General features: G+C 52.5%; 13 protein-coding genes across 27 annotated transcripts; 5 read left to right on the forward strand and 8 right to left on the reverse strand.

The window, feature by feature from the left end:
• Positions 1–1,011: 1,011 nt before the first annotated feature.
• On the forward strand, positions 1,012–3,317 carry LOC141733056 (gap junction beta-3 protein-like). The gene is made up of 2 exons (XM_074562815.1): positions 1,012–2,011; positions 2,319–3,317. Exons 1-2 carry the CDS (start codon positions 1,254–1,256, stop codon positions 2,332–2,334), a joined length of 774 nt encoding a protein of 257 aa, XP_074418916.1. The 5' UTR covers positions 1,012–1,253; the 3' UTR covers positions 2,335–3,317.
• Positions 3,318–5,074: 1,757 nt separating this feature from the next.
• Positions 5,075–8,492, forward strand: GJA4 (gap junction protein alpha 4). 2 transcript variants are annotated; one of them, XM_074562776.1, is made up of 2 exons: positions 5,075–5,590; positions 6,237–8,492. In XM_074562776.1, the coding sequence occupies exon 2, from the start codon at positions 6,258–6,260 to the stop codon at positions 7,287–7,289; it is 1,032 nt and encodes a 343-aa protein (XP_074418877.1). In that variant the 5' UTR covers positions 5,075–5,590; positions 6,237–6,257; the 3' UTR covers positions 7,290–8,492. The 2 variants fall into 2 exon arrangements, with proteins under 2 accessions (XP_074418877.1, XP_074418874.1); XM_074562773.1 differs by having other exon boundaries at positions 5,075–5,269.
• Positions 8,493–14,697: 6,205 nt separating this feature from the next.
• SMIM12 (small integral membrane protein 12) lies at positions 14,698–16,061 on the reverse strand. Its single transcript, XM_074562777.1, has 2 exons — positions 16,000–16,061; positions 14,698–15,756 (listed from the first exon to the last, which is right to left on the reverse strand). Exon 2 carries the CDS (start codon positions 15,737–15,739, stop codon positions 15,461–15,463), a length of 279 nt encoding a protein of 92 aa, XP_074418878.1. The 5' UTR covers positions 15,740–15,756; positions 16,000–16,061; the 3' UTR covers positions 14,698–15,460.
• Positions 16,062–16,869: 808 nt separating this feature from the next.
• On the reverse strand, positions 16,870–45,007 carry DLGAP3 (DLG associated protein 3). Of its 4 annotated transcripts, none has more exons than XM_074562772.1 (12): positions 44,796–45,007; positions 28,018–28,101; positions 24,319–25,396; positions 23,203–23,408; positions 22,679–22,745; positions 22,310–22,544; positions 21,517–21,857; positions 21,304–21,389; positions 20,178–20,602; positions 19,768–19,859; positions 19,416–19,559; positions 16,870–18,952 (listed from the first exon to the last, which is right to left on the reverse strand). In XM_074562772.1, the coding sequence occupies exons 3-12, from the start codon at positions 25,336–25,338 to the stop codon at positions 18,734–18,736; spliced, it is 2,835 nt and encodes a 944-aa protein (XP_074418873.1). In that variant the 5' UTR covers positions 25,339–25,396; positions 28,018–28,101; positions 44,796–45,007; the 3' UTR covers positions 16,870–18,733. The 4 variants fall into 4 exon arrangements, with proteins under 4 accessions (XP_074418873.1, XP_074418870.1, XP_074418871.1 ...); XM_074562769.1 differs by having other exon boundaries at positions 22,679–22,793; XM_074562770.1 differs by lacking the exon at positions 44,796–45,007 and adding an exon at positions 39,662–39,893 and having other exon boundaries at positions 22,679–22,793.
• A 2,676-nt stretch (positions 45,008–47,683) lies between these two features.
• On the reverse strand, positions 47,684–48,688 carry LOC141733118 (platelet-activating factor receptor-like). Its single transcript, XM_074563013.1, has one exon. It carries the CDS (start codon positions 48,686–48,688, stop codon positions 47,684–47,686), a length of 1,005 nt encoding a protein of 334 aa, XP_074419114.1.
• A 2,113-nt stretch (positions 48,689–50,801) lies between these two features.
• Positions 50,802–52,345, reverse strand: TMEM35B (transmembrane protein 35B). The gene is made up of 3 exons (XM_074563014.1): positions 52,112–52,345; positions 51,371–51,551; positions 50,802–51,279 (listed from the first exon to the last, which is right to left on the reverse strand). Exons 1-3 carry the CDS (start codon positions 52,217–52,219, stop codon positions 51,149–51,151), a joined length of 420 nt encoding a protein of 139 aa, XP_074419115.1. The 5' UTR covers positions 52,220–52,345; the 3' UTR covers positions 50,802–51,148.
• Positions 52,346–55,115: 2,770 nt separating this feature from the next.
• Positions 55,116–70,264, reverse strand: SFPQ (splicing factor proline and glutamine rich). 3 transcript variants are annotated; one of them, XR_012584189.1, is made up of 12 exons: positions 69,491–70,263; positions 68,979–69,167; positions 68,581–68,882; positions 68,370–68,465; positions 66,804–67,000; positions 66,422–66,506; positions 65,981–66,098; positions 65,717–65,765; positions 65,516–65,637; positions 56,479–56,523; positions 56,113–56,187; positions 55,116–55,197 (listed from the first exon to the last, which is right to left on the reverse strand). XR_012584189.1 is itself a non-coding variant. In XM_074562575.1 (11 exons), exons 1-10 carry the CDS (start codon positions 70,136–70,138, stop codon positions 56,503–56,505), a joined length of 1,827 nt encoding a protein of 608 aa, XP_074418676.1. In that variant the 5' UTR covers positions 70,139–70,263; the 3' UTR covers positions 55,116–56,187; positions 56,479–56,502. The 3 variants fall into 3 exon arrangements, 2 of the variants coding, with proteins under 2 accessions (XP_074418676.1, XP_074418675.1); XM_074562575.1 differs by having other exon boundaries at positions 55,116–56,187; XM_074562574.1 differs by lacking the exons at positions 55,116–55,197; positions 56,113–56,187; positions 56,479–56,523 and adding an exon at positions 61,558–62,888 and having other exon boundaries at positions 69,491–70,264.
• Positions 70,265–82,276: 12,012 nt separating this feature from the next.
• LOC141733242 (zinc finger MYM-type protein 4) lies at positions 82,277–126,277 on the forward strand. Of its 6 annotated transcripts, XM_074563364.1 has the most exons (30): positions 82,277–82,556; positions 83,539–83,762; positions 96,311–96,353; positions 96,751–97,281; positions 98,855–98,922; positions 99,517–99,687; positions 102,466–102,544; positions 102,973–103,225; positions 104,811–104,985; positions 105,102–105,314; positions 106,613–106,763; positions 107,431–107,546; positions 107,677–107,949; positions 108,443–108,593; positions 108,869–109,041; positions 109,394–109,544; positions 111,168–111,308; positions 111,602–111,639; positions 112,831–112,975; positions 113,974–114,089; positions 114,439–114,610; positions 115,675–115,728; positions 115,837–116,016; positions 116,536–116,630; positions 117,198–117,369; positions 119,088–119,239; positions 120,590–120,701; positions 122,039–122,287; positions 122,886–123,015; positions 124,453–126,277. In XM_074563364.1, the coding sequence occupies exons 4-30, from the start codon at positions 96,774–96,776 to the stop codon at positions 124,658–124,660; spliced, it is 4,446 nt and encodes a 1,481-aa protein (XP_074419465.1). In that variant the 5' UTR covers positions 82,277–82,556; positions 83,539–83,762; positions 96,311–96,353; positions 96,751–96,773; the 3' UTR covers positions 124,661–126,277. The 6 variants fall into 6 exon arrangements, 5 of the variants coding, with proteins under 5 accessions (XP_074419465.1, XP_074419463.1, XP_074419464.1 ...); XM_074563362.1 differs by lacking the exon at positions 83,539–83,762; XM_074563363.1 differs by lacking the exon at positions 83,539–83,762 and having other exon boundaries at positions 106,616–106,763.
• Positions 126,278–132,242: 5,965 nt separating this feature from the next.
• Positions 132,243–140,417, reverse strand: LOC141733243 (interferon alpha-inducible protein 27-like protein 2A). Its single transcript, XM_074563368.1, has 6 exons — positions 140,239–140,417; positions 139,460–139,619; positions 134,950–135,018; positions 134,620–134,658; positions 132,676–132,837; positions 132,243–132,509 (listed from the first exon to the last, which is right to left on the reverse strand). Exons 2-6 carry the CDS (start codon positions 139,593–139,595, stop codon positions 132,433–132,435), a joined length of 483 nt encoding a protein of 160 aa, XP_074419469.1. The 5' UTR covers positions 139,596–139,619; positions 140,239–140,417; the 3' UTR covers positions 132,243–132,432.
• A 2,442-nt stretch (positions 140,418–142,859) lies between these two features.
• Positions 142,860–177,818, reverse strand: KIAA0319L (KIAA0319 like). Of its 2 annotated transcripts, XM_074562592.1 has the most exons (21): positions 177,663–177,818; positions 176,299–176,465; positions 170,360–171,054; positions 164,694–164,985; positions 162,480–162,581; positions 161,521–161,618; positions 160,244–160,331; positions 158,921–159,013; positions 158,100–158,232; positions 156,744–156,972; positions 155,866–155,989; positions 155,168–155,300; positions 154,123–154,271; positions 153,650–153,801; positions 153,322–153,460; positions 152,825–152,984; positions 150,511–150,653; positions 149,391–149,513; positions 148,759–148,849; positions 148,309–148,400; positions 142,860–146,318 (listed from the first exon to the last, which is right to left on the reverse strand). In XM_074562592.1, the coding sequence occupies exons 2-21, from the start codon at positions 176,438–176,440 to the stop codon at positions 146,131–146,133; spliced, it is 3,366 nt and encodes a 1,121-aa protein (XP_074418693.1). In that variant the 5' UTR covers positions 176,441–176,465; positions 177,663–177,818; the 3' UTR covers positions 142,860–146,130. The 2 variants fall into 2 exon arrangements, with proteins under 2 accessions (XP_074418693.1, XP_074418694.1); XM_074562593.1 differs by lacking the exon at positions 176,299–176,465 and having other exon boundaries at positions 177,663–177,797.
• Positions 177,819–177,846: 28 nt separating this feature from the next.
• On the forward strand, positions 177,847–181,917 carry NCDN (neurochondrin). Its single transcript, XM_074562594.1, has 6 exons — positions 177,847–178,271; positions 178,674–179,660; positions 179,865–180,091; positions 180,267–180,491; positions 180,714–180,856; positions 181,183–181,917. Exons 1-6 carry the CDS (start codon positions 178,170–178,172, stop codon positions 181,617–181,619), a joined length of 2,121 nt encoding a protein of 706 aa, XP_074418695.1. The 5' UTR covers positions 177,847–178,169; the 3' UTR covers positions 181,620–181,917.
• Positions 181,918–188,211: 6,294 nt separating this feature from the next.
• On the forward strand, positions 188,212–211,220 carry TFAP2E (transcription factor AP-2 epsilon). The gene is made up of 7 exons (XM_074562742.1): positions 188,212–188,238; positions 188,353–188,799; positions 189,110–189,161; positions 206,428–206,656; positions 206,924–207,042; positions 209,932–210,073; positions 210,504–211,220. Exons 1-7 carry the CDS (start codon positions 188,212–188,214, stop codon positions 210,790–210,792), a joined length of 1,305 nt encoding a protein of 434 aa, XP_074418843.1. The 3' UTR covers positions 210,793–211,220.
• Positions 211,221–223,483: 12,263 nt separating this feature from the next.
• PSMB2 (proteasome 20S subunit beta 2) lies at positions 223,484–234,655 on the reverse strand. 3 transcript variants are annotated; one of them, XM_074562746.1, is made up of 7 exons: positions 234,473–234,655; positions 233,411–233,536; positions 231,865–231,987; positions 231,243–231,313; positions 226,201–226,363; positions 224,639–224,688; positions 223,484–223,714 (listed from the first exon to the last, which is right to left on the reverse strand). In XM_074562746.1, exons 3-7 carry the CDS (start codon positions 231,974–231,976, stop codon positions 223,607–223,609), a joined length of 504 nt encoding a protein of 167 aa, XP_074418847.1. In that variant the 5' UTR covers positions 231,977–231,987; positions 233,411–233,536; positions 234,473–234,655; the 3' UTR covers positions 223,484–223,606. The 3 variants fall into 3 exon arrangements, with proteins under 3 accessions (XP_074418847.1, XP_074418846.1, XP_074418844.1); XM_074562745.1 differs by having other exon boundaries at positions 234,337–234,633; XM_074562743.1 differs by lacking the exon at positions 233,411–233,536.
• Between the last annotated feature and the right edge of the window lie 36,690 nt (positions 234,656–271,345).

Here is a 271,345-nt window from a genome sequence, read left to right on the forward strand (position 1 = left end):
GGGTTGGGCTCAGCACACCGTCCTGCTCCTCGCGCCGGGGCAGCCCCAGGCTGAGCCGTGAAGCCGGTTTGGCCGGAGCGGAGCCTCGAGGCTGCTGGTGGCGCTGCCGGGAGCGGGATGCCGGCCAGGGCGACGCGCCAGTGACACGCACGGACTCTCGCTTTCAGCAGCCCCGCGCTCACCCATGCTCGGGCCGCCTCAGGTGTCACCTGCGAGAGAGAAAACCCCTCCCTGGCGTGTCCCGGCATCCCAGCTCTGCAGGAGCAGCTTCCCCTTTGGCTCTCAGCATTAGGAAATCACGGTGGCCGGTTTAGTGCATTTTAACCAAAAAACTGAGGCTCAGGGAAGGCTGGGACCGGCTGGGACCAAGCCTGAGATTCCCTGGAATCTCCCTAGTGGCAAAGGTCCCCATCCATCCCCAAAACGTGCTGGTGGACAGTGTGCAGGGGAGCGTGGCTGAGCCGCACGAAACCCTGGGGAGGAAAGAGGACTGGGGAGCGCAGACCGGGAGCTGTGCACAGGGTCCCACCAGACAGATGGGGCTCCCGCTGCCCCCCATCCTCCCCACCGCGGCTCTGGTGCATCGGGGGCACATGAAGCAACCCGTGAGCCTGCGCCTCAGTGCTGGGCAGCCAAGAAAGGGGCTGGCAAGACGCTGGGGGTCCATCCTGGTGGGCATTGGCACGTGGCCCTGCAGGCGGCAGGGGAGAAGGAGGACACGGTCAGGTACGGCAATGTGCTGTGGGGTCCCCTCCCGCCCCCATCCCAAGAGACCTGCCGGCTCGCGGGGCTGGTGTCCCCACAAGCCTTTCCTTTGCTGACGTGCCAAGTGCCCTGCACAGCCGTCCTCGCCTGCTCCCCCAGCACGGCCCCCCCTTGTTGATCCTGGCCCGCAGCAGGGGACGGCGCTGCCAATTCACACCAACATGCGCAGACAGGTGGGGACTTGGTGGCAGGCACTTGGCTGGATGGCTCATCCCTTACGGCAAAGCCTCCGTCAGAAGGAAGTGCAGAGGGGTTGAGTCACCTCTGACTGTCACTAGGAGAGCGCGGGGCTGGGCTTTACTGTCCACAAGTGGGGTGGACCCCCCACCCCAAATGAGCGTAATGTGGTGAGGGAGAGATTCTGGCAGGTCTATGAGATTAAGCGCAGCGAGAGATGAGCTGCCCCGTTGCAGTCTCCCATCATTCTTCACCCACCGCTTCTGCTGCTGTTTCTCCAGGTCGGGTGACTCTGGCCTCTGCCCGCCGCCATGGATTGGAAAACGCTGCAGGCGCTGCTCAGTGGGGTCAACAAGTACTCCACAGCCTTCGGCCGCATCTGGCTCTCCGTGGTCTTCGTCTTCCGCGTGCTGGTCTACGTGGTGGCAGCCGAGCGCGTGTGGGGAGACGAGCAGAAGGACTTTGACTGCAACACGCGGCAGCCGGGCTGCACCAACGTCTGCTACGACCATTTCTTCCCCATCTCCCACATCCGCCTCTGGGCCCTGCAGCTCATCTTTGTCACTTGCCCTTCCCTCCTGGTCATCATGCACGTGGCCTACCGGGAGGACCGCGAGAAGAAGAACCGGGAGAAGAATGGGGAGAATTGCCCCAGGCTCTACAGCAACACAGGCAAGAAGCATGGTGGGCTGTGGTGGACCTACCTGCTCAGCCTCTTCTTCAAACTTATCATAGAGATCGTGTTCCTCTACCTCCTCCACAAGATGTGGGACAGCTTTGACTTGCCACGGCTGGTCAAATGCTCCAAAGTGGACCCCTGCCCCAACACTGTAGACTGCTACATCGCTCGGCCAACTGAGAAAAGAGTCTTCACCTATTTCATGGTCGGAGCCTCCTCCATCTGCATTGTCCTCACTGTCTGTGAGATCGTCTACCTCATCTTCAAGCGGGTTATGCGGAGTGCACGGAAGTGGAAGAAGTCCACCAAGCGCTCTGTCAGCTACAGCAAGGCCTCCACCTGCCAGTGCCACCTCAAGACAGAGGAGAAGGACAACAAGTCCCAGCCTAGGTGTGTGGCAGCCCTGCAGGCCTCTGCTCCCAACCTGACTGCTGTCTGATGGGGTGCTGGGAGGGGAAGAGGGAGGGAGGTGTGTCCAGGGATGGCTGGCCGCAGAGGTGGCCACTGATGATGCCACCACTAGACTCTTCACCCAGGACCTCAATGGGTCTAAAGGGGAGGGGGGCACATCCATGGGAACTCTCCTGTCTGGGGCCATGGGCACGTCCCTGGGTGTCCCAGCAGCACAGGCACGCTCGCTGGCAGGCGGGTGCCGGCTGCCTGTGGGCATGCCTGAGGTTTTCTCTTCTTTCCACAGAGGAGAGGAGCTGTGAGCTCACCCGTCCCAGCCGGTTTGCCTTCCCCTTGTCCCAGCACCTTTTCAAGCCTGCCAAGTCCCCAACCCCTCCAGAGGCGACCCATGTGAAAAATGACTAAACCCAACAAGTTAAAGTCCCCTGAAAGAGGTCCCTGGGTGCAGACGCAGGTAAGGCGAGGGCAGCCCTGGAGCTCTGCCAGCTGTACGCAGTGGTGCCACGGGGCTTGGACATCACAGGGATGCACAGACACCGTGCATGACTCTGCTGAGCAGCCGGCCCCGCTGTGGCAGCCACTGCTGTCCAGCCCGGCAGCGAGCCCAGACGAAAGCTGCAGGGATGAAGCTGTTGAGCTTGGAGGGCACACGGGACTGGGGCTGGCAGGAGGCAGCGTGGGGGCTCCCATGTCCCTACAGCTTCTCTTGAGTCCTCCAGCTCTGCTGCTCCCAGTACAAATGCATCCGTCGGTGCCCGGTGAGAGCTGGTGTCACCCAGCACAGTGACAGTCCCCAGTTGGCCAGCTGGGGCAGGAGAAGCTTTTCTCCCTTTGCTCATGCAAGCACTGTGCCAATGTCCTGCCCAAATGGCTCTGCTGCTTCTCTCGATGCCTTTGTGTCCCCCCTCGCCTCAGATGGATGCATCACGCACAGCATCAGCTACGGATCCAAAGGGCCAATAAAGGCTGTGCTGTTTGTAGACACTGGGATCTGCTCTGCACACTGTAAATCGAGGGAAACTGCTGAGACCAGAAGAAATGGATTTGCAGTTGTTCCCCGGGAGCCCGTGGCCGGGTGGTCCTCACTCCCGCCAGGGCAGCACGGGCCGAGCCCCGGGGCCGGCATGCCCAGCGTCTGCCCGCTCTGCCGCCTCCTGGCTTGTCATGCGTCGTTAAATTTTAATTCACCAGAACCGCACGCTGGCCCCCAAGGAAATCAAGGAGGGCTCAGCATCAATTACTTACTAAACCTTGATAAATATTACAATAAATAGAAATGATTTCCATTTAATCTCTCCTTAAGCAGCGCCACGTGGAGGGTCCGCTGGCGCTCCGGCCAGCCATGTGTCCAGCTCTGCTCGGCCTGCCCACGCTCCCCCAGAGCCATGAGGGCGTCCTGGTGTGCACTGACACAGCCAGGGTCAGTGCAGAGGCCGTGACAGCAACGCCCACGCTGCCGGGAAGGTGATGCGTCTCTGTGCTGGGACACGCAAAAAGTGCTACCAGTGTGGGCTGCTCTCGTGGGCACCCCAGCACTGTGTCACCTGCGTCACCTGTGGTGCCAGCCCTGGGCATGGAGCAACCTATGCAAGAGGAAAGGTGCTCCAGGAGGTTGAAAGGCACAAGGCACTGGAAGGGGCTCTGGCATCAGCGCAGGTCTGCTTTGGGACACCTGCACAGCTCACTGGGGGCCCATGGCTAGTGTGGCTGAAGCCCATGCTGGGTACAGCCCTCCTGGTGGGTAAAGCAACATGGGAGCCAGGACACCCATGGGTGAGGGCAGCTCCGGTTCCTTTATAGTTTTGGAGCAGCTCCCCAGAGGGGAACTTTTCTACTCGTGGAGGGCTGGCGGGGCACAGAGCATCACTGGGGACAGACACCAGGAGGGGGCCACACTGCTTGGGCAGCCACAACCCAGGTGTGGTGGGAGTGGGAAGCAGTATTCATGGTGGACTGGATGGGAGATTGGCGCTGGGCTCCGCAGCACGCCGGTGCCACAGCATGGAGCGGCACGTGGGCGTTACCTGAAGCATGGCAATTATTTTTTATTAAATATAACGATGCTGTTCCGGCTCTGCCCTCCGCTCAGCCCCGGCACCGTCTGTGAGGAGGAAATGCCACGTCTCGGTGCAGGAGAAGCGGCAGCTCCCAGTTGTGTGTGCGGACTGGCCTAGTTTCTGGTTTCGAGAGCCCAAGCCCAAGCCCGCAGCCCCCGGCTGGCCCCACGCAGCCCACGCCAAGCGTGCCAGCCCTTTGCGGCCGCTGCAGGACGGTGGAGGGGGGGGCACACACGAGGGGTTTGCTCCCCCCGAAGTCAGCAAGACTTAAGCCCGTGCATAAAACATCATCCTCTGCCTACCCGCTGTCCCCCCTCCTTGTTGCGGTGCCTCCGCACCCCGCGCAACGCCCCGCCTGAGCCCCCCGACAGCAAAGCTCCGCTTAAACCCCGGTGCCGGGTCCCAGCACCGGGGTCCCCGGCGCGGCTCGGCCCGGGAGCCGGCGGGGGCGGCGGGGCCGGGGCAGCGCCGGGCTCCGGTGTGGCTCCAGCACCACCCAGCGCCCGTCGCGCCGCACGACCCGCGGGGGGACCCGCCGAGGGCCGCCGCACCGGCCCGGCCGGGGCGGGCAGCGGACGGAGCATCCCCGGGGACACCCCGCGGCGCGCCCGGGGCATCTGCACTGCTGCCCCCCGCCCGCGATGCGCGCCCGCTTTGGGGTGACTTGCTCAGGGTCCCACAAGCGGGCAGGGTCCCCCGGGTGGGTCCCTCCGCCGCCCGGCGGGTTTGTCCCGGTGGCGGAGCCGCAGCCACAGCGGGGCTGCCGGGCACGGAGGGTGCCGGCCACCGGGCTGTCCCCGCAGCCCGCCGGGGACCAGCAGGCAGGGACACCGCGGGCTTCCCACCGCCCCCGCACCTCCCGCCGGCTCCTCACCGGCTTCGGCCCCGGGGGTGCAGACTGAACCCGGGGGTCCCCGCCGGGCGGCGCTCCGCGGACCCACCGCCCCCACCCCGCCCCTCCCCGCCGGGGCCGCCCCCTCGGCCGGGGGGAGCGGGCCGGGGCGGGCCGGGGCGGCCCCGCACACCTGCGGCACGGCGCTAAGCCCCGGCCCCCGGTTTCCTGCCCGCGCTCCTCCCCCGGCTCCCCCGGGCCCCGCACGGCCAGAGCCGCACGGCCCGGCCCGGCCACTCACACCCAGCGCGGCCCGAGCCAGGCGGGACGTGCCCGGGAGCGGCGGAGGTGAGTGAGGGACCCCCGGGACATCGGGCACCGCTCGGGGACACCGTGCTTGGGGACACCCCCACCGCTGGCACCCGCTGTCTGCTTCGGGACACCACCTCCACCCCGCCGCGGCTGGGTGTCCCTTTAACTGCCCAGCTGGCACCTCTGCCTGCTTAATTGGCAGAGGTTAATTAGGAGCCGGGGCTGTGGCCGCTTCCTATCTCCCAGCCGGGCTGCGGGGCTGAGCTCCCGCGGGGGGATGCGGGCTGGGCTCCCCCGCAGTCGGGGGTGAGGCTGAGACACCCCGGGGTCCCCGGAGCAGCATCGGGTCTGTGTGCGGTGAGTGGTGCCGGGGGTCCCTGGGCTGGCGAAAGCCCTGGGCAAGGGTGAGCATGCTGGGGCTGGGGTGCCATTGTCCCGTAGCAAGGCTGGGACCTGTCCCATCAGTGCGAGGTGAGCCCTGAATGGGTTTCAGGGTGGCTGCTGTACCCCGGGGGTCTGTACTCCCCTCCCACAACCCTGCTGCTCTCTGCCCTTCCGTAGAGCTGGAGCAGCGGGCTGTAGGAGAGGCAAATCTGGGCTGCTCCTGTGAGCCCTTGCTGTGGCCCTGACCTCCCAGGGCAGCCCCAAAGCAGCCGGCCAGCGAGCCCTTCCCTGTGGGCTGTGTCCTTGGAGGCCAGGAGAACCACAAGCCATGGGTGCTGCGGGCTGGGTGCTGCTGGGGGGAGGTGAATCCCTGTGTTGCCTCTGCTCCCCCAGCCCCATGTTTCCACACTGGGCAGTGGGGTGGAGGAAGAACACTCCTGGGTTCAGAAATGCTGCCTGGATCCTTTGCCCAAGTGTGGGAATTTCCTCAGTGGGTTTGCTGGGACCCTCTGCAGAGCAGCCGTGTCCCGAGAAAGCTTGGGTTTAGGTAGCCCCATCTGCCCCAGCGTGGAAACAGCAAATTGACTTGGTTCCTCTCTCCTCCCCTCTCTGCTGCCAGAGACACAAGGTTCCCTAGAAGATGGGTGACTGGGGTTTCCTGGAGAAACTGCTGGACCAAGTTCAGGAGCACTCGACCGTGATTGGGAAGATCTGGCTCACCGTCCTCTTCATCTTCCGCATCCTCATCCTGGGCTTGGCCGGGGAGTCCGTCTGGGGGGACGAGCAGTCGGATTTTGTGTGCAACACCAAGCAGCCAGGCTGCACCAACGTTTGCTATGATAAAGCCTTCCCCATCTCCCACATCCGCTACTGGGTGCTCCAGTTCCTCTTTGTCAGCACCCCAACTCTGATTTACCTCGGCCACGTTGTCTATCTCTCCCGGCAGGAGGAGAAGCTGAAGCACCAGGAGAGCGAGCTTCGGGCTATCCACAGCAAGGATCCGAAGATTGAGCAGGCCCTGGCAGCTGTGGAGAAGAAGATGTCCAAGATCTACATGACAGAGGATGGGCGGCTCAAGATCCGCGGGGCGCTGATGTGGACATACATAATGAGTGTGATCTGCAAGAGCATCTTTGAGGCTGGCTTCCTCGTCGGGCAGTGGTACCTGTACGGCTTCTCCATGGTGCCCCGCTACGTGTGCAAGAGGGACCCCTGCCCCCATCAGGTGGACTGCTTCATCTCCCGCCCCACTGAGAAGAGCATCTTCATCATCTTCATGCTTGTGATGGGCCTGATCTCCTTAATCCTGAACCTCATGGAGCTCTTCCACCTCTGCTGCAAGAACCTGCTTAGCAACATCAAGAAGGTGTCGGTGCCGGCCGGCCCAAGCCGGGACACCTTTGCTGACGACATGGTCTCAGGTCCCTACCCGCCCAAGCACTACCCCTTCCTGCCCATGGCCGAGAGCCACGCACCATCCTACCAGGCCTACAACAAGCTCTCCAGTGAGCAGAACTGGGCCAACTTCCACAACGAGGAGAACCTGGCGCTGGGCAGTGGGAGCAGACCCCTCTCGGACCCCTACGCCCCCAGGGCTGCCGAAGCACCCGCCCTGGAGGAGAAGCTGTGCAGCCGGCCTGGGAGCTCAGCCTCCAAAAAGCAGTATGTCTAGTGCCGGGCTGGCCCCAGCCGGCTGAGGGGACCTTCCTCGGTCCCTTGTGCCTGAGAAGGTGCTGGCCGTGGGCAGGCAGCTGCCTCCTCCTGCCTGGTGCTGTGCCTCACGGAGGAGCCCCGGGGAGACCTGCCTGCCCCTGGGACACGATGCTCGGGAGCGGGGCTGAGCGGAGTCCCCGCTCTCTCCTATTTTCCCCACAGACCCTGCAAGGAAGGAAACTGCAGAAAGTTCCCCGGGACGGCGTGTCCCACATGCCTCGCCGTGGGAAAGGGAGAAATCCCTGGAGCCATGCGGCTGGGAACAGGCTGTCCCCGGGGCCGCAGCGGGAGGCTGCTGCCCCTCGGGAGCCGTAGCTTGGCCGGACCCTGGGGCTCGACCGAGCCCCCGCTGGCGTGAGAGCCGGGCGTGCGGCCGTGGGAAGCCACTCGCCTCCGCATGGAACGGGCTGAGCCCGGGAGGGCTGGGGGGAGCTGGGCTGGGGCAGCGCTGCCGGACGGGTCCTGGCCACCAGCCCCATCCTGTTCCTGTCACCCCGGCAGGGAGCCAGCGGTCCAGCGGCTCCTGCCCCGGGGTTTGTTGCAGGAGCTGCCCCTTCCCCACGGAGCACGGCTGGGTGAAGCTGCCGGCAGCTCTCAGCTGGGGCTCTGCGGTGACCGGCTGATCCCGATGGCTGCAGGGTCACCGCTCGGGTGCCCCGGGAGTGTGAGCTCCCCCCGCCTCCTGGCCCTGGACCCTTTCCCATGTGATGTGTGTCTCTAAGTTATTTTTAACCTGCTGGCCTTACCACAGAGCTTTCTGCCTTAAAGGTGCAGCTGTGCAGGGGATTTGGGGAGTCGAGTCCAGCCCGACCACGCGCCCTTGAGCCCTGTGATTTTTTTTTGGGGAGGAATTAGCCTAGCAACTGCTGGTTTGGGGAGTTATTGGTTTTATTACTTTGCACTAGTCATCTCCTGCTGTGGGCTGAGGTGCTGGAGGGCACCGAAGAACCAACCGCTGCCCTGAGAGCGGTTGCCCCCACATCCCCAGCCCACCGATGCTGTGAAAGGGGAAGGTCTTGTGGTGACTGGGGGGCTGTGGGTCCTGGGTGACCCAGACACGAGCGTGGGACACAGACTTTGCTCCTCAATGCTGTTTCCTTTCCCCCTGGCAGACTCAGCGTTGCATCTTGTTGAATAAAGTTGGATGAATGAAAAAAGTGAAGTGTGGTGTGAGACTGTGCTTCATGTAGCTGTCTTGGGGAGGGTGGGCGAGGGTTTGGGGTGGAGGGAGAGGGAAGCCCCTGTCCCGTGGGTGGTGGGATGAGCGTGGGCACCCTCCGAGCTCCAGTTGTGCTGCCGGTGCCACTCGCTCACTGAAAGCATAGCCCTCCCTGCTGTAGTGTCCTGTCCCCTTGAGCCCACCTTCAGCCCAGGGGCTGTCATGGGGCCGTTGTGGCTCAGGGTGGCCCAAAGCAGAGCTTGTCCCTGTAGCCACCCTCTCTGCCCTAGCTCTGCTGCAGATAAACCCGGCAGAGGCCGTGGAGCCGCTCACGGCTGCATAATAGGTGGAAATGAGCGGCAGATAAAGGCACACAATGTGGCTGGGGCTGTTGTTTAGTTTCTCTGGCCAGGCCAGCCCAGGGCAGAGGCTGCTGGCTGCTGAGGGCCTCTTCACCGAGGGTGGGACGGACTAAAAATACCCTGGAGAAAATGAAATATGGGTGATACGGGGTGATATCGCTGCCATCGGCCACTGGAGGAAGCGGAGAGGGAGGCACCCGGCTGTGCTGCCCTTGGTGCAGAGCCTGGGCTGGGGGCCGAGCCCGCCCTTGGCCCCCCCACCCTGCTGGGGATGCGGGGGGGTACAATCCCCTGGGGCGGGGGTCTGGGGTGCGTGCTGCTGGCCCCAGCGCCCTCCATGAAGATGCTGGGGCAGATCTCCTCCAGAGGGACCCTGCCCTGCTTCCACCGTCTCCGGAGGGACATTGCCCTGCTCCCACTGTTGCCTGGGGGGGGACACCCGGGGCACCCCAGCACAATGGGTGGCAACAACCCCAGCCCTTGCCAGGCACCAGCAGAGCTGCAAAGCCCCGCAGTGCTGTGGCTTTCTGGGGAGAGCAGCCTGGCCAGGAGGAAATGCCCGTGTGAAAGGTAACGGTGCAGCCGCGGCGCGTGTTTACCCGCCGGCAGCGCTCCCCACTCGCCTCCCCTCTCTGGGGCTCATATTTTTGTTGGCACCGGGGGAGCGTCACGCTTTTCCGAACGGCCCTGCAAGGTGGAAAACAAGACGGCCGAGAGCCCCCTTGCCTGGACACAGTGCCCGGCTGCCAGCGCTGCGCAAACACAGCTCTGCGTCCCGCTATTGTTCCCGTGTTGTGACAAGGCGGCTCGGGGTGGCCGGTGTGACCCCACGCCGCCGGGACCTGCACGCCAACAACAACAGCGAGGGGCTCACCTGCACGGTGGGGGCAGCAGCGGGGGCCGGTGTTGGCAGCAGCCCCCCAGAAGGCGGGTGGGTGGCCTTTAGGCAAATAAAAGTTCACAGCTGATAAGGGCTTGGGCTGGCCCAGTGAAACCCTTTGGCAGAGCCCAGGGACAGATAGCGTCCGGACAGACACGCACAGCCTTTCTCACACCTCCGCGTTCCCTCCTGAATAAACAGGCCCCTCCGGTCCCTTTCTGGGAACGGCACTCGCTGCCCTGAAGCCTGGCCCCGTACCATGACGCTGAGCCCTGCAGTGGCACGGGCAGCCTGGAGGCTGCGGTGAGGGGCTCCCCATGGGCACCCCGAGACCCAGCTTTGGGTCTGGCTCTGGGATAATGGGCAGCGAGCACAGCCCCGGGTACATCCATGACGTGTGGGTACTCCCGGGGCCACTCACCGCTATGGCTGCCGTGCTGGCAGTGCCCTCAGCATGGTTTTTCAGGGAGAGCAGTTTTTGTACCCCCACCTAAGAGCCTTGTGGGGTTTATTCCAACCCATGGCTGGATGTACTTTCCAAGGCACAGCCGCAGCCTCCCAGAACCATCTCGCCTGCCTGCGCTGTGCCATGGGGCAGGAGCCAGGCTGCCATCCTCGGCAGGGTGCAGGCAGCACCGTGGGGCTGCTCCCGCATCCTCGGCCCCTGGAAGAAAGTGAGTGCCCAGAGAGGGAGGAGACATGGCCAGAGGAGTGAAAAGAAGAGTGACAGAGGTGGACAGAGAGACGGATGCCGATCTGACCTGACCACCAACAGCCTGAGGCTGGGGGGACGCAGGCGTGGGGTGTCCCTTGGGTGCCTGGCCAGCACCCTGTGCACCCCTCTGCTGCTTGCCAGTGGCTCGGGAGGATGCTGTGGGGGTGGCCACTTGGCGCACTCCCCAGGAAAAGCTTTGGGCCAGCTCTGCCAGTCCTGGGCCCCCAGCTCCTGCTGGGGACATTGGGCTCACACCAGCCACAGCCCCGAGGAGCCTGCGCCAGGGACTCCGTCCTGCGGCCATGCATTTGCAGGGAGGTTCATCCCCTCCTCCCAGTTAGGACCAGACCGTGCTGGGCTCCCCCTGCACTATCTTGCCCCAGGCTGCAGGACAGGAGCTGTGAGGGCTGCAGCAGCGTGTCCCGCCTGCAAGACTCTGCCCAAGGCGCTGGCTGAGCACCAAGGAGTTTATTTTTAAGCTTTCCCAGCGTACAGAAAATAGCAAGTGTCTAAATCTGACCTGCTCACAGGAAGAGCCGCAGCAGCAGCAAAATCGCAGCTGAGAGGGGAGGAAAGGCAGAGGGCTGGGCAGGGGGATGCCAGCCGGGGCCACACCATGGTCTCCCTGGCCTGCTGGAGCCCCATCCGTGCCCAGGCCTCTGCCTGCAGCCCCAGCACCCCATTTCCCACAGCCCCTCAGGGGACAGGGCGCAGGCAGGAGCATCCTCCTGGGACAGGCAGGGACCCCCCAAGCTCCAGCACCCACCATTGAGGCAACACCAAAGTAGGTACGATCCTGCCCTTAACAGCACCGCTGCCAACCGTGCACAACGAAGGAAAAGCAAACCCCAAACAGCTCCCTTCCTCCCGAGGGCCTGGCCCCAGTGCGGGGTTATATTTAGCCCTCCACGCGCGGGCATGGCAGACAATGCGGCCCCGTGTGAGAACCACGGGCGGGAGGAAACGCGCTCAATAGCCCCGACGACTTCCCGCATCCTGACATTGTCGCTCCCCTCTGGCCGCTTCCTTGCACCGAGGCAACGGGACTGCAGCGCCCGGCACCCCATGCCCAGCCCGGGATGGGTCCTGCTCCCGCCAGCAGCTCAGGGCTTCGTCCCAGTGCAGCACCACAAGGGCAGAAGCTGCTGCCCACATGCTCAGGGGCTTTTTCTGGTGCAGGGTGGTGGATCTGGCCTAAAAGCAAGGAGCCGTGGTGGCCCCAGGGTGCTGGGGATGGGGATTCAGCCCTGGGCTGAAGAAGAGGCGATGCTGAGCAGGAAGGGAACGTGTCCCACTGTGGCTGTCCCCGGCCAGGGCTCAGGGGCAGCATCTCCAGGGCTGCTCCTCTCTCACAGCACTTTAGGGCTTTTGCCAGCCATAGGAAGGAGCCGTTGGGCACGGCAGGGCAGACCTGCACCGTGGGGGCTGCGGCAGGAAGAGGCAAGACGGGGAGGCTGGGAAAGGACTCGGCCGCGCTCAGGAAAAGGGCAAAACTAGAGCCTGGGAAAAGAGTCTCGGCTGGCCGGGCAGGGAGCGGACGTCCCCAGGGGCTGCAGGGGACGCGCCGGCGGGGAGGAAGCGCCATTTGCTCTCCAGTGCAGCTGGGGTGAGCACCCTCCGTGTCCCGGGGCTGCAGGCACACTGCGTTGCGTGCAGGTCCTGGGGTGACTGCGCTGCTGCAGGATGGGACGCAGGAGCCCGAGTCCCTGCGGGCCCCAGCTCCCCACACTGCTCCTCTCCTCCTCAAAGCATCGTCACCTTGCGGGAAGGGGACTGATGGCTCTGAGCAGCTCTTGTGCCAGCGCAGGGTCGCAGCATCCCCAGCCCCGTGCAGCTGGTGCATCCCTGCTCTGATCTAACCGGACGTCCGCTGCGGCCGTCCAGGTGTGCCGAGCCGTGCCGAGCAGCCGGGGCGGCTCTCACTGCCCCTGCCTGCACAGCAGCTTTCCCAGCTCCCCCCTGCCCCGTCCCCATCCCCATGGCCCCAGCTCGCTCCCTGCATCCTGCCTCCGGAAACCTCCACCTGCTCCTCTCACAAGCTGGTCCCGATGGACCTCCGGGAGCAAACCTGGCTCCGGGCAGGGCAGAGGGTCAGCCCGGGAGCTGCAGCCACCCTCGGAGCTGGTGGGGAGGCAGGAACGCGGTAACAGGGCTGTGCCAAGAGCATGGCAGCCGGCTTGATCCTGCCAAGCCTGGGGCATGGCCACCGCGGGCTGGGCAGGGACAGGCAGCTGGATTCAATCCCTGCCCTGCGGCACAGGGCAGCCGGCCCTGGCTGCAGGGACTGCCCCAAAATCGGACAAGCCCTGGGAGGATGCTCTCCCGTAAAACTCCAGCCTCGGGGCCTGGTGTGGGACTCCCTGCCTGAGGACAGGCTCCCCCCTCCCACAGCCCTGGCCATGCTGCTGGCACGGCTCCTCGCCACACTCCTGCTGCAGCGCCCAGCTGTGCCGTGCTGGCAACCGGATTACAAACGTGCTGGACCAGACCAAGGACTTGCACTTGAGCAGTGTTGTGCAGGCTCAGGAAGCCAGTTTTTTGCCATAATGGTTTATTCAAAAAAGCTTCCTCTCACTCTTCATGAGCCACCGTGGCTGCTCGCCCCAGCCCTGAGTGCTTGCCGACTCCTATTCTTGTCCAGACAGTGCTTCCCAGGCAGCACATTGTTGGGATTCAATGGGAGGAAGGGTGGGTTTACGGCACCGAGGGTTTAGGAGAAAGGCAACCGGGCTCTGGGAAGCAGCTTCACCCCTGCCCCAGCGCCTGCCGGGAATCTGCAGCAATGGCAGCGTCTGCCGTGGGGACGGATGGAAGCCCCCAGACACACGGAAATGAGCTAAAAACCAGCAAGGCAGCTGGGGCACGAGCAGGGCAGCGACTGCCCGGCCAGGTGCCATCGGTGCCCATGTCACTGCTGTGGGGGCTCAGTCCTTCCCGAGGACATTGTTCCAGCGCTGGCCCAGAGCAGCCCCCCCGAGCGACACCGCGTGGGCCCAGGGGAGGAAACGGGGCAGCGAGGCCCCGACAAAGCCCGATTGTGCCCGGCCGGTCCTGGGAACAGACAGATCAATGGGCTATAAACAGCCGAGGGAGCCGCTCCGTCGCAGGGTGAACAAAGGCATTTCGGAAGACGTTTCCGAGCTGGGTCCGGCTGGTCCTGGCTGGGGGAAGGGACAGGACTGTTCCCACCCCAGCACACAATAGGGAACAGCCTGTCGCCCAGCGTCACCCCACAGCCAGGCTGGGAAAGCAGGAGGCCACGGGAAAGGGTTAGCTCAGGGGACAGTGCCAGCCCGCCAGGGGGACTGGGGTGGTGGCACGAGAGGTGCCGTGAGCCCCCAGTGCAGGAGGCAGCTGTGGGGCACGGCTGGGAGAGCCTTTGCATCACCTGAGCCTCCTCCTGCACTCTCTAACCCAGCCTCAGCTGCTCTCGCACACCGCAACGGCAAAGGCCTGAGATTTCCCGGTGGTGCTAGGCCATGATCCGGCCCGAGGACAGCGGGTCGGACAGTAAACACAGCTGGGCAGCGCCGGCAGTAAAGCTGTCAGCGGGGCAGGAGCTGGCCCCGAGGAAGCGGGATGGAGCGAGGCGAAACGCTGAACTGGCTGCTGACCTCAGGGCTTTGCACCAGACACGACAGATTTATCGTCCCCGGGAGGGGAAGGCCGGGCCGGGCCAGCGGTGAGGCCTCGCTCAGGCACCAGGGGAAAAAACAAGTGCGGAGACAGTGATAACCCTGGCTATGGCCGCTCGGCCCCGGCACGCTGCCGGCAAACAGCAGCAGTTACCAGCTGGCCCTGCTGGGGCAGCTCTCGCCAGGGTTTGGTCTTGCCATGTTGGTGACACCCGAGGCTGGAGAGGATGCTGGCCACCAGTTCCCCCAGTGCTCGCTGCCAGCCTCTCACACCACGCACTGCCCTGCTCAGCAGCCCAGCGGGAACCCCCCAGTCCCCCGGGCCCCCACCCAGCGCTGCCACAGCCCTTCTTGTCTAGATAAGGAGGTCGAAGGGAAGAGATGACGCGGCTGGGGGAGCTGGGAGGGAGGCCCAACTGCAGCATGGGCTGGGATTTCAGTGCCGCCTCCTCCTTCCTGCCCACCACCCTCTTTGCCAGGCCCCGAGGTGAGTGCCTGGCAGGGACGACGACGGCATTTCTCCCAAGGGGTTGCTTCTTGAAAACATGGCGAGCAGAAGCACACTCTGAGCCGGGGTTAGGGCCAGGTGCTGACGCAGAAGACACAGAGGCCCAAGGACTGACAGAAGTTTATTCTGGCTGTTCCTGTACAGGGCAGAGATCTCCCCATTCTCTACATGCCAGCCCAAAGCTACTGCCATGCTCAGAGCTCCACAATGGAAGCAGGGGCAGGACTTCCACTTCCCCCTGTCCCCCTTCCTCGCTGCGAAGCCTGGGGACGATGCAGAGAGGGGTTCCCCAGAGATCTCCACCGCTGCTCAGGCTCCCATGGGGGGTAACGTGGTACCGTGGTGCTGTGGTCGGGGTTCATGAGGAGCCACAGGAGAGCTGTAAGAAGGACAGCAGATCCTCCTGCCACACGCAGTTAGCCTGACCCCGACCCCATGTCACTCAGGTCCAAGTTTCTTCTATCTTCACACCAAACCTAAAGAGACACGGGTGGAACCAGGCCAAGAGGGTTTTGTGGATCAGGGACCAGGAAAGGCTGAGAGCTGCTGAGTTTCAGGCATGCTCCACCTCCAAAGCATGGGTCCCTCCCGCTCTGACACAAAGGAGGAGGTTTGGGCGCTGTGGCTCAAGCGAATCCGTGGGGTGGGCAAACTCTGACTCTCCAGAGGGCCCTGGGAGGGTGAAGAGCAGCAGCGGGCACAGCGTATTGCCCAGGTAGCGTATTCCACCAGCCTGGTGCCTGGGCTGGTGGAAGATGTGCAGGTGACAGGGGAATCCCCAGCATGGTGCTGTGGGACACAGCCCTCCAGCGGCCAGCCCCAGCCCCGAGGACAGTCGCTCCAGGGCACCGTATTTGCCCAAACAACTTAATTAACTCTTTTCCGGGCGGTTCCTGTTCAGCACGGCCCGAGGGGCGAACTCCAGCTTGTCCTTCAGGCTCACCACCTTGGTCAGGTCCTTGCCCGCGATCTCCTGCAGCTTGCGCTCCTCCCGCTGCTCCGAGATGCTCTTCTCCTCCTCGGCCGTGGGCGAGGGGTCGCCGCGGAGGAACCACTCCAGGTGGTAGCCCACTAGCCCCACCACGAAGGCCACCGGGAACGTGACGTACGGGGCCTTGGAGCGCACGGCCGCCCACAGCACGGACCACATGGTGCCGGGGGCTGCGCCTGGCAGGGGGAGGACGAAACGCGGTGGTCACAAGCCGGGCCCGGCGCCCCGCGGCGCCCGAGGCCTGCGGGCCTGGCAGCGCCCGGGAGAGGCCGCAGCGGGCGGGCAGCACCGGGGCCTCGGCACTGACCCACACGGAATCGGGACCCGCCCGGGCCGCGCCGGGACCCCCGCCCGGCCCCCGCGGGGTTCCCCCGCAGCCGGAACCGGAGCCGGAGCGAGCCCCGGGTGGCACCGCTCACCTGGGCCCGGCCGCCGCCGCCGCCGCCGTGGCCCCGCCCCTTCCGGTCAGCGGCGGGCGCGCGGCCGAGAGCGGCGCCCCCGCGGGCCGGCGGAGCCGTGCTGCCCCCTGGCGGACGGCGCGGGAGACGCCGCGCGGGAGGAGCGGCTCGGGCTGGGGCCGCCCCGCGGCGGTACTCGGGGGAGACCCAGGGGGATCGCGGGGGGACGCCCATGGGGAGAGCCACGGGGACATACCCGCGGAGAGACACCCATGGGGGGTGACTCGGGAGGAGACCTCCGGGGAGACCCTCGGGAAGATGCTCACGGGGGGACACCCCCACGGGGAGAGCTGGGGGAGACTCCCGGGGAGAGCCATGGAGAGGTACCCACAGGGGGACGGACGCTCACGGGGAGACCCCCGGGGAGACCTAGGGGAGAGAGCCACAGGGAGACCCCCACGGGGAGAGCCACAGGGGGACTCTCACAGGGAGAGACCCACGGGGTGACCCACCGGGAGAGACCCCCAGGGCCGCCCATGGGGAGACCCATGGGGAGATCCACAGGGAAAGCGCAACAGGGAGACCCACGGGAAGAGACCCACAGGGAGCGACCCATGGGAAGAGACCCCTGAGGACACCCCCAGGGAGACACCCACGTGGAGACCCATGGGGCGAGAGCCATGGGGAGATCCACGCAGGCGCCCACAGGGAGACCCACGGGGAAATCCCCAGGGAAAGAGCCACGGGGAGATCCACTGGCAGAAACCCACAGGGTCCCGCAGACACCCCCCAGCTACCCCACAGGGAGATCTGCCCCCGCCCCCACAAGAGCCCCTCTCCCGCCCCACGGACCCCCCTCTCCCACCCCATGGACACGAAGGGGCAGCAGACGGGGGAAAGGCGAGCCCAGCACCGGCCGCTGGCCCGGAGTAACCAAAGTCATCTTTATTAATTGCGACGGTTCGTTACAATAAAAAGGGAGCCACGTGTCACGGTCACTGCATGGCGCTGGCCGGGGCGGGGGCCGGGGGGGCCTTCCCAGGCACGTCCCTAAATCCGGGGTGCGGGGGGGGGAGTGGGGTGGGAAAGGGCTTTGGGTGGCTGAGCGGGTGCTGCCATCCCAGAGGTGTTTAGCACCGACAGACCCCCTGGAGCGAGGGACTCCCGACAAGGCGTCCCCCTGCTCGGCCCCGGCCCCCCCCCCTACATGGGGGGCATGACCTGGGCTCCCCCCCAGCTGCCTCCGATCCCGCCGTCCCGCCCGAGGGCCCTGGGTGAGGTTTGGCCCCACATTTCGGGAGCTACCCAGCACCCACTGGCCCTGCCTGGGCTGGTGATGCTGCGTGGAGTTGCTGGCATGGCGGGGTGGGGGACAGGGATGGGGGGTCCTCCCCACTTCTGCCACCAACAGGGACGTTGGGGGGACAGGATGCTTGGAGAGGGGACCAGGGATGGGGACAGGGACAGGTATGGGGCAGATGCAGCCTCCTGTCCTGCCACACTGCTCTGCCCTGGAGGGGACCTTTGGGGCCCCCCCACCCTGCTCCTGTGTCTGTGTGCAGTGATGGGGGAGCTGGGAGCGGTAGCATCCCGGCGTGTCCCCTCTCCCCACAAGGAGTGTCCCCACAACAGCCCCGTCCTGGGGTCTCCCATCCCTGCGGGGCACTGGGAGCCCGGGGAGAAGGGGTGACCCCCTGGGGTGATCTCTGGCAGCCCCGCAATCAAGGGACAGATGCTGACCATGTCCATGCGCCTGTCCCACCTGCTGTCTCTGGGTGGAGCCACCATGGTCGCCAGCACTGCGGGTGCAAACGGGCTGCGGGCAGGTCTCCCCACCACTCCCACCTTGCTCGCACACCGGGGAAGCAGCTCCCACCGGTGGCAAGGCATTGGGGAACCGTATCCTCCCTCCCCAACCACGCTGCAGAGGTGCTCCCGGTCTCCCAGCTGGCAGGAGGGAAGGCCGGAGGGATGGAGGGACAGACGGATGGGGAAGGAGGGTTGAGCGGGAAAAGGAGAAGCGCGTCGCGATGCTCCGTGTGAGGGAAGCGGGGCAGCTCGCCGTGACCGGGGGTTTCTGCTGCTCTGGTCCGTCCCACCAGCCAGAACACAGCGCTGGTCACGTGTAGTTTCTGGTTTATTCCTCAGGTTATATTTATATATGTATATAGGGGAAGGAGCCCTGGGTCCCCCATGGCACCCAAGCCGGAGGCACGAGGGGGCATCGTGCGGGAGCCCCTTGTCCCCGAGCCTCGTGCCGGCAGGGCCGGGGAGTGGGGCTGGGGGGGCTCTGGCCGAGCAGGGGCTGGGGGGGGCCCGTCCCCACTGCGCGCTGGGGGATTGCACTGAGTACAGAGAGGCGGGGGGGCCTGCCTGCAGCCCCCTCCCCTCCAGCCCGGCAGGGCCGGGGGCCAAGGGTCACCTCTCTTTCGGCTGGGATGCAGGCTAGTGGGGGGTGCAGAAGGGCTGCGGGGGGGGAAGGGGACAGAGAGCTGGGACACGGCCCCAGGGAGGGCAGAGGGAGGGAGAGCCCCAGACCCCGGGAGAGGCTGGCAGGGGCATGCGGGCGTGGGGCATGGGGATGGGGCAGAACCGGGCTTGTGTTCACCTGCCGTCGGATCCGAGAAAGGTCTAGGATAGAAAAGAGAGAAGCTGTGAGTGGGGCCAAGAGCTGCCCCAGGGTGTCCCCGCGGCCCCCCATCACAGTGAGCTATGGCCGCGCCATCCAGTCCGGGTAGAAAAGCGGAGGCTGCGGTCACAGCCGGGTCTGTGCCTCGGGGATGTAGATCTCGATGCTGTCCGCGCTCTCGGTGGCCGAGCTCTGGCGGAAGGAGGCAGCTCGCTTGGCTGCCAGGAGCCGCTTGCGGGCCTCCTGCCGCTGCCGGTCCACTGAGTCCAGGGAGCGCTCCTTCACTGGGTGCACCTTGGAGCGTGGCGGCTTCTTTGGTATCGGGGGAGGCACCTTCTTCTCCTCCTGCACAGACAATGGGGGCTTCAGGGCAGGACCTCCGGGGAACGTGTGTCCCGGTGGGCTTGGCATGGCCAGCGGGCACGTGGGATGTGCAAGCCCAAGCCAAAGCCCCAGCGAGACAGCGCTGTACCCCTCCCGCACTGTACCAAGTCACAAGGCAGGGCTGTGTGTCCCCTTGTCCATCTGCACGGACATGAAGATGCCTGTGGCATGCTGCCCCTGCCCCTGCCGAGACCCTGCCCGGCCTTTTGCAGGCAGCGCTGCCTGAAACGCCCAGCGAGCCGGCCACGAGACCGCAGCGCGGGAACAGCCCCTTCTTTAGCCTCGTTTTTTTCCAGCTCTGTTTTTCAAGTGTTTGCTGAAAGCAGTCACTGGCAGAAGCAATTTGGGCACATATGTGCTCGGGGAGGAGGAGAGAGGGAGAGGTGACAGGGGACAAGTGACAGCAGCAGAGCCCTGCCCTTACCTTGGGCTCCACGATCTTCCACCCGTTGGCCTTGAGTTGCTGGAGCTCTGCGAACTTCATGCTGACGTCCTCGATGGAGAGCTGCAGGAGGTCCCAGAAACCGGCCAGGTCTTGGAAGGTGGGCACGGGGAACGCGTTGGGATCCTGTGGGCACAGAGGAACAGCGTGTCATCCATGTCCATCTACGGGACATCGGCTCTGCTGGCCATGCAGCCATCCCACCCGCACAGTGCTGGGGGGCTCTCTGTCCAGCTCTCCCCTGTGGCATTACAAAGTCCCTTTTCCATCACGTACGGGTATGACCCCCCCGCCCACTGTGGCCAACCCCGCAGCACCGCTGCCCGGCACTCACCATGTTCTGCTGGCAGAGGCGGTAAAACTGCTGCACCTTCTGAGACATGAGGAGCTGGGCGCTGCCCACGGCGCTCCGGATCTTCTCCAGGACTGGCGGGGGGAGAGCAGACGGTCAGCGCTCCCGTGGGGCACAGAGCTCTCCCCGGCACGGCACGGCAGGGCCTGCACCCCCCTGGGGGCAGCGGGACAGCCCGGGCAGCTCAGATCCCCCCAGCCCACGTGGCATCTCCTCCCTCCTCCAGACCCCACTAGTCCCAGAAAGTGTCCCGGTGTTTCTTGTCCCCACCCAACCTCTTTAGCCTTGGCAGGGGAGATGCTCCCAGCTGGGAGCACTGCAAGACCATGGCTGTGCCCCCCCAGCTCTACAGGAGTCCCAGTCTCTCCCAACCCTGCAACCCCCCAACTCACTTTCCTCCGGCAGGTCGTAGTCCTCGGCCTCCCTCTCCATCTGCTGGCACCAGCCCTCCATCTTCTCCACCTCCGCCTGCAGCAGTTTGATGAACCATTCCCCGTCGCGGTGGCAGGGGGAGGCACGGCCGGAGTCGGGGAGGCTGCGGGAACCCCGCTCCATCCAGGCATCCCGCCGGGGCACCTCCACCGTGTCGTACTGCAGCTGGTAGTCCTCCCGGTACGCCCACTGCCCCTGCGTGTGCACCGTCTTGTACACGGCGTACTGCCGGCCGGACTCGGGCTCGGAGGAGTGCCGTTGGAAGGGGCGCCCGAACTGCAGGGCTTTGTCCTCGGTGGCCACGGCCAGGCCGGTGAAGCCCTCCAGCTCCAGGTCCGCCTGCACGCCTGCCGTCACGCTGTTGGAGCGCTTGAAGCGTGCTCGTCTGCGGAGAGCGAGAGCGTGTGGGGACCCTCGTGGCCAGTGAGGACAACCCCGCTGCCTCGTGTCCTCCCTGGGTACCATGGCGGTCAGGGGCAGGGTGAGGGATGCCCGCAGGCAGGATGGGGCTGGGGATGCCAGCCTGGATCTTGGAGCATTTGGGGACGCGGGTATAGCCCTGAGCAGCCGCAACCCGCTGGTCCCTCATTCCCTCTGCTCTTAGACCGTTTCCATGGCTACCGGCGCTGGACCGAGGATGGAGAGGAGCATGCACCGGGGTTGCGTGGGCACATTGCCGGAGCTCCTCTCCCGCAGGCCATGCAGGTCCCGGCACACGGCGCTCCCACACAGCCAAAACGTCATGTTTAGCTGCAGAAAAGCTCAAAGGTTTCATCTGTGCCTGGGCTGGGCTTAAAGCCCAGGGCTGAGCCCCAGCGGGGGAGACCCAAGCACGGGTTAGGAGCAGGGAAATCCCTTCCCCGCGCAATCCGTTTGCAGCAGCAAGGTGCCAGGGCAAAGGGAAGGCCAGATCCTGCCCCAGGTGGGGGCATCCAGCCTGGGATGGGGATGGTGCTGAGCTCTGGGGGCCTCAGCCAGAGGAGAGAGGGAAAAGATGCTGTGGGGCAGTTCGGGGAGCCCCAGGGGGACCCAATCCCCCAGCGCAGCGAGCACGGCAGGTCTCAGCCCAGCCCGGCCGTGTGGTACCTTTTGTCCTCCTCCACCTGCACCCCGATGGAATGGAACTCCCTCTGGCTCCGGCTCTCCGTATCCGAGTCAGAGACAGCTTCGACCTGCCGAGGGGCAGAGGGAGAGCGCTGGAGGGCAGCCCCGAGATGCAGCACAGAGGCTCAGCATCGCCCGCACCACTCGGGCAGGCTCGGAGCCGGCTCAGAGCCCGCAGGGAGGAGAGAAGCCCACCTGGACGCCAATGGATGGGCGCCACTTGCGCTGCCGAGCCAAGCTCCTCAGCTCCTCCCGGCCGGGGATGGCCTTGATGATGAGCGTGGAGGGCTTGGGAGCGGCGCGGGGCTGGACCGGAGGCAGGTCGAGGGCCACGGCCGTCACCTTGGAGCTCTCCAAGCTCTCGGCCGAGTTGCAACGGGCTGCAGTGTCTTTGGACCAGGCGGGGCTGCGGGCGACCTCGCCGGGCAGGTAGCTCTCATGGGCGGACTCGGTGCTGCTCTGCGCCGTGACGGAGATGAGGGGTTTGGCTTTGGTTCCTGGAGGGATGGGAGGTGGAGCTTTTCTGTAACTGAAGGCTGTTGTGGGAGAGGCGCAGGATGAAAAGGCGCGTGAAAACACAGACATTTGCTCATTTCCCGCCGCGAATGGGGGCCCCGGGGGAACAGGGGTTTGCTCTGAGATCCGGGCTGGAGCTCAGAGGGGCTCTTTGGCCAGTGCATCCCCAGAATGGGATTGAAAACCACCCCAGACCCATGCTGGCCACGCTGATGCAGCACCCGGCAAGGGGTGGAGATGGGGAAACAAAGTAGGGGGAAAGAAGCGGAGGGAAGGAGGGAATGGCAGATGGGTGCTGGGGACACAGAGCAGCCCTCTGATCAGGGCTGAGCCATGAGCAAGATGCTCATGTCCTGTGCCGGCGTCAGGAGCAGGGGCAGCAGCAGCCCTTGATGGGTGCCCGGGGAAAGCAGGCTGGGAGACACGGGGGTCCCTCACGCGGCAGAGCCCCCAGCACCCCCCGGGGACTCACAGGTGCTGGGCTTCAGGATGCTGCTGGTGATGGGCGGCCCGGCAGGGGCCGACATGGAGAAGAGCGAGAGGCAGTCGTCGTCCTGGGAGCAGCCCGCCTGGATGGCCCGCAGGTAGCTGTGGCTCCGCATGCGGAAGCAGCCGGGCAGGTCCAGCGCCTCCACTGCCTGCGACTCCACCTCGCCGAAAACCGACTCGCAGACGGCCTCAAACTGGTGGTTGAGCTCATCGTTGATCTGGGGAGAGCGGTGGGTGAGGCTGGGGGCAGCGAGACGGGGACGGGGCCGAGCGGGGCAGGAGATGCTCAGAGGAGCATCCGCCACCCCCCTGCCCCAACCTGCCCCACGGCGCCCATGGCATGGGACCCTACCTGGCCGGTGGTGAAGGAACGCCCGTAGCCCTGTCCCCGCGGGAGCATTCGCGGTGGCGTGCAGCAGCTGGGACAGTTACAGATATATGAATCAGAATAGTGCCTACTTGCAAACCTAATGAGAGACAGTGGGAATAGAAGGGATTGCACCAAAAGCAACACATTCAAGCAGAGCATTCGGAAACGCAGCGATACTCCCGCTGGCCACCACCACTGCCCACGCTCCTAACTGCCCCGAAATGCTGTCCTGACCTGTCCCCCAGCAATGCAGGGCCACCAGGGGGTTACACAGCAGGGCCATGGATGAGGAGCCAGCCTGTCACCCGCCAGGACTGGGTCACATCCCAGCCTTCTCATTTTGAACGTGCCTCTCCTCCCCAACCTTTGCTCACAGCTGCAGCAGCGGGTCCCATCCCAAAGCCCAGTGCAGCCGTGTCCCCCCCGGCTGCTCCCGGGGACCCCCAGCCCATGGCCCCGCTGCCACCTGCGGTGCTGAGACAGGGCTGGGAGGTGACAGCCCTTACTTGGTCCTGGCCTGGTCGGCGCTGGAGGAGCGGCGGTAGCTGTCTCGCCGCGTGGCCGCCCTGGGCAACACTTTGGCGCTGGCGTCGGAGTCGGCGCTGTCCTCATCGCCCATGGCCTTGATGTAGCTGCCGCTGCGCATCCGCCGGCAGGGGATCTCCCCGTCCTTGCCCACCGCTGGGTACCCGCTCCACTCGTCCTGCGGCACCTGGGGCAGGAGGCAAGCGTGGGAGGACGCAGTGGTTGGGGTCCCATGGCCGGGACGCGGAGCCGAGCCCTGTGCCTGCCATGTGGCACATGCCAGCCCGAGCCCAGCATGCATGCATGACCCGAATCCGGTGTGCACGCATGGCCCAAGCCTGGTGTGCACGTGCCAGCATGGCTCCCCTGCCCCAAAACACGGGCCAGCGCAGCTGCTCCCACCTGGCAGCCCCCCCAGCAGGCGCGGCCGGGCCAAATCCCACCCATGCCCGTGCAGCCGCCTGGCTGACGTGGCAGCTGCCAGTCCCACCACACGCCGCTGACGCCGGCACCACGGGGTCCTTACCGGGCTGTGGCAGTGGGACGGCGTCCCCTGCAACCCATGGGGAGAGTGGCGGGGCTGTCACCCTGCCCCAATGCCCCCACTGCTGGCAGAGCCCCGGCCAGCCCTCGCCCCCGGGTAGCACGGCATTGCCGCTCCCTGTCTCCTTCCCCCGGGAAAGGGAGAGAAGAGTTAATTAGTTTTTAATTGGAAGGGGGGGTGACCTAGAAGGGAGCCCAGTGACGAGGCAGGCTGTGGCACCCAGCCAGGCACAAGCAGGATAAAAGCTGCGAGGAGGGAGCGGGCGCAGGGCCACCGTCCACCCTGAGCCAACAGAGCCGGTCTGACCCCAAATCCAGCGGGCACAGGGGCGGGAGGCAGCAGACGGGGCTTTGCACTGCCGGCGAGGGGACAGCGGGGACCAGCGTGGGACCCCAGGGGATGGGGCACAGGCACTGGGGACATGGAGCGGAGCTGGAGCATCCCTGCGCCACTGCGGGCTGCCGGGATGGAGGGTCCCAGCCCTGGCTCGCCCCACGGCATCGCCGGCTGCAGTCCCCGAGGCGGCAGCCCCCCGCCCTGCCTGGCCCCTCACCTGCAGGTACTGGTACGCTCGGTCTTTGGCCTTTGCCTCCTGAAGCATCAAGGTCTTCTCAGTGCCGCCGGCGCTGGGGTAGGCTTCGCGGGCCTGGCTGACGGTCATGGTGTGCCAGGCGCTCCTCTTGAGCGTCTGGCCATCCAGAGACATGGACATGCCAGCACAGGCCAGGCATTTTCCTTCCCCGCCGCCCTTTAGACTCTTCAAGGTCAAGTCTCTGAAGGCACTTTCAGGAGCGTCCACGCAGTACTGGGTGCCCTGGTCGGCAGCGTGCCGGCCGGACACCATGTAGCTGCTGTCGCTGTCCAGGTTGTCGTCGGAGCTCCACCAGCCCATCATCTTGGACCGGTGCCGGGAGTCCACCTTGCGGTCCTTGCTCTTGCTGCGCTTGCCATGGCGGGACTGGTGATGGTGATGGTGGTGGTGGTGGTGGTGGTGGTGGTAGCCGTCCCCGCGGCCGTCCATCTTGGTGCCGTTATAGTCCCGCTTGGCCGGCGCCTCCAGGGAGTGGGACTTGGCAAAGAGCTTCTGGACGGAGTGGACGAGGTGACGGATGCGGCTGGGGCTCTCGCTGCGGGGCTCGGCGCCGCCGGCCCGGGGGTACTGCAGCGTGTGGAAGCCGTCGTGGTGCAGCGGCAGCTGCTTCTCGAACTGGTCCAGCAGCGTGGGGGGCAGGCGGTTGATCTTGCTGGCGGGGTGGGCGGTCGCCATGCATTCGTCGCAGGAGTCGTAGGGCTGCTGCGCGTGGTGCATCCTCGGGAAGGTGCTGCTGGCGCTGGTGGAGGGCGGCTCGCTCAGGGGCCCGCCCGGGCACTCACTGGCCGCGCCGGGGCTCCGCGCTGGGCAGTAGGGATGCTCCAGGGAACACGGCTCACTGGGGCTGAGGAGGTACGGCGGCCGGCCCTCGGGGCCGTGTTGGATGTAGTCGGCGGGATGCTCGCAGTTCTCTGGGATGCAGCGGCAGCGGTGGCCAGAGGAGGGCTGTGCCTGGCTACGCTCCCCATGGTAGCCCTTCATGGTGTCAGCACCCGCCCCGTAGCCTCGGCATCCTGCAGGGTTATCCCTGCGGGCTCACCTGTGGGGACAGGGACAGGCATGGCGTCACACTCCCCGCCATGTCCCCCACGCCAGCAAAATGTTGGGACCATCCCACAGGAACCAACTGAGGGTGCTGGGAAGCTCCCAGGGCAGGATTCGGCCCCACCTGAGCCCCTGTGAAGCCGGGCTGGGGTCCCAAAAACCTGGTTCCCCACGAGACGAGGCGGGCACGGCGCCAGGACCAGGCACCCAGGGTCACCCCCAGCTTGTCTGCTGGGAGAGGGCAGCGCAACGGTGGAATGGGAAGGAGAAGGCACTGCCGGCAGCGATGCAGGCAGCACAGGGCCTGCAGACGGCGAGGGAGGACACGCTGCCATCATCAGAAACTTGTTTTCTTCTCCGACACCAAATATTATGAAGTGTTTCTCCATTAGGAAAACGGTTCTGGCTGAGTTTTTCAACCGTTGCGATTCACAGAGCCGCTAATGAGCTGCCGCGGGGCGCGGGGGGGCCGCACTCTGATGTCTCCATCCAGCCCATCCTCCTCACGCAGCCCCGGCTGCTGCACCCGGCTGTGGATGGAGACCCACGACCGGCCATCCCGCCAGCCCCCGCTGCCTCGCTGACCCCCACGGATGGAGAGCCAGGGAGCGGAGGCGGCTGCGCTGCGTGCAGGGCATTCCCAGGTGGAAGTGGGAGGATGGACGGCATCGAGCCGGGCTGAGCCCCGCGCCGGCTGCCGGGACACCGGAGCAGTGGGGCTGCACACACCCACAGAGGTTTGTCTTCCTTACGGTCCCTCAAAGGCTCAGCCTTTGGTATGACTGTAAATGAGGAAATTACTTATTCCCTAGTGTAGTGTGGCTAATTAACAGGCATCGTTAATGCTCCTGTTATCATATTCGGGCAGAGTGCTGTGGGCAGCCTGTCTCCGAGTCTGGCTGCAGGGAAAGGTGACCGTGGGACGGTCCCCTCAGTACACGGGATCCGTGGGACACGCGGGGATTGGGAATGAGGGATGCCGGGAGGGGCTGCGTGCCCGAGGAGCGCCGGGAGTGGAGCAGGGCTGGGGGCCCCCAGGGGCGCGGGGGCGGGCGGTGAGGCACGCGTTGGTGGCGAGCGGCAGACGGGGCCGCGGCAGCGCCCGGGGAACACGTCTGCCCTAATAAGCCGCCGCCGCCGCCTTCTTCCTTCCCGGCTTCAAGGCTGGATGGCTCGGTCCCGCGCCTCTCCCCCCGCCCTCACAATCGCGCTCCTGCTCTAACGAGGCTCCCTAATTGCTGCATCTTAACCGAAGGATGCTGCAGCCTCTTACAAAAAGAAATGCCTCTCCCTTCCCAGGAGAGCTGCTATTAGGAGCGGGCAGAGCAGCGTGGGAGGGGGCTGCCTCCACTGCCCCAGCATCGAGCCGGCAACCGGCAGCAGGACGGACGGACGGGCAGACAGACAGGCTCCCAGCCCGGCTCTGCCTCCACGGGCTGAGCTACCATCTCCTGCTCGGGGAGGGAAGCTCTCAGCTGATCCAAATATTGCCGCTGTGGCGGGAAGAAGGAGTCAAAATAGCTGAGCAGCCCGTCACCACCAGCCTGGCGGGCTTTTGTGCTCCGCTGGGGGAGGAATTACACAAAGCTGGGCCCCGCCGCCGCACCGGCGAGGCAGCGCCGCAGCTCTCCCGCAGCCACAGGGCAGCGGGATGGGACAGAGGATGGGGACATGCCCTGGCAGAGGATGGGGACATGCCATGGTGAAGGATGCTACATCCCGGGCAGCACCAGCTTGCCAAAGCCACACAGGTGCCTGTGTCCTGGTCAGGCACCCGCAGGCACCCTGGGGATGGGGAAGGCGTTGGGAGCGATGCTGTGGGTCTCAGCACAGGCAGCATGGACAAGGGTCCCCATCCCATGTCCCGGCGGGGATGGCCACATGCAGAGGGCAGGAGAAGCCGCTGAGCCCACTCCTCTCCCCAGTCCAGGGTGGGCAGCACAGACTGCGCTGCGGGGCAGGGGAGATGGCCGGAGCATGGTTCGTGGCCGCGGCCGAGAGCCGGAGCTGCACCAGACTTATGGCAGCTCACGCTGCACAGCCCTCGGGAAGGAGGGGCCATGCGACACCAAAATGCAGACTCAAAACAGGGGGAAAAACCCAGCCCGGCTGAATTTTGTGCCATTTAACACCAGGGTAATTACCACCAGTGGGAACCTACCGCCCACACAATTATGTGCTAGGATAAACTGGAAGAGCGTAATTACCATTACAAATAACTCACTTCTTGCCTTTATTGCATCCAAAGCCTGGAGAAACTCCCACCAGCAATTCCCCCCTCTGCCACCTTCCCTCTGACACCTGCTCCTGCCACGTCTCCCCCCACTGTGAGGGCCAGCACAGGGAGGAGAGGGGCCTGTAGCCCCCCAGCACTGTGGGCCGTGCCAAAACTCAGCCCCCTCACTTAATTTCCCATAGGGGCGCTTGGGTAGAGGCGGTTCTGCTTCCCGGCAAACCACCCTGGCACGGGGCGGAGCTGGGCTTTCCAAGATTTCCAGGTCAAACTCCAAGAGCTGGGGTTGATGGCCCTGCGCCCAGGGGGTCCTGGCTCCCCACCCTTCCCAAGCAGCCCCCGCCATGGGCAGCACGTGCCAGGGTCCCGTCGGTGGCACTTACCGCCCGGCGCTCAGGGGGATGCTGTCCTCATGGCCCCGGCCGGCGGTGGCTCCTCCGCGCTGGGTCTCCCGGGGGCAGCAGGCTCTGGGGGAGCGACATGAGGGGGATGAAGCCCAGGGAGGAAGAGCAAGGGTTGTTCCTCCCCAAAACCAGCCTGACCCCGCTCCCCGTGTATTTTTTTAGCAGCTCAGCCTTCCCTCCTCCCCTGAGGCCACCCCGTAGGCAGCGCTGCCTGCACCAGTAGCGATGGGGACGGCTCCGCACGGCCGCGGACACGTGTTTTGCCCAGCTTAGCCCCAAAAACCAGCCCCAGCCCCAGCCTCTTATGCAATTCCCTGCCAGCGGGCGACGGAGCCGGCCCAGCAGCCACCTTGCCATTGACTTTGATTTGCTCTGGATCCGGCCATATGCTCCACAAAGCCTCCTCCCGCCACCCCGCTTTTCCAGCGCGAGCAAAGGGATTTTTTTTCCCAGCCGCCAGCCCGGCAGAGGCATGAGCTCGGCCCGTTCTGCTTTGCAAATTAGCACGAGGTTTTGCCAGCGCGGGTCCTGCTGGGGATCTTTATGGCTGGGGATGAAAGCAGGAGAGAACAAACACGCAGCGTGAGCGCCTGGAACCACGCGCGAGCCGGAGCCTGGAAAAAAAAATAAAATAAAGTGGTCTTCCCACTTCGGAGCTGAGCAAATTTGATCTACAGCCGTCGGAAGAAAATAAATATGGAATACTGCCAGGTCGTTTACGCCGTGCTTTTAATCTATTTACTTTTTCCCAACTCGTTGTAAGCGAGAAGGATTGTGGAAAGCAAACATTTTATTTTATTACTAATTGCTCTGTTATTTTATTAGGCTGTATTAGTAAAATTTACTCAGCCTGTGGAAAAAAAAAAGAGGGGCTTAGTAAGAGATCGCCTAATTTAGTGCATAATTCTGCGCCGAGTCATTATTTTCTTAAAAGTTGAATTAGCTGAAAGCAGCTCACTGCTGGTTCATTAGCTGTGTCAGGCAGGGAGGAGTGTTGTTAGGGAGAGGTTTGGCACCCTGGTAAGTAAGAGCTGGGAAGGGAGAGAGGAAGGGGAAAGGGAAGGGAAGGGGAAAGGGAAGGGAAGGGGAGGGGAGGGGAGGGGAGGGAAAAGGGAAGGGAAAAGGGAAGGGAAAAGGGAAGGGAAAAGGGAAAAGAAAAGGGAAAAGAAAAGGGAAAAGAAAAGGGAAAGGGAAGGGAAGGGAAAGGGAAGGGAAAGGGAAGGGAAAGGAAAAGGGAAAGGAAAAGGGAAAGGAAAAGGGAAAGGAAAAGGGAAAGGGAAGGGAAAGGAAAAGGGAAAGGAAAAGGGAAAGGAAAAGGGAAAGGAAAAGGGAAAGGGAAGGGAAGGGAAGGGAAGGGAAGGGAAGGGAAGGGAAGGAAAAGGGGAGAAAGGGAAGTGGAAGGGGAAAGGGGAAAAGGGAAGGGAAAGGGATAAGGGGAAAAGGGAAGGGAAAGGGATAAGGGGAAAAGGAAGAGGAAAGGAAAGTGAAAGGCGAAGAGGAAGGGAAAGGGAAAGGGGAAAAGAGGAAAGGGAAGGAAAAGGGGAAAAGGGGAAGGGGAAAGGAAAGGGAAAGGGGAAGGGGAAGAGGAAAGGGGAGGAAAAGGGAAAGGGGAAAAGTGAAAAGGAAAGGGAAGGGGGAAAGGAGAAAGGGGAAAAGGGAGTGAGCAGGATGCAAAGATGGCAGCAAAGGGGCTCAATGCAATGAGGAAACCAAATCTGCTAAGGAAAGGAAGGCGAGCGGGCAGCAGGCAGGCGCTGCCTGGAGAAGGTTGCGAGGGGCAGGAACCAACCGCCACCGCTGTAAATAAGGGATGAGGTGAGATTTTTAAAAAGTCATGGAGGACAAGTACCAGCTGAAGAATTGCAAATGTGAGCGGGGCAAGAAGTGTTTACCGAGGCCCCCGAGAGGGGCCGGCAGCATCGTGCTGCCCAGCACTGCCGGCAGGCACCCTGACGGAGCTGGGCCACGGGTCCTGGCACCCCAATGGCGGGGGGCATCTCCCCTGGCTCAGCCCTGCCCCGGCATGTCCCTCCGCACCGACGGGCACTTCCCAGGCACCAAACCCATGGCGCCCCGGGGCTCAAACCCAGCGCTGCCGCCCCACTCCACGGGGAGGCTGAGGACGAGCCGTTCGACGGGAGGGGCAGGTTATTAAGCACATGATTAATTTTGGCACCGGCTGCCTGACAGCTCCTTCTCCAGGGCTGGGGAGAGCGAGCGCGAGAGGTGCTGCCTCTGCTGATGCAGCGGTTGGTGGGATGAAAAATCCTGCAATGCAGCACTGCTTCTTAATGAGCCATTTGTCTTTGAGTCTTCTTGACTCATTACCATGCCGGGAGAGGGATGGGAGTTGCCCCAGGTCCCCATCTGAGCAATTACTCCTGGAGCAGAGCGAGGAAATACGGCCACGACGCGCCCCAGCTGCCAGGGATCCCGGCACGGCCGCCAGCACTGGGACTCCCCGCCGCAACGCAGGTGACTCCGGCCGCCGCCACGGGGGGAGCGGGACCCCCCGCCCCACAGAGCACGCGCAGCCCAGCACCGCCTGCCCGGACACCCTGGTCCCCAGAGACGATTCCCCCAGGGCAAGAGCCACGGTCCTCTGCCGGCACGTGCGAGGGAGCCAGAGCATCCCGGAGCTGGAGGGAGCCAGAGCATCCCAGCGCTGCTGGGGCAAAGCCAGGGAGCAGGGAGCCTGGCACTCCAGCCCTGCAAAGCCCAAACCTGGATCTTAGTGGAAGAACCACGTCTCCAAAAGCCCTCTACAAGTGGGGAGCAGCCGGGGCTGGCAGCCAGAGCCTGCAAAGAAGTTGGCTGAGAAGGAAAGAGGTGGCACAGGGAAGGGGCCACGCCATCCCTGGGTGGACGGGGGCAGAGGCAGGGCTGGCCGGGGTGACTGTCCCCAAGGCACAGGCACCTCCGTCCCGCTTGGCCCTGCAGCGATGCTCATCCTGCCTACGGAAGCCGGGATACGGGCACATGGGGAGACGACTGCCAGAGGTGGGACCCCTCAGCCAGAGCGGCAGCAGTGCAGCCAACTGAGTCTGGAGACCACCCCAGAGGGACCCCCAGGCCAGGCAGGGCCCCGAGGACCCCAGCCCGTACCAGGTGGCGCAGGGTTCACGGATGCTGTGCCGCACGGATGAGCACCCATCACTGGTTATGCCCACGGACAGCTTCCCTCCCACGGACGCGCTCGACATCTGCCCGCGCTGCCTGGGGCCAGCAGCAGGCGGCACAGCCCCCCAGTGCCCCTCCAGCGCTTGGTGGAACGGGGGGATCTGCAGGTGACTCCGGGGAGCCCGGCGGGACGGAGAGCTGACATGAGAGCAACGCACCCAACATTTACCTGCAGTAACAGGAAGGGATGAGCAGGGGCATCCCCCGGCGTCATGCTCGCCCGGGGGGCTCTGCCCATGTCCCCACCGGGCACCTTGCTCCAGTGCCCAGCACAGCCCCCGGCGGGCGGTGGGCTCCGTGCACCCCCAGGAATTAGACCTGCCCCCACCAGAGGACCCTTTCCAGGATTATGGGGGCCACGGCAGCCCCCCAGGCGTTGCCAGCTGTGCCAGGGTGCCGGGGAAACCCCGTTTCCCCACCTGCCCCCCTGGGCTGCGCCATGTCACCCTCCCCAGCCCCACGCTCCCGGCAGGATGGGCTGTGCTGCCTGGCCTTAAAAAGCCACTTATCTCCAGGGCCACGCGGTGTAATGACTTAAGCCAGGGATCACTCAAAAGCTGCTTTGGTGAGCTCGGGGCGGCACGGCGGCAGCGATGATCTCTGGGCACCCCTGCCCATCCCCGCCAAGCGCCCGGGCATGCTGGCATTTCCATCCCTGGCTCCACTCCCGCCAGGCGCTGCCAGGGCTTGCACCTCCCACCCGCATTTCTCCACACCCCACTTTCCCCGGCACACAGCACCCTCTGCTCCGACCTCAAAGAACACCCACCCCAACCAGTTCCCTTTGAGCCACCGTCCCGTCCCGCGGCTCTTCCCGCAGTGGGGCCGCAGGGGCCGGGGTTTCCAGCAAGCAGGACCTGGGAATGGCAAGGAAGCAGAGCCCTTGGTCCCTGCGCCAGCAGGGATGCTCCAGGGCACCATGCCCCATTCCCAGGCTGGATTCCCCCCCCCGGGGTCCCTTGGGGCCAGGGCTGGGACAGACACAGGGAGCCCGGGGCACGCTGCAGCCCAGCTCACCAGCAGAGAACCCAAACTGCCGCTTTAATGGATGGGCTTAATTTGCAAAGCTGATGAAAACCTAAATATTTAAATACATAATTCTGCACAATGCTCTTAGCGTGGGCCCGGCGCAGGGGCAGAGTGAGGGGGGGGACACGGCTGGTGAGCCAGGGGCACGGCGGGGATGGGGCACACTCTGGTGGGACCACGTCGGTGTCCCAGGCACTGGCATCCCCCTCACGCACAGCCTGGGGACAAGGCGCACCCTGGCCCAGCAGCAGGCAGCGCAGGCAGGGCGAGTGCCGTGGGGTGCTCTGCTGCGGGCACTGGGGTCCCGCTCCACCACCAGCCTCCGAAGCATCCCACCAGGAGATGTGGGGAAAGGGGAGCATGGCCTGAGCCGGGGAGCTGCAAAGGGTGGCGGGATGGGCCCCCGCAAAGATTACACCACCGATATTCCTGCTACAAGAGCTTAGAGATAAAAGAGATTTACAGGATTTACCAGCAATACAAATTGAATATTTAATTTTAGCTGCAGGGGAGGAGCAGGGCTTGGCCCCGGGGCACATGGAGGTGTGCGGGCAGTGGGCCCCGGGGATGCCTGCCTCCCGGGCAGGCGTTTCCAGCTCTCAGGGGAAAAGAGCTGGAAACCACGACACCATGCCAGGGCTGTCACTGGGGGCCAGGGGGGACAGGCAGCCCCACACCGGTGGGACTGAGCACTCTCTGCCCAACCTGCCTCTAATCCCACCAGCCGCTCGCCAACTGCGCGGCACAGCCTCTGCTGCCATGTGGGAGCTCCCGTGGGATCGTCCCGGATGAACCACGTGCCTGGACCCAGCTCCAGGGATGCTCCGGGGGGAGCTCAGGAGGGGCCCTGGCCCCCACATGCTGCCCATGGGCCAGCCCAGAGCCAGTGCTTGGCTGCTGCCTGCTTCACCATGCCCCCCGCCCCAACAAGGATGTTCCCAACAAGGCTGTCCCTGGATGAGGTTGGCCCTGGATGAGGCTGTTCACCAGCCAGGGCATGGACTGTGCCAGGGAACAGGGCTTGGGGCAGCGGGAAGGGATGACAGAGCTGAGCACCCTCTGGCATGGGGTGGAGAAACCCCAAAGGGGACCTGGCCATCACCTGCGAAGCCAGAGAAGGGGCAGGGGCCAGGCAGCAAGAGCCCCCTGCCAGCCCGGGGCCGCCAGCTGGCCCCGAGCCCCAGCACGGGGGTCCCCAGGGTGCCACCGAGCCGGGTGCCCATCATGCCTCACCGCGTCATGGCCGGGCGTGCAGCGCTGGCGCGGGTGCTGCCATGGGGCGGGCTGGGGGAGGACGGCGGAAGATGAATGAGGGAGTCGGGAGGCTAATGGCATTGTCTGGAAAGTAGGTCGTGCGCTGAGCAAAAAGATATTTATATCAAAGCTCGTTCCCCTGCAGAAGCTCCCGAGCCGGGCGCAGGCAGCACCACAAGCCCATGGCCACGGCCCCCCATGTCCCCACAGGACCCCTTGCCTGGCCCCACACCCAGCTCTGCCATGCTGGGTACCCGCATCCTGCCAGCCCCAGGGCTGTCCTGCTTGTGGGGTGGCAATGCCGGTGGCAAAGGTCTCTCGATGGAGCGGGAGCCGTGGCAGCTCTGCCTTTTGCTGACCTGGCGGCAGGCACCGGGCGACAAATGGCGGCGGGTTATTTTTATTTTAATTTAACCTTTGCCAAGGTGCAATATTCCCGTGGACACTTCCCAGATGGGCACAGCCACCCTGTGCCAGGACGGTCACAGCGGGTCCTGCCCAGCCCCGTGGTCCCTCTCCCCACACCCAACCCTGGCACCAGCCCCTGCCCTGCTCCTCACAGCCTGCATCACCCCTGTCCTGAGCTTCAGCCAGGCCTCAGCCTTTTTGCAATCCTCAGCCACTTCCTTTCCAGCTCGGGGGAGACCCGTGCCCCAGGTCCCCTCCTGCACACCTCCGACCTTCCCAGAAAAGCCAAGAAATCATCCCAGTGAGCCCAGATGGAGCTGGTGTCTGCCAAGAGGCTTTGCCCCCGCCGGCCATGCTGCCCCAAAGGCTGCAGACATGACCCAGCCAGCAGCTGCACTGCCATCCAGCCCCGCTCTCCTGTCCCCATCCCGCACCCGGGCAGCCTTGGATCCGGCACAGGAGCAGGTTCATTTCCCGTAATAGCTGTGTCGGCTGAATTTACAGCCTCGCTCCGAGTTTTTAATAATAATGGCCTCACTCTTAAGTAGGGCTTTTCATCTGCCTCAGAGCCCTTTCCGGAGGACGTCTGTGGCATTATCACCATTTTTCCCTTGTTCCACCACACCAGGCAGGAGAGTGAGACGGAGAAGGGACGCTGAGCCGGGGTGTGCAGGGTACGACCCCACAGGAAACCTGGCCACGAAAAGCCCCGGGGAGGCTGGAACGCCCTGGCCCAGCGGGAGGCAGCCACCACACTCGTGCCAGCCACGCTGCAGTGATTTACACCGGCGGCGAGCCCGGGCCCCACCGTGCTGATAAATCCACTTCAGGCAGCAATAAACCAGCATTACCGCATCGGTAATCCGCAGCGCTCCCACCACGGTGAAAAATGGAGGGGCAAGGTGCTACCGCCGCCGCTCACAGGCATGTGACGATAAGTCCCGGTCCTGCGTCAGCAGGCGTGTGGGGAGGTCTCTGGAGTGGAAATCCCCCCCCACCCCAGCGGAGCCGCAGCTGGAGGGGTGGGTGCCACCGGGCACCCACGGGAAATGCCAGCAAGAGAGACCCAGGCACAGGGCACCAGCCTGGGGACAGCCCCAGCACATGGGAACCACAGCAGCCACATGGGAGCAGGGACATCCCCAAACCGCCCCCAGCGCGTCCCCCCGCAATGCCCACCCACCCCGGGCAGAGCCGACGTCTCCCCGCCGCGTGCCGCAGCAGGGCTCTATCCGCAGATTTATTTCCCTGTAAAAGCACTTTGATCTGAAGTTATTTTTTGTTTACTAGCAACAAGGTATTGTAAATACATCTTTGCTGATAATTATAGAGTCTGGGCGCACACCTTAATCCCCATAAAATATCAGATGCTACAATTTGCCTGATTTAATGAGATTGGAGGCTGATAAGCCGCTGAGGTAAGCTGTAAACTTGGGGGGGAGGAGGGAAATGATTGCAAATGTGCTAAAACGCCTTCGTCCTCCTCCTCCTGCCGCTGCCACGTGCCCAGCCCAGGCGCGTGTGCCCAGCCCCACAGCCCCCTGCCCAGCTCCCGGGGTGGGTGCGGGCTGCGCCGCAGCAGCTTCACGCAGGGATGGGCATTTAGGGCAAATGGAGGTTTTTTTTATACCATTTACCTCATTAAAACTCCAAGAGCTGAGAGCAGCACCGAGGCCTCACCGACCCGCCCGGGGGGCTGCAGCCGGGGGCTCTGCCTCGGCACGTTCTGCAGCCCGTGGTCCCCATGCCGGGGAGGGCAGGCAGCATGGCACCGCGGCCCCGGTGCCGGGCTGAGCAGAGGTGCCAGGCTGGGGTGCAGGAAGGTACCTGGGCACACGTGGATGCTCCCGTGACAGCAGCATGCACGGCCGCGTGCCAGCGGAGGTGCGAGGACAGGGTCCCGAGGGGGCACTGCTGCGCTGCCCGGGGAGGTGTGGACACTTGCATCCCACACTGTGCAGGGATGTGCGCGTCTCCATGCATGTCTCCATGCGTGTCTCCATGCGTGTGCAGCCCTGCCTGGCACCACCAGCCACACCAAGGACGAGCTGGGGGGTGTCCGTGCCAGAGGGGGCTTGGCCGGCAGGGAGCTGCAAAGCCAACACCACCCGCCTGCATGTGCATGGCCATGACCTCGCCATCTCCCTCCCCAGACACCGGGGTCTGCAGGTCCCGGGTGTCTCCGGGGCGAGGGTCCCCTTCCCGCAGCGGTCGGGGGGGGGGGGCCCTGCCTGGGAAGCAGGAGGCTCCTCCCTGTAACGAGCAGCACCGTTTCCACAGCAACCTTAAAGGCCTACAGCTGCCGCCTCGCTAACGAACCTGTGCTGGTGGCGTTCCCAGGGGATGCTGAGCCTCGTCCCCCTGCCCATCACCCCGCCTCGGACCACAGCACCCTCTCCCCCCTACCAGCCCCCAACCTGTCTCCCCCAGCTGGCGCTTTGGCTCATGCACAGGCCCCCGCCCCCCCTTGCACCGAGGCCCCCAAAAGACGCAGACACCTTGCACCAAGTGGGGCGAGCACCCCCAAACTGTCCCTGCTGCCACCCGGACAGGCGTGAGGAGCCAGCGGTGACCTACAAATGTCAGGCTGACAGGTTAATTAATTTCCCTCTTCTTCAGGCTGTTATCAGATGGAATAAGACGTCACCTGAGACTGTTAATTGGGCTAATTATGCCAGTTTCAGATTTTAAATAATTAGTTACTGTTGTCTCCAGCCTTACTTCCACAGTTTTCTAAAAAGGTCAGGTGGTTCCCAGCTCCTGAAACCCGTGAGACAGGGCAGAGGGACTGTGGCGGAGCCCCAGGCGCACTGAGCCCCCCACACCAGCTGGGGACACTGGGGACAGTGTAGTCCCCACCAGTACCACAGTGGGAACCCACCTCGTGCTCACACTGGAGCTGGCAGGAGAGGGACATCCTCTGCCTTGAGGCAACGGAAGGAAACCAGGAGAGACAGAAGGGGACATGAAAGTAGAGCATGAATGATGGGGGGCTGGGAGGAGCCCTCCCTAGCTCCCTCCTCCCTCCCTCCACCAAAACAGAGATGCCTGCATCAGGCTGAGCTCCCCCTGCCAGCCCGAGCCACAGCAACCCCCCCCAGCAGCACCCAGGTGCCCCCAGGTACCTAATTCCTCCTTGTTCGAGGGCAGACTCCCCAAGGAAAAAATCTCAGCCTGGCATTTTCAGCAAACGTGACTGCCCCGCGGGGTTTCCCGGCTGTTCGGCACGGAGATGCACACCATTCTCATGGGACACTGGGCAGGAGTGCAGGCACATGGGCAGCAATGGCCTACAAAGGGTCATGGGGGCCAAAGCGATACCTGGTGTCCATGGGCTCCCCGCAGGAACCACCCCATCCAGGACATTGGCAGAAAGGTGGGTGCCTGCCCAGGTGGCACATGCAGGGCAGAGGGACAAGGTGAGCCAGCTTAGCCCCCTGCCTCATCCTCTCAAGGAACACCATGCTTTCCCACAGCCTCATCCCCTGCTATTAATAGCCTTCACTAGCCTCCTCGGGAGCCATTTGCATATTTGATTGCAACTCCAAGGCGGGGCAGGGCCCTTCAATCAGCCGCTCCCGCAGCCTCATTTGCATGGTTTGACATTTTGTGCTGGGAGCACTGGCACCGTGGTTGGGAACATGGTTCCAGGGGCAGAGGTGGCTACAGTGTCCCCAGCCAGCAGTGCTGCCCCGGGGACACCACATCGGTCACCCCGCGCCCAGTTGGGTGCACCAAGCAGAGCCGGCAGCACCTCTCCAGCCTGCCCCAAACCTGGCAGGGCGTGATGGAGCCTTGGTGGCCTGTGTCCCCAGGCGGCCTGCTCTGCCCTGCCCCACTCGCCAGCCCAACTCGTGGCGCCCGGTCCCCGTCCGACCTGCACAGCGGGACAATCAGCGGTGCCCGGAGGCGGCAGGCCATGCCCAGCCCGGCAGCCAGGGCGTGGGGTGGCAGCCACGGCCACGGATCGGCCTCCCGTCCCGCCAGCCCTGTCTGGAGCTGCCGCACATCAAAGGCCGGGGCGGGCCGGGACGTCCCCAGGGACGTCCCCAGGGGGACCCCGAGCCCCAGCGCGCCCATCGCAGCCCGGGGGGACCGAGGGGCCGGGACACGCTGCCCTTGTCCCGTCCGGACACGCGGCGCGGGGGGATCAGCACCGCGGACAGCGTCCGCCCGCCGCCACCAGCGCCACCAAGGCCAGCGCCACGCCACCGCCGCGGCCACCGCCATGGCCACTATGGCCACCGCTGCCACTGTGACTACTACTGCCACTGTGGCCACCACTGACACCAGCACCACCACTGACACGAGCGCCACCGCGCCGCCCGGCAGCCCCCGCTGCAGACAGCCGCCCCACAGCCCCAGGCCAGGGACGCGCCAGGTGGCGGCAGGAGGAGCCGGGCGGCTCCTGTGCCCCGGGCAGACACGGCCGTGGGCTGTGTCCTGGGATGCCCTCGCTTCCCCCTGGCTCTTGGCATCGCTTGGCAGGAAAAAACAACCTGAGGTGAAGCGTGAGACCGAGCCTGAAGATGGCGGGGATCAGGTGTGGGCTCTGCTACTTCTCTCCCTCCTGCCTCAGTTTCCCCTCCAAGAAAACACACCGGAGAACACAGGCTCTCCTCATGGAGAGGAAAGGCGGTGGGGGAAAACCACGGAGAGGTATGGAGGGACCCAACTGCCACTGTGACTGTGCCAAGGAGAGAACCAAAGACAAGCAGGGCTCGAAGCACAGATGTCGGCACCGGCTGTGCCGCTCGCCAGCAGCGGGGCCGTCTGGCAGGCAGGCAGGCAGATCCAGGGCTCCCCAGCTCCATCCATAGGCCAACACACTGACACGACAGAGGGGATCATGTCCCTTGCACACATGGAGGTGCAGCCCTGACCCACTCCCCACACTGCTGGGACACGCTCGGTGCGGCTGCCTTAGGACTCTGCTCCCTGCTCTACAGCGGGGTAGGAAAAGCCCTCCAGGACACAACGAGCAGGCAAATGAACACCCACCTCACAGGGTCTCAGGCAAGGCTGGCACATCCCCTCACTTCTGAGCGTACAGCAAAGCCTCCCCTGTGCACAGCCCCCTCCCAGCTGGCCACGGCCCCCCATGCTGCACGGCTCGGGGACAGGCAGCACAGCGTGGCCCCGTGCGGAGCTGGGCCAGGAGCAATGGTGTCCCCACCTCCCTCATCTTGAGACCACCGTGTCCCTAGGGCTCAGCGCACCGTGCCCCCAGGGGTGAGCTCAGCTCAGGCACAGCCCACCCTGCGACTCAGCACGCACAGCCCCAGCGCACGCTGCCCCAGTGCCTGCAGCCTCCGGCCCCAGTAGACGCAGCCCCCGGCCCAGCACAGGGCTGCAGAGAAAGGGAGGAGAGACCGCTGGGCTGGGAGCTCCCCATCCCGGCCGGGAGAGCTTCAAGGCTGTGCCGAGGCTTGTCTGGGCGAGGGCTGGCCGGGAGCCATACGCTGCACACCGAGACGAGGAGGTGGCTGCCAGGGAGGAGGACTCGGCCAGGAAAGGGTTAGGAGCAGCTCCGCGGGGGTGTGGGCTGCCTGGGGTCTCCCACTCTGCCCGGGATGGAGGGGACTCAGCTGCCCCCATCAGTGCATCCGCTGCACTGGCACCGCTGGGCACAAAGCGGGGCTCTCCCGGGAGAGGGGGTCTGCAAGGCATGGACCCCCCGCCCCGGCACAGAGCCAGCCCCGCTCCCCTCCCGCCTGGCAGCCCCTTCCCCGGCCCCCGCCGCCCCACTCACCCTGCCACCGCCGCTAAGCCATGAAGTTGGCCACCTGGGCTCGGGAGGACGGAAGCGGCGCGGCGGCTGGATTCGCTCTCTTCCTGCCAAATCCCTGCGGGCTGCCCATGCCGCGGCCAGGCCGCGCAGCGAGCGTCCCTGGGGTCACGGCCACCCGCGGCAGCGGCCACGCTCTCGGTGCCCGGGCCAACACCGGCACCTTCCAGCCGGCGAGAGAGGCGGTGGCGGAGCCGGCGCCCCCGCGCGCTCGGGACACACCCCCGCGCGCTCCCGCCACCCCCGTGCGCAGCCACGCACCCACGGGAAGGGACTGCCCACGCCAGCAGCGCCCGCACGCCCACGCACCGCACCGCACGCACCGCCGCATCGCCACGCGGACGGACAGACACGCAGCCCCGCGCGGACGGACGGAGACGCGGCCACACACGCACGGACGGACACACACAGCCACGCACAACCAGACCGACACACGGCCCTGCAAGCCCGGACAGACACACGGCCACACACACACAGACGGACGCATGGCCCTGCACACCCAACGGCCAATCCGCACTGTTGCATCCCCGTGCACCTGGATGGCCCCGCGCACCCGGCTGCTCCCGCACCGCTGCAGCGCTGTGCACCCCGCACCCCCACCGCTCCCACCCCACAGCCTCCCCACGCCCCCCCCCGCCCACCCACCCACTCCTCAGCACCCTGCAGGCACCTGCGCGCAGCCCTTGCCCCCACCAGCCCCCCACACGCCCACCCCCCTGACACCCACTGGCACCCTGCGTGGGGCCATCCCCTCTCCCCCTACCCAGAGCGGGCCCGGGGCAGCCCGGAGCAGACGCGTGTCATGACATGAAATGCCGAGACCATTTCTCAGCTTGGCCACACTGACAGTACCAACCCAGGGTGCACCAACCGCCATGGGGTCTCACCCTGACCCGCTGGCTGGGGACGCCGACCTGGCCGAGCTGCGCCATCGTGGCAGGGACAGCCACATCCAAGACATGCAGCGTATCCCCAGTAACAACCAGTTCACCATCCCCAAACCGAGGGGTCTGACGCCCCCAGTCCCGCCACAGCCCCTCCAGCCCCTTGGGGAGACGGGCACTGCCCCGGGTCAAGACCACAGCGCTGGGGCTGGGACACCAGCAGGTCCCCTGCCAGGCATCGCGTTGGGATTCAGTACCTTCAGCTTTCGCAGTCCTCTCGCTCCGAAGCGGCACCCCCACACGCCCACAGACAGGCTGTTCTGCTCTGCTCTGCCCACCAAAAACTTCAGCTAATTCCCAGCCCAAACGGCTCCCGGCCCTGCCGGGGAAGAGGGCCAGGCAAGCAGCGAGGCTCCTACCACCGCCTGCCGCCCAACGCTGACGGTTTAAGGCCAAACAGACCCTTGGTGAAACACCGAGCGCTGGCAACCACGCCACAAACATCTGCTCTTCCAACGGCATCGTGATTCACAGGCTATTAATTGGGGCTTGGCAGCACTGGGAAGTGTTTGCATCCCCTGGCTTCGCGCAGAGCCACAACTCGCTGCCGATGAGGTCCGGGTGCCGGGGAAGGAGCCAAACCCAGCAATGCATCGGCCGCAGCGGAGCTGTGCCAGGACGGGCACATGGGGCACAGTGCCCAGCTCCCGCACCAGCCGCCCGGCCCGGCAGGAGCAGCACAGAATGAGCCCCGGGAAAACAGCAGCAGCAGCGGCCATGACGCTGTGTGCTGGCGGGGAGCAGTCGGCATCACCGGCACAGCACCACCGCGCCACACGGCAGCCCCAGCTCCTGCCGGTCCCGGCATTGGCTCCCACCCGGCAGCGCGTGGCAGGTCTGTGGGTGCTGGTGATGCTCTTGCAAGTGCCCAGCTCCGCACAGCGCTGTGTTTTTGTAGGGTTTCCCGGCTCCCTCCGCGTGTGGCCACTCGCTCCCCGAGGCACCGGCATCGCCCATCGCCACGGCGTCGAGGTGAAGCGCAGAGCAGCACCCTGCTCGGGCAGCACCAGACAAAGGCTGTGAGAAGCCTCCTCCAACGACAGCCAAGAGAAATCTGAATTCAGGAGCTGATTAGAAAGCATGTCATGGCTCCTTCCTGCTTCAGCATTTGGTGAGGAGTGAGCTGGGGAGGGGGACGTGGAAAATCTAATTAGGATTGAGGGCAGGTTGTAGAGGCGCTGACACGGAGTTGCGGGAGCACAGCTGCTGGAGGGAGGGGGACACCGGGCGCCCACAGCACCCCCGGCCCCACGGAAACGGGGAAAGTACAAATTAATTCTCCTTAATCTGATGGGCACTTGCTCTGCTGCCACGTGCTGCCACCGCTGCTGGCAGAGAGCAGCCCGGCCTGCCCACGGCTTGGCTCGCTTGCCCGTGGTGGCTGTGTCCCCTCTGTCCCCCCAAGGCCGATGCTGCGTGGCCCCAGCGCGCTGGGCAGAGCAGGGGGGGCAGAAGGGGCTCGATCCTGCCCAGCAGAGGGGAGGTAAGCATGGGGTGCAGGCGCTGGGAGTCCAGCCCCCTCCTTCATCCCCGGGTGGCCCCCCCCTGGGCTGTTGCTCGCTGCCATTGAGACGGCCACAATCCCAGGCCACAGAGCACTTCAGCAGCACAGGCTTCACCCCCAGCTCTTGGGGACAGCAGAGCCCCGAGGCCACACTGAAGGGCACTACACCGGGTCGGTGGCACTGGGCATTGCTCCCCGTCCCCTTGCCTTCCACTGGCACCTGCCATGCCCCGTGCCACCTGTACCGCGGGGACGTCCTCCCCACTGTGAGGAAGGCAGGCAGCCACCTCCATCCACCCCCCATCACCAGGATGTCCCCCCAGGACACATCCAACGCGCGCACCCCTGGCCACCAGCCCTCCCCGCGAGTCCCCCGGCTGCCGGCACGTCTCGCCTGCTATTCTTAGCTCTCCGGCGCTGCGCTCTCCCGGCAATGGCACCGTATATTACTATTATTGCTGGCTGCCAACGTCTTGAAGCAGGCAGCCAGGATCGTGGTGGGGCTTCCACACCCCTGGTGACCTGTCATTCGGTCCCTGCCAGGCCCCAGTCTTCAACAGGCTATTTCAGGAAATCCAATTTGATGGGCAGAAGGAGCACAAGCCACACGTTCAGCTCCGGAGCCGGATCCAGGCTCCTCATGTCGCCACTCAGATCCAGATCTTCGCTTCACCCGTGATGGCAATAAGGGCCAAGAGTCACCTTTGGCTCCAGATCCAAATTTCTGCCTGGGTGGGATCCAGGGTTTCGGATCAGCTTGTCGGAGAGACACAAGCATCTGCAAAACCTGGATCTGGAGCCCCAGCCCCAGCAGCAGCAGCATCACCTGGGTACAAGACCCCAGCGTGGGGCCGGATCCTGCCCTCGTGGGGAGGCAGGTCCATGGGGACCTACCACCAGCCTCCTGCCTCCTGCACGGCCGCGTGTCCCTCAGGCCCCGGCACGGCTCTGCCCTGTACTCACGATGGGGAGGCTGAAGGAAAGGCCCCCCCAGGGACCCCCAGCCTGGGCTCCCCACCGCTCTCTGCTCCCTCCCCGCACCCTGCCCAGGCTGCCAGCGGCCAGGCCCGGCAGGAGGGCTGGGTGCTGCTCCTCCAGCCCACACGGCACAAGCCCTCGCACTCAGGAGGGAGATTTGGGCACTGAGGGCTCGGCACCAACTTGCCCAGGCTGGATGGGGACGCCATGGTTGTGTCACCCCGCTTCCCACAGCAGGGATGCCCAGAGCCAGTCCTGGTGCCCGGGCTCGGTGGGGTAACAATGCCCAAGGCAGCCCCAAACATGGCTCCCACCCCCATTACCCTGCTCTCACCACCCCTACAGCCAGGAGGGGCCCCTCCAGCTCAGACGCTCCATGGTCACTTTGATGGCTATTTTTTCCCTCGTGGCCCTACTGGCGCTTGAATAAATGCTTTGAAAAGGCTGATGTGTCTCCTTCCAGCCTCCCGAGCATGGCCATGCCCGTCTCCCAGTGCCCGGCCCCCGGCTCCTTCTCCCAGCAGACGGGGTCCTCGAGGGGTGGGAACCACGGACGAGTGCGGGAGGACACTGGGAGCACAGAGACGAGGAGCCGAGATAGACGGGAAATGACATCCATTTTCTAAGGGAGAATCTGCACTGCTGGCCGGATCCTGCCCCGATTTACACCAAGGGAGGCCTTCTGCTCCCAGCCTGGACTCCTGCAGGGGCAACCGGTACCCAACGGCCCTGCTCTGTCCCTTCCTGCCCACTCGGGGCTTCGTGCCTGGCCCCGGGAGCTGGCAGGGACCCACTGCCGGCAGCACTGCCCTGCACCCCAGAAGGGTGGTGACGTGCAGGGCTGGATGTCACGGGATGGAGAGAGACAAGCGGTCCCAGCGCCAACTTGCTCTGCAGGTTTGGCACGGGCTGGAGGGACCAGACAGGCTCCTCCAACAAAACCCAACCGTCCGGGAGAAGGAAGGCAATGAGACGAGAGAGACACCCCGACCGGGGCCCCTGCCTGCCAGGCTGGGTTGCACCACGGAGCCTGGATCCGCGGTGAGAGTCACCGCTCGGCTCACGCTCTGTGCCAGCTCCCAGCACCCGCCGGCAGCCCTGGAACCACACCGGCCTGGCCGGGACATGGCTCCTGCACCCAGTGCCAACCCTTACCTGCCGCACAGCGTGGCGAGAGGGGAGACCACCGGGCTGGGGAGGGGTCCTGGGCCTGCCCAACCCTGGCCCGAGCCCTTCGCAGCAGGAGGGAGCCAGGATGGCTGGTGTCGCCTTCCGGGGCTGAGAGCCCCCTCCCCAACGCACCAGGAGATGGGGGATGCCCGCGCCCCTTCTCCCGCACCCGCCGGGGGATCCCGAGCGGCGCTGGCTGAGCCGAGCACCGCGGTGCCGGTGAGATGCCCCCAGCCATTTTGCCATCTCCCCCCGCTCCCCCCCAGCACCCGCTCGGCGGCGATGGATGGGTCCCCGGGCGACGCGTCCCGTCCCCGGGGGGTCTGTCCCACACCGCCCCGACGCCCCGTCGGGGATAGCCCCCCCACCCCCCCCCACCGCGGCTCCCCCCGGGACCGAGGCCCCCGCCCGCCCGGCGATGCCCCGGGGCCACCGGTCTGCGCGGGCAGTACCGGGACAACGGCCCCCCGCGTCCGCATCCCGCCGCCCCCGCCGCTCTTACCCCGCTCCCGCCGCCTACATCCTCCGGCCGCTGCCGGGCGGTTCCCCGACGGCCCGGCCCGGTTGGTACCGGCGCTGCTCGGCGGGGCTGGGTCGGTCCCGGCTGGGTCGGTGCCGGCGCGGCCCGGGCCGGCGCCCCGCGCGTGGGAGCGCGGCGGGCGGCAGCATGCGAGTGGCGGCGGCCCCGCAGTGCAGCGCGGATGGGCGCGGAGCGGCGCGGATGGAGCGGGGCCGCCGCCGCGGCGCAGGCAAGACACGGCGGTGGATTTTCCCCGGGAGTCAGAGCGGGCGGCGGCGGCGGCGGCGCAAGATGGCTCCGATGCGGCTCTGCCGCCGCCTCCCGGCGCCCCGGGACCCCCGGCCCGCAGCGGGGGGAGCCGCGGGGGCCGGGCGTGGGGCCGGGGAGCTGCCCACCGTGGGGCACGCAGCGTGGGTTCTGCCCCACCGGGACAAGCGGTACCCACCCCTGGGTGTCCTCCCGGGGCAGCCCGAGGTGACAGGGACACCCCGGGACCCGTCACCCACCCCTGCGTGTGGTCATGCCACCCACCCGGGAGGTGCCAGGGTACCGGGACACCCCCGGGATGGATGCAGCCCCCGGGGCCTAGCTTCTCCCCTGGCAAAGCAGGGGCCACCAGCTCCCGCCCGCCCGCCGAGCCCCTCGCACCTCACCGTGTAATTTGCTAATAATAATAATTACGGCACGCGCAGGTTAGAAGTGCGGCGGCACAATAACCTGGTTAATGCCAAGCAGCGTGTGGCACCTGCCAGGCTCTGTGCCCTGCTGGCCCCGAAGCCACCCGCCACACCGCGTGGGAGCCCCTGCCCAACTTGCAGGGGGACACAGCCCACATGGGGGGACACAGGCACCTGGAGCGGGTTTTGAAGCAGCCGTGCCCTGGCGTTTTGTGTCCACGTCCCAGCGCTGTGCTCCTTAGCCAGGACAGCTGTCCCCAGCGGTCACACCGTCAGTCACCCATCAGGATGGCTGGGGCTGGAGGACACGAGTGTTTCCCCAGGGTGGCACAGGGCAGTGGGACAGCAGGATGCTGCAGGGACAGCGAGGCCGGATCTGGGCCCTGCTGCGGCTCTGCAGAGCTGCCCCCATCTCGGGGTGCTCCGCTCAGCAGCCCCATGGCCCCCACCCCTGCCGCCCCCCACTGAACAGTCCCTTCTCCTGGACACTCCGCCAGGCCAGAGCCGGAGCTGGGGCCGCCCCACCCCTGGCATGCAGAGAGCCCCCGAAAAGTCCTGCTGGCCCCCAGGGGGGGTGAGCCCCCATCCCCATCCCTCGCCCAGCCCCGCGGTGCCCTCATTGCTATCAGCATGGCTGCTGCATGCGGGGAGCGGAGCTCTGCCCACCTCCCTCAGCAGTTACATAAAGGGATTAAAATTTAATATGAACTTCAAAAGGGGAACAAGCGGGTGGTCGAGGACGGCTGGGCCAGGGCTGGGTGCGGAGCAGGGGCACCCTTGGCCATGCCCTGTGGCACACAGAGACCAGCTCCGTCCGGCCCAGCCCATGGGCACGGCTGCACAGAACCAGAGCAAAGCGCCTGGGCACCGCGGGCACCCCAGCGTCCTGCAAGCCCACCCCACGTTAACTGTGCCAGGGTCTCCCTGAGTCAGGAAGGTGAACTATTCCCATGGCACATGGAGACCCCGGCACCCTGGACCTGCCCTTGCCCCACTGTGTCGCCTGCCCACCAGGCACGGCATCTCCCGACCGTCCCGGTGCCCGGCTGCCACCCTGCCAGTGCCATGCTGGTGGTCCCCAGGCTGCCCATCTCCTCCTCCTCCATCCGCTTCTTTCCCAGGCACCGGTGGGTTGGAGCATGCCAGAGAGCAGCCCTGTGCTGGGGGGTGAGACCCCCAGATGGGGGGCAGCTGATGCACCCTGTCCCCCCTGTCCCCTGTCACTGTCCCCCCCTGCCCCTGACTGCCCCAGAGCTGCTCAGCACCCGCTGCTCCCATCCGTGCAGCGCCGGGGAGCGGGGCTGCGGTGGCAGCAGGAACCAGCCAGGGCTGGGAAAACACCATCTTCCACCCACGCAGCCGCCCACGGCCCTGCGCTGGCTCCGCCGCCCCCGCCGCGCAGCGGGGCTCGCCGGGAAGGTGGGCGGCAGGCGTGGGGCTGGGGGCTGCGCTGCGCCCACCATGGCCACCCACCCGCGGGCAGGGGACGGGGCAGGGGGGAGCAGGGCCCAGCAGCCCCTGGTGCAGGAGCCGCCCTGGCGCAGGCTGGGGCTGCAGGAGCAGGGCCGAGCCATGGCCAGGGCTGCGGGGCCGGGGCTGGGGGGGCCGGGGGCTTCCCCACATTCAGCCTTGCCCCATGGCGCAGGAGCGGCTGGCACTGCTCGGTGTGCAGCGCAGGCGGCCGCCAGCAAAGAGACTGAGGAAGGGGAAGCCTTTGGCTCATTAATGTTTAATCCTGTCTGAGAGCAGGCAGGATTTGGGCATGCTGCGGGACAGGACCGGCCACGGGACCCCAAAGAGCTCCCCCAGGGCAGCCACAGGTGTCTTTGATCATGCATGTCTCCTGATGGAGACCCCTGGGAGGGGACAGGGCCCTCCCTGGGCATCCCTCCCCATCCTGTCCCACCACGGCTCAGCGCCCCCCCCGCACAGCAGCGCTGCCTCCCCTCGCCAGGCGAACCACCCTCCCAGCGCCTGCAAACGCAGAGGGCAGGATCCATGTGTGAACGGAAACCGTGGGCTCGTGAGCGCGTGGGGATGCACAGAATGATGAAGGCTGGGAGGCGGAGGGGGGTGCACAAAGCCAGAGCTCCCCCCACGCTGCTCTCCATCTCTATCCTGGCGCCAGGGACCCCATCCCACCAGGACCGTGGCACCGGGGCAGCTGGGGGCAGGACTCCCGTGCCCAGCCCGCTATGAGGAGGTGAAGGAGGACGCACGGACGCTGGGCACGGGCCCGGCAGGGGCCGGGGGGGAGAGTGGGAGGCACCGGCCGATCTTGCGCAGGGTCCGTGCCAGGTCGGCGCGGAAGCGTCGGATGGAGAAGCAGTAGACGAGGGGGTCGAGGCAGCTGTTGAGGCTGAGCAGGGCCACGCTCAGCGTGTGCAGCACGTCCAGGACGGAAGGGGGGCCGCAGGGCGGCACGGAGGGCCGGCTGCCCACCCAGGGGGCCAGCGTGAGGTGGTAGGGGGCCACGCAGACCACGAAGACCAGCAGCATCCCCAGCACCATGGCACGTGCCTGCTGCCGGTGGGAGCCTGGCGAGGCGGCGGTGGGCACCGAGAGCACCCAGGCGATGGAGGCGTAGGTGCCCAGCACCACCAGGAAGGCGGCGGCAAAGAAGCCCACCATGGCGTAGGCGTATGCCCGCTGCCGGCCATGCTGCTCGAAGCAGGCGGTGGCCCCGGCACGGGTGGGGAAGGTCTGTCGGGTGGCCAGGGTGGGCACAGCGCAGCCCAGTCCCAGTAGCCAAGCCAGGGCACAGGCCAGCGCGGCCCCCCGGTGCCCCGTCAGCGGCAGCTCCCGCCGCGCCGCCCGCACCGCGCAGTACCGGTTGAAGCTGATGAGCGCCATGAAGGTGATGGCGCTGTAGGTCGCCAGGTAGTAGGCGGCCCCGGCCAAGCGGCAAGTGGCCTCCGAGAGCAGCCAGTCCCCCCCAGCCAGGTAGTAGGGGATCCAGAGGGGCAGGGTGAGGTTGAAGAGGATGTCAGCCAGCGTGAGGTTGATGAGGTAGATGCGGATGGCCTTCCTCACCTTGCCGCTCTGCAGGAAGACCAGCAAGGCCACCAGGTTGCCTGGCAGCCCCACGCACAGCACCAGGCAGTAGACGGCGGGCACCAGCACGAACTGCACCGGGTCGCTGGGCACGCACTCGCCGGGGTGTCCCGTCGGCAGCGGCCCTGGCGCCGAGCCGTTCATCCCAGGCTCCTGTGAAGATGGGTGGACAGTCAGTGGCACGGCCCCAAACACAGCCTTCGAGGGACAGGGAAGGGACATTGACCCAGACAGGACCTCTCCGGCTGGCGCCTGCGGTAGCTGCTGGGCACCGGAGGCGGAGCCCCCCATGGAGATGCCGTCATCAGGGGCTCAGCCTTCAACGGCTCCTCTCAGGAGACGGGGGGCTGTGGGACCCCCTCCCAGCCCAACCCCAGCCACATCCCCCCACACCACATGGGAGCCCAGGGGCCACCAGCAGCCACCCGGCCAGGGCTCTCCGGGGAGTGGCAGGCGCAGCTGCGCGGCAGCCAAAGGGCAGAGCTGCGGCCGGCGGCACCCGGAGGTGCTGCACCGGCTCCAGCCGGCAGCTGCGGGGCTTAACACCTCCCACGCCACCGCGTGCCTACGGGGGCCACCCGGCCCCCAGCCCACTCCCAGCACCCCGAATCCCCCCCCGCAGTGCACCCTTGGGAAGTCACCCACCGGCTCAGCATGCACCAGAGTGGAGAGACCCCGGCGCGGGGTGGGGGTACGAGCATGGGGCCGGCAGCCCCCCTGTGCCCCCCAGCCCTGCGTGAGGCAGGTTTGCCGCCCTGCTGGTTGCTGGTCCTGGCCGTGGAAAACCACGTTGTGATGAACAGCTGTATCCCAGGGCTGCAGCTATTTCACCTCCCGTCAGCACCTGCCCACACCTCGCCAACGGCACTGAGTCACCCAGCGGGTGTTTTCCAGCACGGCAGGGCCGGATTCGGCACATGCAGCACCCAGCGCCGGGCTGAGGCACAGAGGGATGAGCTGCCGAGCCTGGGGGGGACTCAGGGCTCATCCCAGTGCGCTTCGGTTGTCCTGCAGAGTCAGCGCAGACCCCCAAGGAGCCCTCGGCTCCCTCAATGGTCCCCCTTTCCTCTTCCTTCCCCCACCCCTGTTTGCAGGGGGGATGCTCCATCTCACCCATGCTGAGCCGGTTACTTACCCCACCGGGTCAGGCTGGACCAGCTGCGTCCCCTCCGGCTGCTCCTCGCGCTCTGATCCAGCCAGGCTGGGGAAGGCTTTAAGTGCTGGGGGTAGGCAGGGGCTGCCTGATCCCCCCCTGCCATCCCAAGCCCCCGTGGAGGTTAGTGCCTGCCGGAGGGCAGCTGGAGCAGGGAGAGCACCTGCGTGTGTATGTAATGGGGGATTCCCTGCTGGAGCCAAGCTAAGACCCCCTGCGCCGGCTGACGGGGCTGGGGGCATGTGGGGGTGGCCGGACAGACCGGTACCAGCACGGCTTGCCCCGCTGTGTGCCCCCAGCCCTGTCTAGGACCATTTCCCAGGGCCTTTTTCCCCACCCACGCCAGGATGAAAGCGGCGGAGGGTCAAGTTTCTGCACCCAGCAGCTGGGGGAAAAGGGGAATGCCCTGAAAGGGATCAAAGCTGGAATCTGCCTCCCCCTGGCCCTTAGTGCTTTTGTTGGCTTCAAAGCTGGATTTAGGGGGAGCAGCACGCTGGGCCCCCCCACGCTCTGTGAGCATGCCACTCGCTGCTTTGCATGGTCCTGCAATTTGTGGATACTCCTCTGGGACATCAAGGGTGCCAACCCACAGTGGTTCAGGTCCCGCTCGGGGTACGGGGGTGTTGTACCCCCTCTGCTCATCCCAAGACAGCCAGTGTCCCCCCACAGCCATCCCGGCCACCTTGCTGGTGCTGCACTGGGTTCAAATCTTGGGGTTCATCCATGGGGTTGGCTGTGCTCATCCAGGGTGAGGGAGGGGTCCCTGTGGTGTAGGGCCCCACTGGAGCAAGACCCCCAAAAGTACATGCCTGCCCATGCACAGGGTTTGGGGGGGTCGCACTGCTGCTGTCCCCCTCCGGGATGTGCAGCAAGTGGCCTGGCACATTGCTGGGTGTCTCCAGGCGGCTGGGGGGGTCCTGGCCCCGTGCGGGCTCTCCCTGACGGCTGTCTGGCTCCGCGCCAGCTGCCAGCAGCTCCCGCCTGTCCCCAGTCCTTGTCCCCATGCGCTGCTCTGGGGGACCAGGGCCTCCAGACCCAGGACAACCCCTCAGCCCCCACAGCTCAGCATGGGGGGAAGCAGAAATAAACAGGGGAGGCAAAACATGAAAAACAAGAGGCTTTATTCCAAAATATGAAAGCCCCCAGAAAAGCAGAGCCAACCCCAGCCCGGTGTGGCTGAACACCGTGAAGGGATGGCCACCTTTGTGCGAGTTTAGCAATGAAGCTGCTGGAGCGGTGGCAGTGCCACGGCGGTGCCACGGCCACCGTCCCACAGCACCAGCCCGGGTCCCGCAGTGTGGGGACAACCAGCACCGGGGTCCCCAGCAGCGGTAGGAGAGGACACACCGTGCACCAGCAGCAAGTTACCTCACAGGACTTGATGCCGTTCACGAAAATATCATAGGGCATCGCTTCCCGCTGGCCGAGCCGTCCATCCTTCCTGCCTCCAGTCACTCGAACTTGGGCTTGGGGGGGTCCGCGTGCCCGCGGATGTTGAGCAGCAGGAGGAGGCCGAGGCAGAGGGTGGCGGGGGCACACATGGCCAGGGGCTCCCGCAGCACCAGCAGCGTGTAGATGGCACCTGGGCAAGGAGCAGAGTGTGCAGATGGGGGTCCCTGCCCAAGGGTCCCCCGAGACCCCGCACAGGGTGGTGGGCACCCGCTCGCTCTCACCGATCATGATGACGCTGAGGATGAAGTTGCTGATCTCCTGCAGGAGTTGGGGCCCGAAGGCCAGCAGCAGCCCGGCCACCACCTCCACCCAGCCCACCACCTCCAGGTACCGGCCCGGCTCTGGTGCGAACCCGAACTCCTTCAGGGGAAAGACCTCGGCGAACCGCACAAACTCCGACTTCTGGGAAGGGTGGGAGGAGAGCGGAGCTGCCCTGAGCCTGGGGCTGGGGGGCACAGCCCCTCCGGCAAGGGCTGCTCCACTCAGTCCCGCGCCCCGGAAAGGCTCTGCCCTGCATCCCGGGGGGCTCAGGCTTGCTCACCCCGAAGGGCTCAGCCCTGCACCCCAGCACCCCAACCTGCTCACCTCCCCCCGCGAGGGCTCAGCCCTGCACCCCGGCACCCCGACAGGCTCAGCCTCTCCCCCACAAAGGCTCTGCCCTGCACCCCAAAGTGCTCAGCCCTGCACCCCAACCTGGTCACCTCCCCCACTAAGGGCTCAGCCCTGCACCCCAGCACCCCGATGGGCTCAGCCATGCACCCCAAATTGCTCACCCCAGTTCCCCAACCTGCCCGTCCCCTCTCTCAAGGGCTCATCCCTGCCCCCCAGAGTGCTCATCCCCCCCCCGCCCCAGGGCCCACCCCGGCACCGCGGGGTCTCGGTCCCGCACCCCCCGAACCAGCCCAGCCCCGGCCGCTCGCCCCTCCCCGCCCGGCCGCCCCCTCGGCCGCCCCCGCGCTCACCATGTGCCGGTGCAGGTCGGCCGAGAGCTGCTCCGAGAGCTTCACGGCGCCCGTCAGCAGGAAGAAGAGCCCGAGCAGGACGCGGAGGGCGGTGAACGCCGCCGCCATGGCGGGGACGGGCGGGGACGGGGGCGGGCGGCGCGGGGCGGGGCGGCCCTGCACGGATCGGGCCCCGTGCGCGGCCCCTGGCCCCGGCCCCCCCCGGAGGCTGGAACAGAGAGGGACATGCGGGGGCAGGCAGGGGCAGGGATCCCCCTCCAGCCGCGGGGTGCTGCCGGGGCAGGGAGTGCTCAGATCTGCAGCTTCACCCCCCCCGCGGCCGGCACCATCCTCCTGCCAAACTAGAGCTGGGTGAAAAACAAAAAAAGGGGGGAAACTCCCCCAAACCCCGCAGCTGGGGCTTTGTGGGCGCCATAAGCGGGTCGAGCTCGGTGCCAGCAAAGGGTCGGTGGCTCTGGGTGGCCGCGGCACGGGCAGGGGCGCCGGGAGCCCCGCGGGGTCGGGGACCGAGCCGGTGACGGGGCAGCAGCAGCGGGGGTTTGTTGTGGCTCCAGGGAGGCCCGGCCGGGCACCGCCCGGTCCCGCGTCACCGCCTGCGCCGGCACCGCGCGGCACGCACCGGGAACAGCGGCCCCGGAGGGGCGAGAGCCAGCGCCCAGCGGAGCCACCGGGCACTGGCGTTACGGGAACTCAAGTGGAAATGTTTTTTTTAACGCTAATAAATCGTGAAAGAGCAGGAACCGTTTCTCTGGCAGCACCGGGAGCACCGCCGGCCTGCACCAGCACCGACCCCGGCACAGCGGCTTTACCGGGTTGCGGCAGCGCTATTTTTACTCCTGGCAGCACATGGGTCCCTGGCGCTGCGGGGAGAGACGCAGCGAGCGCAGCCGAGGAGCCGCTCGCGGGATCCTGCTCCGGCAGGATGATAAACAGCAACAGGCCAGGGCAGGCTCCAGCCCTTCCTGCCTCGGGAAGTCCCTTGGGGGAAAAAGGATTAAAAGAATACGAAGACCAAACCCATCCTGAACAGATTGCGGCAGCCCAGCGACCTCATGCCTGCAGCGCAGGGTTGTGGCTGCCCTGCGCCGGTGTTGCCAGAGGGAGCCTTCGTCACCACTGCCGGGGGACACCCACCCCCAAAACCCTCCTCTTTGGGCTCAAAAAGCAGCAGCTCCTTTCTCCAGTACTGTCGTTTCAGCCCTACCACAGAGCAGACGGGCCAGGACAGAGGGGTTTTTTTGTGCAAACATTGCAAAACCATTTCACAGCGTGTTTGCGTTCCCTGGTTGGCTGGCGCCAAGCCCAGTGCCATTGACGGGCTCCCGGTCACCGTCCTGCCCGGGGTCACGCCACCCACGCCATTCCCAAGCCCTGGCACAGCACCAGGGGGCTCGAGGCCCCCCACAGCAGAGGGACACGATGGCAGATAAACACTGCTGCCTGCCTGGTACCGCACTCTCACCGTCCTTGTGGTATCTCGTGTTTTTTTAATTACAGGAGCTACTTAAGAGTAATCAAACATTTGGCAGAACCAGGTAAAACGTCTGTGCCAGCCACCCACCAGGTGATGAGAAGGGCCAGCACCAAAAATATCAGGGGGCTTTTTGCCATTCTCCAAAACACATCCCATTTCTAAACAGCAAAATGCAGTTTGTTATAAAGGGAGTTGTAGGAGGGTGAAGTTCAGCACTTGGAACATGGGAATCACATCCAGGCTGGAACAGTGTCACATAGGAAGCAGCTCATGCTGCAACAGTGGAAAGGAAACTAGGACAAGTTACTGGAAAATAACAGAATTTGAGAGGAAAAAAGGCTGCATAAGGCTGCAGGAGCTGTGGAGACAAAGCCACTGAACCCCAGCCCCTCGCAGTGCAGCTATTGAGGAACCACAAAAACTCTTCTCGCTGAAATCTGGACAATAACATGAAGTCACATCAGAGATAAGCACCTCAGGTTACCCCGTACCCCATCGCTTGACTGCATGAAAAAGTGAAAAGCAGCAGCAAGCAGCTTTTAATGCAGCATTAAAAACATTCCTCTGTTACGAAAACTTCCTGAGAGGGAAGTAAACAACCCAAAGCCCAAGACATTCCCGGCTGGGATTTAAAGCACAGGTAAGCCGTGTTCCAGGCAGGCACTGATCCTGTGCCCTTGGACAGCCAGACGTGTCCCAAGGATTTCATGACTTCGCCACATTAAATCCAATTTATTTTGGTCTTTCTAGTCTGGCAAGGCAGTTCCCAGCCAAACATTCGTGGCTCCTCATGCTGCAGGGGAAAACCTTGTTAGAGCACAGCTGTATGCACACAGCCTGCTGCCGGCGGAGTTTAACACATTGAACTACCTGGTCTTTAAACAAAGACTAGTATTTAATAAATGACAGCATGAACCACCTATGTGCACAGCTGTCCAAAGCCATACGAACCACGGTAACTTGTGCTGTAAAAACTAAACCCAGCACTTCTCTGGCTTCCCAAGAACTCTAATTTCAGCATCTCAGGCTTAATTACTACAGTCATCACCAAGAAAATTATTAAAAACCAACCAGGCAATGTAAACATTTAAAATTCTGTGATGTAAGAATACAGCAGTACACAGGACTCCAGCTGGGGGAAGGAATGGGTGAAACTTCCAGAAATACAGTAATTTATTAAAAAAAAAATTAAGCTAGTAATTTTGCAAAAGTTCCTACAGCTGCACGCAGGTCAGGGCTACAGGTAGCCTGGACCTGGAGCATTTGAACTCCAAGGGGAAGCCCATGGCACAATCCCAGCAGGAAAAAAATACTGTATTAGGTATTTTTCAGGTTTTTACTGGTTATGAGTGGTTATCTTTCATGTGCTTGTTGCAGTACAGAGCAGGACCCAACGACCCCAGCCCTCCCAGCATGGTCTGTGGCCCTTCTACAGCCTCATCTGTGTCAGTTTCTCAAACTCATCTGCACCACTTTATGCTGAACAGATCGCTTACTCATTGTATACACTCTACAATAAAACACAAGTCATTTATAAAAAAGTTTAAATATTTTATTTTTTTAAATTGTATGTTCCTGGCTCCTCTTCACTGCATTCAGACTTCTTCTTCTTCTGCAAGTGCAAAGCACACAGTTAGCAAGAACATTAAAAACGCCAGCAGAAACCACACGTGATGACACGAAAAGGGAACAAGTGCATCACAACAGGTCATGCACCTGGCACATGTTCTCTAGGAGCCCAAGTTCTCATCAGAGATTTGAGATTAAATGACCAGCATTCACATTTTCATCTACTTTATAAATGTCAAAGATCTGAAATGGCTTTGTTCTACCATCCTAGAAACAAGAGCAGCGGTGACAAATCACATACCATTCAACAGGAATTCACCAACTGAATCTCACCGGCTTCATGTCTTGCAGGTTCACTTGGGGCATATCTGAGCAGTTACTTACCCATCACTCGTGACTTAAGGTACTTTGCATGTTGCTCCTCACACAAGATTTTAAACATCTGATGTTCCCCCGTGTAGTTTTAGTGGTAAGTTAGAGGGAAAATGTCATTAATTCCAGCTCTGCAAGTTAGTTTATTTCCCTAAATTGCTATCCGCTTGTGCTCTTGTATTTCCTAATTCATCTTCCAGGTTATTTTGAAAGTTCAATGTTCATTAAAATATTTCAGAAGAGTAGCTTTTTAGCAACTTTTAGTTAGATTAACATTAGAGAAGCAACTGCTCTATTGTTCCCTGCTGACAATCACCCATGCCATTCGCTGGAACCTAAATGTAGAAATGGTTATTTCTTGTTTGACCACCTATAGCATTCAGAGGACAGAGTTTATTTGATGCCGCCGCAGGGCTGAAAAGCCTCAAACAATGGTTATGTGTTAGCTCTAACAAAGGCAAGATACAGAAATTTTATATAACACTGAGATTAATGAAGGGCAAATTTCAGGCAAGAACGACATAATACATCACAGGGTGACAGGCTACCGAGCTCCTACGGCAGTATAAGGACACCAACAACTCACTTGCTCACTTGTCATCTTGGTCCCTCCACGTATCACTGGGCATCGTGCTGGATGTGCTCATGCTCAGCTCCTGAACTGGAAAAACATTCCGAAGTTATACTCACAGTGATTTTGAAATCTTTTGTACAGACCCACATCTAGAAAGCTATTTTTAACCCCTGCTGTCAAGGTATCAAAGCCCAGGTGGAGTCTGGGTGTTAATCCCCCAGCTCAACAGACAGCAGGTACCTGGTTTTACCCTACACATTTCACATATACCGATTTCTCAATATTCTCTGATTCACACGTACTCAGTGACTGAACATCAAGTGTCCAGAACCCTTTATTATTTCACCCATTCAGAACAAGACCAGAAGTTATGCTTACTTCCCATGGATGAGCACTCCGGTTTCACTCAGCTTTCATCTTCACCTAAAGGATAACAACTGAAGTTATTATAGTAATACACAAAAAATTCTGACCATTTCAAAACTAACTTAAAAATAAGGTTTTAAGATACATGGACTGATTAGTTATGAGGGGAATTTACAAATTATTCCAAAATATTAAGTGGAAGAATAAGGGGCAGAAATAGGCTAGCCTACACACTTGTAAAGAGATGAAGGAATATGCAGGTAGTTGACTGAAGAACTGCACCTTGTCTGAGCACAAACCGTAAATCACCAGTCTGAGTACAATGAAGTTTGATTGCAGCCAGAGGTATACTATCCCTTATGTGAAGGCATTAACAATTTTGTCAAGCTACTTCAACTATTTCACCCTAGTCTGTCTCCTGTAGCAATGCCCTCTTTCTTCCCCTTCGTGAAGGAGTGCAATGCCCCTGGACTCCTACCAGCCCTCAGGTCAATGGCCCTAGAAGTGTTTCAGAAGCCGAAGGAAGACACTAAGAGGGGTTAGCACTGTCAGTCGACTGCTTTTATGCTCGGCAACGGATTCTTCCCTTCTCAAGACCCACCCTTTTACTATAGCTAAGTTGAGGGCAAACTGCGATGGTCAGCAGCTAGGGATGTAGCCGCACAAGGTTTCTGTGCACACCTCTAGTTGGGAGGCAAATCACACCATGGTCACAATGTGATCTGACCAGGCAGGGCAAAGTTCAAGTTTAGTCTCAAACCCACCACCTGGGTTTTATCATGGCCCTCAGGAGCAGAAGTATAGTATGCACATTTTGTTTTCTATGCCATAGCAACAAACACCATGCATAAGGGATACTATATCTTTGTGCATCCTTTTAACACTTCAGATTCACTTATAGCCACGCTCCTCCCAACCCTCCCCAGTTAGCTCTTCAGTACTGGTGTTCAGAAGCAACATTTATAGAGATGGGGTATTCACAGACCACTGGCGGGACTGCACAGCCAAGTCCTAACATGTCAATCATTATCTAGCAGCAATGACAGAGGTGGGAGAAGGCCAATCCTCCCTTTTTTTCCTTTTCCAGTAAGCAGCTATTTAACAGCCCCACTAGCTGGTATGGAGACAAAAAAATCTGAAGCTAATTAGCTGATTCCAAACTTGCTAGTAGTGGAAGAAGCCAAGTAATTACCCAGAACAGCATACTTTTAATGCATCCTTTCCAACATGCTTAGCCTCATTTAACATAATGGAACAAAACACTGGCCTTCCTGATCATGTCACTGCAGCTGGCAATGATTAACAGAGACATGCAACCCCATTACTGCTCAAGTCCTAAAACTACTCACAGGCCTCAGTGTTTAGCTATGGGGAAAACTGCAAGCAAATCAACACTTTGTATGCTTAATGTTACAGTAAAGCCCCCATACACGCTATGCTGGGCTCTCTCCTGACAGCACCAGTTTCTGGCTCTGAGGGCCTAGCAGGTACGCATATGTATTCTGACACCACACTTCTGAGCTACAGGTAAGCTTTTGAGAAAAAGTGTATTTCACACACAGATAAAACCAAGATGAAACACAATGCAAGCACTTTAATGTCATTTCTTGTACCCACTTGTTACAGACTGACTTAGAGCAGACATGACTATTTGCTTTTAAGTTAGCTACCACACCAAGTTTCATTACTGCAGACAGTCAGAGCTGGTATGAGACCCATGGTCCAGTCACGAATTGCTTGCTCCAAGAGTGTCAAAAACCTGATAGTTCAAGTACGTAGAACAAGGCAGATGTGCCAATAACCCCTCCACGACATTCCTGCAGGTCAAGTCAAGTATCCGGAGCACACTGGAAAAAACTAGGCAGATCTGAGCATCGGTTTAAAGATCAATAATTCAGTTTTGCTACCTGACAGTACACTTACTGCCATCGGTTTTGCTACTGAGTTCTAGTCACAGGTAAGAGTAAGCCATCACGAAAAGCCAAACTGACTTTGTGACAAGCGGTGTCACTGCTTGACTAGCTGGAGCTCGGCTACACTCACTGTGGTGTAACCAAAGACCTGTTATTATTATCTTGAGGTGCACCTGCTACTTAAGCTTTCAATGGAACATGAAGAGATAGCTACAGCAGAGGGCAAGGCTGTTGAGCAGATACCCTGTTCACCAGCAAGAGTCTTGCCTGGAAGGTAACACAGAAGGGTTCAAATGTGACAGTAATACCAGAAACAAGTATGCAAAGCAGAACTTTGCAGAACAAGCAGAAAAACACATTACAACACCTCCGAAATAAACTGAACATCAGACAAGAGCTAGATCATGTGCTGAAACAAGGGACCTTGAAATTCAGGTTCAAGAGCTAATGCATAAGAGCTGGAGATCAGCATGTCTGGATGTCTGGAAATGTAAGCAGGTTAATCCTGAAACACTATATTCAGTATTTCTAGTAATGAAGAGTTTAGAATTACATCCCCAAGACTGATGAAAAATGAAATTGAGCATTACACTACAGCAAGATGACTCTATGAGGCAGAAATATAGAATCTTATCACTGTCAATTAAAAGCAGAGGAACATATTAAGCTTGTCAATCAAAGATTAAAATAGAGACAACTGAAATGTCCAATAAGCTCTGTGAAACGACTCACGAGGATATTCATTCAAGCACTCATTTGTACGTCCTCAAAAATACTCCAAATCAGTCTCAAAGCTGATTGTATTAGCAAGATACTATCATGTAGTGCACACAAGGCTAGAGCAGTGATTACTAATGCATTTCCTACTGAGTCAAGACTCTACAAAGGGATGCGCTGCAGATGGGCCATTTGGTCACTACAGAAAGTTTTAACAGTCCTTTTCTAGGCACTGATAGCACCTAGTTGACTAAAGTGAGTTTAAGATCACATTCCCTCTTCCCCACAAAGCTCATCTAAGAGTATCTTCGTTACATTGGAACTAAGAAAAATCCACACAAGCCGAGTCGTATGTACAAAGGAATCGGGTCTGAAAATACTTATCTAAGAATCACAGCAAGTTGCTTATTGACTCTGAAACAAGACAAAGCTTAAAACCGAAAACCACGCAGCTTTGATGCAAGCTTAACATACAGGTATGAAGAGTGCTGCACTGTAATTCCACAGTCAGAAGTGTGATGTCAGAATACCCACAGTATAAGATTACATAGAAAGTCACCAAGTTATATTATATTGCTTGTTACCTACCTGTACGCAGTCGGCAATGAGAATCTTGGAGCAAGCAGGAATACTACATCCGGGTCCTAATGTCCATTGCCATTTGTGGTACTACGTTCCTCACAGTTATGAACTGCAGAAATGCTGGCTAAGTGCAGTTATGTAGCAGGCCACTAGTTTTAAGTGTAAATTGCAGTCTCAAACTCCAGCAAAAACTTGCTGCCACAGTAAATGGTTGCCAAGGAGAAGCCAAGATTTTTTCTACCACAAAAATACCACAAAATCTCAAAAGCAGTTTCAGTTTCTCATCAGCTGTATAAATGATTAGTGTAATGTGTCTACACCAGAAGATAAGATTATTCTGTATTCATTTCTGAGAAAGCGTGAAGATATATATATATAGCGATACCAGTTTCTACATGCTGCAGTTTTTAGAAATCTGAGTGTCAAAGTGGGCTCAATTTTGATAAAGCAAGCTAAATTGCAACAGCCAATGTCCTCCAAGTCCAGTACAAAAAAAATGTATTATGGGATCCAGACCATCCAAAACCAGGTCTGACCAACGAAGCACTTTTCTAAGTGGTTTTAAAGATTCAATCATATATAAATCTGATTTTACGAAAAAAGTCCAAAACCTCATAGGAACAGATCAAAGGAACGTAACTTCTCACCTCCCACATTTAGCAACTTTATCAGATTTTAAAGTTGACATGTTTGCCAGCTTTTAAGACACCACCTTTAAAAAGTCTTGAAAAGAAGTTGGCTAGTTAATTGTATGCCAGTTTAATACATGCAACTCAAAGCAGAAATTATTTTAGAAATTCTGCTTATGCAGCTACAACAAAGCTAGATTTAACCAAACTTTCAGATGTTTTGAAAACTGCCAAATCTTTCAATGTATTTACTACTCATGGTTTTGCAACTCAGCTATTTTTAATACCTAGCAACAGTAGCTCATGTACAAAACAGGGGTACCAAAAGACAACCTCTGTAAGGTACAAGGACATCAGCATCCTTCACTCTTCCAAGTTACAGAACTACAAAAGAACATACTTTAGGATATGCACCAGCATCTCTTTAATAAAGAATGACATGTAATCTGAAAAATAAACTGAAAAAATTAATTTAATGTTTACGTTCAGAATTCCCCATCTCAGACACCTTCACCTTTTGCGGGTGTCCCATGAACACCCTCCAGAAAACATATGCATTATTTAATACTACTTCAATAAAGCAAATTGCATCGGTACTGCCGATTTTTAAACTAAGTATCCAATACAAGTACTCCCAAATACTTGGCCTGCAGTTTAGCAACTGCCAATTCGGAATTTCCTGAAGAGTAATTCAGTGTTATAGCATGTTAGCAACCCCCAAACTTTTCTGGGAAAATAAGAAGCATTCACCAAATAAGCTGAGTCGTTATTTAGTGTGCTTCATATTCGAAGTCAGTGTTACATGGTATCAGCATTTCACAACATGGTATTTTTTTCATTTAAAGAGTACCAGCACTTAAGAGTACTTCAAGAGGGATCATCTGCACTCTGACTGCACTCATACTGCAATCTGACACTAAAGTTTTAACCACAGAGAAAATTTAGCATAGAATTTAGAATTAGCCAATGCTTAGCACAAAGAATGGAAAGATCTTTGGAAGATTAAAGCTACTCACAGAATGCTCGGTGCTTGGGGAATCCTGTGAAGTACACCAAAGCTAAGTTTACCTACTTTGTGCCAAGCAGGTTGAAGTATCCTGCATTAACACCAAGGTATTTTGCACTGGGAAGTCACGTTCCCAGCTTATCTGGTACAATGTAGTAACAAGCAAAGCAACTACCTTATCAATGAGTCCAGAACGCTTTGAAATTCTTCTGAGGCTTAATAAAATGAACAGCAAGCTAATGAATTCATCAGATCTTCTACAAAAGAACCTTAAAGGGAGTTTATTTGTACTGTGTAGTATTAACTATTAAACTCCAGATTCAGATACTACTTTTGATGCATTATCTCCAAACATCAATAATAAAAGAGCGATAACCATCATGCAAGCAAGCCAATTTCTGTATTTTTACATACAGGTTTTTAGGATTTGCCCACCAGCTACACGATTGAAGAATAGTTCCTGCAGTCCCCATTATACAAATGATTGTATTCTGAACTATGCAAATTAGTCCACCCAATTAGCATGAGGACAAAAGCAAGTTAACCTTAATCACTCAAGTAACACTTCTGGTCTTTTTGCCAAGCAATTTCAGGTGAGTATACAATACGGAGCAAGGCCAGTTCCTGTAATCTCAAACAGCTTAAGAGCATATAAATATCACATTAATAATCCTTTAGTTAGGAAGTCAGCCAATACAAGTCATTCTATGAATTTATTTTAAAATAACCATTGCTAGTCTTCTGCTTAAAGTCTTTAAAAGATTCCAAGCAGTAACTGCCAAGGTGGTAAGTGCTACCAACCCACCACCCATTATCCGTAGCTAAAATATGAAATTCGTTACATACTGCACTGCTTGCAATGTAGCTTTAGTTATTGTATCTTACAGCACTTGCAAGATTTGCTTTCTTATTGCAGCACAATTAATGCTCAAAAAATCTGCACCTACTGGAAAGTTAGGCTACTATTTGACCCAAACTTTAGCTAGAGGCATTACGGGAAGAGATCTTACTCTTCACGACACTTCCACACCCTGGTCTAGTTTGACCTCTAACTCAAGACTCTTGGTTTACTGCGGAAGGTGTGGTATTTAGCCTCGTATGTTTAACCACGAATGGCAAGAAGAGTTACTACATTTAGTTTTCTATTTATTTGAAGCACAGTAAAAAAAAGTTGGTACACTTTGGGAATTCAGTGGCACAAGGTACACTGCCATCAAGTTAGGGACGTTATACATCAAAAAAACAGCTAAATTTGTTTTGAAACACTGCATTACATAATTAAATTGTACTCGCCCAAACAGACCACTTACAAATATTAGGTCAGTAAGTTTCTAACATCCATAAAAACGTAGCTTTCTTACTAAAATGCAAGAATTAAAAAGTTGGTGTCTAAACAAGACAGACAAAAACAAACTGGAATGAAACTACAGGTCACATCTAAAATCGGGGCTTTTTGTTTGGGCCTTCATATTCTTCTCTCCCTCTACCATATCCTGTTGGTGTTCCAGGCCCCATTCCTCTAGGACCCTGGCCACCCACAGGCCCCGCACCTCCCTGCCCAAAGCGTTCAGGACGCTATTGGAACAGAATTAACAGTTCATTATATGTAGTTGATGTCCATGTGTGTTAAGTATATATTTTTAGAAGGTTCCGCAGTCAAGGTTCGTCGATACAATCACCATTGAGTCGATCCACAGGTACCGGGAACATAGAAAGGAAAAAAGGGTAATTTAAAAATTAGTTTATTGTAATACATGCCTTGAGGTATGTTCCCACTTGATGCATTCTCATACATCTGTTACAAAGAACAGATCCTCCCTGAAGTGCTAGAAATGTAAGCATTAGTGCAGATGTGAATTAACAACTTTTCCAAATGAGCTCTAGCAATTTTCAACCAAGTTAATGCAAATAGCTTGCAAACTTCTCACCTTTAGTGCAGTAAAAGCTTAGATTGCATCACTGTCATTTACAAATAAGCCTAGCCAGAGAACGAATCTTCAGTTCACTGAAGTATGAGCTGACATTCATAAAATGTCATTGTAAACAGAATGCCTACTCACCAGTTAATGGCATGTGCTGCAATAGAGACCATGTGCTTTTCAAGATGGGGTTAAGACTACGGTCTGCTGACTAAACTGCAGAGGCCTTAGGCAGTAACCAAAAATGATTGTGAGCACTACTGGATTGCAAGAAGAAAAAAAATGTGAAAAAAAGCTAATGACCAGTGATTTATCTAACCAACGCAACTGCTCGATCAAAAGACGTGCATTTGTTAAAATCCCCCGTACTCCAGAACTGCTGCTGTATAATATGCAAAACGTGTTCAAAGAACTACAATTTATTCAGCGTTTCCAGTTAGAACTATGCACAAAGGGTCAACATCTCCCTTCCCACCCCACCTTCACCAAAAGGCTCTTGGAAAATTCACAACTTCACAGCGTTGAGAGGTTTCACACCAAGATGTAAAAGCTAAATTACCCTGCAATAAAGCAGAGACTTCAGGTATTTTTACTACTACCTCTAGCTGCATGTACTTCATTCAGTTACTGTATCAGTAGGTGTGATCAGCATTTAATCTAGAGAACTGACAAATTATGAAGTCAAAGATAGCTTTAAACTTCCATTTCAAGCAAGTTTTCCACTACCGAGTAACAGAACAATGGTAGGTTGCTTGTTACAAAAAGGTATCTGCAACTGAAAATTCACACTTCAAGTTCTTGACTTCTGAAAGTTAGTTTCAATCCTTCCAAGAAAGGAAGTTCAGAAAGATTACCTAGGTTCTTTCTGCCTAATTCATGGCAGCTTATCTCCAATTCTGTTTAAAAGGTATCAGCCCAGTAACTGTGACAGCACTGTGTGGCAGAGATCCCCATCCTAAGAAACTCAAGGCAGTTAAACCATCTTACTGTCACACCTTTTGACCACATCACATTTTCAAGTATAACACCAGTTCAGCATGCACCTGTACCATGATTTTCAGGAGAAAAATGTACACAGCATTCACCACAGACTGCCTAACTGTTCACGGGAAACTTAGGAACTGCTTAAGTATCAGTAGATTATATAGATACATTAAGGCCAACGGCACTGTCTACTGAATCAATGATGCTCTGCAAAGTTATCATTCCAAAGATATGGTTCCCCCAAAAAAACCAGAAGATACCTGACAAGCTACTATGGTAGCTCACCACGTTAAGCCAGAGGCCTGAACCCACCCAAAAATCATTTACTTCAGCTTGTGATACAGAGTGTACACCCCTTCAGGAGGGTGAAAGCACACTAATATTGCCACCTAAGCCAACATAGATTTGAATCCTACCCATTAAGCATTTCTTTAAACTACATCCATATTGCTTCAGTGTGATAACACCAAGCAGGCTCAAAGCCCATTCACACATATAGTGTGCCAAAAATAGTACAGTTTGGAAACATACCTCAGAACATGAGATATGTTGTAGCTTTAACAAATTCTACCTATATAGTCATGCCCAACACGGGAAAACAAGAACGGGCTATCATTCCTGTGAGATAGGAATCACAAAATGGCTACAGTCAAGGATCGCTGGAGTATGTTTAAGGTAAAAAACAGCATTTCTGCTCTTCTATGGCAAACATGAGCATACAGAGTAAGTGATATGCTGTTTACCATTGATTACTTAGGTTAATCTGCTGCTTCAATAGACATGAGCGCAGATTTTTGAATTAACAGCATACCCATACCAACATGCATCAATCCTAACTAGGCTTGGAAGGGCCAAAATAAATGCAGTGTTACACATTGGAAAGGAGAACAAAAAAATCTCTCTTGTCCATAAATACAGAATGTCAAATTACTGAAAAGCTACTACACACATTTAAATTATGAAATTTGTCAGATTCTCTAGAATTTATAAAAAATCCTTCCAAGCCTACCAGTGACGCAGAATTTCCGAAGTCCAATAAAGTCAGAGTTAATTGCAAATATGCTTGACAGCACATTTGAATTTACTTACAAACAACTTCCGACTGTGTAAGCTATCATAACGGTTAAGAACTAATCTAGTACTACATACTGCCACGCTAGTCTTCATGTTAAATACCTGACAAGAAAGTCAGCAGTTAACAGTGAAATGTACACAACCATCCGAACACTGGTAGAGAACTCAATTCCCAACCACAACATTTCCCTTGTGCTAAACTAAAGCCACCACGGGATACATTACCATGTCACTTCCCATCATAGAACCACTCATGGCAGCTTGGCCAACTCCTGGATTAGCTTCATAACCTATGCCGCCACCACCTCCGAGAGGTGGAAATTTCTGGGCTGCAGAAGCATAAGGATCTAAGAAAGAAAAATATATAATCATATTCTGACAATTACTAAGTTAACTACATAAAGTAATTATTTTAAAATTCTTTACCTCCCATGTTCATTGTGGTGGCACCACCCATTCTCATGTCTCTCTCCCGCTGCATAGAAGAAACAACTTTTAGCACAGATAATCAATTACTGAAATCCACACCTTTCAGGAGATAAAGCACATGTACAGACAACTACTACCACTTCACCTACACAAAGACATTGCATTACCTAAGCTAAAGGAAACAGAACACATCAATCTTGAAAATACACCCAAAAAATTCCTGAACGTGGTAATGTATCCACAAAGCATGATTTCACTTACTGGATCCATGTAACCCATTCTACTATAATTCTCTTCCCTCTGTCTTCTCATTTGTTCTTCCATCTCCCGCTGACGTATCATCATTTCCTCTTCCCGCCTGCGACGCTCCTCCTCCTGCCTGATCATCCCAAAGCAGACTGTTAAACCTCAGCATCGCAACACATACAACACTTCTCACGAATATCACTTGCATGAGCAATTTAAAAGGCACTGAATGATTACACTTAAGCAAAAAAACCCAAAGCACTCTATGATGCTCAAATACTCAAGGAGAAACTTACACTGCAGTTCAATTTCTCATACACAAACTGAAGCAGCAATGGTGTTTCTTGAAAAATAAAAACTTTCATATAAGTCATTTTAAAAAAAAAAAAAAAAAAAAACAACAGAAATCAAACAACAAATGTAACACTGAAAAAATCCCATGAAAGCCAAACCAACCTCAGTTGAATTTCCTTGCGTTTCTGCATTTCTTGATTATGGAGTTCTTCCATACGTCTCAGTTCTTCTTGACGCCTCATAAGGTCTGCAGAAACGAAGCTTGTCAGCAGCTATTTCACAAACTCATGCCAGATTCAATCACATCATATCTGAATTAGATCAACCTTATCTGCACTATGGCAGACAGCTACCTTCTGAGCATCGCTATTCTTAACAACACTTCATTGAAATAAAAATTGAAAAACTACCAGTTGCACTTTTGAGCCTGAAATTCTAAAGTTAGCAGTAGGAAGCATGAATTTGTTCACTAACCCATTAAACAGACCTACATTTAAGCTAGCATTTAAAGTAAAAAGACGATACATAATTCAGGGCCAATTACCTTGACGCAAGAGGTTTGCCTGATGCTCGTGGTAAGCATCTTCCATCTCACTTTCAAGTTTGTCCTTGGCATCTTTCATGTTTTTTGCCACTTGCTCTCTCTGCTGTTTTTCCATTTCATCTAAAGATTTCCACCTCTGGGAATATTCAAATTCAAAACTGCCAGGCTGAGCAAAACGGGGAGGAGTCTCTCTTTCCCTGCGGAAAGGAAGATGCTCATTCAGAATAGATAAACCTGGAAACTGAAGGTCAATAAAAGATCACTAGCAGAATTACCAGGGAACATCAAAGGAGCCCTGAAAATACCTCACAACTATGTGATTGAAAACTTGCTGTGACAGAATGCTGGTAACACTACAGCATTTTACACACTTAAAAGAGCCGCATTTCATGTAAATAAATTCTATGTCTACCGTAGCAAAGACGGAGACTCCTCCACTATCACACCTAAGCAAATCTTCCCCACTTACAGTTCTACTGCATGTTTATCTTGCTCTTAACTTCTTCCTTATACATGTCACTGCTGACAACTGCCAGGTGCAAAATCCTCAAACAAGACAGGCCTTTGCCCAAGTAGGTACAGCTGCTCAAAACAACAGCATACAGAGAGATGGAGTTCTTCAGTGCCAACTTACCCAAAGCACTATTTGTTAAAGGCAAGTAATAACCTTCACTTTAGCTTAGAAGTTTTCAAAATGCCTGAGGGCCAACAGTTTATGTTGTCATATAAAGAAACTGGAGTCTAAAATTCAGTAATTAATGGAACAAAATTAGGGAAGTTCAAAAGCTTCCCATACGTTAGCAATGTAAAGCATTTCAACATTTTAGGAACACTATACTAATCTACACTATTTTCAAAGACACTCCCTATAAACTATTTGTAGTTTTTAATAAAAGCAAGTAATTTTGACCACTTTTTCATACAAACAAGACTGACTGGATCTCCCCCCTGCATTCCCTTTTGCGATCTGGGAAAATACAACATTTATACAGAAACAGGTTTAATACACAGATCCTAACCTAAAACTGCTACTTAGAAAAAGACTCCTATAGGCTCTTATGTACTCTTTTATGCCCAGTGGTCAGCTTCATCAGGCAAATCCACAGGCAACTAGTTTTTATGAATCATGGAATGAGTTAAAATTTTACTTAGTTTTGCATTTCATTCCATAAACATCAGTTTGTAAATTCCCTATGGGATCATCAACATGAAATACACCTGAAGTGAGATGGCAGTTCTCAACAACCGGATAAGCAACAAGTTGAAGTCTGATTTTCAGGAATTTCTACATATACCAAAACCATCTGTTATTGGGATGCTACTTAGGCTTTACGGTTTCTTTGAGATACAGTGTAGAAAATTGCTTGTGTAATCTTTAGTGAATATACTGAACAAACCAGTATGCTGCATTATCTAAAGACAAACTACTATCAAAAAAAACCCAAGAACTGAAAGTACTACTCAAAATTCAAAGCCTGTTTCTGAAAAATTACTCCAAATCCTTCACACTCTGGGACAATACTATGTCCACCATCTATATACTCTATACCAAAAGATAGTGCCTACTTTTGATACATCGGATTCTTCTGAGCAAGCTTTTCTGGAAGACCATCTTCATCATCCAATTGTTCCAATGGTTCCACAATAACCGGCCTAGGAGTGCTGAACAAAAAAAATACCCATTTTACTCCTCCATAAGAATCTCTATTCTGAAAAACCATAAGCTGACAATTTTATTCTGCTTAAAACTAGAAAACCTAAGCACCAAAATACTTACGTAGTCAACAAAAACACTCCTTCAGTACACCGTTCAAATGCTTTTCTTGCAGCTGGCTTTGATGCAAATTCAACAATGCCTTTTCCTGTTGATCTACCTCTATCATCTACAATCACAACCGCTCTTTCCACTGGACCAAACTGGGAAAAAGCTTCCTCCAGCAACTCGTTGGACACATAAGGTGAAAGGTTACGCACTGAAAGAGCAGCAGCATGTGTGGCAAACCGAACACGAAGCTGTCGACCCCTCATGGGGGTATCATCCAGTTCTGCCTTCGCAATTTCTGCAAGAGCTCTAGATTCCTGAAGAAAGTTTAAGACCCAGTTTTAGAAAACCAAGTTGTAAACTACACCATTTCGTAAGAACTAAACGGATGGATGGATAGTACAAAAACCTACCAATTTAATGAATCCAAAGCCTTTCCCCTTGTTGATAAAAACCTCTCCTGGCTCCCCATATTTGGCGAACAATCTTTTAAAGTCTTCGTCTGTTATATCAGCAGGCAAATTCCCAACAAACAAGCGGCAACGCTGAGTATAGGTCTTCTCCCCGGGTCGCCTCAGAAGAGAGAGGTTTGCTTTAAATCCCTACAAAGAAGCAGACCAGCCTGAACCATCGCCGTCTGCCGCCCCGCGCTTCGGCCCAGAGCAGCCCCAGGTCACCGCCAGCGAATACAAACCCAGGCTGCCACACACCCCTCGAGGCCGCAGTCGGGAGCTGCCTGGCCACCTAGGGAACACGCACATCATGTTTAGGGTGCTCGCAGCCCGCCGCCGTCCCTCTCGCCTCGCCAGGGCCCCCCCTTCGCCCGCGCTCCTCCCCTCAAGATGGCGGCGCGGACGCGCGGAGCCGCCGTGCCCGGCCGCCGCCATCTTGTGGCTCGGGGAGGGGGAGGGGGGCTGTGACTCACCTCGTCCGAGAGCTTGTCGCCGCCGCCGCCGGCCGAGCCCTGCTGCGAGGACAGGCTCTGCTGTCCCTGGTGCTGCTGCCCGCGGCCCCGCGGCTCTCCGCCCGGCCCGCCTCGGTGCCCCGGCCCGCCTTTGTGCGGCCCGCCGGGCCCCTGCTGGGGGCCGCCTGGTCCCTTGGGCCCGCCGCCGGGCGACTGTCCTTGTCCTTTCTTAGGGCCGCCGGCCGGGGTGGGGCTGGGGCTCGGCTTGGGCTGCGGCTGCCCCCCCGGGCCGGAGGGAGCCGAGGAGGGCGCCGACACCGGAGGCTGCTGCTGCGGCGGCTGCCCCGCGGGCAGCGCGGACGGCGGAGGCGCTCCCGGGCCGGCCTGGCTGCCGGCAGGCCCCGCCGTGGTGGCGGCGGCTGAAGAGGACGAAGAAGGCGGTGCAGAGGTCGAGGCGGGCGGCTTCGGAGGTTCGGGCTTCGGGCCTCCGCCCGGTGGGCCACCCGGGCCCTGCGGGCCGCCCCCCATGGGGCCGCGGTTCTGGCCCATGCCCATGCCGGGCGGCGGAGAGCGGAAATCGTGGTTGGGGCCGCCGCGACCACCTCCGCCGCCGCGCCGGTGGAAGCCGCCTCCGCCGCCGCCACGGCTACGGAACCGATCCCGCGACATGGTGGTGGAGGAGGTGGAGGAGGAGGAGAAGGAGGAGAGGTGCTCCGGCCGCCGCTGCTGCTCCTCAGAGCCCGCTGCTCAAAATGGCGGCGAGCTGAACGGCCTCGCCGCCGCCTTTGTCCGCCCCTAATATAGTTTCCCCGCCCCCGGAAATCACCCCCTCCTCCCCGCTAGCCAACCATCGCCCTCGGTGGCGAGGACCGATAGGTGGAGTCACCAATAGCATGTCCCTGTTCCGCTAACTCTTTGATCTCATTGGTAAGAAACCTGCCCTCTGCCGATTGGCTCGTTTGAGCGCCGACATTCGCACGGGATGATCCGTTAACCTCCCGTGTGCTGATTGGACAGTTTGATCAGCGGGAGGCGGAGTCAGGAAGGAAGCTCGGCTTGCGATTGGCTGCCTGGGCAGTCAGTCAGAGGGGAGCGCGCCGGCCCGGCGCAGGCCGCGGCCCAGCGGCCCCGCCGGCTCCGAGCCGCCGCTTGCCCGCGGGGCCGCACGGCACCCCGGGCGGAGCTGCCTCAGGCTTCCGCTGGAATGGCTGCTTTTAGTACGGGCGGCAGGCTTCACTTTGCGTCGAAAGCGAATTTAGTACAAAAAAGTTCCTGTTTATTCACCCACGGGAAGCCCCAAAAGCGAACTCTGAGCTGGGAGCAGCAATCCGCAATGCCCGAGCTCCCCGTAAGCGCAGGGTCCGGCTCTGTGCTCTCTCTGCTTCGCCAGCAAGAAGGTGGAGGTCAATTCCCCAAACTGTAAAAGGGCAGAAAAACAAAGCAGCTGTAAAAATTCATAGGGGTTACGATCACCATATTCCACATTCTAAAGCAGAAAACAGGCCAGAAGTACTTTCCGTCCACGTAACCTCACTGGTTTCGGCAGCGTTGCACGGAGACAGGCTAACGTGAGAACAACGTGACATGTTTATGCTTTCACTTTTCTCGAGGGTTTCGCTGCCTCGCGCTCCCATTGATGTGTCACATTCAGTTTCGGGCCTGAAAAAACCCATCCCATGTGAAAGCCAAGCCAGGGCCACGTGTTTGCTTTATTTGCACAGAAACTATAACTGTTGCACTGTTGTGATAAAATATTATCAATCAATCTCATAAATATTTGTGAAGCCACGGGCAAAGGCAGACTTCATTCTTAACTAAATGAATTTCCCTGTGGCTTTAGATATTTTTAAAGAAAAACGTGCCATAGATGGATCTTTTCCCCAAAGCAGCATTGCGCTGGCTGTGCGACCTCGGCCGCCTCCAGCCGCAGCAGAATGGAAGCCCCAAGTAGTTTTAAAATGGATTCTCTCGGAGATGTCAGCCCCCCTCTGGCAGCAGTTAATGTTTCCACCACGAGGTGTCTCAGAGGTTAAAGCACTGGAAGAAGAAATTTGGGACTGGAACATACCGCACTCCAACCCCCGGCTAGGCCTTGCCGTCCCACCGGCGTGCGGCTGTCCAGGAAGCAACCAAAAATAATAAGTGTAAATGGGTTGTTTTCACCTTTGTTGTGTCCTAAGTATAAGTGAACTGTATTTTAGGGAGCTATTAATTTTTAGCATCCTTGGAAAGAAATAACAAGTATAAATCTGCTCCCAGTCCTGCATAAATCTGTACGACTTATCTGAAGTCCACAAAGCAGCTTTGAATTTCCACGTACCTAGTAGAGGCCGGGATATGATTACACGGTTTGCAACTGCAATGTGAGTATTCATCTTGGGCTTAAAATCAAAGAAACATCAATGTGGCTATGAGGACTTCAAATAAAAAACGACCTCTGGTAACAATCACCTATTTTGTAAATATTCACACTAGGCAGCTGCCGTTCCCGTACATAAACTAACACTGGTGAATAAAGCTTGAGATATTCTCCCCAGTATGTCCCACTGCAAATAAACATTTCCTGAGGCTGGAAACTCCTCGTGACAACTGTGGTAACATTTGAAGCGGCTCTTCATATTTCATATTGATCTGGTTATTGGGATGGTTGGTGCACACATAATGTGAGTTTGGTTTAACGGGGGCTGTTGGGAGAAGCAAAAAAGGAGGGAGAACGCAAGACCCTTCCCTGCCCCAAAATACTAGTATCTGCTTAAAAGACACCGCCAGTGTTATGACTTCTGAAGATTTTTCACGCCATACAAACCAATTTACAAAAGCGAATTGAGACACGGTAAGAAGCAGTCCAGGACCGAAGAGAAAAAGACCTGCAGCAGGCCTTAGAGAAACATTTGAAAGCGGGAATCGGGCTGACACTGAGGTGTCTGAAGTTACGAGTGTCTCAGCTGCCACCGAGCGCAAGGCAATCTTCAGGTAAGAAAGGCATGGGTCTCAGCAGGCGGTTGATTTAGATCATTTTTCCCTAAACTGTTTCCTCCTCCTATAAACATAAACAAAAGATTGACAAGAAGAAATCTGCATTATCTCTATAGTATTAATTGCAGATTGCAAGAGGAAAGAGCTGCATGTGTCCAACCTGCTAATTAAGAATAATTACCCCATGAGGTTCTGTAAGTGTCCCATGTACAAACAGTAAAATTGCTGGAATCACAGTAACATGTACCACCGCTAAAGAAGCAATTAAATCTTGTGAGGAGATGCTGTGTCTGCATTCCCTGGGCATTTTTGACCTAGAGAGAAACAGTTTAACGGCTGTTTGCACAAATTCTACTATGTCACAGAGCTAGAGATGCTCAGGAATTTTAAAAATCTGGCAGCAAAAGGAGTGGACAGGGAGATGAGAGCAGAGAGGCACCCGGAAGGTGCAGGGCAGCGCCTCACCCTGCTGCAAGCTCTGCTGGACAACTCTGTGGTGCACTCAGCCAAACCTGTCCGGCACAGCGGGGATTTCTGCAGAACGGCTTCATTATTCTAGGGCTCAACACAGTTTCATGAATAACAGCATCACCTTTCATAGAATAAAGGAGGAAGTACAATGCCTAGAGCAACCCCTGGTACATAAAGCCGAGAGGCAGGATGAACGGAGCGGCTAATGGCTGCTGTAACGGCTCCTCATCCGCACAGCACAGCTCTCGGCAACTTCCATGTGGCACTTCATCAGAGTTCTCCTCTCCCTCCTGCACTGGTTTCATTCCCTCCTTGAGTACTGATTAAATCTGCTCTCCAAGAGGTTTTTCCTGTATACCATGACAAATATGCCTGTAGGCCATTTTTTAAACCAGATGAGTGAAAGTAATGCAGGGCCAGATAAGAGATTAGAGCAATAGTCAAGCAAATGCAGAGACTGAAGGAAGGGAAGGAGGGGTTGATGGTCTTTGCACACTAACTTTATTGACTTCAACAGATATAATCTTGATTCCTCATGGAATAAAAGAGGTCCAAATCAGGCTCAAGAGTCTACAGAAAAGGTAGTATTGGTTCTGCACGGAAGTCTGCTATCTGAACAGTACTGACACCAAAAGTTCACAGTTCTGATGGTGACTCTGTTCTCTCAACCTTTTGAGTTGAGAGAACTGTTGAAGTTTAGGAGTTTCCATTTCTAATTTCTCTAAATTAAGTTACTGAAATGTCTTAAATAGCAGTAGTTTTGAATCTTCTGTCAAAAGCCAAACTAGTATCAAAGTCACATAAAAGAGAAACAAGGTCTTCTGTGAAAGAAACGTTCAGCAGACCAGTAAGGAAGTGCTACAGGAAACTTCCCTAGTCATGTCCCCTCCTCTTTTCCCTTTCCTTTTCCCCCTTCTCCCTACCCTTCCCACGATGGGCAAGGAAGGTCACAGGGGGGATCTCTAGCATGTTTACAATTACTTTGCACTGCTTAGCAGATCCAAGAACATTGCTTTACTCTTCAGTGGCTTTTCTGACACTGCTTTGTGCTCTCGTGTGTGTGAGGGAGGGCTTGGTTGGTGAGGCTGGATGGGCAAGACAAGCACTGGGCTTGAAAAAAGAATCAGTGGAATGGTTGAAACAAAGAAGGAAATGTTATACATCGCTACTATAACCTGAGAAGTGCAACTGCTTATCTTTCATACTCATGCAGTTCCCGCTGCCATTGTATCTGACCATCTTGTTACCTTTAGCATGTTTAAGTTCACACCCTGGCTTAAAAATAGAGAGCTCCAAGATCGGGAAGTCCTGTGACTTGTCCAAGTGGTGGAATCACCATCCCTGGAGGTATTTAAAAGACAGGCAGACATCTTTAAAAGACGGGTAGACATGGTTTAGTGGTGGTTTTGGCAGTGTGAGGTTGGTGGTTGGACTCAATGATCTTAAAAGTCTCTTCCAACCTAGACGATTCTATGATTCTAAGATCACAGAATCCATAGAAAGGCAAGAAGAGGAACCTGGTGTCTTGAGCACTGGAACAACTGGTCTTTCTTTCCCTCCCCTGGCTGCCTGTTTTCTCCTCTTTCAGCAGTAGCTGTGTTCTGCCAGTGGGCAGAGTGATGCATGTACACACTGGGCATGTCTGCTGCAGGCACAGTTGAGCATGCCAAGTCTGTCTTCCAAGAGGCTCCAAGAGCCCTCTGCTTCCAGTGAAGTCAATTGGAGTTAAGGATGCTCAGTGGCTTGCAGAAGCACTCAGCACAGTTGTACGACAAAGCCATCAATCTATACATTTCCTTGAGCTGTGGGGAGAAACAAGATATGCATTACTACAACTTATCCTGCTGCCCTACAGTTAACAGCTTCCATCTCTTCTATTCTAAAGAGAATTTAAAATTTTGTCACTGATAATAAATATGTGACAAGAATGGGAGGCAGCTGTTAAAGAGAATCCTGTTCTTCATTCTTACAGACGAGACAAGCGCTCAACAGAAAGCGGGTACATCAGCTCTGCAAAAATACCAGCAGTTCTAAAGTGCATTTCTGGTTAATGTTTGGCTATGCGAAGAATGCAAGTGGGGCAGAAAAAGTGAGCAGACTCACAATGCTGTATTTCATCAGACTGCCATGAATTTCTTAAAACTTTAAAGACTGGCAATGTCTTCTCTGTGTATTTTTTTTACCCACTGTTATTTCCAAAACATAGTCACACAAAAGGGACAACATTGGAAACAATTAGGAGATAACCATAAGAAAATTAGAAAAACTTTTTTTCCGTAACGTGAAAATGGTAGAAGTATTCACATAAACTTTTATTCTGCATTTGGAAAAAGTGATGTAGTCACAGCACGAAATTCAGGGTGATGTTAAAAAGCAGCAACCAGAGTTTGTCAGTGGGCATTCCTGTTTAACTTACAATAAAGAATCAAGAGGAGGTCTCCAAACAACAGAAATGGCCAAACACCTCCATAGATTATTCATGTCATTTTTCAGTAACTCTCAGAAGACAAAGATAAAATTAATACTGCTGTAGCATCAGGCAGCTGAACAGACTTCCCAGAGGATTATAGGTCTGACAACCTGACATCTATCCTAGGCAAAATTTGTGACCTTGAGCACACTCAGATTTTGCAAAAGTCTAATGGTTCAATCACTTTTTTTTTATTATTATTATCTTTGGCATCTTATTATGGCAAATAATACTCTCTAACCATCATGGTATCACAGTGCCTAGCAGAGCCTGCAAGCAACCCAAAACAACGTCTCATTGAGGTCTTACTAATCCCACTCCATCCCCCTCCGGGTGCTCAGAGACCACAGCTTGTTGCCAACACCAACTCTTCCACTGCTGATCAAAGAAACCCAGGGCAAAGTCACAGGAAGGAAGTTTACGTGGGGTGGGAGTTTAGATTTTCAGCAAGGAGAGAAGAGCAGGTGAAAAAACAAAAGCAAAGAGAAAATTTGTATTTCCTCTCTTGTGCCTTGACACAAGAATCTGCTATGAGCCTGGTACAAAACTTCTGTTACTATAAACTGGATCTCCATCAGAAAAAAACTTGCCAATAAATCTATACTGGTAGCACACGCAAGGAGTGAATATAGCTGGAAAAGAGTTAAATAGAGCTCGAAAATAGTTGATGACTGCGTAGGACCCACTGCAACAAAGATGAGTTTTCTGCTTGCTCTCTAAGGGAACCTCCACCCGCAATCTGCAACAGACTCGATGCATCACTGTCCCGAGGATGTACCTAGCTGATGGTCTATAGTTAAATGAGAAACCCAGTTCTCTTCTCCCTCTCAGTTTTGTGCTTCTTCCATAGACTTTTTCACAATAGATCACCCAGTACAAAAAGTAAACTTCAAAAGTACAGACAATTTTTAAGGCTAGAGAGTACAAAAGATTGAGAGTCACTGTCACAGAGTAGCATCAGCTGTTTATAATACAGAATTATGTGTAAAAGTCTAGGTAGTGTTGCTCGCTATCTGTTTAAATATTTAATGAAGCATGCAATTCAGGTCCTTCATCACTGTTGACTCTGTGATTTTAGAAGTCCAATGTACTTATCATCATCTGTGTTCCAGGCTTATTTTCACATTTCCACAGGGTTGCACAGTGACAATGAATGAAAACAATCTCCTTTGTATTTATAACCAGATTAACTTTGGGGATCTGAGAACTGCCATATTTGGTGCGCAAAAACTGATGTCTGGCACGTTTGGAAACAAAAGCCTGTGTTATTTAGACTTAAAAAGAAGATGCAGAATAGATTTATAATTATTGTAATTAGAATAAAAGCATGATTGCACTGAACTTAAAACCTGGTCCAAATTTCATATACACCCACAAATCCATCCAAATAGAAATTAACTTCATAATTAATACTGGATCGTTCCCCTTACAAAAAAGCACTATTAATTATTGATGACGCTTGTATTTCTTCCCAGCTGTTTACATCTTTTCACCCTCCAGTTCATGGAGTGCTGTGGATAATGCAGAGTGTACAACTCAAATCCCTCCAAGATGTGTGACTACTCCACTCCTGTCCTGCCTGCATGCAGGAAAACCTGCTCCTGGATGTTCTTATCAAGCAAAATACAGAGGGGCATTTGTTTGCACGCGCAGAGCTAGAATATTCTCTTTAGAGTTCAGCTTCCTCCTTTCATCCCACCCACCACCAGACACTTCCTGACATTTCTCCTGCAGGCAGAGCAAGGCAACTGCTTTTTTTTTTTTTGCCTTTTTTTTTTCCCTTTTGCAACGGCTGCTCCTTCAGCAATCTGTGGGTGGTGGGGGAAGGGGATGTTATCTCAACAGCAAACACAGCCCAGCAAGTCTGGGACGTGAGGGGGAGTTTCAGGATGAAAATAGGCCTCTGCCAGCCCTCCTGCGTTTGTGTATCTATGACTAAGCACGCTGAAAGCGTCGATTTTTCAAACTTGGCTACTCTCTTTCCTTGATCTTTGTTGTTTCCAAGCCTCCTGCTCCCCTTTGTCCTCGTAGCCCCGGGGGACCTCGCAGAGGCAGCCCCTGACATCGCCAGCGCCAGGGAAATGCAAATCTCCCCATGTGCTGGGGGACAAAGCCAGAGCAGCTCCAGAGCTGGGAGACGAACCCACCTCGCTGCTGGCCCTGGGGCTGTCTGTCCTCCGAGTCTGCTCAGGCCTCAAGAGGAGACTCCACGACCAATTGTTTTTCCACTGAAATATTCACTGGTCCTGCTTACGCCATTATAGTCCTGCCTTGGAATTGTTTGCAGCACAGGACCACCTAAACCCAAGAGTTTTCAGCAGTTCTGCCCATCTCCGGGACAGAAAAAGCTGCTGGCTGCTCATCTCCTCCAGAGTTGTCACTACTGCTCTACTGGGAGGGTGTCTCGAGGTTCAAGGGACCAGTAGGGAGAGTAGGAAATAAAGTTGCTGGGCTCCAGTTTTTCTTGCCTACACAAGACTCAACCTCGTTCCCCAACAGAGCTGCCTCTGAGTTTAAACACAGCCTTCTCGGCGTCCCCAGTCCAGATGTGCTGAGGACTGGGATTTTGGGAGGCTGTAGCTCCCACTCTCATTAGCACTGCCTACGGCATCTCTCCACACCTGATATAGAATTGGCCTCTCCTCACATCCACTCTCAGTCCCCCACAACTTCTTTGTCCCAGAAAGTGCCCAAAGCACCACATTTCAACTCCAAGCCTTCCTCTCCTTCATTTCTCACGTTCCCTCAAATCTCCAAGTTCTGTTTCCTCAGTTTTCTCATCACTCTGTCCCTGCTCTCAGGCCATCTTATCCCACAACCACACGGCACCATGCTGGTTCCATCGTCGGTGTCACATGCCAAGTGAACTGGCACACTGCTCTTAATAAGTCTCATGCCTGTTGGCTGGACTAGATGCTTGTCCTTGTCTCATGGTGTCCACTGAAGGCCAAACGCGGTCCTGGCAAAAGGTGAGATTCACAGAGGGATTGAGGACAACCTGAAAGAATCTCTGGATTTTGCTGAGGAAGCTCCATTGGCAACAGCGCATTGTTACAAGCACAAAGCGTGTTTGTACAGGAGCAACTTGACAGTACAGCTACACTGGTCTAATCTACACTGGTTCAACCTTTCCTAATGCAGTATCAGGAGAGATAACGCTTTGCTAACTCCAAAGTCCCATATTTTTATACAGTACATCCTACATTATACCTGAGGCTGTCCTTGGGCCCCAGCTGTGGGTACAACATATGCCACAGCCACGTTTCTCAGCCCACCTTACAAAGCCTGTCCTATCTGGATGCTCACTGAGCTCACTGTAAAGGAAACAAGATTATTCATTGTTATTAATTTGTGTTTGGCCCCAAACACACAGCAGTACTGTAAGCACCTGCAACTGCAATTCCCTGAAGAGAACCTGCACTGGAAGAGAGGAAGGAGTGCCCAGATCTCAGTATGTACGGCTGGCAGGTTTTCTGGGTGATCTATATTCAGCTGTGCGTGCCCGTGGGTATGTGGAAAGATCATTCATCCAGTTCATTGAACTGCAGCCTGCATGTGAAAGGAGTTTCATGGTTTCTTTTTTAAATGTCACTGTTTTAAAGACGAATAGTCTCACGCAGAATTGTGCAGCAGATTATAATATGGGCACTCCAGGGGTAAATTAAAAAGCAATTCAAAAACAATACTGTGGAACAATCTTATCTTTTCCCTGCCTTATCCAGGCATTTATCTAGGTCTGTTCTGCACTAGTCATCACTACATTATCTACATATTATACAGTGTCTTTTTTAGCCACATTAGTACATATACAGCTCATTCACAGTCAAAAGTAAGTCAGGTCTGAACAAGCTGCTCTAGTTCAAATGCCCTATTCAGAGAACAGGCTGAGAGATGTCTACAGAACACACCAGGGTTGATCTAGTTTTAAATGGTCCACACTTACTGTCACCCTCTCATCTGTCCGTAGTATCAGCTTAAGCAAACCTTCCTTCAGGCATAGATTTCAACAGCATATGGTTGTACTATGATCTATTTAATGACAGGATCTATTTCTAACAAAATATTTTGTTTAGTGGTCTGAAAGCATTTTCAGTTGCGTGTTGAAAGTTCAAATATTTCCATCAACTCCCTAATTTACTTATGAGAACCATGCAATGAAATAAAGATGTTGGTTCCCGCTCGCATGCTTGAACAAGTTACACAAAATTTTCATTTTATTAAACACTATGGAAATTTACAATGTAGCCCCAAGAAGTTACAACCGTTTGTCAAGTCTTGTGAGGTTACAGGAAGCCTCATCATATTTGAGGTTATTCTGAATGCCTGAGCATGTGGAGTTGTGATTACATGAAAATATAGGTTTAATTAAAGCAAACAAACAAACAACTCCCCCCACATACATACACTTTCTAAACTTAAGAGTAAAAATGTGAAAGCGGTGCACTGTAATGTCTCGGATACCAGAGGTCAAAAAGAAAAAGCAAGTTTGTTATCCTTAAGATCTTAATTCATAAACCAACCTCATTTTTAATGTCTTCCTCCTGGCTTCTGAATACTTGGATTTCTCAACATTGTTACTAATTGTTTAGGTAATTTATAAATATTTATATTCTAAGAGGGTTATTGCCTCTCTTTTCTCTCTCTGTATTTTCTGCCTTCCTAGAAAATCCCATTCAGAAATACGTGCATTTTCAGTGTTCCGATGATCTGCACATGTACGGCACATCTGTGCTGTTACACACATGCTTTGGGGAAATCTGTGCGTGCACAGTGGCCTTTTATGCACAACATCCACATGTCCCGCCATCTGCTCAGGGCACTAGTGGACGTGTCCGAGGGAACCTTGACATGTGGCAGCCCTATATTTAGACTATATTAGAATTTCTAGCTATTGAAAAAACAATACCAATGTAAATATTAAGTCATATAACATCTTTTATTGTTACTACATTTTGTACCCATTAAAAATATTAAAATATTCATTCTTTTCATCTGTAGCTAACTAAGGATAAAAGTACTTTTTGAATAATTCTTAAATTTCACATCAAGCACACAGTTTACACATAAAATCTTTTGTCATAAAAAAATCCCAAATTCTTCAAGAAAATTCACAAAATAACTCATCAACTAGAATTATTTTATACTTGAGGATGAGGATTAATGTGTAAGTGAAAAGCATTATTCATAACTTATTAAATTATTACATTAATTATTTCACTGTCATTGGAATGCAGTCATTTCTAAAGAGAGACTTCACAGGATTTCCTAAATGAATCCCAGTATTATGTATCTAGCATTTGGGGCCAGATGAAGGACAGCGTTTATATAAGGATCACTTCATTCACCATTGAAATGCAGCTGCTGCTTAATACCACTCTGTAATTGTGCAAATCAGATAAAGCTAGGAAGCGGAGAATTCTCTTTCAGACAAAGTTTTAATTAGCAATTTGCTTATTTAAGTAGTAAGAAGAAGGGAACACATTGTTCTTATCAACTGCATGTGGGTGCTGGTAATATTTGACATTGTCCACAATAAAAAAGGCAACAATGTGTATTTTATGCATAGTTTCAAATTTTATCTTAATAGGCCTATGCCTTGCTAATATTTTCAGTGTCTTAATTATTGGAAAGCATGAAAATGACAGGCAACATTACAAACTTCTAAATATTTAGGTTTTAACCTTGAAAGGTTACACTGATTTTTGCAACCAAAATGTGACCTCTCAGGTATTTCAGGTTAGATAGATACGCAAATCTTCATGGGACTAAGTCCTCAGAGTCTGCAGAAACAACCCTTATATGAACTTTTGATCAACACCAGATGAGGAAAAATGTGGTCAAATATAAACCATCCATTCCAACATTAAAAACATGGCTGTTTTACAGTTGTACCAACAAATGTTAAATTAAATAAAAAATTACTTAATGGTTCGTTCACGACTGATACAGCAGAGGCACAACAAACAAAAACCAGATCGGTCTATATTCTCAGGCTGATTTCAATAAAGGGAACAGACCCAATGTCCTGCAAATACTCCATGCCGTCTTCAAAACCACCCTGCAGTAGACTCAGCATGGGAAGGAAGCGCTGGTAGACTCCACAGCAAAACAAAATTAAAAGTGAACAGACTTGGGCTGAAAGGTACGTTAAAACCTCTCAGTGTTTTGGGTTTGGATCGCGATTACTTTATTAAATTATGGTTTGTACTGTGTTGAGCATCCTGTCAAATAAACAAATACATACCCCCTCCAACAGGAAGGCCGCGAGTCCAATGCGTCAACTTCTGGAGCATTCCTGAAGGGAAGTCGCAACAATCCAGGTCCATCCCGCGGGGCAGCCCCGCCACCAGTGCTGGGTCAAGGGGGGTTGTCCTGGGGGCAGGTGGGATGCTGGGGACAGCGGTGCGAGTGTGGTGCCGGTGAGGCAACACACGGCCAGGCGGGTGCTGTGGCCTGGCAGCGCTAAGGTGAGAGCACCATGTCATGGCCTGACACACCAGAGAGCCTCGGCCCGGTGGTGCGTGAGGGATGGCGCAGCCCACGGTGCCACAGAGGGTCACCACTGCCACTCCCCGCCACGGACCAGGCCTGGCGGCCATGCCACGAGGTCACAGGCCTTGTGGCCGCCATGGGGACAGTCGAGGCCCGCCATGGCCTGACGTGTCCTGGGACGAGCCTCGCGACTCCCGCCCTGAGCCCGCCCGGGGGTGCCCATGCTGGGTCCCCCGCGGTCCCCCCGGTCCCCCCCGGTCCCCTGCGCCCTGGGGCAGCCACCCAGCCCGGCCCTGAGGAGGCGCCACTGCGCCTGCGCGGCAGGTGGGGGGGCGGCGGGAGGCGGGGCCACGCGGGCCTGCGCAGGCGCGCGGCGCATGCGCGCTGGGGCCCCGCGCTGGGCTTGTCGTTGCAGCTTTAAGAGGGCTCGCGGCCTGGCGGGTACGACCCCCCCCTGCCCCGAGGGAGCCGCCGGGCCCCCCCCGCCAGCCCCCGCCGGCCGCAGCACGGCGCGGCGCCGGCCTCGGCACCCCGCCGAGCCTCCCCCCGGCGCCCCCCGGAGGGGGGGGGAAGGCTGAGAGGGAGTGACCCCCGGCCCCTCGCCCCGGGCTGGGATAGCTGAGGGGGGGGCGCAACATGGCGGAGGCCAAGGAGGAGGGGCCCGGCCCCCGCGCCAGGGTGAGTGGGGGGCGCGAGGGGAGGTCAAAGGGGAGGGGTCAGGGGGCGGGGTCAAAGCGGGAGGGGGCCACGGCCGGGCGCCGCCGGGGTGCGGCGTGCGAGGCGCCGCGGTCCCGCCGCTGTCCAGGGCCCTGACGGGGGAACCGGAGGGCCGGCAGCCGCCCCAGGCGCCGAGCGGCCGGGGCCGGCCTGCGGGGCCCCCTCCGGCCCGCGGACAGGCGGCCCCCGGGCGGTGTGTGGCCGCTGGCTGCGGGCCGGCGAGCGGTGCTGTCCCCGCTGGCCTCTGAGCCACGCTGCCTCGCGAGGTTCCTTTGGTTTTGCCTTAGATCTCCTTAAGGAGAGGGTCCAGGCATCGTTTTCATCGGCGTCTTGGCATCCCTTGAATAATAAACTTACAGCTAACTAGGATCCATCGTCACCGTCTGTCTCCTTGTTTAAAACACAATGTTCTTGCTGCTCTGTTGAAATTGATTTCAGTTGTCCATGTCAAGCCATAGTGAGCCAAGATGGCAGTTCCATCCAGTTCTTAGGTACTCAGCTGCAACCATTGTGTGAGCACCGTTAGCTGTGCTAATCCTGAGGCTTGGTCTGTAAGTACACCGGGCATGCTCATCGACTTGCAGAAATTCTTCGTCTTTTAAACAAATGGAAGGTTCTTGGTGGCTCACGCCTTGTAGCCCATGAAGTAACTGAGGGAAAGTAACTTTTAAAATAGTGCTCAAAATAATCTTGCAACGAGTCACGTCCTCTTTCCTGCATGCATGTAACTTTTGATGAAAAGCTTTCTGATAGGAACGAGGTTAAGTCACATTTGAAGTTGTGTGGAAGGCTCCATAGTCTACACGACTCTGAGCTGTCCAGTTCCCTTTTCCCAAAGATGAAGAAGTTTTCCCATTCTCCCTCCTTGAGAAAGACAAAAACATGAGCTCAAGTTTTCCATTCCTTTGTATGAAAGAAGTTTAATTTGCTGCATTTATTTCAGGGAACATGAAACTTGTGATTGCGGTGAAACTAATTCTTGCTAAACAGAACAATTGACCTTCAGGATCTCATTGGAGGAGTTGCGCGGATGTTGTTTGTCTACTCTGCAGTTACAGAAATGAACATCATCACTGAATTGTGACCCGTGTCTTTCAGGCACTTGCGCTCATTTACGAGCAAACTCAAAGAATTTTGCAGAATTGCTCGCAACTATTACATAAATGTGTAAGTCTTGGGGATCGAGATTTTGGCTATCTGCAAGAAGTTTAAAGGGAAGTGTCTGCCTGTAAGACAATAACTTTACAAATTTTAAATTAAACTTCATTCCCAGTAATTGAAATGTTAGTGGACATAAGGAAATACTTTTACGCCATGAGAACAGTCAAGCATTGGAACAGGTTGCTCAGAGAGGTTGTGACCAGTGGTCTCTTCGTGCTCATTGCCTTCGCATGCTCAATTTATCTGTCAAGTTACTTGGTATTACCAACGAAAGAAAAGATGATTGCCTTTTTTCTTCTTAAGCTTGCCAATTATCTGCTAAGGAATAACAAAAACGTATCACCAAGTTGGTATCATCTTCATTGGTCTTGGGAAAAATAATTTCTCTCTTGGTTGGCTAATCATCCGCTGGGCGGTAAGTCCAGAAATCTCCATCAGTTCTTGCTCCGCATGTCCCTGTACATTATGGAAAGCCTCTTGTGCTGTTGGCATTGACAACATTCTTCATTCCTGCAAAAGCAGAGAATTTGTTTGGAAAATTTAGGGATGATCCAGGAAAGTGGCAATTGCCCCAGGCAAGTTAGTTAGGAAAGAGAAAACACAACTTGCCAGTCTAGCCTGAAGGAAGATGCCTTCCTGGTCCCAAGTGTGACAGCGACGTTAATCTTAACTGAGCCAGGAAGGCTCCTCTCAGATTTTAAAATAAATAGTAGCACCAGCGTAATGCGTTGTACCAGACTGTAATCTTCGAAGTCTGAGATGAGAATTTCCTCATCTCCTTTCCTCATCCCAAAACCAGTTTATGCATTGAGATGTTCTTGAGGAGCGGTGGGAGGAGTAAATCCTTCCTGGCTGGTGGAACCTGTGAAGAATGAGATTAGCATACCATAAATATGGCACACTTGTGTATCTTCCATCAAAGCCAGAATTAATGAGGTCTTGGAAAACGTGCATATCCCATTTCTCTTCCCCATAGTGGTCCATTTCCCGTTTGTGCTGGTTTTGGCTGGGATAGAGTTAACTTTTTTCATAGTAGCTAGTACGGGGCGGTGTTTTGGATTTGTGCTGAAAGAGGCGTTGATAACACAGGGATATTTAAGTTACTGCTGAGCAGCGCTTGCACAGCATCAAGGCCTTTTCTGCTCCCCACCCCGCCCCGGCAGTGATGGGCTGAGGGTCGCACGAGAAGCTGGGAGGGGACACAGCTGGGACGGTGACTCCAACCGCCCAAAGGGATATTCGACATCATGCTCAGCATGTAAAGCTGGGGGAAGAAGGAGGAAGGGTGGTGATGTTCGGAGTTTCGGTGTTTGTCTTCCCAAGTGACCGTTAGGCGTGATGCAGCCCGGCTGCCCTGGGGATGGCTGAACCCCGGCCTGCCGCGGGGGGTAGTGAGTGCATTCCTTGTTTGGCTTTGCTTGTGCGCGCGGCTTTTGCTTTATTAAACTGCCTTCATCTCAACCCACGAGTTTTCTCACTTTTACCCTGCTGATAGGGCTGCGTGGCGCTTGGTTGCCAGCTGAGGTTAAACCACGACAGGCTGATTTAATAATGTCTTCAGAGAGGAACTTAGCAAGTGCTGATGCATTCAGAATTGCTCTTTTCAATATTAAAATCTTTTGCAAATATTGTTGCAGAAGCACATACAGTGAAACTGGCGTTTTGCAAAACCCGTTGATAAGCACTTGCCATCTTTCAGCTCAATCCACGGTAATGAGCAACAAACTAAAAAAGATTTTGCCAGTGTAAGACTGACATAGAAGTTTGTCTAATTTTGATTTTTAATAGTATCTGGAAAGTTCTTGTGGCAAAATTATTTAGAGAAGGTTAATTTCTGCCCAAAATCAAACTGTTGTATTTTCTAAGGAAAATATATCAATATATTTTACTTTTCATATTTACTAAATTATATCAATATGAACTTGAAAGATGTCTGCTTGTATGTTTGTTTTTTTTTATTCAGTTTATCAAAATATTTGTGGCACTTCAACTTTAATTGGTAGGTAATATCACTGTCTTGAGCAGTTTATATTTTGAATAGAACGATCATTTATTTATGACAATACTCTGTCAACCCGTTGAATAGACAGGAGAATTTGGGGTGTACAATGCTAACTACTGAAATTTGACACTTGGGCTCTTGGAAGTTGATTTGGTGTGGATGGGTGAACACCTGGGGTCTACATCAAAAAAACAGCTGTTTGCAAAAGATTTTTAATTTTGCATGGCTTTAATTAAAAATTGAAGGAGGTAATCTCATTTAGAAAGTTTTGTTCCTGAACTACTTTTGAATGGTACAAAGACGATGAAAACATTTCTCTGCAAAGGGTTGTGCACCTCTCAAAGGATGCTTTGATGTCATAATCTTTGAATTCACCTTCTAAAAATAAGCATAATGGATCTCAGCCTTTTACATTAGGACTTTTCACATTGTATAAAATACAGAGAAGTTAAGTAAGCTCTTTATCGCCCTTTCAAGGCCCATTGCCTGATTAGGAGAGTGGAAATTAATTCTGAAACCACTCCCAATATTCTTGAAGAGGTTATCTCAACTTTTCTCTCATTTAATGACTGTTGGATCCCATCCTCCTTCGAGACATTGCAATTAACATTGGCCTTTCCCTAAACAAGTCTTGTAGCAAGCTTTATCTAGAGAATTTTCCTCAAGGTTTTCTGTCAATGACTGACTCTCCTCAGTTGATTTCCATCATCTGTTTTATAAGTGTTGTAACAGCGTAAAAGCAGTGCTCTTGTACCTCACTGCTGCTTTTGCTCATAGCACTTACTCTCTGCGATCATCTAAACCCTTCAAAATAAGGCTTCTCCAGCAGAGACTATTTTATCAAGGATATGTTAGCGGGATCATGTGCGCTCTCAGTGTCTATCATCTTAGCCTGTGTTCTGCCATATGTTCTTCAATAGAGAAGAATTGTGTTTCCGCAGGGGCAAAAGAGGGAGATGGGTAGAGTACACCTGCAAGATTGGGTTTTTTAATTAGTTGTCCAGTGGAAACATAAAAAAGAGAGTGAGAAAGAGTCAATCTGGGAAAATAACTTGAGGATAAAATGAACTCTGTTATTGGAAGGGTCCAGCAGAGTGTTTCATGAATGCTGTAGGTGCGAGGCCGTGATAAACAAATCCTTGCATGTTGCTGATCCCAGGAGCGGTTACTTTATTTCTAGAAGCACGTACCAGGCTGAAGCAAAAGCCACACGACAGCTGAGTTTGGGAGAGATTGAAATCTGCTATCACGAGCTGCTCTTGAGCCGTGTCAGGAAAAGGGAGACCGATGTAAGTGTCAAGCGGGCTGCAGCTTGGTGCCAACCTCCTGATCTAGAGTAGATGGCCTGTATTGCCATACCCTTTTCCTTTAGCTCTGGCTCTCTGGAGGTGCTACTCTGAAATTTCAAGGGAAATGAAAAGTTTAAAGGACCGTAACTTTGCTTTACCCAACTTGTAGCAATCCAAAAATTAGGTGATATAATTCTGTCCTTTCTGTAAATACTGACTGAAGAATGATGGTAATGTATTTAGTTTGGGTTACTGTATTTGCTATCTGCTTTAGATATATCTCTTTAATTTTAAAAGTAGTTTGAAGTATTAAAGGGCTTACATACACATTAGATAATTTTAAAGTGTGTTGTTTCTGATACCTTTGAAGTTTTTAGTAAAAAACATGTGGTAATTGATCATCATTATAGCCAAAGTTTATTACACCAGATTTTTGGTAGCAAACCCCAAACTTAAATTTTACATTTGGTTCTTTTCTCTTTGGAGAGCTGGTCAAGATTCAGAGAAATATTTGAAGTCTTCTAAGAGCGTGGAGAAGTTTAGTCTCAAAAACCTGAATCTTGGTCCTGAGCTAGCTAGGAACTTGGATGTGAGAGCCGTCAGGATTAGCACTTACTTAAGACCCAGTCTTTATGTCTTGGAGTTTTGCTGCCCACAGTGGTGGTCAGAAAGCACAAACTGCCCTGGAGGGTGGCACAGCAGAGCCCAAGCAGGGTGCGAGAATCCTGGGCCCTTCTGAGCCAGCAGACACTGCCAGGTTGCCTTTGTGTGTCCAGTCTGCTGTGCCTGCGCTCAAACCGTCTCTGCATGCTGTGTCGCGTTGTAGGTGAGAAAAACAGGACAAATAGTTGTGATAGCAGAGTCTTGGTTTTACTCTCTTAGCAGTGTAAACGAGAGTGTAGAAATAAATGTTTTCCGTTTGCAATCATTACGCTGTAAGCTGTACCCACAAAATAGCTCTTCAGTCTCGCCCAGGTTTTCTGGACTCTTTCTGCCATTAGTGGAAGAGATGGCAACATCTGAATGATCCTCTGCCCAGTCCCGGCGCAGGATGAGTTGCTGCCACAGAAATCTCTTCATTTCCATTGGAAAGAGAGGAAACCTCAATTGCTAGCCTAATAAACTAATTTTCAGTTGTCTAAATTTAGGTGAGAAGAACCTGAGACAGAATTAGCACAACTGTACAAAGTTATTCCTACAGGAGAAATTTTTGAGTACTTGTTCTCTTTTATTATTTTTTTTAATAACTTATTTGTGAAGTTTTTTGAATCTTGATATTTGTTAAAGCAGTCTAAAAAGGAAGTGGAAAGAGTTCATCTTCGTTAAATGATGCCGTTTGCTCAAGAAAGTCTTAATGAAATCCAGTTTAGTTACTGCAGACTATTAACAGGTCTTTGTTATCTTTAATATTGCCTGGTAGGAGTTGTTATAGTGCTCTATGAAAAAATTACACTTTTTTGTGGGTTTTGGCAAAATTTCTGCTATCCAGAAACTAACCAAATTGATTGGTTAAACATGTTTAAAGAAGGTTTCGTTGTGGGGAGGGTGCTTATACACGGCCGGCTTCACCTCCATCGCTTCTTTGCAGGCAGAAGAATCAAGCAGCCGTGGCTGCTGTTCGTACTGTCTCGCTGTGATAGTTTGTGTCCGTGAAGGCGTTTTGTGCAGATGGTCTTGTTTGTCCGTGTACCAGGGCAGGTCTCGAGCGCTCCGTGAAGCAATCACAGGAGCTTCCCTGGGAGCTCTGATCACACAGTACTAGTGGTTTTCTGCCTGTTTTTACAGGTGTTTGGGCATGTCATTCTGAAGAGCTGTGGATACTTGTAATGCTATCTGCAAAGAAGGTGGAACATCCAAATAAGGTGCCTTCATAGGAAAAGAAAAAGTAGAAGCCAACCAGGGCTACAAGTGGGACAGGAACTGTAGCCACCTGAAAGAGAGAAATACCAGTTTTTATAAGAGGAGAGCAGAAAGTCATTGAACTGTACAGGATTGTTGGAACACGCAAAAAGGAAGCCTGAGTTAGGAAAGTATTTTGAAGAATAAAGTAGAACATTTGATTGCTTTTGTCTCTTTAAGGACAGAAATACTGAAATGTAGAGACCTGAATATACATACAGGCTCTCCAGTTTTCACCACCAATTGTTGTTGTTGGCACCAAACTCTCACGAGAAGGGAAAAGACTTGCAGTACCTAATGGTAGATGAGATGATTCACCAGTGTGGGCCTATTAACGTATAAACCCTTCTGTGAAGGAGGGCTGATAATCTCCGCTGTGTTTACCAACAAGCAGAAGGTGCTACATTTGTGAATTTTCCCGGTTTGCCTGCAAAGCCATCTTGTGGGCTTCTTATTTGAGGACAGATTATGGCGAAAAGCAGACAACTTAGGTTTTATACATGTTTCACTTTCTTTAAAGATTAAGTTACAGAGGGTTGGGATTTTCTTCCTCCTATTAGTAACATAACTAGGAGCAAGCAACTACTAACATGGTTAATTATCCTCTTGGGGGAGACATTGAGTAGAGGCACCTTTCTGAGGTTGTAGTGCTGGTTCTCCACCCCAGATTGTTACCCTCGTTGCTTCTTAGCTGTATTGTAGGGACTGGCATTCCCTTAAAAGACGCGGTGATGGCCCTCTCTTAATGAGCGTCTCAGCTTCTAAGTTAAATGGAATTAAGGGGATTGTGTGCTTTGCAGAACATAATCTTCTAAATAGCTGTACTTTTGAAAGCTTTGGCCAAAAGTATACGTTTGTAATCTGGGAAATGCCGTCTTTTTTGTGGGCTGTTAAAATATGTAACTGAACTGAAATTTTTGGTTTGGAGTACTTGGTGAGTGTCACAGCAGAAACATACATTGTTATGGTATGGACCCTGCTCTGATTTTGGTGGGGTTTACATCCATGTAACTTCAGTTTAGTTTTTCTGACATATGCTGTGAGAAATAGGAATTATCTTTATTTCATGTCACTTAGAGATTTAGTGTAACCAAAATCCCAGCGTCAACAGTTGTTTGTAGTGACTTAACCAGCAGCAGGAAAGCTCCAATGCGTAGCTGGGGGTGAGGTTTTGAGGGGAGAAGTTCTTTGGTTTTGTAAGAAAGCCTTTATTGTGGATGTCTTGGTTTGTTTGGTATGTGGTTTGTGTCTGTGTTTCTTAATTTGCAAAGCCCACACGTCTAGCAGGCTTCAGACCAGCACATCAGACTCTGGTGAATCCATTGCAAGGTGAATCCTTCCCCCGTGGGGCTGTGTCCTTCTCAAACCCATGTTTGTGGGCAGATGGCAGAAGGGCTCGGATACCCCTCTGCTTTTTGTAGTTATAGGTTAAAACCACTGATTGTTCAGAAAAAGTAAGGCACGCTGTAACTTTCTGTGTGTTTGACAGACTCGGCTACTTGGGCCCACGTAGGTTGGTAACAGCATGAGCTTGTGTGTGCGTGTTTGAGGGATATGGAAACCATAGTGTCAACAGGGGCTTTGTTTGGAATTGGCCTGTGAATATTCAGAAAACTCAGGAATGTCAGAAGAACCTGGGGATAGAAAGGGGCGACGAACTTACACACTGAACTGCTCCCCCATGATTTCTGGTGAATCATCCAAAATTCTGAAAATGCACAAATGAAATGGCAGCAGCAGGTACCTGAACCTTCTTTCCTGAAACTTAAAAATTGAGGATGCATAAGTGAGTGAGATGCAAGGTAAAACCATGTTTCTTGAACAGGAAGATGAGGAGCCACAAGAAACTGAAAAATGCCTGCCTTTGTCTTTTTACATGTACAGGCGATTGTTTGGGATTTGCCTTTAAAAATAGCATCCATTTAATTACCCTTAGACTGGAATAGTGATTAAAAAGAATCTTTTGAAATCTTGAGCATGGCTGAGCTGCCCTCAAGGACACATCTCGCAGTGTCTGCCCAGCTGGGCTCTCCCTCTCCTCACACTCCAAACGTATCGTCACCTACCAAGAGCAAGGCGGGGGTTTGTGGACTGTCTGTCTGTCCGTCCATCCATCTGGCGTGGCTGGCTGTCGGTCCATCCATCGGTCCGGCCTGGAGCTGGGGCGGCTGTCCATCCGTCGGTCCAGCTGTCAGTCCGGCACAGAGCTGAGACAGCTGTTGGTCTGGCCTGGAGCCAGGGTGGGGTGGCTGTCCGTCTGTCGGTCTGGCCTGGAGCCAGGGTGGGGTGGCTGTCCGTCTGTCGGTCTGGCCTGGAGCTGGGGTGGCTGTCCGGCTGTTGGTCCATCCGTCAGTCCAGCCCAGAGCCGGGGTGGCTGGCTGTCGGTCCGTCCACGGTCCATCCCAGAGCCGGGCAGCTGTCCGTCTGTCCGTGACTCCGGTGTGTCTGTGGGTCCGTGGGTCCGGCCCAGAGCCGGGGCGGCTGTCGGTCCATCCGTGGGTCCGGTGTGGCTGTGGCTCCAGCCCGGAGCTGGGGCAGCTGTCTGTCTGTCCATCTGTGGGTCCAGCCCGGAGCTGGGGTGGCTGTTGGTCCGTCTGTGGGTCCGGTGTGGCTGTGTGTCTGTGGGTCCAGTCCAGTGCTGGGGCAGCTGGCTGTCTGTCCATCCGTGGGTCCAGCCCGGAGCTGGGGCAGCTGGCTGTCTGTCCATCCATGGGTTCGGCTGCGTGCGTGTCCGTGGGTCCGGCCGGGCTGCGTGCGTGTCCGTGGGTCCGGCCGGGCTGTGTCCGTGGGTCCGGCCGGGCTGTGTCCGTGGGTCCGGCCCGGCTGCGTGCGTGTCCGTGGGTCCGGCCGGGCTGTGTCCGTGGGTCCGGCCCGGCTGCGTGCGTGTCTGTGGGTCCGGCCGGGCTGTGTCCGTGGGTCCGGCCGGGCTGTGTCCGTGGGTCCGGCCCGGCTGCGTGCGTGTCCGTGGGTCCGGCCCGGAGCCGGGGCGGCTAGGGGGCTCTGCAGGCCCGTCACCACGCGCCGAGCTCTATGGCTCGCCTGACCCCGCCGGATTCTCTTCCTGCCGCAGCCGATCTGTTCCTGTAGCAGGTACCTGCAGCCGCTGGCTCTTTGTTACCCTCTGCTCTTCCCTCCCGAGGTGCCGCCAAGGTACACAGCGCCGGGTGCGGGGGCCTGGGGGGAGGCCGCCCCGGGAGGACCCCCTGCTTCATTCTGCCGCCGCGGCGGAGCTTCCCCCGGCAGAGGTGCAGCGCGGCCGCCTGCGTCCCTTCAGGGATGTGTGAAAGGTCAGGGGATGCTTCCTCAGCTCACAATTTAAATCACTTCTTTTTCTTTTCTTTTTTTTTTTTTTTTTTTTTTTAAATGGTGTCTTCCTTATCAGTTCCATGAATTCTGAAGTGGGGGGTTACGCGGTGTATATACGCTGAAACTGTACAGACAACAAATTGAAAATCATCTCTGACTATTTTTAATTGCAGTTTTCTTAACATCTGCTTCCTGTCTGCAGTTTGCTTATGGATGCGGTAAAACCTAGCATCAAATTTCAAAAGGCTTGCTGGAAAGATACCTGCCTGTATATGTAAAGTCGTTATATTGTCTTGTTTATTTTTTAAAAGAAATTCCCTATTTTGCATATGAAACAAGATTGTAGTCGTAGGCAGCTTTTCTTTTTATATTGCACAAAAAATAATCTATTATTTGTTTGATGTATGGAAGCTATGGCAACTTTGAATGTTGTTAAAGTATGGAACAGGTTTTTAGTTATTTCAAATTAGCGCAGTGTATTAAAGTGTAAACAGTGTCTTCTGTCACCCGCTCCAAGCAAAGACGGGTTAGTGCTGAGGATGTAACGCTGTTTCCCTAGAATCTAATATACAATTGTAAAATAAAAAAAAAGACACACCTGGTGGAATTTTTTTTTTTATAAAAGCAGTACTGTCTTTATGTAAAGTGTAGTTAATTTAAAGCAAACCACATTGCTTCCAGGGATGCCTAATTGTTTTGTCACCATTTCTGCATTCTTGTTTCATTTATTTTTTTATTACAACCTGAGTAGGCAGCACGTTGCTTTGTGTACAATGCTAGCTCGTGAGACAGAGTCGCTGAGAAAGATACGTCCTAAAACATTTAATTTTGCTAATATCAAACTTAAACTGTTCTGTCCTAAACTCTTAGGGAATGCTCACTACTTAAAAGCACTAAGTGTCATTAAGCTATTCTCTGGCAACAAATATTTGCCAAAGTGATTGCATGAAGGTGGTTTAAAATATGATATTCTTGAGTTTTGTTTTACGGCGGCGGGTGCGTTTTGAGGACTGTGTTGAGGAGTTGAAGCCCAGAGTATTTTAATAGGAAACCTTCAGTTCTTGATACTTTCCATTCTGTTGTTATCTGGGATGTTGAGGTGCCTCTTCTTCGATCTGTCCAAAATGACCCATGGGAAATGCCATCTGGTGAATCAGTTTCATGTTTGCCTCTAGAGTACTTTTGCTCCATTTTATTCACCAAATCTTAAAAAATCTGAGCAGAAGAAATGAGGGGAGTTAAGGGTGATGACGACTAAGCAAAGGAGGAAGTGTAAGGACTGGTGAGAGAGGGAATTGCTTTGCAGAAACGTAGTAGAATAATATAGAAATAGTAAGTTGGGCATTATTACTTATGTTTCTGTGTAATACACCACCATAATCCAGTGGAAGCCAATTTATATGACTGATTAAGGTGATACATTTTAATGTAACTATTGCTATATAGCATTTCCTCCTGAGATGGCATTAAACAAGACTGTGATAGGACTCAGGAAGGGAATATAAGTGTATATAATTGACAGAATACCCCACACTAATTCAGGAAAAAAAAAAGTGTATGAGCCCTCATTTCAGGACCTAGTCCAGTTATAGACTGTTGTGGAATGAATAATTTATTGGGGAGATACATATATATATATATGTATGTTTGTGTGTATGTAGATACACATGTACACAAACACTTCCCTTCCCTCTCGTTGGATTTACTCCATGGGGGAGTTCTGATGCTGTCCAGCATCAGAAACTAGAGGTGCCTTAGGTAAGACTGCTGGTATTATCAGATGCCAAAGTTCCTGTTCTATAAATATTTCCAATGGAAGCTTTTGACCACAGGACACAGATCATCCTTTGTGTCCTAAAACTTTTTAAAGGCCGAAAATGTTCAAGGTGGCCTCTTATTTTGATAGCCTCACAAAAGAAAGAGAAAAGAAAGAAAATAGGGTTTGTTTTTCCTAGGATGACCTTGGTTTTGGGAAGTGTATTGGTTTCCTTCCAGGTACATTGCAAATGTTTTCCAACTTGGGGAAAATATTTATGGTAGTCCCTAACGCACTCCTGCAGGCGACCCCTTGTGCTGACTTGTGTGTTTTTTCTTTGAATGAAACAGTTAAGAGAGGCCCAGACTGCAAAATGTCTTTTTTTTTTTTTTTTTTTTTTTTCTGATAACAGCATTTCTGGTTTTGTCACCTATTATTAAAAGATTCGTTATCACCAGAGGAGGGGGAATACCGAGGGTCTGGATGTATAAGGTGACCAGAATTGTGGTAGAACCTAGAATACTTTCCTACAGTATTTCCTACTCTGGATCTCAGAAGAGTCAAAGAACTGCTTTGATATAAAGCTGCTTTGAGAAAAGGATGATCTAATGCTTCATCTCAACAGAAAACTTCTCTCACCCTGCCAGCAAATTGTCTGAGGCTTTTTTGGAGAAGAAAGAGCATTACTGATAGGAAGCAAGAGAAGGATCAAGGAAGGTCAGCGTAGAGAAAAGGACCTAGGCTATCGGGTTTGCTTCCCGAGGCTTCGGACTCTGATATTGTTGTCAAATGGCAACAAATTCCTCTTTCTCTTCTTCTATAAAAACAGTACACCTCCTTGTCCTCAGCATCTGATACTGGCGCTAAGTATATCCAATGTCTACGGGAATAATTTCACAGTAGTCTAAACTTAGCTGACTGCAAGTGGACTTCTAGATCAGCATTAAACTTGTATCTGTGGAGACCCTCCTAGAATCATTAGAGCAGTAACAGAACTCAGGCCTTGCAAACCTTCCTGAAAGGTGTTTCCTTACTGTTTTTCCTCTAGATAATTACACTGAATAGACTTGCATCAGCCTTGGGGGAGAGTGTAACATTTTTTTTTCGTTGGGCTCCGTGTTTCACTTCTCCAGCCTCAAGTGTCTGCTCAGAGAAGCTGGAAAGTTTTGGTGCAGCATCAAATTGTCTTGGTATTCCCAGTGCTGTACAGGTCCTCGCTATTCCGTGTGTGTGTAATTAAGCTGAAGGAGGTAGCTTCTCTTCGTAGACCTGCAAGTGAGATTGGAAAGAAACTGATGGACTCTTTGCCGTTAGATGAATCCTGTAGCAATATGTTGTCATCCTTTCCCGGAGCTGGCTGCTACCAAACTGATAGTTTCCCATCACAGTCCTGTGGAATATCCGATTTATCAAGTAAATGACTTGGGTTAAATGAAATTAGAGATCATCCCTTTGCTATCAAATCCCATTACTTTCCTTAAGATGGCTTAAGAATTGAAGTGTGAGCGGGATCTACCAGAAAAGAAAGCGTGGAGCTGGAGATGCAGAGAAAGGAGAGATGACTGAAATGAATTGCCGTTATCTTTTAGGCAGAAAGGAAGGATGCTAATGAGTTGGACATCCTAAAGAAAACTTTAATTGTGCTGAGTATGCATACTTCTCCGAGACAGCATTTAAGCATGCCGTCAACTGTAATGTCTGTCAGAGAATGTGTAAAGTAAACAGATGTTTGGTAGAGCACTCGGAGTCATCGTCAGGTGCTTCTTTGGTTACGCTCCTACTGACGCTTACGGTCTCGGTACTGGTAGGAAGTAAAGCATTGAATGTCACTGTTCCTGGAAAGGGAACATTCCCTGTTAGAGAAATGAAACCTTTGGATCTGTGCAGCCTGCATCAGTGGAAGCTGTATATACTTCTGTTTTCCCATTTATAACAATCAGAGGAAATGAAGGCTTGTAGAGCGTCAAAGAGGGCAGAATCTATGATCCTGGCCCTGTAAAAGTTTCTTATGTAGAAGTGAAAATTTTGACATTCCCTCCCCTCCCCTCCTCCACCTTCTCTGGGAAGCAGCGCTAATTCTAAATTTTCATGGTGTGCTTTTTCTACCTAGTTCTGAGCTTGTTAGGGTAAATGTGACTTCTCAGTAATGTTACAGTCTTAGTTCGCAGAACTTTGCTTGGGGCAAGAAAGGAAGGAGGAGGAATTGTGATCCTTCTGGTTGGTGTTGGTTTTGATCAGATACTTTTTAGAAAAGTGCATGGCAGCTGACCAAGATAATGATATAGTGCTTTCCTTTTTACAGTTTGAAGATAAATCTGATGCGGTATTTGATATTACAGAAAAATGTAAGTATTTTTATTTATTTATATAAGGCCATAATTTCACAAAACGTTTCCTAGAAGTATCATTGCTGCTGAAAAAGACTGTCTTGCCCTTCTGGCCCTTGCTGCTCGTTCCCTCCCTGTCTTGCCTTCTCAACAAGTGTTACAAATGAGATGAAGTTAATGTTTCTTCTTTGTTTGGTTAGTTTTACTCAGTTCAGCTTCTGCTTCACTGTGTGGTGAATGGGACAGAACTGTTTCTTATGTCAGCAATGTTTTATCAATAACGTTGGCCCAAGAAGGCTTAGAGTATTCAAGGAATTGCAGCATCAGGCAGATTAGCAAAGGACACTTACACTCGTCCTTTGTTATACATGAAGTTGGTGAATTTTCTGACTGTGATGGTTTTTTTTCTCCCTAGGTGGTGAAATTCTGGATGCAGAAATGTCTGAGGACGCTGACCACAACTTAACGCCTGCCCTCGACAGCATATCTTACGGAATACAGAATCGAACAGGGTCTGAAAACTCGCTGCTGGATGATGATGATGATGATTATTTTCTGAACTCTGGGGATCTTGCAGGCATACCTGTTGTTGGGAGTGACAATGAAGATGATCAAAATTTCACTCCAAAAGACACTCTTTCTTCAGCGATTCATGATGAAGACCATCTGGAAGAGGGCAAGAGAGTTACGGAACACGAATTGGACAGTGAAAAGGAAATTCAGATTCAGAATGCAATCCAAAAGGATCTCACTTCACCATTTGAGCAGGGCCCTGTATTTAAATCAATTCGAAAAGATTTTAGCATAACGAGAGATAATGGCAAAGAGACTTTTTCAGCAAAGGACAAGAATAGAGAAGGACATTTTCAAGAACGTGAAAAACGGTTGGAAAAAATGCCTAAAGATATGGATTCTAGATTGAAAAGCAGTTTTCTTGACAAAGCAGGTAACTGTTGCCATCGTAGACCTGGCTACCCAACAAAGAGGAAGAAAGAGCTAGACAGAAATGAGCAACAGGGATAGTTATTAAAAACTTCATCTTGTTGAAGAGAATATGCCTAGCTGCATGCAGGAAAGCATTTTCTAAAGAGCCCTGACATAGAATGAACCCTGTATTAGGACTAGGATTTGCCAAAGGGCCTGGCAGCATTGGCGGGGGTCTCGTCCTCCGCAGCTCGTTTCAAAGCCTCAACACATCCTTTGCTGTTGTGGTTTGCTAAACCAAGCTGGGTGACAATTCAGGCTTCCTTTTGTTTTTTCTCACTGTTTTTTTTATATACTTTGGAACTCCTTAAAATAAAAGATGACGAAGTTTAGGTTAATGGCCAGGAAAGATTTTTTTGAGCAAAGTTCTTCATTAATGTACTCGTATTTAAAGCAGTATGCATTTGATAGTGGTGTCACAGAAAGGCGTGCTAATAGTGTCCGCAGGAAGCAAGCCAGAGAGTAACTTGAGATCTGCTTTTCCTGGGAGACTGCTCTCCTTCTTCCTCAGATACTTGTGTCTTGGACTTTGTCCAGCCAACATAGAGAGAGCCAAAGATGCCTGTAATCCCTTTCTCATTTGAGGGAGCCTGACAGTCACCAGTAGTCTTGCTGCCCACACACTTGCTTTTGACTTCCCAAGCTCTGAAAGTTACAGTAGAACAGTGAATGAGGGAGTTACGAATAACCAGGCTGAAGCATGCAATTGAATTTTAGCCAGAAGATTGTATGGAGAAAGAGTTGGCCCACAAGTGGGAGCCTCCTGGCTACTTCTTCAGATTCACAGCTTACAATTCTGATATTTAAACTTGGTATGTTTAGTACCAGTGTCCTAAAATCAGTGCTGCCAGGTTGCACAAAGGACAGAGAAGCAATACAGATGTTTTTAAAATAACAAAGAGTTAAAGGTGTCTCTCTACTTTTACCTTCAGGTAGAAATCAAGTGAGGAATAATTCTGTGCAAAAAAACATATTTCAGAAAATTGTAAATGCCTACAGTTATAAGATTGTGGCTGAAAGCTCTGCAGCCTCAGGTAGAGTAGTCAGTAATTGAAACTGCAATAGTAAATGCTCATAGGCAGCATCCAGTATCCAGGCAAATCCAGAATTTTGAAAAGATACATGCTAAAAAAGCATAATCTACTATTTCCTGAGAAGGGGGGAAAAGGCAAAAGACCAGAACAGCAAAGAAAAGAATGAAAGTTGTTGCTCTGAAAAATGTTTTCTGATTTAAATGTCGAAACACGGGATAGTTCCACACTGGGGTGTGGAAAATTCCGAATGAATAATTCACCTCAGAATTTACAACCATTTTTCTGGAATGGGAAAATAATGACCCGTTAGAATAATAAAAACATGTCAATGCTCTTTAAGGATTACCGTCTTATTTGCAGGGAGGAGAAAGGGAGTAGTTTAATACTTCTGAGGTGCCGTCAGACTATGGGGTTGGGGGTCAGTATGAGACTCTAGATAGTTTTAAAGGAAATGCGTTGGAATCTGTATTCATGTATATTTAATGTATATGTTTTCCTCAGTTCATAATCAAGTAGAAGAAACATTACGGACGCAGTTAGCGCCACAAACTCCAGAAACTAACTTCAGGGTAAGCTATAGATCTTTCAAACACTTTTGCAAGTGCAGCAATATACTGGAATAATTCGAAATACTTATTTTGTATTTGAGTGTAAATTTGAGTATCAAGAAAGCTGATCTTCTGACTCTTAGACATCTTTGCTACTTAAACAGTGCATATAACTTTGTAAAATTTTGCTGACCCTCTCTTTGGATTGAGGATTCTTTTGCTAGCCACTTTCATGTTCAGCATGGTCTGACTGACTGGTGAGCCGAAGCTAGACCTGGATGCGTCCATCTGACCTGCTGCCTTTTTTCCAGCCGAGACAGGGAAGAGCTGTATCAACAGGAGACACTGCCCAAACAGCCGAATCCCCCCACTGACAACCAACTTAGAGAGAGCTGGGTGGCTTCTGCTTTGTCCAGAGGAGTGACGAGGATTGGGGGTGGGATGACAGAGGGTGCTGCAGGGAGACAGAGGCAGCAGCTGCTGCCCATCATTTCTCCCACCTTCCAGTGGCAGGACCCATTTCTCTTGGTCTGCAACAGAAACTCCCCTTGGCAGCAGCCCAGCTCCTCATGGCAGATGCAGGAGGGTGAATTCTTTTTCATATTATTGTTTCAGGAGTCTAGCTACCTATTTTCTAGTAAGGAATCTATTGGACAAGAGCTGGGGAATTCCTTTGCACCAAATATTAGAATTAAGGAGGAGCCTTTGGATGACGAATATGATAAAGCTATGGCCCCACAGCAGGGACTATTAGACAAAATTAAAGATGAACCTGATAATTCCGAGGTAAGTTTCCCATTGCATTTCTCATTTTGGTCTGACAGCTGACCGCATAAGCTGGACGTAAATTCAGCAATTTATTTGGTTTGTTGACCGAAATTTAACTTGAAGAACATAGTTTAGTAGAAGGGTTTTTCCCTCGTATACTACCATGAAACCCAAACCCCCAGTTTTTTGATTTCATGTTACCATGTCACTGAAAATGTTTTGCTTTTCAGTTAGAGACAAAGCAAAGTGCTGTAAAACTTTCATCGTTAAATCTGTGGCAATACAGACGCTTTATCTCAACTCGGTCTCACTGGGAGAGAAAATGTAAATCATGTTTTACTGAATACTTTGTGAGCAGTCATAGTTAGAGATGTGTAGTTGAAACAGTGCTGTTGCTGCTGCTTCCCTCTTAAAAGTTATCTTTGCGAGTAGTTTGTTGTTTGTTCTTGTTTTAAATTAACACTCAGAGATCTTAGCAAAATATTTAAATATGTACACGTCAGTGAAGTCAATTTTAGCATGTGTTTAAGTGACTTTCTCATTTGAGACAGACATTTTTTATGACAACGCAGGTAAAAGTTCAGTAATTGCAAAATGGAGAAAGTCTGGCCTATGGATTGAGCGGTGCTGGGACAAGGATTGCTGAGCTCTAACCGGTCTCTTTGCCACTGGTTTGCCGTGTGACACCAGGGACACGATCTGTGTTGCAATTCCTGTCTCCTCACTGCTAATATTTGGGTTACATGCCAAACTTTACATGCAGTTAAAGGTGTGCAGAGCTTCCCAAGGTGATTCATCCCACGTGCGTCGGCACCAGAGTGCTGGTGTTCGGTGCAGGCAGTAGTTTTTGTAGCATCGTTCTGTGTACCCTGCTGGACCATACCTTCTCTCTGGGCCTGTCTTCCCAACATTTTTTCTTATTTTCCCATTATACTCTTGGCTTAATAAAATAAAGAAGTAAGCTAAGTATTTGAAGCTATTCAGATTTCACTGCCCTTCTGATTTGTTCAGTGTCCGTGAGATTGTTTTTGTTTTCCCTTGAGCATTATAATGTCAGACCATGTGTAGATTAGTTAAATCTGTCTATTTTGTCCTCCCAAGATGGCATCTGCTGTGGGGGTTTGTTTGGAATGAAATGCAAGATGTCTGTGGTTATCAAAGATCATATTGATAAGTAAAAGTGAAGACTTGAAGAATTTAAATATCAAATATCGTATTCTTCATAATATTAATTCCTGGAGTAAAATCCTGTAATTATCAACTTTGCCTGATACTGGAAAAGTATGAGAACTGATGAAGGTTCATTTTATTTTGCTTTAGATTGGAACTAATGTGGTGGTTTTTTATTTTTTTCATGCATCCTGAAAGATAAGAGCATTTCTTGCTGTAACCGATAGTGGGGGCTGAAGGTTCTTGGCTTTCAACACTGTTGCGCTGCTGTGGAACTATGCTTGATCACGCACAGTTGATGTCAGGATTTGCCTCCGTTTCTCTTACTTGTTTTGACGAAGGATAAAACTGCAGTTAAAATGCTTAAAACACTGTATTTCTGCAAGTAACTAGTTTTTAAATGGTAATATTGAAAAAAAAAATGGTGCTTTAAACCCCATCATCACACCATGCTCGTACACGGCTTAAAAGCTTCTCTTACTTGAGTGTGATGGTTCACACAATGAAGGAATACCATTCATTGCCTGTTCTCCTGGGAAACCCATTCAGAACTAGTTTGGTTGTCTTAGTATAGAAACTTGTAATTTTCCCGCAAGAGTAAGAGAAGCGTTAAGTTTAAGCGTGTATTTTGTGGATGTTAGTGTGTGATTTTAGGAGGTGGCTTGAGGTGAGGCAGCAGTTCACTGCCACTGAGAAGCGAGAGCTTAATTTTGCGTAGTGATTTTGAGTTGGCTTACCTTGCAGCCAGACAGCAACTGTGAATTTAGCTCGGTCATAACATGACATCATGCCCTCGCTGCTCTCAAATGACTGTAAGTAGGTTAAATCTTATCTCTGTAGTTCCAAGAGATTATGCTTTTCAGCCTATTAAGATTTACATGTAGAGTGTTACAATCTGCTTTATGGTTCAGGTTTCTAGGGAGAGCACGGGCAGAAAGCATGGTGTCAAAGTATGAATAGCTGCTGTGGAGGACGCTAGTAATTGGTAGTACGTCAGCTATTCCGCAAGCGACTGTCTGTAGGGATTTTCTCATCCTGTAGAAAACGTGAGTCTCAGGAAAGCCGGTCTGAGCAGGGACTGGGATGGTCTGGCTCTAGTGGTGCCAGCTTTGATCTGCTGTGAAGCTTCACCTTATGCTCCTCCAAGGTCCTTAGCTCGTGGTTAAGTACAGAACGCATCCCACTGTCTAGGTCCCAGTTCTATTTCATTACTATCATCTACGAATGTGAAGACAAAGCTTGTTTCACAGAGTAGGGGCAAGGACTGCAAAGCACTTCTGGCTGGAGCGTTGGTGTGAATGGAAAGCGGAGATTTCTCCTAAGCTTTGGATGAATTCTGAGGTGTCTTGGAGTACAGCTGGAAAGGGGAATGTACCAGGCGGCCACACTTTTCCATTTCTACGTGACACTCGTGGTTGTAGTTTGCTGTGAACCTCTGAGCAGGTTCTGTGCGTGGTGCTCATGCAGCAACATCATCTATCAGCTGGCCCTTGGAGCGGGCGTAGGAGACCCATTGGTGTCTTCCTGCACCTTAAGATTCAATACAGCATTATGAAAGAATGGAAATCATGTCACCTGTTATTACATGTGTGTATTTGTTCTCCTTTTCCTTTCCCTTTGTTTTAGGAGTACGGCCAACAGCCAAAATCTCAGGAAGGGGAGCTGAAAATCAGTGCTGTATTTTCAGTCAGTGGCAGTCCTCTTGGTAAGAAATAGGCAAGACTAACTTTATTTAAATCTGTAAAATATATCACCTTTGCAAATAGTCTTGCAGTTATTCTGCATTTTTGTTTGCTGTGTCCAACCCCAGAAGGAAAAAAGAACTAGTTTGTTTTAGAGACAATGAAATTCAGAGATTGAAAAATAACTGTATTTTTGAGGTGTAGGAAAATTGAATGTGAAAGGGATGTTAAAAGCGCATTCTCAGTCTTAAGAGTAGTTGAAACAATCTACTATGCAGAAAACCAGCACAGGGCCTGTGTTTGTGGAGAGTTCATCTGCTATTTAAGTCTCCCTTAGACCCTGACAACCCAAATGAAGTCAGAAGCTTTGTGCTTGCCCCCTGCACACAAGTGAATTATGTGTAATACATACATAACAGTTACTCTATGTTTTCTCTGTGGTTTTTTTTAGCTCCACAGCTGTCATCAGGTTTCCAGCCTGCTGTGGCATCCTCTGGCATGAGTAAAATGCTTCCTTCGGTTCCAAGCACAGCTGTTCGGGTTTCCTGTTCTGGCTGTAAAAAAATCCTGCAGAAGGGGCAAACTGCGTACCAGAGGAAAGGCTCGACCCAGCTCTTCTGCTCCACACTGTGCCTCACTGGATACACCGTCCCAGCTCCTCGCCCACCAGCTTCTACCAAGAAAACCTGCTCAAGCTGCTCAAAGTAGGACCGTGTTTTAATTTGTTCTAGTAATAATTGATATTCAAACAGATAATGGAAGGCTTCAGTTCTCTTTTTACACAAAATGCTGTTTCTGCCACTTCTGTTATGCTTCCCTTAGAAAAATCGTGGCCGATACCGTTATTGTTAATTGGTCTGTCTGCTTTCGGTTCCAATTCGTTAGTTGGATTTTACACACACATAGGTTTAAAACCTCTTGTTGTGAAGTGTGCATCTTCTCTTTTTTTAATTTAAATGAGCTCTATTTGAAAAGGTACGACGCTTTTCTGCCATGTTAAAATGTCATTGCACTATCAAAATTACTAACAAAAGTACGTTTAAAAAAATATTTTATGTATTATTCCTTCGAGATGAAAATAGATTTACCAAATCCCTAAAATGAAATAAATACATGGGTAAATTAATGTATTTGAGGCAGGATGTTTCCTTAGATTCTAAAAAAATTCTAAAAAAGGCCTGAACCTTCAGTTCCAAAAACACTTTAATTATTAACATTTTGTGTTCATTTGTATTAGCTCCAAATTAACAAAAGGAGACCTCTGTGGCTGACTCTTTAAGATGTCATATTACTATACCAATAACTCGAGGCAAATAAATAACTTTGCAGACTGATGGTGCTACAGTCTGTTTATAGAGGAGAATTATTCATACGTGTTATTTTTAGTTATGAAAGTTACTTTGCAAAAGAAATGCTGCTTTCTTCATCATTTCTTCAACAACAAATTTATTACTTTAGGTTTTGCAAGGTCAGCTGAACTTAAACTCAAGACTTCAATTAATTAGTCTTTTCACTGGCTGTCTCAGTGTGAAAAGGCCTTGTAATAAAGTTTAGTAGTCGTGGCTGTTACTTGGTTTTGTTCTGTTGAAAAATGGTTTGCCTCTGACACGACAAGTGAGCAGGAGGCATCCTTCCAACCAAGAAAATTATATAAAAATTTCCTCCTAGCTTTTTGACTTAAGGGCTTTGAAACTTTTCTGTGCACAACTGTTTCAAAAGAGAGAAGAGATAAGGAGAAAGTTCGGTTTGCTAAATCCAGCAACAAATAAACATAATTATAGATGGGAGATAAGAGGGCGAAAGTTACAATACTGCTCCATTTCAGACCATTTTGGACTGAACTACATGGCGAATAGAAATTGTGACCTTTCGTTTTTCCCTACGCCGTTATGATTGGTATTTTCTCTGTTAAAGGGAATTACTCCACATATCCTGCTTTCTAATTTTTATTTGTTTTTAGTAAAGACTCTGCAAAACAGTTATCTTTTCCCAGTTCCTTTTGAAAAGATTTAGTGATACAGCTCAATGTATTTATTGATCACTCCTACGTCCATGTACTAAATGTTTCACAAAATATCTATTTGAGAATTGTACTTCTTAACTATTTTCCTAATAGGAAAAAAAAATCAAGTCAGGTACTTAGATCAGCAAAAAGAAAAGCTTTAAATGAAATGAATCCACCCTCTTCTAGAGAATGTTTAGTCTGCAGAAAAAGAGAGGACAGCGACTTGACGTGAAACCAACCTTAATTCTTTGTCTCTGTTTGTTTGTTTTTCTTTTTTTCCATAGAGACATTCTAAATCCAAAGGATGTAATCACTGCCCAGTTTGACAATACAAACTCCAGTAAGGATTTCTGCAGCCAGTCTTGTCTTTCTACGTATGAACTGAAAAGGAAACCTGTTGTTACTATTCATACTAACAGCATTTCGACCAAGTGCAGCATGTGCCAGAAGAATGCTGTGGTAATTGCAAAGTTCTTTGTCATTTGAATTTCCTTTAGATCAGGGCAACGTGCTATCTCAGAGAAGAACAAACATATCCTTTCTATTCTTGTTATGCATTCTTTCTTTTCTTCCAGATTAGGCATGAAGTGAATTACCAGAACGTTGTACACAAGCTCTGCAGCGACGCCTGCTTCTCCAAGTTCCGCTCGGCCAACAACTTGACCATGAACTGCTGCGAGAACTGCGGAGGCTACTGCTACAGCGGCTCTGGCCAGTGTCACATGCTTCAGATAGAGGGACAGTCCAAAAAGTTCTGCAGTTCGTCATGTGTGACAGCATACAAGCAGGTATATTTTGACAGAATATTAAAAAGAAGTGCTCGATTAGATTTTGGGTGTTTTAAGAAACATCCAATTTTTTGGCTGATTATTTCAGTTATTGTCTTGGTCTAAGATAACTCCTTTTGCCCAAACATGTTGCTCTGCTTCCCTTACCACTGAACCAGATTATCCCGGCGTGAGAGGAGACGCAGAAGGACCACTCAGCAGCAGCAGACTCTGACCTTTTTCAGCTTTTGAGATGCTCTCTCTGTTTGAGTATTCCCTATTAGATTGTAGCATTTGAATTAAGTGGAGAGGAAAAGTAATAATTAGTTGATAATTTGGATTATAATTTTTAAATGTTTAATATTTAAATTTTGATTATAATGAAGCCTCTTAAAGAGCTGAGCAGTTGAGAGAACCTTAATTTATTATAATAGCTCAATTATTTTTGACTGACTTATTTTAATGCAATTACTTTAGGAAAAATTGCCCTCTGATAAGACAGTGTAACTTCGTTTTGTGACTTGACTCTGCTGCCCCATTATTCAGGCCGCTTAGGCCAAGAAAGGCCTAATGGATTAAAAAAAAAATCTGGTGAAAGTATTTCATCCAGAAAATTACCTACATTAGTTGTCCTCTGAAACAAATCTGGAAATTAAATTAAATAATCTGGAAAGGAGGGGGATTTCATGCTGCTTTTGCATCTCTCAGGAAAAGCTCATATATGTTAGTCTTCCTGAAAATACAGTACATTCAAAGCTTATAAGTGTTACCTATTTTTTATTGATTTTTAAAAAACATTCAGTTCAATTGTCAGATCCATTCTGATAGTTTCTGGGGTTTTGTGGGTGAGAGAGTAACCTCCTCCTCTCTGTTTTTTTTCTCATATGTTAAATGGGAGTATTGCTTATATGTGTAGCTGATGGATTAACAATCATAAGCAAAGTGTTGCTTCTCAGCAAAAAAGTTGAAGTTGTCTGATACAAGGCGCTTGATCCTGAAGTTGTCTGATACAAGGCGCTTGATCCGTGCTACTACAGCACGTAGTGTGGTTGGCACCCTGGCAGCCCAGGCACATTCCAAACCGCTCTGCAAAGGCAGCGCTTACCCCGAATCAGAGGCAGCCCAGGTGTGAATCCAGCAAGCATACCGGAGACCTCCACTAAGGGTATCTGCATCATAAATAATACAGCTGTAAAATATGTGCCGTGTTAAGTGCACTGACAGACGCTTTTATACACGTTTTATATGCTAGTGATTCATTTCCAGGTTAATAAAAATACTAAGGTTCAAATGAATGACGGATTTCCATGTTTCCACAGAAGTCAGCTAAAATTACACCTTGCACACTGTGTAAATCTTTGAGGTCCTCAGCGGAGATGATAGAGAGCACGAGTAACTTGGGAAAAACTGAACTGTTTTGCTCTGTTAACTGCTTGTCAGCGTACAGAGTAAAAATGGTTACTTCTGCAGGTAAGTTCATCCTTTTACTTCTTTAGAAGCATAATTTCACGTAGCTGATATCCAGACATAATTTGTCTTGAGCGTTAAGGCTGATATTCTTTTTGGGGGGGGGTGGGAAGTGGCTTCTTTTTTTTCAATGGAGGTGCTGAGGTGGGAACTTGAGGGCTTCCCACCATAGATAAATGTTAACAGTGACAGTACAGCCATTTCAGCTTTGTTTTTAGAGAGCTTAAATATGACAATTAACCTTAATCTGCTTTCTGCTCTTGCAAGTGCAGCTGGTGGGTTTCCCAGCTAGACAAATCCACTTCTGTGGACATGTGCCGTGCCACTGCCGTGACTGTCCCGCCCCTGTCCTCCAGGGTGACTGGCTTATTTACCTCTGCCTAATGTTGCACTGAGCCAGGCAAATGTAGTCTCCGCTATTTTTCTTGTAAAATAGAAGAATGCTTACTGACATCCTAGGGATACTGGGAGATTAATTAAAGGATCTGGCAAGCAACGGGCACCACAGCTGCGGTGTCTGCTTCTGAATCTGTAGAAACTTCATCTTGGGTTTCTGTGTGTACCTTGGCTTGTCATTCAGATTCTCTGGTTTTATATGCACGGTGCAGAATTATCTGCAATACAACTTGGTGTTGCGTAAATCACTTTTTCTTCTCTGTTTCACCCTCAGGTGTTCAAGTTCAGTGCAACAGCTGTAAAACTTCAGCAAACCCTCAGTATCACTTGGCTATGTCAGATGGGAGCATACGCAATTTTTGCAGCTACAGTTGTGTAGTAGCTTTTCAGGTGTGACATCTAGGATTTCTTCTTAGCTTAATTAATAGAATCGTAAATTGATGGTGTAAGTGTCGGAGATGATGGGTGAAATACGTAATATTGTAAAATAAAGTTTATTCCTCAATTTGCTTTCCTGCAGAATTTGTTCAACAAGCCTGCAGGAATGAACTCCTCAGTGGTACCTCTGTCGCAAGGTCAAGTCATTGTAAGCATTCCCTCGGGGGCAACGGTTTCAGCCGGTGGCACCACCTCGACTGTGTCCCCCAGCTCCATGAGCAGTTCCGCTGCAGCTGGTCTCCAGAGGCTGGCTGCCCAGTCCCAGCAAGTCACTTTTGCCCGCCCTGTTGTAAAACTCAGGTGTCAGCACTGCAACAGACTGTTTGCAACCAAACCCGAACTGCTTGACTACAAGGTAATAAAGATTAGGGCTTTTCAAGCTCATATTTCTCAACAGAAACCCAAGAAATTCTAGCTTATACACAATGATCTGTCAGTACTGCTCTATTGCTTACTATGACATGCCATGGAGGAATTGAGAACTGGTTTTGGTATCATTTAACCATTATCAGAATTAATACTGATACGAGCTCTTTGATCTTAAAAACGGAAAAAAAAAAACCCTCCCAAAAAGCCAAACCCTCTGATTGCCTGGCTAGGTAAGCACATTCCTGATTCTTGGTCCCAGAGATGATCCTTTTAATTCCAAGACAAAGCACATCAGCGAGGGCTTTCGGCAGAAAATTGTGTTGTCTTTGTTACAAAGATAAATGGGGAGACTTATTTGCTAGTGCTTTCAGTTGTTGATTTCCAAGGGAATAAATATGCTTCTGAGTTTTTATTAACTATTAAAATATATTATCTGGGATGTGAAGCATTGAAACCAAAGTGTTCTGGCTGTGTTGCAGGGTAAAATGTTCCAGTTCTGTGGGAAGACCTGCTGTGATGAGTATAAGAAGAGGAGCAGCGTAATGGCATTGTGTGAATACTGCAGAATTGAGAAAATCATCAAGGAGACAGTGCGGTTCTCAGGCATAGATAAGACATTCTGTAGTGAAGGTAAGAAAGGGCAAGACTGAGTCTCAGATTAATCAAGTCAGAAGTGTTTTGCCTTAATGTTATTAGTGATACTAAGGGAAACCTAATCTTTTTAGGTTAGGAAACTGGTTTTTTTAGGTTTAGAAACACAGAACTTTGTTGACACTTTACATTTTAATGGTATGTTTCAACAAATTATTACAGGTATAACTAAATATAAGAACTAGAAGTGCCGAGGAAGTGTCATTTTGATATTGAAGGATCTTTTGTTTTCTTGCTATTCTCTCTTCTTTTAGGTTGTAAACTGCTCTATAAACATGACTTGGCTAAACGCTGGGGAAACCACTGTAAAATGTGCAGTTACTGTTTACAGACTTCCCCCAAACTGGTCCAGAATCACTTTGGGGGGAAAATGGAGGAATTTTGCTCAGAGGAGTGCATGTCTAAATTCACAGTCTTGTTTTACCAGGTAAGCGATATTCTCACATAGCATCCTCTGGATTATAAGCGTGTTAGCAAAAGAACCTTTGCAAGTTAGGAGCTGTGTGAGCTGCCTGTAGCTGACTTCTGTGTCCATGGAATGTATTTTCTGTATGTGAGAGACGAGTAAATCCTTAACTTCTGAGTACCAGTTTTCTATATAGAGAAAACCTAGCGTGGGTTGTGGGACTGAAGGTTCTGCTGTTTTGCGTTTCACTGCAAAAATGATGCAGATCTCTTTACACTGTATTTGCTGAGCAGGGTGTAAAGAGGTTTTTATACACATACTCCTTGTTGCTGTTACAAGTGTGTTTAATTTCTCCCTCGCTCTGTTTTCCTAGATGGCAAAGTGTGATGGTTGTAAGAGACAAGGTAAACTCAGTGAGTCCATGAAATGGCAAGGGGAGATCAAGCATTTCTGCAATCTGCTCTGTATTCTGTTGTTCTGTAATCAGCAAAGTGTTTCTGACCCTCCACCCCCAAACAACACAGGTAAAACAGGCTGGGAATAGTGTTGCCTTTTTGTGCATGGTAGCGATACGAGCATTTATTTGGAAACTGGATTCAGTGAACTTTTTGAAATGCACCCTCTACTGGGGGGCTTGCCCATTGCCATTGAGTGGGCTCGGATTTAGATCTCTCCCTTGCTTCAGACAATTTCAAACTTCTGCAGGTATGAGATGAGATTGCTTCATATACCAAATCTAGATTGTGATTTTAAGGAAGATGGAACAAAAGCATTTACTTTTCAATCACTTTTTCATAAAAGAAAGGCCCATTTCATTGGGGTAAAATGAACTGATATCTTTTGAAGACACATTAAATACTTAGCTTGTCTCCTGTACTTGGTAAGACAGAGCCAGATACAGTAGAATGTTAATGTTCATTTAACGAACAAAAAATATAGTGAAATTAGTAGACTTAGTGGTTGGAAATACAAACTTCCAGCTATGAACTAAAGCAGCCAGTTCTATGTAGTTTGGAGGCATATGAAGCGTTACCATTTCTGTGTCATTAAGCGTTGATTCTTGAAGTGTAATGCCAAGATTCATGTGTGCTGTAGCTGTTTCCTTGCTCATTATTTTAGCAGCTGGAATGGGAAGGAGGGTGGGAATGAAGCCCACAGGAATAGGAACCGTGAGTTTCTGTAGGAAATGAAATGCCAAGGGAAGAAAGGAAGAAAGGCCCACAAAGACAGGAAGAGGAAGCGAAGCAAAGGGCAGGAGTAGCACTGATCCTAAAGAGGGGCATAATCTCCCACTGAGTGATGGTGACTGCAACAGTAAGGTACCCAGCAAGCAATAAAGAATATTAACTGAAAGTTTATAGGAGCCACCAGGCCATATTCAGCTCTTCAGCTTTGTGCGTGTGTGCTGCTTACGTTGGGGAGCTGTTTTCCCTGATGAAGAGTAATAGAGAAGTAACTTTATACTTTCAGGCCGTACCTATACCATGAGACATTCCTTTCTTGTGGGTGCATGTGGCTGTTCGTAAGGACAGCGGAGCATGTCGGGGGTCCGCTCCTCCAGGAGCGTGCCTGCGCCTTCAGCTGAGGTCGGCGTGCAGCGCCATGACAGAACTGCCTCCGGGCATCCCTCTGAACCCGGGCTGACAGGGTAATGGGGTGCCTCAGAACAGTATTTTGTGACGAAATGTGGTCATTCATGGTAATGTGGTAACGGACGGTGCTTTCAAATGGAAAGAACCTAAGAATTCCTCTAATTGTGAGAGCCTCATCAAATTCACCTCATTCATTATTTGTCAGGACCTCAGCTGTCTGCCGTACTACCTATGTCCAGTACCGGGCACAGTGAGGCGTCCAGTCCTCCTGTCTCCTGAGTGCTGCTGCAGTGCACATACTGTTACAAAGAGAAAGCTGCTTTGATGCTACGGTGAACTTTTGAAATGTCTCAGTGACTGAAAAACAGCTTAAGTTTGCTCGTGGAACCAGCTCCTATTTCAACTGAAACGCTGCAGTTTGACACCTACATTCCCTTCTCACGCCGCAAGCTTTTTCATTTGGAGATAAATCTGGAGGGTGGGTGTTGTTTCAGAAATGATGCGTTATAAATTATCTTATGCTTATTTTAGTTTTCTTCTGTTCACTCTGTCCAGCAAACCTTTCTATGGCACCAGCTTCCTCATCAGGCCCCCCTTCTTTGAGAAAGGACTCCACTCCTGTCATAGCAAACGTGGTGTCCCTTGCCAGCACCCCTGCTGCCCAGCCTACGGTTAACTCCAACAATGTTTTACAGGGTAAGGCTGCTGAATATGATGCTTGTACTTTTAAATCTCTATTCCTGAACATCTCTAATTGTTCAGGGATCTCTTCCACTGAGGACATCAGCCACTCCTTCATTATGCTTCACATCAGCGCAGATGGTTACAGTTTTGTCCTTCCTTTATCTAGGTATAAATAATGACTTAAATTTATGTACGTACACCAGGGAATGAGGTTTAATGGCAATTCTTTCTCTTGACCTCGGTGGAGTATGGGTTATGGTCCTTGACGATAAGTACACGGGCTGTTGTGTTTTTTTTCTTCGCAGGTGCAGTCCCTACAGTGACAGCAAAAATAATAGGAGATGTAAGTTTTACGAGAGACTCTTTTTCTCACTTTCACCCAGATTGTACCATAACAAGTAAAGTATCCAAGAATTTTGCAGCGTCATTTTGTAACTGCTTTTCCTAGTTGTGATTGGGATCTAAAATTCATCCAGCTTGCAGATGCTTTTTTTAAAATGCATAGACCTGTGTGTATAAAGTCTTTCTGTGTCCCCAGGCAGATTGATTAGATGTTTTAAGACAAAGCTTGTCAAATTGTAGCTCTTGAGGTGGCTGTAGTTCTCAAGCAGTTCCTGTGTGGCTTCTGTACTTGGGGCCACCTTTTGTGCCCAGAGGTGGGATGTGGTGTCCGAAGGACTAGCGTGGGAGGAAGGGGACCGGCGTGGGCCGCTGGGGCTGACCTGACCCGGCTCCTGCAGCTCAGCTCTCCCTCCCCACCCCCTGGTAGTGTGGTGACGGAGCTGCAGGGAGCCATTGTCTCCTCTTCTCTGGGAATAGCTCAGAGTTCTTATTCTTGAGCAATTTGAGGTATGTAGTACACATCTTGCAGCTGTCTTAAAATACGAAGATTTTATTACATAGCTCTTAGGTTCTGGAAGACTGACAGCCTTGCTTTTAGCTGAAGTGTCATTTATGGATTAGAGTATGAATTTTCCCTGGTGTTTGAATGCATGACTGAAAATACAGTTAGCAGGACGTGACCTCAGTACAAGCGCAAACAGTCAGTCTGTGTGTAATCAGGAAGTGATACTGATACTGCCAGCGTTTGTGTTTGTGTTTATTTTTACCTCAGTTTCTTTTCAGTAGTTTCACATCACTTTACTACGGTTTTTGGTTATCTGTATCAGCCAAAATTTTAGTCATTAAAAGTATCTTAAGATAAGTCCTCATTAGATCCCTGCCATCAGTGAGATTCCAAGGTCAAAAGTTTATAGAGGATGTTTGACTACAGAAACCAAACATACTTGCAGATTTGCTCGCTGCACTGTTAACAGAAAAATACTCTATTGCTTGATTAAAATAAATTGAGGTGAAGACCAGAAGGTGCCAAATACATTTGCAAGCTGTTTTTGCAATAGTTTTTAAATTATCGTTTTTATCAGCAAGGAGCATTTTAAATTGTTCAACCTCGCATAGTAGAGAACAAATACTAATTTTATGATGTCCTTCAAACCAATACCGACTCTGCCCTCGTTTGTGTTTTTCCAAACAGGCTAGTACTCAGACAGATGCCCTAAAGCTGCCACCATCGCAACCACCCAGGCTTCTAAAAAACAAAGCATTATTGTGCAAGCCAATCACACAGACTAAGGCCACCTCCTGCAAACCTCACACACAAAACAAAGAATGCCAGACAGGTACGTATCTAATCTCCTACCCATTTTATGTAAGTCTGTATTGCAGGTGAGAAAGTAATGCATGATTTATGTAACAGAGAATGTTTTTAGCATATTTTAAAACCTTAAATAGTTTTCAGATTGTCTTACGGTGTTTTCTAAGTAGCAGTTTGCCTTACAGATGTAAAACATTTGCCATTCTTTGAAATCCTTAAAGCTTCGTGTGTGACGAATCTTGAGATTTGCTTTAATTCATCCTTAGCATTCTGCAGTCGTCTTAACTGTGGAAAATGAAGTGCAGTAGTTAAGTGACATGCAAAAGGCTACAGAGTGAGCTTGTTTTCCTCAGGCAGGAATTTTTGAATTCCCAGCTCTGACAGCACAAGCCACGAGAGCGGACTCACTTTAGTAAAGTTCATGATTTCTCAAAGATTGTTTCAACTTTCACTTTCCTTTAATTATTAGATGCAGATACCTCTGAAAATTAAGTCCCTATTGCTAGGATAATTTCATACATATTTGCTCTGAGCTCCCCCTCTGGGCAGGAGGAAACAGAAACGTCTTCAAAGGCTGTTACGTAGTCCAGTCTGTCATTGAGGAGTGGCTTTTTCATCATTGTTACTATAGAAGCAGAGTATCTAGTGTTAATCTAAACCTCTTAATGAGGACGACAAAGTTAAGTGGGAAGACTGTAGTTAGTTTTTTAATGGTACCTTCTTATGGTCTTGTAGTTACTTGTGCGATAATTGCTGTAACACAACGTTTACCGGGATGTATTCAATACTGATTTCCACTCTTCCTTCCAGCATTCGTGTATAAGGTCACAGTGCTGTTTATTTCCAAACTGTAGTATTAATACTTGTTACAGCAGCGCTGAAGTGAAAGGTGACTGTGAACCAAGACGCGGCACTGTGCACACTGAGTTACAAGCGGAAGTCCAAACAATTACCATGGATGCTCTGGAGTGTACTAGACAGTCATATGGTTAAACAATTTTTGGTTTGTTCTATTTTTGATAGAAGAAGAAGTTCAACCCCAGATCATTGTGGTACCCGTTCCTGTACCGGTGTTTGTGCCAGTGCCCCTTCATCTCTACACTCAGTACACACCAGTTCCACTTGGGATGCCAGTACCTGTAAGTTATGCTTCAGTTTTCACTAGAGAACTGGTTTGCAGTCTTGGTGCTGAACAGGACACAGAGCAGTGTCACTGGGGTTTGTGACTAGTCGTTCAAGTGGCATTTGCAGTCCTTGAAGCCATTTTTTTCTTTATCACATCATGTTGGGTTAAACATCCTCACACAAAACTACCCATTTGTGGGGTTGTTGCAGAAATGAAACCAATTGTCCAGTCTGGAGTTATTTTAAAATTAAATTCAGTAGTCCTAAAATAAATGTAAGATTAAATGAGAGGAATCTCCTTTGTGTATTTGCTGTTTCCCTTCACCGCCAAACGTACTCTAATATTTTCCATGTGTTCCATAGGTCCCAGTTCCCATGCTCTTCCCAACTACCCTGGATAGTGCTGATAAGATCATTGAAACTATTCAGGATATCAAGGAAAAAATTCCCACAAATCCATTTGAAGCTGATCTCCTTCAGATGGCAGAAATGATTGCAGAAGATGAGGAGAAAGAAAAAACACACTCTCATGGTGGTAAGTGATGTTTTTAAAAAGGAAACGAAATGCAATGAGATGGGGGTCCTCTCGTCATGGGAAATAGGTAGAGAAATAGATGTAGGGTCGATAGTGGCTGCTCCCCAGTCGGCATGCCAAGTTAAATGGTCCTGTTGATTTACCAACTTTTATTTTCCACAATAAAAGTACTCGTGCAGGTGAAGTGCCAACCCAGACAGGACTATAATGCTTATGTCATGTCTCAGCAACTTTGATGACTTATTCTTTTAAAATGAGGCGGCCTTCTGGGAATTCAGCTGAACTGTGTATCTGGAGATAGTTTTGTCTCCGTGTACAATATTCTATTCTTTGTTTTGAAAACATGTTTTCTTTTGAGATTAATTTACTCTTCCTCCATAGTTCCCGTCTCGGGTGCTGGTTATCCCTGCACCTTTCTGAAGCTTTTCTCATTTCACAGAGCTTTAGCAGTCAATATTCAGTAGAGCTACGCTTAGCATAGAACCCACGTTAGATACCGAGCACTGACAGTGGTTTAAATGTCTTTGGCATTCCCTTTCCCTGATCCTAGGCGCTGATTTGACTTTTGTTGACAGTAACAGATTGCTAGAGGTGGTAATCTCCAGATCAGTACATCGTGCATTAGCAGAAGGAGTCAAAATCAAGAAGACAGAGCAGCTGTTTTACAAGAATATTTTCCTATCAGGCTTTTTATGGTGAATTCTTGGAGGGTGACGGAGGTTAGAAAGTGTTGGACAGTGGTCATCCCATGTAATAAAAGTGGAACAAGCTGAAAAGAAATCAACAAAGTATCTTACTTGTCTACAGATGACTCAAATAACAAACGCAGAGGGATGGAAACGTTTGGAAAAGCAGACATGGGTTAGTCTGCATTTCTGTTTCTCCCGTAACAGCATGACCAAGGTAGAACGCTATTAGGAGAACTCTAGTGGAGGAAAAGAGGCATTGTGTGTGTGTGTTAGTATTATGACTTAATACATAGTTTTTTGGTGTTCAAAGTATTTTGTATTAGTTATGTAAGCTGTCGGTCATTTGTAGATACAGATTTCCTTCTTTTTCCTAAGGATCTCAAACATCTGAGCATGAGCTCTTCCTGGACCCCAAGATATTTGAGAAAGGTCAGTTGGATTTTTTTTTTTTGTTAAATCTGTATCTTCTCTTGCAAACTCCTCGTTTCGTCTGCCCTTTGCTATAGCATGTGGTATATCTGATCACTCTCATTACAGACCAAGGTAGCACATACAGTGGAGATCTGGAATCCGAAGCGGTGTCCACTCCGCACAGCTGGGAGGATGAGTTAAATCACTACGCCTTACGATCAAATGCCCTGCCGGAGCCAGAGCCGGAACTGAAGCAGTTCTCCAAAGGTGATGTGGAACAGGACCTGGAGGCAGATTTTCCGTCAGGTCTGTATAACGTGAAGAAAAATGCATTGCTGTATGAAAACACGCACAACTTTCTGCGTAAGCATTGTACCAGCAGTCTGCTTGTGAAGGGTGTGTGTTTTCATTTCGTAAGACTGGATATTTAAAGCTGCAGCAATATATCAGCTCTACTAATTAATAAATTACTATTTTAAAAATATTATTGCTGTCTTTAAAGGCAGCATTCTGCAGAACCCCCGACAGGAGTCGCAGGTAACCTTGCTTGACTCCTTTGGACTACCGCTTTTGTGTCCCCGGTGCAGCAGAATATACGTTTGCCTGAAAAAGTACAGCCGCTGTCTGGGGGGGCTTTTTTCCTCTTCTGACAGTTTACTTCCTTTATACAGAAGGGACTTATATCGCCTAACGATTCAAAGGTAAAGCATTATTTGAATATACGGGTGTGATTGCCAACTGTAAGGTATTCCGTAGTATCTGACACTTCTACCTGGGCTGTTAAATCATATAATTAAGCTCTTAATGGTGTTGATTTGACTTCAGACTCATTTGACCCTCTCAGTAAAGGACTGGGTTTGCATTCACGTTCACGAGCAAGAAGGAGACATAGAGATGGCTTCCCGCAGCCAAAGAGACGGGTAAGAAAGTACTTCTGGAACACGTTCTGTTCATTTGAAGCAATAACATTATGTGCATGCTTATTCTCAGAAGTAAAAAATACTGCTTTAGGGTGAAAATGACAATTCCATTTAACTACGCTGTATATTTGTTCCTGTTCTGCTACACGAGATAAGATTTTCTTTCCTTACCCTCTGCAACTAGGTGGAATAAATGCTCTTCTTAGTGCAGAACATTTTTTAAATGTGTATTGCTTCAAAAAAACTCCAAAAGAGATGTCTTTTAAGCAGTGTCATAATCTACGGGAAAGAACCAATTTTTTTCTTGTGTAGCTAGAGAGGAATATATTTCTGTGCGTATTTATCACAGTGAGAATTACTGTATTTTATTGCGCCTTTTCCATAAAATGTGGTTCATATTTGTCCACATATTAAAAATACTTATATATTCATTCAGATTCTGTCGTGAGAGCAGGATTTTGTTATCATGTCAGCATAACGGCCTGTTTATGTGAAATCAGGTTATGCCTCCATAGACAAAGAGCTTATTAAATGTGTATTTGTTTTGATTTGGTTGTTTGCCTGTAGGGACGGAAGAAGTCAGTAGTTTCTGTAGAGCCCCGGAATCTGATGCAGGGCTCCTACCCGGGATGCTCCGTTTCTGGGATGACCCTGAAGTACATGTACGGGGTAAACGCCTGGAAAAACTGGGTCCAATGGAAAAACGCACAGGAGGAACAAGGGGACCTGAAGTTTTCCGGTACATTTGTCTCTCTCAGTGGAAACAGACATACTTACTTAAAGAGCACTCGGCAGGATATGCTCAAATAAAAATTAGGATTGAATACTACTGAGTTTTAAAATATCCATGAGTGGAGAAAAGATTTTATGGAATACTCTCTTACGTCTTTTCATGCATTTAAAAATCATAGCTATTGCATTCTTAATTGATCTGCTACCTATTAAAACAAACTATATAAAAAAACCGGATTTCTTTTCAACATTAGAAATGTCAGTTTTTTAACCTCCACATTGTGTTCATTTGCATGTGGTAGTTCTTGGTTTGTAGAAGAGATGCTGTATGCAGCTGCAGTTTTACTGAGCCGTAGTTCTAAGTTGACACCACTAACTTGGCCCCATCTTTTTCATCTGTAGCTGACGCCTTCACAAAGTATTTGTTTGTCAGCATAACTGTTTGCTGTAAAAAAACAACGTGTGCTACAAAGTTAAAATCTTAACACTTTATTTCTAGGCTTCACAGCTGGAAAGAAACTTTCCAAAAGTCTACTCATTCTGTGCTGCAACCTGTCGGAAATTAACTTTAAAAGATGTGAATTGTTCCTTATGTCTCACTAGGGTGACAGATAATACTGACAATATAAATGTCACTCTTGTTTGTTTTTCTAGTTAGGGATTTTTTTTATTTATTTTTTTTTTTTTTTTTACAAAAGCACAGCAGTCCTGGGATTTGGCAATGTCTAATTCCCCTTTTCCCTGGTCTCACATTTGGCTTACATGCTTGTACTGAGAGTTTTGTGGGCAAATTTTCAGAGTCAAGGAGAGAATTTGAGTTAGGAATATAACTGAGCTCTTTGGGGATGGTGGGGAAGAGAGCAAACCATGTTAAATACTTCTGCAGTGTAAAGAACTAAGCGTGGCAGGGCTTGTGTAAGATCCCAAAGGGAAAAATTCTAGTTAGAACGAGATCTACTTTTGCCTCTCTTATCTGGAATTTGTCACGTCATTACATGAGAACAGCTGGGTTTTGTTTCCCAGAAGAAGAGTAATCCCAGGAGGTACTGTGTTTTCTCCTCGTGGCTAAGGAAGCAGGTACTGCAGTCAGTCCCAGGAGACCGTGTCCGCCCCTGCCCCTCCCAGCAAGGTTCCCAGCGTGTCCCAGGCAGGCACTTCTGTAAGGTGCGGAGCAACCGAGCCTGGAAATTGCATTGAAGATTGTTTGATCGATTGATTCTCTGCTGGCTCTGCTCCCCTTTCTGAATCCCACACGTGGCCCTTTAAACTCATTTTCCCTGTCAGGAGTCGAATATGCTGCACTCAGCTCGTCTCCAGAACTATTAGGAAATGCTCAAGATCTGTCTTTTGATTCCCTGAGTCCAGCTATAGAGGGGAAGCCTGTTTATCAGCCCTACCCTGCCAGCCTCGAGCACACGCAGCCTTTGCCAGGCCACATCTTCGGGTTCTGCAAAATCCCTAACATTTAAACGGCTCGGTTTCTGTACCTGCAGCCTGATTGCTCAGTTACTGCCTGGATGTGCTGATGGTTTGGGTTTTATTGGCTAAACCCTCATTTAATTGTTAGAAAACAGATAGGAAATAGGTCACAAGTCTACTCACACAGGGTACTTCATGTATGAGATAGAAGATTTAACAGTTCTGCCCATGTGAAATAATAAGGAATGTGTGAAGATTTAATCTGCTGAATTAAATTATTTTTTCTAATAATCTTCTTCACCACAGTTCGTCCTGTGAAACTCAAGGAGGACATTCTCTCATGCACTTTTGCTGAGCTGAGTTTTGGCTTGTGCCAGTTTATTCAAGAGGTGCGGAGACCAAATGGAGAAAAATATGATCCTGACAGCATTTTATACTTGTGCCTTGGAATTCAGCAGGTAACTCAGGGAACTGGGGTGTTACTGAGAAACTCACTCTGGTTATTTGTGCCTTATATCCATAGTCCCATGTAGGTGCTTAGGTTTTGTAGAGGGGGCAAGAATGCATCTTTTTAGTGTTTTATTCTTAGTCTGTCTTAATCCCATATTTGACTAATTTGTCTGGACCTTTTGATGGTTAGAGTGAATGAGCTGCTTCTGTTGGGAGGAGCGTGGCCTGGAGGGCAAGGTGTTTCTGCCTAGACAAATCTTGGTACCTTTTTTATTCTTTTCACGCATCGGAGAGATTTGCAGAAACACGAGTCTCCTCAGAAATGCTTTGTGATGGAATGTTTTGGATCTAAAATAGTTGCACAATGCTCTTCTAATATACAAGTTTACATGGAAAAGGTTCCCCAACAAGGACTGAGCCCCTTTGGTGGTAGACAGGTACCTGTTGTGTTGGCAACACTCACTGGAAAAATAAAATGGGAATAATAGCATTGTAATTGGTGAATGCTGAGAGTAATGTAATGAGTCCTTGCTATCTGCCTGTATACAGCAGTTTGAAACAGTTGCAGAACAGTTGTAGAATAATATTAAGTTCTGTTGAAAACTCAGTGTCTCAGTTCAGTATATTTCTGTTAATGACTTATTTTTTAGAGTAGACTATTTGTTCCTTTCCTTAAACAGTCAGTGGAGATAAAGAAACAAAAGCTACTGCTAATGTAAAACCTATCATTTGACTAGGCATGGAATTATAGTAATTATTTTTTTTCCTGGCTATGCTTTAAAAAAAAAAAATGTAAGAGTTGAAATTCTAAGTGCCATTGATGAGGTCTAGGAGTATCAGCCTTTTTGTGTGTTTCAGTTTTGACTAACTTATTGATACACACTCCTGGCTTGTAGAAAACTCTTTTTTTAATTGCTGCTTGCCAGGAATTTAAGAGACTTCCACATTGATGCTGTATGTCGAGCTATTTCAGCAGCCTAGTGCTGGGCCTGTATTGATTGGCAGGAGGTGTAAGCATGTGAAGTTCTTCTCAATAGAAGGGTATTCAATAACTCTCCTGGTTTATATAGGCAGACTTTTTTCAAGAATATTTGACACTTAGAGGATGATGATTTTTCAGAAAATGGCTCTAGAGCTCAGAATATTAAAAATAATTCTTGCCTAGCTCTCTCATTTCATACTGGGCAGGTCCCAGTCCCTGCAGAAAATTTGGTTTGGTATCTTACTGAAGAGTTCAACAAAGTGTTTTGGACCGTAAGACACTGGGACATCAGAAAGGAAAAGAATCTGATGGCCTGTATCTTCTCTGCAATGTTCTATAATCACAAACTGTATGTCTTCCTTTTTTTCTCTTGTAGTACCTGTTTGAGAATGGTAGAATAGATAACATTTTTACCGAGCCCTATTCCAGGTTTATGATTGAACTTACAAAACTTTTGAAAATCTGGGAACCTACAATTCTTCCAAATGGTAGGACAATTATTTTGTTTTGTGTAGCTGCATGACAAAGCCGTATTATAAATTAATATTTTCTCAATGCCATGAAGAAGAATGTGATCTGAGGCATTCACATTAGTCTTCTTTCTCCACCATGTCGTTGTTTGTGGTAGACTAGCATCATCGGTTTTATGTCTGTCTCTACTAGTTACAGATTAAATATACCTTTGCCTCTGATTGATCTCTCAACCCTGTTGAAAGAAAGGTTTCCCGTTCTGTAGTCAACGTGGTAGTTCTTCTCTTCCATCAAGTTTTAGCTAATCTTTTTTGAATACAGGTAGCCAGAACTGTATATAGTATTGGAGGTGAGTTACTGCAAATACCATGTACGGTTGCACTGGTATTTTCCCTCTTGGTACTGGAAATACTCCTTCTGATAAATCCAAGGATCACATTAGCACATCATTGGAATCTTGTCTGACTCCTCAACTCCAAGTTCTTCTCACCTCAGTCACTTCCAATTTGAGAGATCCTAAATTCTGCAGATATTTTTAATTGGTCTTCAAGTATGATCGTGCTGTTTGTAAAGCTGGACACCAGCCGTATTACTACGTAAGATCTTTATCAGAGTATCGGCGAGAAACTTGAATGATGTTGGCAACTCCATATGTGCATCCACGACTGGCTTTTCGTTTAGAAAATTAATTTCTTACTTAAGACAGAAATAATCCAACTACTTGTGGGCTGCTGCATACCGTGATCTTTTTTTCACAACAAATCTCTTACAAGCCACATATCTCCTTTTCCTAATTGACTTTGATTATCACAGTGGGCTATTTGTGTATGTGATGGTACATTTTAAACTCATGCTCCATGTCTTCGGAATTACACATTTTGCAGTTGGCTGACTGTGGTTCAATACAGTCAAATTAGAAATTCGCGAGATTCTGCTGGTGTCTGCGATCTGCCTCTATATCCTTCTCTCCATTCTCCAGGTATTGGAAGATCATGCTGTTCCACAGCGTGGTTCTCCATGCACCCTCTGTGTTCGCGCACCCCGTGTTCTTGGTTTTATCGGAATTACAATTGCTTAGGATAGGTCTGAATTAGATCTGATATGCAGTTCATTAATACAGAAGGTTAGTTGAAAGAGGACTTTCATGCATCTCTGGCAAAATCTGCCTACTTAGTTTTACTCTTATCTGCCTTCCCACCCTGCTCATGTACGATGCTTCCATTGCTTTTGGAACAGTCTGAAAATCTGCTAGATTAGACAGCCTGTAAAAGCTGCTCATTTGTAACTGAATATGGGGACAGCCCTAAAATTGCATAAATAACCCTCTTCTTTTTTCTTTGTCCATTGTCTCTAGGTTATATGTTCTCGAGAATCGAAGAGGAACACTTGTGGGAATGTAAACAGCTGGGTGCATATTCCCCTATTGTTTTATTGAACACACTGCTATTCTTCAACACCAAATACTTCCAACTAAAGAATGTCAGTGAGCACCTGAAACTATCCTTTGCCCATGTTATGAGACGCACCCGAACTCTGAAGTATAATACTAAGATGACATATTTACGTTTTTTCCCACCCTTTCAAAAACAAGAGGTAGAATCAGGTGAGTGAATGCTTTCCAATCAGCTGAATTTTGGCAGTGATATTTGTGTTGTCTGCTCCTTGTTTTAAAAAGGACTGGGGAGAAAAACAGGTTATGTGGTAAGCAGAGCTATGAATAGTTTGACTTCTGCTGTTATCCTGTTCGTTTTCAACATGTTTGCATTTTGCGTATGATTGGGGGTTACCCTCTGTACCTCAGACGCAAAGAAATAGAGATTTCTGTTTGCAGCTATTTTTTGGTGTTTGGAAAAGGGAAGTCTTTGATCCTATTGGCTTCTTCAGTTAATAGTTCCAGCGTGTTATGTGAATTCTACTTTATTAAGAAAAAATATATCCTGCGTATTTTTCTGCTAGATACTAGTTCTTGCTGACTTTATGGAGGAGGAATGGGCTGGGGACAGCCTGTAGCATATGCAGTCTTTTGCCCATCCAGCAGATCAAACCAGTTGACTTGGCACGAGGCAGATAATCGGTTCCAGTAGTGTGTTTCTGTGTGCTGCACAGTCCCATCAGGCTGGTGCTGGGCTCAGTGACATGGGCTTCTTCTTGAAAGCACCGTTTTCACTGAACTTCTCTGATGCTTTTTTTTGTGTATCCAGATAAATTATCTGTAGGCAAAAGGAAACGCAGCGAAGATGAGGAGATCACAACAGCAGTGGAAATGGCTGAAAATACAGATAACCCCCTGCGATGTCCAGTCCGACTTTATGAATTTTACTTATCAAAATGGTAAGTGACAGAACTTGATTTTTGATCTGTATGTGGACTACAACAGGCATTTGGGCAAGGATCCCACTCGGACCTTTGTGCCTGTGCTGTGTGTGGGCTCCTCTCTCCAATTCCCAGTCCCCCAGTGGGAGGGGAACCACGCTGACAGGACTTCCAGCATCAGCGATGCTGCCAGACTCAGGTGGTATTTGTTACTGACACTGAGTTACAGAGAGAGAGTATTCTTTAAGTGCCTGCTTACACATCTACAGGGTGTAAATGTAAACGGGGGGCGTTACAGCAGTGACCATGGCATTCTCATCTCCTTTAATTCCCATACGAGACCCTTCTTTTGAGAAGCTTCTAACTGACACCCTGACATCATGTTCCTTGTGAAAGAGGGTAGGAAAAGTGTGAATTAGGTAAAACTGCTGAGAGCTTTTGCCTGCTGAAATGTTAGATAAACTTTTATTTAGGAGTTAGAAATGAGACTATATAGCAAGCACATAGATATAAATAATTTTTTCTCCCATTTCTATATAAACTTTAGTTAGATCGTTGAGCAGGTAGAATATGATGTTCTTCTCTTTTCAAAGGAAATACACGTGCAAAGTGAAACAGCATCTCATTAGTGTCAGCTGAAACTCCAGTAAATCACCCTCCAAATGCACCTACTGAGCTTACTACAAATAGTCCCATTACTTAGGCGAAGGCGTGCCCAGCATCTGTCCTGACTCTGTCTTCCTCTTCTTACCTTCCTTGTCTTCACTTGCATGTCCTTAGAAGCTTTTAGCTGTCCTTGGGCTGGGAAAACATCTTCATGCTCCTCATCATATATCAGAGCTGAGCCCCTGCGGCGGTGCAAGCAGCAGTAAAAATTCACTTTGCTGTTTTAATGTGAATACTCCCAAGCCAGGCAGGAGAGGTCTTTGCTGTAGAGGATTTTGTGTCTTCCTACCAGAGCCTGAAAGCTGCCTCAGGGTCAGACGGTCAGTCTTTCCACGGGCTTACCATTCCGCCCTGTGAGCGGGCAGGCTAGGGTTTAGTTTTGCTAGCTTTTGAACATTCCCCATGCCAAAGGACACAGCAATTCTGGAATACCAGAGACAGTTTAATTCAGAGATTGAATGTGAAGCGCGTCTATCAATCGTATCAAGATGCTAGTACCATTAATTGGATGATGCTGTGATTGAAGAACCACATCTGTAAAGAAGTGACTCATTTGCTTTGTTTCTTTATAAGCAACTAATGCTAAGTGAGCTGGAAAGAACTTAACCATTCCCTAAGTTGAAGGGGGCAAACAAATCACTGGCAAAAAGATTTGAATTACAGTTTAAATTACCGTGATCTTGTCTCAGTGTAACTTCCCTCTTCTTTGCTGTTTTTCCTTAACGTTTTTGTGAGTCGGACTATTAGTGCTGCCTTCCAATAATGTGCTCTTCCTCTTTGTGTTGGCAGTTCCGAAAGTGTGAAGCAGAGGAGTGATGTATTTTACCTTCAGCCTGAGCGCTCCTGTGTACCCAATAGCCCCATGTGGTATTCCACATTGCCAATAGACCCAGGAACCTTGGACATCATGTTAACGCGTATTCTTATGGTGAGGGAGGTACACGAAGAACTTGCCAAAGTCAAATCAGAGGACTCTGATATCGAGTTATCAGACTAACTGAAGTGGGGTATTTTCCTTTGAATACACATCAGAAGCACCAAACTGTGAATACGTCCAGCCTTTGGAAAATGTGTATCAAATAAGCCAAGATAATGTCACCTACAGGCATATTTTGAACCACAGTGGATGTACAAACTGGAACTGGAAGGAAGCGAGCTGTGTAAGCTTCAAGAAACAACGTCCTGTGGCACCGATAAATCCTCTGAACAAATTCAAGACGAACTAACCCGTTTGAGTGGTGCATAAATCCTTCATCTGTTTAGGATTTTAAAAAGTTGTGAGATATTTTTTAAGGAAAATGGTTGTGTAAAATCTACCATAACACTGTTGGGCATGGAGAGCTAGACTGTGGCTCAGGTGACTCCTCAGCCTGATGGCTGGCAGTCCTTGCTGCCAAAGAACACGTGGAGATCCTAGAGCTCTTCACGAGGACAGGAGAAAATAGTGGCGGTGTTTAGACAGTCACCTTCCATTATAACTACACGTACACATACGCTTTTCTAATTTTTTTGAAACTGGGATCAAATGTTAGGAAGGCAGAAGCCGGCATGTCTGCCAGGGAAACTATCTAAACGGGCAACCGTCTGGCTGCTCGTAAATGGTCACACGGTGCCAGAATCTAGCTCTCGCTCCGGGATGATACCAACTCTCGCTCTGTTGGGTCTCCGAGGTGGAAGAGGTGCTGTAGGTCGAACTTCAGAGCGATCATGTTACGCGACAAACGTTTCTGGGGTATGTACAGGAGAGTGACTGTCCTGGGGTCTGTGCAGAAAATCCCCTCCCTAGCCCGGTAGCTCTGCAGTCTGTCGATATAACCTAGCAAATACTGTGGTGCGCGGAAATTTTTTTTCCCCTTACGGCAGCTTTCCTTTCTCCTCTTTCCCCACTCCTATGTTTTGGGTTATTTTATAAAGGCAAATCTGGAGGGCCTTGTCATTTCAAATGAAAGATAACGTGCACTCTTTCTCTTTCCACCTTTGCAACGCGTGCAGTGTTGTACAAAGGATGCAGTATTACTTTTGACAATGGAACTGTGGTAGAAAATTACCATGTGTGTTTTTTTTCCCATCCCACCCAAAGAGATTTAGTCATAGTGTTGGAAATCGAAAGAGACCTTTTTAAGGCTTGGCTGTTACTGTGTCTTTTTGAAGAGAAAAGCTCCCACGTTGTGTTTAGAGGACGGGACATTATCAGATACTGTCTCTATCTCCGTTTTCTCAAGCTATAGATGTGTGTTTCTGGTGACCAGTGGCCACAAATTCATTGGAAACCCAAACTATTTTTAAAAAAGAGAATTGTATGGTTTTTATCTAGCTCTGGTCAGTTCTCCATCTTCTGTAACAGGGGTCTGATATTTGATCTTGTCACTAAAATTTCAAGAGATGAAAATTGACAGCCTTGAATTATATTTCCTTTTTTTTTGTTTTGTTTGTTTTTGTTTTTTAATTATTTTTTTAGCAGTAACAAAAGTAATTTAACAAAAATAAAATCAGAAAGTAGTCTATTGACGTTGTGTACTCGGTAGTCCTGTCCCTGCCTGTAACAGATTTCACTGATGTATTTTTTAATACAGAAAACTATGTGAAAAGTAAACCTGCCCCTGATTCTGTCTGATCGAAGCCCATCTGTGTCTGTCATTTCTGATCAAAGATGCTGCTTTCTCCGTGCCCTGGCCCAGCGCTCCCGGGGGAGACCTTTCGGCTGTAACACGTACCCTGCCACCAACCGCCCCGGCGCCCGGCAGCTCAGGGACGCTCCTGGAGGCTGATTTCTCGTTCTGTGAACGCTGACCTGGCCCTCCCCATAGTTATATTAAATAGTCAACCAGCAGGTGTGGTATTTTGGATTGAGGTGGTTGATAGAACACTTCGGGGTAAATAAAATCATTCTGGAAAGATTAGTCTTTAGGTCTGTGGGGGATAAAAGAAGTCTGAGCTCTCTCTGTTGCATGCAGGTGTGCCCGGAACCTCCATGGCAGTAGGAGAGGGGAAGGATCCAGGAATTTCCGTATTTCCTGGGCATCCCCTGCGAGAGTGCCGCATCCTTGGCTGCCTTTGCCCGCTCCCTCCTGCCCTGCAGCCCCCAGGGAATAAGCAAAGCAGCAGTTGGGACAAGCTGGCGGGAGGGCAGGCACCCCGCGGGGTGGGGATTGTCTGAAAAATTATAAACCACATCTGAGTTTTCCCTTAATAGACATTAACAGAAATATTCCCATAAAGTAGTATGTTTGTATCTCACGAGCAACGTACTCATTTCTTCTTTCTCTGAAGACCATCACTCTTTCTTGTCTGTGAACGCTCTGACATGCGTTAATTTTTTCCAGGTCCCTGGAACGAAAGATATTTGCCCTTCCTGTTCTCTCAGCAGGGAAAGTTAAATCGCTTGACGCTGGCCTGGCTGACGGCAGAGTTGTTAAACGTTGTGCAAACTCCTTTTACTTAGTAGCTCGGGGGTGAGAAAGGGCTCAGCGCAGTTTGATGATGGAATGGACAGAAGTAGTTTCAGTTTCTCGGGTCAGACGCCTTCTGCTTGGAGGCCCTTTGGGAGCCGTCTGCGTGTTTTGGGAGGTACCTGGGCGATCTTTGCCCCTCGAGCAATTTCTAGTCAGCCCAGCTGGAGTTCACACTGACTTAGAAGCTGGATTACCGTGAAGCGTTAAAATAGATTTATAGCTTATGCACACAGGATGAAAGTTCTGAACGCTTAGACAAAGTTGGCTGTAACGAACATACCCGAATCATTTGCTAACAATGTTTATTACTTTGAAATATTCTTTTAAGGAGAAAAATCATGCTGTAGTCTCAGTGTGGACAGAGAAACTGTTAACAAAGATGAGCGTGAGAAAGAAAACCAGGAGATGCTGCTTCCTGCTGGCAGGGTTTCTGTGGCCGTGGTGTCCTGCTGCCGCCTGCCGCAGCAGACGCGGGCGGTGTGAGTCCCCTCCCTTCTCGGGGTGGTGGCAGGGCTGCGTCGTGTTGCTCCTTACCGGCTGCGTTCACAGTGCTGGCTGATAACGCCAGGCTCTGGATTTTGCAGAGGTGTTCGGTTAAAATGCTTCTGGAGCCTGGCTGTTGCCTCCGGGTTCTCGGTGACAACCTGCCGCTCTCTCCTGGCTTCGCCGGAGTAGAGAAGGAAACCGGGGGCACGCTGGATGCCACAGAATTAGGTGCAAAAAGAAGTTAAAGTGTCTTACGAGTTATTCTACCAACTACTGATCTAAAAGAGACCCGTGGGTTTCTCTGGCAGGAGTCTCCAGCCGAGTGATGGCTCCTCGGAGACTTGAAAGGAAAGGGCAGAAGGTCCCTTGCCGGGCGTTTTCCCGGGGGTGCTCCCGCCGAGGCACGGCTCCAGAGGAGGCGTTAGTGCCAGGGTCACGGGAGTGACTCTGAACGCGCAGTAAAGCCCTTGGGTTTTGGTAACAATCTCCGTAACTCTTCTCAGTCCCTTGAGCAGTAGTTTCACTGTTGCCTTAAACCAACCCAACAGAACAAATGCTCACGTATAAAATCCTTGCAATGCCCGTCTCAAACCACCGGCACCGCGCTCACTGTCTAGGCTGGAGTTTTGCTCCCGTCGGCGCAACAAGTTCCCCCTTTTTGTCTTTCACGTGTCATCCATTTTAAACGTGCGTAAGAGAGCAGAGGCAAAATTAACATTTGCTGTCTCCTATTAAATAGCTGCTCATCTGAGCACGTCCCCTGGAGCATCACCAGCCTTACCGGATTTAAAGAAATAACGAGTTTTGAGGAGTTGAGCTACTGAGCGGTGCTTGTTCCTTTCTTTTGCAAGGGAAACCATCCAGTTTTGAGGATGGTGTTTTGTAACCGAGTACGGGCACCAAAAAAATGTGTAAAAATCGTGGACTGTTGCTGGGGAGAAAGTCTAGATGGAGTTTTGGGAGCAGTGAAGCCGGATGGGCGCGTGCTGTGCTGCAGGCCGGAGACCCGGTTTTGCCTCGCCGAGGGGGGTGTGCGTGGAGCAGGCGGCAGCCACCACTTCCCATCTCCTCCTCCTCAGAGGGTGAAATGGCAAGGCTGGTCCCTGCGTGACTACCTCCTCTCGGCTCACTGTGGTCGCCGGCCGGAGAGCAGTCTCTCTGCCCAGCGGGACGGCTGCAGATGAGTGGGGCGGGCAGGGCGAGCTCTGCTTTTCTTCCCTGGGAGGAAACGGTTGGCTTGAAAACAGGGGTTGAGTGGTTTTGCGCAATATCGTTGTGTTTTTTAAGGAGTTGACTCCAGCCCTTCTTTTAGAAGGTGGATTTTTTGAACTAAGAGGAGAAATGACTCCTTTAGTCTGACCGCCGGCATGAACAGATCCCCTCCACCATCACCCCGTGGCTCCCCTGTCAAGCCCATAGCACTTGGCTGAGCTCTAGGATCTTACGTTTTTATCTTCAGGTTCCTCCCCCTGCCATTTCCAAGAAGCATTAGATAACTTTTGCGTTGTGTTTTATGAGGAAACTGTTGTGGACGTGCCAGAAAGAGCGAGTGATAGCAGAGCGAGTGGTGGCAGAGGAGCCGGGGGGTGTGGGAAGGGTCTGGGGGTGGGACGCTCTTACCGGGGGTGGGACGCTCTTATCACGTCTGGGCTGCCTTGGCCAAGTGGGCGATTGTACTCAGCGAGAGAATAACATGGATATTTAAGTGGCTAGGTTTCATCATTTTATATTCAAAGCATCTCAGTTGGATGCTGTTAAGACAAACTAGTGGCTGTGAGCGTGGGTCATAGATGGGGCCAACTTGGAGAGAACCTGAATTTAGGAGCGTTTCAGTTCCCGCGTGCCAGCTCGTCTGCTGTTTCGTGGCAAACTGCTAAACCTGCAACAGCTATTTCGTTTTTCAGCTGTCATCAATAGATGCTGCTGCCATGGAGGTCGTTAGGGCTCATTCGATGGCACCAGTGCTAGCGCTGGTCCAGGGAGTGCTGCGAGGTTGTAGAATGGTTTTAAGAGCCGTAAAGGCTTGAAGGAACTTGGGCATCTTGGATTCTTCTAGCCCTAAATTTAAATTTCTCTTGGACATAACACTAAGCTATTGGTTGGACATTCACTGAGCTATTGGTTTTTCACCAGAGATACAGTTTTTATTAAAGAAACAAAACCCGACCAATCTTAGATTGTCACCTGCTTGGAGGGGAAGAGGGCATTTATTACAGAGGGAATTAAACAGTTAAGGTAAACAAAGCATCAAACACCAAAGCTCAAAACGTGCCCAAAGGGCACAACTTTAATACAAACCCGGTTCAGCTGCCCGGAGTTCAGACTCACGGATGCCTCTGCAGCAGCCGCGTTAGCGACAGCTGGCTGAATTCTGGGCTTAATTGTTGGCTATTAGATATCCAAACGAACAGCAGAGCTGGGGTCTCAGATCTACGAGCCCTGGAGCGCGTTGAACCTATTTATAACACAAAAAGCCAGAACAATTTGGAAAGGTCTTTGGAAAGGTCTTTTTGACCAGCTGGGAGCCCGGCTTCTTCCTTTAAGAGCAGGGTGTGGGCAAAACTCTTGACTTTCTCCCCATTTTAAGCCACCGATGGGTGCTGCAGCCCAGGACCCAGCGTACACGCCGCGTCGCTGCTGCTGTGGAGACGGAGCCCCACGTTTCGTCCCTTGCCAATCTGTACCTCGGTTGTACCCAGCTGTAAATTGGCCAGCCTTCTCCTACCTCGTCTGGGCATTACCAATCAGGCTAAATTCTGCAGGACGCTTTGCAGCCCCGTGATGAAAGGTGCTATATAACTGCAAAGTGTCACTTCAAAAGATTTAAATAGGCCACCAGTGCATCATAACCTATATTAAAAAGACTTTTTCTTATATGAGAATTTATAGAGTTCAATGTATGGTATTAATAAGTGAATTACTGAGACCCCAAAAATAGTTTTTTGTTTGAATCGTATCTGTATTCTGGAAAAGTGATTAAAAAACTTTAACCTTAATAAAAGAGTACATCCTCATTTCCTGTATGATGCTGGAATCTAAGTTTAAAAGCAGAATCTTGCAGATTTTAAGGGCTGGGGGGGAAGGGTCTGGTTGTTTTTAAGCCAGTATTTAAATAGCAGCTTAATATCTTACCCCAGCAAGGCTTGGGCTTCCCCATGTGGCTGTAGCGCAGCCCAAAACCGCAGCCCAAGTTTTGCTCCTCTCTGAAGCCTCTGGGAGCAGCAGCAATGAGATCCATCACCAGTGAGTCGTTGGGGCATCTCCCCCACATGGAATGCAGTGGAACCGGTGGCTGCTGGAGCTGTGCCCGATGTGGGACCCCCCCCCATGTGGGAGCCAGCATCGCCTTCGCTCCGGTGCCCTGAAGGGCCAGAATCGCCCAAGAGCCACAAGTGACACGGAAACGCCATCGTTACCCAGAGTTTGATGTGGCTCCCAGTAAGGGCAGGGAACATCTCCTGGCTTCCCAAGTGAGGTCCCCGAGGCTCCTCGGCGTTAGGAGCCACCAAAGCTTTACTCAGGGCAGGGTTTAAGGCCCCGATCATGCAGCTGCTTTACACTTATTTTGAACCGCGCTGGTGCGGCTGGAGCCAGGCGGGTGCCCGTGCAGCCAGCGGAGCCTGGCCAAGTGGAGACGGGCCTTGGGGATGAAAGAGGGTGTGAGAAAACACATACGGATCCCAAGCAAAAAAATTACACGACTGCCAATTAAATATTCCCAGCAGCCTGAAGAATGAGCAGCCAAAACCATGGCATCCTGGTGTGGCCACGGTCACCAAGAGGCAGCATAGGGGTGTCCGGGGTGCAAGGGAGAGCATTTGTTCTAATGAAGGCTTAATATATCATTATTATTGTTGTTGTTATTATTACAGAGCTGGCACTTTCCTACCATCGTTCGAGGGGAGCTGGGTTTCCAGAGGGATAGCTGGGGTTCACTGCAGGAGACAGGGAAAAATTGGAAATGGGATTAAGAATGATGGCGCATGAACTGCAGCAGCAGCAGGGAAATACTGTGTCCGCTTGTTGCCCAAGGCTGTCGCTTCATGCGTTTACTTTCGGTAATTGATTACAGAGAGTACAGTGACTGAAACCCAGCTGGTCGCCAGGGAGAGCCAGTGCCGGGGTGGGGGACGATGACGACAGGGGGGACGACACACAATGGGGAACACCACGTGTTGTTTCTGGAGGTTGACCACCCCTTCAACCCCCGCCCCTACCCCCTCCCGCTAAGGGCCAAAGCTTCTCGCAGCCGCGCAGTGACTTCCATTCCCTGTACACTTCACCAACATGAGGAAGGAATGTCCCTCCGCCAAACCAGGACCGACGTGACCAAGTGTGACCAGACACCAGGTTCGATTTGGGTATAAATGAAGCCCCGCAGAGGGAAAATTGGGTCTGTCCCCTCTGAGCAGCAGCGATACAGTTTGGGGACGCTCCCCGTGCATCGGGACGCTGCCCACAGTAACTCCAGACAGGTCGAGAGCCCTGGCCTTACTCGGTGAGCAACTGCACATTTTGGATCCTCGTTTCCAGAACTCAGGAATTCTTACGTCCTCTGCGTAGTATTAGTTCCATTTTACATGCTGAACCTGTGGTTTATTAATTATGTTGGAGTCTTAAAGAATTTTGGTTAGCATCACGTTCTTTGCTTAGAATAAAGTTTATTTTGAGTTTATCACCTCCCTGATTTAATTTTCTTGTAAGCCTCCGCAACAGCATGGGAGAGATGCAGGGGGTCCCAGTGGGGGTCCAGGGGGGGTGTCCCAGCAGTGGTCTGGTGTTGCGCAGTCACAGCAGACATCAGCGAGGGGCCTGGTGCGGTCACAGCTCGTCAGAACCGAGCAGCCCCGGTGGCAGCCCCGACGGCCGTCAGGGCAGCCTGCACAGCTGTGGGGACTCCTGCTGCCCCTGAGGAAGAGGAGGAGGAATCAGCCCGAGCCCCCCAGCCCCAGCATGGGGCCCCCACTGCGCCCCGTTGCCTGGGCGAGCTCCCCCAAGTGGAATGGCTGGAAGCTGGCCCGGCTGACAGCAAAGCTGTAAAACATTGTGCGAACTCCTTTTACTCCCCACTCACCGATGGACTGCAGCACGGCCACGGTGCTGCCAGCAGCCACTCCTCCGCCGTTGGCTATGGCAGCTGCCGACATCATCTTGGCAGCCACCGACCCAGCAGTGATGCCGGCTGCTGTAAACCCCAGCGCACCGACGGCCATCGGGACACCGACGGCTGCCAATCCTGCAGGCAGGAGACCGCGGTGTTAGGGGGGGTCTCTGCGACCCACATCTCCCCTGCCACCAACGCGCCCAGGAAGGACAGTTTTGGGCCTACTGCGTTCAGTTTTGGGCCCCTCGCTACAAGAGGGACATTGAGGTGTTGGAGCGTGTCCAGAGAAGGGCTACAAAGCTGGTGAGGGGTCTGGAGGACAAACCTTATAAAGAACGACTGAGGGAGCTGGGGTTGTTTAGCCTGGAGAAGAGGAGGCTGAGGGGAGACCTTATCACCCTCTACAACTACCTGAAAGGAGGTTGTAGAGAGATGGGGGCTGACCTCTTCTCCCTGGTGACAAGTGATAGGACGAGAGGGAACGGGTTCAAGTTACGTCAGGGGAGGTTTAGATTGGATATTAGGAAACATTTCTTCACTGAAAGGGTTATTAAACATTGGAATAGGCTGCCCAGGGAGATGGTGGCTTCACCATCCCTGGAGGTGTTTAAAAAAAGGGTAGATGGGGCACTGAGGGACATGGTTTAGAAGTGGCTCTTGTCAGGGTAGGCTAAAGGTTGGACTCGATGATCTTAAAGGTCCCTTCCAACCTCAACAATTCTATGATTCTATGACAGAGGTGTCAGAGTGGGGAGCGAGGGCTGTGGGGTGAGGAGATGGGGACACCCTAGTCTTGGAGAGGGAGAGGGAGAGGCGAGGCGAGGCGAGGCGAGGCGAGGCGAGGCGAGGCGAGGAGAGGAGAGGAGAGGAGAGGCGAGGAGAGGCGAGGCGAGGCGAGGAGAGGAGAGGAGAGGAGAGGAGAGGAGAGGAGAGGAGAGGCGAGGCGAGGCGAGGCGAGGCGAGGAGAGGAGAGGCGAGGAGAGGCGAGGCGAGGCGAGGCGAGGCGAGGCGAGGAGAGGAGAGGCGAGGAGAGGAGAGGAGAGGAGAGGAGAGGAGAGGCGAGGCGAGGAGAGGAGAGGAGAGGAGAGGAGAGGAGAGGAGAGGAGAGGAGAGGAGAGGAGAGGAGGCGTGCGGGGCTGTAGCAGCAGCTGCGGACACATCTTCAGGCTCAGGCCAGCGCTGCCCCCTCCCTCGCCGCAGCACCCCAAGCCTCCCCGGCACTGGCAGCCCCCAGCCCGGCCGGGTCCCCGCTGCCAGCCCTGCGATGGCACCGGGCAGGGACCCGAGCGCTGCCGACCGCAGCGTCGCAGAACGGTTCGGGTTGGAAGGGACCTTAAAAGCTCATCTGGTTCCAACCCCCTGCCCGGGGCAGGGACACCTCCCACCACACCAGGCTGCTCCGCTGGACCCTCCCCCGTCCCGCCCCGGGGCCGGCCCCGCTCGGCGCATCACGACGTGGGGGGGGGGGAAGGATGCGGAGACCGCGTTGAGGGGTCTTTATTTGGGGGTCAGATACAGCGGGGGGGCACGGGAGAGATGCAAAGGGTCCGGGTGTGCGGTGTGTGTGTGTGGGGGGGGGTGTGTGCGTGTCCCCAGGCTGCAAAACCCGCGTCACTCCTCAGCCACACGCGTCCCCCAGCCCCGAAACGGGGGGGCCGTGGAGGCAGAGCTCCAGCCCGGCCGGGACAGCCCGGACAGAGCGAGTGGTGCAGGTCCCGGGGCCAAACTTCCCTAGTGGGGGCTTCAAGGAGGTGCTGCACGCTGGGGGCAGCGCTTGGGCAGGGGGCGGCACCCCCCGACAGGGCCCTGGGTGGGCAGAGCTGCGGCGTGACGCCCCGCCAAAGTGATTTACTCCCGCACGGCACCGCCCCCCCACCCCCACCCCCCCCCACCCCGCGCCCCCCAGGGTCTTACCGAGCCCTGCGGTCGCCCCCATGACAATGCCGAGAAAATCTGTAACGAAGGAGAGATGGCGGGCGGTCAGTCGGCAGGGCTGTCAGCGGGGGGGGCTCCTCCACCCCCTGCCCGCACCCCCGGCTCCCTCCTGCCCGCCGGAGCCGCGTCTGCCCCTTCCCGGGAGCATCGCGGCGCCTCCCCCCGCCCGGGCGGCGCCTCCCCGAGGTGTGGGGGAGGGAGACCCGGCCGGCCCGAGCCCCTCAGCCCCCACTCAGCCCCCGCTCGAAAGCGGAGGGAGGTTCGGTGCGTGCCCAGGGGCCGGTGCCCCGCGTCCCCCGCGCCGCTTACCCATGGTGGGCTGTCCTGGGCGGGCAGCGCTGGAGCGGGAGGTGTGCGGGGTGCGCTCCGAGCCTGGTCCTGCGGGGAGCAAGTGCAAGAGTTTCCTCCCAAGGTGGTGGGGGCGGCGAGCGGGGCCGGCCACAGCTCCCACAGCCACCGCCCCCGTCCCCCAGGAGCCCCCGTCACCCCCCCCCAAAAGCAGAGACACCACCCCCCCACCACCAGACCCCGCGTTTCTTCCCAGCCCGGGGCTCCCCGGCCGCTCCGCCAGCCCAGCGGGGTGAGCAGCCCCCCACCTTTGTAACACCCCGCCCCCGGGAAAAGGGGTGTCCCCAAACACCCACCGTGGGGCCCCGGCACCCTGTGCCACCAACCTCTCCGGCCGCCGCCGCCGAGCGCTCTGAGCTGCGCCGGTGCCCGGTGCTGGCGACACGGCCCTCGGGTGACGTCACGGCCGAGAATTTCTGAGAAACGGCTCCGCGCAGTTTCGTTTTCCCAAAGCCGGGGGCGGAACCGCCCTCCACCCTTGGCCGGGCAGCGGGGCCGCGGCTCCCCCGCCCCCGGGGCTCCGACCCGGGGAACCCCCTGCCCCCGACCCCCCTCGCGGGGACGGGGGGTGCCGGGGCTGCGGTGGGCGCGACGCGCCGGGCGCGGGAGGCTCCCCACGCCTGTGCCGTGGTCTCTGCGGCTTTATGGGGCATTTCCCGAGGGTTCAGGACCGCTGAAGCTCCGCGGTTTACGAGCAGGCCAAGGGGCAGCGCGGGTGGCCTGGGCAGCGCAGAGATGTCCCCCGCCCGACGGCGGAGGTGCAGCCCCTCCGGCTGCCTCCCCTCCCTCGAGCAGCCTCAAAAAACGGCCTAAATCCCATTTTGCAAACCCCCTTTCCCCGCTCCCTGCGCCCACTCCTCACGCAGAGCCCTCCTGGGGCAGGACGCAGCCAGCCCACCCGGCGGCAGCCCCTCGGGCTGGGGCGGCGGGGGCACAGCAGGTGCCGTAGCGAATGCGCCGCTGCAGCTGGTTGAAGGGGACCAAATCCAGTTGCAAGTTGATCTGGTTCCTTTTTACCAGCCCCAGGGACACACCGTCTCTCCGGAGGCGCCGCCTGGGCTGGTGCTGGTGGGGAAGGGTCCCGGCGCTGGGGTCCCAGCCCAAAAATACATACTTCTTAACATTCCATAACGCCGGCCGACTCCATATGGGCATATGAAGAAGTATGTAGGGTTGGGAGGGAGAGGTGGGCAGCATGGGGCTGGGCATGCGGGGCCACACACCACTCCCGGCGGCTCTGGGCACTGGGACCCTGGCAGGAGCCGGCGGCCGCAGTGAAGCCCGAGGCTGGGCAGGGGCTGTGGGGAGCATCTCTCGCCCACCCCCGGATCCAGCCTCTGCCTGCGCCCGGCCCCAAGTGCATCCTCAGCTGTGGCACTGCCCGTATGGTGCCAGAGTGCCCGCGACCGTGCCAGAGCAAGGGGACCCCTGCATTCGGAGAGCGAGACAGCGCCGCGGCCGACGCGTGTGCCTGGGACACAGACCCTCTGCACCGGCCGTGGGGTGCTCAGGCTGTGGATGCGCCCGCCGCCCAGTATTTTGGCCGGTGGCTGCCCTTCGCGGGCGGTGGGATGCCCCAGGACACGGTGAGGCTCAGCAGTTTGGGCCATGGGGCACCGTGGGGGGCTGCACCTCTGAGGAGACGGAGCCGGGGCCAAGTGCTGTGTCCCGTGAGCCAGCACAAGCGGTGGAAGTGGGTGCCTGCAATTGGGGCCACATCTGCAGGGGGACCCCCCCCATTGACCCAGCATGCAACCTCCCGGCACCCCGCACTGCGCCAGCGCCCTGCAGCACCCCAGCACCCTCACCCTGCACTGCCCCGTCCCCCTCCCCACCGCAGCCCGAGTGCCAGAGCAGCAGCCGCAGCTCGGTGCAGCCGTGGCCAGCGCTGGGGGGGACCCACCTCCCCCCACCCTGCCCGGCTCCTTTGCAAGGCCAGGAGAAGGACCCGGGGGGGGGGTGGTCTGGGCCCCCACCCCAGCTCTGGGCAGGGGAGGCCGGAGATGCCTTTGCCCACGGGAGGGGGGGTTCAGCCGAGATCTCAGGGGCTGCAGACCGTGAGGGGGATGCACGGGGGGACTCCCCATCCCCGGCACGGTGTGGCCAGGGCAGGGTGACAGAGGGGTGAATGTCACCACAGCCCAGCCCTGCCTTGACCCCAGTGACCTTCCTAACCCTAAATTCGCAGGTGAAGCAGTGTGATGGCGGGTGCAGGGAGCCATCCTGGTGGTCCCAGCCCTGCCCCCTCCCAGGTCTAGGGGTGCGTGGGGGGCCCGGAGACAGGCAGGAGGGACACGGGGCTGGCGAGGCCTGGCATGGCCGTGACTCAGCGCCAGGAGCCGTGGCCACAGGCGCTGCAGCTCTCTCCAAGGAGCCGGTGGGTGCCAAGTACACGCTCACTGCACTGGGCCTGCTCACAGAACCCACAGGCAGCCGAGACACTGCTTGGTGGCCCCCAGAGACACCAGCAACCACCACGGGGCTCAGGGCTGCTGCCAGCACAGCCATGGGCTCCCCAGGATGTTCCACCAGCACCCCAGGGCCTCTGCCATGGCTGGTCCCCAGGGACTCAGTGCTGGGGACCCCAGAGACCTGGCTCCCAGGACCCAAGTCCCCATCCCGGCAGCAGCGGTGGGGCAGAGCACGTCCAGCCGGAGCAGCACCCCTGTTCCCCCCTCAAAAAGCCGACTGAGCGGGTGTCCTGAGGACAGAGGCTGCAGAGATGCACCCGCTTAACCCTTTGGGCTCCCCCGGCCCCGCAGCGCAGAGGGATGCTGCCGCAGAGCTTTGCTGTAGGGGGGCAGGGAATCCCAGGGGCTGTTGGGGCACAGCAGGAGCCCAAAGCCAGCGGCTGCGCCCACCCCAAACGCTGGGAGCCAGGGAGCAGGGTCAGGGCTCTCGCACCCCCCCTCCAGCCACCTCGGCTGACCTTGGGCAGCCTCCCAGGACTGCGGCGATGGAGGTACACCCAGCCCGGGGGGGCCACACAACCCCATCCCACGGCATGGTCCCCGCAGCCCTCGGCCGGGCTCTCTCCATGACCTTGGGGAGCTGCACCCAGCTCCACGGGATGCTCGCCGCATCCGGGCCACCTCGCCTCGCCTGATCCCAGCCCAGGCCACCCCTGCACGCTCCCAATGCCCTTCCCTGCCCCTGCCCTGCCCCACAGCCCATCTCTGCCCCACAGCCCTCCCTGTGCCCAAATGGTCCGGTCACCAGTGCAAGCTCCTCCGCAGTCCTGGAGGTGCCCCCAGCCCCACAGGCAGCACCGAGCCCTCCCCAGCCCCAGCACTGCCCTTGACGGCTGCAGATGTGTCCCCACGCTGAAGCGTCCCCAAGCAGAAGCCCTCCGGGAGCTCTGTCCTGGGGCAGCCCCGCTCCCACAGCTCCTCCGTGCCCCCACACCAGCCAGAAGCCCCCAAACTAGGCAGAGCCTGAGTCCCCCACCTGCCCCTAGAGCAGCTCCCTGCCCCGGGCAGGGCGACTTGTCGGCACCGGGGGCAAACGGCTTTGCAGGGGGGAGGCAGAGGAGCCGGGGGGGGCTGCCGGGTCGGCCGTGGTGGCACCCACACGCTTGCACAGCACCCAACAGCCCCAGCCTGTCTATAAAAGGAAGCATCTTTTTTCCCCGCTCCCCCCGGCGCCGCGTGCCCGGCCGCGCTCTGCAGTCGCTGCCTCGCAGGGGCCTTTCCAAGTTTTACTATTCAGCGCTGCCCCCCCCTCCTCCAACATCTCCCCCCGGCTCATCCATCCCCAGCAAAACCACTGCAGCAGCCACTCCAGCCGCTGAGCGCCTTAATAAAACACCAAGAAGCTCAGGAATGAGGAGGGAGGTGGGTGCGAGGGGAGCGCTGGCCGGGGGGTGCCTGGGGGAGCACCTCAGCCCCCCTCGCCTGCAGGCATTGCCCATTTCGGGGCTGCGGGTGCGTGGCCCGTGGAGCCCTGGTGCAGCGAGCCATGGTGGCCAGCGCTTCCCCCCGTGCGTGTCCAAAATACAATGCCGAGGTGCCCAGGAGTTGGGTTTCCCTTCCCGCCCCGTCCCACCGGTGTGGGGGGTCCCCACTTTGCAAGGCCGAGGGCACCCGTCTCCCTGGGGAGGGGGCAACCAGACCTGCTGCAGGGGGGCACCCACAGGCCCATTGCGCTGCCCACCGACCCAAGCACCCCCCACCCCCCTGCAGCCGGCACCTGCTGGGGGTGTCCCTTTGCCCCCCCACAACCCCACGGAGCGTTTGCTGCTGCCCCCGCTCCTCCGCCCTGCCTGGCCTGAGCAGTGGGGGGCCACCGTGACCCCCAGCCCCGGGGCTGCCCCCTCCCTGCCCACGCCAGGAGCCGAGCGCGGGGCTGCGAGCGGCGGCAGCAGCATCCCAGCACCGGCCGGGCTCGCTGAAGGTTAAACGCCGGCGGCGGGGAAAGCCCCGCTGCCTCCCGCAGACCCCGCACCTCCCGCAGACCCCGCACGGTCACTCACGATCCTGGAGGTGACACCGTCCGGCTGCGGGCTCGGCTGGTGGCAGCGGTGACAGCCGGCAGGAGCACGCCGCTTCCCCGCTCGCCTTGACTTTGCCACAGGACTCCTCCGGCTCGTCCGCAGGAGCTTGCAGCATCCTCCAGTTCAGCGGGAGAAGTTCCTCGCCAGGGAGGGAGGGAGGGAGGGATTTAAGGCAGACCCTGCCTGGGATGCAGATGCCTCCGGGTGCAGGTGAAGACCCTCCACTCGCTGGCCACCCCGCAACCCCTCCTCGCGTGCCCCAGCCCAGGCTCGGTGCCCCGGCACAGGGCTCGTGGTGTGTCCTGGCTCCGGGGACACTGCCTGGGCGATCCCTGCCGAGAAACCTTCTCCCTCCTCGACGAGGCAGCCAGGGCTGCCAGCCGCACGCAGCCAGGCGCCTCTGCCCCCCGCCACCTGCCCTGTGTCCCCCGGGTGGGGGTCCCGGAGCAACGCCATGGGGAGAGCCGGCATGCATTGCTGGGCCCAGCATCAGCCCGGGGCAGCTCAGAGGGCAAAGCGGAGCCTGTGGGGTGCTCGGGAGGGTGAAACTTGTCACCACCGTAGCCACAGGGGTTCCCCTGGGCTGGGGGGACCCCCGAGGGACAGGGATCCCCGGGCTGCCCTGGGCCACCTGCTCTGGGTGTCCCCAACACCCTCGAGGTGGCTGTCCCAGCACCCGGCGCAGCACAGACGGGGGGTACGGGGCTGCTCTGCCCACCCCGTGGACCCCGCCGCCCCCGGGCTCCGGCCGGTCCTACCTCTCCCTGCGGAGGGCTGGCGGGGCGAGGGGGACCCCCAGCTCGGGGCTGCAGCAGGGGCAGGATGCCAGGAGACACCTTAGTGGGGTTCCCAACGGGAAAAGCCAGAAAAAGCAGCGGCGTCCCTGCCTCCCGCGGCGGTCCCGGCGGCTGCCTGCCTGCCACGACGCCCTCCCCACCCCGGGTGCGCTCTGTTTGCCTGCTATTTTTGGCAGCCTCCTAAGAGCTCCTCTCAGGCTATTAATAATGAGAGTGCGAAATTCGTTTGGCCTCTCCTATATAAGGAAAGGTAGAGGCTTAGAGGCAGCTAAATATACTGGCGCGTGCGGGAGCAAGCGGGGAGGCTTTGGCACTGAGTGTGGAAAAGAGATTGTTTGAACAATGGAAAGACGGACTCACTCGGCGCACGGGCCCCGCACGGACGGACAGACGGATGGACGGAGGGTGATGGCGCCCGTGGGCCTGCACGGCAGCACCCGCATGGCATCCCGACGCCCCTCGGGGCCCTGCTTCGGCAGGAGGAGCAGCAGGAGAAGGGAAGAGGCGGCTGCCGCAGGGATGCTGTGCAAAGCCCCTGTCCCGAGCCAGCCACGCTAGCCCCAAAATGCCTGTAACTTGCCCCATGGGGCCAGCAGCGACCCAGGGACGACGGCAGGGTCTGTGCCTGGCCAGGAGGGAGGTGTGGGGTGCTGGCGGTGGGGAGCGGGGCGGGCTGGGGCAGGGTGACCCGTTCCCAGCGGGACACAGCCAGCACAGGGTCGCTCCTCCAGCCCAGCCCCCTGCAAATCCTGGCCAAACACTCCTGTCCCTGCTCTGCCGCCCTGACACGGCCTTGGGGGCAGCTCCCATGGCCGGGGGGTGCTGGCAGTGCCGCGGCGTCCCCAGCTCCCCAGGAGCCACCGGCATCCCTGCAGTGCCCTTTGCTGGCAGGGGCTGCCCACGTCCATCATCCCAGCGATGCCACCTCGGAGCTTAATGAGCAGATCGTTACCATTCCCATAACCGTACCCGTGTCCCCCCCCAGGGCTGTGGGGGCCTTGGCAAGGTGCGGTGCGGGAGCTGCTGGCAGGGCGGCCGCCGAGGCTGGGGAGAGCCCGGCTGGAAGAGGTAAAGCAGCAGCAATTCAGGGAATCCTAATGAGAGGAAGGCGCTGGGGAGCAGCGCCAAATCCACATGGTCGGAGCAAGGACAGTGCAAGCAGAGGGGTGAGAATGTGTGTGGAGAGAGAAAAAACCAAAGCTCTGCTCTCCCCCCAGGCTTCTGCCAGAGGTTTTTTCTTTTTTAACTCCTCCTCACCACGGGCGCTGCTTAGGGAGGGAGAAGCGGAGCTGGGGGTTGTATTTGCAGCTGCACTGAGCTCCCCGGCTCGGTCACGCTCTGACTGGGACCCGGCTCTCGGCCTCGGCCGCCCACAGCGTCGCAGTGCCAGCGGCCGCATCCTTGCACCCCCTTCCCGAGGGGCCCCGGGGCTTCCCCGGGCAGCTCTGCCCCCGGAACGCCGGAACAGCCGCCGCGGCGCTGGGCAGAGTCCTCCAGCTGCTGCCTTGGCCGCGGTCACCACTGCGTCGGTTTCTTGAGCTGTGAAACTCCTGCAATAAAACCTATTTCTCTGAGATTTCTCCCAAATAACCAGGAGGCTCCAGACCCGACCCAGATCCCTCAGGGAGGGGACGCAGCCACAGGCAGGAGCAGCTCTTTGCCTTGGGGCAGGGAGAAACCCGGGCTCTCCCCAGCTCCGTTCTGAAGGCAGGGGGCCGGGGAGCCCAGCAGATTTGGCTGCCCCTGTCCTTCGGTGACATTGAGCAGCGTGAACCGCGAGGGCTCCAGCAAACCCCTGCACCGCGTGAGATGCGCACGGACTGAAGGGCAGCTCTGAGGGTGAGCCTCCTCCCCTCTCTGAAAAATCCGTGTCCCGTGGTGCCACCGCGGGTCCCTTCTGGCTGCCGAGGTGCTAAAGCGCGTTCCCTCCAGCAGCCAGCCCCAGTGACAGCTGGGCAGCCTTCTTAATCTCCTTCAAGGACTCCACTAATTAATAAATGTTCCTCTGCTCCATAGGGAGGAACAGTTATCCCAGGTGTGGGTGCAGCTTGAGCCCCAATGCTGCTGTTATTTTACTTTCCAGTGAAAATTAGCAGTCGGCCCCTGCCTCGGCTGCCAGGGAACAGTCCCGGGCAGGACAGGGGACTCCGGACCCGGTCAGCAGGAGACCAGGGGCAAGAGCCTTTGGGGGCTTAGGCCAAAAGTGGACTTGAAATAGCAGAAGCGAATTACAGTTGTGCTAAAGCAGGGGCAGATCAACAAACCAGGGGTCAAAACACAAGCACAGGGCCTGCAGCATCTCCTGCTCCCTCCGCAAAGCACAGTGACCAACATGTCAAGGTTGCTGCACTGGCCGCTGGGCAAGGAGCGGAGCTGGCCGTCTGTCAAGCAGGCTCCTGGCAGCCCCGGTGGCCACGCTGGCCATGGAGCCCCACTGCGAGCCATGGGGGGCTGGAGCAAAGGCAGCCCCCCGTCCAGCAGCGCCGGGCACGAGGAACGAGGGGGGACTTGGGATGCTTACACAGAGCACAGTGGGGTCACTGGGAACCACCCCACAGCTGGAACTGGAGAAAGAAGCAAGCTGAGCAGCAGCAAAACATCTTCCCTGTTTATTTGCAAGAAACGTTTTGTTTAAAAAAATTACTTTTAGTCTTGATCCAAGTAACACTGCAATCAACAAACATTGTTAAACCGAAGTTCAGACAGGTTGGGCAGCCCCCGCTACAACAGAATGAAGAAAAGGTTTAAGAGCAAACTATTTTAAAACTAGAATGCAACATTTGCGTGAAACATCTTAACCAGTGTTTGAACATTTTAAAGAAGAAAACAAAACCAAGTGAAGCTGGGGGTTCACGTAAGAGATGTCTCAGCTTTTAACTTCCCCACGTGGGTAACTTGTAGCCAGTGTCTCTAATTGTGAAATCATAATGCATAGCGATGCAGAAACCTGCCCGAGCAAGGTCAGCCCCGCTCGCGGTGCTCGGGTGACAACCCAGCAGCGATGTCAGCGACGCCACGGGGGAGGAGGAGAGGGTGGCAAGGGATTTCAAAGCCGACACGTTTGCTGTCCACGCACACGCCCTGGGAGAGCTCTGCATTAACGCGCGCTCAAGCAGACAGTCCGCCCCGGCCCCGGCTCAGGGGGGTCCTATGCTGGGCCAAAAGCTACTGCCTTCAGCCTGGGGGGGGGTCTCCTTGCCTCCGTCAGCTTCACGGACCCTCGCCCTCCCACAAGGTCAGTTGCTGCGTGTCCCCGTTTCTCACAGCCCTGCGAAGGTGAGGGCTCAGAGGCACCGCGGGTTAAGGTGTGGAGCGAGGAAAAGGGCTGCACAGCCCAGGAACGCTGATGGGAGCCAGAAGTCTAACGGAGCTCACACCATGCGCTGTCACAAACCTGCGCTCAGCCATGACAAATGACTAAGGAGCGAGGAAGCCATCCTAACCCAGCCGCTCGGCGCGGAGGGAGCGCCACAGCCCACCGCGAAATCCAGCCTTGGCGGGCGGCGCATCCCAACCCAAGCGCTGGGTACCCCACAGAAGTGTAAGGACGAAGAAAACGGCCTCAGCTAAACAAAGGGGTTGGCGTTAACAGATCATAATCCTTCTCTCTTCCGTAACAAGAAGCCAGTCTCGCTTGAAAGCACGCTCTGCGTCTCCTGTGAGGGTAGCAATCTCTGCAGCAGGGAGCACCCGATGGCTGAACCACGGCCCCCAGCCCCGACCTACCGCAGGGGGACGTCCCTGGGACGGGCGGGAGCGAGAGGCTCAGAGGACGCGTGCCCCAAGGACCAGCACCAGCGCGAGTCCCACGGCTCTCCTCTAACAGCACAACCCGCTTCCAGGCGCAGTCCCAGGACCACATTGGATCAACCCCTGCGGCTTCAAGGCCTCCTTTCCTCGTAGTTTGTTCATTTTACACCCCAACAAAGGGAAACGCACCAGAGGGGAGCGTCACCCAAGAGTTAAGCGTCTGGCCATCACACAGCTCGCAACAGCGGCTTCAGCCAGCGCTGAGCACGCCGTGGGGAGCATCGCGGTGTCCGCGTCCCTGTGTGTGGTCCCGGGCGGGCTGGGAGGGAGGGAGCCGTCGGGAGAGCGGGTGCGGGAGCAGCCCGGGAAGGGGGAGCCTGGCTCAGAGCACCAGCTGTGTGCCAGACACGAGCCGGAGGGTGGCCCGCGCCGTGACACAGGCAAGCAAGAGGCAAGCCCCGTGCCTGGCGGAACTGGGAGGGCAGGAGGGTAATGCCTCGGTGCTCGGGAGAGCAGCAGGCTCCAGAGCTGGTGCCTGAGGAAGACAGCTGATTGCCCAGAAAAATAAACTTAGCAGCAGCCATGACTACATTCAGTGAGGGAATGTTCCCTCGCATTCAATAGTATTTAATCTTCATCTATCTCAACACAAATCAGTAGTGCAGCAATATAAATACAACCAAGGAGGATAAAGCCTTTTGGCTTTCATAGCTCAAAAAAAAAAAGCCAATGAAACAAGTTTCCAGTTTTTAAATTAAACACAAAGAAAGGCAATAAATTGCCCACCCATCCACAGAGGAGCATCCTTCATGCCAGCAAGAGGCCGGTTTCTGCCCGAGGACGGGGGTGCAACTCATGAAAGCAGCACAGTGAGACAAAGGGGCGGGTATGGGAAAGGACCGCCACACGCCTGCCTCCCAGAGACACTTGGCCACTCGCTGCTGGCGCTCACCACGCGATGCCCTCAGGTACCGAGAGTTCCCTTTTCCGCCGACTGAAGGACACCAAGCGTGTACTTCGCTCTACGTTAGGAGCACACCGGGCTCTTCAGCCGTAAGAACATGAGGCCACTAAGCTGCCAGCCAAGGGAGCAGCCTGCTGCTGGGAACTGAAGGTACCAACCCCTGGTTGCCTGGCTTGTGCAAATTTTAAGGAAAAAAAACCCAAAACCCCATAGTATATGGCGTTTCATAACTAAGATATGGTTAATGTCCAGACTCACGGACGGCTTGGCGACCAACAGAAGGTGCTGGGGCCACTGAACAACATCTCACAGCTTTGGAATAAAGCCAGCCATCAGGCAGGAAAGGCTGGTGGCCCCTCCTGGCTCTGGTACCCAGCAGGAGAGCTCGCTGCGGGAGGGGGTCTGCGCGCCCAGCCAATTACCACAGATAGGTCAGCTTTCCACATCTGAACAGGCACCGTGCCATCAACACTCCCAGCGAGAAAAGCCTGACAGTAATTTAGAACAGCTACAAAACCCTCTCCTACCTGCAAGCTGATGGAGGGTGACCACAGTGTTTAGATCCCCCCTCCTCTACACTCCAAACGCAGCCAAGTGCATGTGAAAGGACAAATCTAAATTAAAATAGTGCTTAAACCATTAGGGAAGGTGGGAGTAAAAGAGAAGAAAGGTGTTCGACAGCACAAGTAGCCCATGGTGGGCTACCGGAGCCTGAAGGGAGCTCAGAGCACAGCTCAAAGCACAGCCTTGACCTTCCTTCTCCGAGGAGCTCCCAAGGCCAGTGAGCTGGGAGTCCATGGGCGATTCCTCCGCTGCAGTCTGAGGTGGGCGAGGAGGGTCCTGCACATTCACAGTTGCTCCAAGTGGTTCTGTCCTGCCGCTCTCCAGATGCCAGCTCTGTCCTTTCCTGACGCGTCGCCTGGGGTTCACAGTTGCCTTCTCCTCCCTTTGATTTCCCTTCAAGTTCAAATTCAAGTACAACCAGTTTTAACTGAATGAAAACAAACCCACAAAGTTATTTTCTGTGAAACGAGTTAGCAGCGTTGTTCCTAATCAAACTGGCCTCCAAAGGCCCTTGTAGGATAGGGACGGGAATGGCCTTTCCCACTGAGCTCCAGCAAAAGGCCGCCTGAGAGGAGCTATAGGATTTCCTCCCTCTGGTTCTTGGGTTTGAGCATCACTTGTCCATTGCGCAAGGAGCCATTCTGGCTACGGAGCAGCTTCCCTTTCTCACGGTCAGGCCACGTGAAGATGGCTTCATCGCTGTCCAGTTCAGACTCCGAGTGCATCAGGCTAGTGTTGAGGACCTGGGCTTTCTGTCTGCCACCTTTGAAGGAGAGAGATTCCCAGCTTAAAAAGACTCACAACTCAACAACCTCACCTTATTCCATTCCCCCTTTAAGTCTCCTTTTTCTATCATGACAAAGGGACAGCCTAATCAGACTTTCCTTTGTCTGGCACTTACTTCCTCAAACGCGGAAGCCAAACTGATCCTGTTTCAGATACTTTGGCACGACAGAGGTCACACACACACTTTGAGATAGCGCAAAGCACAACAAACAGGTAAGAAAGCAAATTATGTCACCAGAAGGGGCTGTGAGTATACGGGGGAGCTTCGTCTCCCTGACCTTGCTCGGGGCATTGCCTAGAAAGCTCTCTGAGGGCTAACGGCTGTAGCAAAGAGAATATGCAGGTGTGTCAGGGAAGATCGCGTTCTTACTACTCTCCCTACTCTCATCTCTGCTCCTCTTGCCTGCAAGGGAAGAAAGATAAATTAGCAGGCTGAATTTAGATTAATGCACAGGGACAGGAGAGACACATTTACTGATATTGTCAGCAGAGGAAATATTTAAATTTAGCTTTTCCTTAATGGAGAACTGCAACATTTTCTCTGTTAGCGGAATGCTCCCTGGACATACCTAGCAGGGAAAAAGACTTTAGTCAGCAGCCAGCCTCAGAAGAAGCAAGATGAGTTTGGTTACCAGAGAGCAAACGGTTGAGGCACATTTGCTACAGACGGCAGAACAATGAGCCCTTTATTTAACAGTGGGGCTCTTCTGTGCGAGGTGACAGATGGTCAGATTAAAGCAGAGTTGGGTGCTGAGGGAGGAAAAAACACCCGGTTTTTCTTCAAGGGTATCTGTATTTGCGCAGTTGGGATGGCCGGGTTCTCAGAGGAATTGTCTGCTCAGCTCCGTCGCTGCAATGCCCTCCAACGCTGGCGTTAGGCACCGTTCACTTTGCCGGAACGCCATTAAATGGGATAACACTAGGATGAGCAGTTATTTTTCCACCACTGATCAAGGATAAGGGACTATTTTCCACACACAGCTAAAATAACCCCTCCTCTAAACAAAACCAAGGTGCACACTCTTATTTGAAACATGTATTTCCACAGCTGAAGTGCTCCCTAGCATTTGGGGGGGCTGTTTGCACATCCTTTCCCACATCTCCCTCCTTTCCTGGTCAGTCAGCAGGTGACCACACTCGGTTCAGGTATCAGATACAATCACAGCAAAAATGCTCCAGCCTGAAATAACTCAACGATCTTTGCAAAGCACCTGACAAGCATTCTTGAGGACAGCAATGCGGACAGGAAAATGCTGGCTAAGAACACTGAAGACAAATAACTGCCTTTCTGGAATGGGCCTGTAGCCACACTGAGGACTTCATGGGTCTCCCCCCTGAGATAAGCATCTTCTGTTTCCTGGAAAAATTAGAGGATGAGCTAAAATGTGAAACTTTCAGAGCCTGATGCCCACAAGGACAAGAATGAATAAATTTATAAACAAGTCATTTGGGGTGGGAGAATACGGGGGCAGAGATGAACCTTGCTCTCTCCAGGCCATGAGTATTTTCAGGTTGCTCGCTGCCCCTTTGCTTACTAGCCAAAGTCCATCAGTTTAGTGAACGGCTTAGTGACACTGACTTCATGCTTTGCTGTAGAGCAAGGCCAAGGAATTGCATATTGGCAAGAAGCAAACTCCCTGAACAGAGTGGGAAACTTTTGAACAAGAGAAGTTATTGTCAAGACCCAGTTTTGGGCACAGATTACATGCATCCACTTACTACTTCTACGATAGGAAGTGGAGACATCAGGACGAGGCCAGTTTCAGCCCCAATTTCTAAACCAAGGAGTTAGATAACGTGACTAAATACCCTGTCTACAGACCTGAAACAAGCCCTTAGATCTTCTGAGACTCGTCTGTCAGTGCCTAACAACACGTTTGTTTCACTCTGTGATTTTAAGTCCACTGAGGAAGAGTGTTCTTAGTCAGCATTCTGGAAACGCTGAGCTCTTCCCTCTCATGTTTTACCTGCTTTGGGATTTGGTTTTAACTCCAGGCTTTCTTGATCCGTTGCATCCAAAATCTTGTATTTGCTTTTTCTTTTGGATTTTCCTTTTCGTCTAAAGAGGAAGAAAAGGAATTAAGAGGCAGGCCATTTCTAAAAAAGCCAGAAGAAAAAGAACTCTGACCTTCAAAGCTAGAGTACTTGCTTATTTCAGATTACGTTCATATCCCAAAGCAAAACATGAAAAACGTAGCTTTAGTTGCACATTCATAGGCTAATCCAAATCTTGCTTCTTAACTGAACCCAGAGTTCTAGGACCTCAACGTTCCACACGAATCACTGAGTGACAAAAACTAACGTCCCAGGGCCGAGCAGATGACCTGCTGGGACAATGGGTTTGAATCTTTCACCTCCTAATGCAGCTACTTGGCCCTGAAGCACCGATACAGTGGGGGTTATGGCCTCAGTCCCACCTCTTGCAACAGCAGATCACCATCCAGGAGAAGATTCCAAAGGCAACCACAATGACGAAGGATGCAATGATCACATACAGCACGCTCCACTCTGAAAGCAAAACACCCCAGAGATAAAGACGTTTTGGCACCTCATACAGTTGACAGTGTGCGCTTTAGATGACTGTTCTTGGGAAAGAAAAAGAAAGGCCTGACCCTTTGCAGAATTAGAGGTTAGTGTCCATCACTGACAGCGCCTCTAACTCACCTACGGAAGCCAGAGGCTTGAGATCCAGTGTGCGGACTCACTCACAAGGGCGTTTTTCAATGTGTGTTATTTATAAAATTTGCTTTCCTGTGGCAGGAAAGCCTCTGCAGGAGCACGACAGAAAATAGGTGTGATTTATACACTAAGAATGGACACAACTCTTAGTGAGTGTTCACTGAGAGCGTGTGAAGAGGAGTCGCTTCCCTATCAAGTATCACCGGCCTAGAAGGTAACGTGTGGCGAGATCAGGGCAGGGACTATCTCCCTGTGTGAGCGTCATGTCACAGACACTGGGAGAAGGTGGGCACCTCTTACTCTGCCTGCCCTGGGCTTCAAACACTGTTTGCTTTCCAAAGGTGAACAATCCCAGGGAGGGTGCACGTACCACAGTTGCTTTCGCCGTCCCCCATTTGCACCCTGATGAAGTTCTCCATCCAGAAGGGGTCACAGACGCAACGCTTGGTGAAGGAGTCACAGCGACCGTGCTCAGAGCAGTTCAGCTGACACGCTAGGGACCAAAACCAGCAAAGTGAACTAAATGACTCACACGTGAGGCAAAAATGGGACAGTACAGTTCCCACAGTTACAACACCGCCAGCCCCCATAGGGCTCTAACTTGAATCTCGTCACTCTGTAGTTCATCCTCTTGGCTTAGATCTAAGAAGTGCAAACATAAGCACCTAGGTCTCATGCCGAATCAGAAAGTCCTGCTTCACTCACAATGTAACAGACGTAACATGCTAAGACAATTTTGCCTGATAAATCATGATTTTGCTATAGAAGTTATGGAATTTGTGTATTTGTTAAGTATTTTTAAGTAAGGTTTTGATTTTCAAATTTGAACACAGCCCGTGAGATACACAAGAAACAAACAGATCCTTTAAAGGGACCAAACAGAACTGAAGAGTGGCTTTTGAAGGCCACAAAACTGTAAGATCAGAAAATCATGAAAATAATTACTTCACATAATTCTAGTGTAAAATGTCTAACTGATTAGCACATGATCCTCAGGATGGCGCTCATAAAAGAAAAACAGCTCTAATGTAAACTTGTAAAAAACCGAAGGGAAACATTTCCTTCAGATTGATGTATGTGCGAGAGAGGAAATTAGTATGTTCACAGCTACCAAGATCTGTGGTTTTATTGTTTTCATTATGACACTCATTTCATTGGCTGCATTCCATTAACGCTTTATTTTAGTTTCATAAGCATCAATCTGCTTTTGATTTTGTGAATTTTTATCTTCCCAGCAACGTTACAAGTAACCATTTATTTATATGAAGTTGAATAGTGAATAGACAGAATCAATTGGTAAATAACTGATTAATGGATCGTCTAGCAGACTTATTTTTCTGTTTCCCATTTTCTAACATATGAAAGCTACTGGAGTGAGCGTATGTCTGTGCGCACCCAGGTGTTTTAGCACACACGAAGGTCATTATTCTTGCAGGCATCTGAGAAGAAAGGAAAAGATGTTAACTTGTACCACAGTGACTCTTACTTACTGACTGTGTTAATTTCTAATGCCCGAAAGATGAGGAAGTCTGACTGTTGTTTCCGTAGTTCGTTTTTTAGGGTCCAGGCTACCTCTCGTCCTTTGAATATCTGATGGGGAGGCTGGTTCTTCACAAAAAACACCATCTTCGTGCTAGAAGTCAGATAAAAACAATTATCTGCTGCTTCTCCAAACATCGGGCAGAGAGCCATTCTCCCCAGTCTGTCATTAGACGGACTTATTCAGAATCCCAAGTCTATTTGAAGACCAGACTTCTGTCTCCATCTTGGAAGCAATAACAGTAGACCCGGTCACACAGTAGAAGACCCTTTGGGACATCTGATTCATCCATATTTTCAAAGCTCGGCCTGGACTGTTCCTGAGTTTGCTAATGGTTTTGTCAAGTCTAGTTCCAAACGCCACCAAGTACATCTTTGCACGTTCATGCTAAGCATGAAATTCCCAAAAACTTTAAGGTCCTGCCATTTTCATAATCTCCTCCCTCCCTCACTGTGAGATCCTCAGACCTTCCTACACGTGGAAACTGGGGGCTCATTTCACCGCTCAGCACAGAGCTCCAAGATCAGAGAAGACAGTGAAAGTTTACAGTCTTTTGCGAAGGTTAGTTTGAATGCGCAAAGTGTTATAGCCAGAAAAAAGCACAGGTGTTGAGAATCCCGTATTCTGCATCTTTTATTGCATTAGCTTTATGATAGAAGAACTTGCTCCCCTAGGCTTGCTAGCCCTGCAGAGCCCTGTATCTCCTGCAGATTCACAAAAGGATGCTTGGATGTTTCAGATTTATTATTACCAGTAAGCCTATGAGTCAAAATCATATTAGTGAAGCCCTCAGAGTATGTGAAAAAAGCAGCAGCCAGGGGAAAAAGATCTTTTTTAAACAGTACAAGTTACTTTGATAGCTGAGGCAAAAATGGGATCTTAAAGCCATCTGTCTGAAAATAATCTCTGCTCTTTTATAACATTTCCCACTGTTCTGTCTACTTAATAAACATATAAACAAATGAAGCATTAATTACAAGAATCCCTTACCTGCCTTACACAGTGAAGAACAATGGCAACCGGCCTGGTCATGGCAGAGATAGAAAGGTAATATTACCACAGAAACTGCTGGCTGCGCTCTTTAGGTTTGCACGGACAATGAATTCTGATTTTACTGCTACAGCAGGCAACGCGGACACGAAGGAATCGATACATTACTGAACTCACGAGTGTCTGAAGTATAACTGCAGATTTATTGCTGACTTGCTGCATGACTTTAAGCATGTCTCTGAAATCTTTTTCAGTGCTTTATCTACCTTAAAACTACTCCATTTTTAGTAAAAAATAAGTGCAATATTGCACTTATTTCAGCAAATTACCACTCTGCCCTCGATAAGTTTGTTGCCGTGCCACTCACATGCATGCTCAGGCATCCTCAAACACACCTACAGTACGATGGGCCGCTGTTAGTATGGAGATATGTGCAGCTGTTGCTGTGACAACGCTACAGCGCCAGTCGCTGAAGTTTTCTGCAGAACAGTGAACTTCCCAGACCAGCCATTTGTACAGAGGGGGAAAGCTAACCTCCATCGAGTACTTTCATGCCAAAGCAGCATGGGCAGGATCCAGCTGGGCTAAACCATCCCTTGTATGTCTTGCTGGCTGCTGTACTTGGAGCTGAGCAACACTGTCCAGGCCGGCAACTCGACCCTGGCCAACAGCCCTGCCTATAAGCAAACTTCCACTTGTTTAGAAGAGACCAGCTGTAGTTTATTGTAAGCTGAACAGCAATCAAACCCAAGTTTTCCTTATCTCTTCAAACAAAAATTACATTGGCTTTCAACATTTTATTTTACATTAAATTGAAGCAGTTGCGTAGGCAGTAAAGCTAACGTAATATCACAAAGCTGGCATGCAGGGCTGCTGCTGAGGGCATTGCTACACCACCACCTCTGGTCTGGCGTCAGTCCTTCACCAAACCACTCTGTACCAAGCCCCATTATCTGTCCAGTTGTAGAACATACTTCAGATAGTCTTCACAATTTTCAAAACCAAATCAGATTAGTGCTTATTTTATAGATTTGGGAGCAGAGACATTAGCAGCAGCAAACAGCTTTTGAGGACAATGCACTATCTCCAGAGGGGAAGATACCCAAGACCTGCTTGGCCAAGACCTTCTCTGACCCAAGTAAGCAGGAACATCCATTTTAAGCAAAATCTCCACATGTTCTGATTGTCCAATCTGCTTCCCAAGAGAAAATACCTCTTGGTTTACAAAACCTTTATGCAATCCCGCCCCATGTACACTCACAGACAAACCCTACCTTTGTTCGGTGTACGGCTGGATCTTCTGCACGGTAATGTCCGAGTCGAGGACCCCCAGCAGAACGCCTATTTGTCGGATGAACATACCCTTCTGCCTCTCGGTCAGCTGGCTGACATTAACATCCAGAATCATCTCCACGAGGTTATTTTTCCTAGGATCTAGTGAGAGGGTAGATAACACAGATCTTAGAACTTCTATTTAACAGTCTGGGTACAAGTCAGGTTTCTATTATCTTTCCAGAATCTCTGAACACAAAATTACAGAACCTCACTGTAGGAAGGGATACAAGTCTATGATTTTCACAGGAAATGGCAATGGTAAGAGTGAGCCCCCAAGAACCACATGAAAATACAATCACATCCCCCAAAACTTTTGACCTTCTACAGTTCTGAGCTGGACTAGATTACATGTTTTAATCTCAGTACGCTGTAGACAAACAGAGGGCTTGCGAATGCACCAGAGACAAACATGGCACAGCACAAAACCCAGACTCACCAGGTTTGACCTCCACTGTGCTCCTTTCCACATCGCTCTCTCCTTTGGCGTCTGTTACTCTGAGGTGGAATGTGTAGGTCCCTTCTACCAGATTGGACAGGAGAAGGACAGGATGATGGTCTGAATTATTTAAGACTTCCTGGAAGGCAGAGCAAAATAAGCATCAGAAACAAAGGATCAGACTAGCGTGATATATCATCATACTTAAGGCTATCACTAAAAGGTAACAGGTGCACCCATCAGCTTTACATTTCCTCAGGAGCTGTCAACGCTACCTCTCGCTGACTTTTATGATGCTGCAGACTGCCATTTAAAAGAGAAACCTCACCCCAGCTGCAGGGCTCCCCTCGTCCCGGGTCCACAAGTAGCTGACGATTCCCTTATCATCAGAGGACTTTGATCCATCCAACTCGGCTGTATTTGTGGGCAAGGTGATGACAACGTTACCAGCAATCTTTGCAACTGGCGGCTTGTTTATCTCTAAGCAAACAGAAAGAAAACAGTTGGAGAAAAATCTGTTAAAGTCCAACAAAAAAACTACAGCATTAGATCTCCCCTGTAACCTGGAAATCCCCATCTAACCCTGGGGGAAGAGAAGGAAATTACACACTGTGGGATTCAGCTGAAGATACTGTTCCCTCCAGAAAGGGGTAAATCCCTGATTTAAATAAGGCCGTTTCAGTGCTCTCCACGTTATTTTTCACCCATCCCTTGCTCTTATTGTGCCTCTGAACACAGGGTTTGCTGAACTGCTCAGAGATAGCCTGTGTCTCCGGCAGCTCTGCTCATGGCTGGACGTACCTTCCTTGACAATGACGTTGACCGAGCTTTGGCTCTGCAAGTTCTTCTCGTCTTTAACTGTCAGAGTAAACTCGTATGTCCCAACTTGAAGGCCTGTTACAGTGGCAATGCTGCTGTTGGCATTCTCCAGCTTGACACCATCCGGGCCCCTAATCAAAGCACAAGAGGATGAACTTAAACTTTGCGCGGACCATGGGAGCCAGCCTCAAGCCAAACAGGAGGCTCAAGCAGAATTTACGGGGTGCAAACAGCCAGTCGCCTGGAAATACAGAGTCCATGCCAAAAAGCAAAATTATTTTCTCCGGTTACAGTAAGATAATAAAAAGAGTAAGTGGAACATTTGGAACAAAAAGCATAATTTCTGGTGGTTTAGTGTTTTGGTTATTTTTAAACCAGGGGAGCACTGATACCAGCATTTAAGTAGGGTTTACAAAAAGTGGTACTTTCAGCAAAATTGGCTTGTGAACTGCACAATAAAGCAATATTTTAAAGAAAAGGCAGAGTGCAAAAATAGTTCCTTCATTTATAAGAGGTTTGCACAGACTTTGCATTAGCAAACAGAAAAAGCTCCTGCAAGTTGCTCACAGGCTTTTTCCCTGAATCCCCTAAAGCACTTCAGGGAATTTATAGTCTGAAGGGAAGCATGACAACGAGAAGAAAACAACACTGCCTATTCAAACATGCTGCAAAAGGATCAAGTTAGAAGGCCCTGCTGTTATTTGATTACAAGAGTCAGTCCCTTCATACAGCCAAGACCACATTACACTGCTGTGATTCAAACACGGCCCGTCTCCTTTATATGCCGCAGCCATGCTGAGAACGGGAGTCAGGCCTAGAGATGAAGGCAAAAGTATTTCTAATGCTCAAACAAAACTCCACCTCTCTCTGATTAAACATAAATCCTTGTCTCATTCTAGTCACTGGTAAAGCTTGTCAGGCCTGATGTGACCAGTATTTAACGCAAGGGAACTATGTGGCTGTGTGTCTTGTTTTAAATGAAAGATCTAGACACTTGCTTAAGAACAGTCTGGAAGATGATACACACCGTGTTTTTTCCCAAAGAAAGGAGACTATCTTCTGGTCATCTGAGCTCTTGCTGCCATCTAGAGTGGTGCTGTCCACAGGAAGAGTTAATTCTTTATCTGGACCAGCATCTGCCTTCGGGGGCTTATTGTTCTCTGAAAAAGGATTGCAATATTTTTCATACACATGCCATAAAAGGCGGAGCTTAAAACCCCAGCATTATGAAGTTTCTACATGATCCCTACTATATTTCTTGCCCATTATCTGAACTTTGTACTCAGAGAATGTGAGGTTAAAAGCAGTTACGAGTTCAGGTCAGCGTTTCATTCACACATCTGCAATAAAATGAGAAGGAAATCAAAGAGCTGTGATTTTTGCTCTCATTCTGTAAGCATTACTCCACTTTTCCTGCTCCTGTCCCAGGACCAAGCACTATGGGCAGAGGCAGCTGCTTGGAAATACGATCCTGCCATTATGGTGGGATAATGTCATTAGACTACTTTGTGTAAAAGAAGAGAACAGCCTAGAAAGGCAGTATTTCTAGAAACTTTCTTTTGTTGGTTTATCAGCAATATACCAGCCCAGAACGGTCCTAAATTAGAGCAGCTTTTCTGAAGGAAACACAAAGCTACCATAAAATCTGGAGTACGTTGGCAGATCGATGCTCACCTCTAACCCCTGGAATGGAAGTGGCAAAAAAAGCAGCTAAAGGCAGCTTACCCGGCTGGACTATCACAGTGACCTCTGCGGTGGACTGGTGCCCAGCAGAATCCGTCACTATCAGCTGGTAAGTGTAATCACCTTCTTGCATTGCAGAGAGCTGCAAGACTGGTGTCCTCACCCCCTTTGAGAAAACATATTCATGTATTAAGAAGAATCCTTACACAGATGATGATAGATCAGAAGACTCTGCTTCTAAAATAACGATTATCAGCAGATTCTGGGGCTTATTATTAACTCCTGCTATGAGGCCAGAAGTCTGGGCCGCTTAAGCATGCAAGGCACTTACAGGTACGTTTATGCAGAGCAACAAGGACACTGTTGTGGAATGTAACAAGACTAATGCCATACAGGTGTTCAGACCTTTTAAGATTCAATAGATAACAACTCAAGCAAAACCTCTGGGGAGCCCTGTACAAATCATACACATTGAGAACCTGATTCATGGACTTTCCTATTCCATAAATTTGGCAGTAGTAATAATCTTCAAAAGAAAAAACGATGACATGGAAAAGCGAGATATATGGGTGCGATCGAGTTGGGCTGAGACCTGCTCTATGGGACATCAGAATCCAAAGCCATCACGTTCCCATCTCTCTCAACCCCCCAGTTCTTGAGCAGTATTTAAAACTGCATTGCTCAAGAAAAGAAACAGGATGCCAGTGAAAACCTCTAGCTAGACTGGTGCACTCCAGCTCAGCCACTAAGTCAATATCAGCTTCACATGGATTTAGTCTTAAGTATACATTTAATCATCACATGCTTATTCTGCAGGATTATAAGAAAAGTTTGCTAACAGTCAATTAAAAATGGTTTTTTTATAGAAAAAAAGCCAGCTAGCGAGTAATCCAGGATGAGCACCGGAGATCTGCACTGACCTGCATCTCCATCACCTTCCCTTTGCTGTTCGGGCTGAGGAGCCACTCGTAGCTGACGATGCTGTGATCATCGGTGCTCTGATTCCCGTAGAGGGTGATGGAGTTCTGAGGCAGGGTGATCACTTGGTTTGGGCCCGCATTTGCCACTGGAGGATAATCCACTGCTTTGTTCACAGTCAAGTTTGCAGTGGTGGAGTTGCTGGCGCCATCCGAGTCCACTACTGTTAGGCTGATGAGTGGAGAAAAAAACCCAAAGCGAAAGCAGTGAATAGTCATGCTTATCAGAACTGAATACAAAACACTGGCTGGAGTTAACTGAAATGCAAAAGAAGAGTTAAAAACTTAACACGGGATAGTAATTTTATTAAAGAAGTGAAAAAATCCTATGGTCTGAGGCAACTGTGCTTTTTCTGAATAGAAACTTCCCTGAAATGCCCAATTATCAGTCTCAAAGATGCAAGAAATTCAAGAGTCATGTCCATCTCTCACTTGAACTACCGGCTACCAAGACAAAACTGTGCTAGCGAAAGATCATCAGCTTTCACATACCCAGCTGTGATGGAAAAGACCTCCCTGAGTGTGACACTGCCTCTCAACAGCAGATGCTCATTAACGTGGGCACGGAAGTTCATTACTAACCCACAAGTGCCTGAACACAGTACGCGTCCTCGGGTAGGCTCGTACCACAAAACAGAACTGCCTTCTGCTAAATCTAGATCTGAACATCCATCTGATTAGTTCAAATACCAACTGCTTAAGAAGAAAACAGTGTTCAGTTACAGATACTCAGGTTTATTTTAAGTAGATGTGCTGATGCACTGCACGGACATCACACCAAAATGCAGACCAAAGGAAAAACATAGAACAAATATTAAAGTAAAATCGGCTACTATCTATTACTCGGGTATGTGCAGAAAACCACTAGGCCTCCTTCACTTATCTGGGACAAACACACTGCATTTAAAAACTGGATGCAAGACTGCATTTCTTCCTAAGCCTTTACCCAAACAGTTTAGATTTGACATTTCAAGAGACATTTTGCAGCTTTGGCAGACCATACGTTCCCTTCTGCCATCATCTCAAACCAGCACTACAGCTTAAGAATAAAAGGTAGCTGGGTAGCTTATCTCTTCTGAAGTGAAAAGCTATGAAACCACCTGAAAGTGGAGAGAGTACATCACAAAATAAGAGTTCTCTCCATGTTGGTTTTTTGGTTTGGTTTGGTTTGGTTCTTTTTGTTTTACTTTGTTTAGTTGGGTTTTTTTTTTTTTTTGAAACCACACTAACACTTCAGGAATCTTGTAAATTTTACTCTTCAAGGATGAGAACTGATCAACTCTTCCAGGTATAACCTACCTGAACGTGTAATTCCCAGGTACCAGGTTGGTCAGCGTCAATATGGCAGTATTGCTAGAAACCTTCTCCTCCCGCAAAGGACCCTTCAGCTCTTCCCAGTGATAGCTGACAATTTTATCATCATCAGTGCTTTCTGTTTCAATTATGGAAGAAAATACATATACAAGGAATTGGAAAATGCTGCTTCATAAAACCCAGATGTTCAGTCCCCTACTTCAGTATTGGGCTTAGTGGGCAAAGGCATTTTTGGCCCAAGCCCAGAGGTGTCTGTTCTGCTCAGATACCCAAACTGTACACCCTCCTCTACCCTGTTTCACAGGTCTACTTGAACACCCGTACTCCCAGGTCAGCATGTGTGCTGGGGGAAGACAAAAAATCTCCCCAAAATAAAACACTAACAAAATGATATGAGTTGGGAGTAAGACAACCTGAACATATTTAAAGAGATTCCTGAAAAGCTCTAGTGTGGGCCAGAATCAGTAAAGGCGGTGTGTTAGCTAACTAACACGGCTGAAGCTTAACATAAGAGAACGATAATTTTGACCGACAGTAATTTTTTTTTATTCTGAGCAGCAACCTCTAGAGCTTTTCCTTTTTTAGGAGATTGACTCAGGCCAGTGTCCTTCAAAAGGAAACATGGAGAGGTGCTGTCATGTGTGTATTCCCCTTTCCTGGCAAGAGAAGCTGATTCTTTTCACTAAAGCATGTTTGACAGCATCGCAGCCAGTGCCTCTTAAACTTAACCCAAAGGGCCAGCTCAGAAGCAAACACACAGAAACCAGGCTTGCTAAACTACTGCATTTAAAACAGTGGGTACTCACGGCTGCCATCGATAACAGTTGAAATGGTTGGCAGTGAAATCTCCTGGAACTGTGGGGACACGATGGCAACAGGGGGTTGATTCACCCGAGGCTCTGCAACAACAACCGAGCTGTTACAATGACATCTACAGGCAGATCACGATACAAAGCCCTGTCCAAGGAACTCTGCAAAACGACTCTGCCTTTGTGCACCAGGAGTAGCAAGCAGAACACATATTGCACATCCTCTTTCCTCTCCCCAGCCCCATCTACCCTCTCTGTCCTGCAGTCAGCGAGTCCAGGAGAGGAGTCCAAAGCGTGGAATTGCTGTGCCACACAGCTCCAAGACAGCCACTGAGCAGACCGACTGCAGAGAAGGGCACAATCAAGGACAGTGATTCGTGCTTTCAACAAGTTATGCACCAATGCGGGGAAACAGTGCTAACAAACTTTAAATTTAAAAAAGCAAGGAGGTGAACTGCCACAGTAGTGCTCTGCAAATGGCTGCACAGCATCAGTTCTCCCATACTGGGTCAAGCATTCCAGCACAGACCATTCTAACAGAGCAGCACCTAGAGCTTCTTGCCAAAGTTTGGCTGCTGCTCTGAAAAATGAATGATTTTGATGCATGCTGCCAGCTGCAGATTCACTGCTTATAAGGAAGTGATCAGTAACAGCATCCAAAAGGCCAGCCTTGCACTCTTGCTAATTTAGGGAGTGCAAGAACACTTCTTTGCCCACAAAGGCTGTAGAAAAAGTCTTGCTGAAGTGTGCAAAATAAAGTCTTTTTTGCATAAAAGGTGGTTCCCTCTTTACACAGACCATCTAAAGAGTGAGACCTGGTGAGACAGTCAGCACAAGCTACTGATCTACCCCAGCTCATCTGCAAACCACGTCTCACAGTAAGGAATAAGATTTGACTTAACCTGCCTGTGGTTGGGAACACTTCTTTACTGGACAGGGAAGAAAAGAACCTCCAAAGGACCTTCAAAGCTCTGGCTTCCCTTCTTTTTTTGCTCCTGCTGCTATAAGCTTTTTACCCCATTACAGTTAGTTTTTATTGAAGCAGTGGCCTTCCAGGGTGAGGCATTTGCTAAGCACTTTTGTATCAGTATTCCAGCTCTTCAATTGAGTGGTTGGCCCGTATGCAGCATAGCAGAAATAGCTACGTGTATTAGCAATAGTTTCTGATCTCAGGAAATGAATTAATACACGTATGAATATCCTGAGTTCACAGCACAACGAATTTTCACTAAACCAGGGTCCAGTCAAACAAGCAAAACACCGTGACACAGGTATCAGAGACAGACAAAGTTAAGGAAAGACACAATTCCACCAACTCACTTGGATTTACGGTAACATTCACGTAACCCTCTCCACGTGCGTTTTCCCCATCAACAACGACTTTGAATTCGTACAGACCAACAGTAAGCTGGAAGGAAACAAACACAAAAGCTTATTTACCTTCAGGATGGTAGCAGCTTGTCAGGAGCTAGTAGAAGGTCGAGTTACCACGCTTTGGCACAGAAGTACATCAGCAGCATAAAACAGGCAATTATGCTGCAACCTATGCATACACAGCAAGGGACGGCTTCCATGCCAAATGGTGTTACGTATCTTTTAGTTTACAATGGCTATGCAGAAACCGAAGACTAATATTTCTTTCTAACACAGGTGCCACAGAATTGTCAGTCAAGCTTTATTTTCTAGCCACAATAGGCACACAGAAGAGAGATAAGAGAAATTAGTTCAGGTTGCCTGGCCACAGGAATCTGTGCTAGCAGATTGCATTTGAGATGAGAAAGGCTGTACGTAAGAGAAGAAAATCTCTTCTTGTGTGCTTTTACAAAGGAAAGAATTTATTCTCTTCCTTCTAGGCGACATGAGTCAGGCAGTTGCCCCTTCATCGTTCACTGTTGAACCAATAAGAGAGGGCAAAGAGTCACTGCTGGACAACAACCATGGTATCCAAAAAGGCTGAAACCCTGATAGAGACAGACACGCTCCTTTTGAAGGGCTTTTCTCTGCATGATATCGTGACTGGAGCCTGTAGATTTTTTCTGAGCGCAGCAGAATCCAAGATGCTCAAAGGAACGTCTCAAATACAGAACTGTACATTCACACAATATTTAAAGCCATTCCCTTGTTAAGAATCCCCATGTGCAGAAACTGGCAATCCTTTCACTGTTAGAACTTGTCTAAAAGCAGCAGCCAGGGATGTGCAACAAGGCAGTCCACAGCTCTCATTAATGGAATCAGGAAGTCCCTTTTTCAGTGGGTAGCACAAGGCTTCAGACCTAAACAGACCACCAGAATGTTTCAGTAGCAGAAACATTTGCCACCCTTTGTTAATGTTAAATTGTGCCATTTGTATGGCTTGACACACTGCTTGTAGGCAGCTTTTAGATTCTGAAATCAATTTCTTCTTCCCCTCACGCCAGATCAATCTCCTTTTTATAAGAGACTTAGAAGAGGGCTTGCAGTCTAATGTTGGCTGCCTGCCCATCATGCAATTTCCTATTCATCCTGAAACCACACACGAGTCTTTCCTGGCTGCCAGGGTCCTCGTCTTCTCCACTTGGCATTTCACACAACAGGATACTAAGCAGCAAAAGCTTTACCTTAGATAACTTAAGGGTCTGGGAGTGCTTCCCTTCCATTTCTCCACTGTAGTCTTTTGGATGAGTAATCAATTCCCACTCATAGGAATAAGTGGTTCCTTAAAAAAAAAAAAAAAAAGTCCAGATGTTAGTTTTTAAAAGACTGCCTTTCTGCCACACTAAATAAAAGCAAAGGTATTAAACATTTACAAGGCACATTCTGCTGCACTATGGAGAAATGCGACAGCTTGGAATTTGGGCTGCAGCTTTTTGGGAATATACCCAGGAAAAGAGACAATCTGTGCTTCTAAACACATTTACTCTGGAGCCAAAACCCGTCTTTCAGCCCCTAAGGCATTAAAGAGCTTTGGAACAATCACAGCTTCAGGCTAATAAGAGAAAAATTGTGCCCTCAAATCCTGCAAACAGAACATAACGCCAGTGTTTGAAGAGGAACGGGTCTCATCTATCCCTGGTGCTGCACAACACCTAACGTGCCTGCCTCTCCCCCGCGGTCTCCCGCTGCCATTGTGGACAGAGCTATAGACAAAAACTTTACAAATACTTGCAACAATTCGCATGATGAAATGAGGAGCATATAGAAATGCGTTCCTCAGCATATCAACCCCGCACATCAAATTTCAATCCACCAAACGAGAGACCACTTGCTAAAACAGCTTGTCACCGATCAGCAAATATCATGAATAGATGCTGAAGATCCACTGCTTCCTCACTAACCGCTTTGAGAATATGCCATCACCCAAATCTAATGACTTTGTAGAATTTTCAATGTTTTTTTGTGTATTGCTGTTTTCTGTGAGAGACAGCAGGAGGTAATAGCACAGGATGAAAGATTTCTACAGTTAAGTGTTCTCTGATAAAAGACATTTTCAAGATTGTCCTTATTTAATGCTGTATACAATGCCTATTTGCCATTCCACCGTTATAAGCCCTAAGCAGAATTCCCAGGGGAGCCTTACGAGGTGGTGGTTCAGGAAGCACAAACGCATTCAGCTGAACTTCATTCTTTGGCAGGGTCACTTCGACGCTGTCTCCAGCAGAAACCACCAGCTCCTTCATAACTGAGAGGGAGAAGCACAGAATTGAAAGAGGAACAGGAAAAAAAGTCAGATACGTACTAAAATCCGCCTTGGCTTCAGAATCTGTGGAATAAAAACCAGCTACAAATGGCTGTATTTTGTAAACATGCCGTCACTCAATACAGCTGCCGTTTCAGGTTTCGCTCTCATTGTTAATGCAAAAGCACTAATAGGGTTTTACAATTTTAAGACAAGCCCAAAATTACTCAGTCATCTCTCTTTGCAGATACTGTGCAGCTCCTGCTCCTTTTTCCTAAGAGCTGAAACGTGACCCTCAGGCTCTGTAAGGGGGAAGCTGCCCCCCCAGCTCCAGCAGGACAGGAAGGGTTTTCCCTGGCAGGTTTTTGGCAGAGAACCCAGCTGCAGTCTCATGGCACAGCAAGACAAACACTCCACGTACCAAACTGCAATTTCAGATCTTCACAAATATATGAAGAATCCACGATATTTTTTTGAGAAACTGCTTGGAGACTGAAGAGATTTTTGTAAAAAAAAATGCATAGCTACCACACTGAGTATGGAAACTCAAAATACAAACCTGTTGCTTTTATTTATATTTTCATTTCAACCCCTGCTTAAGCATTTTCTTGACATTCTATTTCAAATAAGTTGTCAGGGAGCATGTTTTTAAAGACTACAGGATAGAGACTTGAAAACTATGGCTGGTGACATTTTTTTTCTGCTTGTTATTAGCGTTAAGGTAACCAGAAAGTTGACCACATTTCTTAAGAGTACCTCTCGGCCTCCTCATCCTCCTCTTCCTTTGCCATTTGCTTTCTTTTTGTCTTTTTATTACTGGGCCTGGGAATTATGCATACAAAATAGGAATTAAAGTTGGTTTACCCTAGTTTGACCCTGTCAAAGACAATGTTTCAGAAATACGCACAAAAAATCCAAGTTAAAAAAGATGGAGAAAATGCCATTTAGCCTTTCTTCCATCTGTTTATTAGCTACTGGAATTACCCAGTTAACTAGAATAAAACAAACTCATCAAATTCTTTTTTCCCCCTCCCAATTAATCCAGATCCTGAGATATTAGAACTCCATCAGTCTTTCAGCTGCAAAGAGTTCCAAGGCAAAAAGAAATCTGATCTCAGTAAGAAAAGGACACAAAAAACAACAAACAGATGAAAACCTAAAACCCTGCTTGGAAAAACAACCCTTCACGTCATCTTTGTATTATTTAGCAAAACAAGGAGGCCCTGGCTACGTTACTTTTCCAACACGAGCCACTGAGACGTTTAAAAATATATTTTCCAGTTTTAGCGAGGGTAGGCCCTTAAAAAGAGTATTAATTTATTAGCACAAGCACCCAATCAGCTTCCTGCCAAAAATGTCTTTGGATGCAGTGTTCCCTTTACACTTTCCATTTGTTCCCTTGTAAGGAAAAGGAACCCTAAATTCAAAAGAAATTCAGCTGTGAATACTTCAGCAAACAGGATTAACTGGATTCTGAGATATCACACGACCAGTATGCACCGTTCACTGGAAGCACGCTTCCTTACAGCGCGGGCTAATGGCCCGGGTGAGTTAACAGAGCTGTCCAAAGCGCGTTTTGGCTTTTATACATTTTCAATAGTTTGTTTTAAGGAACACCAGTGTGAAGAGAAACATCATTTTGCTGCAAAGCAAAGCATGGGCTAATGGCCAAGGACACTGTTTGCCATGGCTGGACTGTGCATTGACATTTCAGGGACGGAAAAGAATCAGTTACACCCCATTTTGAGCAGACATTAAGGTTTCTGCTCAGCTTGATAGATAGCGGTGTGTCAAGACTACTGAAGGAATGCTTCACGGCACTATGCTTTGCACCACACCTCAACTTTCACTTTGGGAAATTAGGATATCACCATTACTTTCAAGCTGCTCTTGGAAATAGATCCAACGGTCACATGCAGATTTATGATGCCGAAGTCCCATTCTCAGACCTCATGAGCACATGGGGTCCAACCGGAACGTGTGCTGAAGCATGCAGCTCAGCACTTTTTCAAAGGTCCCATAACTTCTGAAATTATCTGGTATTTTTCAATGCTGCAATGGCTTGTCAACAAAACCTGAACAGATGACACTTGTTGGAGCACTGGAGGTCCTCACCTGGTGTGGTGGCAGTAGTACCTGGGGACGCAGCAGTGTTGGTCTGGACTGTAGAAACGCTGCCATTTGTGGGAACTCCACTTGGCACAGAAGTAGCCGTCGGCATCTTCGTCGTGCTTTTCCCTGGCATGAGGCTGACTGTGGGCAACACATCTGAGGAGTGAGGATGGACTAAAGCATCATCTGGCTGCCCAGGCTTCTCCATCTTCCCTGTGGCCGTCAAGCCCTGGGCTACAGGACTGGAGAGCGTAGCCAACACCGAGGGTGCTGGTGCAGATGTTCCTGTGTGGATCTGTAAAGAAAGAAGTTGTCTTAGTTTGATTGAATGCTGAATGTCAGTTTTGTTTTAATGCGTTTGTTGCACTTCATCTCCTTCAGACAGGGAGGCTGAAAAGTCCCCGGTTTGTTTTTCCCAGAAGCAGGATGTTTTACTGCTTCCTCTTCTCTCTTCTAAAATGTTTCTCTGTGTTCTTCCTCCATAGGCCATTTCTGTGTCTGCTGAACACTGGTTAGGACCGTAGGTTTAACTACACCATCTTAAGTATTACAGCTGTTGATGTGGCAAACCTGACAGAAGATCTAGGCTCAAAATTGCAGCGAGTGGAGCTAAGAGAACACAGAGGTGGATAAGACAGAAGCAAAAGGCAGGGACCGGGAACTGGGGTCCATTTGGCCCATTTGTTCTAGCCACATATTCCCTTTTCTAAAGCTGTGCAGTTGGCAAGCACAAAGCAGGAGGATTGCAATGGCATTTTTATGTAATAATCGAATCATTGCAGCAAGAGGAAATTTACTTCAGAATCATTCTTCAAAGCAAGGTGACCGGACAGAAAGCGTTCCCTGCGTGCACGCCACAGGAGATGCTGCTGGGGCAGGGAGCCGAGCTGGCGGGCACAAAGTTTGCTCACATCCTTACAGGATGAGCCACTTTATTGAAAATAATCAAAGTGGCAGTAACAATTTCCTTTCTTTCATCAGAAAAATTCCTTTTACAGTACCCATCCCCATTCCAGTTCTTCGCCTGCCAGGCAATACTCTTGACAATTCACCTTCCACCATGAAGTACATGTGTGTAGCACATTTTGTGGAGCTAACTCTATTTTGAGAGCATCTGCTAAATATTTAAAATGGAGCAAATTACCATCTTTGACTTGGGAAGTGTTTTGGAGCTGACTTGCCCACCACTACTCCCCACTAGAGGAGCTGATCAAAAGCTCACATTGGAGGAAACATTCTCAAGCTTTTATACTCTGCTGCTGGCATTCAGGCCAGGAAACGGGAACTGTAAAAACGCTCTAGACCACGGTGGGCAACATCCTCAGCAGTAAATGGGCTGGGCCTCAGTAAACACTAAGTGCCAGTTGTAAAAATAAAGAAATAAAGCCATCCTGCACATACTGCAACAGCTGGCCAGGCCAGGAACAGCAATGAAGGCTTCTCTGCAAGAAGGGGTTTTTTTGCAGTTTTGGGTAAATCATTTTGTCTCCCCATATCTCAGTGAACTTCGCCTCAGTCACAGGATGCAAAACATCTCAATTCATTTGTACATTTTATTTGTGTCTGAAATTTACGGACCAGAGAACCAAACACCATTTGTTAGTGTTATGGACGTAAGCTGTTTTTCTTTATTTGTCTGCTTTTTTGATGGACTTCCTTTATCTTTAAAAAACCTACAGATTCTTTGAAGCAAAGATGCAGGCAAGATCTGGCTTACTGCTCTGTGCTGCTCTTCATCGGCGGCCTCAGGACAGGTCCCCAGCAGTACTGTCTTACACCCACCCAGAACTCTGGCCAACTCAAGACACTGACTCCCTTTTGCCAAGCAAGCGAGTAAGATAAAGTTAGAAATACTGGCACACCAAGAGGGGAGCAGCCAGGCAGGAACTTGGACACTTGAGACAGACTCTTTAGGAAAGACACAGGAGCAGGTGGTCTCCATAACTTCATACTGCTGTGGGGAAGCACTCTTTGCTTAGCAAGAGTCAACCCAGACGGGTGGTAGGACCAGCCGTCACAGCACGCAGGAGACCAGCATCTGCCCACTGGGCACAGCGGCCAAGCCCCCACTTTGCTCGGTAATATTTTCAGTGAGCTGGATGCTTCCTTGGCTCACTTTTTAACGCCTAAAAACCCCCAAACTTTACAGCTAAGAGAGATCCTCTTCCTCCCCGAAGTCTTGAGGATGAACTGACAGCCAAATGTCTGTGGAGAGCTTGAGTTAGATAAGCTTTGCCTGGGGCAACATAACAGTCAAAAATGCCTCTAATGCTTGCAAGCCGAGACATTTCTTATCTTTACTCCATAACACCGAATTCTTTAAAGCAAAGAAGATTTCATTCTTGAGGATAAATGAGGAGGAGACTAGAAGTTTGCCAGCTGTCCTATCTTATTAGCTTAGAAGAGAGAGAGAAGTGGCACATTGACCCGAGTGAACGCAGGAGTGTCAGACACCTTGGATTCCAATCCTTAACTGCCTTTGGCGTGGGACAAGTGACCTGGTCTCCGCATCTGAGAGTCCTTTGTCTGTACGATAGAACTAGAGCAGCTATGTGCATCAGAATCCGCATCAAACCTATGTTACTTGAAAGAAAAATACCCGTCTTCCGCAATTTTCTTTTATTTTTTAATTTAAATGGGCATCACTTTGCTAAGCCTGTTCTGAATTTAAAAAATGGGCTCTTTTCAGCTGAGATTGTGCCCTTAGTTGTTTACACAAGGTGCCATGTCTGTGAAGACTCTTAAGACACAAAAATGTGGGTAATGTCACAAACCATTACAGAATTAGTGCTGGCTGTGAAGAGAGACTTTTCCCCCTTCCTTGCAGTGTAAATATCGCCCAGCACCAACATGAAACAGGACAGCAAGAGCCAAACACCGGGCTCGCTGGGGACAAGAGTAGCCAGAACTGGGAATGCAGGAATGAGCTCTCCGGCTCTAACAACTCCACTTTAAAGGCTGCAGCTTTTTCCACAGCCTGCCTGCAGAACTGCTGCAGTGCTGCAGCAGCCCTTCTCATCAGCAGCGCTGCGCTTAAATACTTCTCCTAACTGGCTATTAAATGCAGTGCCATATTTTAATATTGACAAGTATTTCTACGATGAGGCAGAAAAAAACTGGTGCCCGGAAGATGTCACTCACTCATGGAAAAACACAAATTTCTCTCCCTTAGATAAGGGCTGATGAGCAGGGTGCACTGCGGTTTATCCTGGTACCCTCTCCTTCACCCATCTCTGGTTCCATAGCATGGATGCAGTAAAACCACAAATTAAAGCTAGCTGCACATTAGCAAAGGACATTGCAGATGGCTCTGGTGCTATGAGAACTGCAAGAGGAAAGTTAAAACTCAGTGAGGCAATGTCTTCCTAAACCAGTCACTTGACTTTTCCCTCAGTCTCTAGGAAAGGATTTGCCTTGCCGCGCATTCAGTGCTCATCAACAAAAGGGGAGAATATGCACATTAATTTCTTTTGCCCCTTGTAGAGAGGAGTTAAGAGCCACTTTGACCTCAGATGTCCTTTCCCACTTCAGATGTTTGATGCTCCCGGGTATGAACTGCTTTGCATGCAGCAATGATCCAGCATTTTCCCCACGTTCCAGCCCACCCGCCAAACCTAACCTTCTTTAAGAATACAGTATTAAATGCTTGGCATTCACCTGCTGAATCCATGTGCTCCATGTACTGGACCAAATCTAGCCCAGGTGAAACTTCGCTGATTTCATCACATGTGTTAACTTTACTTACTCTGACCCACAACCAAACCAACTTGGAAAACTCCCTGCTTTAGCATCTCCCTCCTGCAAAGGCTGGCCACGTCCCAAGTACACAGCCTTGAATGTTATATCCTTGGCCTAAATTAAACTGCTCTCAGATCAGAAATGCAAGGACAGCTGCAGAACTTGCCTCAGATTTTGCCAGTGAAAGTTGGATGGTTCAATAATCAAGGAATTAGCCCAGGGCTGTGTAGAACCAGCTTCGACTCAATACTCCTGTTAAGGTGGATTTTTTAGTTCTTTCTCCTCCTCAAAAAACTCTACCCTAAACCTCAAAAATGCGACTGCCAGGAATTCCATCACAGCCAATATACTTTAGTAGGAAGTATTTATTTTGATGAACTTGCATTTTGTCAAGAGATCTGGACTTTCTTACTATCAATAAAATCAGTAAGGAGAATAAAAACCTGTCCTCAGCATACATCCCAACAGTGCGCCTTGATGACAATGGAGAGTGGTTCCTAAAGATGGGAAATCCTGGATACTCAGCAATATTCAGAAGCTGATTAATCCCTGTAATTTAATATTTGCAACCAGTTTACTGGACAGGCACTGAACAGTAATAATACAACTCAGAATGCCACACTTCAAACTGAACAAGCAGGGAGATACAACAACTATTACCCAAGAACAAGAGAAAACATTTAAGGCTGGCTGCAAAGACGTCTCCCCAGACACCGCATGCGTAACAACTGAGAGAATGGGGTCACTGCATAAATCTCAGCTATTAGGAGGCGGAAAGAACAGGCAGGGTGGAAATGCTGCAATACTGCAGGGGAGAAAGCCGAGATCTCGCGTCAGCCCTAAATGCTGTGGGGTTCTGGAAAATCAAACATTTGTAAAGTTTTAGTGCGTGATTTCACACGCCAGCCGGGCTGCCCTGGAGCTCTCAGCGGTGTCCCTTGGCCACTCTCCACATCCGGCTCCGCAGGGTGGTGGCTTGGACCGGTCACAGCCCTACCTGGAACCAAGATTTGAATACAAGGGAGAGAAACAAATTCAGTCAAGCTTCCGTAACAAAAACATAACTACAGGGAAAGGCAGCAGGCTTCAACAGTGCCAAATCCTAGAAATACGGCAAAAGATATTTAAACAGTTTCACAAAGTATAATTCTTTCTATCTCGCTATCACAAGTGCATGGGTTTTTTTGCATGATAAGGCTCAAAAAAACTAGTTGCAGATTTAAAAATACAAACATCATTTCACAATTGAAATGTGCCAATTTCTCTTTAGGACTAACATCTAGATTTACTAGATTAACATTGCACATGTTTGGAGTAGAGACTGAACTGGTTTCATTCAACCAATGCCAATGTAAGCTTTTGTGGATTTGACAAACTGAAGCGGTCTTAAAAACAGAACAAAGAAGTTGGCATTAAGATGCCAACTCAAGCAAGCAGGCTGACATGGAAGTACACTGCTAACTCCGTGCATGAATCTATAAAATAATGTATTTAACTGCCTCGATTCAGCACTCAAAGGAAAACAGCTTATTTTATTTTGTGCATCTGAAAAGGTACTCTCGCAGGTAAGTTTTCATCTCCCGGGCACTTCCCACTGACATCACATCTCACCCTTCCTCCTCATCTGGCAAGTACGCTGTATGATTATACAAAGGATAAGCATCAGCATGACCTCCATCTCCCCTCACCTTCCCAAAGACAGTTCATCCCAGCTGGGTAGAGGAGGGGAAAAAACCCTACCACCCCAAAAAAACCAAATAAAAAACCCAACCCTTGGCCTTGCCTTGTTGACAGGAGGCTGAGAGCAGGCATCCAGAAAGGTACCCTATCGTTTCAGCAGTTTTAAGTCAAAGCCTACATAAAGTGAGATTGAGCAGGAGGGTGACAGCTGTCCAAGAAAGCCCCATTTCAGCCCCAGCAATCACACTTACCTGTGGCAAGCCAACACCATCTGCATCACTCGATCTAGTCACATTATTGCTTTTAGGAGGGAATGGGCTTTTGGTTTTCTGCTCTCTCGGATCCTGTCCATTTGTCAGTAAGTCTTCCTTTTGACTTGGATGGCCTTCAGGAACAGGCCTGTCTGCCACTAAGCGCCTCAGTACTTGATCCTTCAAGCGCTCTGCTTCACTTCGCCTGCTTCGGGATTTGCTATCTGACACGCTGGCTGCAGCCTCACTGCTGGGGCTTGCTGCTATCTCCCTTTTCAGGGGTTCCACCCTGTTACCTGCCAAGCTCCACTGCTGGAATGACCTCCGCAGTCTTTTTTTCCCCTGGACAGGGGTGCCCCAGTCCAACCACTTGTGAAACCAGGTCTTCACATCACCTTCCGTTTGAAACTTTAAGTGCTCTATGCTTTGTGATTTCTTTAAAAACACCAAAACTGAGTCAGAAAAGCCAGTCCTGTTCACCTGACACATGCCAGGCATAGTGCAGTTCACCTGGATGCACATATTTTCGAAGAACCAAAATGCATCACAAGTGGGGCTCTGGCAGCAAGCAGTCTGACAGGACCGTACGGTATGAAATCCTTCCAGAAGCTGTAAATGGTGATCTTCCCACGATCTCAAACGGCCACCAAACAGGATCTTCCCCGGCTCACATTTAGATCTGTTCCAGTTTGCATCTGGGAAAAGGGAGGGAAGACAAATAAAGACAATTCTCAGTTCTTTAAAGCAGTCGACAATAGATCCTCACCCCTGTTGTCAAGATGAATTTAGGGTACAGGAGTAATGCGGGAGAGAGGGTGCAGGACAGTAAAATGGGAGCTTCTTGGAATCTATACCTGCCCTCAGTATCCAATACTTGAACAAGTTTTTAAGCAATAATCTGTTAATCAATGGGACCCACCACCCTTTTGGATAGCAATGGAGCTAAATCCATTTACAACAAAAGAAGCAAAACCAGAAACATTCCTGATTCAGAGAAGACCATAAGGCACAGACTGAACAGCGAGGCTGAGGTTACGCAGCAAGTTAAAAGGTAGAAATTGAACTCAGGAACCCCGAGTACAGTTTCTTATTGTAACCAGGAAATAGCACTGCCCCTCTGCCCATAGTTTGCCTTGAAGGAGAACTCTGGAAACAGCATCACTGGCTTGGTTCATAGTATGAACGAGGCATGTTTTCTTCTTCCATACTGATGTTTGAAGTCAAGTGACTTGACTGAAAACGACTCTATTTGAGAAGTCACTAACATTTTCTAGAACACAGGTTTGCAAGGCCTATCCTCACCACCTGCTCCACTGTAGCGCTTCCTAGAACAGAAATTATCTGTCAAACATGTTTTTTAAGAGACAAGTTACTTCAGATCTCAGACCAGCAGTAAAGCAGCAGCTGCTTTGCATATGGATTTATTTTTTTTTCTTAGCATGAAAAATTAGAGTGCTTGCAGGGATCAATGGATTAAAGGCTTCCAAAATTCAGAGCTCTGCAGATTAAGGACTCCCTAAAAATAGATTAATGACCTATGGGACTGTTACACTGTGCTGTGTTCAGCATCCAAGGGATAATAGGTCACTGGAAGATTACTTTACGAACTACATCGCTGGACTCTAAGTGGTGCAGCTGGAGACTATGCTCCAGATATGGCTCCCTGCTTGTCAAGAATGGAGTTCTTGAGCACAACACAAATGGGAAACTTTTTTCTTCATTAAAATAAAGAAGTCTGAATTGGAATTATAATACCTCAATCCCTATTTCTCGACAGCATATAAAGAAAAGTTCGGTAACATATTACTATTCCAGTAACTGAACACACACAGATTTCATGTTGCATTATACCCACATTCACTGCAGTGGGAACTAAACAAAGGCGCAGGTAGCAGGAAGCTTTCCAAGTGCCAACCACAACACAGACAGAAGTGCAGAGGGGGAGGTTTTTTTCTGATCAAGTCTGAAGCTCACAAGCAGTGGTCAACCTCAAGCTCCTGAAGCATCAATCCTGGAAAAGTCTCTGAGAGACCCTAACAGTACAGACAGATGCAGACGTTTTGGGCTACCTGAAGCATTTGACTTCAGGACTTTAAACCCCAGCCACAAAGACACTTACCTCACGCTACTGAGATGGCAAGGAACTCTGACCCTCTGAATCACAGCTAATACCACCCCCAGGTGCAGGAGGAAGAGCAAAGTCATAGCACTTTCATAAACTTTTATGTCCTAGATAACCTTGTATGACCAAAGAAAGCAAGCAGGGAAGACAGAGGACATATTTCTATCCCAAACACCGCAGTAGGTATAACAGCCTTTCTACTCCTGATCATTAAAGGTATCCACATACAAGGGCTTTCTCACCCAGAATAGATTAGCCACTTTATTTAAAATAAAGGGCGATGGCCATATTCATGTACCTTTTGTGTGGAATCTCCTCCTACACCAAGAATTTTAACGCAAAAAGGGAACTCACACCACCATCAGGAAAAGTTTGTTTTTGAGACATCAGAAAGCAGGAAGCAAAAGCGTTATTTATAGCTTATTGTGAAGCCACTCAGCAAAGGCAGTTTGAAGACAAGGCTCCAGAAAGCTAGCATCAGCTCCAACAGAACGCACGCGAGATCTGTGACTGAGTCACGGGGGAGCAGAGCTCCCTGCGGGTGTCTGAACCCACAACTGCACAGAAGGAAGGGAAGTTCTTCAAGTGACCAATGTCCAACTGCAACATGTAGATGAAACTTTGCATATGTTCAACAGAGAGAGAAGTTGACAACAGCACCTTTAAAATCAGCCCTGTCGCGCTGCATCAACACACGGCCCTTCCTCCGGGAGCAAACAGACAGGCAGCCTGTCTGCCCCAGGGCAACAACCGACCTCATTACACCCCGAAGTGCTCGGGCTGACAGTCACCCTGACACCACCGCGCACACAGGCAGTGACAAGTACCTGGCGCTGACCTGATGGGCCTGGAATTAGGACAGAGTAGGAGGCAAGGGGTGGTGTACACACAAAAGGTGCATGTGTGTACACACACACACATCTCCCTCCAGACTTAGAGAAACAAATAACAAATGGCAGAATAATACTATTGCTGTGAATTTCAAGAGGGTTTTAACCATCAGTTTAGCCTAAAAAAATTCACTTTCTGTTAAAGGTGAAGCTCTGCCCCTAATACATCCTGTGCAAAAGGGAAATGTGCTGCTTCCCACATCCCTAAATTCTCTCCTCCTCCTCGACCAGTGCTCATCCATCGCTCCTCAGATGTCAGCCCTGGCTCATGCATACCACTCAAATTAAGGCTTGCTACAGAACCCAGGGAAATTCAGCAGCAGCTTTCTAGTAACAGGCTTAAAACTAAGCACATACAGAACGGGGCATATTTAAAAGAAAAGTTTGCCCAGGGAAAATATCCCCCATGAAAAAAACCACCACATACACAAGTATTTTACTTATTCACCTAAAATGTAAAACCTGAATCCCTGTAAGCATCTCCTAGGTATGCCAGAGCCATGACTTAGCCCAGATGACACAACACTACCATGCTGAGAGCATTCTGCTTCAAAGATCTTTTAACCCACTGCTAAACCAAGATGCAGAGAATTGAATTATACTTGGCCAGATTTCATTTCCAGAACTCTGCTAATGCCCACCTAGGACATGCTTATTTGAAATTAGCCAATGTGGTTTCTGAATTGCTGCACACAAATAGCTTAAAACTCAGTTAACTCTCAGGAATGACAGAAGAGAACAGTCAACTCACAACACACCAACCCGGCATTCTAGGTATACATTTTCCACAGAACCATGCTGATTTTCATCTAAGTAAGGCAAAGGGGGAGCTCCACAGAACCTGGTGCAGCACCTGCACTGAGCAGACACGGACCCGCATGAAATGAGAGAAGGCAGCTGTGAGTACCGGCAGAGTTACTAGTTCCTGCTTACTGAGAACGCAGCCTGTTCAGTCCCTTCCAGTTCCTTGTGCCGGACCCTAGGCAGCCACACACGCATACAGGAACTCGCAGGGTGGGTGAGACCAGCAGTAAATCTGGTTCACTGACACCATGAATGCCAGCAGCTTCAGAGAAAAGCACGAGAAACCTGTCAGCAGGAACATCCCTGAGGACGAGTTCCTTCCTCAGCCCCAGCAATCTACCCAGCCTAGCACAACACAAATCACAAGACGCCTGTACAGTGGGTGTGCTTAGTCACTTCTTAATATTGTTTTTGTCTTTTTTTTTTTCTTCTCTAGTATATCAGTACAAAAACCGCTGCCCTTCTCAGGAACTCGGGAGTTCCTGTCCCGATGATGCAGCTCACAACTTTGCTGAACAGCAGGGGAATGGAACTGACAAGAACAGTTTCTATTAATAAACTCAAGGTTCACAGACTTGCTCAGGCAGCTAATCCCTCCTGATATCAGATTAATGATTAAAGACTTGACTCTATAGACTTTTTTTAATCTGTCACATGTAACCAATTATGTCAGCACAGTTCCTCTTGCACAACTCCACATGATCACGCTAAATTTCTAGGCGGCCATAATTCCCCTTCAATTTAACAAACCCTGCAGCCTCAGTGACACAAACAAGATCAAAAACTCTACAGTGTCCACCTAAGGATAATTATGTCACACATACTGTAGCACTGTCCGGAACACCCCGTAAGAGCAACGCAGGACTGGCAGCTCCAGGCTTCTAAAATCCTACTAAAGACAGGAAACGTCATGCAGGAAGCCCAGTCTACAAGGAAACATGCGATCCACCTGACACACCATCCAAACACACAATGCTGAGAACCCTTTGCTAGGACCAGGAATACAAATACGTCTTTCCAGGTTCTAAATTAGCTGATTAAGGTCACACTGCTCATTAGCTTAATCAAATCTGTCACTCGGTAAGTGTCCAGGAAGGCCTGGTGAAACAGAAATGCTGCAGCAGTCTAGAGAACATGTCCACATATTTAAATGAGAATCAAAGCAAAACAACCCTCTTTTCAAATCTTGCTACCATTAAGCCATAGCAAACTTCCAGCAGAAAGCAAGCAGCTGGCTGCTGTCACACGGGTTGATATATACCGAAGTCACCACTGCCTTGAACTGATAATTCACTGCAACTTGAAAAGAGAGGGGAAAAAAAGGCACAGAACAAAACTTTCTTAACTAGGATCTGGTGAACGCTACATGCACGTGTTGTAAAAATACCACCTCTTGGTGAAGACATGGCCTCAAAACACTCACAGGAACTTAATACATCTCTCTGCAAAGGCAGAATCTGAACTTTTTAAATGAAAAAAATCCCCACACAATCCATTATGTGAAAACCTCCATACAAGCCACTAACTCGGTTACCTACTTGAGCAGGAGGCTGGTTACTCAGGTTTGAACAGGATATAAAAAAACCCAAACATAACAATTGCCTGTAGGCAAATAGAGATTATTGACATACTGCATTTGGTGAGAGTTAAACATTTGAGGGCTAAAAAAATGTTCTTGCCATCCCAACTTGCCTCAAGTATTACTTAGCTGAAATTATTTTCCAGAATATCACTTGTTCATTTTGCAGAAAAAAGATTCTCAGCTCAGAGAAAGTTCTCTACGAGACACAGGGAAGTGCCTGAAGGCCAGCAGCACGTGTGAAGATGCACAACAGTAGCTGTAGGACAGACAGACACCCTGCTGCTGACCACCTGGTGACTCAAAATAGCAGTTGGTTATCAGAGCCGTACAGCGTTATGAGAAGTGACCCCCTCGTGCTCCACATTTCTCCTACCCAGCTCATTTAATAACCATTAAGGGTGGGGTTTTGTTTATTTTTTCAGCCAGCTACAATGTCTAGCAGCAAGTAATTTCACCTTCCTCTCAGAACATTTTAAACAAGTGGGAGGGATAAATATAATAAAAAATATAGACACAGTTCCAGAGAGAACAGAAGAATCACCTGCTAAGGAGCACAAGGCACACAGGCAAGCGCACAGATAGAACAGCCACAGACTTCTCAGCTCCCTTGCAGGTTTTCCCAGGCAGTATCGTGACAGAAATCGGGCGCTAATGCTGAACTTGGTTTCCAACCTCTTCTCCATGGCCTTTGTGGGCTGCGGCGGAGTTCTGGAAACACAGAAGATATGACACACAAACCATCCACTGGCAATTTATATGTTCTCGCACAGATTCAGCTGACATTATGAAAAGCACGGGGCATTTGCAAAGGAAAATGAATCTCTTGTCTTATCTGCTGTGACTTAGTCCAGGTGCTGCTAAGTAACTATTGATACACAATACTAAAGTAAAATCCATAGTAGCAAAGTTTCCAGGGCTCAACTGCAGCAGGCCACCACAATGGCCTTTTCCATTAGCCTTGTGATTTCTTCCTCCACCGCTTTCAGTGGCAAAATATCTAATACCACAGTCTGCTGGATTCCAAAGATGCGTCCGGGAAATTTCAGTTTCAAATATGCCACAGGCAGTGGACACCCAGCCAGCGCCACGAGCATAAATAACACAGGCACTGATAAACCCAGCACATCTGCCTGGCGATGTCATCGCTTGCACATTGGTGCTGGCTGGTACCAGCCAGAAACAAAGAGAGACGAGAAGCCAGCAACACTGAGAGACAGAGAGATAAAGACCTGGTTTGCCTCGTATTTTGCTCCGCAGGGCAGAGATCAGAAAAGCACTGATGCTCCTTATCAGCCTTTCTAATGCCATAGGCACTTCTACAGCCTCATGTTACTGAAATCTAAATTAGCTCTGTGTGTTGTGATATGAAAACATTAATTATTTCACAAGTAATAAATATTAACTGTTTTCAAAGAGTAACGAAGCACTGTTGGGCACAAGGAGTTAAACCTGCCATTTCTGAAGAACCAAAAGGGAATACTGTAGAGATGGTTGGACTCGATGATCTTAAAGGTCCCTTCCAACCTAGGCGATACTACGGCTCTGTGATTCTACCTGCCAGGGCATCGCTTAACCCCTCATCCTGCGTTAAACCTCCAGGGAATTCCCCCCAGCCGCCCGGTACGGAAGAGCCGCTGCCAGGGCTGGCCCCGGGGGCGAAACTTCAGGAGGGGGAACGCGAACCCGCGGCTCCTCACCCAACAACAGGTCCTTCACGAAACTTCCCGGCCCCCCGGCTCTCCGCTCCGCCGGCCCCAGGCTCCCGCGGTGACCGTCCAGGGGGACCCGGGGCCGGCCCGTCGGCGCCCACCAGCCGCTGACAGGGCCCCCGGCCCGCCCCGAGCCGCCCGCAGCCTGTCGGTGCCCCCGGGGCCGGGAGGAGGGAGCGCACAGACGGGTACGTACCAGGGGCGCATGGCGAGGCGAGCTCGGCGGCTCCTCGGCGGTCTCAGGCGGGCGGCGGGGCCGGGCCGGGCCTCCAGCGCGGCGGGCCGGGGGGCAGCGCGGCCTCCTGCCCCGCGGCCATGGCGGCGGCGGCGGGTGCCCGCTCACCCTTCACCCGGAAGCTGAATCGCCACCTCCCGGAACCGAGACCGGGACAAGGGACCGCCTCTGCAAGGACCCTCCCGTGGGTGCCGGAGCTCTGGGGCCGACTGTGCGGGCTCGGGGCGGGGCGGGGCGGGGCCGGGCCGCCCTCCCGCAGCCAGCGGATGAGGAGGCCGTGCAGTCACAGGTGATTTGCCCACACAGGCCGCGCAGAGGAGGTGGCTTCGGGCACTGCCCAACAAGGCGGCAGGCGATTGGCTGGTGGCGCAGCGGCGGCGCACGGATTGGCTGAGAGGCGGCGCGGGAGGAAGAGCGGCAACGGAAGGGGCTGAGAGAGGCCCCCGGTGCCAACCGCCCTCCTTGGCCATGGCGTCGGACCCGGCAGACGGACACTCGACGCTGAAGAGGTGCCTCGGCGTGCTCAGAGACGCGAGGAACGACAGCGAGCAGTTCGCGGCCCTGCTGCTGGTGAGGGGCCGCTGCGGGGCGACCCTTGAGCGCCATCACCTCAGGAAGGGGCAGGGGGGAAGGCGAAACCCGCCGCTGGAGACGGGAGCGGCCGAGCTGCGGTCGCAGCCGTGCTGGCGCCGGGGCAAGGTGCTTCAGTGCCTCGGTGCTCCCGTCAGCAAAGTGGGGGGAGCCCGGCCTTGGCTTGGGTGCGCTGGGGTTAGTCATTGCTGTTTGTGGCTCTTGAAGCACTCTGGTAATGCTCTGGATGAGCCCTTAGACCACGTGCCCAGCCCAGTGGTTAAGGGTTCACTTTTCTGTACTAATGAAGGTTGTTTAGGCTTCTTATTTTCCCCATTCAATCCTATAAATTTAGCACAGCCTCTTGCAGTGCTGCGCACTCACTCCTGGTTTGCCTTACAGGTGACCAAAGCAGTCAAAGCTGGAGAATTAGATGCTAAGACCCGTCGCCAGATCTTTGACGCAATTGGCTTCACATTTCCAAACCGCCTGCTCACCTCCCGGCAGCCCCCAGCCGGCTGCCCCGAGCATACCTTCCGGGCACTGGGCCTTACGCTTCTGGCATGTTTCTGCACCGATCCAGAGTTAGCTGGTCACTCCCAGATCCTGAACAAGATCCCAACCTTCAATGACATCCTGGTTTCCCCCTGCAATCCAGACAGCACGTCCATGATCGATGATGTATACCAGTGCCTGAGCGCTGTCGTGGCCACTACCAGGGGCCCCAGAGAGTTGGTGACCAAAGGGACGGTGTCTGCTCTGTGCCAGGCCTACCTGAATGGCAGTTATGGCTCTGACCGTGCCTTGACGCTGCTCTTGGGGCTGTTGGCCGTAGCAGAGGCGAGGTGCTGGCAGAGAGATGCTCCACATCTCCTGGCCGTGCTGAGCAAGCTCTCCAATGATTTTCTCATGACTGAAGACATGACCAAGTTTGAGTTGTGTGACGTTCTGCCACACTTCATCCCCCTGTCGCCACTCCTCACACAGGACTCGCAGGGCTGCAAGTGCCTCCATAGACTTTACAAAGGGCTGGCTAACATCTTGAGCAGTAAACTCAGCCAGTCACAGCGGGACCCTGCTCTGAAGCTTGCTGCCTGCCTTGTGCAGGCCTGTGGGTCAGAGTGGATCCCAGCAGGGAGTGCTGGCAGCAAGTTCCTGGCCTTGCTGGTGAACTTAGCGTGTGTGGAGGTCCGCCTGACCCTAGAGGAGCCAGATCCCTTGGAGGTGGAGGGGAAGAAAGAAGTGGTAACAGCCTGCTACATCCTTATTGAGATGGGGATCCAGGAGTGCCTGAGAGAAGAGAAGCCGCTGCTAGAAGAGATGCAGAAAGTGCAGCTCATGAGGATCATGGAGGAGGCATTTGGAGCTGTAATATTCTACTTGAGACAGGTAATGTAGGGCTTTCAAGCAAACAGCACGTTTTTATGGGTTTCTTCAGGAGGCTTTGATAGGGTGTTCATGGGGACGCTTAATGGGTGCTTGGCAGCTCACGGCCATAGCTGTGTAGAGTAAAATGTGTGTATTGGCCCGCTGCGGTTTTCATACCTGTGGCAGCTTGATAGAACAACGGCCCTGTCTTTCTTCTTCGTGCAGGTTAAGCAGGAGGAACTACAAGATCCTTTCATATTTGCTTCTGTTCGAATCCTTGGAGCCTGGATGGCAGAAGAGACATCCTCCCTCAAGCAGGAAATCTGTGAGCTCTTGCCTTTCCTCGTTCATTACGCCAAGAAGCTTTTCAAAGAGGGCAGCCCAGCTGCGAGTCTTCCCCAGCCAGAGCTGGTCAGCACCGAGGGCTCTGGCTTACCCCAGGATGCTCTGAGGTGTGTATTTTAAGCAAAGAGTTGATGCATTTTAGCACAAACCTGCTCAAATCTTTTTCTATTTTCCATTCTCCCTACAGTGCCAGTTCCATGGCTCTTTTTTCCCCCCAGTTGGATGTAAATGCAGGGCTAAGGCCCATTCTAGCCCACGTTGCCAATTTCTTTCCCCTTCCAGATTTCTTCTACCTGGCTTTTGCCATTTAACAGCAGAGGACAGGCCCCGGGACATCCTCATCTCGGAAGGGGCACCAGCACTGCTGTGTGAGTACTTCCTCCATCAGTGGGAGGTGCTGACCTCCCAGCTCGAGTCCTCAACTCCACTGACAAGCACTGAAATGAGTCTGCAGACAGCGTGTGGGATTTTCCTTAACCTGGTCGTGACTGCACCAGATCTCATCAGGTAACAGAGCCACAGGAGCTCGCTTTATGATTGTCAGTGGGAAGAAAGAGGCTGCATTGTGAAATGGGCTTGCAGGATCTTTCAAGACACTATGCTGAAACAGGGATGTCCCTTTTTCAACACCAATTACATTACTTTTTTGGTGCTGCATTTAACCTTGACATTTTCAGGTGCTTCTGTCTCTGCTCAGGAAATGTCTCTCAGGGTTTGCTTTCTGTCTAGGCGAGAAAAAACCTTTTCCTCCTTGATGGAGCTGTTGCTGAAGTCTCTTCCGCTTCTGCTGCCCCAGAAAGATCACCTGGTTCTAGCAGCCAACGTTGCTACTCTGGGCCTGATGATGGCCAGGATCCTTGCAAGTTCAGCAGGTAAAGAGAGTTCTCAATGGCAAAGTAAGTTGCATGTTGCTGTGCGTGGGCAGAGACCAGGTCTGGGTGGTTGGTCTGCAGAAAGCAAACACAAGGGAAACAGGTCCAGTTTCTGTCATTGGAAAAGCGACAAAACCAAAAACCTGGAGGAGCAAGGAATATGCAGGAAATTCAGTAGGCCGATGGGCTGGGATTAAGAGATTTCTAGGGCAGGAGGACGGTATTCTGCTCTCCCTGAAAGCCCTGCTGCAGGCAGACCCCCCAAAGGGTCCCTCCTTTGGCCGGGCGAGCTCTGTATCACGTCATTCATTTCCTTTTTCTTGCAGTTCTGCAGGAGACCCAGTCTGCCAAGGACTTTTTCGGAGCTGCCATTTGCTTCCTCTCCCAGGCCCACACTGCCCAAGCAGTCCCCGGTAGTGAAGCCTTGGCCGCAGCCGTGTCTCCTGCCTACGCGAGCGCTTGGGCTGACGTGCGTGAGCTCTGGTTCCTGGGGATGCAGGCGCTGGCCGGCTGCGTGCCACTTTTCCCCTGCCTGCCGCAAGCCGTGCTCCAGGCACGGTGGCTGGAAAGCCTTTCAGAGTTCCTGACCCGCGTTGCTCCAGCCTCGGTGGATTTTGAACTCATTGCCGCTTTCCAGGGCGTGTTGGTAGAGCTGGCCAGGGCCAGCCAGCCATGCAGGGACGCGATCCTGTCACACCACGGTGGGGAATGGGCCAACCTTTATGGTATGGCAGCTTTGGAACAGTGTCTGTCTGAGCAGTGAAGAGCCAGCAGCACCCTGCTGTGGGAAACGAAGACACCTGCACAAGATCCGTTCAACACTTCTCATGCGCCCTTTGGTGCCAGATGGGGACAAAAAAACCCAAACATTTAAATGACCAAACTTTATAAAAGTGGAGTGATGCAGCAGAGCTCGGTGGGATTTGCACTGTCCACAACGTGATGTGCGGAACTGTTGCTGCCTCAGAACATTTCAACATGCTTGACCTTCTGTCAGTATTTCTATTTAAAAACAGCCTGGTTTATTATTAAAGGTTTTTTCTGTTGCTTCGTTTTTCAAATTCCTACAGTGTTGGGATTTCTTTCTGCCCAGAAAGGGCCCTGGGAGCTTGCCTGCTTCTCCCTTTAACGTGGTCTCCCAGTTCTGTCACAGTAAGCCCTTCAGGATGTCACCTTATTTTATGTCAGAGCCCTGCACATGTTAGTAAAGTAACTTGGCATTACACGCGGAAAGGTGCAAAAGCCAGGAACAAGAAAAGCTTTAAAATTTACTGACGGAGTGAGAATAACTCTGTGACTTGGTGTTATTCCTGTCCCCTTCTGGGGTGAAGATGCACAAAGGCCCTTTTGCTGTACTGTGGGGTGACTCCCCCCCCCCCCGCTCATATTCTCGATTGGTGCCATAACTCCGAATTCATGCCCAGAAAACCTTCACTGCCCCACGTGCTGGTGCCTGTTTTGCGCTATAAAACCCCTGCATGAGGCACGGCCGTGGGGATTTGGTTTTGCTCAGGCTCCCTCTCGCTGCAGGGATGGGATGTACAGGGGGAATTTTCCACTCTTGCAGGGCGAGGGTTTCAGCCTGCAGCGGCCTGGGCTCTCTAGAGCCTTCGGTACGGATTGTGAAAGCAGAAATGAGTGAATTACACCTTGGTGACTCCCTGCAGACCGAGGAGCGGTTTGGTTTGCAGAAGAGAAAAGCCACATGTACGATGGGGGAGTAAATCACTCGCACTGCTGGCTTTGCACCTGGGCTGCCAGCTCTTGGGTGCCATGCGAGCCCTGGCGTAAAGACCCCCAGAAAGAGCCACCAGGGCAGGGTGGAGTTTGTCTGGGGGCTTGTCTGGGGGAGGGTGGCTGCAGCCGGGGCCGGGAAGGCTTTTCCACCAGGTGTCAGCCGAGGAGCTCTTTGGGAGCTGCAGCCTCGCTGGGATGGCTCTCCGGGCAGAGCCAGGCACTGATGCTGGCTGCCCTCAAAACTCACGCTGGGGGCTGTGGAACCGTCTGATAGAGAGAAAATCAAGAGAGGAGCTGTTTCAAAAGGAGGGCTGAGTCTGGGCGGATTCCTGCTTTATACATATTTTTAGCTCACCGTTTTACAAAAGCAAATGCCTGACACGACCAGAGAGGAGGCGTCTGCTGTTGCTCAGGAAAAGTATCTTTCTGATCTTTCCAGCTCAGCCCTGAAAAGTTAATGCAAGTTGGAACAAAGGCAGGTGCTACCAGAAGAAAGCGATGCGAGCCAAACCGGCAAATGAGCCTCCTGGCCCTGGAAGAGAGCATAACTCTGCCGGAGCGTGGGCTGGGAGAGTCGGCCCGTCCTGCCAAGAACACCCCAGCCCTGCACCGCGGGGAAACATCAATGCGCTGGAGGAGTCAGAAACCCATTTCAGATCGTCAGAAAAAACATCCAAACCCTCAAATGCTTTACCTTCAACTGTTCCCAGTCCCATATGCTCTTCTGCCTCTGGTCAAAGGGTGTGGGCTTCCTATTAATGAAAGGCTATCATTAGCACTAATGAGAGATACGTGCCTGTATCAGCAGGAGGGTGCTCTCCTCTCCCCCAGCGCTGTGCTGGGATGGCTGTGGTTAGCAGAGCTGGCTTGGCTGTCGTTCATCCCCGCCGGCAGTGGTCAGAGCTTCCACAACACCTGACAGAGATCCAGGCTGGGCCTGCAGGACCCCATCCAAGACCAGAGCAGTCCTAGACCCAGAGGCCTTTGGCTGCTGGTCTTTAATTCCCAGGCAGGCTGTCTGGGAGCAAACCAGGAGCCCAGGGAGGTTCTCCAGCTCATCTATCACCACATCCCAGGGCAGTGGGGTTTGGCCACCAGCAGGTGCCTGGAGAGGAGCACCTGCCCCTTATTCTCATGCTCTTCAATGGAAAGTCCCATCAGGTGTGGGAAGCACCAGCCATGCCTTGCCAGAGCTGGACCCTCCCTGAGACCCTGATGGCTCACCATATACTTGTTTCTTTCCATAACACGCAACACACTCCTCTTGGCTGCTCACGAGCTGACAGAGGACGCGCTGTGAGACACCGGCCTTGCCCTGGGATATTACCAAGCTGTATGCCAGAGGAGTTGCGCTGTGTAGATGCCAGGGCTCCTTGAGCAATATCCCTGCTCTCTTGTCCCAGGACACCACTTCCCAAACACGTTCTCGGACAGAGCACCCCTAAAAGGCTGGTTTGCCTCCCCAGGACCCCTGGGCTCTGACAACAACACGTTTAGGAGGGGAGAGCACTGGAGCTGGTGGAGGCTTCTGCTGTGTGGGTGTCTCTGTTGACTCCGCTTGTGCCGGTCTGCAGGCCCTGGTGTGCCCGGGGCGGCTCAGCCCAGTGCGAGGGACATGGTGCCCCAACAGCCTGGCCAAGGCTTCGAAGGCTGCAGGGTCCCTCCTCGGCCAGCCCGAGCTTTGCGAGCCCAACCTCAGGTTCCACCACCGGCAGCTGGCATCTGTGGGCATCAATCCTCCAGTGCCAGAAAGGTGGGTGACGGCATCACCTCATGTCCCCTGTCTGCCACAGCGCTTTGAGATCCCAGCACGGAGCGGGATTGCAGCCAGCAACACCCAGAGCAAACCGTGCTTTATCTCCCAGTGCATTTTCAACACCAGGGCGAGCTCTCCAGGAGCAAGATGATCGTTCACCGTGGCTTGGACAAGATGTATAAGGCCCCAGAGGAGCAGATGCACATTCTGTTTCGCTTTGACAGCTTAAATGTCATAAAGCCATTGCAGACCCGGCCATGACATACATTATCTTACTGTGTTTATTCATATCACCCCAAAAGCACTGGCAATAAAATTAAATATTTCATAAGGTTGTTATTTGGTTGCTGTGCTGCAGGAACAGAGCGCAGCCCCCTCCCACAGACCTCCTGCCGCAAGGTGTCAGAGGGGTGGTGGGGTGGGAGGCCTGAGCAGCTGGGGGGGCTGCCCCATTCCCTGCCCACCCCTCGACAGGGCCCCCGTCCTTCTCCCCAAAGCCCTGCCCAGCTCTCCAGCCCCAGAGCAAGGAGCTTCCTTCCCCACCTGGATTCCTGGGAAGCGGGTGTGGGAAATGGCAGGGGCAGCCTGCATTTCTCTGAGGTATTGATGGGAGCTGGGCTTCTGGGGAAGAACCAGTTTGTCTCCGGCTCGGGCAGAGAGCTGGGCTCAGTACTTTTGTCTCCATGCCCCTTCTGCCCTGCCCGGCAGGTATTTTCGCTGCTGACCCCTGAAAGCAGACGTTGCTGCCTCAAGCCCCTTGCACACTCCTGGAAGAGCCGATGCACGCATTGATCTCCCTGGGAAGGCGCACTGGGACCTTTCTTACAAAACCAGTTTTTCAGAGATTTCTGGCTTGGGTGCAAATGCAACAAGTGGTCCCTGGGGTGGAGACGTGGCCCAGACCACAGCTGGGGGGCGAGGGGGCTGGTCTCATGCTGAGGACCTCGGCGTGATCACGTCGTTCTGGTTGCAAACATGAAGGACGTTTGGCAGAGCAAAACGCGAGCGCAGCGGGATGTGCAGGTGGTCCTTAAACTGGGAGGCTAAAACGTGGCTAGTGGGGAGCTGCGTGTGAGCTCCCTGTGTTCGGGTGACCCCCGGCAATTGCTCTGGCCATGCTGAACCGGTAGCAGGAGCAGGAAGCTGCTGGGACAGCGTGTGAGCAGCACCCGGTGTGACAGTCCTTGGCCAGGGACAGGTTAAAGCAAATAACTGTTCGTTATCACCGCTGGTGGCTTAATGGCTGCCCATGGGAGAGCCACAGCTTTAGTTCGTCCTCGTCACCAGGTGGGTGAAAACGCTCTCAGCAAAGCTGTACAGAGGGGACGGGGCAGCGGGGGACTTGGGCAGGTCTCAGGCGCCTTGCAAGGACCGTTTGGGTGCTTGCAGGGCTCTGACCGTGTTGCTGGGCAGGATCCGAGGGCTGGGAAGGTGCTGCTTGTGCTGGCTGTGGAGGGGGTGCCAGGCGCAGGAGCTGCTGGGGGTCACCCAGCCCGGAGGGGAGGAGTGGTCAGAGCTCACCCTTGGCACGGACACACACAGCCCCCAGCAGCAGCCAGACACTCGCTCTTGTCCTCTGCGAGGTCCCTTGTCCCCTTCCTGGGCACCACTGGGCTGGGGGGATGAGAAGCCCCAACCTGACCCCTGGCAGCCCCATGGCCCCACCAGGCTCGGGCTGCCCCAGCCCCCTGCCCCAGGCCCCCACGTTGCCACGAGCCCAGTTTGCCCCCAGCAGGGCAGCTTTGCCTTTTGTTTTTCCTTCCCTTTGTCTGTCAGTGCTGCAGGTTTCCTCTGCTCTGTCTCATTTTTGGGTGGAAACACGGCTTCCCTCCGAGCTGCTGCCAGGGAGCATCCCCCCCACTCACCCCGCGGTCCCGCGTGCAGGCCAGCTCGCGGCCCTTCCCGAACGGATTTTGCACAGTTTCACCTCTTTCCGATGAATAAAGGCTCAACATTATACGGACTAGAGGAGCAAGGGACGTTAAGAATGAACTGGAACATAACTGCAAAATACAGCATGTCCAATCCAATTTTTCCTAGCAAATGAAACAGATCTGGTGGAAAATAAATACAGAACTTTCAGGAGCAGCGTCGTTCAACAGCATTTGAGGGGAGATGAAGAGATTTGAATAGATCATCCCTTTACACCTCTACACATCCCTCCTCCCTCCCTTAAATGCCATCTTTAATAGAAATAAATTAGAATAAATGATCAGCCGTTGCCTCCTAAAGACAGGTGGCAGGGTAATATTAAAAGAAATGAATAAAAATTCATTTAATGAGCATTGTTAATTAAACCTGGAAATCAAAGAGGTCTGAGTTGTGGGAATTCAGAGGAAAAATGAAAATGAAGGGAGCTGTAGCTCGGGGCAGGAAGAGTGGAATTAAATTAAATGCAATGTGGGATTGTGTTTGTTAATGTCTATCACACATCACGGTGTATTACAGTTGGGGGTAAAGGGTTTGTTCTCTGCTCACACACAAATTTCACGCTGCCACCAATGGAAACTCCTGCACAGCCACGGGCAGCCCGCTCCCGGCGGGTGACACGGTGAGACCGCGGGGACCCCGCGGGGACAGGGCGCCCGTGGGGCCGGGGATCGTGTGTGAGCGTGTGCATGTGTCCGCGGGTGCCACGAGTGGGTGCCGGGCTGGGCGGGTGTGCGTGCGGGTTTGCACCCCCCGCATGGCCATGAGGGTGCATCACCGCACCGGCGTGGGGGGGGGCGTCAATGGGGGTCACTCTGTGCCCCCTCGCAGGGCCGCCCCGTCCGCCCGGCTAGTCCCGCCGGTGCCCGGTGCCCGGTGCCGTGCTCAAGGACCCGGTGCTGCGGGGTCGCCTCGCCCTGCCCCGGAGGGAGGGCCCAAAGAGAGGGAGGGATGGAGAGGAGGAGGGATGGATGGAGAGGAGGAGGGATGGAGGAGGGAGGGATGGAAGAGGAGGGATAGAGAGGAGGAGGAGGGAGGGCTGGAGGAGGGAGGGAAGGGCGGAGAGGCAGACACGCTGCCTGTCGTTGCTCCTCGGTTTCCCCTCGCTCTCTCTCGCCCGCCCTCCCGCCCGTCCCCTCGGGCAGGGAGCCAGGCCCGGAGCACCCCCAGACACTTCTCCCTCTGCCCAGGCCCGGGCTGGGGCTCTCCGCTCCCCGTCGGGGAGGAGGAGGAAGCGCCCCGGGGGGACCCCCGGGCTCTCCCGGCAGGACCGGCCCCGGGCCCCGCTGCGGCCGCCGTCGGGCGGAGGTTGCAGATGCCGCCGGGGCTCTCGCTGTGCTCACGGCCGGGGCCCCCGCTCCCTGCTCGGGCTAATAAAGTCAAACCGTAGAGCACCGCCGCAGCCCCGCAGCCCGCCCGCACCCCCGGGCCCTCCCGGCCCCCGGGGCTCGGCACCCGCTCCGGGCCGGGGCGCCCCCCGACAGGGCTCTCAGGCGGCGCGGCCCGGGGCGGGGGGAGCCAGGGGTGGCACCGGGGAGGAGAGGGGGGGGTGCGGCCCCGTGCGACGCGGGAGCGGTGCGGGGAGCGGCGGGAGCGGGGCCGTCCGACGGCGCGGGGAGAGGCACCGGCCGCGCTCCCGGGGGCGGCGAGAGCCCCTCGCTTCCCGCCCCGGTCACCGTCGGCAGCCGTCGGGAACCGTCGGGAGACGTCGGGGCCCCGCGGGAGCGGGCGGCGCGTCCCCGTCCCCGCGCTCTGACGCGCGCTCCCGGCGCGGCGGGCGCGCCCCCGCCGCTATAACTGGCGTGCATGGAGTCGGGGCCGGCGCAGTGGAGCGGGCGGGCGATGGGAGACGCCGCTCCGGCGGGATAGAGGGGCGGAGACGGGGGCACCCCCGGGGCCCGGCCCGCCCGGGGCTCGCCGCGGGCCCGCACCGATGCTAGTGCACAGCTACCCGGGCATGGTGAGTGCGGGACGGGGCGCGGGCGGGGCGGGACGGGACGGGGCCGGGACGCGGGGCGGGGGTCGGGGCCGGGGGTCCGCGCCCGCCTCACCGCCGCTGTCTCCGCCGCCGCAGGACCGCGCCGAGGGGCTGCCCGGGGCGCCGGCCGGTGCCCGCCTGCCGCAGCTGCCCGCGCTCAACCAGGCGCCCTACGGCTCGGCGCCGCCGCTCTGCCACACGCCCGCCGCCGACTTCCAGCCGCCCTACTTCCCCCCGCCGTACCCGCAGCCACCGCTGCCCTACCCGCAGGGCCAGGAGCCCGGTTACCCGCACTTGGGGGACCCGTACGCGGCGCTCAGCCCGCTGCACCAGCACCAGCAGCCCGCCTGGCCCCCGCAGCGCGGCCGGCAGGAGGACGCGGGGCTGCTCTCGCAGACCCACCGCGCCCTGGGGCTCGACCCCCGCCGCGAGTACCCCGCCGTGCCCCGCCTGCTCCACGGGCTGCCCGACGGCGGACACGGCCTCGCCGACGGCCCGCTGGGCCTCCACGGCCTCGGCCACCACGGCATCGAGGACATCCAGGTACCGGCGGGACGGAGGGAGGACAGTGGGGTGGTCGCGGGGGGCGGATGCCGAACGGAGGGGACCGATCCCGCCGCCGCTTGTGCGCCCCGGAGGCTGGGGGGGATCCCGGCCGGGCCGGGTCGGGCCCTACGGCGTCCCTACCCCCGGGCAAGGAGGGCCGCCGGGCTGGGAGCCCGCTTACCGGAGCTCGTCCGTGCCCGAACGATTCCTCCTGGCCGGGGGGCAGCGGGCGGACCGGACACCGACCGCTCGGGGCCCACCCGCACCGGCAGCCGCCGGCTGACGGCTCTTCTTTCGGTTCTTTCAGGCCGTGGACGACGGCGGGATGAACCTGCTCGATCAGTCCGTGATCAAGAAAGGTAAGAGCGCGGCGGCACCGCGGGACGCGGCACCGGGCCGGGCTCCGCGCCCCGCTCCTGCCCTCGGGGCTCCCCCCGCGTCGCGTTCCCACCGCGACACCCGTCCCGCGGGGCCGCTCCCGGGGCTGTCTCCGGCGAGGCTGAAACGAAAGCGGCGGGTGCCGGCGGGCCAGCGCGTCCCTCAGCCCCCAACCCGGTACCGAGGCCGCCGCACCTTCCCGGTACCGGGGACCGAGGGACCCGGACGGACGGGTCCGGCTATGGGGGAGCCCCCGGGGCCCGCACCGCCGGCGGCCGCGGACGGTTTGCGTGGGAAGCCCCGGGGATGCCCCGGCGGCAGCTCCTGGTGCTCCCGGTCACGGCGGAGCGGGCCCGTTCGGCGGGGTTCGTACCGGGGGGAAGGACGCGTTTAACGGCGGCGAGGAGGTGGCGCGGCCGTTGGATCCGGTGCTGCCCGTCCCCGCGGCGGGGGAGCATCCCGCAGACCCTCGGGCGGCCGCCCCCGTCCCGCCGCCGCCGCGGCTCGGCCCCCGCCTCGGCAGCAACCCCGGGCCTGCGGGGACTCCCCGTCTGCGGCTCCAGAAACGGGGCTTTGCCCCGGCGACCGGCGGGGAGACCAGCCGCTCCCTCCCGGGGCCGGAGCGGGGCCGCGGGGCTTGCGGGCAGGGGCCCGGCGCGGCCCCCGGGCTCTCCCGCCGCCTCTCCTAATTTACTGCCGATTCTCCCCGACCCGCGGAACAGCCCCTCTGCTTCCAGACAAAGCCCCGCGGGGAAAACAGCTCAACTCGGTAAAATATTTTTCTAATAAAAACTTCACCGGGGCATTGCTGGGAGCGGGGGGGGGGACGGGACACACGACACACGGGACGGGACGTGAGCGATTTATGCGGCCGCTCGGGGCGAAAATTCGTATGAAATATTCAAGCGCTGCTCTTGGCTTCTCCCCGCGATTTTGTACAAAAATATGTAGACGGGAAGGACGTGTTTAGCTGCTGCTCGGTGGCACGGTCGCCAGCACAGGCGGGCAAACGGAACCGCAGCCGCCCGTGAGGGTTCGGCGGAGGGTAAGACGGGCAGCCCGGTGCCCGCAGCCCGGTGCCCGCAGCCCGGCGGCGTGCGGGCTTGCTGGGGGAAACGCCGAGAGCCCCGGGAGCAGAGGGGGCTGGCCCCGGCCGGGCAAAACGCCGCTGAAACCGGGAGGGTTTAGGTCGGTAGCAGCATCCGGGGCTGCAGCGAGCTCCGGTCCCGGTCCCGTCCCGCCACCGCTCGGGGGATGTTTCCCATGGCCCAGCCGCAGCCGAACCCCCCGGTAACTGCCCAGCCCCGGCAAACCGGGAAAAATATCCCGATCGTGCGGGTCCTCCCCCCCCGACATCGGCGGTGGCGGTCGTTACACCGGGGGGAGCGGCGTTCACGGTGCGTTACAGCCCCCTTTCCATGAAAATTGTTATTCTAAGAACACAGCTTCATTACACGCGGCATTTCAGTGGAGCATTAATGACCGTAATTATTTTAGCTTTAATTAGAGCACATGAGAGGCATTTCATTAAATATCCTTGCACGAGGGATGGTTGCAACAAGCGGCGTGTGCGCTCTCGTTGGGCCGCCGGCCCTGCGCTCGCTGCTCTGGGGCTGCCAGCCCCGCTCGAGGTGCCTTCAGAAAACATACGGCAATAGGAATATTTGTCTGGAAGTTCGGTTGAAGTTACGGTGATTTGGGATTTTTTTCCCCTTCTTTTTTTTTTTTTTTTTTTTTTTTTTTCCCCGAAACGCGCCCTTACTTAGAAATTTTCGCCTGCCTTCGGGAGGATTTGTTGTTGTTTAGTGCCCGATTTGTGCCTGCAGATCCTCTAGTCCCTGTTTCGGGGGAAAAAAAAAAAAAAAAAGAAGAAAAAAGAAAAAAAAAGAAAAAAGAAAGGGGAAAAAAGGAATAAAAAAAGGAAAAACCAAATAACCCTGGCTGGAAAGCGGGGCTGTGGGTGCAGTGCCTCTGCAGCCCCTGTGCCTGCGGATGCTTGCTCTTCCCACTCCGGTTCCCTTCTTTTTTTTTTTTCCCTGCTGCGTTAGGAATAACGATGCAAAGTATATTTTGGAGAATGATCGGATTCCGACGGCAGCCTTGGGGGCGATGCGCTGCTGGGGTGTCCCCAGCTCTGCTCGAAGCCCCGAGTTTGCTGGAGCAGCCTGAGAAATCCATAGATCCAAAGCAAAGCGTGTTTGTGGGGGGACGCGGGCGCCCCCCCGCCAAAGAGCCAGCAGCGACCCCGGGAGCCGCGGGACGGAGGCGCGGGGGGGGATTTCTCGTAGCGGAGACGGAGTCCGGGACCCCCCGGTCCCACTCCGGGCGGCGGCAGCACCGGGGGCCGCATCCTGCGCCGCTGCCCGGGGCTCGGGCCGGGCTCCCGCGGGTCCCCCGTATTTCCATGGCCGCGCTCCCCCTTCTCTGCGGGGCGGCTCTGGAAGAGGTGCCTCAAAAAGAAAGCTGGGGAATTCTGGAAGCCGCAGTCGAAGCGGGGGGGAAACGATCCTGCCGCAGCCCCGGCGGCCGATCACCCCCGGGGACAGGGACAGGCCCCGGGCGGCAGCCGGGAGCGGCGGGGGACGGGTTGCGTGTCCCCAAAATAACCGGGGGGTTGCTCCGGTTCGGGGGAAGCGCTGCGGGCAGGAGCTGCCGGGCGGGAGCGGCAAACGCCGCTGCCCTCCGCTCCAACCGGGCGAATTTATTACTTTACAGCATACTTTATTTAATTTTTTTTAATATATAACACGGAGTCGTTCTTACTTCGCTGGCTCTGCTTTGAGCCGACTCCCGGGGGCCAGGGGTGAGCCCGAGGCGAAGCCTCGGACCCCGCGGCCGGAATGAATTACACCCTCGGAAAAAAAACCCCAAAAATAAAAATATCAGAGAGAAATCCCGAGCGGCTTCCAGGCAGGCGGCGAGGGCGAGGAGGTGTGCGGGTGGAGAGCGGGGTTTCTTGTGCTTCTCTCTCCGTGGGGAGTGAGGGGAAACGCTAAAAAAAAAGCAGTTTTGTCATAAATCGCGCCGAGACCTCAAATACCGCACCGGGGATGATTAATCCTTGAATTCCTGACGGTATGGCCCTCGGACAGAAACCTGATATAAATCTGTGCATGTGAAAACAGATAAATCTCTCCTTAATTAGTTGCCGAGATACTGTTGTCCTGGTTCAACAAAAATATTAATTACCTGCCCCAAACCCCCCCCAAGTCACCTTTTAACTCCTGGGCTCGCCGCCGCTTTTCAGTCGAGCCAAGCGCAGGGAACCCCGCTCAAAACCAGCTGGAAACGGGAGGGAAGCGCCCGCAGCCCCCGGCGGTGTCCCCGCAGCCTGTCACCTCCCGCGTCCCCGGGGAGCTCCGGGGCCCGTCCCCATCGCGGGGGGGGCCGGGATTGCGGGGTCCCCCCGCAGGGAAAGAACGGCCCGGAGCCCCGCAGCGCGATGCCAGAGTATCCCTGGCTGCGTGTTTGCTTTTCCCCCTTTTCCTTCTTAAATAAACTTCAACGGTTTTAGCAGTTAATATCATTACAGGGGATTTTCGAGGAGACCTTGAGGGGTGCAGCGCCCCGGTACACCCCGGGGGGCTTTTCCCAAGGCTCGGGGGATGACGGGGGTCCCCGTCCCGCGGCCCCGGGGACAGCGCCGGGAGGCAGATTTGGGCTGGAAACAGCCGTTCAAAACGGAACTTCCACGCTCGCTGTCGGTTGGTGACTCCCGTGGGCAGCCCCCGGGCCGGGGGCGCTGGGCGCAGCCGCGGGTGCTGCGGGGGTCCCGGGGGACAGCCGGGGCGGGGGGGGCCGGTTCGGCGGCAGGGAGGCCGGGTGCTGGTGGAGGCAGAGCTGGGATCTCGCTCGGAGCGCGGAGAACAGCACTGGAAAACGGAGGGTGAGCTTCCCCCGTACTGGTGCGACAAACAGGGGCTATGTTTAGTTTGAGAATTAAACGGGTAAAATCCCGAATAGGGGAGAAGAGCCTTTATGAATATTTTTTTTTTTTGTATACACATTTATTCGTTCTTCCTCCTTTTCAAAAATATTTCAGAAATTATTTGCTGTCTCATTTTTATTGTTGGTGGATTTTTTTTTGGTAGGTTTTGGTTGGTTTTTTGGTTTTTTGTTCCTCCCCCCCCCCCCCCCCCCAGCATTTATATAAGACCAGGAAGATATTTGACTTGAAAACAGAAAAATTAATTCTGAAAAAAGTTTAGTCCGGGGCTTTGGCTGCTTTAGGCTGCAGCACCTACAGGCATTTTCTGCTCTGTTCACCTGCTGCCCTGGTGTTTAGATGCCCCGGGACAGTTACTCACATCCTGCCACGACCCCCCCCAGACAAACGGCTGGAGACCCAGCGAGCCCTGAGCAGCGGTTGCTCCTGGTGCGGGTCCTTCCCTGTCTGAGCGCGGAGAGGGTGATTTTCTGCTTATGAAACCAAGAATTACGCCATTGCGCTTGGTAGCAAAAAAAATCCTGCAGCTTGCTCGTAAAACAAGGAGGGGTTTTATTGCTTTGACATCCCTTCAGGATCAGCCCAAAGCTTCTGATAGAGCCTTTTTATTACAAAGAAAAATACAAATCTCGTTCCCTGGCCGTGGGAGCCTGGGGGCACGCTGGGGTGCGGGAGCAGCCTGGGGTCCTGCTGGCAGTGAGTCAGGGCAAGTCGGGGCCCTGCAGCAGAGCCACGGGGGCCTGTGCACCCCGCTTGCGGGCAAGCATTTTGGCTGCAGCATTTTACAACCCAGAGCAGGGTGTAGCCAGTGTGGGCTCGGGCTGGCACCCAGGCGTGCACGGCCCACGGGCACCACGCGGCTGGTGGGGAATGAACTCCCCAGGTTGGCGTTGAGGCAGCAGGATTCGGCCGCTGCGCTCGCTTTCGTGTTTGTGACTTGTTTAAATTTCCATGCGAGGCTTTTCGGCCGCTCTGGAGTGGCCATGCTAGCGTTTCTGCTCAGGAATGTGGACCTGTTTGGCGGGATGCTGGACAGACGGAGGGAAAGCTGTGCCTCGGAGTGCTCCGAGCCCACATTTAGAAATACTGCAAGAAGTAGCTGTCACTACTAAAGAATGCAGCAGAGGAGGGAGATTAAGACCGAGATGCTTAGATCCACTCGCCACCGCATGCAAGCTCCAGGTTGGGATGGAAAATCTCCCCGTGGGCTGTGCGTTCAGGGCTGCTGGCGGGACCCGGGTGCTGGCGTGGCGGCAGCGGTGCCATTTCTCCTTGGTCTCAGCACGGGGAGGAACCGAGCTGTAAGAAATGCCGCGGGAAGCCAGATGTGGCAGGGAGAAAAAAAAAAAAAAAAAAAAAAAAGAAAAAAATCTTGAAAGAATGGTAGATTAGATAAACATCATTTCCTGTGACGAGCAAGGTAATAAATGAGGTCATCCTCTAAAACACCCGGGGCTGCGAAGACACGTCTTTTATAAGACTGGCCGCAGCCAGCGGTGCTTGGACTGAAGGCAGGGGCAGGGTGCTGAGCTCCGCTGGCAGAGCCCCCCCGACCCCCTCCGGCTCCATCTGCTGCGGGAGTTTGCCCGAGTGGGAAAAGGGGCTCACCTGGGACAAGCCGGGTCTTGACTGGAAGCTTTGCTGCCTTAGCGCTGCTCACGAAGGCTTTAAAGTTCAGACAAGCCCTCGCACACACCGGGAGATAGAGCCTGCATCAAATGGCAGGCACACCTCCGAGCCCCGCGCTTCTGCCCTGCGCACACGGGCGTGCGCGGCAGGAACACCTACTAATCAAACAGAGAAACTTAAAAGAAAGTTTTTACTCTGAACTGCATCCAGATCACCATTCCTCCATTAAAATTATATTTTTAATGTCCCATAATTGCACCAGGATAAAACCAGGTGTGTGTTCATGTGAGATAACACACGCGGGTACCGGCGAAGGCGCTGGGCTTTGTCTCAACCTCCCCGCTGCCTCCCAGGCATGTGTTATCTCCAAGTTTCATGTACCTTGTCATGACTTACTGTTTAATTAGATGTTTTTAAATGAATTTTTTTTTTCTTTGTTAGAAGTAAAGAGCAGTTCTTAAAGGGTAGGTTCAGAAAAGCCAGCTTGGGTTGCATTTTAGCATGTGGCTTGAGTCAAACCAGCAGCGCTTGTCCTCAGCTGGACCCCAGGTGATGCTCCTCCACGGGCCTCCACCGAGCGAGCCCCGGGGACGCGCTGGGCTGGCTCTGGGCAGCTCTTCCTCGATTTCTTGGTTTCTGTTTTTGCAGCTGGGTGGCTTGGCCGGTGCTCGTTGGGCTGCCAGGGCTGCAGCCATCCGTGCTCACGGGCAAAGGGGTCACGGGGGGCTGGCTGTCCCCTGCCACCCCGTGTGCTCCCTCTGTAATTTGAAGAACCGTGTAAAGGCATGGAAACTTCTAGGGAAGAGCACAGCACATGCTCCCACCCTCCTGGGTGGTGGGTCACGGCCATGTCACACCACAGCCCTGGCTCCCACGGGGGGCGGGTTGGCAGCGGGGCCACCGGGAGCAGCCTCAGCTGAGTGACGTGGTGCTTGTCCCCATGGAGGAGGTGGCAGGGGGATCCTCACTTTGCAGACAGTGCCACGCAGCAGGCATGCGCCTCATCTCCTGGGTCACAGACATAGGTAGACCCACGGGGACTCATTCATGTGCCTCCAACCCAGGGTCACACCAAGCCTGCAGCAGAGGAGAGGCAAATGTAGACCCTTCCTTCCTGTTTAGTGATATTCCAAGATACATGATCTCAGGGAAAAAAAAAAAAAAGTTTTCAATCTATCTTAATTATTTGAAGAGCCCAAACGAGGTTCTCTGAAGTCCTAGACTAGCACCCTAACCACTAAACCATCCCACCCTTTCCTGTGTGATCCTGGGGAATTACTCATTCTTGCTGTCCTTCCACTTGTTTGTTTATTTTAATTCTTAATGGAGGAACTAATTAGCAAATGTGGATATAACGCTCGGAGCTGCTGCATGCGCAGCTCTCGTCTCTGCGCCCTCTCCCATATGGAGCTCTGCTGCGTCTGGGTATCGGAGAGAGGTGAAGTGTTGGGTCTCGGTGGAAAAGAGCAGAGAGGCACAAGGAAGTGAGAAAGAATGGCCAGAAGCGAGCCCAAACCACCCGTTGCGATTAAATACCCCAGAGTATGGTGCGCCTGCGGCTCGGGGGGCTCTGGCGCGGGACGAGGGGAGCTGCGAGCGGGTTCACCTTTGCAGCCCAAAGAGCCACGGCAGCTCCTGCAGCGTCTGTGGTGCGTGCTTGGGATTCCAGCCCGGCCGAGTCTCCCCACCCTCTATCTCAGGCATTTATCTGGCATCAGTCACCCAAGTGCCGAGGCGCCAGGGAGCAGGGATGGGGTCAGGCCCTATTCCCTCCGGACTGGTTGGACAGGTCTCAGGGAGCCAGCGGTGTCCCCAGGGAGGAGGCTGCGTGGGGATGGCGTGTCCCCAGGGCTCCCTGCGAGCCCCGAGATGGCCCCACGCATCCGACCAAGGCCTCTCAGGGTTGCTTCAAGCCCAAGATCCAAGTTAGCAAGAGACGGGGGCTGTTGTCGGAGAGACGTCACCAGAGGGTTTGTAGACGGTGCAAGAGCTGTGCCGCTGTCACCCACGTGCTCCCGCGCCGCCGGCTGGGTTCTCCCCACACTGGTTCTGTGGCTGGTCAGAGTTTTTCCCATAGGAAGATACGGATGTTGCTCCTTCCCGAGGGCTCCTCTGTGGTGGGTCCCGGCCGCTGCAGAGGGTTTCCCGGTGTGGCCATGGCAGCCCGGGCTGGGACATGGTGCTCACCAGGCAGCTTTGCCGGACATCCTGCCAACGCACAGGCATTACAAACCCAGGGCAGCTTCCGAGCGAGGAAAAGCGAAGGCGTTTTCGCTGTGACAGTGGGCAAGCAGAGCCTGTCCCCAGAGCGATCCCCGGGTGAACGCACAGAGCCGCCCCACTGCCCTCGGAGGCTCGGAGCACGCTCTGCGCGTTGGCAGCCAGTTCTATATCAAGTGAAGTATTTTCCCCCCCCCCCCCTATTATTTTTAATGCCTAATCTTTGCTGAAGGGTCTTTTGCCCTTCAATAATCTAAATACATTTTAACAAATTGATAGCAACAGCCACGTGGCTTACATAGGATCTGCCGCCGTTTGCGGAAGACACTGCATCTTTGTTCTCCCTTTTTAGATTATGTAGATCCAAGCCACACAAATTCAGGCGCTTCTATAGGGAATACAGGGAAAACCTCTCAAGCATGTTACTGTAAAATGGATTATACTGTTTAAACACATAAAGATCCTGTAGACTGGTTGCCAAAATGTAATGGGAGTTTGTGCTGCTAAATGAATAAACCTGTGCCGGTTGATGCCACGGGGCAGAGCGATGGAGGGGGGGGGTGCGGGTCCGGGAGCGCTCGCGGCCACGCCGGGCTTGTGGGGGGACTTCGGGTGAAAAACTTGCCTTGGCATCAGCTCGGAGCAGTGCAGGGTTCCGGTTCCTTTGGCCCAAATCCTCGGGGTCTCCAGCCTCCTGATTCAGTTCCTGCACCCCCGACACCTGCGTGGTTTCGTGCTGCGAAACACGTGAATTCCGTAAAAACAGAGGCAGAGCTACATAGGTCCATCCAGGGCAAGTTAGCAATTGGTCTGAATTTTAAATATTTGTCATTTTTCTAATGTAGATACGAAAGGGTTTAGCTGCAGATTGAGAGGAAAAAAGCAATTTTGAACCAGGGGGGAATGAAATAATCTGAATTACTGCACTGAAGTGGCTTTTCACATGGGGTTGCAGCGGGAGGAGCGGGAAGCGCAGCGTTTGGGAAGGGGATGCTGCGGCACCAGAGCAGCTCTTGCAACGGGCAGCAAAACCCACACGCAATAAACATCTGCAAATGCACTTGGGCATTCAAAAGCAGAATCCAAACCCTTTTTAATTAATTTCCTGCTAAGGTCTGAGCACTTGGGTTTCCCTTATTAGGGGGACAATTTAATTGTTAATATTTGCTGCTTTCCAGTGGGGCATTCCCCAGGTCACTGCTCAGGCCGCTCTTCCAGAGGCTCCCCAGACAGCACGGCCCAATCCATCAAACCAAGCACGGCAGGGAAAAGTGTGGGAACTCACCACAAATTGTTCATCAGCAGTTTCCAAAAAAGTTCGCAAAATAATCTGAACAAGCAGCACACGTGAGGCCGAGTCATTCCCCAACAGTAAAGCAGGGAAATGCATTAGCCGAAATTATTAATTGCAAACCTCTTACTAATCCCCTTCCCAGTCCCGAAGGGGCAGAGGGTGCTTTTGCAGGGCTCTGAGTAAGTTCTGTTGTTATACTGGCTGGCCGTTCCTATCAAGGCACAATGCACTAAGCAGGTACCGTCCGTAACTGAGACGTCGCGTCTCGGGGAGGCTGAGCCTTCCCGCCCCATCCATCCATCCCAAAGCTCCCCCAGAGACACCTGCAGTGACGACGGCAGGTTCTTCGCTGGGTGAAATAGAGGCACAGAAAGAAAAATGCAATTAATATCATATGGCACCTTAGTATTGGTTCGTAACCTAATTTATTGATTTGCATGGGAAAGAAAATGTTAAGTATGGGAGCTTTGCATAGGCATGGGACCTCTCCTGATCAGCGTTCTCATGGGAATAGTTTGAGGCTGCCGACTTGTGTCCCTGCTCCCTCTCTTCTTCCGAGAGTCCGAGATCTATTTCCCTATTGGGACTCAGCAATCTGGAAAGCCCAGAGATAAAAAAAAAAAGACCCAAGATTCTTTCCATCCTTCCATTTGAAAAGGCCTTTGAGCCGATTACGGCGTTTCCTAGAGAGGCTCTTTGACATGGGGACTTGGTTCAGGTTGTGCGTTCAAGATAAAGAAAATACCTGTATAATCCCCTCTAGGAAGAAAGGATAATTACAGACTGCGGGTTTGAAATATAGCTGATGGCACTGACCTCCTTCCCTGGACCATCAATAAATACCTCTCTGCTGAAACACCAGGAAACTGAAGCAGCTGAACTCCGCAGCACCTCCTCGGCGAAAGAGGGCTTCTAACGCCACGGCAGGAGCAGTTGCCTCTGGCTCACACCCACATGCAGATACCTCTTTATAATACCTATCTCCTCTTATAATTTACATCAGAGACATTCAAACGAAGGTTAGATCAGTTCACTGAAAGCTCTTCCTGAAAGGTAGCAGCGATCCCTCGCCTTTCTGGAGCGCCTTCCGTCGGGGGCTGTGCACCAGCACCCCCCAGCCAGAGCCGCAGGACCCCCAGCTGCTGGGGGGAGCAAAACCCGGGGAGGGGGGGGTTGGGGCTGTTGTCACCGGACCCGCAATATCGTGGAAGCAAATCCCAGCGGCTGCAGCGAGGAGCACCCAAAGGAGGTCTGCGGGCGTCCCCTCCGCAGGGCAGCACACGCAGAGTTTTCTGGGGCTGCCCTGGACCCGCAGCGATGCCCGACGTGGCCGAGCTGGCCCCCGCGTGTCCCTGGAGAGGGACCGGGGGGCTGAGATGCTCTCGGGGTGGCTGAAGATGCGAGATTGCTTTGCCCCACGTAGTCTCCTAAAAGGATTAACTGATACCTCCTTAAAATGCGATCTGAGCCGTAGCACACTCCCACTTTTGAAAGAGATGTTGCAACCAAAGCTTCAATATCCAGGGTTCGGCGCTGCCGAGGAGGAGGATTTACCTGTAATGTATCCAAGGAAAGAAGAAAACAGACTTGTAAGACGGGCAGCGATTTGCATGTTCCCTCTGGACTTGTTTTTCCCCTCGCAGCACCCTGAGCTCCAGCTGGAAATGGAACCGAACAAATAACACCACGATAAGCAATTCAATTTCCAAGTACCACAAATTTTCCTGCTCACAAATCGTTTTGCAGACAGGTAGCACGTTTCTCATATGGAAATGAGTCGGTCCTTCATCTTTTTGTTTTTGTAGGCAAAAATCTCTTTTCCCCTCAGAAATCCCCGGAAGCGGACGGTGCGCTGTCAGCCCCCAGCACAGCACCGCAATCCCGCGGCTCCCGCACGCAGAGCCTGAGCCCGGGCTGCAGACGCGCCTTCCGCACTGAATATTTACGCCTAACAGTGGCCGTTTCCAGGAATCGTAGCGGTGGTGTCAGACACAAGGGTTTGTGAAGGCAGATGGGGAAGGAGAGGGAGCAGGACGGGGGCTTGGGGACGGAGCATCGCCAGCCTGGCCGATGGCAGAGGCGCGGGGCTGCAAATCGTCTCTGCGGAAACTCCTCAGGGAAAAGCAGGAAATTCTCCAAGGCTTTCTGGCTCCCTGGGCAAAAGCCTTTGAACAATGGGTTTCTTTTGCTCCTTCTTCTTTGTACCTGGAACTTAAAAAAAACAAGGGACCCACCTCTGCAAACCAGAACAAGGGTCAGAAACTTCATGCTTTGCCTTGAAGGCACGAAGCTCCTTCCTCCCTCGGCTGGATCCCAACCCAGCCATCCCCAGCCCAGCAGTGTTTCTTCTCTATCACCCTGCTGCCCGATACCTCCTGAAAAGCCCTCGCAGAAACAAGGCTGCGGCATCCCATCACACCCATGGCGTGGCTGGAGGTACCAGCACCTCATGGTCACGGGAATTGCCTTTCCACGCCTGTCCGCTTCTCCAAGGAGCATCTTCACATCCCATGCTGAGGCACTGGACTGGCTCCTTCGGGCTACATTTACCACCCAGGGGTTTCTCACCTGGAGAAATCTTTCATCCAGGGATCACCTGGCAAGTTTTAATGAGGTATCACAGCATCCCTCCCAGGTAGGTATTATTATCTCCATTTTGTTGCCGGAGACAGTCAGGCCCAAACTCATAAAACCATCCCCCAGCAGAGCAGGGAGCCGGCTGTGTCCGTCCCAGCCATGGGCTCCCCACCACCCCCGGCCTGCCCAGGACACGGGGGGAACAACGCCAACAGGGTCATCTCCAGCTCAGGAGAGTCAAGGGACGAAGCCTTTGGAGTTCTTGGAAACCAGGAGCTGTTTTGAAATCACTCGCTGAATCAGAGCTTTTCATGCCACAGCAAGCGGAGTCGTGCGAGTTGCATCACCTGACAGTTAGACCCAAGGTGTGTTTAAAAGACAAACTAGATCCAACTCGGCACAAAAAAAAGGCATCTCTGACGGGCGATCACCAGCCTCGCGGGTTCGAAAGGAGCACGAAGCTGTGGGTACCTGCTGTGTAGCACCGGGACGGGCGACTGGCGGGGGAGCGCGTCACTGCGCCTGGCTGCTCGATGCGCTGGTGAAACGTGTAACGTATTGCAAGGGGTACCTGCCCCGCAGCGTTAAAGGAGGCGGTGAGATGCGGAGCCCCATGGAAACGCCTCCCGTGACATTATACAGATGAAGTGCGGACAGTTTCCCTTCCCTCACTCAGCAAGGCATCGTACAGCTATTATTGACACGCTGCCACTCTCAGCGGCTAACTTCAAAATACAAGAGCATCACGGGACAAGATGATGCAGTGACAAATATTGCACAGCATTAAAAAGAAAGTTCTGGAGTTATAAAAGCAGAGGCCGTAATTAATCAGTTTTCTATAGCTATTGCTCAAGTGTTAGAAAGTGCTGTAAAGCCCGGATTGCTCATAAAAGCATTCCCCCCGACCAGAAGTGCATGCATTCAGATCGTGCCCATATGCCTGATCTTTGGTAAATCATTTAACTTGTTCTGTGCCTCAATTTTCCCCAGCTGCAATAATGATCCAGCTCACCCAGGCGCTGGGAGCCAGTTAATGACTTAAGTGGCTGGTCCTGTACCAGCCCTGGGCTGGGGATTAGCGACATGTGAAGCTCTTTGAGGTCTGTCAGTGGAACCTGATTTCAAAATCAGTTTTCCCTCTCGCATCAGATCCCTCTGACACTCGTGCTCTGCAGCCCCGCAGCATCCCCAGGAGCGGGGGCTCACGGGGGCACAACGCTTCACTGGGGCTTTCGTTTGTGAAATCCGGAGCCGAGCTCACCTCTGTGTGAGGAGCCGAGCACCAGCCCCACCAGCCCGGCCCTTCTGGATTTGCTGAATTAGGAGCAGCAGGATTAATCTGGACTAAGCAACTCTTCCATGGGGGAAAAAAAAACCTCTCAGGAGTGCCTGGCAGCTAAAAGAAAGAGCAAAAAAAAAACTTTAAGTGGGCAAAGCGAAGCAACCAAGCCTCGATGACCGAGGGGTTTCAGGGAACGGACTAGGATTATTTTTTTTAGCTTCCCCCATGTAGCCATATCTACATTCTCTCCAGCCACTCGTCCTGCCAGGGCCGTGCCCAGGGCTTTGGTCCCTCTCCTGCCACCCCCAGCTCCCCGGGTGACACTAACCCACCTGGCAGCTCATTTTCTCAAAAGCCCCCAGTTTCTTGCAGAAACAACTCCGCCAGCAGCACAGCACAGCTGGTCACCTCGCGTTCTCCTCGCGTCCCCCCGATCCAGCGGTGTCTCTGCCACGAGGCTCCCAACCAGAGGCCACCGGCACCAGCGGGCCCGGCTGCAGCTCCCAGCTTTTGGGAACAGCCTTTCCCCAGCTCCCCCTCCATTCACCCATCTACCACGCAGCTTGCAGAGCTCACGTAGGGCCAATTAGGAAATAATAATAGCAGATAGCAAAGGCAGACATAAGAAAAAAAAGACCTTATGCTCCCCAGGAGTTTTCTGAGCTGTTGCTAAAAGCCTCATGTCCCCTTTTTCTCCTTTCTTTGGCCAAATCAACCCAAGCACAGCCTTGCAGAGGGAAGGGCAGCTTGTGACCTGCCCTTTATAGCAGCCCCGGGGTGGGCGGGGGGCCCAGCTGAGCCCTGTCCCACTCATCAGGCAGGGCCGGAGGGAGGGGGTCAGGCACCTGGGCACGGCAGCTAACCCTTTCCCCGTCAGCCCGCGCGATGCGTCGGTCCATCACTGTACGAACGAGCATCTCTGGGGCGTGTTTCTGCCGAGAACCCGGTTCCCCACGGTCGGGAGCGGGCGCTGAGCCTGCCCAAGCCGCTGCTGTGGGGTCGAGCAGGGCGAGAGCCGGCTTATTGAGGGAATGGCGCCGTCCTGTCCCCGTTCCGAGGATGGGGGTCTCCATGGCTGAACCCAGGAGACCTCAGAAGGGGTGACCAGCGCAGTGACGCCGATGTGACATTTCTATTCCCAGCTGCAAAGCGCTGCGTGGGGCTCAGGTCCGTGCATTGCCCGGCCGCTGCTCTGCTCGGACACAGTGGCACCGAGTGCCTCCTGCTTGCCTTGTGGCTATCTGGCACCTGGTGAAACCTTGTCGTGACCCCCCCATCTCTGCCCCAGCGGTTCCTTTCTCTGCCCCGTAGCTGGGACGAACCCTCGCCACGAGGCTGCGCGAAGCAGTGCGTAGCGTTTCCCGGCGGGGCCGGGCGCCTGCATGTCCCCGTCCGGGTCGGGAAGGGTCCCGCAGCCGGCGGCGGGCACAGGGGGCGACGTGCCGGTGTGCCGGGGCGCTGGGCTGTCGGCTGCGCGCCGTGCCCGCCCGCAACGCTCTCATGCTTCCTTCTCGTCTGCAGGCTGGCTCAGGTGCTCCGATCACCTGCTGCTTGCGGGAACAGGAAAGCAGCAACTGAAGATCGAGGGGGACTTTTGGTTTACTCAGATGACGAGAGACAATTTTGGTTCCCCAAAAGCCAAGGAAACAAAGCTGTCAGGCTTTAATGGTAGCTTGTCTCCCTCCTGCAGCATGTTTATGGGCAAACAAGCTGCAGATCAGACCAGGCAAACAGCAGCAGGTGAGGCCAAATAACAATAATTAATAATTAATGGCGAATGTGGCTATGTTTTTTTTTGTTGTATTGAGGCAACGCTGTCTAATGGATGAAGCACTGTTACAGGACTCGAGAGACCGGCTCAGCTTCCAGCGCTGCCGCTAACCTCCGCGGGATGCCGGGCCACCCACCCGTTCCCTTTCTCCCTTCGCATCCCCCCTGCCCCGCTGCCGAGGGTGCCAGCTCTCCGCGGCACGGCCGGCCCCGAACCGTGCCTGCACGTGCCGAGTGTGACGGGGCTCGCGCCTCGGCGGAAGCCCGGAGGCAGCAGAGCAATGCCAACGTTCACGTTCTCTGCCGTGCCCGCGTGGTTGGCTCGTGGCACGGCGCGGGGCCGACCTGCCTGCGCTGGGCATTGACCTCCGCAGCGGTACCTCCGGGTTACAGCGCTTCAGGGGGGTTGTTTCCGACAGTAGGGTCATTCCTAAAAATGCCAGTACGTGTTGCAAAAGTGCCGTGGTGTCTCCATGTCATCACCCCGCTACGCACCGGCATCCATCCCTGCCTTCCCACCGCCCTGCCGCCCCCTCCCCGCACGCTGCGTCGGACCCATCCCATGCCTGGTTTTCCGTAGGCTCCAGGTTTGCCTCCTCCCCGGATGCCACGTGTCACAGACATGCGTGGTGAGACACGATTCCCCACTCTCCTGCACGGCTCTCCAGCCCCTCGTGCGTATGTAGGTCCCCAGCCACGCATGCGGCTTGAATGCACGCCACCGCATGATTTCAGGCATGCACAAATAAAGGAGCGTATCAATTGCGCAGAGCTCGTGGTGGACAGACAAAGCATTTGATACGACAAGCAACAGCAGCTCTCCAGGGGTGCCTGGTTTGGGGTGGCCCTTGCTGCGGCAGAACCCACATCCGCGGGGTGCCGGGACCTGCCGCACGCCTGGCAGCGCTGCACGGGTGTTTGTAAAACATGCTCTGACTGTTTATTTTAAGGGTGTCCCCTAGAGACAAGTACAACCTGTTCTGGGACTGTGGAAGAAAGCTTTGAAGTTGCTGCTTCCTGGAAGTAGCGCCGGTTTCCTTCGTGGCGCGGTGATGGTGATGTTCTCACGCAGGTTCTTCCCTGAACGTCCCTCCAGCAGCGACAGCCGTGGCTGACTCCAGCGGGGCACCAGCGCACGTTGCCCTTCCGTCCCCCGGCTTTGTCCGAGTTTCACACTGAGAGGAAACCTAACGTCCCTTAGCTCCTTCCCATTCATCTTTTAGTCTTAAAACATTAGCCGTTTTTATGTAACATGTGCTACTTTTTTATTGCCGTGCTAACGAGTTGTTGAGCTGTATTTACAATATGCTGATTGTAAGCGCCCCCTAATAGGTCCAGTCTACGTACCCTCCCCAATTAATTTTCGGGTTTTCTTTTTCATTCTGGGCGTGTGTATTTCCTTTATAAAACCTGCACCTCGCCCCGGTATTCGTTGCTGCGTTACTTGCAGGAACCATCCGAATGTGCGTAGTGGAACAGCCATTACCGAGGAACCACAAAGAATGCCAGGGCTGGAATGATCTGGAGCGATGGCATTTGCAGAACTCTTTGGATTCTTTCAAAACCTGTTTGGTTTTTTTTCTTTTTTCTTTTTTTTCCAGAGTTAAATTGGTTGTTAATTTCAGAACATAAAAGCCAAAGAGATTTGGCAGGGGTTTCAGCCACGGTTTTTACCTATAAAGCTTTATTGCGTCTAAGAACATTCCTTACTGGAATGACGTATGGGAAAACCGTGCCCACTTCACCCCGGGTGCGATGCCATGGGCCCGATGCGGTGCTGCAGTCGCCATTGCCTGTCTAACCTCTGGTGTTAACTGGCTTCTGCCCATTAAGTAAAAGGAAGTCTGTGCTGGATTAATTGGGTTTGATTTTCTCAAGCTTCCTTTAAGCCAGGGATGAGGAAAGTTTAGGGCTGCGGCTTGTTGTGGGGCTGATCCCGAAGCTGAAGTCAAAGAAACTCTTTCCACGGGTTCCTGTGGGCGCACACCGGGCAGACACGGCTCTCGGCCGCCCTGGCATCGCCCGGCGTTTCCGCAGGGTGCGGAGGTGGTGGCTGCCGGTCCCGCCCGGCGGGACGCAGCCGCGCGCCCAGAGCTGCCACCCCGTCCCCACGCCGGGAGAGGAGCGGCAGCCAGCGCTTCGCCTGCCACCCGCCTGCGCGGAGCGGGCAGGGAGGGGACGCCGGTCTCGGGTCCGGGCGGCGATGCCGCGGACAGCCCTCGGCCTGCCGGGAGACCAGCCCAAAACCTTGGGTTTAATTAACAGTTGAGCTGGGAGGCGTGGGAAAGCAGGCGAGAGCAGCGTCCAGGCTTCTTCCATATTTTTTTTTCTTTATTTAATTTAGTTTCATCACCTCACCTCTCTTCTTTTATTGAGGAAAATAAGGAACTAACAGATACCCCAGCCAGCCCCGCGGATGGCAGCGCGCGGGCGCTGGGGGCGAGAAAGCTGCAGGAGAGTCACCGAGCAGCGTCCCCGGCTCGGGAGTCTCTCAGCCACGGTCTTCTCTCTCCTTCCCTTGTCTCCCAGTGCCCATCCCCTCGAAGGCCAACGGCACCACCATTTCCAGCCTGTCAATGAACAAAGATGGCCTGATCGGAGGGGTGACGAATCCCAACGAGGTCTTCTGCTCCGTGCCCGGCCGCCTCTCTCTTCTCAGCTCCACCTCCAAGTACAAGGTGACCGTCGGGGAGGTGCAGAGGAGGCTCTCGCCCCCCGAGTGTCTCAACGCCTCCCTCCTGGGAGGGGTCCTCCGCAGGTGAGCTGCTCCTGAGAGCCCCGGGACACAGGGATGGGCCACACGCGGGAATACAGGGAATACAGCAGACTTTGTGTTCAGCACCAGCGCGTACCTCTCCGATTAACGGAGACGAGAAATTCCGGTGTGTGGCTATTGGGGAGTAGCATTTTTGTTGCTTTTTCTTCTTCCCCATCAAACCTAAAAAGCTTAAACTGGGATTAGTTATCGTTATTTTAACATTCATTACACTGTAATTTTTTCCCCCTCCTTGTTTTCTCTTTGCAGAGCAAAATCAAAAAATGGGGGTCGGTGTTTAAGGGAAAGGTTAGAGAAAATCGGACTAAATCTACCTGCGGGAAGGCGCAAAGCTGCCAACGTCACCCTGCTGACATCCCTGGTGGAAGGTAAGAGTCACGCTCCGCGCCGGCAGAGGATGGGAGTGCCGGAACTCCCAGACCCTTCATTTGCAGCTTTCCACAAACGAGAACGCTTAAAACAAAGTACACAGCGGTCGCCGCCGACCGAGACTGGAAATATCCCGGTGTAAGTCTCCGTGCTGATTCAAGCACGTCTGCCTCCCGAAACTCAGACATTTCTGTCGGGCCAGTCATAGCCCACAGGGAAGGGGCATCCGCAGCCGGAGCGGGGCTGCGAGCTCCCTTTCGGCTGGGTCTAAGCGTGCCGGTCACGTCTGGGAACTAGTTCTCGTAACGCTTAGTCAGGTTCATAGAAACCAAATACAGAAAAGCTTGAATAAAGCTGCCAAGGGTCTAGCGGCCGTTCTGCAGCACCGGGCGCCCGCTTAGGACACGGCTCAGAACATGGACCTGTTCTGTCCAGGCTCCGTCGCCCCACTCGGGGCCGGGTCCTGCCTCCCGTAAGAAGGAGCTGCCCCGTGTCCGAGCCCTGCCCTCCTCCCCTGGGACAGCGGGGCACCAGCGGGACACGGGGGAGATGCCGCAGCTCCGAGGTGCTGCAGGCGGAGGTAAAGCCGGCGGCGGCAGCAGCATCCCTCGGAGCGCGGCAGAAAGGGCTGGCTGCGGAAAACGTGCTGCGGGCAGCCTGCGACCTGCCCCGAGGTGCGAGGTGCCCCTGCTTGGAGCCGCTTCTTTATTTGCTCCCCTCCCACTTTTTGCCCTATGGAAATGACGATGTGGCCACTGCACCTTGGGAGAAAAGGACACGGGGTGCAAACAAACGCACTGACAGCTCCGGCTCCCTCCGAGCTTTGGAATCCATTGTGTTTGCGCCCAGCGTGTTGGAGGCAGCTGCCTGCAGTTTCTGAATAGAAAATCATCTCCATTGTTGCCGGCAAATTAAATGACCCGCTTCATTAGGCGGAGGTTGTTACTGAGGGCAGTTGGTTCGTGCTGAATGAAAGGCTGATTTCCATTAAAAGAAAAGAAAGAAAAGAATGAAAGAAAGGAAGGAAGGAAGAAATGTACATTTTGATTTCAGGTGGCTGCTGATGTTTTGGTTGCTGCTTACCAGCTCGCAGTAACTAAGAGAGCGGTGCCATGGGTGCTTGATGGATATAATTTCCTCCTGCACCTCAGTGTGGTGGTACTGGGAGATGTTTCACCCAGAGGAAGGTGCTGTTGCATTGTCATTACTCGGCATGCAGAAACTGGCTTGGGCCCCTGTGCCCCAGGCACCCTCTTTCGTGGACGTTTGCTGCCTTGGTTTGATTTGTTTCCCCACCTCTGCCTTCGTAACGGCTGTTCATTTAAAAAAAAAAAATACTGGGTGTTTTTCGAGGACTAACGATAGACTTTTTCTTACACTGACCCACAGCGGTTCGTACGGATGGGGGAGAAGGGGGACCGGGGAGCCCAGGGAGCGCTGCGAGGGCTGCAGGTAGAAACGCAGGCTCCTTTGGGAGCCCTCGGCACCCGCACCCAGCGCTCGCCCTCTCTGGGGCACCTGCTGCACGGGAGCAGCTCCAGCACGGCCCCGGGGGAGCAGCTCGGCCCCGGGGGAGCAGCTCGGCGTGGTTCAACTGCAGAAACACCCCTGAGCCCTCAGACTGGGTGCGCTCAGACCAAACGCTCTGCCAGCCCTGACGTCCTGCCCCACCAGCGCCCGCTCTCCTCCCCTGGGCTCTGACAGCCCTTTCCGAGCCGGCCGCCTTGTCCCCGCTGCGGAAACCTCTCCAAAACAGCAGCCAAACTGCCGTTAGCACGTGCAGCTGCGTGGCCACTCGCACACACTCACGGTGGAAATAAACCCTGGCTCCAGCCTTGGCTCTCACCGTGAGGTCACACAGCCCTTTTTTATCATCACAATAAGTGTTTTTCAGCAGCTATTACTTTCTGATTCTTTTTTAACATGCAGACGACTGCAGTTCCGATTCCCTAGGTTTACCTTATTTGCTCCTTCTTTGGAGGAGGAGATAAAGCGGAAAGTGTTATCGTTATGCGGGAAGCGCAGACACTTTCCCCATAACGCGGCTCCACAGCCGGAGCCCCGGGAGCAGGGCAGCCTGTGCTGGGATCTGGGTTAATGCTATTAGGATGGATGGCCTAATACGTACGAGCAGCAGGGGGGCAAGTCAAATTAGCTCTGCCTGCCCGACCGGGATTTCGGGTGTTGGGCATGATCAATTGCCATCAGCTCTGATTATTTCCACGGGGACGCCTGGAGATGGATCAATTCCATCAATGGGTGGGCATTTCCACGGGGTGATGGATACGCTGCCTGCGCGTCCCGCCCGAGGGCCCCCGCTCGCTGCGGGGGGATGTAACCCCCGTCCTCCTGCCCCGTTCTCACATCCCTGTTTCATCTTGCGGTCACGGGGCTCAGGTCGCTTTTTCACCCTCCAGCCCCCTCTTTAAATCTCTGCTCAGTTGGGAGAGGCCAAGCAGGAGATTTTTGGAAGAAGCGGGGAGAGAAGGAAGCAGCGAGGGAAGCGCCCGTGTGAGAAACCCCTCTGCCCTTCCTCCGCGTGGAGGGGCAGCCCAGAGTCACACCTCACCCTGCTCTAACTCCAGCACCGTCTCCATGCTTTTTTAAAAGCGAGCAAAGGAAGGAACCCGCTTCTGTTTAGAGTTGGCAACGGGTCATTGAGACCCACGTGGATTAATTGTCTTACAGAGGAGTACAAGAAACCCGTAGTGGTGTCTCTGCAGCAAGAGCCAAAGGTGGAGAGAGCTCTTGGGTGGTAACTGGGAAAGCGCTCCAGTCCCAGCAGAAATAAGGCACCTCAGTGAAATATTATAAGGCTGAAGTTGCCCAGAAAGTGCTCCCCTTTGAGGCGGGGGCTGACACAGCTTGTCGATCTGTCCTGCTCGTAGGCGAAGCCGTTCACCTGGCTCGGGATTTTGGGTACGTGTGTGAAACGGAGTTCCCAGCCAAGGCGGCGGCAGAGTACCTGTGCCGACAGCACTCCGACCCCACGGAGCTCCACACCAGGAAAAACATGCTGCTGGCTACCAAGTGAGTACAGACGGCAACACGCCACCGCTGTGTTAGGTACCCGCAGCCCAGAAGGGCAGCGTTAGCCCCGAAAGCTTACTCTTCTGCGGGGAAGAGATGGCCTCATACGCTGCACGCAGACCTGGAAGATGGTGAACAGTTAGCATGGATTGATCGTTAGCAGCCAGGTGGATAGTTAGCATGGACTGAAGGGTTGCTCCAACATGGGAGAGGGAAACCTAACCCCAGGGAGCATTTTGGCACAGCCACATGTGCCCCTTCAAAGCATCAGTAGCTGCACCAGCTCCAACTCTGCACCCAGGGGCTTCCCCCAGGGCTGGAGCTGAAAACCCCCGGAGGGGAGGCAGCCGCTCAGGCAGGGAACGGGAAAAGAGACCCCAAACACAGCTTCCCGACAGCATCTATAGTAACACAAACCTCTCTCTTGCAGGCAAATTTGTAAAGAGTTTGCAGACTTGATAGCCCAGGATCGCTCGCCGCTGGGGAACAGCCGCCCCTCGCTCATCCTCGAGCCCGGTGTCCAGAGCTGTTTGACTCATTTCAGCTTGATAACGCACGGCTTCGGGGGCCCCGCCATCTGCGCAGCGCTCACCGCCTTCCAGAACTACCTGGTGGAGTCCCTCAAGGGGCTGGATAAAATGTTCATGAACAGCACAGGGAACGGGCACACGGCCGGAGACTCCAAAGGCTCAGAAAAAGAAGTGAAGCATCGGAAATAAGGTGCCGTCTCCCTCCCTCTCCCCGGTCCCGACGGAGAACACGGGGGGATGGGGGGGAAAGATGGTCCAGTGCACTGTTTTCTGAACTGCTGCATTTGAACTTGGGATGAAGCTCGTAAAGCAAACAAAGAAAAGACAAAAAAAAAAAAAGAAGATTTAAAGAATTTAAGAAGAAAACAACTCTAATGGACGTAGTGAGATTGAAAAAAAACAAGCCAGGTTAATGGCTTTGGGGGTTTGCCTTTTTTTTTTTTTTTTTTTTTTTTTTATTAAAATCGTGGATGCAGGAAGCCAAGTCATGTGCAATTTTATTTCGTTTTCTTTTAAAAAAACCCGTAGTGAAATCCTGACATGCTCCAGGAATTTGTTCCAACTGAAAAACTGAGAGGAAAGAACAAAAGCCTCCTGGAGGCGAGGCCGGAGCGGCAGAGGGCAGGGAGCTGGATCGCTGGCTGGACCTGGATTTATCGGCTGCTTTTGACAGGCGAACACAGCGGAAACCTTCCTGCTTCCCCACCCGCGGCCCGCTCCTAGAGAAAGTCGCCAGCAGAACTGCTTTGGATCGGAAGCGGTTTCAGACTTCGTTTACAGTTTTCAAACTGAGACTCAGCGTGGATTTTCCCCGGGGCTGCGGAGCCCGGAGCCCTGGCACGAGGAGGGGGAACAAACCGCGAGGCCCCCGGTTCCCGGAGCCCCTTCCCGACTGCTGCGGTCAGAGCCGGGGGGAAAGCAGGCGAAGTTAAACCCAGGACTAAGCAAAACTCCACGACCTACAGATAACAGCACACAAGTTTCTAAAATTAATAATAATTAATAAAGCACAAGGAGCAGAACTTGAACCAGGCCAAACTGAACTGTTCTAAATCTGTATATATTTATTTATGTGTAATTAAAATCTGAAAGTTTTAAAATGTCCAGTGTGAGTTATTTATATCAAATTGAGTTGGGGTTTTTTTGTTTTACTTTTTTTGTTTTGCTTTTTTTGTTTTCGGGTTTTGTTTTCTTTTTTTTTTTTTTTTTTTTTTTTAAAAATGAAAGTCCTTGGATTCTCTGCCATTAGAAATGGGAATGAAGTTTTGGATACACAAAACTGTAGCATGGACAAGATAGGCTGTGATGATAATGACTATAGAAGTTCTGCAGGATTTTGTACTTGCTGTTGTTTCTCTTAATGCTGCAATAGATGTACAACACCCACACCACGATGTCATTCTCATTATCTTAATAAACCTCTTTTTATTCGAAGAAAGCACCTCCATCGTCTTTGTGAACAAGGATCCTTCTACCCCTGGGCTTGTATCTTGAAATATTACCTAGATTTAAGAAACAATCTCCTCGAGTTCCATGGCTGACGTTTGACTGACCTGTGCAGTCACAAATAAAGCGTTTGGGACGCCAGGAGCCGGCGTTAATGCCCTGGTCTCGGAAGCCATGGCAGCCGAGCCGGCCGGCGCCTGCGGTACCGCCGGGGATGAATAGTGAAATGATGCGTTTGCAGATGCTCCAGAACTACTCAGGGTAGTCAAATCCAAACCTGTCTGTGAGGAGCTGCAGCAGGACCTCATGGTATCAAGGCAAGGAGCGATAAATTAGCAGATAAAATAACCCCACTAAGCTACACGCAATGAAGCTCGCTAAATCAGCTGCTACATCTGTGGCCTTGTTCAGGACAGGACTCTGAAAACAGACACCTTGTACTCACAGGAGGTTGGCATTACAAGGAAAACGGTGGGAAGTTGTAGAAAAGGATTAACAAACCAGAACACAGATTGCACTGCATCGCACACACGTGTTTGCACGGGATTCTGTTGGACTTTTCTCTGGGTTCTACCCATCAGTTTTCTCTGGAGGCTGCAGAATAGGCCGGTGATAACAGAGAAATAATCAAACAGTCCCAAAAAGGACCCCAGGCTTCCGGAGGGATTTGCCTTTTAGAAAAGCGTGAAAGGAAATATTTTACGTACTAATATAATTTGTGGGGATGGCTCAGAGTCAGAAACTCGCAACTAAATACTCCCTTCAAAAGCTTAGGGATGCATTTAAATTGGGAATCGGATTGGAAACGTCCCTTGGTATGAGGTTTGTGAAAGCAGAGACCTAAACGACAGGCTCTGCAGGTCTGGGTTTGCTCTGGACCTTCCCAAAGGAAGAGCCAGGGAACAAGGAGGAGCCAGGGAGCAGAATGGAAATACTACAGACACATTAGAGGCTTGTTTACACTTCAAAGCTATTTTGGATAATGCAGGGTGTAAGCCGAAAGCACAGAAAACTATTCCTATTTAAAATTATTCCAAAATAGGAGGCCCTGTTCTGCATCAGCATAATCCACGTTTAAAACGGATTATGATAAAGGAGAGTAAGGTGCTTTTCTGCTGCAACACAGGTTTCCCTACGTGGACCCTACGTGGAGTTATTTAGGATAACTACCCTGAAATAATTCCATTTGTAGACATCCTCTGGTGCACGGTATCAGAGAAGAGCAAACTACACTCCAATACATGATGAAAGTCTCTGTGTGCACACTGTAATATACAGGCGTGAAATATAATTTCATAATGTAATCATAGTATGAAAACCTGACTTCGTTTGGGCACTCTTTGAATATCAAGGAATTCTTAGACACAGCAGCGATGAGCAATACAAAGGATCAGGAGATGCCTACAGTAATTACATGCCACGTCCATCGGGTGGAAAAATACCTCCCTCCTTATTTTCCTCTTCGGGTAACTGCAAGGCTTTTGAATGTTTTATGAGGAACAGTCTGGTGCCCGAAAGACCAGGATGCCACCCATTACCTTTTAATTGGGAGGAAGTTTGATGATTTGGATTCACTTGTTGATTCTACCAGAGATGCTCAAGACCGACGATGGACGTGTCATGTGGGATCAACTTTCTAAAAGCTTTGAGACTTCAACATCCTAAAACTTTGGGCATCTTCATTTCCGCAGGCCCACAGAGATGCCTGAGAAGAGCACGGCTGCCAGAGGTTGTACCAGGCCAATTATTGTTCGTCATGAGTTAGTACCCGAGTTCCCCTCCCGGCTCACTGTCAAACATCCCCTGATGCATTCTTTGCCTTTCCATCCTAAGACGGGAGAGAGAAAAAAAAACAAAACAAAACAAAAAAAAAAAAAAAGGGGGCATTTTACACAATTCATGGCTCAACCCTGGTACAAATTCCCACACTGATTACAAATATCATCGTGGGAAAATACGTGGGATTGTGTCAAAGAGTAAAAATAGACTCAGACCCATGGTTTCTACGCTTGTTATAGAACACTCTGGAATTTCAATCCTAAAGGGGAATTGAAAAAAAAAAAAAAAAATCTTTTTTGAATTAATTCTGAATGAACGACAAGTCCAGGGAAACCACATGACAACCCTTGACAAGCGAGAAAGAAGAACATTAACAAAACCTCTTCATTCCCAAGAGCCAGCTCTCCCGCGGGTAAAGCCACGTTAACACTGACCTGTGACTTTCTACCGCACCTTTAACGTAAACAGGCAGAGGTTGCGTTGGCATTCTGCATGGCTTCGGATAGACCAAATAATTACCTTTAAGCAGGCTACCTTAAAAGCAACAGGGTAATAATAGCTCTCCGTACTAAACCGACACAATAACCAGACTTTGCTGACCTGTAGTTAATGCATTCTTTCATATATGAGAGAGTTCATTAAATTCCAAGCTTTACATAGAGAATCCAAGGAGCCACACCATCAGTGAGCAAAGGAAGTTTTTCCTGTTAGTGCAACTGAATCAAACCACCAAAACCGAAAACATTTTCAAATCAGGCAGTAAAACAAGTGTTATTTGCAAGGGTGCAAGCGCGTTTCAGAGATTATTGATCTGGCAGCCCAGACAGATAGCACAGAGTCATGTGCAGCATGCGACTGTAGCCTTAATTATCCTAACAGACTTCGGGAGAAACAGCCCAAGCCCAGTCATTACATGGGATCCGAACACGCTGAGCCAGAAGGTATCATTTTGGTCTTCCTGCCTGACCTCCTTTATATTGCAAAGAATTCCCACTGCGGCCACCTGAGCATCACTGCATTTTCATCAGGATACCATAAATAGCAATAATAATTCCAGACATGGAATATACACCCAAGCTTTGACCCCATAATCGCAGAGCTGCAGCATCCCGGTAACCTCCGAGACGGACAGGCTGGCAGCAAAAGCGATGCCAGTGTTATCCTGCATGGCTCCTTCGTAGGGCTTTATCCTGACGCCTTCAGATGCTTCTCATTTGATTTTTTGCACCAGAGAAAAGGCTAAAATTATACCCTAAAATTCAAAAATATTTCCCATAAGGACAGCTTCATTTCAGTAGCAAAGGTTATAGCCAAAGAAGATTTGTTAAATGGAGACAGCTCAGCTCTTTTTGGGGTGTGAAATGAGTTCAGAGAAAGATCAAGCTCTTGCTCCAAGTCAAGAAGTTCTGCGGCACGTCAAGATGTGTCTGGATGCCACAGTCTTCTCACCTGCTGATGGCTCTGTCCGTGCAGAAGTGCCTTGGGTTTCCCTCGAGTTTTTCCACTGTACAGAGTCTTAAATTGGCTAAAGAATCCCCAAGAGGCAGCATTTTCTTGGTGTGACTGAATGACCTGCACTCAACAAAAAAAAAAAACAAACCCCAAGCCAACTGATAATCAGTCCACCATCCTCCTCTGTCCACACCCAAAGTTTCCTGTATTCTATGTGGTTCTATTTATTTTCCTTGCAGAGTACACAAGTTTCAGCTAATTCTGCAATGGTAGCTTGGATTTATTTATTCTCAAGTGCATACTGTAGGTTTTAAATCCCATTTTTTCCATACACCACTCCAGGTCTTCCACAGTCAAACTTTCTGTGTTACAGACCTGATCAAAATGGATCCGTGGAGGTTTTTTACTCGAGCTTCAGAACGTTGGTGGCTGAAATACTGCCTGCTTTTATTCTGGAGTTCACAAGCGCTTCATCACACCTTGGAGACTTGACTTAGTTTCTGACAAGTACGTGGAATTGTAAACAGAGGACTTACCTGTATTTCCTATGTGGATTTGAGCATCCAGGGATGCTTTTTTTCCAACAGGTTTACTTCTCAGCGTGCAGCAAATATTTTCAAAAAAGGAGCATTTCCTATGAAACATCTAATCCGCTCCAACACAATCAGCATATCCCACTATTTGTTTCAGGAAGATTATGTTTACAGTATAGTAAGACCTTGTTGTGCCATCAGACATCAGCTCCCCTTTGTATTAGGCCCTGTGCAAAGAGATGTTACCCCAACATTCCTATTTCAGTAGACAAGATTACAAAGGAAACAGTTACCTGCATCCTACAGAAACACATGCCACACACAGAGTTAAAGTGATTTGCAAAGGGAGACATAGGGATTTTGGGAAAGAGCTGGGATCCAAACCCAGATAATGCAAGTCTCGCACTGTAACTACAAAAAAGCCCAAAATTAGTTTCAACAGTCTGTTTCAAAGATATAGACTATAAGTTTATTATTTTATTTCCAATGACAAAAGTTATCTTCTTTAAGAATCCCTGTCCTACTTTGCTGCCTGTTGGTTCATTGCAAGGACGCCGGCAGAAGAGCATTCAAAGGAGGGAGGCACCACACGGGGCGTTAGTGCTGCCGGGGCTGCTGGGGAGAGCGGTGGAAAGGCCAGTTTGCTCAGTTCGGACAATGAAAACAGCCTTTCTACACCCTCCTTGTAATGTGCTGCTGTTTTGACTCTTAAATGGACCCTGGCACCAGCGGGAATTGCTGCAGCCCAGGCCTCCCACTCCTGACCCATTTTCATTTCATTTCCTCTCCCCCAGCCCTGTCATACGTCAGGAGCATATTATACCTTTGAGAGTTTCCTGCTAATTTGGTCATCATAGGGAGCCTCCAGAAGAACGCAGTAATTACCACGCTACATCAGACGAGCCTTTTAGCACAGATAACTCTGACTCTGCCCCGTTCAGGAGCTCTTTGTGAGGAAGTCGGGGTTCGGCACGGTTCTCCGGAGCCAGAAGCAGCCACAGCCCAGCACGGGATGGGGACCTCATCGCCGCCTCGGGTGGCATGGCCACGCGTGCTCCAGGGAAAAAGGCAGGATTCAGGCAAACTGGGAAGCGTTCAGCTGTCCCCAGCAAAATGAGCAAGGCAAAAGTGGTAGGGAATCTGTCCATCCTATGGAGCATCTTCCATAACACTTGGAAGAAAGATGGAGAGTTTAGAGAACCTACACTATAGGTCTTACCTGGTAAAGTCTGAAGATTTTGATGAAAAGATTAAAAAAAATAAATGAACACTCCTGTTTTAAAGTATTCTTAAAAAAAGTTGTCATAGTGCCTTTGAATCTAAGGAGTAATTCAGCCGAGTGCCGCGAGGAAAAATAGCTCTGTTCAGTTCAGGGCAAAGATTTTTCCTATTAACGCCATGTGTTAATAAGCTTTTTCACAGCTTTTGAACATAAAGAACCTTTTGGTTTAGTTCTCCACAAATTTTGGAGCCAATGCGGAAACCAAAACCAAAAACGTATGGCTTTACAGCTCCTAAAAACATCAGCAGAGGTTAACCTCAAATCTTTAACCACCTTGTGTAAACATGGGAGATGAAGGCAAGCTGACCTCTGGCAGTGTTCACACCACCAGCCTTCCTGATGCTTCATCAAAGCACGGGCAATAAACACTAAGGTAAACACGAATACACGAACCCAGGAATATCTGATGTAGCAGACTAAAGCCCCAAGTCTGACGATTTGGACAGGTTTCTCGTGTCCTTCAAGTGAATATTGTAAGACAAATGAAGTTAGAAGCCAGTTTTAACTGTTTTCTTCTTGAAGGTGCCCACTCAGACCTACAGAATTTTAAGGATGATTAAAAAAAAAAGAAAAGAGAAACAGGTTTGAACCTTATCACTCTAAATGAGAGAAAATAAGAAATAACTAAGCCCTGGAGATCTTTTTATATCCTGTACTTGGCCTTGCCCGGTAACAGAAGTTTCAAAGATTCAAGAAACTGCCGTTCCAAAAAAGAAAACCACAAAGTGATCTGACGGCTTAGGAAATGTCTTCCCAATTCCCAGATGTCAGAGTCTGGTTAGGTACTTTAAAGTTTCTGATTCCCATATACTCCCACTGCAGACATTTTAATTATACAGACAAGTGCATTTTCTGCTAAACCCAGGGCCATAAAGATATCTTTCAGCCACGGCCTCAGCACACTACATGTTTGTTGGGTAGAAGCAAATGAATGTGTTATAATGTGCCACATTCCAAACCAGCCATTTCAGACTTCTCCTGATTTTTTTCTTAAGCATTTTTTTTTTCCTCCTGTGGGATCACAGAAAGTTCTTTGAAAATAGGTTCACACAGTGCTGGAGCTTTTCCTCCCCAGCATACTGCTGCTATAAAATACTGTGAGCATCTTCATTTCAAGCACGAAATACTAAACTTCAAGAGCAGTTTTGCAAGGGAAAATGGTACTATCTTAAAAAAAAAAAATAAAGATGTACTTTATCTCTGTGTTTGTTAGTGCTTGGATTAAGTAGTAGAAGATGGACTCCAGCTTCTCTTTAGTTGTTTTGGCAACTCACAAGCTATCTTAGCCTTCACTTGTGAAAACATGGATGATTATCTGTTTCATGGGACAACTGTCCAGCACTTGTGAAAAACAAAGTGTGCATCTTCCAAGGGAAGAAACAATCCGGTACCTCCTCTCTGCCACTGCTGGAGAAGGCATTAGCCCCTTCTCCGTGAGGCCGAGTCTGTGACCACCAGACGATCCCCACGGAGATGAAGAGGCCAGACACGCTGGAAGGAGGCGGCGACGTGCACGCAAGATCACTGCCCTCTGCTGAAGGGAAGAGGCTTGCGAGACGCAGAGGTTTGCGGCACAAACCACAGCTCTGGCAGCAAGGTTTGCATTTCAAAATGCAACACCTGCAAGAGGAGATGAAGCATCGCGTAAACCCAGAGCCATTGGGGCGTTGCTATAGCAGGACAGTCAATAATCCTAAAAATACACAAAATACGATGGAGCCTGCTCTGTCTTCTGTAAATCAAAGGAGATGCGCTATTTTTATGTTTGTGCACAAACGCTAGAAATATTTGATGCCATCAAGGAAGCTGCTACTAAGCAAAATGTACTTTGCCCAAACCAAAACACACTTAGTCAAGTCATCATTTCAGACTATTAGATTATCAAGGTGGCCCCACCTTGTACGGTTGCCTTAGTTAATTTATAGATCCAAACTCATACTGCATTTGCTGGCATTCAGATCTATCCACGTTTTAGTTTCACCTGCCTATAGATTTGATCAGCAGAATTTAATTTTTCACAAATCTTGATAACCTCTAATGCTTCGCTATATCACACGGGGAAAGAGAACATACTGGCAATTCTGAAACAGAGCCTTTTAAATATTCTCTCCCCTCTCACCATTCCTCAACAGCGAAGGGTTTTCTCTATTCCTTCCACAGCTGTCTTGAGTTAGATGACATGAACAAGCTTATTGGATAACCACCTAATTGCACATTAGCACAGAAACAAAACGCTTAAACTGTCACTTTACATTTTCAAGACAACTAACTTATTTTTAACATAGTCCTCAGCAAGTCAGGAGCGCACAGAGGCTCAAACCAACAGTCAAGAACATGGAAAAAAGGAGTTGCATGCTTTAATTCCAGCATTTCCATTTTGCTTTTTAAAATCTGTTAAAACAACTTGTCCATTTAGTTTGACCAGTGCTCGAATGAAAATTTCCTGTCCTTAATGACTGTTGAGGGCAGACAGGTAACAACACAGGGAAACTCTATATAAGGTTAAACCTTTACAGGAAAAGAACTAGAAATGGCTTGAAGGATAAACTTTTTATGCATAGGATAAATTTACAGACACGGTATATACAGTGCTTCACAGGTAGCAAAGTCATAGGTTTTCCCCTCCTTAGACACCAAGCTATTTTATGCAAAAGGAATATTCTGTCCCTGCTGCAGATTGGAAAATGGAATCAACCAAATCCTAAACTCTATGAACATAATCCATAATGTCAGCCCTGGCATGGGCTAGTACTTCTTGTAGGAGCCTGCTGTCAGAACTAGAGACAAGAGCAAAGGCAGACACATCCTTGGGAGAGTTTAGCCTGATCCCTCCCCTCTGCTCCTACATCTTCACCCTGAAAAGTGACAGCTCCATTTTATTGCAGTTTCTGCCAGTGACTGTTTCATCGCTGCACCACGAACAGAAGTCAAAGAGCACTGAGAATACTCTATAGGATTGCTCCAAACATGCTTTATTTCTGTATCTTGATTATTCTACTGCTGGGAAGTCTCTACAGTGGCTCACTAATTCTACAAGCTCACCTGCAGAGAGCCCTCAGCTTCACACAGAACAAGCAAGCCCTGCCCGAGGCATTTCACCCACCCACGGCTGAAGCGTCTCCTGGTGTGTTTAACTCAACAGGGTCGTCGATTTGTTGGACTGGAGAAATCTTGGGGAAACGTGTCGGTGAATCAACCTGGGGCGCTCTCCCCCGCTGTAGTTGCACATAAAAGCTGAATACAGCAATAAGGGAGGTAGTTTTTAACCTTTCAGCCTTTTCAATTTCTAACTGCATTCTAATTTCTGTGCTCGGCTGTCACTTGCCACCCCACGCAGGGAGAATCCATCACTCCAGGCAACTTCTAGCCAGCACTTTTAGGACGGCAGAACTGTCTCGACCACATTACGAACTTGTGCTAAGCACAATTATGCCAGTGGGAGCAGGAGTACTGATGACCCCCCCGTGCCAATGTTTCTAGTAGGCATGAAGGTCTAACAATGCAGATTTTCTTCCGTGAAAAGGCATAATTCATCACCAAGAAAGAGACCCATGAGCACTGCACCTACACTCACATCCTTCTTTCAGCAAAGCACTCCCAACGTACCGTGGCCGAAGGCACAGAGGATCTGTTCCCGTGTAAACCAATCTCGGAGCAAACCCCGAGCCCTTGAGGAGATGAGCCGGAGCAGTGATCTGTTCCACAGTGCTCAGGAAGAGACCAGACCATCTCTAAACAGGAAACCTAACACGAGAAAAAGTGCCTTGTTAACTCTTTAGGCCCTGAGGCTTTGGTACTAAAACATATGGTCAGAATTACCAGCCAAAGCAAAACAGCACAGCTCACTGTGCCTACAATGCCCTAGGAATACCTTACCTTGGTTTACGACATTTTTTTTTTTTATAATACAAAGAACAAAAAAAACTTATTACTAAAAGCAGTACTTTCCTGCAGTGCTCAGTTCTTTCAGAGATTTCTTACACAAGAGAGGCCTGTCGTGATAAATACAGATGCTTTTCAAATGGAAAGATGAATTCTTTCCAAAAGGGATTCCTGGATTCTGGGCAAAATATCATTTTCAAAAGCTTTAGGGCTAAACTTGGAGCAAGTATGAAGTTTTCTTCTCCTTAAGTAATGCAGATGAGAAACTTAAAACATTGATTTTTAAAACAGATTCCATATATTACTGTCAAAAATTAAACTTGAATGTTTCTGAATTTAAAAGATCAGCACTGTAGACCTTTAAAACAATCCAAAGTTACACAGCAAGCGTATTACACCTTTCCTTAAAAAGTGTAAATTCTTGGAAAGCCCTCAAAAGGATCTACTTCATTAGAGGCTGGAGTCCAATCTCATTGCAGGCCGATTCTTTTGTTCTTCTGCTTTGCAATAAAGGTCTGTATTTATTCATTCCTGGAGGTTGCTGCTCCGTTGGCTTCTGATGCAACCCCTCGTATCTTCCCCTCAATGGGGGATTCAGCCCCCGTCCCTGCCCTCGGGCAAAACATATGTTCCACTCCAACCCGAATCCAGCAAGGGTGTTTGCAAGGGAATAATTGTTTTATGTTTATTAATCACCTGCATGCAAATAGGCGCCAATAAAAACTCCAGGCGGATTCTCTGCCAGACTCACATGATCTAATAGCACCACACCCCAGTTTTGGGTTCTGGAATAACGAATACCTCCAATATTCCAGGCATTACTACTTCGATATGCAGTGACAAAAATATCACATCAGCTCAGCCACGCTGCAACGACGACTTTGAAAAGAGAGACAAGAAAGCTGCAAAAACATTCAACATCAGCGGTAAAATAAATTAGAGATGCTGCATATTAAGCTAAACAAATACATTAATGCAAGATGAAGGGGTGAGATTTCACTCGCAGAACTAGAACGCTCAGACCCTACTCATGTTAATGTGACCTGCCAAGAGAAAATAATCAGGCTGGGACTTCCTTTCTTACAGGGTAAAAGAGGTTTGAAAAGGTTTTTAAAAGAAAAAGTAAATTTCAGCAAAATGTTTCAGAGTTATATGCCATTGGCCTTAAATAAAAGCCATTGCAGCCATGGCTACAACAAAACCAGCTGATAATAAAACTCATTCTGGAAAAAATTAAACTACAAAGCACGATGGGACTTCAGTTAAAAAATGGATTTAAGTAAGAGCAGTCTTAAGAGGCGGGGTGAGTTAAGGCACTGGAGCTGCAAGTTTCTTCTGTGACATTAAGTCTCAGTCTCTAATCCAGTTCTCACACGTTCAGTAAGATGGGACAACTTGGTCTTTAAGACTGACAAATTTTTGGGGAAGAGACCAGCATTCTCAAACGCACTACCATGGCAAGACCAAAAAAGCTTTGACAAATAAAGGCAGTCAGCTACTCTGTCACTCACCTTTCCCAACCGACAGCTGAGGTGTTACGCCATGCCACGCAAGTAACACAGTCCGCACACAATCTTCTACACATCCAGCCTTCTATTGCCAAGATTCTTTTTCCAAGCTTACTCAAACATAAAATGAGCACCCAAACAGAGCACTGTACATGGGTAACTAATTCCAGGACAATTCAAGTAGGGAAGCAGTCTCAATGACAATTAATCTCCCAGGAATCACTTCTGGGCAGACCGCAAGTATCAGCCACACGATAAATATCTGAGGCTGTTCTGTGAATGGAGTTTTTACACAGAAGCATCATCTACAGCCTAGACATCAGTGATTGTTCTCAGGAAAACAAACCTCTAGCTAGTGGAGAGTAATTCAAAGATTTATGAGAAGTCCTGCACTTTTATTTCTCGTTGAACTTCACGTTCTTCTAAATATAGAGACACATGAATTAAGAAAAATCCCACAATTGATACATCGGTTTGTATTTAAAACACTTAATGTAGTTATGAGCCTACTGTGCTAGCAGAATATTCTTTCCCAGTAACAGAACCATGACCAGGTGAGTTAAAAATGACACTAGCATTTTAATATCTATTCTATTTGAAAATTTGTTCTTTCACCTTTCAATTGGATTAGACTGAAACAAAGTATAACACAAGCAAATTAGGTCTTTGAAAACTTGATTATTATTTTATAAAGCAAACCGTGGTAACATCTTTGGAAAAATAAAGTAGGTGCTGTATGTTTAGCACGAAACGCTTTCCTGGTTTTTGTTGAGCTTTAATTATGAGAGTGGATGACAGCGCATTATCAGCTAGAAAATACAGTACCAGTTTTCCCCCCACACAAGAAAACTTATGGGGGAAGTAAAAATCTCGGAAGAGGAAAGAAAGATAAGTAACCTGAATGTGCACCCATTAACGGTAAATCACGTTCCACCTTCACTGTGGAATGATTTGCTTAAATACTCTCAGGAAGGATCAGTGGAATAAAAAGATAAAACTGGCTATATAAACGTCAATCTTTATTCGATCTCCCAGTGCAGTACATGACTTGTGTGCTTCAAATGAATAGAAAAAACCAAAAGTGAACAAAAAAGAAGACTGCTGAAGAAAGACCTCAGGGGTTAGGACATTGCTTTTGCAAGGGGGATATTATCCACTTCATGGATGCCATCTTTGTCAATGAACCGGGCATTGAAAGAAGTCAGATTTAGGATGAAGCGTTTCTGAAGCTGTTCAACAAAAGACAAAAAGACAAGAGATGAGATTCATTCAAAGCTTAGACAAAAGAGAAGAGCATAATTTAAGGGATATGCTGTTGCACATCAAAATTTCCATTCTGGTTCTAGTGACCTGAAATATCAGGAACTAGAGTGGTTTTTTCACTGCTCAGGAATCAATTAGTATGAGTTTGTTCTCTGTTTTAAAACTAGCCACGTTAGACAAGCCCAGGCTAGACATGCAAAATACACAAGCCTGTTAACAAGGAAGACATTTAAGCAGGAAGAATTCTAGAGTGGGCTACAACTTAGGGCACAAATGTTTGTATTGAAAAGATACTTCAAACAGAACCTCTTTAGAGCACTTCTTCCTGATATTCCTCCAGATGTTTCTTCCCAGTTACATTCAATTCAACCTCTTAGAGACAAGGATAAAGAATATTCTCCTATAATAAAAGCCTTGGGGTCTGAAAGGTTATGTTTACGCTAAAATTGATCATCAACTTTAAGGTCAAATTTTTACCTCAGATACCAATTCACAAGCTGGAAGAGAAGTACGCTTAGAAGTATATACTAGTATAAAGTGCAATACAAGTAGCAGAAGGATGCTTGCATTCTGTTCAGAGGAAATATCAAAGGAAAGAGTCAAAGACTGTCTGTATCAATATTATGCTAAGCATGGAAGAAGCAAAAGTAAAGCAAAGCAATTAAGCTTCAAGTTTATGTTCTGGAGGACATGAACCATGCTAAGACAACGCAAGTGCCCACAAATCCTTTTCCTCAGTAGCTATTTCACATCTGGTCAATGTGCATTTATTACCCCTTCTGGCAAAGGCAGCAAAAAAATGCAACAAGAGGAACAGGAAAATATCAGTAAATGAATGCAAACAAACATTCCTTTCTCAAGATCATAAGGGCCTAAGTTTGGCAACTCACCTCCTCTAGACATTTTTTTAGGAGCTCCACAGCTTCCTCACGTGTGATACCTGAAAGAGAAAACATCCACAGATTGATTGAATTAGAGGCCATCCCTCTCAACAGAAACTTTATTAAATTTAAACAACTTTTCAGCTGAGCACCAAAACCTCTCCTTCCCAGCTCACAGAAAACACTTTCCAGATGTACTGAGGACGTCCTGCACCGAAGCGCTCACGCTGCAACAAGCCATTGAGAATCGATTTGTTACACTGAATGGGAAGCATGACGGAATTCTGCCTCCCATGGCCAGGGACTGGGCTTTGGAGAAGTCCAGCCGTCTCTCTCTCCTCGAGTTTATTACAGTTTTAAATCAGCTCCATCTGTCCACAGCCGGCTGCAAGTCAGTGACAGTAGGCGGGGATTGGTTTTAGTGCTACGTTCCCTGCTGGGTATTAGTTTTAATAATGGGAAAGGCACGTGTGTGATGCCCCTGCTATTCTCACACATTAGGATAAAATCCAGCACTCCATTGAGATGGCAAGCCGTGACAACGTATTGTAGCTCACTATTCTTCCTCTTTTCACAAGGAATGATGAAAACAGACCAGTATCATTTTCAAGGGACATGACTAGAAGACTAAGCATCTCGTATCTCACAAAACTTGTTTCCAGAGTTTGTTCCAGACCTGCATCCCCTGTTCAGGCAGAAGTCTCACTAGAATAAAATTGTGCGTTTATAGCTACATTTCTTGCAGGAGACAGACAAAAGGATTACTAAGCTAACATCTCTGCTATGAGATTAAACTCAGCTTTGCGCACAGCAATAAAGCAGTTTTGTAGCTAAAGCCAACGATATCAGACTAACAATATTCCAAGCTTTGTACATTTCCTCATCTGTAAAGTGGGGATGGGGCCATGTTTACTCCTTGGCAGTGCAAGAACTCGTTTATGATTCTAAAATTAAAACTTTAGACAGGTAGAGACGTACACAAGAATTATGCTCAAGAGCTACCACATGCATAAAACTGTAAACCAAACCAACCAATCTTCATCACTACCACTTCGGAGTACTGAAGATAATCTTGCTAGGAATATCTTTTCACTTGTATGTTTTTAATATATCACCCACAATGCCAATCCAAGATATGGAGCAATGGGATCTGGAACTGCCCTCTAAGGATTGATACTCTGGGAAAACGTACATGTCATAGCCAACAGGCAAGCAAGTAGAAGATAAAGTTATCAAAGTGTTATTTATTAAAAACAGACTACTAGCAGCTAATGGTCCAGGAAAGTCTAGTCATGTTTTGGAATAAATTGAAACTTCCTTCACTTATGGTCTGTTATGCTTCAAACAGGAAAACACTTTAAGGAATTGACTAGTTTCACATTACCGTTTCAGCAAAAACAGAAGGCAATCTTTAAAGCTACACTTATTCTAACAAAAAGTCACATTCAAATCTGTAGCATCGCAGCAATTGCACTAGTCCATCTGAGTCAGCAAATGTCAATCTCTCAGTTTAAGCCTTTAATTTATTAATCAGCAACAGGCGAATTTTCTTCTCCATAGACTTCACTTACTTGGTTTGTAATAGCGGTCAAGGATGCTGAGGGTGAGGAATGCACCGTATCCGTGTGCTGCAAAGGGAGCTTTAGCCAGAGCCGCAAGGTAATCCATGTAATAAAGGGCAGGACCTTCGTGGTCATCATAGCCAGCCAGGAGCAGGTTCACGTGGTAAGGGGTCTGCAGAGAAAAAGGATGTTTTCACTGAAACAGCCACACCCGAATCTTCGAATCTCAATTCCCCGTGCCACCTACAGAACAGCAACATACTTGGTTTCACAATTCTTTGCCATAAACGCTACTAGCAACAACATCAGTACTGTCTGCAAGAGATTATGCATCTCAAGCTAAAAAAGATTAGGTCTCTTCATCACATGGAATGCAAAGGCAAATAAAGCCATAAAACTCTGATTCTCCTGAGAATTACTGTTTGGCCTTGTTTTTTTAAAAAAAAAGCTCTCGTGGCACATTCAAACTTCAGAAAACTTTAATTATGTTTTCACACCAGATTCTTTCATCTCACCATATTGTGGATCTTTACTTCAAGATGCAAGCACACTGTGAACATTTTGCAGTTTGTAAGGACCTCTTTGTTAATTTACCATGCTCTTTTCTCAGTCACGCTACTGCTAACCATAGACCATTTTAGCATATGAAAGTTTACATACACTGCAAACAGTTATATACGGTGTTACGCTGTCTTGTTAATTGATAGTTTGATTTTTATTGCACATACCAAGTTTAATCTTTAATATTAGGCTAACTTGACCAAGTGAATGAAGATCATCTAAGGAATCCATTTATTTCTATCCAAAATTAAGACACTGCAACATCTGCGGCTTTTGTCTTTGGTTGGAAACAGTTTTCTTAAACTAGAACTTTAGTCTGCTTTAGCTGCTGTCTCCTCTGATTCTTGTTTATGACTTCAGCAGGAACCTATCCAATAAGACTGAGAAACATCAACATCTTATCCAGAAATACAATGCAACTGCATTAACGTAACCATGCCTTTTTATTGTGCTGTACTTGCAAGTTTAGCAATTCCTTTGCCGTTTCCTTCGTGGTTTAGGCTTAGTGTGTTCCACCATCATGAATAAAGCAGATGTCCCTATACATCTTCTTCCAAGATGTGTACTTCATAAGTCCATGAAACAGGCATGCACTGTATTATTTTTAAATATAGGCTGAGAAGAAAATTTGGTAATTTTATATATTTTTTTTAAGACTGCTTTTATATCCTTCCAGTATTTCCACATTTATATAATGTTTCTTATTAATCATACGAAGAAGGTACCTCTTAAAATGTTGGAAAGTCTAGATCAACACAGCAAAAAAAATGGGAAAAAACCCGATGATGCAACTAACAATAGATTGGAACAAGCAAACACATTACCACAGGAAAAACTTCATTTTGATAATAAGCACAGTGAATTTGCACTCAAAAAAATATTACAGGATACTATATTTTCACTTCCACCAAACAGGTAGAAAGAAGAAATCAGGTTACAGTTATATATCAAACACTAAATTGTGTGATTTAATCTTCAAAGCATTCAAAAATATTTGGAACCAAGTTACCAAGCAGCTGTATTCGTTTAATTAGTCTGTATTTCATCATTTATTTATTCTGAAACATCACACAAGTTGATATTTAACAGCCATGACACAAGATCACTCAAATTATTGTGTGACTTTGAATTACCAACATTGGCATATGCGAGATAGTCAACCATAAATAAATGGTGTTATACAGACTGAAACAAATCTGTAAGCTGTGTTTCAGCTGTAAGTTCTCCTGCTAATGGTGTATTAGACATCTTCTTAAAACTCAAACGTAAAAAAGTGTGTCCCCCAGGCCTTGCGATTATTCAAGAGAGGTAGGATTTAAACATCAGAAAATATACATCATCTATTTACTAGTCAGTGATTACAAATGAAATTTGCAGACAGCACCTCTTAGTGCTGCCTTAGTGGGACTAACACCTCCATGCTGGGACTGGCATTCCTTCTGTGCATTCCAACAGCAGCCTTGGCTTTTGTAACCAAATCCACGCCAACAGTTCTAAACTCTTCAGAAGCTTGGTGCAATTAAAGGGCTACCAAATGAGTGGACGACTAACACTCCAGGATAGATTATCTTTTTTTTTTTTTTTCCCCAAAACTTAACCTTGCTATTAGAGGCACTATTTCTTATCCCAAGTAGCTTTGCACTTTATGCTGTTTGATTTAAAATAACCACAGCAATTAAGAGATGTGTGAAATTCTTCAAAATTTACAGCTGAAGAGAACAGTTGTGATAAATACACCAAACCAACAAGCTCAGCAGTGGGAGGCCGGGCGGTGACAAGCAGCGGTGTGACATCTGGCGGAAGCCACAGTCACAGCAAGGGGGGAAAGGTGGGCGTGAGGAAGCATCCTGCCAAGCGTGGACAAGGGGAGAGGAACTGACAGTCTTCCTTTGGACTCAGGCCAGACCCTGTCACCTATAATTAAACATAGCATCACAACAAGAAACTGAACTTCATCGGGTTTGGAGGGGCAGGGTGGGTATTTTTCCTGATCCCCACCACCAGGCAACCTCAATAGTATGTTAAACATATTCAACTCAGCCCTTGATTCAGCAGGTGAAGGTGCTGCGGTGGGTAACAGCGGAAGAGGAACTACTGCCCTGCTCAACTATGTGAAAGCCCCTTGGCCCCAAACGCAGTTTCTAGGTTTGCCTCAATTGCAACATAGAAATGGAAATCAAGGAAGATTCTTCTCAGATCCTATGCTGGAGTATAAAACCCATGTTTTAAAAAGAGAAATGTCATGAAAAAACACATGTTAACTATTCAGTAAAAGAAGAGAGCACAGTTATGAAACGGCCTTAAGTTACAAGCCCAGTGTATACACTTGATACGTTCTACCAAAAGAACTTCAAGGTGCTGCCTTACAAGGGCAATCCCCAAGACATCGGGAACTTGGCCTACACAAGCCACAAGGTTCATAAATTAAATCGAACTAGATAACATAGGGAGGAATCCAGATGGTGATTAACAATGCAGAACAAGCTCTATGTTGGGCTGGGACTCAAAAACAGTATAATGTCTGAAAAACTACTGTTTCAGTGTTTGTTGCTCCCCTTTACGTATCTTCTAATGCTCCATAACAGAAATGGCTTCACATAGTAAATGGCAATACAGCAACAAACTACCATTACCCCACCAAACTATTTACTTCTAAACTATTTCCCTGCTCCTAACAGGAGGTGGTGGCATGTTTTACCTTTTCATCATCCACATAATTAAAGTAGTAGCCTCCAGGAATCCTAAATGCAATTTAAATAGATACAGAGAGCTAGTGTTAACCCTTCTGGTATCCCACAAATTACGAGGAAAATGTAACAAAATTCACAGGAAAAAAATTCTGACGGCGAGGTTTGTAGCATCAAGTTCCAAATCCCACAAACAAATCATTAAGTGCTATGTTCAAAGAAAAAGAGTTCTCCCTCCAGTATAGAGATCACTGTAGTGTGACAGTAGTGTCAGAGTGCGCCGCTTGCTCCAGGGCACTGCCATCTGCAACAGCACAACATTTTGTCTCCGGTAAATAAACACATCTGCTTTTGCCAGTGTCCTCCCCACTGTGCTGCCCATCTGGAGCAGGTGAGCTGGAAGACAGGCGTGGGCTCAGGAAGGAGGGGAGACACGGGGAGGATCAGGCCTCAGGGGACGTGGCACAGAGAAAGATGACAGTGCCACATCCTGCTGGCCAAGTTCACCAAAAAGCCTCTCAAATCACTCCTGTTAGTGGTACTTTAAATTGTATGTAAGAAATGGCTGCTTCTGCTTTAGTGGGCAGGACATTTCAGTGTCAGCCTCACCTACACCATCTGTGCAGGTCAGATGCCCTTGAGAGAAGCCACCAGCCTCAGGCAGCTGACAGTCATCTGGGCCAGGCACAAAGCAGCACTGCTCCTCCACATCAACTCAAAAACTGCACAGAGTTCCACAAAACACACACACACCTTCCAAATCACATCTGAGCAAAAGCTAAAGCAAGCAGCATCACTGCCAACCATCATCTACCAACCATGCTTAATCCATGTGTTTGGCTGAAGTCATTTAAACCACAAGAGTAGCATTTCATGTATGAGACTGAGACAAGACACTGCACTGAGCTCTAGTGACTCGTTCTAACTTCAGTACCTTGAAAACTTGCTACCTTCAGCTGTCATCCATATCAGAAACGAAAAGAGTGATCTTAGGCTGTTTCTGTGGGTAAGTTCTTGAAGAAGACTCTGGACCTCACTCCACACGTGTATAATTCTCAACAACACAGCTCTAATGTTAATACTGGCCTTTATTTGCTTTTGTAAAACATCATTTCAGTCCTCGGCAGTATGCTGTTAATTTACCCCATGCCCTATTCCTGACAGAGTTGTTCAACTTCATTCTCAACATCCTATTTAATTTTTTTTCAAATAGCGTGTTGAGAAGAATGCTAATGAAATGTTTCCCAACCTTGGATCTTTAAAAGTCTGTTTGTCTCTTCATGACATCTTTTCATACCGTGAAAAGATTACCATGAGAAAAATCAGTAATTGCAGTTTAGTAACTTGAAAATACAGCTCCAACTTGGATTTGATATTTACTGAAAGCCTCATGTTGCTGTTTACAAAAGGGACTTGTTTTGCTAAGTACATCAAACAGCTTTGCTCTATTAAATCATTTTCCAAGAAGATTAAACGGATTCAGTGCATTTGCATGAAAACTGACAACCTTATCTCAATGTTAAAGAGGCTTAATTCACTTAGCTGTCTGCAGTGTTTATGACAAAATGTTTATTGGGCCCAAGGCTGGAATTTTAAGCCTATAGTTGTATCAGTTATTGATAAGTGATGTGATAAGTTTTTTAAATAAGCAAATCAAGTTATTTTTTAATAAAACATCCTTTCAGCAAAGTGAATTCATCACTAAAGACAGAAGCCACCACACCTTTTTCATCAGACTCCATTACTTAAAAATGGAAATTTTCCCCTGTAAGCCTTTGCCAAAATCTTTCAGCTGTTACTCACTCGACTCCGAAGATAGTCAGCTAGGTTTCGCCGCGTAAAGTTTGCAGCTGCAGTAGGAGACAATTCATAACCTGGAGAAGAAATATGTGTATTTGATAACAGTGCATATCTATATTCTCTTTTCACTTCCTGACTTCCCATTCCTATTTTGAAATAACGATATATTCTCCAATGACAAAGTGTCATTCATCTAATTCCAGTTTATTCTAAAAGCTACAAGCATAAAATGGGCCCTCATACCTGTACAGACCATTAAAATACATAGCTTCAAAAAATTACAATACTATGGACACGTGGCCTGCATTTTTCAGTACAGTGCATCAGGAAGTGATAACAGTTGCCCTGCAATGGACATATTAAAAGAAATATTGTACCAACAAATCTGTTATGTCATTTATATTATAAATAGGGTAGCTGGGCTTTGGAGAAACCTCTAGGTTTATACTATATAATCCAATCTCATTTCTTCATCCCTCCTTAACTATTACCTTTGCCTGAAACTAAAAATGCAGATATCCTTAAAGATAGAGAAGCTTTGAGAACTTTCCACCAACATTCAACTGTTAACTACACTTATTAACTCTGCTTCCAAACCGTCAGTGAGTACCTGTTCTTCACTCACCATTTCTCATTTTGTAGAGCTGAACATTTTTCTGGATGTATTCTGCAAACTGTACAGTGTCTCCAGCCTCCCCAACACACAGGAGTAAGATCTTTTCACTCATCTTAAACATTTTATCATGGTCTAGGCAAAGAAAAATAACATTAAGAGCCATGGTCACGAGAAAGAATAAATTATTTTGCCAATGTCATAACACATCATGATCTTTCATAAGCAACACGTAAGAGACTTGCATAACTACATTATGACCTGGAGCACTACCAAGAAAGTCTTCCTGAGCAAACCCTAACATTCAGTGTCTCACAGTTGGTGGCACAATACACAAGACTTGTTAAACACATCACCAGGAGAAACAAAGCCAAAATGCACGAAGTGCTCCCTTCAGGAAGGGAGGCATTTCAGAAATACATGATCTTTCCGATACAGAAACAGACTAAAACTTCACACAGAATATTGTGTTCTGACAAACTTCAACATTATGCCTGGTGCTTCCTTGGTTCAGGAATAAGAATTTTACTCAGTGACCATTCTACTTTATCTAAATATATGACATCAGAAGCAAATCCTTTAGTATAAGCTGAAACATCAACGCATTGAACAAAAGCAATCTTAGGAAATCCAGAAACAAATTCCATGCCAAGTGATGCTCCTCTTCCTGATATCCAGGACTGTCTCAAAAAATAGCAATCTAGACAAGCGAGACTTTCAGAAACAGGTTTTTGCTTGTCATTATTTTTTGTAAAAAAATTGAACCTTTAAGTATTGATTATAAATTATAAAACAGCCCACTGATATACATGGAAATTAATTAACAATAAGCTATACTTTTACTCATAATTGCAGTTTTAAAAACTTGCCTCTGTGTATTTCAGGGAATTCAAGTTGTCATGATAACACTGCAGACAATTCTGTGCACAGTCTAACGCTGCACTCTCATCTAATCAGAGCAGGCTGGCACTTAGATATTGGAGACAGAAAAACTCAAGTAGCTGTTGGTGTGAAAGGAAAGCCACTTCTCTATACTGAAGGTAGGTTTACAGAACACTAAATCTCCACCTCAGAACTTTGTTTTCAGTTTACTAAATGCTGCTGAATAATCTCGGCTTCAAGACAGGTATGAAGTGTCACAATCCCTTAATATGATTTCAAGAGTTATTAAAGTACCTAAGAGCTCCCCAGAAGCTGCGTGTCTTGAAAGCTCAGGAAAGGCCATGGACACTGATCAGCCCTTGCAATTGACTTACAAACTAAAGCAAGTATTAGTAAATGCCAACACTCTAAACAAATACCTGAAATTTGTTTCCCCCCCCAGATGTTTTACCAAATAAAGAAATCCAAAACGTAGTACAGTTTGCCTTACATGGCTTGTGTTATGAATTTCACTGATGCTTTTCCTTTCAGTATTCCCTTTTTTCCATTAATTACATTTATCAGTGAATTAGACACAACCAAGCATTTAACCTCACTCCCTGTTATCCCTGTGCAGTTTTTAACACAACTATCCTGCGGTACAGAGCAAGGTTTGGGTTAACAAGTCAAGGCTTACCTGAACAGGTAAGTTAACATGACAACCCAACACAGTGCAGTCATACGGGCTCAGGCTTGGAAACTTGATCAACCAGCCCTTTGAGACCTAGGCTCACTCTGAGTGACAGAGATCGGCCCGCAGTTCCTACAATAAATCACAGAATGGTTTGGGTTGGAAGGGACCTTAAAGATCATCTCGTTCCACCCCCCTGCCCTGAGCAGGGACACCTCCCACCAGCCCAGGTTGCTCCAAGCCCCGTCCAACCTGGCCTTGAACCCCTCCAGGGATGGGGCAGCCACAGCTTCTCTGGGCAACCTGGGCCAGGGGCTCACCGCCCTCACAGAAAAGAATTTCTTCCCGATATCTCATCTAAATCTCCCCTCTTCCTATTTGAAGCCATTACCTCTCATCCTATCTCTACATGCCCTTGTAAAAAGTCCTCCCCAGCTTTCCTGGAGCCCCTTTCGGGACTGGAAGGTCGAAGGTCTCCCCGGAGCCTTCTCTTCTCCAGGCTGAACACCCCCAGCTCTCTCAGCCTGTCCTCACAGCAGAGGGGCTCCAGCTCTCCCAGCATCTCCGTGGCCTCCTCTAGCCCTGCTCCATCAGCTCCGTGTCCTTCTGCTGTTGGTAGCCCCAGAGCCGGAGGCAGCACTGCAAGGGGGTCTCCCCAGACCAGAGCAGAGGAACAGAATCCACCCCCCTCACCCTGCTGGGGATGCAACCCAGGGTACGAGTGGCTTTGCCGGCTCAAATTGAGCTTCTCATCCACCAACACCCCCAAGTCCTCCTCCTCAGGGCCATTCTCCATCCAGTAGATCCATGAATAAAACCCAAACACTCAGCAGCCTCCACCTTCACCCACACCTGCCCATTCCAGCAGCGCTTCCTCAGCCGCAGCCAACGCCAGAGGCTCAGAGCTGCCTGACCGCACACAGGGAGCTCACCCCTTGTCGCTTCCTCATGACCGGAGCCCGGGGGCACCCTGCCCGCCCAGGGCCGGCCGGGGCTCCCCGCCGGGCCTGCCCCGCGGGAGGGCAGAGCTCACAGGGCCTCTCGCTCCGCGCGGGCCTCGCCTCTCACCGTGCTTCATCTGGACGATGCTGGAGGCCGCCACCGTGTCGGCGGCCACCAGGACGTAGTCGGGGCCCTGGATGCCGATCAGGTACTCCATGGCCGCCCGCGCGCCGCCGTCCCCTCAGGCCGCGCCGTGACACAGCGAAGCGCCGCCGCCCCGCCCGCTCGCGCGCGCGCAGGCGCCGGCGCGCAGCGATGACGTCAGCGATCGCGAGAGCCGCCGGGGCCGCGGTCACGTGGGGCGGCGGCAGCGCGGGCAGCGCGCGGCAGCCTGGGGCGATGGCGGTGGCCGGGCGGGCGCTGCTCCCCCCGTTTTATATTCCCCGTCCCTTCGCCGCTTACGGCACTGGCCCCAGCGAGCCGGGGGGCGGCCCCGGGAAGGGCCTGGGGATGGCGTGAGGCGCTGGGTGGGCTGTGGGCTTCCCGCCCGCTCCTCACGGAGCCCCGTCCCGCGGGGATCGGCCCGTCCTGCGGGTGAGCGGCCGATGTGCTCGCGCAGCGCTCTGCCTTAGGCCGGCGCAGTCACAGAATCCCAGACTGGCAGGGGCTGGAAGGGCCCTCTGGAGATCATCCCGTCCCACCCCCTGCCAGAGCAGGGTCACCCAGAGCAGGTGGCACAGGAACGCCTCCAGGCGGGGTTGGGATGTCTCCAGAGACGGAGACTCCCCCACCTCTCTGGGCAGCCTGTGCCAGGGCTCTGCCACCCTCACAGCAAAGAAGTTCCTCCTCGTGTTGAGGTGGAACTTCCCATGTTCAAGTTTGTGCCCGTTACCCCTTGTCCTGTCCCCGGGCACCACTGAGAAGAGCCTGGCCCCATCCTCCTGACACCCCCCCTTTCAGTATTTAGAAGCATTGATGAGATCCCCCTTCAGTCGTCTTTTTTCCAGACTGAAGAGACTCAAATCCCTCAGCCTTTAGTTATAAAAGAGGTGTTCCAGTCCCCTCATCACCTTGGCAGCCCTTTGCTGTCCCCTCTCCAGCAGTTCCCTGTCCTTGACCCGGGGAGCCCAGCACTGGACACAGCGCTCCAGTCACACGCTCTGGGGACAGTGGGGCTCCGACACTTCTGGTTCATGGAGGTGTCCGTCAAAGTTGGGTTTCCTGTCAGGCAAAAGGCCTGAGGTTTTGATACGGAACAAAAATCCTGTGAATTCTGGATCTTTGGCGCCATTCCCAGCAAAAACACACAGTGTTTGCTACTGCAGAGCACATCCCCAAGGCAGAGTCTCAGTGCGGACAATGGGGTGGTGATAATCACATGTACCCCACACTCCGGAGTAAAACCAAACTGGTTTGGCGGTCTCGGCTAGAGCGAATGGGGGGCAGCTTGATGCCGGGGCCTGTGGAGCTCCGAGAGGAAAGAAAACACTAAACCCAGCTCGCACAGCAGCTTTTCCTTAGGCACAAATTCTTTTGGAAATACATGACGCATAGCAGCCTCTGATCTATGTAGTCAAAGGGAACTGAACTGTGAAGAGACAGTGAAATCCTTCCAGGAGCGATGGAGTGATTTATTTGCTGCCCATCTTTCTGTGTCAGGACTAGCCAGCAGTGCCAGCTGCGTGCGGAGCCGAGCCCCGAGCTCCCCGCGGCGACAGCCTGCCGGTCCGCAGCCGGTGACGGCGAGTGCACACTCAGCCCGGCCGGTCTGGAGTCCCTCCTGCCGCCCTGAACACCACCCCAAGCAGAACCCCGCACCGTCGAAGGGGCAAGGCCTAGCTTAACGCACCTATTCAGCCAATAAAGGGGGATTTTTTATCCATGCCAGCCACCAAGGAAAACTGCTGACCTGCTGATGTGCCTGCAGATTTTTCTATCAATTGGTGGCTTCAGAGCTCCTCCCTGAGCTCAGGTCGAGAGCTTGGGTGGTATTCATCACCCAGCTGGACGTGGGTTCTGACAGCCGCCCATCAGCACATGCTGTTCTCTGCTGTTCCCTTCCTTCCCCCCCACTCTCAATCTACTTAAATTTCTCAGGGCAAAAAATGGCTTGTCTTACGTGGCTGTGCAGCACCCAGAAGCTTCCAGGTGTGGCTGTAATGTAGATAATTAATAACAAGAGAAACAAAACAAATACTCTAATGGCTTGGACACTGTCTAACTGCAGGCGCCATCGTGACGAGCAGAGTAACTCCAACTGGCACTTGGTTTATTGATTAGCCTCTACCCCTGCCTGAGCCCCATCTCACGCGCTCGCTAAGTGCAGCTCCACAAAGACCGAGCCCCACGCTAATGAAAGGGGCCACCGAAGCATTAACCCCCCCGCCCCGGGCAGTTGCTGTAAAGGAGGCAGCCCCGGGAAATAAAACTCTGGATGCTACAGCACATGGCAAGCGCCCAACTGCACCTATACCAAGAAAGTCACTGTGTAATTATGAGAACTGGGCATAACCTTTGTGTGGTTTAAAAAATACTAAACATGCCAAAAAGCAACAGCAAATTGTCTTCAGGAAACAGTATAAATGAGCGCAAGCAGCAAATTCACCATTTTGACTGTTTTCCAATTGCCTGTAGCTACACTTGTTAAATTGAGTGCTACGTGCATAAATCAAAACAGGATGTTTTCGTTTACCTAACAATGGCCAAGCTCTGTGCCAGTGCTTAAGTATTTTCTGTGTGGATCCAATCTGAAGTTTTAAAACACATTTTTCCCTATAGAACTCCATTCGTCTTGCACATGTACATACAGCCAGGCAGTCTAGCTTAGCAGTTATTTTTTGAGACCTTTTTAAGAGAAGGTTAACGAAAAATCAACAACTACCATCCTCGTTGATTTTTATTGGGCCCTAGGGTACAATTAAATGTTAAGGTTGTTATTGAATTTTCTTGACAGATTGAATTTCCCTGTTTAGGAAGCACGCGTGCATCCAGTACGCACCTACCCCTCTTCCTGGGGTGAAGGCACTTGTGACATTGTTGCGTGGGGATAAGAAGGACAGCAGGACATCTCTGCCTGGCAGGAATCGGGGGATATTTTCCATTAAAGGCTGCGGTATGTCTTAAAATTGAATGTGCCTTTGCCTATTTTATTTTCAAGATAAATATTGTGGTTATGTGTATTTACCCTTGCGTGTGCTACGCAGCCGTGGGGGGGGGGTTATTCCAAGACCAGAAGCTGTGAATAGCGCAGGGGTGCAAAGCAGCCGACGTAAAACTCTCGTATGTACTGAGATACCTGATACTGAGATCCTGCACCCAATATACGGGGATATCCAACAACTCTGTGGTCCTCAAGGTGTCTTTTCTCGGTAGGTCCAGATAAGCTGTGGAGCTGAAGGATCCCCATACAAAGCAGCAATGGGAGCACAGTGAGGGAGAAGCTGTGACAGAGGGGAGCTTGCCCTCCCATCCTCCCATTACAGCACGTAAAATATACTTTAGCCTGAAATGTGGTATCTTCTAAAACAGGAAGGCTGACCCTTCAGGTAAGGAGCCCAGAAATTGTCAAAAAAAAAAAAAGGGGAAAAAAGAGATCACCCACACAGGAGAAAGCAGCTTGAGTTTATTGCGTAATTTGCCATAACTCCCTGGGCTGCTGTACACCAACACATCGGTGTAAAGATCCAGGAAACTTGGCAAGGACAGACTGGTTGAGAGAGGGAAAAACGGGAGGGCTGAGAAGTAGATAGAAAAGCTTCCAGGATGAATAGCTGTCATGTTTTCTACACAGAGGCAGATGAGCAGTTAATCATGTGGGGAAACCTATAAAACAATAAAAGTTAGTAAAAAGAGTCCTCAGTGCAGCCCAGAGACAGCTCTGTGCTGAGGATACACCCACCGAGCCCCGTTACAGCCACTGGAGCTGCTGGGGCTGGCACCAGCCGTGGATCTGGCCCAGGCAGGAATTGCTCATCTCCAGTGACGCAGGATGACGAGCTCTTCCTCATTTAAGATTATATTTACAGAGGAAAACATCACAGTCTCTTCACGAGGTGCTGACGGCTCCAGCAGAGAGCCCAGAGCTGAGCAGGGAATGCAGACAAGTCATTACATCACCAGTTGGAAAACGAGTGTCCGTGAAGACATAAGCTGGCTTTGCAAACCTTTCAGCATTTCTTCTTCTTCTTCCCTGTTATTTTTTACCCCTTCACACGTTGTCTGTGAGATATTGCAGTTGTTTTCCCTACTTTTGCACAGTTTTTACCTGACCAGCCAGACCTCAGCTGCCCGGTACCCTGAGTGCTATTGCTCTCCGATGGTGCGCGGTTCCTGTGTTAATGCTTCGCAGACTCGCCGCTCTTGTGACATTTGTAAACAGCAATGCACTTTACCGGGGCTCCCGCAGGGTCCGTCCCAGGTCTGCATGCACCTGGGGGCACGGGGACCGTGCGAATTCACACGCGGCACAGGTACAGCGCCGCTCTAGACAGAGGATCTGCCGTGCAGGGAAGTTGTGACACGTTTGTGGTCACTCGGCCAGGAACAAGCACCATGCTGGACGCCGAGGCTGCTGGCTAATTGCCCAACAACTGGCATCCCTAGCTCTTCCACCTTTTATAAGAGCAGAACGTTCTTCAGAGGGCACACGGTGCCCTAAATGTGGCAGAGGAAGGGGAAAACTCTGCAGGTTCTACCTCTGTCTCCCATCGGGTGATTCCAAGTTTCCGTTCCCCTTCCAGAAGAGTGATGCTGGGCCCTCCTGGCTGCATTGCTGCTGCCCTGTGCCGAACCAAAGCTGGGCAGGGCTGGCCTGAAGCATCGGGGCTGGGCTTTCTGCTCCGTCCCCGGCTCGTGAGGCAGCCCAGCAGGCGTGGGGCTGGGGTATGAGGCATGACTGCAGTATGGGAGGTATTTTTCATTCTAGAGATTTTTTGACTAGCGTTTGCTCTGGCTTTTGCCCTTTGCTATCATCAGTCTCAATATGGTATCAGTAAGAATGATGTTCCAGTTATTGTCACGCCTAGACAAGGTTTCCTGCTAGGAGCTCCCTGCTTTCCAGAGAAGAAAAGGATCCCAGTGTTCCTGCTATTTCAGGTGCAGGAAATGAAGGCGCAGAGAGGAGCAGTGATTTGGCGGAGATCACAGGGCAGGTTAGCAGACTGGCTAGGAATAGTAATGTCTTGATTCACTGAGCTCCACTGTAGCTGCTGGCGCGTGCCATTTGGATCACACAACCCCGGCATGAACTCTGCAAGGCTTACGTGGAGCTTTGCTCTTAATCTCTCCGTCTGGGCTCCACAGAGCTCCTCAAGCTGACTTTCTGTGGGCCTAAACATGGTATATTGAAACAGATTCTCCTCAGGGCTGGGCAGGGACAAGCCTTGCATTGTTCCTTCTGTTCCCAGGCTGGTGGGAAGACCCCGGTGCCAGCCTGGTTCTGTCTCTGTCCTCCCTTCAAGATGGCTCTGGGTCCCCAGGGAGGACAGCACTTGCTGAAGTTTTAACTAGCAAAGGTTGCAGAGTTCTTCTTTCACGTGTTTGTTTTGCTCATCTCTCCTGCGAGCTGAGGTCAGCGTGGAGGGAGTGTGTCCTCCTTGCAAAACTCCTTCCTAAGAGTCCTTACTCTTGCCAAACTTGTTGGGAAATGCCAATGCCTGGCAGCGTCAGTCCCGTGGGCATCCCACAGCAGCCCCACTGCCGGCGGGGGTGAGGGGGTGCTCTGCGTCCCTGCTCCCGGGTCCGCTGCAGAGTGTTTACCCTCCACCTGTGATGGCAAGAACGGGGCACCCATTGGAGTGTGCAGGTGAAAATGGATTGTAACCTGCCGCCTGCCCCGTCAATAGAGCTGATTAGCGCTTCTCTGTGTCTCTGGCAGGATTGATCTTGCAGGTGAGAACCTTTCAGAGACCAGCTGGGGCCCCGCTCCGCGGCGGGGTGCTCCTGAGCGGTTCTGCAGCGGTCATCATCGTCTCCTTGCGGCGGGCAAGAGGAGATTCACGGCGGGCGGCTGGGATGGCCAGGCACAGGGAGCGTTATTTCCCAGTTTTCCCATTTCTGGAGCCTCCCCAGCAGCGCGGAGCATCACGGCTGCTTCCCGCTGTGTTGACTTTTGGTTCCCTCTCCCAAGTTTGATTTGCTGCTCAAAGCTTCCCGGGGAGGCGGGGAGGCAGCAGGCACTGCAGGGTGATCTTGCAAAAGCTCCATGCTGCAAAGCCAGGTTGGGGATCCCACCGCGGCCTCTCGCTCTGGCGGGGGGTGACCCACCACCGTACAGCTCCGCGGGGGCCAGCGGGATGAGCTACTTCATAACCGTTGCTAACTGTAAAATTAAACCATAAAAAGTAAAGCTGCTTCATGTCGTTGGATCGGTTTTTTCCCCCACTGAGGAGGCACAAATCAAGAAATCAGAGCGTTTAACAAAACAAACAGAGATTTCTGCAGTGTTGTGGGAGATTTATAGACAGCAACATCTACTCAAAGCTCCCCCCCAGCTCCTCTAGCTCTGTCCTTCTGTTTGAATTCCTGCTGGGCACTGAATTATTACTTTTCTTACTATTTCCTGTGCTTTAAAAGTGGGGAAAGCACAATCAAATTATCGTCATGCTCATTTGGTTAATTACCCATTTAGTTACTTATTCAGTTCATTAAAAAGACGCTGGCCACTGTCAGTTTTGAGGAAATTCAGAGCGGCAGGCAGTTAGGAGACAGGATATGGGACGAAATAGGCCATTACTCCGGCCCAGTGAATGGCAATTTATATCCCTTCTTTTCTGCTACGTCACTTCTGTGCACGGTTTATTCTGGATTTAAAAAAAAAACCCCAACAAACAAACGAAGAAAGTGTTCTGCTGGAGATCACCATTGCTTGTTAGAATCCTTCTAGGTTTAATCCGAAACTCTGCAGGAGACCAAACCACCTATTTTAGGACTCCTTTTTTTTTCAGTTGAGAAAAATGTGCTGCTCCACAGGTCATAAGATGCCTGTAATTATGACCCTGAATAGATAGAAATGTTGCTTCTTGAGACAAATTCTATCTGACAGTTTTTACAGTACGTTCGTTCAGAGCAAAATGCCCTGTCCCCTGTCACCCGGATTGAAATTATTAAGGAAGACAGACATTTCACTGACAACTCTAGCCTCAGGGGGGAAAATATTCCTTCTGTTCCCCTCTGAAGGTCAGAGCTCACATAATGCAAAACACTTAGAACACGCGCGTACACATGCTCACACACATGCGGAATAAAACTTTCTCCTCAGCCAAGCTCTGGGTGGATTTTATGGCAAACAGGAACCCACTTCGCGTGCGTCTCGGAGAGTTTTGGCCAAAAAAAAAAAGATGAGGCTTACGTTTCTTCAATTTTTCTATTGTCTTGTAAACAACCTCCTTCTCCTCCGCGTGTAAGACCCATCAGTAGATGGTCCTGTGTGCTCACATGTTCATGCTTCCCCTCACAAGACACGTACCCAGACGTGGCACATCAGTCGCTGGCAGTTCCTCTGCCAATCTGGAAAGTCACACTTCCCTGGCATCTGTTTATTCTTTCAAAATATTTCGTGGCTTCTTTTCCTTGCTGATAAAAACCCATTTGCGACTACTCCTATGTCCCACTTATCACTTAAACTGCGTTGCCAGCTGTCATTTGGCCCGGTTTGTGGCGCAGAAGTGTCCCCGTGCCGGGGATGCGCAGGTCCTCTCGGCAGGAGCACCATCTCCGCTCTCTTCAAGAGCCTTTTCGTGCCGGAGGAAGGGCAGAGCCTGGCCCTTCAGTGCATCCACAGCCCCGGCTCGACGTGTGAACACAGAGGTCCGCTGCCGCGTACGAGCTGTCATTCACTGCATCTTGCCCGTGGATCACTTAATCTAGGGCTGAAAATTGGGCTTGAGCCAAGGTGTCTGTAGGTGGGAAACCAGCCGGCAGCTCATTAACCTCTCCCCACCGCGCGAGGGGAAGCGGCGGCTCCCTCTTCCCCCTCTGCCCAGCGATTTGGCGCTCGCCACGTCCCCGCTGAGCAGGCGGCCACCCCTGGCCTGGTGTCATTTGCACCGAGTTTCCCTGGCTGGGCCCAGCTCCCGGGCACCGACCCCGCTATCGCAGCCTGTCTCGGAAACGCTTTCTAAACCAGGGTGTTAATGGGCAGCTGGTTTGCGCCCCAAGACAGAGCCCTTCTGAGGTGCTGGCCCACACTCATCTTCCAGAGAAAACTGGATTAATGTCACCGTCCGCCCGGGGACCTGAGGGGACCCCGACTGCACAGACCAGCTTGTCTCTTAGGTTGGCCAAGTGACACTGGTGTCAGTGGAGGAGCTGGAAACAGAACTGGGAAGCCTTTGTTTCACATTTACTCACAGAAAAAGGGTGGAAATCCTGAGTCCTGCTCTGTACTGCCCGCTCTGACTGTCCCATCCCACTGCTCCACACAGCCCAGCTGGGATCTCATCTCCCCATCTCCATCCATCACCCCCAACAGCCTCGCAGGAGCTCTCTGGGCCACCAGCGCCCGCCCGTCCCCTCTCCCAGCGGGTGTGCTGGTTTCTGCGCTCGTTTTCTGTCACCCACAGCGGTGCAGAGACGCAGGGGTGCGGGCAGGACACGAGCGCTCCTCCAGGGCTCAGGGTGCAGGTAAGTCCCCGGAGATCCCAGAATCACAGAATGGTTCGGGTTGGAAGGGACCTTAAAGGCCATCCAGTGGCACCCCCTGCCCTGGGCAGGGACACCTCCCACCAGCCCAGGTTGCTCCAAGCCCCGTCCAACCTGGCCTTGAACCCCTCCAGGGATGGGGCAGCCACAGCTTCTCTGGGCAACCTGGGCCAGGGGCTCACCACCCTCACAGCCAAAAATTTCTTCCTGAGATCCAACCTAAATCTGCCCTCTTTCAGTTTGAAACCGTTACCCCTCGTCCTATCATTACACTCCCAATGGAGATGCCGGGTGGGAGCCACGGAGGGGACCGAGAGGCGCTGGAAGGTCTCCCCGCGTGAAGCCAGGGCTGAGGGCGGGTAGCGGGGAGCATCCTCAGAGCGGAGGAGGGAAGAGGAGCGCTCCATCACCCGCTCTCCGGCCCCAGCCCCTCTCCCCGACTGCTCTTCCCGCAGGGACACCAGCTTCTGCTCAGCATCTTCTCTCAGATCCGCAAGAAGCTTAAAACTTTTCTTTCTTCTTTCTCTCACTCCCTCTTTTTCTAAGTTTAATTCTGAACAGCCGGCTGCGTTCAGCCTGACTGGTTTGTTATGGCTTATAATTTGTGTTAGGATTAATTAACTAATTACCGACAAATGTCCGTTGGCAAGATTCTGCTTCTGCTTGTCAACTTGAAGTATTTAATTATTTTAATCATTTACTTTCATCTTCAGAATTTATGCTCTTCCAAGAGCGTTTCTAGGCATCTTTTAATTATTATTCTGATTTTTTTTCAGAGGGGTGGTGAGCTGGGGGGAGCGAGGTGGGGGATGGTATAATTTCCCATTAACTATTTCAGTGAATAACTTCCTCGGAAACGTGCCCTTGGATTTGAAACCCTGGGACAGTCTGAAATGAAGGTTGTGTGGGGATGCACAGGGAGGGCCAGGCTGGGTTTTCACTTCCCAGCCGCAGTCTTCCCTTTCCCAAAGGATTTCAGGGATCCTGCTGTACCTGTTCCCGGTCTAGGGGCTCGAGCGGGCGTTGACCTACACAGATGCTTCCCTTGCCAGGAATAACCCCCTGATCCCAGGGGAGGGCTCGGGACCCCCGTTGGGCACAGAAGAGTCTCTGCAGGATCCAAGTCCCAGTGGGCTCTCAACCGTTGTGCCAGCAAGTGAATATAAACCAAAGATCATGGGAAAACATGCCTTTATACAGATTTTTCATCTTTAAAAGGTCACGAATGTCTTAAAACCCACAAACTGAATTCCGCTTTGAGCATCCCACAGGTTTGACTGGGGAAGGCAGGAGCATCAGGAGGGATTTGGGCTGTGGGCTTGCACGAGAACCCCAGCCCCTGGACGTGTTGCCAGCGGTGGGGTGGGACGGCAGCGGGTACAGGGGAGAGTGGAAAATTCAGCCAAGAACATCTTGCTTTTAGAGGAAATTCCGCAGGGCTGCCACAGTCAGGACCCTGCCTGAGAGTACCCTGAGTGAAGAGCTGATTTGCTCAGTAAACAACGGACACCCTTGAGGTATAACAAATATATTGCATAAATGCAACGTGTGCACTTAATTCTTCCCATCCAAACGCACTGTTCCTTGCTGGTTTTGATCTCAAGGCAGGGCAGCGTGCCGCGGTAACATGACGGTTTTTGGTTTGCGCACTCCGCACCCAGGCTGTAGTCGCGCAGGCGAAGCACCGGTACCCCAAGCACGGGGTGTGCTCGGGAAGTGTCCCTCCCCAGCCCTCCCGCTCGTTCCGAGCTGCAGCTGAACCCCAGCAGTGAGAACCCAACTCTGCACAGTCTGCATCCCGCACCCCAGAGCCCACCCATGGGCACCCGTGGCCGCTGGGCATCCGGGTCCCTGTCAGACCGAGCCGGTTGGGAGGGGGCCGGCGGGTGAAATGGCACCTCGGCACCTCCCCGTGCCCAGGCAGATGCTGGGCACCCGGCCCCACAGCCCGAGCTGAGCAGCCAAGGCATCTAATCTCTCTTTTGCTTTCGCACATCAGAGCTGCAGCACTTCTGGGGGATTAAAACACGAGAAAAGAAGGCGTGATAAACTGATAAAAGACAGTGAAACTCAGGAGTCTTTTGCTGATACTTTCCAGCAGACTTCCAGGCTTTTTTTTTTCTTGCCAAATGCTTTGTGCTGCCAACAAACCGCATTCTGAGGTGCTTGCAGAAATCTTCCTTTGGTGGCCGTCTGCCAGCTGGGCAGAGCCCCCCGACTCGGAGGGGGCACACGTTCCCTGCTGACTTCAGGAGGAGTCTCTCTAGTAAAGACTAATGAAGGATTCAGCCCCAAGAATATTTCTTTCCTGAAACAAATGAATCCCTTGGACCAGAGCGCTGATGAGAGTGTGCTATTTAAAAGGTTTCTTGAGGGTACGTAATTATATTGAAAATAATTAGGGGCAAGGCAGCAGTATTATTACTACTTATCATATCACTCGAAACTTAATCCAGACTGATCTATGGGAAGACATCGGGAATGCAGAAGATGGACTTTTTTTAAGTAAGACGAGCCCATCACATCGCCAGTTTCCTGGGCTGACACGGGAGGCAAGAGGCCGGTTTCCCCTTAGGAGTCGTTAGGTTTGTACAAGAAGTGAATGGGGGAGACCAGGAGGGCTGGAGCCCGGTCCCGGAGTCTCCGGGGCCTGAGGTTCGGTGCTGATCGTTTGGTCCTTTCGACAAGCGTTATGTCCCAGGACTTGTCAGCCTTTAAGGCGACATCCCGGCCCCGTGCCCTGAGACACGGCAGCCCTGGGCTGAGGGCTGCGAGGTGAGCGAAGGCTCCCCGGGAAGCAGCGTTGCCCTGGTGGGCGCTCCTGGAGAGATCTAAATGAGACAAGAAAGATTGTCTTAATTAGCTTCAGAATCCTGTTAATTAGAAGCATTAAAAATTGCTCTAGTGACCAGACCAAGTCGTGGCTGCACGTGACGGCAGAGGTGCAGGCAGGTCAGGGATGGATCACACCCAGGTCTTGTTTGGGGCAGAAGCTGTCAAATGTCACAGTGTTAAAATGCAGCTGGACCCCCACGGCTCCGCTGGAAGCTGAGGACCCCCACAGCGGGGCTTGGCATGGCAGGAGGGGAAGAGGACCTTTGGGATGCGCTAAGAGCTGCTGTGGGACCAAGAGAGAGAAGACATGACCGAAGCCCCAGGAGAGCAGGGCTGGAGGGGCCGGCAGAGCCTGCAGATGGGGAAACCGAGGCACAGGGGGAGCACAGGGGACAGAGGAAGGCAGTGCAGGGCTGGGAGCTGCCTCTGCATCCCCCGAACTCCTGGGCCGGGCTGCGGGTACCCCGTCACCCCAAGGTCAGCCCTGCGGGGGGCACGGGGGCTCGCGGGGCTGCGGGGGCTGCTCCGCTCGCTCCCGGCGGGAGAGGAACCGTGCCGGGGTCAGCGGGGGGCGGGAGCCGGGCTGGCTCGGAGGGGACGCGGGAGTCCTTGTGGGAAGGAGAGCCTCCTCCTGTTGAAGGCTGACAGAATGAACTTCAGTTTATGCCCCTGGCAGTTTTTTACAGCTCAGCTATTCCATTTAGGGCTTGGGAGCCAGTGGAAGGAAGCTCGGATCGCTTCACTGACCAGCCATAACATCTAGCCAGTACATTAACTGCCCTGCTGCCCTGATCTGATGTGGTTTTACAGACAATAGCTACTGGCTATTTAGGCAATGTATAAATTAACATATTCTGCACAAACTAGGAGCATATTTAAATTAAAGGAGAGTGCCCTTTATTTGTCAATCATTCAACATCCACGTTTTTACCTCCCTTTAAGAAGACAATTTCAGCCTTCTTAATCCTACCTCAAACCGTTCGTCTTTGCAGGGGGAAAACGCTGTGTGATTGCTGAAGTGTTTCTTTGCCCCCCCCCCCCTTCCCCTTGCCTCTCTCCTTTAATTAAAACAATCCCAATCTGCTCTCCTGGAATTTCTTTCCCAGTTCGGCTCAGTAACTTGTGACCTCCGAGTCAGAGCACCTTCATTTCTGGCCAGGCTGGAGGCCGCCCGGCACGCAGGGGTCAGAGATGTGGAGATAAAGACGTCACCTCGCGAACGAGCCACCAGAATCTGGGTCGGGGCGGCCGAATCGTGCCCCGTGCAGGGGAGATTGCCAGGGCTGCTGCAGCAGCAAACGCTATTTATCTGCCACTAGTCCCGTATTGATGCCTGACCCCGTGGTAAAGCAAGAAACGGGCGCTGGACATGTATCGAACTGATGGGCTGGACAAAATGGTGCTCAAAGTGGGGAAAAAAAATGACCCGAGTGGTATTTTGCAAACCGGCAGCAGCCTGAGTTCACTCATCTCGCAGGTGCCATTTCTAATAATTTTAAGAACTACACGATGCTGGTGCAAGAGCCAGAGAGGAGTTTCCCATTTTGCATTTCCGAGAATCTCAGGGTTTCTCGGAGCTCTGCGGCTCTCACAGCGAATTGCGATAGCTCAGCAAATTATCAAAGGGCTTCTCTCCTGCCAGCAGCTCTCGGCGGTGCAGCACCTTTCCCTGCGGGGTGACCCGATCCATCCACAGTGACGCATCTGACAGCTTCCAGCAGGACAAGACTACTGGAATATCTGAGCTCTCGGTTATTCTGTCTACAGAAAACACAAATTAAAAAGGAAAATGCAAAATAACCCATGCCCCGAAACCTTCCTAACTGCCACATCCCGGCTTTTGCCCGGCTCCCGTGCCACAAGGCTGATAGAAGAGAAAATATATTGCAAAGAAACACCCGTTTGGCAAAGTTTGCCCTCTCTCCGCCTGTCAGCCAGGCGCCGACACCTCACTCCTCCCGACGAACCAGGGCCAACGCGTGTGTTTAAGACCAAAACCAGCATCGACTGGGGTCTGTCAGTCACTCTCCTGGAATAACGCGCTGGGGACGCGGCGGGGTTTGTCGCGGGGGGACGGTAATGGACACACGCTCGACTGAGCTTGCAGCCATTTCGCTAACCACCCCGAGGCTGGAATTCTTTTTTTTTTTTTTTTATTATTGTTTAGAAAATAAACATTTTGTTTGTTAAGAAACTGTATTTAAGGTGCTGAAATAGAGCTTTCTTTAGCACTGAGGGGCCTTTCCCGTGGACCTCTGCAGCCTGGCAGCTCTGGTGGGATTTGGAGGACCCGGCTTGGTCCGAGCCCAGAGCGTGGGGCAGCCCCAGCCTGGCCCCCCATGGGGCCGGGAGGAAGAGGAGGGAGGAGAGTGGCTCCGTCAGGGCAGCACAGATCCCTACTACAAGAAAGATATGGACATGCTGGAACGTGTCCAGAGAAGGGCCATGAGGATGATCCGAGGGCTGGAGCACCTCTCCTATGGGGACAGACTGAGAGAGTTGGGGTTGTTCAGTCTGGAGAAAAGGAGGCTCCGAGGAGACCTTAGAGTGGCCTACCAGTATCCTAAGGGGGCCTACAAGAAAGCTGGGGAGGGACTTTTTAGGATGTCAGGTAAATGGTAGGACTAGAGGGAATGCATTAAAACTAGAAATGGGTCGATTCAGACTGGACGTTGGGAAGTTCTTCACCATGAGGGTGGTGAGACACTGGAACAGGTTGCCCAGAGAGGGGGTGGAAGTCCCGTCCCTGGAAGTTTTTAGGCCAGGCTGGACGGGGCTCTGAGCAACCTGATCTAGTGGGAGGTGTCCCTGCCCACGGCCGGGGGGTTGGAACTAAATGATCTTTAAGGTCCCTTCCAACCCTAACGATTCTATGATTGTATGATTCTATGATCCTGCTCAGATCCTGCATGGCTTTGTGGGGTGCCCAGGCAGCAGCGAGACCCACAGTCCGACAGCATCGCGGTGCCGCGTGGGACCTGGCTGCTCACAACGTGCCTGAGAGGCGCAAAGGCTGTGGCGCGTGGGAGTCTCCCCATCGGGAACAACACGCCGAGGGAAAACCACCCCGACTGCCCTCGAAATGGAGCTGCCTCCTCCCTGCTCCCCTCCCCTCCTCCTCCCACCTGCCTTTCATTTTTCCTCATGCATGGAAGGTATTAATTACCCAACTTGCTTTAATGGCTCGCAGGAAGTGCCCTGCGGCCATCCTGGTGCGGAGCGAGCTTTGCCCGCCGTGGCTCCCCTGGGCTGCCGGCCGAGGAGGAGGAGGAGGAGTGAGGCACAAGGTGTTTCCCGTGGCCCTGTGGAAGGGATCCTATTTTTCCAAGCCCTCTGAGCAGCTCTCTTTTATCTCTGGTGTCCAGCTAAAGCAGCTGCTCTGCCCTGGGGGTGGCTGTGCCGGGTTTGTTAACCTCCAGGACGTGCAAACGCGACCTCTCACCTCCCCGTAATAAGCTCGGCCACACGCTCCCGCTCACTAACTTATTATTTGCTGCCACTGAGCTGTGCCTAACCTTGCTGAGCTGTGCCTAACCTTGCTAACCTGCTGGGGAGAGCCGGGGGAGCACGGCCAGGGAACTCATCCCGCCTGCATGCCCCAGGAAGGGCTCAGTTCTGCAGCTGGATGCAGTGCTGGGACCCTGCATCCCCTGGGAAGGGCTCATCCTGCAGCTGGATGCAGTGCTGGCACCCTGCATTCCCTGGGAAGGGCTCATCCAGCAGCTGGATGCAGTGCTGGGATTCCGCATCCCCTGGGAAGGGCTCATCCTGCAGCTGGATGCAGTGCTGGGACCCTGCATTCCCTGGGAAGGGCTCATCCTGCAGCTGGATGCAGTGCTGGCACCCTGCATTCCCTGGGAAGGGCTCATCCAGCAGCTGGATGCAGTGCTGGGATTCCGCATCCCCTGGGAAGGGCTCATCCTGCAGCTGGATGCAGTGCTGGGACCCTGCATTCCCTGGGAAGGGCTCTCCAGCAGCTGGATGCAGTGCTGGGATCCCGCATCCCCTGGGAAGGGCTCATCCGGCAGCTGGATGCAGTGCCAGAACCCTGCATCCCCTGGGAAGGGCTCCATCCTGCAGCTGGATGCAGTGCCAGAACCCTGCATCCCCTGGGAAGGGCTCCATCCTGCAGCTGGATGCAGTGCTGGGATCAGCCAGTGCTGGTGCAGCAAGGAGGGGCCGGGACACCCCCTTCTTGCCCCCGGCTCTGAGCTCCGGCTCTCCGAGGAGGAGTCGGGGCACCAGGCTTGTCTCTGGTGCGGAGGATGGTCACCAGCACCTCTCCTCCCGCTCCACACACGGCTCGCGGGGGCCTCCTGCAAAATTGTGTTTGTACCAGCAATTCTAATAAAGGATTTGGAAAGCAGACAGGTGGAGCAGCGGGGCACAGGGGATTTTTATCCCCAGCAACGTCTGCCTCAGCATTGAAACCTGGGATGCAACTCCCTGGGGGGCTCCTGGGCTTAAATTTGGGCTGTCCCCAGCTCCCAGCCACCAATTCCTTCGCACCAGCCTAAAACGGAAGGCAGCGTGCTCATCAGATTGATCGCAAACCGACCGATACGGGGCAGCTCCAGCCTGCCTGGGCAGTTTGCGTGGGGCAGGAGCTGGGTCTCAGCCTCAGCCCTGGCGTCACCCACTCAGTGCTGAGTGACAACCCCCCCCCTTTCCAGGCGATGGCCATTAATCCATTGCCCATTTCATGGCCAAGGATGAGTCCCAGGGTTAGAGCCCTGGCTCTGCCCTGCCCTTTCCCTGCGCTGCCAGCTCCATCCCTGCTCCCAGCACCGGGAAAACCCATCCCCGTGCCCTGCGATGCCGATCGCCTGGTGCCCACCGGTGCGGGACCTGCCGAGGCAGCAGGGCTGGGAGCGGGGAGCGCGGGAACGGAGCAGCGACGCACGGGAGCAGAAGGGCATTAATCACCTCGCCGTGATTAGGGGCTCACTGAGCACAGGCTGCCTCGGGGCCTTTCTGCTCCCGTACCTCCGAGTGCCCCAGTTTGCCGTGCTCAGACAGACGCCGGCCAGCCATGCGCACGAGCCCTCGGTCCAGGCAGCGCCGGCTGCTCTGCATTCCCCCCGTTCGCTCCAGCCCCTTCCCACCCCCGCCAATCACCACGGGATGATGGGTCACCTCGGTGGAAATGGCTGTTTCTTAATTGCTTTTAGTGCTCTGCTGCCCGGGAGACCAGTAAAAGCAGAGCCTGCCTCCCACCTCGCTCCAGCTCCCGGCTGGAAGTTGCCTTCCCGTGGATGAAGCTTTAGCCCAGCCCTGGGGATCGGAGCCTTCATCCGTCCCTCCTGGAGGATTGAGGTGGTGGCAGGGACAGGGTGGCCGAGGGTGGACCCCCGGGAAGGGCCATCGGAGGATGGGCTGGGGAAGCAGAGCTGCTGGGGGAGACAGGCAGAAAGCGGGGACGAGGGGGCACAACGCAGCACCAAGGGAGAGGGCGTCCCGGGCCACGTTGTGCTGGGGAAGGGCACCCACCTCACAAAGTCAGAAGAGGCTTTTTTCCTGTCTTGAAATACACAAATTTATTCACTCGGAGCCATCCTTTTATGGCATGGAGATGGATGTGTACGCACACGTTATTTTAACTTCACGGCTCTCCCATCCGTACATAAAACAGCCCAGGGAGCCGAAGTTGATTCATCTGTTTGCCACAGAAGATGGATCAGTTAGCAAATTATTTTATTGACCCGCAGCTCTGCTCAAGGTCATTTGTTTCGGTGGACAAGGCAGCACGCCTGGCATGGCAAGCAGGGCTGAGGAGGGACCTCCATATGTGATAGGCATGTCCAAGCCCTTGGGAAACTGGCCTCGCTGGGAAACCGTCGGCGTCACGCCGGACCCCTCGCAGCCCGGCTGTGCTCGCCGGATAAGCTCGGCATTTGGGCTTTAATGCCGCAGCTTTCTCAGCTGTCTCGAGGCTTTTATCCCTGGCTGCTGCTGGGAAAGAAAATCCTTCCTTCTTCACCAAAATGTGGTTTGAAATCTTCTTGCTTTGTTCCGAAAGGACAATGAAAATAATTTCTGATGAGGAAGGGAGGAAACAGAATTAAGTAGCTCAATCCTCATCCAAACTTAACCCGGGTCCATAGCCTGTAGGGACGAGACGTGCACAGAAAGCCACGCTGCAGAAAAGCCGGGCCCTTCCCAGAGCTGGTGATCTGCACCTAAAATCAGGGAGGGAGAAAAACGCAGACCTTCGTATTGCCTGGGGGTGCCTGAGGGGTTTCTCTGCAGGGAGGGGGTTTCGTGGGCATCCCCGCTGCCCCACATCCTCGTGAGGTCCCACCAATGTGCAGAGACCCCCGGCTGCCCTGGCACATCTCCCTCTGGGCTCCCGTATCCTCCGTGTCTACCGGAGCCCTCCGCTGCTCCAGAGCATCTCTGCTTGTTGCTGCCCTCTCTGAGCCTCCCGTTGAGCCGGGGCCTTGCTAACCTTCATTGACTTCGCCTAAACATTTATTAATTGATCGCTGCAGGGTTACCACAGGCTTCTGCTGTCATTCGGGGGAGATGGGATGTCCATGGAGTATCCTCGCATGAACTCCCCCCCGCACCTCCGTCTACACGCGTGCGGTTCTGCATCTGCTGCTCTTGCTGCTGAAGCAGCTTTTAACCAAAGACATATGGGGCCCATTAACACGGTTTTGCTGGTTTGCAGAGCCCGATCTTAGGGAGAACTGGCTCCTTTCAGCTCGTAGTTAAAAATCTCAAGCTGAGATAGAACCAAGCGCAGAAGCAGAGACCGGGGAGCTGGTGCCAGCCCGGTGGCACACGCTGTCGCACCAAGCTCAGGACGAATGCGGATGAGGTGGAATCTGCAATAGGCGCAGAACAGATTAATTATAGCAAAGCTATGGATGTTCGCTTTGGCCTAACTTGATGCTGAGCCCTCCCTACAGTTGGTCTCGTCCCACTCTCTGCCCGGGCGGAGGGGAAGGGAGCTGGGAGGAACGGCTGGGCTCCGGGCTCCGGGCTCCGGGCGGTTGCGAGAAAGGGATGCTGATGAGAAGCACTTGGGCAGAACCTCCGCCCCTCGCCTCTGCCTCCAGAAACAGATCTAAAATAAAAGCTGGGCTTTCTCCATCTCTAGCCCCACCCCGGCCTTCACACTTTTTTTCAACTTTACAAATGTGCCAGATTAAAAAAAAAAAAGAAAGAAAAAACAAAAAGGGAAAGTAGCACATCCCTTTGTGCAAGGCTTTCTTAAAATCCCTGTTAAGTTCCTGTACATGCTGACAGTTTTACAATTTACATGACAGCTGGCTTGCTTGGAGGAGATCTCTGTTAATTAAAATAACACAAAGGGAAAGAAGCGAAATCGTGTCAGTGGATAATTAATTCGGAGCAGGGCACCAGGCTGCGCGCTGATCCCGCTAACAAAACTCTGCAGGAATTCACAGCTTTACAGGGCCCAGCCCCGCTGAGCTCCCGGAGCTGCACTCACTGCTCTGCACCGGGCTGTCCCCTTCCCGCAGGACACGTGTCCCTGCGCCGGCCACGCCACGCCCTGGGTGCGAGGAGCTGCATCCCGGGGAGAGCCGGGATTTGGACACGTGCTTTCCTGAGGTGTCCGGGTCTGACCCCAGCTCTCTGCCCAGCTCCCTCCCAGAGCGATGCTTTCTGCTCCTGCCCCTTTGCCCTGAGCCCCCGGCCATCCCTTGTCACGCAGGATCACGGAATGGTGGGGGTGGGAAGGGCCCTCTGGAGATCATCCCGTCCCACCCCCTGCCAGAGCAGGGTCACCCAGAGCAGGTGGCACAGGAACGCATCCAGGCGGGGTTGGGATGTCTCCAGAGACGGAGACTCCCCCACCTCTCTGGGCAGCCTGTGCCAGGGCTCTGCCACCCTCACAGCAAAGAAGTTCCTCCTCGTGTTGAGGTGGAACTTCCCATGTTCAAGTTTGTGCCCGTTACCCCTTGTCCTGTCCCCGGGCACCACTGAGAAGAGCCTGGCCCCATCCTCCTGACACCCCCCCTTTCAGTATTTAGAAGCATTGATGAGATCCCCCCTCAGTCATCTTTTTTCCAGCCTGAAAAGACCCAAATCCCTCAGCCTTTCTTTGTAAGGGAGGTGTTCCAGTCCCCTGAGCATCTTGGTAGCCCTTTGCTGTCCCCTCTCCAGCAGTTCCCTGTCCTTCTTGACCCGGGGAGCCCAGCACTGGACCCAGTACTCCAGATGTGGCCTCCCCAGGGCAGAGCAGAGGGGGAGGATGACCTCCCTCCACCTGCTGGCCACGCTCTTCTTGATGCATCCCAGGATGCCATTGGACTTCTTGGCCATAACAGCGTATTGCTGGCTCGTGGGCATCCTGTTGTCCCCCAGGACACGGAGCTGCTCTCCAGCAGGTCAGTCTCAACCTGTGCTGGTGCAAGGGGTTGTCCCACGTGCAACGGCCATGGCCAGAGCATCTCGTCCCCCCCGCCACCACACTTGACGCTGGGGCTTTCCAGGGCTGCGAGCAGCCGGCAGGGACCGTGGCCTGTGGCCAGCGCAGCCAAGGCCAAATCACTGCTGGCGGCAGCGGGCGGGTTATCTCCCCGCTCCAGCCCCGCTCGCCATCAGAAGCGGATCCAGCGGCAGCCGCAGCCGCGCTGCTGGAGACAGGCTGCGTCCCCTCGGCCGAGCAGCAGGTCTGCAGCTGCTGAGCCGTCCCGGTGGCCCCCCGTCAGGACGGGATTTACACACCGGGTGGGTGTGGGAGGGGAAAGAGGGTGGGCGGAGGGTGGGCAGAGGGTGCTCCGGGTGGATTTGGGGAGCCGGGAACGGGTGGGGAGCAGGGAAGGAGCTCCTGCAGGGAGTAACAGGATTTAGTGGGACTGGGGGAAGCAGAGCGAGCCAAGCCCTTGGCTGCTGGCCGCGGCCCCGGGCGCTGGCTGGGTGCAGGCTGTGCCGTCATCCCCTCCTTGCCACCCTCCCCTCCTTGCCACCCCGGTGCTGGCGGTGGCACCTCGCAGTGCCCCAGTGCTCCCCAGGGACGGCTGCTGCACCCAGCACCCTCCGCAAAACCGGCCGCGCAGTTGAAGTTATGCTTAGTTAACTATTCTGCGGCTGCTCTCGCTGCGTTAGCGTGCTGAGCAGGCGGGCTCGGAGATGGGGAAAGGGAAAAAAAAAAAAAAAAACCATGCAGAAAGGAAAGAGAAAGAGCAGCCCAGGGCTCCAAAGCAGCTGAGGTGTCAAAGACAGAGATTTAATGAATGTGCCTGCGGTTCACCTGAACAGATGAGCACAAGCTAGAAGGAGAGAAGGAAGAAAATGGAAAAAAGAAAGGATCATTTTTCAGATTGGCAGCTCCCCTCCCAGACATCTTTTAACAAGAGAGGAAAAAAAAGGCTTTAAAGGGCCAGCCAGCTGCTTCCCTCCGCTGCAGCGGGGACCGGGGCACCCAGGCACCCGTTGCGGGGGTCGGTCTGGATCGGTGCCGTGGCTCCTGGGCCCCCGGCTCCCCTTGGGGACGGGTGTCCGCGGGTGGGCTGGGGGAGGAGGGTGCTGCAGGGCCAGAGGCGGAGGAAGGGCTGGAGAGGAGACGGAGAGGAGGCAAAGCTGTCGGCTCATTCATCACCCTGCGCCAGACCCGCGTGAAGGCAAGCAATAAGTGTCTGCCTGCAGAATAAATCTGTGCGCTCAACATGTTAATAAACAGAGGGGGTTTGCAATAGCCAGCCCGGGCCGGTGGCTCTCTACACTGCCCGGAGCCGCTCCGGAGACCGTCGGCACCCACACGAGCCCCATCCGAGCCCCCCGGGGTCTCCCTGTCCCCCACCGCCCCGCGCTGGGGCTGGGCTCCCTCCACTCCATCTCTTGGTCCTGGCTCGGGAAGCTGCACGGGGAAGCCTGGGAGAGCTTCAGCTCTGGAGTTTCTTTTCTAGTTGACCAAAAGAGAGACTTTTTTCCCCAGAGGCTCTGGGCAGCTCCTTTTTTGTTCTCCTTTGTAACCATTTCCTGTGCATAAACTTGCTCCGCACAGTGCCGCGTCCGAGCAGTTGGCCACGAGTTTTACCCAATGTTTCTTTTTCAAATGTCTAGAGGGAACTATGTGAATAAAATTGTATTTAATACACAATGCAATGTGTCCCAAGCCAGCACCTTCCCTCTGCTCCTTCATCCAGCCAGGGAGAAAGAAAAAAAACACACAGGAATATCCCTTAGAAAAGGCCCAGTCAGCTGGCACAGGAGGGGGAGCTGCTTTAAAGGTGGCCAGCGGACCCCACTCACCCTCGCCCATCTTCGCACGAGGACCAGCACCGCGTTTCTTCTCGTTGCCGCATCGCTCCCAAGCTCCGTGGCCCCGTGGGAATGGGGCCAGGAGTACTCCAAAATCATAAAAAAAAGGCAAACCCAGCGTGTCCCTGGTGTTCCTGTCCCTCCCGGTCGGGGGTTGGGACTTCGGGTGCCCCCCAAGCCCGACCCCCATCACGGCCGGCGACTACTCCGGCGCTGCACTGAGCACTGCGCGCGGCTGCCGCAATTAGGTCTATCTGGGTTTCTTCGTAGCTGCAGGACAACATTTTTGAAGGCAGGACTTTGATCTTATTTCCTAAGAGTTTCTCTTTCCCTTCCTTTTCATGTGTGTTTTCCCTGGTTTTTGTCTCATTACTCAGGTGAAGGCTGATGTTCCCCAAGGCGGCCGTGCCGGAGCCGCGGTCCCCGACTCGCCCCCCGCCACCCGGGGGCAGGGGGACGGGGCATCGCTCCATCTGGGAGCAAGTTTGTGCGTGGGCTTCTCCTGGGCAGAGGCTGCCAATTACGCAGCTCTGTCAGATCGGGTTCTTGTCAAGGAAAACGCCGCGCTGGGGTCCTTCTTCCCCCTCTTTTTTGGTCTGTGGTTGCTTTTTTCTTGGTGTTTTTAATGATTTTTGCAAAGGAGCCCTAACGATGGAGACGAGGGCGCTCACGGGTTCCCGTGTGCTGCTCTGGCTCCCGGCGGCATCAGGGGACCCCCCTGAGCACCCGTCACCCCCCCGGGCAGGCGATGGGGGCATCCCGGGGGATGCGCCCCCAAAGACCACAGCCTCTTGGAACGTGCTGTTGGCTCAGCTCGGAGTATCAAAGTCAGCCCAGATAAATAAATAAGTAAATCTTGTTCCCTGCACATTAGCATTTCTTCTTAAAACAGGCCCAGCCTTCTCGTAGCCGTAATCCTCCCCAACGCCAATCTCTGATTAAAACTCCGGTGTTGAGTGAGTCGTAATCCTTGCCACCTCAGGGCCGTTTTATTATTATTATTATTATTTTATCCATTAAAACCTGTTTTCTCTAAATGAAATAAAATAGGGGCAGAGATAACAAAACTCATTGCTTTTTCATATATATATATAAAAGAAAGAAACATTTTGCATTCAAAAAAAAAAAGTTAATAAATGGCCGAGCCCCAACAGATGGGGGTGTGTGCGGAATTTGCATTTTTCAGATTAACATGCACGAGCGAAGATAGAAAATGCACTTGCCCCGGGGAAATAATTTGAGAAATCTTTGCATATTTTATTTAAAAGCATGCCGCGTTAGGCAGGGTAATAATGCAGAGCGATGGTGATTAGGTTAGGCCTGGAGGGATCGCAGCCCGGGACCCTCCCTCCTCTCTCGCTCCGGCTCGTCCTCCCTCCAAGCTCCCCTCAAACCCTTGGGGTTGCACCCCAAAACCCCAGCTCTGGTGGGGGGTTACTGCATCGCTGGATTTAGCCCCATGGATTTGGGGCCGGGTGGTCCGTGCAGCTCCGAGCGCCAGCAGCGAGGCACGGGATGCTCCAGCCCCCGTGTGTCAGTAACCCGAGGAAATCCTCCCTCCGCGTCGCGCCATCCCGCAGGTGAGGTAAATCCCCCAGGATTTACAGCATCCCGCAGGGGCGGTCGGGGTCCCAGCGCCCCAATCCCGCAGGGAAATCCCGGCCGTGGAGATCTGGTCTGGCAGCACCGAGGTCCTGCTTCCCGAAGAGGGCTCAGCATTTGTACCTTCGTCTCCCGTTCGAAGTCAGGCAGTAAATCAAGGCTCATCCCTTAAAGCGCGTCTCAGCCTGGGAACGCTGTACGCGGAATGTGCTTTAAAAATGCATGGCCTTTGTTGTGGGGATTGGGGCAGCTTGGAAGAAATTGGGTGATCTCTCACGAACTGCTCCCGCTGGAGTGAACAGCCTGCTCTTCACTGGCATGGATCTTGGAAGCCCTGGGTCTGAAAGCACTTGACAAAGGGGGTTTTGTCTCCCATCCCGTGGCGAGGGAAGGGGAAAGGGAAGGGAACTGCATGTAGGAAGCCTGGAGCCGGGTGCCGGCGGCCCCTTGAAGCCCCCAGGAGCCAATTCCCACCTCGGGCTGCAGCAATGGGCAGCCTTTGCCCCACTCCAGGGTTTCCCTGCGGCACAGCCCCAGCATCGGCTTGTAGGGACTGTGCCGCTCCGGTCCTTGGGGTTTCAGACCATCCTTTGGGTTCCTCCCCACTAATTAATATAATACCTTGCTCTAGCAAAAGCCCGGGCAGATGGAGGTGCCCCTCCAGGAGCCCACCCCTCGGCAGAGCAGGAGCTGAGCCTCCGGAGGGCGGCTGATCCTGCAGCTCCCATTAACACCAGTGGTGTGAGGTTGGGCTAAAACCTGCAGCGCAGAAGCCTGGAGATGAAAGTCCCCACAGCTGTGCGGTTTAACAGGGTGATAATTGGGCAGCGGGAGGGGAAGGAGCATAAACAGGAGGCACAGCAGGGGCAGGGGCTTTTACACTGAGTTGGAGGCTTCTTCTTTAGGTGGGGGGCCTGGCAGCTGCCCCCATACTCTTTCAGGGGCGTCTGCAAGGTGGGCTGCTCCTCTCTGCTCTCGCTGGATGGGGAGCGGGGTAATGGTGAAGCTCCTACGGGGCGTCTTCTCAGAGGGAGCTTGGCCCGTTCCCGCTGGTGGAAAGGCGAATGGAGGGAGAAGCCCGGAGGTCTCTCCTGCTCGGAGATGAGCAAAGCTTCGCTTTCCCATCCAGTTAACGCATCCCAAGCCTGTGGCCCCCCCCTCAGGCCAGGGACGCCGCGCTGGGGGCTGGGTGCTGCTGGCTGCAGCCAGAGCCCAGCAAAGGGAGCGCTGGGAGGAACTCCGCAGTCCCCCCTAAAAAGGATAAAAGCACCAAAACCAGGGCTATGAGGCTGCTTTAGTCTTGAAAATCTTAATCTCTTCTTTAACGTGGGCCTCTTCATTCTGGCCGTTAAAGCTTAAGGTCTCGTTTGTCAGTTTTTTGCAGGTGATGAGATCTTGCAGTCATTTAAGAAATTCTTCAGCTGGGGGCTGGAGGGGGCTGCAGGGAAGACAGCCCTGTGCGATACACAAAATAAATAGCTTAGAGCGGCCAAACCGTCCTGCCCTTCCCGCTCAGCCACATCAGGGGGTTCCCGGTGCTCCTGGAGCCATACCCGTCCCCTCGCCGCCCACCGGTGGCTTCAGCAGCCTCCGGACCCGGCTTGAAACATGGCAAAAAACCTCTTCCCTGGCAAAACCAGGCCCTTGGAAAGCTCCTGCCACTTCCCCGGCTTTGAAATCTGACCCAGAGCCTGGCTCTCTCCCTGTCTGCTCCCATTATTAATAAACTTTGAAGGGCTCCCTTCTGTCCTTAATGAGATTAGTGTTATTTTCATGCATTGCTGCAGGGCAAAGGACTGAAAAAGTGGCTGATCTGTAAACTAAAGGGTGCTAATCTATAGAGGGTGGGTCCCCCATTCTCATGGCCTCGGGGGCTGGGTGAGAGTAATCAATTAAAAGAGGGGATTAGAGGTGCCGTGGTCACCTACTTTATTGAGGTCACCCTGACACCCTCCCGAACGCAGGCGGCTGTGGGCACCCTGCACCGGGTCCAGCCCGGTCATTCAGGCTCTTAGAATTAAAAAAAAGCCTTAATCACCAGCCCCTGTTTACACTCTGGACCCAAAGGAGCAGTAGGGGAAAATCTGTTGTTAATATATTAATGGGCACAATTTGCTTAGCGGGTCTGTCTGGGCTTTGTAAATTAATGCTAATTTAAAGCACAACCTCACTGTATTCCTTCCCCCCCCCCCCCCAACTTTATTCAAGCGCTTTAATTTTGCCGTGAACTTGGGAAGGGAAAAAATAAACGACTTGGCCAAATAGGGTATTGCTTTTGCTTTGGTTCCGTAGAGGTTGTTTTAAACGCGGATTATTTTAGGGAAGGAGGATGTGGCCTGGCTCAGACTGTGTCGAAACATGGTTCCAGTGGCCACAACTGTGCGTAGAGGAGATTTTCACTCTGGGCTTTGTGCAGGGGTTGAGTCGCTGCCCACACTCTCCGCTACCCACCCGTTAAAAACAAGCCAGGCTGCGCCGACACCGGCGAGCACGGCTCCCAGGATCCCTGTCCTTCCCTTTGGATGGTGAATCTGTGTCCGAAAATGGCCCAAAGCCCTGACCTGCCCTTAGTCCATCTTTGGGGAGAGGGAGAGCAGTTTATGTGCTGTGGGACTCGGGCGCTGACGGTAATTAAATGCCTTTTTACACAAGAGCTTTGGAGCACCCCAGGCGGGAGCCGGGCACGGCGGCACAGCCGAGCCCTGGGGAGCGGGATGCAGCACATCCCTCACCCCTCCTCTAACGTCCTTCCCCCGGGATGTCCCTGCCACCCTGGGACACCTGGGGCATCTCGTGCACGAGCCCAGCGGTGGTTTCCATTGCGGCAACGCCATGCCCCGACCGGTTGGCAGCGGGCATGGGGCGCTGGGCTCGGGCAGCGGTGCCAATTAGGGGTGTCACAGTCGTCACCCGCAGACACGGCTCGGTGGCGTTGTGCTAACGTTCATCTGCCCTGAGTGCCGGCGAGGAGCCGGTGGGACGTGTCGCTGCCACCGTAACGCGTCCCCTGACACCCTGCAGGGCCCAAGCAGGGTCCAAGCCCCCCCCGCTTCCCATCGAGGACCCTCCGACACCTCTCTCCTCACTCCCACGTGTGAGAGGGATGTCAGTTTGGTTCTATCCCGAGCCCCGTTACTGTCTCGGCGATAGTTATGGGGTGCTAAAGGGATTAGCAGCCCTTGCCGTCTGCTCGTGCGCCAGGCGGGCACAACGCCTTGCTCCGGCAGATAACGCGGGAGCAGCAACACAGAAGCAGAGACTGCAAAAATAATTACCTTAATTTCAAGAGCAGCTTTAGACAGAGGAGAAGCCCAATGCTATGGGGAGAGGCGGCTTCTTTCCCGGGCGCTGGGGTGAACGTTGGGCCCGGAGACAGGAGATTTTCTTAAAATGAGAGTGGGCAGCATGGGCCGGGAGCTGAGACCGTGCTGGATGCTGCGGGGCTGCGGGTCTTGGGGCTGGGGGGCGAAAGGCTGTGAGCGTCCGAGCCACCCATTCTGGTGGTCACGGGACCACTGCTTTTGGGGGGGTCAGGGCTCACCCCATCCCTGCCCCGAGGGGAGATTCCCCGCACCGTGGCACTAGCTCCCGGCACAGCACCGAGTCGGGAGATCGGAGGTAAGAGCCATAAAGGAAAAGCAGCCGGTCCGGCGGCTTGTGGCACAGCCTTGGAAGGCCCCAAGTTGGGCTACTTAGCAGCTGCCATTTGCTTTTAACACTTCATAGGATTTTGTGTAAAAGCAGGAGGAATAAAGGATTTCTTTTGGGAAAGCAATTCAAGGGCAAGGAACCGGGCTGGCTGGGCGGCAGCAGGGGCTGTGACCCGCTCTGACAAGCGACAGACATTTATTAAACGGCGTCAGACACGTCAGTCCTGTCCGCAGGGCACCCACTGCCCGTCCCGCGGTGCTAAAGGGACTCTCTGGGGCGCGATGACTCGGCCCCATGGCCACGCTCTCTGCTGGTCCTTGCTCACGTCTTTCACCCCTTGGTGCAGCTCCGCGCAATTTCTTTTCGCAGCATTCACATCTTTGTGCTTTCCCGTGCCTGGCACCGATGGCCTCACCGTGGGTGCCCACAGACGAGCAGTAACAAGCAGCAGCCGCAGCCTGGGATGGTCCCAGGGAACCCCTGGGCGTGAGGTCTCGGCTGCGGGATGTGGCCGGGGCCGGATCCTGCCCTGCAGTTCCCTGGGCTGTTGCAATTATTCCCCGGGTCTGGAGAGGCCGTTGGGCAGGGGACATGGTGGCTCTTGCTCCACCCTCAGCATCTCTGCCGAGCCCAACTGCATCCGTGGGTTTGCATCCTCAGCTGGCTCCCAACATCCCACCTCCAGCCTCCGCGGGGTCCGCACCATCCCGAGAATCGCTGCTGCTTCCCCCAGGAAAGGGGGCCAGTGGTTCCCCCCGTTTGCCTCCCCGCTTCCACCCCTCCTCCTGCACCGAGCCCCTGGGGGGGCCTGACCGCCCCGCAGGGCTCTTGCTGCAGAAAGCCCCTTCTGGTGGCCTGGGGGTGGGGGGGACACCCCTCCGCGCCCCCTCCAGCCCCACCGCTAAACCCTCCCCTTGGCAGCGGGTTTAATCCTCGCAGCCAGAGGGTCCGGGCGTCATTGCCATGGGCGCTGGATTAGGGACCGGCCCCGCAGCACTCCTTTGTCCTCCCTATTGTGGAGCATTTTGCTCGCCTCTGCTTTAAACCTTGTAACCATTTTGCTGCCTTTTAAAAGCGGGTTGAATAGGGGGTGGGATGGAGAGGGGTGTGGGGGGAGAGGAGCCCAGGCTTTGAGGTTGAAGAGAAGCATTCAGGCTGCAGCTGCCCCGTCTCAGCACATTCCCCGTGACCCCCACGGGCACCGCGGCGGCCACCGAGCATCATTGGCAACTCGGCCGCTGCGGGACAATCCACCTGCTTGCTCAGGACAAGCACTTTCATGCCTATTGGGATTAGAGATTTTAAGTGTCGTTCCAAATTGTGCGGATAAACAGTCTTGTGAAAACTTGTTATCGTGGCGAAAAGGCCCCTGCCACCACCCTGAGTCCCTGGCCTTTTGTTTGGGCAATTTTTATTGCCGGATTGGATTTGATGAGGTTTAAGGTTTATTCTTAGGACTCCATTGAAGAGCTGATCCTTTGTCTCCCACTGTGGAGCATGAAGAATATGAAACGTAGGCAAAAATAAATCTGCTTTTCACACGCATTAGCCCCTGCTACATGCAGGGACCACCAAACGCAGCTGAGAGTGGCGGCACCCCGGGCCCTCCTCCCCTCCGTCTGCACGGGGTCTGCTCCGGGCTCGCTGGGCTCTGCACCCTCTCCCCAGATCCCCACGGCCCCCCCCTGAGCCGGGACAGACCGTGCATGGCGGGTGGCCATGGACAACCTCCTCCCGGTGCGGTCCGAGCTGCAGGAGCCAGGAAAGGGCTGGTTCCCCGATACGGATTTAGGAGGTGCTGGGTCTGGGAAGAGCCCAAAACGCAGCGGAGGGAGAGGAGACCATCCCTCCCTGCCCACCCCCCCCAAAAAAAAATCCAACCCCACTGGCAGGTCAGTCCCTGAATCGCTTCATTTATCACCAGTCACTTTGGGAGAGATTAATCAGCAGGGTAATTCCCGAGGAAAGGTTGCTCCAGGGGCTGCCTTTCATTTGGGAGAAGCTCCCCGCGAGTTTCACCTTCATTGCTGGGAACCTGCTCCGACACGCTCCGCACCGGCACGGCTGCGGCTGCCCAAGCACCAGGGATGAGCCCATGCCCTGGGGCGCGTCCCCCCCTCGTCCCCATCCTCGTCCCCGTCCCCGCAGGGCCGCTGAGCATGGGGCAATGCTCGCACCCAGGCTTTGGGCTGGCGAGTTGCAAGCAGCCTCCAGGGCAGTTTTGGCAGCACTGGGAGCTGGTGGCAGGCGCCTGGCACGAGCCGAGAGGATGAGTTTCTGGAGAGCCTGGAGCCGGAGGCAGAAAATCATGCAAAACTTGGTGGATTGGGCTGGTTCCAAGTAAAAAAACCCAACCCGGGGCATGAAAAACCTGCTCAGAGCTGAACTGGCGCAGGGCTGGCCTGGGGGAGCATGGCCAGATTTGGGTGACAGCTCTCCCGGTGGCTCCCGCCGCAGTCCTGGGAGGTCTTCGGACCTGACCCTCCAGCTGCCAGGTCCCACGGCCAGGAGATGCCTCGGCCTCGTCCTCCGCACTCAAGCTGCCGAGGGGGTGCACACTCCAGCCTGGTGGTGCAGGCAGGGATGTGGCCGTGCAGGCAGGGATGTGGAGGTACAGGCAGGGATGGGGTGGTGCAGGCAGGGATGCGGAGGTGCAGGGATGCAGAGGTGCAGGCAGGGATGCAGTGGTGCAGGGATATGGTGGTACAGGCAGGGATGTGGCAGTGCAGGCAGGGATGTGGTGGTGCAGGGATGTGGAGGTGCAGGCAGGGACGTGGCAGAGCAGGGATGAGGAGGTGCAGGCAGGGATGCTGCAGTGCAGGCAGGGATGTGGCGGTGCAGGCAGGCATACGGCAGAGCAGGGATGAGGAGGTGCAGGCAGGGATGCGGCGGTGCAGGCAGGGATTCAGCCCTGCCTGACACACACCAGCTCATCGCGTTCTGGGCAAACAGACCTTCGGGGGACCCCAGCTTCCCTGCAACAGCCTCGGGTACAACAGCTCGTCTTTATTTCTCACGGCATCTCTCCAGCCAAGCCTCAGCCCCTGAGCGTCCCACTCCTGAATAAGAGTGAAAACTACATAATTCGGTTAGAGGGAGAGAGGACAGGGAGGAGAAAGCTCTCCTCCGGCAGGGCTTGAAAAGAGGTGGCAAACAAGCAGGCTGCGACATGAGTGTGCCACCTCCAAGCATTTAGGATGCAAGATGCCCTCGGTGGATACCCGCTGCCTGGACGGTTGTCCCACCGTGACCTGCCATGTCCGTGGGAGGGACAGCAGGGGAGGAGAAGGACAAAGGCTCTGTTTTCGGGAGGCAGGACGCAGCCGCCGGAGTTAGCTTGACTGGGACACCCAAGCCAGTGGCACAGACTCAGGACACTGATTGTCACACTGTCGCACCGCGCAGCCCCGCGCAGGGTCGGTGTCGTGCTGCTGGGGGGGGCGGGCATGTCGCCCATCCGCCACATCGCTTCCCACTTTGCATCTAGCACGCTGATTCCCTAGATACCCAGTGATGTTTCAGCTCCTCCTGTTTGGATAAAATATCTGTAATTACACGCATGCCTAATGTGAATTATTTCCACAGTGCAATCCTAGTGCTTTGGACCTACTAAGCACCTTGGCAGGAGACTCCCTTGTCAATGGGGAGAAGTTGGGCGGTGGCACTTCTGGTCCTCGGGGGGGTGACCCTCATGGCCATCGGGTGGCTGCCACGGACCAGAGAGGGTCTTCCCTAGGGTCCATCAGGTCCCCGAAAGTACTTTAGGTGTCTGATCCCATAACAGGGAATAGGGAGGGGGATTTCTACATCTGCTCTTAGACCTGCCGTGGTCGTCGCCCTTTTGAACCTGGGAGGGTGCACGAAGTTAATTGATGTGCCCAGGACCTCGTTTGTAGCTGCGGAGATGATGGATGCTTTCCCAAAAGCGACGGTGCTGTCAGAAATTGTGGGGCTGGTGGAGAAGGTTCTGAGTGAGCTCCTTTGGCCCGTGCTGGGTGAGACGTCAGATTCGATTCTCGTCACGGTCCCTTCTGGCCCTGCAGCCGACGGGCTCAGAAGTGGGGTTGGCCGGGGAACAAGAACTGTTTCATCAAATGTTCAAGGTTTTAAAATCTGGTTTTCTTCCAGTGTGCAACCAAAGTGAGCCCTTTTGAAACTTTTCCATGGCAAGCCACCCCCAGTGTGAGCGTGTCCCAGAGAGCTGGGGGCTGTGGGCAGAGCCCACGTGGGCAGCAGGGACCTCCCCACTGCGGGCAGGGCATTTTGGGGGGACAGGCAGGGCGTTTTGGGGGGCAGGCAGCCTCCCAGCGGGTCGGCGTGTCCCGGCAATGAGCGTGTCCAGCCCCGAGAGCCCCCGGTGCCCTCCTCGGTGCCCTCCCCGGGCCGCTGCGGGTCCCTGCCTGCGCTGTCAGGCAGCATTGTCTCCGCATGGCGGGTTTCTTTCTGTGCGGGAGAGCTGTGCATCCCCCTCTTCTCTGCGCTCAGCAGCCTTTCGCTGTCACATTGCGTTATTTGCTCCACGAGAAGTGACTGATGAACCTCCCCCCGCCTCCCCGCTCCCTCCTTCCCCTGCCTGCAAAATGCCCGGTGGCCGCCCGGCCTCACCAGGGCGCGGGAGAGGGGCGGCAGCCGAGGGGACCCCGCACCCCAGCACCCATCGCTGCCCCTCGGCCCGCCAGCATCCGCGGAGGCGGCACGGGTGGCTCCGGGATTGGGGAAGGATATTATCTGGGGATTGGGAAGCGACATCTCAGCCAGGTTTCAAAGGCATGTCCTCATCCTCTCCTGGGCACAGCGTGGGGTGGGCATCTCCCCACCCGGGTTCCTGCCTGCTGCTGTTTTGGGGCTGGGGGTCTGGGCAGGGCTGAGCCCCTCATCTGGGGCATGGCAGCACACCCCCACACACACACACAGTTTCTCCCAACTCTTAATTCATTCTCCATTATTTTTGTCTTCCCCTCCTCCCTCTCTCCGTCTCAGCTGCCTGATGAATGAAGGATGGGGTTTTAAGCCTTTTTTACCCCCAAGGCCTGCAGCGCTGGCTTGGCTGCTATCGCTGGGATAAATGCAGGCTTTTCGGCCCGGAGCTGCATCCGGCAGAGCCGCGCCGCCCCCCCCCCGCACCGGGTTATCAATCCCCGCTCAGCATCGCCAGCGCCGGGCTGGGTCCTCTCCACTGGGAGCCCTTTTCCTACCCTCTGGCCACAAGAAAGACCAGTGTGGCTTAATTCTGCACAGTATCAACACCAAACAGACTCAGCCCAACGCTACTGGCTTCTCTTAATTCGCCTTTGTATTCCTCGTTTTTCATGAATTTTTAAAAAGTTTCCATTTCTCTCCGCGCCTCCGTCTTATCCGCCGGGTTTCGGTGGGTTTGCCGGGGCACGCGTCCCCCTGTGCCTGCGCGGGCTCCGCATCCCCCTCCTCGCCCTCCCGGAGAAAACAAAGGAGGCGGGAAATCAGCTCGATCTCCCCACCCTGGAAAGTTTTCGGATGGCTTGAGAAATGAAATTTCCCGGCAGATGAAAGGGCCGGCGCGGTTATCAGATCCCCGCCGGCCGGGTCCTGGCACGGCTCGGTGGCACGGTGCTCCGGCGCTCGCTCCTCCCGCCAGCATCACTCAGACGTAAAAATACAGATGGTGCCACTTGCAAGGGCAGGGCTGGAGCCGTGGGGTGGAAAGAGGCTCTTGGAAGGCAAAACAAAATTATCTGACTCCTCAACGGACTTAAAAAAACCTCAAATGCATTTATCTGTTGTTTTGCTCTAGTGCAAAAGGCGCCCTCCATCCATGACTGGGAACTGGAAGCTGCCGTCTCCCTCCCGGCCCTGCCCAGAGAGCAGAGAAATTAAGGCAGGATAGAGAAAAACGGAGATTCCAAGATGGAAAACACAGATAGAGCCGGTGAAGGCAGCCAAGCTGGGGCTGTTCAGAGCCGGCGTTCCGGTTTGAATCTGAACACGGATAAGCTGGAGCCACCCCCCACCCGCCCCGACCGGAGCCTTCCCCGCTCCTGCGGCACGCAGCGTCCCCAGGCCCACAGTGCCAGCAGCGCTGCCGTGGTCCCACACGTGTCACGGCTGAGCCGGACCCATCCTGGGCAGCCCCCGGCCCCATCCCAACGTTCAGCAGTCCCCGGGGGGGTCGTCTCCCCCGTCCCGGCCAAAGGGAGCCGGCAGAGCTCTGCAGCCCCGTTTGGGGCTGGATCGGTGTTTCTCGACCGTCCAAGCAGAACCTTTGTTTTTAAGCCCTCAATTAAATGCTCGTAGACAGCCAGCTTGCGTGGCACTCGGATTATTATCCCCTTGGAGGAATAAAGTGCAGCATCGAGGCTTCTGGGATTCAAACCGATGGTTCCAGGGCTCTCGATATTTCAGTGCTGATGCTTAAGCCCAGGAAGGCATTCCCTCCAGCAAGACAGCCACTACATCATACGGGGAACGCGCTGTGAAATAATGATGTACGGCTGGCCTTGAGGCACTCTTTGCAGCTTGATTGGCCTCCATGGCAGAAGAATAACCGAGAGTTTATTGCTCCTCTTCTAGTGATCTTTACTCCCAGCTGTTTTCTCGGGGAGGCCTGGATCATCCGAAGAGCCATGGGTTGCTGGCGTGGCCCTGAGCACAGCCGGTTCCCGGGACGGGGCTCCGCTGTCGTGGGGTGAATCCCTGCGGGAAAATCCCCCCGATCTCCGCCCAAGGCGGGTGAGGAGGCCCGGGCACATCTCAGACCCCTTTCCGCCTCCTCCTGCGGGTGCGGGGAGCTCCTGGAGCAGCCCCCAGCCCCCCTGGCTCCAGCACCCAGCCGTCCCAACAGAGAGCACCCAGCTGCTCGCCCCGTGTCCCCTTCACCGGCACCCACCTGGCATCCCCCCGCCGCAGCGCTGCCCCCCGGCAAAGCCCCCGCCACCGCAGCCGTGCCCGAGAGCCCATTTCTGCCGGCTGCGATCTCCGCTGCCTGGGCAGGAGACACGGACGGGAGCCAAGGAGAACGGGGCAAAGAGCATTTTCACCCAGAAAATTATTGGCAACCCCCAGCTCCTGGTGCTGTTTGCAGAGGGCAAAGGTTAGATGGTTGCAGGTGATTCCCCCCCCCCTTTTCTTTTGAGGAGTCGTGCTGCAAATAGGCTGATTTCTAAGATTTTTCTATCATTAAAATGTAAATGAAAACAGACACGAAAACAATCTGAATTTCCAGCCGAGTTGCTCTTGCTTAATATTCTACCCCGAAGGGGGATGTGCGGAAGCAACAACATTTCAAAGGGAATCATTAAAGAAGGCAGGCTCAAACTGCGTTTTCATCAGATACCGCGGCAGAGCCGAGCTCTCGGGGTCTCGCCCATCCCGCCGCTGCTGGAAAGGATGCGGGAGAAACAGCTTTGGAGGAAAAGAAACGTCTGAGCCACGGCAAGGAGGATGGACGCACCGAGCTGGGGCTGCGCCCGCCTGCCTTGCTGTGTCCCGGCGCGGTTTGGCTCTGGCTGCGGGTGGGCAGCGCACGGGTCTGCGGGATCTGCGGGGCCTGCGGGGGCTGCAGGTGCTGCGGGTGCGCGGCTGCAGTGTGACCTGCGCTATCCAGCTGGGACCATGCCCGGGTTTTAATGCATCCCGAGTTTTTAGACATGCCCTGGGCGGGCAGCGGGGTTCTGCGATGTGCCCCGACACGTTCGCAGTGCGGGCGGGGGGAAGACCCCGATACATCCCCAACCTGCCTGCGCTCCCCTCCCACCCTGAGCTCTCAGCTTCGGCGCTGCTTGGCTCTGTTTCAAGCAGGAGGATGAGGTGACCATCTTCTTACCACCAATGTAATGCATTTAAAATTAAATACAAAATGAGAATAGCATGAAAAATCACGTGAATCTTGGTCCAGCCACACCCTGGAGCACTTAGGGTAGGGAAAGGGCTGAGCGGTTTTGGTTGAATCCTGAGCACGGCGCTTGCTGCCCCAATAAGCTGAAATGTCATCGTTGCTCTGGCTGGCACGGAACAGCTCAGAGTGGTTTACATTCAGCTTTGGCAGGGGTCACCGAGCAGCGGACGCGCGGGGGCTCGCGGGCTGCGGGAGCTCCTCAGCCAGCGCGGGGCAGGATGCGGCCCCAGCGCTGGACCCGCGCCGTCGCCCAGCCGAGGGAGGAAAGACAACAGGCGCAGGGCTGTGGGATGGCTTCAGCATCCCTGCGGGACAGTCCCCAAACGCTGCAGAGACAGGTCTGGTGGCCGGGAGGGTCTGTCCCAGCGGATGCTGCTGGAAGAGGAGGGATGCACCGAGGCTTAGGGCCACGTGTGAGTCTCCAGGGACTCCCCGGCCCTCGGGCGCCCACTGCTCGGGGCCACTCACCCAGCGCTGCAGGAAAACGCAGCCTGGCTGGGCAAGGAGCGCCTCTCTGCTTCAGAGGCAGGAGCAGCAAAGGCGTCCCGCGCTCCGAGCTCTCTCCAGGCCGCCCGTCTGGGCATCCCATGGGTGACGCTCACCAGGGAGGAGGAGGGCAGGTCCCCTCTGACCCCTGCCCTGCACCCCCACCCCCTCCCTTTTCCCCATTGCCTCCCCACCCATGCTTCCCGGCCGTCTGGAGGGGGCTGCAGGATCCATGCTGCTCCAGGCCAGATCAGGGGCTGCGTGGAAAAGGCTCTCAGCCGCCTGGCTGATGCCCGCAGGCGGGATGGCTGAGCCCAGCCTGGAGCACGGCGAGGACAGAGCCCCCCTGCTCCCCACCACCCTCCCAGGCAGCAGCAGGTGCTCCCGGCACGGCGGCACATATGGATCCTATAAGGGCTGAGATCATCTCTCGGGGCAGCCTCGCTCTTCCGTGCGCGGGGCAGCGTCGAGACGGATGGTGGCAGCGGGACCCGGGGCTGCCGGGGACACGGAGCCCCTCGCCACGCTGGGTGCTGGCGGGTCTAGGGCGAGGGGAGCAACCCCGGCCAGGCTCCTCCTGCCAGCCAAGAGCAAAGGAAAGCCCTTTTCCCGCTGCAAACCAAACATGAGAGATCTGGAAGTCTCCGAGACACAATAAACAGGGGATCCCGGGATGCTCTAAGTATGTCCCAGTCTGGATCTCTGGATGATAATGGCCCGAGATGATTAATTTTCTTTTGTACTTTCATGGCATCAGTTATCACATCATTTGATTTTATTTTTAAAGCCTTTTTTTTAAGCCCATAGAATACTGGAAAGGGTTAGAATGGATTCAAATTACAAGGTAAAATATTTCCCTCCAAAGCTTCATAAATACTTGATTATTTTTTCTAATGCTATTATTTTACCTTTCAAAGAAAGGCAACGTTTGCCAAATCTTGCTTTGTGCAGTAAAACCAGTCCAGTGTTACAGGGATTTAATGTAATAATAACAATAAACTTTCAGAGGAGTCCTTAAAAACAAAGGGCCCCATCTGCCGTGCATGGAAATTCAAGCTCCCGTGCCCCGGGGTCCGCAGCTCGTCCCCCCCACCGTGTGCCGGGGCAGCGAGCACGTGCGAGCCCCAGCCCCGAGGTGGCCCCTCGCTTCTCCCATCCCCGCACAACGGCCTGATCCAGACCCCGCTGGCGATGCACAGTCTTCCCAATGACCTGGCGGGGGGGGGGTTGGAGCTGGAGCATCTCCTCGGAGCCCCCACAAGAGCTGCCTTACCCCTCTGTGAGCTGAGAATCCAGCCTCTTATTCACCGGGGCTTGGAAATCCCTGAGGATGGAGACATCCCTGGTGTGGTCCTCGGGCGCATCCCTGTCCCAGGGATGTCCCCCATCCCTGTCCCCATCCCCAGCCCATTGCACCCATCCTGCGCAGGGCTGGACCTGTCCCCGCAGAGGGGGCTGAGCGCTGGGCGCAGGGAGGGGTTGCAGCGTTACAGCCCCCTGGGGTGCAAGTGCCCGGGGACAGAGCGGGGTCCCGGCTCCCCCCAGGCTGGCCCGGGCTCAGCCCTGCAGCTCTTTGTGTCTTTATTGTTTCCCCCCCCCTCGCCTTCAGTTGGTCGGGTTTTTAATTAATTCCCAAATCTCATTTGGGCACCGGAGCTGGGAGTGGAAAAAACTCTGTC

The sequence above is a fragment of the Larus michahellis genome, chromosome 19 (genome assembly GCF_964199755.1).
Source record: "Larus michahellis chromosome 19, bLarMic1.1, whole genome shotgun sequence".
Classification (NCBI taxonomy): Eukaryota; Metazoa; Chordata; class Aves; order Charadriiformes; family Laridae; genus Larus; species Larus michahellis.

Coding starts and splice junctions, on each gene's coding strand:
- LOC141733056 (XM_074562815.1), top strand. CDS start 1,254: ATGGATTGGAAAACGCTGCAGGCGCTGCTCAGTGGGGTCAACAAGTAC.
- GJA4 (XM_074562776.1), top strand. CDS start 6,258: ATGGGTGACTGGGGTTTCCTGGAGAAACTGCTGGACCAAGTTCAGGAG.
- SMIM12 (XM_074562777.1), bottom strand. CDS start 15,739: ATGTGGTCCGTGCTGTGGGCGGCCGTGCGCTCCAAGGCCCCGTACGTC.
- DLGAP3 (XM_074562769.1), bottom strand. CDS start 25,338: ATGAAGGGCTACCATGGGGAGCGTAGCCAGGCACAGCCCTCCTCTGGC. Junction 23,409..24,318: donor GAGCGTACCAGTACCTGCAG/GTGAGGGGCCAG, acceptor CTCCTGCCCCAG/GTGCCGCAGGACGAGTGGAG. Junction 21,858..22,309: donor CATCCTGAAGCCCAGCACCT/GTGAGTCCCCGG, acceptor CTCCCACAACAG/CCTTCAGTTACAGAAAAGCT.
- LOC141733118 (XM_074563013.1), bottom strand. CDS start 48,688: ATGAACGGCTCGGCGCCAGGGCCGCTGCCGACGGGACACCCCGGCGAG.
- TMEM35B (XM_074563014.1), bottom strand. CDS start 52,219: ATGGCGGCGGCGTTCACCGCCCTCCGCGTCCTGCTCGGGCTCTTCTTC. Junction 51,552..52,111: donor CCGACCTGCACCGGCACATG/GTGAGCGCGGGG, acceptor CACCCTTCCCAG/AAGTCGGAGTTTGTGCGGTT. Junction 51,280..51,370: donor CCTCAGCGTCATCATGATCG/GTGAGAGCGAGC, acceptor CTCCTTGCCCAG/GTGCCATCTACACGCTGCTG.
- SFPQ (XM_074562574.1), bottom strand. CDS start 70,138: ATGTCGCGGGATCGGTTCCGTAGCCGTGGCGGCGGCGGAGGCGGCTTC. Junction 68,883..68,978: donor GCTTTGGATTCATTAAATTG/GTAGGTTTTTGT, acceptor AACTTTCTTCAG/GAATCTAGAGCTCTTGCAGA. Junction 66,507..66,803: donor GGCAAACCTCTTGCGTCAAG/GTAATTGGCCCT, acceptor TCGTTTCTGCAG/ACCTTATGAGGCGTCAAGAA.
- LOC141733242 (XM_074563362.1), top strand. CDS start 82,515: ATGGCGGAGGCCAAGGAGGAGGGGCCCGGCCCCCGCGCCAGG. Junction 98,923..99,516: donor CTCCAGAAACTAACTTCAGG/GTAAGCTATAGA, acceptor TTATTGTTTCAG/GAGTCTAGCTACCTATTTTC. Junction 103,226..104,810: donor ACCTGCTCAAGCTGCTCAAA/GTAGGACCGTGT, acceptor TTTTTTCCATAG/AGACATTCTAAATCCAAAGG.
- LOC141733243 (XM_074563368.1), bottom strand. CDS start 139,595: ATGCTGCAAGCTCCTGCGGACGAGCCGGAGGAGTCCTGTGGCAAAGTC. Junction 135,019..139,459: donor ACGGTGTCACCTCCAGGATC/GTGAGTGACCGT, acceptor TGCTCCCCGCAG/GACCAGGCTCGGAGCGCACC. Junction 134,659..134,949: donor CCCAGGACAGCCCACCATGG/GTAAGCGGCGCG, acceptor CCTTCGTTACAG/ATTTTCTCGGCATTGTCATG.
- KIAA0319L (XM_074562592.1), bottom strand. CDS start 176,440: ATGGAGAAGAGGTTGGAAACCAAGTTCAGCATTAGCGCCCGATTTCTG. Junction 159,014..160,243: donor GAATGTTACCGTAAATCCAA/GTGAGTTGGTGG, acceptor TTGTTGTTGCAG/AGCCTCGGGTGAATCAACCC. Junction 156,973..158,099: donor CCTGGGAATTACACGTTCAG/GTAGGTTATACC, acceptor TCCACTCATCAG/CCTAACAGTAGTGGACTCGG.
- NCDN (XM_074562594.1), top strand. CDS start 178,170: ATGGCGTCGGACCCGGCAGACGGACACTCGACGCTGAAGAGGTGCCTC. Junction 180,492..180,713: donor ACTGCACCAGATCTCATCAG/GTAACAGAGCCA, acceptor CTTTCTGTCTAG/GCGAGAAAAAACCTTTTCCT. Junction 180,857..181,182: donor GATCCTTGCAAGTTCAGCAG/GTAAAGAGAGTT, acceptor TTTTTCTTGCAG/TTCTGCAGGAGACCCAGTCT.
- TFAP2E (XM_074562742.1), top strand. CDS start 188,212: ATGCTAGTGCACAGCTACCCGGGCATG. Junction 189,162..206,427: donor TCAGTCCGTGATCAAGAAAG/GTAAGAGCGCGG, acceptor CTTGTCTCCCAG/TGCCCATCCCCTCGAAGGCC. Junction 207,043..209,931: donor GCTGACATCCCTGGTGGAAG/GTAAGAGTCACG, acceptor TCCTGCTCGTAG/GCGAAGCCGTTCACCTGGCT.
- PSMB2 (XM_074562743.1), bottom strand. CDS start 234,563: ATGGAGTACCTGATCGGCATCCAGGGCCCCGACTACGTCCTGGTGGCC. Junction 226,364..231,242: donor CTGACTATCTTCGGAGTCGA/GTGAGTAACAGC, acceptor TTTTCTCTGCAG/ACCCCTTACCACGTGAACCT. Junction 223,715..224,638: donor TAAAAAAATGTCTAGAGGAG/GTGAGTTGCCAA, acceptor TTTGTTGAACAG/CTTCAGAAACGCTTCATCCT.